The sequence below is a fragment of the Budorcas taxicolor genome, chromosome 21 (genome assembly GCF_023091745.1).
Source record: "Budorcas taxicolor isolate Tak-1 chromosome 21, Takin1.1, whole genome shotgun sequence".
NCBI lineage: Eukaryota > Metazoa > Chordata > Mammalia > Artiodactyla > Bovidae > Budorcas > Budorcas taxicolor.
In genome coordinates, this window is record NC_068930.1 from 35,156,657 (window position 1) to 35,409,161 (window position 252,505).

The window sequence follows — 252,505 nt, forward strand, 5'->3', positions numbered from 1 at the left end:
CAGATGACACCACCCTAACAGCAGAATGCAAAGAGGAACTAAAGAGCCTCTTGATGAAAGAGGAGAGTGAAAAATCTGGCATAAAACTCAACATACGAAAAACTAAGATCATGGCATCTGGTCCCATCACTTCATGGCAAATAGATGGGGGAAAATGGAAACAGTGACAGACTTTATTTTTTGGGATCCAATCACTGTGGATGGTGACTGCAGCCATGAAATTAAAAGATGCTTGCTCCTAGAAAGAAAAGCTATGATGAACCTAGATAGTGTATTAAAAAGCAGAGACATCACTTTGCTGACAAAGGTCTGTCTAGTCAAAGCTATGGTTTTTCCAGTAGTCATGTAGAGATGTGAGAGTCAGACCGTAAAGAAAGCTGAACACCAAAGGATCGATACTTTCAAACTGTGGTGCTGGAGAATACACTTGAGAGTTCCTCGGACAGGAAGGAGATCAAACCAGTCAATCCTAAAGGAAATCAACCCTGAATAGCCATTGGCAAGGACTGATGCTGAAGTTGAAGCTCCATACTTCGGCTACCTGATGGAAAGAGCCAAGTCACTGGAAAAGACCCTGATGCTGGGAAGTACTGAGGGCAGGAGGAGAAAGAGGTCACAGAGGATGAGATAGTTGGACGGCATCACCGACTCGATGGACGTGAGTTTGAGCAAGCTCTAGGAGTTCGTGATGGACAGGGAAGCCTGGCGTAGGGCAGTCCATGGGGTTGCAAAGAATCAGACACAACTGAGTAACTGAACAAAACAGTAACATCATAGTAAAAAAGGAAAGATTGATTACTACAAGGAATTGGAAAAAATATGTATTCATTAGTTTTAAATGTAGATGAAAATAATTGAGGCCCTTTTCTTAACATTTACACAAAATTTCCAAGTCTAACTAAAATTCAGTCACCATACATGTATCTGAAACATACTCTATTCAAAGCCTAGTCAGGATACTAGAATTACAGATAGGAATAAACATAATTGATCTGACTGACACAAGCAAAATTGTAATCTATGACATTCTAGCTTTCACTCCTCCACAGAAACACTGGGGAGAAAAGGGGGAAAGCAGCAACTATATGAACCAACTTTGCTGGAATTCTGGAAAACAGTCAAAGGTTTACAGCAACCAACACATAGCCCAGTGAAGAAAACCCATCGTCAAAATGGCAGAAAAATGTGACTTTTTACCCACCCTTGCCTCCTGTGCAATGGTGGGCTTATTCTTAAAATAAGAGAAGCCTGGTTTCCATTTCCCTTCCTCAAACCAGAAAAGGAAGAATAGACTTTACTTGCAAATTGCTGCCTTTTCTAATCTGTCTTTGGGATTACAAGGTTTGATTCAAGCTGTTCATCATTGTTTTTCATAACTTGGAAACAGGCAAGAAAAGGTAGGCACCGCCTGTGAAAGCTGCCCAATGACTACAGAATCGCAGGCACCTAGATACAGGCCATATAAGGCCCAGAGGAGAAACGGGGGTAAGATTTTTGACAAACCAGATGTTCAAAAGCAGTTGTACCCAAGGAATGCAGAAAGCCAAATGTGTGCACAGACAAAAATGGCTCAGAAAAGATTTAAGACCTTAGGCTTTCATCTTGGTCTGATCCCTAGGATAGAAGCAAGCCCAACTAAGTATGGCGAGAATGCCTTAGGACACAGCTAAACTGCAAAAAGGAGAACTGGCATTCAGGGAAGTCTCTAAAATCAGATAAACGAGATAATAGGGACAGAGGTTTCAATGATCACACACAAGGAATAGGCTTTGCAAAAAGGGCTTGGAAGTCTCAAAAACAAATGAACAACAGCCTTTAGCTGTCAGCAACAACTGGCGAACTGAGGATAAAACAGAATGTTTATTCAGAATTACAATATTGTAATAGTAAAGTGCCCAGTTTTCAACAACAACAACAAACCTGAAAGGTGTACAAAGAAACAAGGAAACAAGGTCAATTCAATGAAACAGAAACTGGCCTGGAGGAAGCCTACATACAGAACTTAACAGAAAAAAATCGTTAATTATGCTCAAAGAACTAATGAAAATCAAGAAAGTGATGAATAAAATGGGAATACCAATGGAGAGAAATTACAAAAAGGAACCAAAGAAATTCTGGAGCAGAAAGTTAAAATAATAAAATTTCACTAGAGGGTTGAACAGTAGAATTGAGCAAGCAAAAAAACTCATCAGCAAAGCTGAAGACAGGACAGTTGAAATTGCCATAAAACAAAAAATCTAAGGGATTTGCAAGATACCCTCAAATGGAACAAGAAACATTACAGGAGTCCAAGGAGGAAAGAGAAAACTATATAATGATTATTTGAATAAATAATGACAAGAAGCTTGCCAAATTTGATGTAAGATGTGGATGTAGATGTCCAGAGGCTCAATGAACACCAAATAGGGTAAAGTAAAAAAATACATCATTGTTTGTCTTCAACCTAGGACCTGGGATTTTTCAACCTTCATGTTACAAAAGTGATATGGATTCAGTAAAAACCACATTTCAAGTTTTGAATTTTGATCTTTTCCCAGGTTAGCAATATGCAATGAGATGCACTTATGCTGACTGGCAGTGATAGAGAGCTACAGCTCCCAGTCAGCCACGTGATCATGAGGGTAAACATCTAATATACTTACAATCATTCTGTTTTTCAGCACAGTATTCAATTACATCACTTCAAAATAGGCTTAGTATTAGATGATTTTTGCTAATGTAATTGTTCAGAGTACATTTAAGGTAGGATAGGCTTAGCTATGAGGTTCAGTAGGATAGGTATATAAAATGCATTTCAACTTATGATATTGTCAACTTACCATGGGTTTATCAATATACAACCCTAGTGTAAGTCAAGGAAGATCTGTATAATTAAGCTATACAAAAAGAAAGAATTTGAAAGCAGCAAGAATGAAGAGACTCATAAAGCTTCCTATGTGGCTCAGTGGTAAAGAATCCACCTGTAAAAGCGGGAGACGTGGGCTTGGCCCCGAGCCGGGAAGATTCCATGTTCCGCAGAGCAACTAAGCCTGACTAAGCCTGTGTGCCACCACTATTGAGCCTGTGCTGTAGAGTCTGGGAGACAACTCCTGAGCTTATATGCCACAGCTAATGAAGCTGGTGCACTCTAGAGCCTGCGCTCCACAACAAGAGAGGCCACCACAATGAGCAGCCTGGGCACCACAACTAGAAAGTAGTTCCTGCTTGCCACAACTAGAGAAAAGCCCTTGCAGCAGTGAAGACCTAGCACAGCCAAAAGTAAAAAAAATTTAAAGGGATCTTCAGTAAGATTATCAGATTCCTCATCAGAAACCATGGAGGGCAAATGGCAGTAGTTTGATATATTCAAAGTGCTAAAAGAAAAAACTGTCAACCTAAAATCTTTTATCTGGCAAAACTATCCATCAAAAATGAGGGAGAAATGAAACCATTATCAGATAAAAGCAGGAAGAGACTATTACAACTAGATATGCCCTGAAAGAGATGCTAAAGGGAATTCTTGAAGGACAAAGGATAGGAACAGGAAACCATAAAAAGAAATTAAACTCTGCAGTAAAGGTATACATGAACAATTCCAGAAACAAGTATAACTCTGATGTTTAACTCTATTTTCCACACAACTTAGGAACCAGCGTATAAAAACAGTTACTGGTTTATGTTTTCCGACACAATGCTTAAAGATGGAATCCTGTAACATTAATGGCTGAAAGGGAGTGAAGGCAAAGTTACATAAGAGCAAGGTAGCAAAGTTTCTATTAACTGTTGAACTTAAGCGGCTATAAATTCAAATTAGTGTTATTACTTTATGACGTTAAACAGAATCCCCATGGTAACCACAAAGAAATAGCTACAGGAGAATTCCCTTGTAGTCCAGTGGTTAGGACTCTGCACTCTCAGTGCTAAGATCCTAGGTTCAGTCCCTGATTGGGGAACTAAGATCCCACAAGCTGTGAAGTGCAGCAGGGGAAAAAAAAAAAAAAAAACTGCCAAAAAAGAGAAATAGCTATAGAATACCTACAAAAAGGGGGAATTTACATGTTTTACTACAAAAAAAAAACAAAACACAAAAGACACTAACAAAATAAGAAGCAAAAATCCATGAAGCATTTAGAAGAGAAATAGCAAAATGACATAAGTTCTTCCTTACCAACAATTACTTTAACCATATGTTGTCTACAAGAGACTGACTTCAGATCCAAATAGGTTAAAAGTAAAAGGATGGATAGATAGATATTCCATGTGAATAGTAATCAAAAAAGAACAGTATACTATTATCAGACAAATAGACTTATAACTTTTGTGAATTTAAAGAGACAGAAAAGGATGTCCTATAGGGTTTTATATGACAGATATAACAATTAATAAACATTTATACATCTAATAACATCCTCAAAATACATTAAGCAAAACACAACATGCATTGCTCTCACTGTATCTCATAAGAGAATATTTTAGCAGTAACTGTTTACCTTAAGAAAGAAAACTGAAATCAACATTCTAACTTTATAACTTAAGGAACTAGAAAAAGAAGAATGGACTAAGCCCAAAGCTACTAGAATAATTAGAACTAAGATAAGCAAAATACTGAACAGAAAATCAACAGAAAAATTTGAACCAAAAGTTAGTTCTTTGAAAAGGTTAATAAAATGGATAAACTTTTAGCTAGATCAGTAACAGAAGAGACTCAACTTCAAAAAACAAGTACGATTAAGGGTATTACTAATGAGTCTACAAAAATAAAAAGGACCACAAGAATACAAGAGCAGCTGTAAACGTCTTAGATAACCTAGATCTGATGGATATAATTGTAAAAACCGTACCAAGACTGATTCATGAAGAAATTAGGTCTTTGTAGACCTATAATTAGAAAGGAGATTGAATCAGCAGTCAAAAACCTCCCAACAAAAGAAAATCCTGCAACTTTTGACTTTTCTCAGTTGTACCAAACATTTAAAGAATAACATCAGTCCTCACACTTTTCAAAAAAAACAATTCAATATGAGAGAACACTTCCTAATCCACTATATAAGCCTAGTATTACCCTGATACCAAAGCCAGACAATGACAACACAAGAAAAGAAAGTTAAAGACCAATATCCATGTTGAATACTGATGCAAAATTCTTACAGGATTAGCAAACTGAATTCAAGATCACTTTAAAAATTTTATACATTTGAACACATGGGTTTATTGCTGCAATACAAGGATGGTCCAACAGATAAAAATCGAATTGAATACAATACACCACATTCGCAGAATGAGGGTCCCATGGGGATCATATCATTGATGCTGAAAAAGGATTTGATGAAATTCTTTTTGATTAAAAAAAACAACAACACACTAGGAATTGAAGGAAGCTACCTCAACATAATAAAGACCACATATGAAACTCTTACAGCTAACATTATACTCAATGGAAAAGGACTGAAATCACGAACAAGACAAGGATGCAGCTTTTACTAGTCCTATTCAGCACAGTGTTGGAAGTTCAAGGCAGAGTAATTAGTCAACAAAAAGAATGAAATTAGAAAGAATGAAGTAAAATTATCTCTGCAGAATACATGGCCCTATGTGTAGAAAACACAAATGATCTCCACACCCCCAAATCTGTTAGCACTAAGAAAAAAATCCAGCAAAGTTTAGATACAGAAGCAACACAAAATCAGTTGCCTTTCTATATACTAATATGAACAACCCCAAAGACTTAATGAAGTCTTAATGAAGAAGTTGATGACTTGTACATTGAAAACCACCAGACATTGCTGAATGACGTTAATGTGAAAGTTGCTCAGTCGTGTCTGACTCTTTGCCACTCCATGAACTATACAGTTTATGGAATTCTCCAGGCCAGAATACTGGAATGGGTAGCCTTTCCCTTCTCTAGGGCATCTTCCCAACCCAGGGATTGAACCCAGGTCTCCCACATTGTAGGCAGATTCTTTACCAGCTGAGCTACAAGGGAAAACCAAGAATACTGGAGTGGGTAGCCTATCCCTTCTCCAACAGATCTTCCCGACCCAGGAATCAAACCGGGTCTCCTGCATTGCAGATAGGTTCTTTACCAACTGAGCTATACCAGGGAAAGTGAAAGAAAGAAAGTGAAGTCACTCAGTCGTGTCCAACTCTCTGTGACCCCACGGACTATAAGTCTACCAGGCTTCTCCAGCCTGGTAGAGAAGCCTGGATTTTATAGTCAAGAATACCTGAGTGGGTTGCCATTTCCTTCTCTAGGGGATCTTCCAGACCCAGGAATCGAACCTGGGTCTCCTGCATTGCAGGCAGATGCTTTTCCCTCTGAGCCACCAGAGAACTCATTATACCAGGGAAGCTGATATTAATGATGTTAAAGATGACACCAGTAAGTTGAAAGACATCCCATGTAAACAGACCAGAAGACTTAATATTGGTATGATGTCAATACTACCCAAAGTGATCTACAGATTCAATGTAATTCACTTCAATATCTCAATGACATTCTTTACAGATACAGAAAAATAATTCAAGTGGAATATCTAGGATCCAAATAGCCAAAACATCTTGAAAAGAAGAAAGCTGAATACCAAAGAATTGATGCTTTTAAACTGTGGTGCTGGAAAAGACTCTTGAGAGTCCCTTGGACAGCAAGGAGATCAAACCAGTCAATCCTAAAGGAAATCAACCCTGAATATTCATTGGAAGGACTGATGCTGAAGCTGAAGCTCCAATACTTTGGCCACCTGATGGAAAGAGTCGACTCAGTGGAAAAGACCCTGATTCTGGGAAAGTTTGAGGGCAGGAGGAGAAGAGGGTGACAGAGGATGAGATGGTTGGATGGCATCACTAACTTAATGGATATGAGTCTGAGCAAGCTCCAGGAGATAGTGAAGGACAGGGAAGTCTGGTGTGCTGCAGTCTATGGAATCACAGTCAGACATGACTTAGCGACTGAAAAACAACAATCTTAAAAAAGATCAAAGTTGGAAGACTCACACTTCCTGATTTCATATTTTACTGCAAAGATACAATAATCAAAACAGTGTGATAATGAATAAAAACAGACATATAGACCAGTGGAATAGAATAAAGAATCCAGAAATTCTCACATATATGGTCAAATGATTTGGAGGAAGCACACCAAGACCATTTCATGGGAAAAGGACAGTGTTTTCAACAAACGGTGTTGGGAAAACTGGATACCCACATGCCAGAGAATGAAGATGGATTCTTACCTAACACTATATACAAAAATTAGTTCAGATGGACCAAAGACCTAACCATAAGACTTAAAACTCCACTCTTAGAAAAAAACAGGGGGAAAGTTTCAGAACATTGGATTTAGGAGCAATTTCTTAGATATGACACCAAAGTCATAGGCATGAAAAGAGAAAAGAGACAAACTGAACTTCAAAAATTAGACATTTGGACTTTCCTGGTGGCACAGTGGATAAGAATCTGCCTGCCAATGCAGGGAACCCGGGTTTGATCCCTGGTGCAGAAAGATTCTACATGCCACAGAGCAGCTAAGCCCAAGCTCCACAACTACTGAGCCTGTGTGGCACAAGTACTGCAGTTCATGCACCCTGGAGACCACGTGCTGCAACCACTGTACCACATGCTGTAATATTGAAGCCAATATGCTCCACATCCTGCTCTGTGCAACAAGAGAAGCCACCGCAGTAAGGAGCCCACACACCACAACAAAGAGTGGCCCCTGCCTGCCACAGCCAATGCAGAGAAAGCCCAAATATTTGCAGATCACATATCTGATGAGGGATTACTACCCATTTATACACACACACACACACACACACACACACAACTCCTAAAATGCAGCAACAGTTATAAAAGACAACCCAATTCAAAACTGGGCAAAGGACTTGAAAAGACAGGTATACAAAGAAGATATAGATGACCAATTAGCACATGAAAAGATGCTCAACATTACTAATCATTTGGGAAATGCAAATCAAAACCACGATGAAATAGCGCTTCATACCCATTAGAGTGGCTATTATTTATTTTTTTTAAAAAGTGTTGACAAGGATGTGGAGAAACTAGAGTGCATTGCTATAATATATATATATATTCATATATATATTTATATGAACATAATGCAGTATAGCTGCTGTAGAAAACAGTATCAGAGTTCCTCAAAAAATTAAATATATAATTAACATTTGATACTACTTCTGGGTATTTATGCAAAAGAATAGAAAACAGGGGTTTGAACAGCTATTTGTGGATGTATGTTCCTAAGAGCATCATCACAATAGCCAAAAGGTGAAATGACTCATGTTCATCTGTTGATAAATGAATAAACAAAATGAGGTAAATATGTACAATGGAATATCATTCAGTCATAAAAAGGGATGAAATTTGGATACATACTATACTGTTGATGAAACTTGAAGACATGGTAAGTGAAATAAGCCACACACAAGAGGACAAATGCATGATTCATGTATTTGTATGAAATACTGAGACTTAAATCAAGCATTGAGAATATTCAGATGCTTAGAGATTAAGCAGAATGTTAGCTACCATGGTCTAAGTAGAGGAGGGAATGAGGAGTTATTGTCTAATGGGTATAGCATTCAGTATAGGATGATGAGAACGTTCTGAAGATGGACAGTGGTGATGGTTGAACCAATGGGAATATACTTAAGGCCATTGAATTGCATGTGTAAAAGGCTAAGAAGTGAAAGAAGCCAATCTGAAAAGGTTACCTACTGTATGAGTCCAACTATATGACATTCCAGAAAAAGCTACAGACATAGTAAAAAGCTATAGAGATAGTAAAGGGCTCAGTGGTTACCACTGAGACTGGGAAAGAGTAGATGGAGCACAGGAGATTTTTGGGTGGTGAAATTATTCAATGTGATACTGTAGTGGTGGACACATGAAATCATGCATTTGTTAAAATCTATAAAACTAAAAAAAAAAAAAAAAAAGAGGAGCCTTAATGAAAACTACGGACTTCTGTTACCAGCTTTACCAAATGCATTCTTTATATTGCTCCTAATAAGATGAAAACCTCATGATCTGTAAAGTCGTGCCCTAAAATTAAAAGCCTAATAGGGGAAAAAAGGTTTGGAATTGTATAACCTGAGCAGTAACAAAAACAAGAATCCTAAATCTCCACTAGTATCTGCACTGAGAATTAGTCCATCTTTTGTATACTTAAACGTTGGGGTTTGTGCTTCTTCCTTTCAGATATAGACCCTGAAATCAATTGCTCCTAATAGAAACCATTTTCAGGGCTTCCCTGGCGGTCCAGTGGCTAGGACTCTACACTCTCAATAAAGGGGGCCTCGGTTCGATCCTTGGTCAGGCAACTAGAACCTACATGCTCAACTAAGGATTCCGCATGCACAACTGAGACCCAATGCAACCAAATAAATATTTATTTTTAAAAGAAACCAGTCTCATTAACATTAAAAATAGGATCTAAAGGTAGCTCCCAATGATAGGGATAGAGCAGGATAGTTACACAGGCAGCTTTTGACATCCCACTAGGGAGTTATAGATAGAGAAGGAACTTTGGGAGATCATTGTAAGCTAATGATCACTCAAGAAAGCAATCAGACTGTTGTGAAACAGGCCTGCTTAACAACAAAACCACACAATAAAAGCATAAGATATGCTCCAGTCCAGTAAGTGAAAAAGTGAGGCCTGTATCCTGCTGGTCCCGGTCAGCATGAGAATGATCCTTAGGACAAGTCCCTTAGCACATACCAAAGACAGGAATACATGGGCAAGGTGCCAAAGTAGAAGACCTCATCATACTAAAACCTGAGGTTATTTAACATATTTTGATTTATGTTAGTTTACATTACCACCCTTTTGCTGATGTGGATAGCACCATGACAGTCCCAGTTTGACCATATAGGATCAAAAAGTCCTCTGCCTGACTTGAGGAGGAGCTAGTGATGTAAGCTTGACATCCACTCAAAGAATGAGGAAGAAAGCGGTCTTCTTCAACCCTTTCTATTTTCCCTTCGCTTATAAACATGTTGCCCACTTAGTCCTCAGGGCAGAGGTCTCCTGCCTGCCTGCTTGTATCCTTCAAAAGCATCCTAAACTATAAATCCACTTCTTACCTCTCACTTTGTCCCTCACTGAATTCCTTCTGCACCAAGACATAAAAAACCTGTGATTTGCTAAGTCCTGAGATGAGCTATGCAGTTTCACCTTCATCAATCAATGCTTTTTTCCTAATAACCAGGTGAAATGTCTTCATGGTTAACTTGCTCTTTGCAGCTTCCCTATCCAGCTTAATACAGTGAAAGCTACTGAAACAGTCACTCTTTGCCCTTAAAGGATTTTCGCTTTTCTTTTAGGGTCTTTATATATTACTAAGAGTTTCTCCTGAGCTGTGAGAAAGTTTGCCTCTAGTTGCTTCAACATATTAGCTTACTGGGGAAAAAAAAAATCATGTTTGAACCCATGCAACTTTCATACAGGATTGATACTACTTTCCTATTTACCAACTGCAAATAAGTTAATATATGTTACAGAAACACACATACTTTGCAACAGGATGGACTGTGTTTCAACGTATGATAACTTTCAGTCTTTTATTTAGAGAACAAAGAAAGATTAACTTGTTTAATTTATTTTACCATTTAGTGTTTCATTTTCTTGCCTTTGTAACAAAGAAGCAATGATTTGGCTTCACTGTGTTATTTCATCAATGTTCTCCATGACCTATGGAAAATAAGAATCAAGATGTTTTCTCCATCTCAGTTTTTCTTTATATGTACAACTGTCAACACATCTTTGTTTACACATGTACATCCACCCCTTCTGTTTGTGAAAAGTTGAGGTGAACTAGCCTAGAACATCCAAATGAGCCTCTTAACACACCCCAGAACACAGAAGAGTTATATCAGCACCTCCATTCAGATCTCACAGAAGTGTCCCTGCCTTTTCCCACTGCCTATTTTCTGTTACCTGAAGTTCTAACAAGCTTGGTGAATTTTTAAAAAGATATTACAAATGACAAAGAGGGTAAGAGGGAAAGACTGGTAAAGTGAGTCACTCTAACAGCAATAAAAATGAATAACTGATGGCAGGAAAACTGGAGAAAGTAGCAAAAACAAAAACCAAGATTAAAAACAAAACAAAACCTGTGGCTGGTATTTAACGTAGGGACAAATGGCTCCCTCAAGAGCCAATGAGCCCTGAGCCTGTTACCCCCTGTCTGTGGAAGCATCAGTACAGTATGAAAAACTTGGACTTGGGAACTAGATTCACCTGGGCTTAAATCCTGTCTTATCACCTTTTAATGTGCGATCTTGATTTTAACCTCTCTAAACCTCAGTTTTCTTTTTCGTAGAGAAGAATGCCACTTGCCTCACAATGGGTTGCATTCAGTTCAGTTCAGTCACTCAGTTGTGTCCAACTCTTTGCGATGCAATGGACTACAGCATGCAGGCTTCCCTCTCCATCAGCAACTCCCAGAGCTTGCTCAAACTCATGTCCATCGAGTCAGGGATGCCATCCAACCATCTCATCCTCTGTTGTCCCCTTCTCCTCCTGCCCTTAGTCTTTCCCAGCATCATGGTCTTTTCCAATGAGTCAGTTCTTTGCATCAGGTGGCCAAAGTATTGGAGTTTCAGCTTCAGCATCAGTCCTTCACAGTGAATATTCAGGACTGATTTCCTTTAGGATGGACTGGTTTGACCTCCTTGCAGTCCAAGGGATTCTCAAGAGTCTTCTCCAACACCACAGTTCAAAAGCATCAATTCTTTGGTGCTCAGCTTTCTTTATAGTCCAACTCTCACATCCATACATGACTACTGGAAATTCCATAGCCTTGACTAGACAGACCTTTGTTGGCAAAGTAATGCCTCTGCTTTTTAATATGCTGTCTAGGTTGGGCATACCAAGGAGCAAGTGGCTTGTATTTTCATGGCTGCAGTCACCATCTGCAGTGATTTTGGAGCCCCCCAAAATAAAGTCTGTCACTGTTTCCATTGTTTCCCCATCTATTTGGCATGAAGTGATAGGATGATACCATGATATTCACATTTTGAATATTGAGTTTTAAACCAACTTTTTCACTCTCCTCTTTCACTTTCATCAAGAGGCTCTTTAGTTCCTCTTCACTTTCTGCCATAAGGGTGGTATCATCTGTGTATCTGAGGTTATTGACATTTAGTATCCTCTGCGTATCTGAGGTGACTGATATTTCACAATGGGTATTAAGACTTATAAGAGTCTCCAAAGTGAAATACCAGCCACAGTGTCTGGCACCTATAGGTACTTGATGTTCACGGTTCCATAGTTACCTTACTTTCTTTTCATTTAAAGAGCTGTACTTTAAGAACTAGTGTGTTATTGCAAGAGGGATGATATGTAATCACAATCTAAATGGATGCCAGGACTTAAAGCTGTAGGTTTACTTAATGAACAAATTTTTAAAATGCCTTGGGAGATTTATATTTCAGAGGCATACAAAGTGACATGAATGAATCTATTAGAAAGGAGTATTAAACTGAATAAAGGAGTTTCCTGGTGAAAATAGGTCATTAATAAATTTTAAAATAACATGTACCATCATGCTCTGATTTTCATAACAAATATAAGCTAATAGCATGAAGAAGGAGAAGGCAATGGCAACCCACTCCAGTACTCTTGCCGGGAAGGTCCCATGGATGGAGGAGCCTGGTAGGCTGCAGTCCACGGGACCGCTAGGAGTCGGACACGACTTCACTTTCCACTTTCATGCATTGGAGAAGGGACTGGCGAGAGAGCCGGGTGGGCTGCCGTCTCTGGGGTCGCAGAGAGTCGAACACGACTGAAGCGACTTAGCAGCAGCAGCAGCAGCAGCAGCAGCATGAAGAAATTCCCAATCCCCATGATCAACTTTGTTTTCATGACACAGATCTTGTCACATGTGGTAAAGGCATTTATTTTGCTTTTCTTAAAGTAATGGCTTTGCAGATACTGAGACTGTTTGACATTGAAAAAATAAGTGGCCAGTGAGCTAATTTTGTGAGCTATGCCCAACACCTTATCCAGATTTTTACCCCTGGTTGTGATACCCTTTTTTCCTCATTAAAAGAAGGCAGCAGTTTAATACTTGAGGTCTGAAACTCTTCTCCCAATTAAACCAGAGTACCTCTGTGTAGAAAGGCTCCCAGGTAGTTTCTATTTTATTACAAACATGTCTTTATAAACTGAAAAGAAGCCAACTTGCCTTTTAGGTGTATGTGGTTTCTAAAAAATAAATTTGAGTTTTTACCATCCCATTGAATGATCTGAAAAAAAATTAAGAGGCAAATCCTTTGAGGAGATAAACCATTGGTGAATTATAAGCATGGATACTTGTGCATTCAAGCGTTAGTGGCAGTCAGCCATTCCCACATTTTTTCCTATCACATTTGGCCCTATTTGTATTAATCTTCCCAGTTAAAACCATGTATGATAAGACATTCAGTTCTCTGAGAATTTTTTCACTGGTTATTTTATCATCAAGCATTTAAAAAATGAATGCAGTTCCAGACAATATCATTACAAATAACAGCAAAAATAAAAAAACTCATCAAACCATTAAAACACATGATTTCACCCAAAAGTAGAAGAACACAACTCAATCTCTTGATAACTCAAATGATAATTTTGAGTATATCAAAATGAATCATCTGATAGTATCATTTAATAATGGCATCTTAGACTTCCCTGGTGGTACCCTGACTAAGAATCCTCCTGCCAATGCAAGGGACAGAGGTCTGATCCCTGGTTGCGGAAGATTTCACATGCCACAGAGTAACCAAGCCCCTCTGCCGAAAATACTGAAGCCTGCAAACCCTAGAGCCTGCAAACCCTAGAGCCTGCGCTCTGCAACAAGAGATGCCACTGCAATGATAAGCTTGTGCACTGCAATGAAGAGTAGCCCCAGCTTGCCACAACTAGAGAAAATCCGCATACAGCAACGAAGACCCAGTGCAACCAAAAGCCAAAAAACTGCATCTCTTTCTGGTTTTTTATTGTGAAATATACTTAATAAAATTTACCATTTTAACCATTTTCAATATGCCAGCAAATTTGGAAAACTCAGCAGTGGCCACAGGACTGGAAAAGATCAGTTTTCATTCTAATCCCAAAGAAAGGCAATCTCAAAGTATGTTCAAACTACCATACAAGTGCACTCATTTCACATGCTAGCAAAGTAATGCTCAAAATTCTCCAAGCTAGGCTTCAACAGCATGTGAACCGAGAACTTCCAGATGTTCAAGCTGGTTTTAGAAAAGGCAGAGGAACCAGAGATCAAATTGCCAATAAGAGAGTTCCAGAAAAGCCTCTACTTCTGCTTTTTTGACTACGCCAAAGCCTTTGACTGTGTGGATCACAACAAACTGGAAAATTTTTAAAGAGATGGGAATAGCAGACCACCTTACCTACATCCTGAGAAACCTGTATGCAGGTGAAGAAGCAACGGTTAGAACCAGACATGGAACAACAGACTGGTTCCAAATTGGGAAAGGAGTACATCACGGATGTATATTGTCACCCTGCTTATTTAACTTATATGCAGAGTACATCATGCAAAATGCTGGACTGGATGAAGCACAAGCTGGAGTCAAGATTGCTGGGAGAAATATCAATAACCTCAGATATGCAGATGATACCACCCTTATGTCAGAAAGTGAAGAGGAACTAAAGAGCCTCTTGATGAAAGTGAAAGAGGGTAAAAAAAGTTGGCTTAAAACTCAACATTCAAAATATGAAGATCATGGCATCCAGTCCCATCACTTCATGGAAAATAGATAAGAAACAATGGAAACAGTGACAGACTTTATTTTCTTGGGATCCAATATCACTGTGGTTGGTGACTGCACCCATGAAATTAAAAGACGCTTGCTCCTGGGAAGAAAAGCTATGATGAACCTAGACAGTGTATTAAAAAGCAGAGACATTACTTTGCCAACAAAGGTCTGCCTAGTCAGAGCAATGGTTTTTCCAGTAGTCATGTATGGTTGTAAGAGTTGGACTGTAAAGAAAGCTGAGCACCAAAGAATTGATGCTTTTGAACTGTGGTGTTGGTAAAGACTCTTGAGAATCCCTTGGACTCTAAGGAGGTCAAACCAGTCAATTTTAAAGGAAATCAACCCGGAATATTCATTGGGAAGGACTGATGCTGAAGCTGAAACTCTAATACTGTGGCCACCTGATGTGAAGAACTGACTCATTGGAAAAGATCCTGATGCTGGGAGTCTGAGCAAGCTCTGGGAGTTGGTGATGGACAGGGAAGTCTGGCATGCTGCAATCCATGGGGTCGCAAAGAGTCGGACATGACTGAGTGACTGAGCTGATGACGATGATGCAGTTAGGTTATTTAGAAACAATTTGATTCTTTCAGTTCTTGCTTTTACGGTCTGTTAGGCAGGACTGGAGCAGTACTCAATCTAGGGTTAATCATTCCCCACTACTGAAGAAACAATCTTCTGTGTACACTATTACTCAATGAATAATTAGGATTTTTAGCCTTATTATTGGAAACAGGCACTTTTCCTAGCCTTGTGCAAATAGTGGGTACCTCTAATCCTATCAGGTGATTCTTTCCCTAATATCAAGTACTTTCCTAGTATACATGTGATTATTACTTAACTGAATACTTGAAGATCTCTGAAATTCTCTATGTGGCTCTCCTCTTTTCCAGTGAACTATATTGATCAAGCCACATTGATCAACCTGGGTCATCCACCCAACTTCCCATGCCACAGCCTGGAAATTCTCAAGGCAATACTTTGAGGGAATCATTGGTTCATCTCATCTGTTTTCAGTCTCTTATGATCCTTTGTTTCCTGTTGTCCAATGTCTTGAAAACCATCACTTAATGTATAATGTCCTTTTATAAACTGTTTCAAGGAGGAGGTAAATCCAGTCTCTGTTACTCTATCTTGGTCAGAAGCAGAAGTCTCATGATATTTTTAAAACATGAATTGACCCATATGTTTCCAAAAGATTTGCTTATCCTTATAGATAAAAATCCTCTTCCTGTCCATATACCAGTCCACTTCAAATTACTTCTGTAAAAATCAGTCTGTGAAACATAACTAACATCATAATTTCACATATTGCGATAACATAGTTTTCTTTGGGGGAAAAAGATGACTTGTGTCATACAGCTAATGAGAAATTCATCTTCAGGTAAAAAACCCATAGAAAAGATTTTTAGGGTCAACATTTTTTGGATAGATCCAAATCCCATTAGACAACCAACATCTAACTTAGGGTTTTAAAATATACATTTATTTTGAATTTACTCACCGTGGTGGACACTGGTACTGCTTGTCTCTACCAAGTTGATATCATACTGGACCGAACTGGCCCTCTGAAGATGGCCCTTCCTGACAATAAAGAAGAAAGAAACACACAAATGGAAAATGGGTAAGTGCAAATGCAGAACACAAGTTTAAATTTGAATATATGGAGGTTTATTTTCTTTTCCGCAACTATCTGAAACTGCTAGAGCTTCCCTAAAACTGTGCCCCATTATTTAACAAATGCACCAGGGCAGGTAGGTCATCTGTAGGGGCTTCAGGTGCTGATGATGCCACTTAGTCTTTTTCCTTTAAGACAGCAGAACTGTGCTATTTTAATGTAGCATTTTTGTGCTCTTCTTAAAGTGGTTAGTTTTCATTATTAGTTGGGATCCTTATGGTGGCTCAGACAGTAAAGAATCCGCTTGCAATGCAGGAGACCCAGGTTTGATCCCTGGGTCGGTGAGATCCCCTGGAGAAGGGAATGGCAGCCCACTCTAGTATTCTTGCCTGGAGATTTCCATGGACAGAGGAGCCTGGTGGGGTCCATGGGGTCGCAAAGAGTCAGAATCTACTGAGTAACACTTTATGTGACATGGGGTGTCTTTACTCAATTACTGAAAAACTCAATTGCACCTTTAAAAAAATTTATTTATTTTTGGCTGCACTGGATCTTCAGTGTTGTGCACAGACTCTCTCTAGTTGAGGCAAGTGGGGCTGTTCTTAGCTGCGGCACACAGGCTTCTCATTGTGGTGGCTTCTCTGGTTGTGGAGCAGAGGCTCTAGGAAGCATGGGCTTCAGCAGTTGTGGTGTGTGGGCTTAGATGCTCCCCAGCAAGTGCGATCTTCCTGGACCAGGAATTAAATCCATGTTCCCTGCTCTGGCAGGCAGATTCTTAACCACTGGACTACCAGAGAAGCCCCTCACTTGCACTTTTTAAGGCTACAGTTCATCGGTCTTTTTTGTCATCTGGTCAATTAATATAGTTTCTAATTACATTCAAATGCTCATGACAGAGTTTTTAAAAACCACTTTTAATATTAAATAAGATATTGGAATGTACCCTTGCTTTCGATTTTTTTTCAGTAAGTCAATGCCTCGAGTATTTACCTTACATTAATGAAAATTAATTCAAAACCACTTTTTACCATAGCAAAATCAGATGTGTTTTCCAAAAATACACTGATTCCTCTTCGTAAAACATGATTGATTCTGCCTAGATTTCAGCATATGGGTTATCATTTTGGACTTCATTCAAATATGACATTAATTAGTTATTAAATTTCAAAAGGGCTTCAGCTTAAAGCAATTTCAACCATGATGGACCTAAAAACTACTGCAGTAAACAGGGACTTGTTTTAATTCTTGAAAGCACATTTCAGACAGTATGTTTCACCTGGTCAGTATGCAAAAGCCTAAATCTTATGACTAGATTTTATAAGCAATAGCTACTCATGTTTCTTTCAAATTAATTCTACTCTTGATTTTGACAAGACACAAATCATCATGTAGAAATACCTTTGCTTGTGTTATCATTTAAAAATGGAAAAGGTTCAGTGGGTAGCATGTTTTAACCATTTCTGAAAATCATTCAATGTCATATTATTTTTGTAAGAATCTTAAGGATGCTATTTTTCTCAGTTATTAAATTTACATTTATTTTCCAATTAATATGAAAGTGTTTAATGTTTACATATGGCAAAAAGTTGCTTTATTTTTAAATAAAGTACACATTTAAAAAGAGTGAATGACAATATTTATGCCTAGAGAGAAATAGAATATCTTCTGCCATGTCAGTAAACAAAGGATGTCACAGTCATCAGCCTGCAGCCTGCCCACAGGCTGCTGATGAGCCCTGAGGGAACTTAGAAAGGAAAGAATACCTGCCATCTGACTGCTGCCACTCCCTGTAGTGAGCCCTGAGGAAAACAGGAGGTAAAAACACAGGAAAATGGCCCCAAATAATTAAAGTGTATATCAAAGGAATGATTTCAGTGAATCCAGATTCTTGCATCTTCTTGTATATAGAAAAGTGCTAACTTCCTTAACTTACTGTAGCTGGTTTTCTTTAACTTAATTAACAATAATTAAAAGACTTAAATATCTTTTGATGTTCTGACTACCTGCCCTTTGTTGCAAAACTTCTATCTATCCTAGCTCCCCCCTTGCCTCATCGGATCAATTTTCTCAAGATTACTTGAGATGCTGCCTCCCAGGCTTGAAGTCCTAAAAATTCCTGCCAAAAAAACACATAACTCTCAACTTTTGGTTGTGAATATTTAACTTGACACCAGTTTAAAAATCAGTGATAGACTCTTACATGAGCAGCACAAGATTCAGTTCAGTTCAGTCACTCAGTTGTGTCTGACTCTTTGCGACCCCATGAATCGCAGCACGCCAGGCCTCCCTGTCCATCACCAACTCCTGGAGTTCACTCAGACTCACATCCATTGAGTCCGTGATGCCATCCAGCCATCTCATCCTCTGTTGTCCCCTTCTCCTCCTGCCTCCAATCCCTCCCAGCATCAGAGTCTTTTTCAATGAGTCAACTCTTCGCATGAGGTGGCCAAGTATTGGAGTTTCAGTTTTAGCATCATTCCTTCCAAAGAAATCCCAGGGCTGATCTTCAGAATGGACTGGTCGGACCTCCTTGCAGTCCAAGGGACTCTCAAGAGTCTTCTCCAACACCACAGTTCAAAAGCATCAGTTCTTCGGCACTCAGCCTTCTTCACAGTCCAACTCTCACATCCATACATGACCACTGGAAAAACCATAGCCTTGACTAGATGGACTTTAGTCAGCAAAGTAATGTCTCTGCTTTTGAATATGCTATCTAGGTTGGTCATAACTTTTCTTCCAAGGAGTAAGCGTCTTTTAATTTCATGGCTGCAGTCACCATCTGCAGTGATTTTGGAGCCCCAAAAAATAAAGTCTGACACTGTTTCCCCATCTATTTCCCATGAAGCGATGTGACTGGATGCCATGATCTTCGTTTTCTGAATGTTGAGCTTTAAGCCAACTTTTTCACTCTCATCTTTCACTTTCATCAAGAGGCTTTTTAGTTCCTCTTCACTTTCTGCCATAAGAGTGGTGTCATCTGCATACCTGAGGTGATTGATATTTCTCCCGGCAATCTTGATTCTAGCTTGTGTTTCTTCCAGTCCAGCGTTTCTCATGAGATACTCTGCATAGAAGTTAAATAAGCAGGGTGACAATATACAGCCTTGACGTACTCCTTTTCCTATTTGAAACCAGTCTGTTCCATGTCCAGTTCTAACTGTTGCTTCCTGACTTGCATACAGGTTTCTCAAGAGGCAGGTCAGGTGGTCTGGTATTCCCATCTCTCTCAGAATTTTCCACAGTTTATTGTGATCCACACAGTCAAAGGCTTTGGCATAGTCAATAAAACAGAAATAGATGTTTCTCTGGAACTCTCTTGGTTTTTCCATGATCCAGCGGATGTTGGCAATTTGATCTCTGGTTCCTTTGCCTTTTCTAAAACCAGCTTGAACATCTGGAAGTTCTCAGTTCACGTATTGCTGAAGCCTGGCTTGGAGAATTTTGAGCATTACTTTACTAGCATGTGAGATGAGTGCAATTGTGTGGTAGTTTGAGCATTCTTTGGCATTGCCTTTCTTTGGGATTGGAATGAAAACGGACCTTTTTCCAGTCCTGTGGCCACTGCTGTGTTTTCCAAATTTCCTAGCATATTGAGTGCAGCACTTTCACAGCATCATCTTTCAGGATTTGAAATAGCTCAACTGGAATTCCATCACCTCCACTAGCTTTGTTCGTAGTGATGCCTTCTAAGGCCCACTTGACTTCACATTTCAAGATGTCTGGCTCTAGATAAGTGATCACAGCATCATGATTATCTGGGTTGTGAAGATCTTTTCTGTACAGTTCTTCTGTGTATTCTTGCCACCTCTTCTTAATATCTTCAGCTTCTGTTGGGTCCATACCATTTCTGTCCTTTATCGAGCCCATCTTTGCATGAAAAGTTCCCTTGGTATCTCTAATTTTCTTGAAGAGATCTCCAGTCTTTCCCATTCTGTTCTTTTCCTCTATTTCTTTGCATTGATCGCTGAAGAAGGCTTTCTTATCTCTTCTTGCTATTCTTTGGAATTCTGCATTCAGATGCTTATATCTTTCCTTTTCTCCTTTGTTTTTTTGCCTCTCTTCTTTTCACAGCTATTTGTAAGGCCTCCCCAGACAGCCATTTTGCTTTTTTGCATTTCTTTTCCATGGGGATGGTCTTGATCCCTGTCTCCTATACCATGTCACGAACCTCATTCCATAGTTCATCAGGCACGATATCTATCAGATCTAGGCCCTCAAATCTATTTCTCACTTCCACTGTATAATCATAAGGGATTTGATTTAGGTCATACCTGAATGGTCCAGCAGTTTTCCCTACTTTCTTCAATTTAAGTCTGAATTTGGTAATAAGGAGTTCATGATCTGAGCCTCAGTCAGCTCCTGATCTTGTTTTTGCTGACTGTATAGAGCTTCTCCATCTTTGGCTGCAAAGAATATAATCAATCTGATTTCGGTGTTGACCATCTGGTGATGTCCATGTGTAGAGTCTTCTCTTGTGTTGTTGGAAGAGGGTGTTTGCTATGACCAGTGCATCTTCTTGGCAAACTCTATTAGTCTTTGCCCTGCTTCATTCCGCATTCCAAGGCCAAATTTGCCTGTTACTCCAGGTGTTTCTTGACTTCCTACTTTTGCATTCCAGTCCCCTATAATGAAAAGGACATCTTTTTTGGGTGTTAGTTCTAAAGGGTCTTGTAGGTCTTCATAGAGCCGTTCAACTTCAGCTTCTTCAGCATTACTGGTTGGGGCATAGACTTGGATTACTGTGATATTGAATGTCTGACAGAATGTGGTCCACTGGAGAAGGGAATGGCAAACCACTTCAGTATTCTTGCCTTGAGAACCCCATGAACAGTATGAAAAGGCAAAATGATAGGATACTGAAAGAGGAACTCCCCAGGTCAGTAGGTGCCCAACATGCTACTGGAGATCAGTGGAGAAATAACTCCAGAAAGAATGAAGGGATGGAGCCAAAGCAAAAACAATACCCAGCTGTGGATGTGACTGGTGATAGAAGCAAGGTCTGATGCTGTAAAGAGCAATATTGCTTAGGAACCTGGAATGTCAGGTCCATGAATCAAGGCAAATTGGAAGTAGTCAAACAGGAGATGGCAAGAGTGAACGTCGACATTCTAGGAATCAGCGAACTAAAATGGACTGGAATGAGTGAATTTAACTCAGATGACCATTATATCTCCTACTGTGGGCAGGAATCCCTCAGAAGAAATGGAGTTGCCATCATGGTCAACAAGAGTCTGAAATGCAGTACTTGGATGCAATCTCAAAAACGACAGAATGATCTCTGTTCGTTTCCAAGCACAAGATTAGAAACAGGCTATTAACGTTCCATGCCTTCTTGGAGTGCTTCCCTTTCTCTTCCCACCACAAGTAACCATCATTCTGTATTTTGTGCTAACCAGTCTCTTACTTGAACCAATCATATATATCAACCTAACCAATACATTATTTAGTTTGGTCTCATTTTAAACTTTTCATGAGTGGGATCATATTGTTACATTTTCTTAGGTGACTTGCTTCTTTCACATAAAATTATGTTTCTAAGATTTACCCAGGCACTTGATACCAAGCAGGGTCCTCTGGGGCTCCTGAGCACAAAGCCTTTCTGTGTCTCTCATTTCCTGAGTTCTAATGGGCAGACTCAAGCAGCTGTTAATTAGGGAAGGGAGGGAATGCTAGACCAGGAAGAAACAAACAGTCAAGAGAAACAGTAGTGCAGCCTTGGGACAAGGTCCTGGTTCTGCATCAACAGAAACACACAATATCTTTGAGCTGTTTTGCAGATACTGAAACCTCTCCAGGTGGGAGAAAGTTAGATGGTATGCTATCCACAAGCATGTAGATCCAGATCAGTTGGACCCTAAAGGTTGATGATGTGGACTCCTACTTATCTTACCACCAACCCATCAGAAGAATGTCCACAAGCTGATCACACCCTTTTAAAATCATTACTAGAAAACTTCTAACTATCCTCTCCAAGCTGGGACACACAGTTTTCGAGGCCAAAGTCCACTGTGTCCTCCTTTGCCTGGTAAAGTAATAGAGCTATCCTTTTTACCTTACCCAAAACTGTCTCCAAGATTCAATTCGGCACTGATGTACAGAGAAGCTGAGCTTTCAGAATCACAGTTTGTGTAACTGTGATTCATTTCAGCTTATATATTACCCTTTAATAGCAATATATCACAACTTGTTGTCCATTCTTTTGTTGATGGGTACTTGGGTAACTAATAAATCATTGCTTTCTTTCATTCAAACTCTACTTTAAATAGACTTACTCCAAATATTTAGGTGTTTTTGGCATGATGACTTTAGTGAATGTGGGTCTACCTTACTAGTTTAGAAAAGTTAAGGTAATGATGATAGTAACAAAGAATAAGATCCTTTAAAAAAAAAGATCCTTTCAAAAATGACATTAATTTAATAACAAAAATAAAAGATACAATTTAGTAACAATAACTGTATTAGAGAAATAACTCTAAACAGAAAACATGATCTGGAAAAATAATCTAGAGCTAAAGGGCATATTGATTATTTAGTCAAACAATAACTATTATGTATTACTTTTTTCTTTTCAAAAGCATGTTTCTATTTTGGTTACCTGCAGAGGAAGTAGAGGGCTCCAAGGATAAGAGTTCCTAGAAGAACAGTCAATGCCACGAAAGCTGTGAACAAGTCACTTTTAGTTTGGATACTGGAGCTTGGGAGAAAAACCTCTTCACAACGAGCTCCTGTATAATTTTCAATGCATCTATGAAAAAAAAATGTTAGATACAGAGTTGCGTTCTCTGTTCCATTAACTAATATAGGAAGCATAAGTTTTCCAGCTGGTATGAAAAAAAAAAAGACTAATTTACAGATTCTGAACATAGACTAGGAATGCTATACTATGATGCTCACAGAGCTACAGTTATAATAAAACAAATTAGCATCTGCAGTCTGATCTTTACTCTCTTCCTTTTCCAGTTTTCAAATTGCTTATAAACTCCAGAGAAATTATAGAATATTCAGTCCTTTTATCTTCCATATTTTCAATATGTAATTGTCCACACTTTAGGTTCATCTGAAATTAATTTTGTTATCTCTGGTGTAGATGTGATTCTAAGTGTATTTTTCCTTGACAATGCTAAATAGCTATTCCAACCCCATTTATTAAATAATCATTCTCTTCTCTGCTGTTTAACAGTGCATCCTTTAATATATATCAAGTTTGTATAAGTGACAACAGTTCTTTACTCTTCAGTGATTTATACATCTAATCTTGGGCTTCTACCTTACTGCTTCAATACTGTTACTCTATGTTTTAGTATCTGGTAGTTCTACTCCTTATATTATCACTTTGCTTTTCTAGAGATTTTGTGATATTTTCATTTGCCAGCCAAATATTTTAAGCCCATTTACTTTCAGCTCTTTAAAACTATGTGACAGAAATCCATAATCTTTGGTAATATCAACCAGTTGCTTTCTCCCTGTTAATACGTTCAAAGATAATAAAACATAAAAATTGATATAAATTAGTGAGTTTGGCACCAGATCAATTTAATTATTTCATATTTGCAGTTAAGATAAATAATAGTATTTTAATATATACTAATGTTTATTTATAAAGCAACCCACAAAGTTAAACAGTAAACTATACTTAGCAAAAATTTTGTGTCAAAAAGTATGTGTGTGTATATATTCTTCAAGGTAGCATTACCAAAACCAGAAATATTTGTTCTATTTAATTAATTCTCCTCTCCACCTCTTTCCAGCTTAGAAACTATTTATAAATGTTACCTTCTTTTCTCCCATCCTAGACTAATAAGGATGCAGGCCTAGAAAGTTACATGTGAACTAATTACTAACAAAGCTTGGCAACTAATGTGATAGGCTAATAAAGCGATATACAAATAAATAAGAGAAAAGAATATCAAGTTACAGCACAGGTATCAATTTTACTTAAATGAGCATATGAAAGATGTTTTATGAACCTCAAGTCCTACTGATAGTGAGAAAGTGGTGTTATTGGTTAGAGCTTCCACTAGAGGGGGTGTCAGTTTGCCCAACGCAGCAATTCCCATTCTCTCAAACTACTGTAAACATGGAGTTCAGGAGACACAGAGAGGAAGAGAAAGGACAGAATATGAGTGGCAAACTGAAATGGAAGTAAAACACTTCAGAAGGCACAATTACCTAAAGTCTAAATAAAAAATACTTATTTTCCCCATAGATCAAGTCACCTGCGTCCTGAGAAATCTGTATGCGGTTCAAGAAGCAATGGTTAGAACTGGACATGGAACAACAGAATGGTTCCAAATTGGAAAAGGAGTACATCAAGGCTGTATACTGTCACCCTGCTAATTTAACTTATATGCAGAGTACATTGTGTGAAATACCAGGCTGGATGAAGCACAAGCTGGAACCAAGATTGCCAGGAGAAATATCAATTACCTCAGATACACAGATGACACCACCCTTAAGTAGGAAAGTGAAGAGGAACTAAAGAGCCTCTTGATGAAAGTGAAAGAGAATGAAAAAGTTGGCTTAAAACTCAATATTCAAAAAACAAAGATCATGGTATCCTGTCCCATCACTCCATGGCAAATAATGGAGAAACAATGGAAACAGCAAGAGACTTTATTTTCTGGGCTCCAAAATCACTGCAAATGGTGACTGCCACCATGAAACTAAAAGACGCTTTTTCCTTGGAAGGAAAGTTATGACCAACTTAGACAGTATATTAAAAAGCAAAGACATCACTTTGCCAAAAGGTCCGTCTAGTCAAGTCAAAACTATGGTTCTTCCAGTAGTCATGTATGGATGTGAGAGTTGGACTATAAAGAAAGCTGAGTGCTGAAGAGTTGATGCTTTTGAACTGTGATGTTGGAGAAGACTCTTGAGAGTCCCTTGGACTGCAAGGAGATCCAACCAGTGCATCCTAAAGGAGACCAGTCCTGGGTGTTCATCGGAAGGACTGATGTTGAAGCTGAAACTCCAATACTTTGGCCACCTGATGTGAAGAGCTGACTCATCTGAAAAGACCCTGCTGCTGGGAAAGATTGAGGGCAGGCAGAGAAGAGGGTGACAGAGGATGAGATGGTTGGATGGCATCACTGACTCAATGGACATGAGTTTGGGTGGACTCCGGGAGTTGGTGATGGACAAAGAGGCCTGGTGTGCTGCGGTTCATGGGGTCGCAAAGAGTCGGACATGACTGAGCAACTAAACTGAACTGAATTCTTTATGAGGAAGATTTTTTTAAAAAAACTATAAACTCATTACTCAAATTTCTTAAGGCTGGTTCAAGTTTAGGTAGGATAGAACTTCAAGCAAGATGACAAACTAGCTGATGTAACTAACTATATGTTAGTTAAATCATAGGAGTTGGATGGAGTCAAGAGAATGGTATAAATATAAACTGAGTGGTCAGGTGAGGTTATACACCGACAGACAAAAAAAGGCATATAAAGGAAACCAATCAACACTAGAGTGCTGTCCACTGTCTTACAGCACGGCCAAACAAACACGTGCTCTTGTGAGAAAATCACAAGATGGTATCTTTAAATAAAGTCAAGAAAAAATACATCTTTTCGTTATTTAGCTAGTCATAGCAGAATTTAGAGGAAAAACAAAGAGAAATTTAAATATTATGTTGTTATCCAAGAAGTAAAAATGACTAACCTAAAAATTAACTTGAAATTTTCAGATATATTTACAAAAAATAAACATAGCCTACCAATGAGTATGTACAAGGATACCGCTTTTATCATTTTAATTTATTTATTTTAGTTGGAAGCTAATTAATTTACAATATTGTAGTGGTTTTTGTCATACATTGATATGAATCAGCCATGGGTTTACATGTGCTCCCCATCCTGAACCCCCCTCCCATCTCCCTCCCCATCCCATCCCTCTGGGGCACCCCAGTGCACTGGCCCTGAGCACCCTGTCTCATGCATTGAATCTGGACTGGCGATCTGTTTCATATATGATAATATACATGTTTCAATGCTCTTCTCTCAGATCATCCCACTCTCGCCTTCTCCCAGAGTCCAAAAGACTGTTCTATACATCTGTGTCTCTTTTGCCGTCTTGCATGTAGGGTTATCATTAACATCTTTCTAAATTCCATATATATGTGTTAGTATACTGTATTGGTGTTTTTCTTTCTGGCTTACTTCACTCTGTATAATAGGCTCCAGTTTCATCCACCTCATTAGAACTGATTCAAATGTATTCTTTTTAATGGCTGAGTAATACTCCATTGTGTATATCTACCACAGCTTTCTTATCCATTCATCTGTTGATGGACATCAAGGTTGCTTCCATGTCCTGGCTATTATAAACAGGGCTGCGATGAACACTGGGGTCCATGTGTCTCTTTCACTCCTGGTTTCCTCGGTGTGTACGTGCAGCAGTGGGATTGCTGGGTCATATGGCAGTTCTATTTCCAGTTTTTTAAGGAATCTCTGCACTGTTCTCCATAGTGGCTGTACTAGTTTGATTCCCACCAACAATGTAAAAGTGTTCCCTTTTCTCCACACCCTCTCTAGCATTTATTGTTTGTAGATTTTTGGATAGCAGCCATTCTGACTGGTATGAGATGGCACCTCATTGTGGTTTTGATTTGCATTTGATAATGAGTGATGTTGAGCATCTTTTCATGTGTTTGTTAGCCATCTGTATGTCTTCTTTGGAGAACTGTCTGTTTAGTTCTTTGGCCCATTTTTTGACTGGGTCATTTATTTTTCTGGAATTGAGCTTCAGGAGTTGCTTGTATATTTTTGAGATTAATTCTTTGTCAGTTGCTTTGTTTGCTATTATTTTCTTCCATTCTGAAGGCTGTCTATTCACTTTGGTTATAGTTTCCTTCGTTGTGCAAAAGCTTTTAAGTTAAATTAGATCCCATTTGTTATTTTTGCTTTTATTTCTATTACTCTGGGAGGTGGGTCATAGAGGATCCTGCTGTGATTTATGTCAGAGAGTGTTTTGCCTATGTTTTCCTCTAGGAGTTTTATAGTTTCTGGTCTTACGTTTAGATCTTTAATCCATTTTGAGTTTATTTTTGTGTATGGTTTAGAAAGCGTTCTAGTTTCATTCTTTTACAAGTGGTTGACCAGTTTTCCCAGCACCACTTGTTAGACATTGTCTTTTCTCCATTGTATATTCCTGCCTCCTTTGTCAAAGATAAGGTGTCCATAGGGTGTGGATTTATCTCTGGGCTTTTTATTTTGTTCCACTGATCTATATTTCTGTCTTTGTGCCAGTACCATGCTATCTTGATGACTGCAGCTTTGTAGTAGAGCCTGAAGTCAGGCAGGTTGATTCCTCTAGTTCCATTCTTCTTTCTCAAGATTGCTTTGGCTATTCGAGGCTTTTTGTATTTCCATACAAATTGTGAAATTATTTGTTCTAGTTCTGTGAAGAATACTATTGGGTAGCTTGATAGGGATTGTATTGAATCTATAGATTGCTTTGGGTAGTATACTCATTTTCACTATATTGATTCTTCCAATCCATGAACATGGTATATTTCTCCATCTATTTGTGTCCCCTTTGATTTCTTTCATCAGTGTTTTATAGTTTTCTATATATAGGTCTTTTGTTTCTTTAGGTAGATATAATCCTAAGTATTTTATTCTTTTCATTGCAATGGTGAATGGAATTGTTTCCTTAATTTATCTTTTGTTTTCTCATTGTTAGTGTTTAGGAATGCAAGAGATTTCTGTGTGTTAATTTTATATCCTGCAACTTTACTATATTCATTGATTAGCTCTAGTAATTTTCTGGTGGAGTCTTTAGGGTTTTCTATGTAGAGGATCATGTCATCTGCAAACATTGAGAGTTTTACTTCTTTTATATTCTGGATTCCTTTTATTTCTTTTTCTGCTCTGATTGCTGTGGCCAAAACTTCCAAAACTATGTTGAATAGTAATGGTGAGAGTGGGCACCCTTGCCTTGTTCCTGACTTTAGGGGAAATGTTTTCAATTTTTCACCATTGAGGATAATGTTTGCTGTGGGTTTGTCGTATATAGCTTTTATTATGTGGAGGTATGTTCTTTCTGTTTCTGCTTTCTTGAGAGTTTTTATCATAAATTGATGTGGAATTTTGTCCAAGGCTTTTTCTGCATCTGTTGAGATAATCATATGGTTTTTATCTTTCAATTTGTTAATGTGGTGTATTACATTGATTGATTTGTGGATATTAAAGAATCCTTGCATTCCTGGGATAAAGCCCACTTGGTCATGATATACAATCTTTTTAATATGTTGTTGGATTCTGTTTGCTAGAATTTTGTTAAGGATTTTTGCATCCATGTTCATCAGTGATATTGGCCTGTAGTTTCTTTTTTTGTGGCATTTTTGTCAGGTTTTGGTACTAGGGTGATGGTGGCCTCATAGGATGAGTTTGGAAGTTTACCTTCTTCTGGAAGAGTTTGAGTAAGACAGGTGTTAGCTTTTCTCTAAATTTTTGGTAGAATTCAGCTGTGAAGCTGTCTGGTCCTGGGCTTTTGTTTGCTGGAAGATTTCTGATTACAGTTTTGATTTCCATGCTTGTGATGGGTCTGTTAAGATCTTCTATTTCTTCCTGGTTCAGTTTTGAAAAGTTATACTTTTCTAAGAATTTGTCCATTTCTTCCAAGTTGTCCATTTTATTGGCATATCATTGCTGATAGTAGGCTGTTATGATCCTTTGTATTTCTGTGTTGTCTGTTGTGATTTCCCCATTTTCATTTGTAATTTTGTTGATTTGATTCTTCTCCCTTTGTTTCTTGTTGAGTCTAGCTAATGGTTTGTCAATTTTATTTATCTTCTCAAAGAACCAGCTTTTGGCTTTGTTGATTTTTGCTATGGTCTCTTTTGTTTCTTTTGCATTTATTTCTGCCCTAATTTTTAAGATTTCTTTCCTTCTACTAACCCTGGGGTTCTTCATTTCTTCCTTTTCTAGTTGCTTTAGGTGCTTTTATTTATTTGACTTTTTTCTTGCTTCTTGAGGTAAGCCTGTATTGCTATGAACTTTCCCTTTAGCACTGCTTTTATAGTGTCCCATAGGTTTTGGGTTATTGTGTTTTCATTTTCATTTGTTTCTATGTATATTTTGATTTCTTCTATGATTTTATGGTTATTCAGAAGCATGTTGTTTAGCCTCCATATGTTGGAATTTTTAATAGTTTTTTCCCTGTAATTGAGATCTAATCTTACTGCATTGTGGTCAGAAAAGATGATTGGAATGATTTCAGTTTTTTGAATTTACCAAGGCTAAATTTATGGCCCAGGATGTGAGGATCCCGCTTTAAAAGCTCGAGCTCATTTGTGAAAATGTTATGACCCAGTTATGACACAAATATCAAACTTCAGGCAAAGTCAGCTCCTTTAAGGATAAATAAATAAGGGTGAATTAGGGCTTCCCTGGTGGCTCAGCTGGTAAAGAATTTGCCTACAATGCAGGAGACCTGGGTTCAGTCCCTGGGTTGGGAAGATGCACTGGAGAAAGGTTACCCACTCCTGTATTCGGGCCTGGAGAATTCCATGGACAGAGAAGCCTGGTGGGCTACAGTCCATGGGGTCACAAAGAGTCATATATGACTGAGCGACTTTCAGAAAAAAAAAAAGGCAGGAGAGGTGAATTAAGATTTAGACAGATAATGAAATAGTAGTATCAGTTGAAGCAAAATAGAAAGGTGAGCCATTTGTACCACCATTTCATGTAGAACTAAGTAGCCTTCAGTCTTTATGTAACTTCCTTGCTAATTTATTTTTGGACATCATTTCTGCACCGACTGCCAAGTAGCAAACAGTTGCGCCATCTACCGAGGTAAATACCAAGTATTAGGATTATGCACATTTTCCTGGAACTGAAAGATGAATGCTGGAACAGGTACTAGAGATTTCAAAATTCAGAATCCAAGACATATGTGTTGGTTTTCTAGCTGAACACCACCAACAATCTCTCCTTAAACCCAGAAGCTATGTTAGTACACTGGACATGAAATAAATTCATTAGACTCCACAGCATTCAAGGTAAGTTGTTAGAACCAAGGTTTTAATCATGTGAATAAACAGTGCCATATAGCTCTAAGAAAGAGTATTGGACTGTGAGCTAGAAAAACCTGATTTCTTGATCTACTCTTATGACTTGGTGTGACCTTCAGCAAGTCACTCAAACTCTGTAAGACTGTAAAATCAAAATAACACCTGCTGTAGCTATTTCATAGGCCTATTGTCAGAATCAAACAAGTAATGTCTAAAAGTGCTTTGAATATGGAAACACACTATAAAAGTGAAACTGAAATTAGTTACTTTACAAAGGCCATGTTTACATCTCATGTATGACTACATGGAATAAATACTGAAGAAAAGTTATAGCCAGAAAAAATTAAAAGGTTTTCAGAAATAATAAACAATTATAGAAGAGTTCACTAACCAAGTAGAGACTTGATGTCAATGCCACTTGACTTGGGCTAATCTATACTAGAAAGAAAAAGTATAATATTGGCATATGCTAAAATTGACTTCCAAGTTTGATTTCTACTTTATAGCAATCAAAGTTCAATCTGAAACCCATGAAAAATGGCAAAAGTAAATCCAAAATAAAATAAAACTATTAGAGTGTTCAAAAACACATGAACTAATAAGCACATGAGCTTAAATCCCTTTAGTGATCCAGAGCCAGATAACCATACAAAAACATGCCAACATCCTATGGAACTCCTACTATATTTTTATAGGTCAAGAATTTAGGGAAGACTGATTCTTTTATTAGCTAATGCCATAAATGTGCCATAAATGTAATTTCACTAAACATTAATAGATTCTTAATATTAAGTAAGAGACACTTAGCTAATATTTAACTTTGCAAAAGTTTTGCTTAATAAAATATTTATATGATATTAGCGCCCTTAAAAACCAATAAATATTGCACTTCAAAAGTGTAAAGTATAATCTAAGTCCAATAAAAAAGCAAAATCTATTAGGTTCTTCCAAGGTGGACTATTAACCAGATAATTCATGTGCTGAAATGGACTACAGATTATCAGTTCAGTTGCTCAGTCGTGTCTGACACTTTGCGACTCCATGAATCGCAGCACGCCAGGCCTCCCTGTTCATCACCATCTCCCGGAGTTCACTCAGACTCACATCCATCGAGTCCGTGATGCCATCCAGCCAGCTCATCCTCTGTCGTCCCCTTCTCCTCCTGCCCCCAATCCCTCCCAGCATCAGAGTCTTTTCCAATGAGTCAACTCTTCGCATGAGGTGGCCAAAGTACTGGAGTTTCAGCTTTAGCATCATTCCTTCCCACGAAATCCCAGGGTTGATCTCCTTCAGAATGGACTGGTTGGATCTCCTTGCAGTCCAAGGGACTCTCAAGAGTCTTCTCCAACACCACAGTTCAAAAGCATCAATTCTTCGGCACTCAGCCTTCTTCACAGTCCAACTCTCACATCCATACATGACCACAGGAAAAACCATAGCCTTGACTAGACGGAACTTAGTCGGCAAAGTAATGTCTCTGCTTTTGAATACACTATCTAGGTTGGTCATAACTTTTCTTCCAAGGAGTAAGTGTCTTTTAATTTCATGGCTGCAATCACCATCTGCAGTGATTTTGGAGCCCCCAAAAATAAATTCTCTCACTGTTTCTACTGTTTCCCCATCTATTTCCCATGAAGTGATGGGACCGGATACCATGATCTTCGTTTTCTGAATGTTGAGCTTTAAGCCAACTTGTTCACTCTCCACTTTCACTTTCATCAAGAGGCTTTTTAGTTCCTCTTCACTTTCTCCCATAAGGGTGGTGTCATCTGCGTATCTGAGGTTATTGATATTTCTCCCAGCAATCTTGATTCCAGCTTGTGTTTCTTCCAGTCCAGCGTTTCTCAAGATGTACTCTGCATAGAAGTTAATCTGTATATAAATGGATAGATGTTCTCCATAGAGAATAACTAATATTTGTCATGTATGGTAGTAGTATTGTGAAAAATTATGGTTTTCTTTTTGCTTTAGTAAAACACTGTGAAAATTTTAAACATTTTACTTACTGAAACAAGCTAAAGCACCATGAATGAAGGAAGCATGTAAACAAATGATAAGAGTAAGCAAGAGTAATTTAAAACAGGACCTTCATTACTGAACCCATGCATTGGCTAGTCTTTTCCAGTGAAGACTTTTTGGGAGAGACAGCCACAGAATGCTGCTTGGTTCAACCAGAATACTTTAGGCAAAATTTTGTGATTAAAATTTTTTTCCCAAATATTGTCTTTCTCTGTGTGAGAAAAATTATCTCAATTCTTTGCTCACCATATTCTGCTTTCCTCAAAAAAAAAAAAATCAGAAAGGAAATCCAAAAATGTTCTTGAAAGACAAGGTATATATATATTTTAAATGATTAGGGAAGAAAAGTAAAACTATAAGCAGGAAATATATGTATTTTTGTAGTCTATATTGCTATAATCCTTGGTATAAATATATATATATATATATATTTGTATATACAAAGATTTATTTATATATAAAATCAGTATATGTCAGTTCTTCCTTTCTTTTAAGTAATAATTTCAGTAAATATAAAACTACATTTAAAATTTATACAAAAACAAATTATATTAATGGACCTCCTAACTGTAGACATTGGTAAAACTGAAAGGTCAGGGACAACTGGAAAGACTCATCCTCTTAAATCACCACTCAATTAAACCACAGTTCTAAATGGACAGTATTCATGCTGGCATCTTACCTTCCCAGGCTTCAGGTCTCAACAACCTTCTAATGCAGAGAAAATGTCATGCCCCAACTTGGAATAAGACAAAGAGAAGCCAGCATCAGCTCACTTCCTGACAAAAGAAGTTAAGTATTAGAGCTGAACAAAAGTCACAGTTTCCAGTTTGCATGGTATTCCTATGTTGAAAATGAAATCTTATTGGTGAGAAATTGGGATATTTTTCAGTGGCCTGTCAAAGGAAGTAGTGGATGAAAAAGACACTATCTAAAAGGATAACCAAAATTCAGAAGCAAATACACAGGCTGATATAATTTCATAATGCAACGAATAAGAAGAAAATGAAGATGCTTTAAAGGAGGATATTCGTTGTCTTTTATTGGCACTCTGCTTCCTAGAACACCTGAGTCAGTTCTGAAGAATAGTTTCTATTCTTGGACAAGTGATACAAAGGAGTAAGACAAAGGCTGGTGGAAGACATGGAGACCTCAGATGGCAGGTATGTTTGCCCTGTTTCAAAACCATATTCTGCCATGTTTGACAAGCAGGTGATCTAGAAAAACGTGAGGTTTCAAGAAGATTTATCCTTTTAAGTTTTTGTTCTAAGGATGGTGAGGTCAAGAAAGATATATCAGTTGTTTCTGCTGAGAATACTAATGAAAAATAAGGTTACTAAAATGAAAAGTGTCAACAAAATGTATAGCTAAATAAAGCAGTTGTTTGAAGTTTTGCAACTGTTCTATCATCAGCTTCAAGGCTGTGATTTCCTTTCTGTAAAGGTGTTCTAAAGATCAATCTAAATCCTGATGTTTAATAAAGCATGTGGTACACTGCCAAAAGTCAAAGTGAAGAGGACACCGTTCTGATTAATATCACAGTAGCATTTTGAACTTTCTTTCTTTGAAGTATAACCCTCTACTAAATTTACAGATGAAAAGCCACAAGTCTTACCTAAAAAGAGGGCCAAGAACTGGTCTATCATAACTACTGACCTTAAGAAAACTAAAATTTTATGTGATTAATAAAACAACTCATAAAACCAGAAAATTCCTTTTTGAAATTGAGTTTAGTAAAATGTACACTGAGGCCCGGCAAAACCGTGGACAGGCACAAATGCAATATACAGTTAAAAGAGGTAACATGTCCAATGCAGAAATACAATAAATGTTGATTTCCTTATATTTTCTCAATTCTGATTCTCAACATCAATTATTTTACTTTCATAAAACAAGCCTTTCATATAGCAAAACTTTCATGTATTATGTTTGCAGTCCTAAATTGCCTCTCTTAAATAGAATTCAGTCTTTATCACCTTGACAAATGATGATTTTTACCTACCCAACACTGGAACTGCTGTAGATAGGGGACAAAGCTTGCCTTCAGAGACTTTCCCAACAATTCAGTGGTTAAGACATCATGTTTCCAATGCAGGGGGTGTGGGTTCAAACCCTTGTTGGGGAACGCATATCCTACATAGCCAAAAATTTTAAAAAGAAAAAAAAAGCTTGGCTTTAGCCAAGGCAGCAGGGTCTCAGGTTCTTTGGTCTGAGCCTGTGGCTCTGTGGGCAGATAATTCTTAGGAATGCCCCTCTGGAAGAATTCTGGTCATCAGGCTCAGGAAGCCAGAGCTTACTGAGTCACTCTGGGAAGGTATCTTTTGCCTGATATTTAAAATTCCACCTCCACACTGTGCAATGGTTGGCTCCAAAGTGATCACAAGAAACCTGGAGGAAAGTGAAGCAGCAAGGAGAGGCCTCATCCAGCTAGTGATGCAAACACAGGTGAAAACAAATCCTTCCTCCCTATCTTTGCTCCATGAACCTAGAAAGTTCTAGTTGGAAGGCTGAAAGGTCAGGGGCTGGCTAACCTTGTGCCTAAGTTGGCCAAGAAGGCAAGGGCCGTAAAGGACTGAATTCACCTGGATTGTTCTCAGTGAAAGACTTTGAAATAGACAGAAAGGTTGTTAGGCCTCTAACAACCCTCTGGGTTTTCTGATACTATGGGGTCCTGTGTTTTTCATTGTCTTTGAGCTATTTTACAACTCTGTAAATTTAGGAAATCTATTACAATGTAAATTAATTTTGTCCAGTATAATACAAGAGATTTCCCTGTGGATACTGATTAGTATTTATAAATTCACTTCAACATTATAGACTGATCACCTATACTTACATGTGTGTGTGGGTTTTTATTTGTTTGTTTTTGGCCCCACCGTGAGGGCCCTCAGCAGTGAAAACCTGAAGACCTAACCACTGGAAGGCCAGGAAACTCCCATGCATGTGTTGTTTGCACTTGTCTTTGAGTCAGTTGTAACCTTTTATTGGTTCCCTTGTTAATGAATGAGTCAAATATGTCTTTGACACATGTTCATATTATATTTGTATGAAAATCATGATTTTCTCTAAAAATTATTTTTTTTAAACCAGTTTGAAGGTCACCCACTGAGACGGATTCATCCGACAAAGCTAGCAAACGGAGCTGCCAGTGAGGCGCACCTCTGGAGTAGCTTAAGCCCTGGCATGTCTTTTCCTGGATCCCAGAGGTGAATCTCAAGCAGCAATAGAATTTAAAATTTGCTGGCTCTCTGTTTCTCTAGCTTTCTTCCCTATCCACTAATTTCATGTTTTAGTTTTTATTGTTGTTGGTTTTCTTACTACTGATAAGTTATTTTCCCATTAGTAAGAGCAATGATAAGGAGTTTGGTTTAGCTTGGGGCTTCCCTGGTGGCTCGGAGGTTAAAGCGTCTGCCTCCAATGCAGAGACCTGGGTTTGATCCCTGGGTCGGGAAGATCCCCTGGAGAAGGAAATGGCAACCCACTCCAGTATTCTTGCCTGGAGAATCCCCTGGATGGAGGAGCCTGGTAGGCTACAGTCCACGGGGTTGCAAGGAGTCGGACACGACTGAGCGACTTCACCTTCACCTTTTATAGTTTGACAATCTGATGATCTCTGTAAATGGATGATAGAGATCTATTTATCTAGATGACAGAGAAACTGGTTTATTAGACTCTTTTTAAAAATTTCTCTATTTTTTTTTTTAGCTCAAATAAATAAAAAATTACATACCCACTGGGGAAGAGAATACCTCTTTGACATATGGACAGTGAGATTTTAAGTTTCTGTGTTTACTTGATCTGTGCCAAAGGTATAGATTTGAAGCTATAAGCCCTCTCTGTGCCTATGTGTAAAATTCAGAAAGGCCTTTACCTTTCACTCTATGTGAAATTTCTTCCTTTCTCCAGAGGATATGAAAAAATGATAGTACAAGGTTTCTTAAATTAAAGAAGTTCTGATCTGATTGACATAACAGATAAATAAGCTCTTACATAAATTCAACATTCCTAAAATTCTCAGAATAGGAAATTGAACTTCTAATGCTTTATTTTTTGTAATTTTATTGAAATATACTTGATTTACAATGTTGTATTAATTTCTGCCATACAGCAAAGTGACTCAGTTATATATATTCTTTTTCATATTCTTCTCCATCATGGTTTATCACAGGTTATTGAATATAATTCCCTGTGCTCTAGAGTAGGACTTTGTTTTCTGAACTTCTAATGCTTTAAATGTACTAAACTTAAATAAAATTCTTCTTGCTAAAACTATGAAATATTCTAAGAATCCAAGTTCACATTAATAAGACTAAATATTTGGTAAATAATACTAGCTTAATAAAACATCTATATCTTTGAATTATCGGTATTAAGTATTATAGAAGCATATATTTTATTCCACTTGGGTTTGTTTTTCCTAAAATTATACAGGTTTACTAATCAAGTTAAGATAATGTTACTCCTACATATTATTAAAAACTATGAAAAATGAACACTGTATTCAGTTAAATTCAATCATTATTCTGACAAACATTTATTTCAGCCATAATTATGTTTTATAGTATTTGTTTTCAGTAGATAATTTCCAAGGTAATGTAAAAGCTTAAACTTTTACATTACCATTGAATACTAATATCCATTAATTCAATTATTAGACATATATATTATTAGACATAGATAAATTTTAAGTAAGAGAGAATGTGCGTGTTAGTTCTCAGTCATGCCTGACTCTTTTGTGCCCCTGTGGACTGTAGCCCGTCAGGCTCCTCGTCCATGGGATTCTCCAGGCAAGAATATTGGAGTGGGTTGCCATTTCCTTTTCCAGGGGATCTTCCTGACCCAGGGATGGAACATGGATCTCCTGTATTGCAGGCAAATTCTTTACCGTCTGAGTCACCAGGGAAGCCCAAGACAAAATACTGAAATATTAATCACTAAGTATAATTTTAAATTTATATAATTTTGCTTCTTAAGGTTACAGCTTTGGTCATATTAATGAACATACTCATTTCTTCCATTTAGAAAGTCATGTAAGAGACGTGTGTGGTAGTAGAAAGTTGCAACACATGAATTCATGACTTTGCACACATACTAAACTGCTTGTGGATGCCATACAGTTCTAAATTATCCACTACCCTAGTTTCTCTGTAAAGTACAAGTTAGTTATAGTTACTTGGTTGAAAATTATAATTGATATGACTTATGAGACTATACTTGGAACAAATGTGACAGAGAAATACAGCTCTGTGTGTACTTTTGTTTTCCAAGGGTAGGTGTGTCTGGAAGCAGCAGTTTGCAGTAGTTCTCAAGATTTTCAGTCTCCAATCCAAAGGACTCTAGGACTTAGGACTCCAGAGAGCTTTTGTTTATATGGATTCAGAACTATTGGTGTTTACTATATTAGGAAGTAAAATATAAATTTACAAAATACTTATTAATTGGTTCATTTGAAGATAATAATAATAATGAACACAAAGTGTGTTAAAAATTACATCTCAGTATTACAAAAATGGCTTGAATGGGTCAACTCCTAAAAGAGAACTAGGTCAGTTTGTTCTAGAATATGAGAAAGTATAATGAAGAACAGAGCTTAGAAAATACGTTTTGTCTTTCTGACTAAAGAGGTAACTGAATATTACTTCTTAGGCACCTATCTTAACCGAATGCCCAGATCTCCTCTGATAACTTTTTTGATTTTGCCTTCCCAAAATTGGAACTTAATATTGGAAAAATAAAATAAAAAATCATGATATCCATTATATCCAAAACTATATTTGAGATTTCCCAGAGGACTCCAGAAAATCACAATTTTTTTTGTCTATCTTTTAAAAACAGAGATGATAGAAATAATTATTACAGTAAAATAATGAACAAAAATCTATGAAATTTCCTGGACATCTGTCAATGCCTTTGCTGCACATAGTGTTGTTGTTTTTTTCCTCTTGGCTGTACCATGCATCATAAGGGATCTTAGTTCTCAAACCCATGCTCCCTTCAGTGGAAGCACAGAGTCCTAACCACTGGACCACCAGGAAATTAATTCCCAGTTCATACAGAGGAAATGCCAATCAAAACTCTTATGAAATAGTTATATACTATACTTCAACAGAAAATTTTACCCTTATTCACCCTGATATCATTAACTAGAGAAACAAATTACCCATAGTCATTAAGTAACTGTCATCTATATAGTTTTGTTTTAATGTGATGCTTGGCAGAAAGCACTGCTACAGAACTGTACTTCTGCATTTTTTTTCTATCTACCACCCTATTTTTAACAACTAAGTATGTAAAAGTAAAGAAAAATATGTAATTTCTTTCAGAAACACACAACATGCCAAGGGTTAATTTCTGCCACTTGTACACAGTAATACAACAGGAAAATTATTTTTAAAATAATACAAAAAGGAATGCCAAGCAATAAAGCAACTATAATTTCCTTTATCTTACAAGAAACTAAATGATAAATTAGTAAAATCCATTTGGATGAGGGCTAACAAATTTAGTGGCAGCTTTGATGAGATATGGGTAAAAGTCTTCCTAATAGCTAGGCAATTGGTACCATGAGATTCAGCTTCTCTTTTCAATTCTCTTTCTGTAGTACAAGTTAAAATGCCAATATCTTTGAGAAAAGTAATACGTTAAGCTACACTGTCATTTAAATCTCTATGTGGGGAGGAATTTCCAGAAAGAATTTTTAAAACAAAACAGTGCAAAGAATGCATAGTATAAAGAAAATAATCATGGCACAAAAAGAGGTAAAAAGATAAAATTTTGCTACCTCACACTTGGCCCCTGATAACAACCACCTTTTTCTTCGACAGAAATTAGAATACGTATTCCAAAGAGAAGTCCTGGGTACACAAAGGTAAGAAGGTGTATAGTAAAGTAAGTAAAGTCAAGTCAAGGCACTCAGTCGTGTCCGACTCTTTGTGACCCTGTGGACTGCAGCCTACCAGGCTCCTCAGTCCATGGGATTCTCCAGGCAAGAATACTGGAGTGGGTTGCCATTTCCTTCTCCAGGGGATCTTCCTGACCCAGGGATCGAACCTAGTTCTCCTGCATTGAAGGCAGACGCTTTAACCTCTGAGCCACCAGGGAAGCCCAAGAAGGTGTATATAATAGTAGAAAGGGCTAGTGGCCTGAAATAAGTTACTCAAACTTGGGGCCTCACACCCATCTAAATTGGACTTTGGAATGATCCAATGAGATCATGTATTTTAAAGCATTTGGCATATCAAGGCGGTCAATAATGTTTGTTTTTGTTGTTCAGTTGCTAAGTCATACCTGACTCTGCGACCACATGGACTGCAACACACCAGGCTTCCCTGTCATTCATTGTTTCTGGAAGTTTGCTTAAACTCATGTCCATTGTGTCACTGATGCCATCCAACCATCTCATCCTCTTTGCCCCCTTCTCCTCCTGCTCCCAATCTTCCCCAGCATCAGAGTCTTTTTCAATGAGCTGCAATCCAGTGATCCAACAAACTCCTGAATACAAGCTGTGACTTGACTGCTTATTGTTTTCTTACGTTAAAGAATGGTGTTATCAGAGAAAGTCTGAGAAGGAAATGAATAGATGGAAAAACACTAAACGCACTAAACGAAAGCCTGGTATGTGGATTCCTGGAATTTACTTGCAAAACTGGAATAAATTATATACAGAATCTGAATAACTACAAAATATACTATATACATATGAATCTATGAAAATGTATAATAATTACTCATTTTTCTGAAATTTCTTTAAGAAGTTTCAGATGGTTACATTTACATTTTCTCGAAAAGTGAATAAAAAGCTGAATAATGTGACTGAAAATCTAAACCTTGTGCTGTATTTTTTTCCTATTGTATTAACATTCTCAGTTGAAGTTCAAAAACAATAGTATCCTTTTATTTTAGACTATAAATTACAGTAAATTCTTATAACGACAATGTCCTATGTCCGCAATAGAAATGCTGACACCTGAATAATAGTGGAATAGCTCAGCATAGCTATAGTTAGGCAGTAATAGCATTAGCCTATGCTTATATCAGCAAAACTCTCTATATTATTCTTTTCTTATCTCCAAATTGAATGGATTTTGACACACACACACACATACCCCATTTTCTTTGTAGTTGGGCTAACTTTCTCTATGCATATAAAATACAATTATATGTACCCACAGACATATCTTACTTCTGTATTTCCAAGCAGTTTATTATGTGGGAAATACAATTTTCTGTTTTAATTAAGTTTATCTGAATATGTAGGTTTATAGTGAGAATACACAAATAATTTTATCTTAGGACCATTTTATAAGTATTATTTGTCAAGATCAATATAGTTGAAACTTAAATCTGGTTTGAAAGGTTACACTGTATTAAAGAGGTAATATTTCCTGTTCAAATCATGATTATATAGAATCAGATTTGTAAAATACTGACCAAAATAAAGTGAACAAAAATGATCATAGTTCACCCAACTATGATACATTTCACTTCTGGGTATTATATTAATAGCTTAAATAAGAAATCGATAAAGCTGAATATAAACACATTTTGGGCTTCCCAGGTGGCTCAGTGGTAAAGAATTACCTGCCAGTGCAGGAGATGCAGGTTTGATCCCTGGGTCACGAAGATCCCCTGGAGGAGGAAATGGCAAACCATACCAGTATTTTTGTCAGGATAATCCCACGGACAGAGAAGCTGGAGGGCTATAGTCCATGGGGGTCGCAAAGAGTTGGACAGAACTGAGCAACTGAGCATGCACACAAATGGCATCTTAATATTTAGACTTTTGGGGACTTCTGTGGTCCAGCGGTTAAGACTCTACAGTCCAGCAGTTAAAACTCTGTGTGCTCACCATAGAGGGTAGAGATTCAATTCCTGGTCAAGGAAGATCCTGCATGCCACATGGCATGGCCAAAAAAAGATTTTTTTTCAGACTTTTGCATATCAAAGTAAATTTACTAAATTATTCTTTCTTCCTTCACATATTTTTCTTGCCTCCTCTATATGCTCATTCTCAATAGTTTTAACTATCTCCTTTTAAACAGTTAAATAATTTTAACTATTTCCTAATAAATAAAATAACAATGGGCTCAGTTGAAATAAAACTGTATATGATAATTTAGGCATCTTCCATAGCATTAATAGTAGTTTATAAGTCTTATATCTACTATGTTTCAGACTTTGAGAATTATTTTATGGATAGGTCAATTAGTTTACAATTTTTTCCTGAAAAATATTTGTGAGTATTAAGTATCTAAAGTATTTCATTCTATCAACTATTTCTACTATTTTTCACCTGATAATCTTATAACCTATTCAAAATACATCTATGAGAAAGAACTTTCCTTCAAAAGAGTCCACAGTCTAGAATTGGACAGCATGAACCAACTGTTCAGTAGTAAAACAAATTAGTTTCAGAACAATCATAAACTAAAGAGAATGCATCTCAAGGATTTTTCACCAAGCACATGAGAAACTGTCAGCTTTCCCAAATGATCTAGACTCCAGAGAATTAAAAGGGAATGCAGAGATTAGTGAAAGGAACAGTGGAGGTGTACTGAAAAATATCAGGTAGACTCAAAATAAACAAAACAGTTTTCTCTGGCGACTTTTTCTTTTAAACTGATGTTAATTAGTATAATCAAATACAGTAAATCAGTAGAAAGTATGAGGAAGAGTATACACCGTATGAAAATCTAGGGTATTTCTAAACAAGATGGCAGTGTTTCAAGATTATCCCTGGCATCATTTCAGCTCATTTTTCAGCTTTGTTGCCACATGGCACCCACTCCCAAAGTCTTGAGTCTTAAAAGGTATTTAGGACATCCTAGTGCTGTGATATCCAGAAAAGATCCCACGTTCCAGACCACCCTCTGCTGCCTCCACCCATCAGAGACATTTTGCTCTGTTCTGATAAACTGATTTCAAATACTAAGTAATACTAATGACCAAAGTGTAATCCTTGGAGGATAATTTGCATATAACAGAGAGCCTCATAATACATAGAAAATAATCAAGTTATACTACTCAAGACCTTTATACATTTAGCTAGACTTGGGTAATAATAACTGGCTACATTTATTCCCACTAAAGGCAAGTAGAGCAATTAATCATCTAAAGAATTTAGACACTCTCAAGGAATATTTTTGGATAAGTAAGGCTCCTCTCAGTTTACATCATTGTTACAAAAGAAGCACTATTTCATATTCCAGTTTGAGAAATAAACATCCTTTGATCCTTACCAATGTTATACATGTTATGCTTCATCATTTAATTATGTGTAATTTGGATATGACTTAGCAACTGAACAATAACAATTTATAGACAATAATGCTCCTTTTCCCTAATAAGACTACAAAACAGGCAGAAACACCTAAATATCCCCTATCCTCCATTACCATTTTATCCTTTCTCTCCTCCAATTACAAGAAATTGTAGCTAGGTACATGGCTGCATGAAATAAACACTGCGCTTCCAAAGTCCACATTCACTGAGGAAAAGCCATATAACTTAGGTTCCAACTAAGAGAGTGTAGGAAAGTGATAGCTGCAACTTCCAACTTCAAGAAAACATCCTTAAAAGTAGTAGAAGTGTCTCCTTTTCTTCCTTCCTACTTTTTGAAAAGATGTGATCTACAGATTATAAAATATGTGAGAAATGTCAAAAGAAGCTGCGATTGGGCAGACACTACAAAATAAGAGCTTGGGGGACTAAGAAGCAAGCAGATCTCTTTGTGCACCATATGCTTCCTGGAAGATGAAAGGCTCATTTTGACTTGTTTGCAGTGGCCTGTGAAGGAACCAGGAACACAGCAAGGAACATAGGAGACACAGCAGCAGCAATGTGCAAGTGTGCCAGAGCATGGAAGAAATACTGAATCTGGGAGCCTGACTCCTGGAAGGCATCTAGCAAACACACTTCAGCTGATCATGACATGATTACAGAGGCAATGACAAAAGGGCAAGCAAGGAGCACTGAATATACTCAACTACAGAACGCAGACTAAAACAGATGAGGAAAATGGTGACAAAACACAGGGAAAATGTCATATACTCTGACAAAGTAGAAATCGTACCATTTACAAAAATTGGGAAGAGAGTAACAAAGATAGGAGTGGAGTGAGGACTGCAGTCTAAAGCATACATTGGCTGGCAGTCACAGCAGGTATTTAACAATAAAACATCAAGTAGTAGAGAAATATATGCACATAGAGATTTTTTTTTTAACTGTGAAAACAGTTCAGTTCCGTTCAGTTCAGTCGCTCAGTCGTGTCTGACTCTTTGCAATCCCATGAACCGCAGCACACCAGGCCTCCCTGTCCATCACCAACTCCTGGAGTTTTCCCAAACTCATGTCCATTGAGTCAGTGATGCCATCCAGCCATCCCATCCTCTGTCGTCCCAATCTTTCCCAGCATCAGGGTCTTTTCAAATGAGTCAGCTCTTTGCATCAAGTGGCCAAAGTATTGGAGTTTCAGCTTCAACATCAGTCCTTCCAATGAACACCCAGGACTGATCTCCTCTAGGATGGACTGGTTGGATCTCCTTGCAGTCCAAGGGACTCTCAAGAGTCTTCTCCAACACCACAGTTCAAAAGCATCAACTCTTTGGCGCTCAGCTTTCTTTATAGTCCAACTCTCACATCCATACATGACTGGAAAAATCATAGCCTTGACTAGATGGACCTTTGTTGGCAAAGTAATGTCTCTGCTTTTTAATATGTTGTCTAAGTTGGTCATAACTTTTCTTCTAAGGAGCAAAGGTCTTTTAATTTCATGGCTGCAAGTCACCATCTGCAGTGATTTTGGAGCCAAAAAAAAATAAAGTCAGCCACTATTTCCACTGTTTCCCCATCTATTTCCCATGAACTGATGGGACCGGATGCCATGATCTTAGTTTTCTGAATGTTTAGCTTTAAGCCAACTTTTTCACTCTCCTCTTTCACTTTCATCAAGAGGCTCTTTAGTTTTTCTTCACTTCCTGCCATAAGGGTGGTGTCATCTGCATATCTGAGCTCCTGGCAATCTTGATTCCAGCTTGTGCTTCTTCCAGCCCAGCATTTCTCATGATGTACTCTGCATATAAGCAGGGTGACAATATACAGTTTTGTCATACCCCTTTCCCAATTTTGAACCAATCAGTTGTTCCATGTCCAGTTCTAATTGTTGCTTCTTCACCTGCATACAGGCTTCTCAGGAGACAGGTAAGGTGGTCTAGAACTCCCATTTCTTTGAATAATTTTCCACACTATAATAAAATTTAAGAATTTTCCTTATTATATAAAAAGCCCTAAAAATGAATCCTAAAAGACTATAACTTAACAGAAAAACTGGGAAGAAAAAAAATTGACAGAAGAAGAAATACAAATGGCTCAGCCTCATCTATCATAAAATAAATGTGTCAGAGAAAGATAAATATCACATGGTAATCACGTACATGTGAAATCTAAAAGAATGGTACAAGTGAACTTATTTACCAAAGAGAAATAGTCACAGATGTATAAAACAAACATAAGGTTACCAATGGGGAAAGAAAGAGGGAGGGATAAATTGGGAGATTGGGATTGACATATACACACTACTATATATAAAACAGATAACTAATTAAGGAGCTACTGTATAGCACAGGGAACTCTTCTCCATTATCTGTAATGACCTAAATGGGAAACAAATCTAAAAAAAGTGGCTATATGTAATGCATAACTGATTCACTTTGCTGTACGGCAGAAAACAATGAAACACTGTAAATCAACTATACTCCAATAAAAATTATTTTTTAAAAAAGGTAAGTTTGAGTTAAGGCAACACTCAGATACCATTTCTCACCTATCAGATTGGTGAAGGTCCAAAGTTAGATAATATACTCTCCTGGAAAATGAGGCAATCTCAAATACCTATCCAGAGCAATCTGGCAATATCTACCCAAATTACAAATGCATATACCCTTGACCCAGTCAAATTCCTGAAATTTACTTGCACTCTATAAATGACGTTTCCCCGTTTTAAGCCTAGGTTTCCCCAATGGCTCAGCGGGTAAAGAAACTGCCTGCAATACAGGAGACATAGGAGACAGGGGTTCTTTCCCTGGGCTGGAAAGATTCCCTGTGAGAGGAAATAACAACCCACTCCAGTATTCTTGCCTGGAGAATTCCATGGACAGAGGAGTTTGGTGGGCTACAGTCCATGGGGTTCCACAGAGTCGGACATGACTGAGCATGCATGCATCTCTCCATTCAAGGTTATCTACTACTGCACAATTTGCATTAACAAACGCTGAGAAGCAACTCAAAGGTTCATCAAAAGGTGTTCATTAAATACACCATAGTGTTTTTGTGTGTGTGTGTTTTTATATAAAACATAACACTATGAAATTGTTATAAAGCATTCTGTGTATTGTCATTGAAAGGTCTCTAAAATGTATTAAAAGTGAAAAAAGCAAAGTAGAAAACAGTGCAAAAGTTTACTGAAAATAAGATCTCAGGTTGGTTTTGGCTTATACATGCATAAATATGTTAGAAGATGAACAATACATAAAATTAATTGTGAGCAGAAAATAGGGAAATAGGTGAAAAGAACAATTTATGCTGTATATCTTTTACTATTGCTTAATTGTTGGGTCACATAAATTTATCAAATTTTTAATATGTCAATGTACTTTGTAACCAAAACTGAAGCAAACTTAAGAGATGGTTGCAAAGGAATAATCTTAGCAGGAGATAAGATCATGCCCCGGGCCTTTTATTCATATCTTTGCCAGACAATGCTGGCCTGCTCAGAAGCAAAGTTGGAAGGGAAAGGATAAACTAAGAGAACATTAAGTGAAAGACCTAAAATTTAAAGTTAAAAAACAGTTCCCCTTAGATCTCCAGCTATGGTACTTACATTCTAGACCTAAGTGGAAACAAGGACACTTCTAGAGCCTACTAAGCTGTTAAGTGGGCTGCATTAACAAAGAAACCACAGACCAAAAGCCTGTGCAAATCCTAAAGTCCTTATCTTCCACTGCTGCTGTTCAGTCACTAAGTCATGTACTGCTCTTTGCAATTGCATGGACTATAGCACAGCAGGCTCCCCTGTCTGTCACTATCTTCCAGAGCTTGCTCAGACTCAGTTCAGTTCAGACTCTCAGTTGTGTCCTACTCTTTGCGACCCCATGGACTGCAGCACACCAGGCTTCCCTGTCCATCACCAACTCCTGGAGCTTGCTCAAACTCATGTCCATAGAATTGGTGATACCATCCAACCAGCTCATCCTCTGTCGTTCCCTTCTCCTCCTACCTTCAATCTTTCCCAGCATCAGGGTCTTTTCAAATGAGTCAGTTCTTCGCATGAGGTGGCCAAAGTACTGGAGTTTCAGCTTCAACATCAATCCTTCCAATGAACACCCAGGACTGATTTCCTTTAGAATTGACTGGTTGGATCTCCCTGCAGTCCAAGGGACTCTCAAGAGTCTTCTCCAACACCACAGTTCAAAGCCATCAATTCTTTGGCACTCAGCTTTCTTTATAGTCCAACTCTCACATCCATACATGACTACTGGAAAAACCATAGCTTTGACAAGATGGACCTTTGTTGGCAAAGTAATGTCTCTGCTTTTTAATATGTTGTCTAGGTTGGTCATAGCTTTTCTTCCAAGGAGCAAGCATCTTTTAATTTCATGGCTGCAGTCACCATCTACAGTGATTTTGGAGCCCAAAGATATAAATTCTCTCACTGTTTCCACTGTTTCCCCATCTATCTGCCATGAAGTGATGGGACCAGATGCCATGATCTTAGTTTTCTGAATGTTGAGCTTTAAGCCAACTTTTTCACTCTCCTCTTTCACTTTCATCAAGAGGCTCTTTAGTTCCTCTTCACTTTCTGCCATAAGGGTGGTGTCATCTGCATATCTGAGGTTATTGATATTTCTCCTGGCAATCTTGATTCCAGCTTGTGCTTCTTCCAGCCCAGCATTTCTCATGATGTACTCTGCATATAAGTTAAATAAGCAGGGTGACAATATACAGCCTTGATGTACTCCTTTTCCTATTTGGAACCAGTCTGTTGTTCCATGTCCAGTTTTAACTGTTGCTTCCTGACCTGCATACTGGTTTCTCAGGAGGCAGGTCAGGTGGTCTGCTATTCCCATCTCTTTCAGAATTTTCCACAGTTTATTGTGATCCACACAGTCAAAGGCTTTGGTGTAGTCAATAAAGCAGAAGTAGATGTTTTTCTGGAATTCCCTTGCCTTTTCTATGCTCCAACAGATATTGGCAATTTGATCTCTGGTTCCTCCGCCTTTTCTAAATCTAGCTTGAACATCTGGAAGCTCACAGTTCATATACTGTTGAAGCCTGGCTTGGAGAATTTTGAGCATTACTTTACTAGCGTGTGAGATGAGTGCAATTGTGTGGTGGTTTGAACATTCTTTGGCATTGCTCAGACTCATATCCATCCAAAGGACTCTCAAGAGTCATCTCCTGCACCACAATTTGAAAGCATCAATTATTTGGCACTCAGTATTCTTTATGGTCCAACACCCATACATGACTGCTGGAAAAATCATAGCTTTGACTATACAGACCTCAGTCAACAAAATGATGCCTCTACTTTTGTCTAGGATTGTCATCGCTTTTCTTATAAGAAGCAAACATCTTTTAATTTCACAGCTGCAGTCACCATTCGCAGTGATTTTAGAGCCCAAGAAAACGAAATCTGTCACTGTTTCCACTTTTTCCCAACCTATTTGCCATGAAGTGATTGGACCAAATGTCATGATCTTAGGTTTTTGAATGTTGAGTTTTAAGCCAGGTTTTCACTCTCTTCTTTTACCCTCATCAAGAGGCTCTTTGGTTTCTCTTCACTTTCTGCCATTACAGTGGTATCATCTGCATATATAATATTGTTTATCTTCCATTAGTTTTCCCCATATATTTACTTTTCCATGGTTTGCCATCCTTAAAGTCTAAAATCTCTTCTTGTCTTGTCACTTCTCTACAAATTTATTGTTTTTTGTTCAGATGTTATAGAAACCCCTAGTTTAAACCAACCCTTTGAGTTACTCATCACCAAATAGTCTCATGTATTTATTCAGAATACATGCATTAGTAAACTTCTGTTCTTCTCTTTTTAATTTTTGTCAGTCTAATTTGCAAGGCCTCAACCAATAAACCTAAGATGGATAGAGGAAAAAGATTTTTCTCCTCCCTTACTAGGACATATATGTTACAGTAACAGTGTAAAGAAAAATCAACTGGGGTCTGACGCTGAGATGACCTAGACACTGAAATTAGCAGACAAGAATTTTAAATACCAAGGTTTAATGCTCAAGGACATAAAAGAAAATATAATCAATGAGGAAATAAGATAGCTCAGCAGAAAAATAGGAAATATGAAAAAATAATTAACATGGAAATTTTAGAACTCATAAAATAATATATGAAATAAAAAATTGATTGGATGGTCTTAACAGCAGATTGTAAATAATAGGAGGGTCAGTGAACTTAAACACAGATCATTACAAACTATCTGTTTAAAATACAGAAAGATTTTTTTTAAAAAGGAAGGAAAAATCCAATGATTTATGGAACAGTATTAAAAGGTCAACATACTTATAATTGGAAACCCAAAAGGAGAAAAATTAGAGAATGGGGCAGGAAAAGAATATTTAAAGAAATGATGCCCTCAAATTTCCCAACTTTAGTGAAAGATAAATTTGCATATTGAAACGGCATATACCAAGCAAATTTAGGCAGGCACATCATAGTTAAATGACTGGAGGGAGAAAAGAGAAAATCTTGAAAGTAATCAGAGAGAACACCACAGCACACATGGGGAAATAGTAATATGAATGATAGCTGACTTTGTATCAGAAGTCATAGAGACCAGAAGACAGTAGAAGGAAATATTTAAAGTGTGGGAAAAAATTGAACCCAGAACTCTGTATTTTGCAGAAATACCCTTTAAATATGAAGGCAATAAAAGCAGCACTACTCATAATGCCCAAAAGTAGGAAAAATCTCAAAGGTTCAATAACTGCTAAGTGGAAAAATAAAATGTATATCTACATAATACAACATTATTTGATGATAAAAATGAAGCACTGAGACATGCTACAAAGTAGATAACTCTACAACATAAAACAACCTAGGCTAAGTCAAAGAAGCCACTCACAAAATAACCCTTATTGTCTCATTCCATTTGTATTAAATATCCAAAATAGGACAATGAGACTGAAAGTAGATTAAATATGTGGTGGAGGATAGGGATTAATTACAAATGTTTGTGGTGTACTTCTAAGCGTGAAAGTGAATGTGTTAGTCACTCAGTTGTGTCCAACTCTTGGGACCCCATGGACTGTAGCCCGCCAGCCCCTCTGTCCATGGAATTCTCCAGGCAAGAATACTGGAGTGGGTTCCCTTCTCCAGGGAATCTTCCTGACACAAGGATCGAACCCTGGTCTCCCGCATTGCAGGCAGGTTCACAGATTCTTTACCATCTGAGCCACCAGGGAAGCTTTTAGGAGAGGATGAAAATGTCCTAAGATTAGATTACAGTGATAGTTGATTGCATAACACTGTGAACATATGAAAAAACATTGAACTATTTACTTTAACTGGGCAAATTATATGATATGCTAATTATATCTCAATAACGCTGTTAAGAAAAAGACTGAAGGCAATATAAAGACATTATTAGATATAAGACAAAAAAGATAACTCATGGTCAGCAGCCTGTTTTGTACGAAAAATAAAAAGGAAGGTCTCCAGGCTCAGGGGAAATAACTAGATGGAGACAAATCTATAGAAAGGAATGATGAGCACTGGAAACGGTTAAAGAAACAGTGTCACTTAAATCTCCATTTAGAAAAATACATATGACAATTTAAGCCAAAAACAAAAATACTGTATTGTGGAGCTTACAGACTTATGTAGATACATTACTTAGGATAATGACAGCATAAGGAATAGGGAAACAAGTGGAACAACATGGTTGGCAAGATTTCTGCATCTTATATGAAATGAAAATTAGTCATGATTATATTAACTGTGAAGTTAAACCTGTATATATCCTTGGAGCAAAAATTAAAAATATAATACAGAGGTAGTTAAAAGGCTCATAAATTAAAATGAAATTCTACCTTCATGTTTAATCATTTTAAACAGTACTAGCCACAAGACTCATATTGTTGGTAGTCATGGGCTAAAACAAAGAAAAAAATATATATAAGATATATAATACTTGCAACACACCTCAACTATATTTAGACTGTGCATTAAGTACAAGTATGTAATACACTTACTGTGTTAAGTAAGACGCTGTACACTACTGATAAATGAATGAAACAAGGTTATTTAACAAAGCTAAATTATAAAGTCTATGAAGCAGAGACGAACAAAGCCAAGGCCCTTCAAAAAATGGAGAATGGCTGTATATATATTAACATATCTAAAGAAAAAGCCTGTCAATCTGAGGAGCTGTTGGTCAGCAAGAGAAACCCAGGGGCAAAGAGCACAAGAGGCAAACTTCAGCAGTACTCATCTAAGCACTAATAGAGAAGTTATGGGGCAGACTTCAAGTATTACAGTCCTAGGTAAGATTATTCCTCTTATGGAAATGAATGCAACAGGCTAGTGACAAATCCAATTTATATAATTTTGTTTCCATTCTATATTCCCTAAGCAATCTTCTAATTATAAACTTGACTTCCCATGTGTAACAGTCTACACAGAGAAAATACCTGACTCACATTAACTCAAGTCTGTGTTAACTACCACTCAAAAATTAATACACTGGAATGGTTATTTTAGTTATTAGTCTCTACAGGCCCAGTTTGTGTTCATGAGAGATGAGAACTCCCTCCCCCCGCCATGCTATGCATGGGGCTTCCCTGGTGGCTCGGAAGGTAAACAATCTGCCTGCAATGCTGGGGACCTGGGTTCAATCTCTGGGTCGGGAAGTTCCCTTGGAGAAGGAAATGGCTATCCACTCTATATTCTTGTCTGGGAAATCCTATAGACAGAGGAGCTTGGTGGGCTACAGTCCATAGCATCACAAAGAGTCAGACAGGACAGATACACACATGCCACACTATGCATAATTAGGTTTGAAAGCATGGAGACCAAGAGAAGATCTCCAGGTTGTGAAAAGAAGGTTATATGGTTACACAGTATTTCATAAGGCTACTTATTTTATGGCCTAGGTGTACAAACTTTACTGAGTAGTTCATTTTCTTTTTAATTACAAGAGTTTGAAATGTAAATCTTCGTATTATTAAAAAACTTAGTTTTGCTTTTAACAGTCATGCTTGATTACATAAGACAGTGGAATAAAGACATACTGCTGACAAAAGAACATAAGTGAAAGGTCAGGAAATCAGATATAGTCCTTGACATAAGCTACCCCTTATAAGTAACAGAAAAGAGATTCATTCACAAAACTGGAAAAGAGTGCCCAATTCTTGTTTATAATAATTTATTTTTACAGCAACTAATGAATTGTTTACCTACATAATGATAGTATTAGATCTCAATATTACATTTGTTATTACTACATCTGCTTGTACTGTCTTGGTAGAAATCAGATAAAATGGTTGTATCAGAATGAAGAATGAACAGGTCCTAGATCAAACCTCAAATATTCCCAGTGAAATGTGTTATAAGAATTACATCATAAAGATCTATAAATATAAGATTTACACATTTTTTCTTGATAGCCATAATTAGCTCTATATTTTAAATTTCTATTTAACACATATTGGTTCAGATGCTTTGTAAAAAGAATGAGGCAGGTGTAAAACTGAGGAAATTAATTTAATGATATTTTTAAGGCTTCTTTTCACGGCCTTTCCCTCATTTGAGCCCTTCCCATTCTAATACTTTATTAGACAAAGAAAATTTTCTGAGATTTTTAGAAGCACTGGTTTGTTATTAACCTAATGAGAGAAGGAAATGTGTAAACTGAAAAAGAAGGGCAAAAAAACAATTCAATACATCTCTGTAGAAAATCACAAGTAACTTTTATTTTCAAATCCAACCTATTGTAAACATCTTCCTCACAGAATTTATTATATCTTAGCTTTGATTACTTGGTATTAAATATCCCTATTTCTCAGTGATAAGATTTCCAAATTCTTCTCTATCCTCATTTTCCTCATCAACATTTTACCAAGAAATTTTTTTTTCTTTTAGCATTTATTATATTCTAGGACTTATACTGGATGGAGGCAATTTAAAGACAAGTAAGAGGATGCATTTCCTCTAAGGTGCTTATTATTCTATTAGGGAGCAGCATATACAGAAGTCATTTAAGTAACATAAAGAGTCATAAAGATGTCTAAAACATGTCTGAGTACATGAGAATATAATTACTAGCTGATATCTAGGCTAATTCTCAAACTGGTGGCTTAATGCAAGAAAAGTGTTTTATTCACAGGCAGCCCTTCTCCATCACTTAAATCTACTACCTTGAAAACATGGCCCCCAAGGTCACTGAGGTAGGAAAAAGACAGGCTGGAGTTTTTCAGGAAACAGTTGTCTGGGGCCAGGTTTGGAAGTGGCCTGAATCCCTTCCCATAACACTCTGTCCCAGAACTCAATCTCATGGATCCAACCTATCGACAAGTGGGGCTGGGAAATGCAGAAGACCCCAAAGATATTTATTGAACACTAATAGGCTCTGCCACAGAGTGTAAATGGAGGCCAGTTAATTCTACTTGGAAAAGCTTTATAGAAAATATAATGCTTGAATTGGGTACCAGATCACTCTATCAGTTTTCCATTGTACATGATGAGAAAACCAAGAGAATCAACTGAAAAAATATTACGAACAATAAAAGAATTTAGCAGAATAGCTGGGCCTCCATTCATTCAAAAGATAATTATTGAGCACTCGTTCTAGATCTATGGGAAACATCACTGAATAAAAAAAAATTCTTAAATTTTTAAATTTAAAAAACCATAGAGTTTATAATCGATCCTGGGCAGATAGTAAACAATAAAGTAAACAAGGGCTTTCCTGGTGACTCAGTGATAAAGAATCTGCCTGCCAGTGCAAGAGACACAGGTTTGATCCCTGATCTGGGAAGATCTCACATGCCATGGAGTAACTAAGCCTGTGTGCCACAACTAATCAACCTGTGCTCTAGAGCCCAGGAGCCACAGCTAGTGAAGTCCGCGCATCCTAGAGCCTCTGCAACAAGAGAAGCCACTGCAATGAAAAGCCCATGTGCCACAAGTAGAGAGTAGCCCCTGCTCATCACCACCAGAGAAGAGTCCGTGTAGTTATGAAGATCCAGCACAATCAAAAATAAAATAAATAAAAATTATTTTAAAAATAAATAAAAAGTCAGATAGCATGTTAGTAGATCATAAGAGATGTGGATAAAGGAAGAATGGAAACGGGAGAAGAATAGGTTTCATTTTTTAAATAGTGGTCCAGAAGTTGACAGTGAAGAGAAGAACGATGTGAGGGAGTTAGCCATAAGGATATCTTGAGGAAAGAGCATTCTATCACAGAAGGAAAAACCAGGGCATTATCTTAAAGTCAGGAACTTTCTTGGCATTGGGGAACACCAAGGATGCCAGTGTGGCTGAAGCAGACGGAACAACAGGAGAGGAACAGGATATGAGGGTAGAGAAATATGAGAGCCATTTAAGCCTCTGGTCTTTACGTGAGTGAAATGGAAAGTCATTGAAGAGTTTTAAATATAGGAGTAACATGATATTTATTAAGTTTATGTGTAAAATGATTTATATTTGCAGCAAAACATAAAATCTATAGGAAAAAACTAGAGAAATGTGCAAAATTTATATAAAATGTTTTTAAAACACCCCTAAAGTACACAAAAGGGAATTTGAATAAGTGAGAAGATACGTATTATTCTTGGATAAAAAGACTCAGTACTATATAAAAATTTTTTTCCTTATATGAATGTATCAACTTAATGCAATTAATAAAAAATAACTGTCCTTATGTGAATGTATCAATTTAATGCAATTACCTACTCAAAAAAATCCACAGTCTTTCTTTCTTGACAGATAAATTAATTCTAAAAGTTCATATGAAAAAATTAAAAATCAAGGGTAGTTGGGGTGTGCTGATGCAAAACCTAGACTTACTATATATTAAATCTCACTATAAAGATCTAACAATTAAAAGAAGTTGCTACTGGCACATGAACAGGCCAAAGGAAAATGAGAGAAATTCCAGAAAGAATTCAAATACTTACATTTGAAACTTCATATATAACAAAGTTGGCATTTCAAATCAGTAGAGGAATTCAAGCATTTAATAAATACTGAGTACCTATTATGTTTCAGGCACAATTCCAGCAGTAAACATGAGTAAAAGTTCTTGTCCTTATGAGGATGACATTCTAATGGGAATTATGACATTAAATCAATAATGTTGAGAGGACTGGGTAGTTTTATTGAAGAAGATAAACCTGGACCATATACATATTCTAAGTAGAATGAATTTTTAACTTTTAAAAAAGAACCTGAAACAAACATGAGAAAATTCATTATAACCTTGGAGTAAGAAAGACTTTTCTAAGTATGACTCAAATTTGAAGTTTAAGAAAAAAACAAAAGACTGAAAATTTTGACTGCAGACAAATAAAAGAACTACTGCATGGAAAAGTAAACACCATAGGACAGGTAAAAAGAAACATAATAAACTATAAGTAATTATTTTAAATTAATATAATACATAAAAGGCTGCTGCTGCTAAGTCACTTCAGTCGTGTCCCACTCCTTAGAGTGACCCCATAGACGGCAGCCCACCAGGGTCCCCCGTCCCTGGGATTCTCCAGGCAAGAACACTGGAGCGGGTTGCCATTTAATTCTCCAATGCATGAAAGTGAAAAGTGAAAGGGAAGTCGCTCAGTCGTGTCCGACTCTTCGCGACCCCATGGACCACAGCCTTCCAGGCTCCTCTGTCCATGGGATTTTCCAGGCAAGAGTACTGGAGTGGGGTGCCATCGCCTTCTCTGCATAAAAGGCTAACCTCCCCAGTATAAGACAAGTTCTAGAAATAAAAAGGATCAATGACCCAATTTTTAAAAATAAGCAAATATGTGAACAAACGTTTATCAAAAAATATAACTAGTATTTAAGCAATGAAAGATGTCTGACTTTACTTATAATTAGGAAAATATAAATGAAAAGAATACTGAGATACTATGGTTTTAATCCATATTTGCAAAAATCCAGAAGTTTGACAACTCTGTTGTAATGGAAACAGTTACTCAAATACATTACTGGTGGGAGTTCAAAATAGTATTATAATCCCCATGGAGAACTATTTGGCAACACCTATTAAAATCACAAAAGTATGTGTCTTCAACCCTGAAATCTTACCTCTAGGAATTTACAGATAAGTGATTCCATACATGTGCAGATTTATACACACAGTTATATACTTCAGCATTGTGTAAGCAGTAACATCCAATGAGGAGTTCAAAGAGCTAAAGAATAAAGAGAAAATTAAGCCCAAAGAAAGTGCAAAAAAGAAATAACGAGTAGATATTAGCCAACACTACTTGTGCTTAAATTTTTCATAACATCTTTGGGCAAGAGGAGTTTGTTTCTCCAATTTCATAGCTGAGTCAAATGTGAGTCAAAGAAGTGAGGCAAATAGTCCACAAGCATACAGCTTGTATGGGCAAAGACAGTTTCACAGCTATGCTGAAGTCTAGACCCTGTTCAGTTCAGTTCAGTTCAGTCACTCAGTCGTGTTCGACTCTTTGTGACCTCATGAATCGCAGCACGCCAGGCCTCCCTGTCCATCACCAATTCCTAGACCCTGTATTCTTAAACGAAACTCAACACTGTCTGCTATGAAAATATGTTGTTACATTGTTGTTATTTAGTCCCTAAGTCCTGTCCAATTCTTTTGTGACCCCAAGGACTGTGTCCCACCAGGCTCCTCTTTCCACGGAATTTCCCAGGCAAGAATATATACTCAATGACTGTTTATTCCAGGCCCAGAAAGTTATCCTAAGAAAAAAACTGAAACGAGAACTCCACTCCAAATGTACAGAGCTGCTTATTCATTCCACAAATATTTGTTGATTGTTCACCATGTGTCAGGAAATATCCTTAAGTAATTTATAAGAAATAAATGCAGGCACTAACCTGACAGAGGAGACAGGCAAGTGTCCCATTCCCAGGGCTTCTCCCTAAGTCCTGCCAGAACCAGTAGTCACGTGGAGCCCTCTCGCCAGGGGGGATGCCCCTTGACTGTCAGGCTCTGTTGGCCAGAGGGGAATGCATTTCCAAGCCTCACAGGTCTGAAACAACAGCAAGGCAGCTGAAGAGACTATAAAGATCCAGGGCAAAGTTAAACAATAAGGTTCATCTCCTATGCAAGGCCACTCCTTCAAAATTGGGAGAGAGAGCTATCTTGCCTAACACAGAGAAACAAATACAGAGTCAAGCAAAATGAGGAAACAGAGGAATATGTTCCAAATGAAAGAATAAGCTGAACTCCAGGAAAACAAAAAACAAAAAAACCTAAGTGAAATGGCGATAAGTCATTTACCTACCAAACAGTTAAAAGTAACAGTCATAAAGACGCCAAACTTGGAAGAAGAAAGGATAAACACAGAGATAACTTCAACAAAGAAACAGAAAATATAAGAAAGCACCAAATAGAAGTCAGAGAGCTGAAGAATACAATAAATGAACTAAAAAAATACACTGCTGCTGCTGTGTCACTTCAGTCGTGTCAGACTGTGCGACCCCATAGATGGCAGCCACCCAGGCTCCCCCATCCCTGAGATTCTCCAGGCAAGAAAACTGGAGTGGGTTGCCATTTCCTTCTCCAATGCATAAAAGTGAAAAGTGAAAGTGAAGTCGCTCAGTCGTGTCCAACTCTTCCCAACCTCATAGACTGCAGCCTACCAGGCTCCTCCACCCATGGGATTTTCCAGGCAAGAGTACTGGAGTGGGGTGCCATTGCCTTCTCTGAAAAAACAAATACACTGGAGGGGTTCAACAGCAGACTAGATGAAGGAGAAATAATCAGTGTTCTAGGGTACAGGACACTCTGTGGAACTCACCAAAACAGAGCAGGAAAAAAAAAAAGATTTTAAAAAGAGAAGACAGCTTAAAGGACCAATGGGACAGCATCAAATACAATAAAATTGACATACTAGGGGTCTCAGAAGGAGAAGAGCAAGAGAAAAAGGGGCAGAAGGCTTATTCAAAGAAACTATGACTGAAACTTCCCTAACTTAAGGACACAGACATTCACACATATGAATGTCAAATCATTATGCTATACATCTGAAATGAATGGAATGTTGCATGTCAACTGTACTTCATTAGAAATGACATCAAGAGATAAGGCAATTTAAAAAAAGCACTTATGAGATAATGTTAAATCGAAAAAGTTGACTACTATCTTTAATTTATCCTACATAAAAACAACTGGTCATAAGGCTCAGGCTAAGGGTTGAACTGATGTGAAGTTATGTGATTTGGGATGGGGACTAAGGTAAATTACTAATTTAAGTTTCATTGGGAAAAAAAATCAATGAAATAGGAAACAAAAATGCAATTGAGAAAAATCAAAAAAGCTTAAAACTGGTGTTGAAAAAAATAATAAATAAACCTCTAGAAAAAAAGAAAAAACACAAAGCATTTATATCAGAAATTAAAAGGTGACCATCACTATAGATACAGACTTTTCAGATGTTTAAAAGGTAATAAGAGAATAATATTGCATAGGAACCTGGAATGTTAGGTCCATGAATCCAGGTAAATTGGATGTGATCAAACAGGAGATGGAAGAGTGAACACTGACATTTTTGGAATCAGTGAACTAAAACGGATGGGAATGGTGGATTTAATTCAGATGACCACTATGTCTACTACTGTGGGCAAGAATCCCTTAGAAGGAATGGTGAAGCCCTTTATAGTCAACAAAAGAGTCTGAAATGCAGTACTTGGTTGCAATCTCAAAAATGACAGAAATGATCTGGGTTGGTTTCCAAGGCAAACCATTCAACATCACAGTATTCCAAGTCTATGCCCCAAGCACTGATGCTGAAGAAGATGAAGTTGAACGATTCTATGAAGACCTACAAGACCTCCTAGAACTAACACCAAAAACGATGCCCTTTTCATCATAGAGGACTGGAATGTTAAAGTAGGAAGTCAAGAGATACCTGGAGTAACAGTCTAGTTTGGCCTTAGAGCACAAAATAAAGCAGGGCAAAAGCTAACAGAGTTTTGGCAAGAGAATGCATTGACGCATTGGTCATAGCAAACACCCTCTTCCAACAACACAAGAGGCGACTCTACACATGGACATCTCTAGGTGGTCAATACTGAAATCAAATTGATTCCAGTCTTTGCAGCCGAAGATGGAAAAGCTCTATACAGTCAGCAAAAACAAGACCGGGAGCTGACTGTGGCTCAGATCATGAACTCTTTATTATAAAATTCAGGCTCAAACTGAAGAAAGTAGGGAAAACCACTAGGCCATTCATACAACCTAAATCAAATCTCTTATGATTATACAGTAGAAGTGACGAATAGATTCAAGGGATTAGATCCAATAAGAGTGCCTGAAGAACTATGGACAGAGTTTTGTAACATTGTACAGGAGGTGGTGACCAACACCATCCTCAAGAAAAAGAAATGTAGGGAGGCAAAGTGGTTGTCTGAGAAGGCCTTACAAATAGGTAAGAAAAGAAGAGAAGCGAAAGGGAAAGATAAACCCAGTTGAATGCAGAGTTCCAGAGAACAGAAAGGAGAAATAAGAAATCCTTTTTAAGTGAACAATGCAAAGAAACAGAGGAAAACAATAGAATGGGAAAGACCTCTTTAAGAAAATTGGAGATACAAAGGGAACATTTCATGCAAAGAGGGCACAATAAAGGACAAAAATAGCAAGGACTTAACAGAATAGAGAGATTAAGAAGAGGTGGCAAGAATATACAGAAGAACTGTACGAAAAAGCTCTTAATGACCCAGATAACCACAATGGTGTGATCACTCACCTAGAGCCAGACATCCTGGAGTGTGAGGTCAAGTGGGCCTTAGGAAATGTGGCTATGAATAAAGTTGGTGGAGCTGATGGAATTCCAGCTGAGCTAATTAGAATCCTAAAAGATGATGCTGTTAAAGTGCTGTACTCAATATGCCAACAAATTTGGAAAACTCAGCAGTGGCCTCAGGACTGGAAAAGGTCAGCTTTTATTCCAATACCAAAGAAAGGCAATACCAAAGAATGTTAAAATTACCGTACAGTTGCACTCATTTCATGTGCTAGCAAGATTATGTTCAAAATCTTTCAGGCTAGGCTTCAGCCCTATGTGAACCAAGAAATTTCAGATGTATAAGCTGGATTTAGAAAAGGCAGAGGAACCAGAGATCAAATTGCCAACACCATTGGATCATAGAAAAAGCAAGGGAATTCCAAAAAAACATCTACTTCTGTTTCATTCACTATGCTAAAGCCTTTTACTGTATGGATCACAACAAACTATGGAATATTTCTGAAGACATGGGAATACCAGACCACCTTACCTGCCTCCTGAGAAATCTATATGCAGTTCAAGAAGCAATAGTTAGAACTGGACATGGAAAAAAGGACTGGTTCAAAACTGGGAAAGGAGTATGTCAAGGCTATATATTGTAACCGTGCTTACTTAACTTATATGCAGAGTACATCATGTGAAATGCTGGGCTAGATGACTTCACAAGCTGGAATCAATATTGCCAGGAGAAGTTATCAACAAACTCAGATATGCAGATAATACCACCCTAATGGCAGAAAGCAAAGAGGAACTAAAGAGCCTCTTGATGAAGGTGAAAAAGGAGAGTGAAAAAGCTGGCTTAAAACTCAACGTTCAAAAAACGAAGATCATGGGATTCGATCCCATCACTTCATGGCAAATACATGGGAGAAAAGTGGAAACTGCCAGATTTCAATTTCGGGCTGCCAAATCACTATGGATGGTGACTGCAGCCACAGAATTAAAAGACACTTGCTCCTTAGAAGAAAAGCTAAGACCAACCTAGACAGTGTACTAAAAAGCAGAGACATCACTTTGCTGACAAAGGTCTATATACTCAAAGCTATGGTTTTTCCAGTAGTCATGTATGGATGTGAGAGTTGGACCATAAAGGAGGCTGAATACTGAAGAATTGATGCTTTTGAACTGTGGTGTTGGAGAAGACTCAAGAATCCCTTGGACAGCAGGAAGATCAAAGCAGTCAATCCTAAAGGAAATCAACCCTGAATATTCATTGGAAGGACTGATGCTGAAGCTGAAGCTCCAACACTTTGGCCACCTGATGTGAAGAACTGACTCATTGGAAAAGACCCTGATGTTAGGAAAGATTGAGGGCAAGAGGAAAAGGGCATAACACATACACACTTTTGAACTGTGCTGGAGAAGACTCTTGAGAGTCCTTTGGACTGCAAGGAGTTCACACCAGTCAATTCTTGACTATTCACTGGAAGCACTGACGCTGAAGCTGAAGCTCCAATACTTTGGCCATATAATGCCAAGAGCCAACTCATTGAAAAAGACTCTGATGCTGGGAACGATTGAAGGCAAAAGAAGAAGGAGGCTGCAGAGGGTGAAATTGTTAGATAGCATTACTGACTCAATGGACATGAATTTGAGCAAATTCTGGGAGTTAGTGAAGAACAGAGAAGCCTGGCATTCTACAGTCCATAGGGTCACAAACAGCTGGACACAACTTAGCAACTGAACAACAACAACAATATATATATTACTATATAGAAAATACTGTGCAGTGCTTAGTTGCTCAGTTGTGTCTGACTCGGCAACCCCATGGACTGTAGCCTGCCAGACTCCTCAGTCCATGGGGATTCTCCAGGCAAGAATACTGAGTGGGTTGCCATGCCTTCCTCTGGGGGATCTTCCTGACCCAGGGATCGAACCCATGTCTCCCGCATCGCAGGCAGATTCTTTACTAGCTGAGCCACCAGGGAAGCCCAAGAATACTAGAGTGGGTAGCCTATCCTTTCTCCAGGGGATCTTCCCACCCCAGGAATCAAACCAGGATCTCCTGCTCTGCAGGCAGATTCTTTACCAGCTGAGCTACCAGGGAAGCCCATATATAAAATAAATAAATATTAATAATGACCTACTATATAGCATAGGGGCCTCCCAGCTGGCTCAGTGGGTAAAGAATCTGCCTGCAAAGCAAGAGATGCAAGAGACTCTGGTTTGAACCTTGAGTCGGGAAGATTTCCTTGAGGAAGGCACAGCAACCCACTCCAGTATCCTTGCCTACAGAATTCCACGTACAGAGAGCCTCATGGGCTACAGTCCATAGGGTCGCAAAGAGCAGGACACGACTGAAGTGACTGAGCATGCATATAGAGCCCAACGGAACTCTACTCAGTACTATGTAATGACCCATGTGGGAAATGGGTCTAAAAAAGTGGGGATATATGTATAACTGATTCACTGTACTATACAACAGAAAGTAACACAACATTGTAAATTAACTATACTCCAATTTAAAAAAATAGGGTTTCCCTGGTGGCTCAGTTGGTAAAGAAACCGTCCACAGTGCAGGAGACCTGGGTTCAATCCCTGGGTCTGGAAGATCCCCTAGAGAAGCAAAAGGCAACCTAGTCCAGTATTCTTGCCTGGGGGGTTACAGTCCATGTGGTTGCAAGAGTTAGACATGACTTAGCGACTATACCACCATCAATTTAAAAAAATAACAATATTGAGCCACTGAATCAAAAAATAGTATATGTGACTCCAAACACATGCACACTGACACATCTGAAGCACAAGTTTCAAAATAATACACTCATTATGTACTATTTATTCTAATATTTTTTTCTGTTCTTTTCATTAATTTTAAGACATGTCAATGAAAAGAAACAGAATGTAGGATGGAAAAATAAAACTCAATCATTCCAATAAAGACAGAAAAGGTGAAGTTCAACTAACTGTATGTGTTTATAGACACACACTAGAAAATTGAAAGAAAAATGTATACTAGTCAAGTACCAAAAACAGGAAGGCTAGTAATAACACATTAATGTCAGTTAAATAGATTTTAAGACAAAAAATATTAGCAATGAAGAAGGTCACTATATCATGATGAAAAAAGGACACTTCACCAGAAGACCTGGAAGAGAAAATGGCAACCTACTCTAGTATTCTTGCCTGGAAAACCCATGGACAGGGGAGCCTGGCAGGCTGCAGTCCATGGGGTTGCAAAGAGTTGGACATGACTGAGCATACATATACACACACACACACACACACACACACACACACACACCCCAGAAGACATAACCATTCTAAATTAATATATGCTTAATAACACTGCCTCAAATACATTCAGCAAAAATTAACAGAAATCATGGTATTAAAGATCCAAAATTAGTGAGAAATTTGGACATAATCCCTTAGTTACTGATAAATCATGAAGATAAAATTATTAAGGATATGAGAGATTTGAACAGCACATTATAACAAGCCTGATCTAAAGTGTATACATAAAACTCGACATCTGTCAATTAAAGAATCCACAATCTTCTCTTGTAGACACAGACCATTTAGAATTCTGTACATGAATCAGGCTTCAGAGCAAATCTCAATACTAATAAACTGATACCATGTAGTCCTCAACTTTAAAATATTAGCTTAAAAAATAGAAAATCACTGTGCTAAATAAGCAAATAAAGAAACTAGATAAGAAAAACCAAAGGATGCTGGTTTGAAAGTCCAAATAAGAAAAAAAAATAGAAACAGAGGAAAAAGACCAATGTATAAGAAAAAGTAAATTAAATTTGTAAAGCCTACTTGTTTATTGCCATTGTAGTATTTCTAAGTATTTTATTAATTTACTTATGTATTTCATGAAAGAAAAATATACTGACCACTGATTCAGAAATGAATCAACAATTATTTAAACTGTCATCTACCATGGGCAAGGCAATTTCCTAAATGGTAAGAATGATGGGGGATATTTATTGTAGAATAAAGAGAGTGAGTATATATGTGATACAAAATATAAGGCAATAAATTCCACACATTTCTCTGTACAGAGAGGAGGAGGTTAATTTTGATTTGTGATGAGGTGAGTGATTAGGAAGGAGGCAACCTTGAAATATAAGTAGGATTTGAATATGCACATGCGTTTTTACTCGGTAGCAAGTCAATTCCACTCTTTGTGACTCTATGAACTGTAGTTTGCCAGGCTCCTCTGTCCATGGGACTTCCCAGGCAAGTATTCTGGAGTGAGATGCCAACAGACAGGAAGAAAAGGAAGGGTGAGAAAATGCAAAATGTATCTAACATAAATAGTAAATGGTTCTAGGTAGAACTCAGACCAAGGAAGAATAGAACATCACAAAGGTAGTTTGGGGGCAAACAGTAGATGTCTCTAAAAGCTATGGCAAAAGGTGAAACTTTATTGTATCTGTGGCAGATGGGTAGGTATGAAGGTTGTCACTGAAGTTTTATTTTAGCAGAAGTAGTGATGAGAATTAGGGTCCAAGAAAATTGGCTAGGAAACCATTTCTATAGACAAATCAGGGATTAAGAAGGTATGAGCTAACACAATGATTGTAAGAACACAGAGGGCTAGAAAGATGAGAGACCTACAGCAAAGGCAGAATTTTGACCTGACAACCAGACAAGGGTTCAGTGGCAGTTAAAGATGAATCAGTGAGTGACAAACTGGTCGGATTGTCAGAAAAGGGGAATGCAGGAAATAGTACGAGTTGGGATGCGAAATGAGTTTGCCTTTACATATAGGCAAGATAGCCTATAGGACTGTATTAGAAACAGGGTCCTAAAATTATTAGAAGGCAATTATTTTTACAAAATATGATTTTAAACTTATCTACCATTCAGTTTCACTGATCCCTTAGTCACCATATTTCTTCCTTTTTTCTCAAGGTCCCTTTTGTTTCTCCTGACTTCACCTTCTACCAGTATGTTTAATAATTCCAGGGTATACCTTGTACACTGTGCAGTAAGTGCTAATCTCAAAGAATCTCCTGTGATCACGCAACATGGTGACCTTGCTTCCTTCCTAGCCATTATGAATCATGGGGTATGGTTTCAACTTCTCCTCAATTACTACCACTATTAAAGTCTGAAATTAGGAAGAAATCAGATAGATTCTTAAGCCTGGCATGAGTTCCCAGCAAAGCAGCCCATTCTCTTTCATTAGTCACTGTTTGAAAATAAACTAAAAATGCACCTATATAAAATGCAAAAGCAGAGTGACAACCTAAGTGCTATGGACTAAACATCTGTGTCCCCCCACAAAATCATATGTTGAATTTCATAACCCTAATATGACAGTATTAGGAGGTAGAGGCTTTGGGAGGTGATTAAATCATGAGGATGGAACCCCTCATGAATGGGATTAGCAACCTTATAAAAGAGGCTCTAGTGAACTCTCTCTTCCTGCCATGCATGGCATAATTTTCTGTAATTTTCTGAATATGTTTTTTAACCCTTTAAAAAGCAAAAACAACAACAACAACAACAACAACTTCTTAAGTCAAGGGTCAAACAAAAACAATCTGGCCTGTGGTTTGTAATTTGCTTACACCTAGAGGAAGGTCCTCCTCATTCTATCACATGTTGTCTCTGCAGTCTGATAGCTGGCTCCTTACCAGCTCTTCCTGACAATACATCTGCCAGTCAAAAGTTCTACCCAGGTACATCTGCAAACCAGGAAGCAGCCACTCCCCAGAAACCAACCAGGCTGGCGCCCTGATCTCAGACTTCTGGCCTTTAACTATGAGAAATACATTTCTGTTCCTCATAAGCCACTCAGTCTATGGTGTTTTGCTATAGTAGCCTGAAATAAAACACTAGATTTCTTCCCATTTCAATGACTTTCCATATTTCAATACTCTTTAACTCTTTCTTTCCACTTACTCAGTGCAGTATAACAGACAGTTAGTATACAGTCAGTTAATTTTTCATTTTCTCCTTATTTTTCTATTTCCTTAGGTCTCCTCTCCATGTTTTCTCTAAGGTTTTTCTGAGAATGAAACATGGAAATGTAAATAAAGAATATGGTCAGTAAAGAAATTTGAGGGGATAATGGAAATACTCCGTATTTCGTGGTGGTGGTGGTTTCACAGGTATAAACATTAGTCAAAATTCATCAGTTATGCACTTACATGAATGCTGTTTATCATACATAAATTATATTTCAGTAAATGGATTTAAAATGTAATCTAATATAAAGCACCTGGAGGGTGACAAATAGTTGCTAATTTGTTCCTCTATCCCCTTCTTTTTTCACTTAAGAGGAAAAAAATACCTATTTTTAAAAATAGTCAGTCATTATTCCTTCCATGAAAACTTCTAAAAACTTCCTGAGATAATTATAAGGTTATTTCTCTGTCTCTCCTCCTCCACACTAAATCCCAACATTCTTCTCTTTTTCTGAAAATTTCACTTTCCTATTCCTTTATTTAATATGGTCTTAAATCTAGATTCTATCTCTCTCATTTCAGTTAAATAACAAAAACAGAATAATTGACACACATGCTACAAAATATCTTTGGATGTCAGCTCTGCTAAAATCTATGAACACTGCTGGTAGTACTATGTTGTTAGTTCACATATTAAAAGAGGTTTATTATAACCCCCTTTAATCCTATTCAACCAAACTCACATGACGTCAGCTATACAAGTACTATTTTCAAGTCTTTTATTAATCACTAGCTATAACTATACTCCCAAAGTGAATCATAGTCTTTTAAAACAATAAAAATTAAGATCCTTTCTTTTCAAAATTTGCTCCCACCGTTAGAAAACCTTAACTCTTCACTTTCTTTTTAATATATCAAATGAAGTCAGTACCAACACAGTTGTCATGTACTTATATATTCTAAATCAAAGCAAAATATCTCATGGTATGTTTTCTTTTATTAGTGAATTCTCTAGCTGTTTGCCAGAATAGTAAGTATAGACTGTCTTCCCTAATTTGCTAAAATTGTAGAGAGTTTACTAAAATGGATTATTAAAAAATACTAATAGACTTGAAACAGCCACTACAAGTTTTCAAAATAAATGCTTTTGAAATGATTTGCCACTTTGCTTTGTTTTTTTAAACCATATTTTTTTCTATATAAATATGAAGTGTTCCTTACCCTTTTTCATCTCACATTCTTTATTCAATATTTATCACTTCTTTAAGAAGTGAGTAGATAATGAAAAATAAAATTACCCTCTCCCCCAGCCCATTTTACTCACCTACAAAACGGGCTGGGAATAGTAGGTATCACATAACAAAGTCCTCCATTCAAGCAGAATGACCTGTGACTAGGACCACAGGGCTCTTCGTGATCTAAAACATATACACAAATAAAAGACAAATTATAGTTTTCTTAATAAAATAAGGAAAAGGACTAAATATCTTAGATTGAAGTAGTAATTCTAAAAATTAGAATAAAGAATTGTTTCTTAAAATGAAGGACTTAGTCTTATTCCTTATTTGATAAGCAGGGACTTCTATCTCTTTGAGGGAAAGAAATTAATCTGTCTTAAGGGTATGGCCATTAATTACAATGGAGCTTAAAACTGTATTGCAGACATACGGACTCTCTATAATATATTAAGGGCTTCCCTGGTGTCTCAGTGGTGAAGAATCTACCTGCCAACACAGGAGTTGCGGGTTACCCTGAGTTAGGAAGATCCCCTGGAGAAAAAAAATGGCAACTCACTCCAGTATTGTTTTCTAGGTGCCGGAAGCCAGTGTGAGGAATCCCGCCTGTGACAAGGTCATGAGGAAGGAAGCTGACATATGCAAGGTCGTGATCAGACTTCAGGGGTCCCCCTGGAATTTCCTGAGCATGTACCCCAACAAAAAAAAAACAAAAATCTGCCAGCTTTTGTACTCTGCTTTTCCACTCTTCTGATATTCTCTGGAAAAAAAGTCAACTCAGGGCTTTAGTCTTCTGCATTTGAAAGGGATGTTTCAGTTAAACCCCCTCTGATAGCTCTCTAGCTTGCCTAACAGGTTCCCCGGACCTCTTACAGCTTGTGAATTGCTTACAGCCCCTCAACCGTGAGAGGCACAAAGCTTAAGAGCATCTTAAAGATACAGAGCCTTTTCTAAAGAGCTAAAAATCGTATTGGTGACGGGTCTTCACTGTTGATTTAATGATTGCCGCCAGGCCTCCATATTCTTTATCTTTTAGGCACCTGGGAGGATGTTAATCAACGTAAACGTGATATGGAAAAAGATATATAGTAGTTTTGATGTTAGCAACACTAGACTTTTGAGTTAATTACTTTTCTTTTGTTATAAATCACTGTACTCCTTTCACTTGTTATAAACTGCTGTATCTTTGCTGTGTAAGAATGTAACTTTATTTAGTGCTTTCTGAGAATGGCACCAGACTTTGGGAAGATCAACACAAATAAGTCTTCTGGTTGACAAACCCTTATCAGAAAAAAGGCTGTAAAATGTTCATTGGCCCTTTCGGCCGGAAGATTATGTAAATTACCTAAGACTTGTGTATACAATTAGGTATGCAGAGAGAAAAGCCTGGTTTTGATAAGAGTCTGGACTGCTAACGCTGCATAACTTTGTGTTACCCATTGATCTCCATGTTTTATCAAAAGTATAAAAAGCCTTCTGAACAATAAAGGATGGACCAGTTTCTCGGACTAGTCTCTCGGCCTAGTTTCTTGGGAATCTGGCTCCCCCCGTGTCTCTCTCTCTCTCTCTCTCTTTTTCTCCCTCTCCCTCCCTCTCCTCTTTACTCTAATTTCAGGCTGAATTCCCATCTGGAGCGGGGTGGCTCACTAAGTCTACTTACTTGCCCTGGCTTTTAAGACCCGCGTGAAAGGGAGCCTAAGAAGGGGCACCCTTAGATATTCAAGTGGGCACCGGTGGCCCAATGTAGATAGTGCAAGCTCCTTGTCTGGAACTTTATTGGCCTTCCCCATAAGCCAAGTTATTCAGCCTTCTTTCTCCACTTAATTTTCCTACTACACTATTTCTTCCTAATTTAATCTTATATTAATAAATAAATAAGTTTTCCTCGCCAACGCCCTCCCCGCTTCGAATTCCCTGGATCCACCGGGGCTGGACCCCGGCACCTAGTAAATTCCATGGACAGAGAAGCTGGGTGGGCTACAGTCCATGGGTTCAGGAAAGAGTTGGACACAACTTAATGACTAAACAATATAATAGATTAAAAGGAGAAGACCAGTATCTTAAAATAAATAGTGGCTTTTCTCATTCAGTAAGCTTTGCTTAGAGTTCTGTCCCAATAGTATAGTTAGATTCCTATCTTTTCTTTAAGGTTTCAGATACATTAAAGCCTGAAATTGCTGTGGGAAAAAATTTTAGATTACTAAATAAATTCTGATGTTCAGAATCATCTTTAATTATTTCTATATATGACAATTCTAACATCAAAAAACAAAAATATCTTATTAGGTTTTGATTTGCAAGGGGACATTAGGTAATAGCTAGTAACTATAAAGACATATTTAAAGTCCTCAGTAAAACTGAAAACAGTAATACCATCATATGGGATACAGCCAAAAATTTTGGAATATTAAGAAAATAAATCTCCGTGTCTCTCTTCCTTTCTCTCCTCTTTCTCCCTCCTTTCTTCCTTCGTTATCTTTTACCTTTCTGTTATGCTTCTTTCTCTGCCTTCCCTTTCTTTCTTGGTACCTATCCCTCCCTTCCAGACTCTACCTCCTCACTCACTCTTTGAAAAAAAATCCCCCCAAAACCATTAGACAGAAAAATTTAGAAATAAACACAGGAGATATGTTATCATGTTATAACATATATAACATATAACACATAATGTTAACATTATAACATATCCCCTGTGTTTATTATATATACTATATACTTTAAACATGTCTTTATATTTACTCATTGAGTTATACTACTATAGACTACTATTTATGATTAGAAAAGTCAATTGCTGAATGCTTTATCTTTTGATCCTGAAGGGGGAATTATTTAATACATTGCTTTAAAATTGAACTTTGTTGGTTCCTGATCGTTTCTGTGCAGAAAGTGACATAGAATCTTACGTGAAGAAGAAAATGGCATTGTTCCAATTAGGCATTTTAAAAAATAGCGCACTAATTTTAAAAAAGTTATTTAGTATTTATTAGCCACTAATGGGCTCGATAAAGGACAGAAATGGTATGGACCCAACAGAAGCTGAAGATATTAAGAAGAGGTGGCAAGAATACATGGAAGAACTGTACAAAAAAGATCTTCATGACCCAGATAATAATGATGATGTGATCACTAATCTAGAGCCAGACATCTTGGAAAGTGAAGTCAAGTGGGCCTTAGAAAGCATCACTATGAACAAAGCTAGTGGAGGTGATGGAATTCCAGTTGAGCTGTTTCAAATCCTGAAAGATGATGGTGTGAAAGTGCTGCACTCAATATGCCAGCAAATTTGGAAAACTCAGCAGTGGCCACAGGACTGGAAAAGGTCAGTTTTCATTCTAATCCCAAAGAAAGGCAATGCCAAAGAATGCTCAAACTACTGCACAATTGCACTCATCTCACATGCTAGTAAAGTAATGCTCAAAATTCTCCAAGCCAGGCTTCAGCAATTCGTGAACCATGAACTTCCTGATGTTCAAGCTGGTTTTAGAAAAGGCAGAGGAACCCGAGATCAAATTGCCAACATCCGCTGGATCATGGAAAAAGCAAGAGAGTTCCAGAAAAACATCTATTTCTGCTTTATTGACTATGCCAAAGCCTTTGACTGTGTGGATCACAATAAACTGTGGAAAATTCTTCAAGAGATGGGAATACCAGACCACCTAACCTGCCTCTTGAGAAATCTGTATGCAGGTCAGGAAGCAACAGTTAGAACTGGACATGGAACAACAGACTGGTTCCAAATAGGAAAAGGAGTACATCAAGGCTGTATATTGTCACCCTGCTTATTTAACTTATACGCAGAGTACATCATGAGAAACGCTGGACTGGAAGAAACACAAGCTGGAATCAAGACTGCCGGGAGAAATATCAATAACCTCAGATATGCAGATGACACCACCCTTATGGCAGAAAGTGAAGAGGAGCTAAAAAGCCTCTTGCTGAAAGTGAAAGAGGAGAGCGAAAAAGTTGGCTTAAAGCTCAACATTCAGAAAACAAAGATCATGGTATCCAGTCCCATCACTCCATGGCAAATAGATGGGGAAACAGTGGAAACAGTGTCAGACTTTATTTTTTTGGGCTCCAAAATCACTGCAGATGGTGATTGCAGCCATGAAATTAAAAGACGCCCTTGGAAGAAAAGTTATGACCAATTTAGATAGTATATTCAAAAGCAGAGACATTACTTTGCCAACTAAGGTCCGTCTAGTCAAGGCTATGGTTTTTCCAGTGGTCATGTATGGATGTGAGAGTTGGACTGTGAAGAAGCCTGAGTGCCAAAGAATTGATGCTTTTGAACTGTGGTGTCGAAGAAGACTCTTGAGAGTCCCTTGGACTGCAAGGAGATCCAACCAGTCCATTCTGAAGGAGATCAGCCCTGGGATTTCTTTGGAAGGAATGATGCTAAAGCTGAAAACTCCAGTACTTGGCCACCTCGTGAGAAGAGTTGACTCATTGGCAAAGACTCTGATGCTGGGAGGGATTGGGGGCAGGAGGAGAAGGGGACGACAGAGGATGAGCTGGCTGGATGGCATCACAGACTCGATGGACATGAGTCTGAGTGAACTCCGGGAGATGGTGATGAACAGGGAGGCCTGGCGTGCTGCAATTCATGGTGTTGCGAAGAGTCGCACACGACTGAGCGACTGAACTGAACTGAAGATATTAATACCCTTAATATATAATTACTATCGAACCAGATATCTTCACTGTCAGAATTTGAACTTTGCTTTTATTTTAAATTGTTTCACCTTCACATTACAATTATAAAAGTATAAAAATGTAAAGAGGGAAACAGAACTACAAAGAATTTAAGTGGAAAAAAGGAAAGTAAACCAACCAGAACTAATCTTCTACCTTTTTTCTTTTTTTACACAATGTTATGCTTCTTTACTAAAGGAAATCAATCCTGAATATTCATTGGAAGGACTGATGATGAAGCTGAAACTCCAATATTTTGGCCACCTGATGCAAAGAACTGACTCACTGGAAAAGACTCTGATGCTGGGAAAGATAGAAGGCGGGAGGAGAAGGCGACAACAGAGGATGAGATGGTTGGATGGCATCACTGACATAATGGACGTGAGTTTGAGTAAACTCTGGGAGTTGGCAATGGACAGGGAAGCCTGGTGTGCTACAGTCCATGGGGTCATAAAGAGTCGGACACGACTGAGTAAAAGAACTGAACTGAACTGATGCTTCTTTACAATAAGACAACTTCTTTTTTTCAAAACAACTTTTCAAAAGATAATTCTAACAATTTTCCAGGAATAATTTGGCTAACAAATAAAATCCCAGTTGACATTACATTATGTTAGAATCATGGACATCATCACATACAGTTTTCCATTGAGGGTGGAGTGTCAACTTTATCACAGAATGATTTCTGTAGCTGAAATTAATGTCCTTGTTTTTAATAGCATCACAACCAGTTATGACTCAACATCTGGGATTTTATCAGTAAGGAATACTCATCTAACCTGAATCACTATCTCTGAATCTATTTGTATTCTGATTTCATTTACTTATTTGTAAAGTTGATAGCAGATTTAGAGTATACCAGAATTAGTTTGTAAAAAGTGATAAAATGTAGGTCTAAAACTACAGGTCTAAATAAAATAGTTCCATGTTATAAAGCAAGGTCTTTCAAAACCAAGGTATTTCATATTTCTAGGATAATTTTAGATGGAAAAAATACAGTCTTGTGTTGATATAATAACTTTTTTGTTTCTATTTTTATGACATAAATTTTTTTGACACACATTGACAAAAGTATAAACTTACAAGAAATTACCTGTTGTCATCTTAACTTCCAAATAGTTTCATTCTTGGCTGAAAGTTTAGGGTTGAAAAACAGCACCTAAAATTAATAATTCAGGAAAAATTATCCTCTTTTGATAGCATTACAAAATTTCAAATATCGTAACAATGATATTCTTTTAAATGACGAAAACAATTAAGCATTTATAGGGTAGGGACAAAATTCTTTGGTTAGAACATCTATATTTTTAGATACTTATATATCAATAAAAAATCTGAACAGGTAAATCTAAAAGATCAATAAACAGTGTAAATGCACTAGATACAAATCACTGCCTAAGTAATATAATGCAATCTTAAATCTCTCTCTAAAGAAAAGCCTAATGTTTTACTTTTAATGAAAGTGAAAGTCGCTCAGTTGTGTCCGACTGTTTGTGACCCCACGGACTATACAGTCCATGCAGTTTTCCAGATGAGATTACTGGAGTGGGCCATGTCCTCCACCAGGGGATCTTCCCAGCCCTGGGATCAATCCCAGGTCTCCCGCATTGCAGACAGTATCTTTACCGGCTGAGCCACAAGGGAAGCCCAAGAGTACTGGGATAGCCTATCTCTTCTCCAGCAGATCTTCCCAACCCAGGAATCAAGCAGGGGTCTCCTGCATTGCAGGCAGATTTTTTACCAACTGAGCTATCAGGGAAGCCCAATAAACACTGCTAATTTAGTAGTATACTATATGAGTTTCTATATGAAAAATATGAGTCAATATGTAAAAATGAATGACTTTCAATTGACATTTTAACTTTCTCATAAAGCCTATTTCTAATTTGACTTTTCAAAAGAACAACTTTCAATTTTTCAGTTTATTAAAAATGACCAAAAGGTTTGCATTTCTACAGAAGCTTTAAAATTTTTATAAGAGTACTTTTAAATGTACTGTAGATTACATATTACATTTACCAATCTACATGTGCCTTTCTTTTGAAAAAATGTCTGGCATCTGGCAAAACAAAGGAGTTATGTATGAAGTTATCTGCTTTAACAGAAACAAAGGAATTCCAAAAGACATTTGAAAAGATGATAGATTTATACTTACATTATGATTATATGCTCTCAATTTCATTTTATAAACTTTTATAACTTACTCCTGACTTAAGGAGAAAAACTTTTGTAACAGAAATCTCAATCAACAACTTCCTATTAACAGGTGTAATAAGCAAGATCTTCTTTCAAAGTGAGTCACTCTTAAACAGACAAGCAGTGAGAGAAAGACAGAAATTAAACCTATTTAATTTGAAATAATCACTGGCTCATTGTATGAGTTTCTTTTTCTAGAGAAACAGACTTACCTCAATAAAAACTTACATTCAAACAAACAATAAATTTTGTTGGATATGCAGCATTTAAAAAGTTTTTGAATAATGCAATCTGCAGCAGCTGTACCTTGCCCTTTACAATCCATCAAAAATCTGATTTACATGGCTGCAATGTGCAGTGTGGGTGTGATTGAGAAAGACCAAGGTGTGCACAGAGGTCAGGCACCAGCCAAGGGAACCAGCCCTTTCAGTCCACATGTTCAGAGTTACAAATGGAGCAGAATTTTATTTAGAAAATAAGTTGTTCTAAGCTGCCTTCTCAAATCACTTTCCAAAATTTTCAAGTGATTAAGTAAACCATATTCATTTGGCTCCTAACTTATCTTTGTACGGCTGAATAATTCCATCGTGTTGTATAACTTTGTGAAGAAAAGGAATTTTAACATGGAATTAGTGGGCAAGTATTCCACGGATTTTTTTTTTGTCTGACCCAAACAATTTATTTTTAGCATAAACATATAATCTCAATACGAGATGTCTAACTAAAGCAAGCACCACCAACAAGACCAAGATGGCATCTCCTCTTCTAAAGTTTAGGTTTTGCCCAGAATTCTTGATATAGGGAACAGCCCATACCAAGAGTCATTGCTCCCAGAACAAAGCCTTGAGCTGCCACAAACATGGATCAGGTGAACAGACATTTTAGTATTTCCCCTGTTCTTCAACCTATATAATCCATATGCAACAATTGCTGCAAAACCTGCCATTCCAATGGGGACAAATGGTGCCTCTCTAGCTTTTTGGATAAGTTTAGATCTCTGATCATCTTTATGAAAACTCAGTAAGAAACAGAAACATCTGTGTCACTTGACATAGTGATTGAAGAATCTTCAGACAATTACAAGACATTTCAGGTTCCTACTGGCTTCTGACCCCACTCCCATACTCGCCCTCCACGGATTTTTTTAAATTAATAAATTTATTTTAATTGGAGGCTAATTACTTTACAACATTGTGGTTGTTTTTGCCATACATTGACATGAATCAGCCACGGGTGTACATGTGTCCCCAGTCCCAAAGCCCCCTCCCCGCTCCCTCCCCATCCCATCCCTCTGGGTTGGCCCAGTGTACTGGCTTTGAGTGCCTGGTTTCATGCATCGAACTTGGACTGGTCATCTATCTTATGTATGGCAATATGCATGTCTCAGTGCTATTCTCTCAAATCATTCTACCCTCACCTTCTCCCACAGAGTCCAAAAGTCTGTTCTTTTTATTTGTGTCTCTTTTGTTGTCTCGTATATAGGGTCGGTGTTACCATCTTTCTAAATTCCATATACATGCATTAATATACTGTACTGGTATTTTTCTTTCTGACTTACTTCACTCTGTATAATAGGCTCCAATTTCATCCATCTTATTAGAACTGACTCAAATGTGTTCTTTTTAATAGCTGAGTAATAATCCATGTCCATAGGGGTTTTTTAAAAAGGAATTTCCTTACAAAATATATAATATTTACACAAATAATCATTTGAAGTACTGAGAAAATTTAAAGAAGTTAACAGTTACAACACAGCATACATACACTACTATGTTCAGTTTGAAGTGAATGTAAGCACTGAACGTGGCTCATACTGATGGCAATATAACTATCTGCAAACTATAACAAAGCTGTAATATATGCATTAGGGAAAGTGATAAGGTTTAAAATCATAAATAACTTAATAAAGTAAAGCATAATTTTGTTTAAAATTGAAGTACAGAGTTCTTTAGCAAGTAACTACCTGAAGTATGCCAACCATTCATATGGCTTTCTTTTCTAAAACAACTCAGACATGACTACTTGTTTGATGTAAAATGTAGAAACTAGTACATTTACTCTTTTAAGAAAATATTTAAATAAACTCATAATCCATATTCTGAGAAAAACTCTTTATATTACTAAATACTATCTCCCTCATTCAAAGGTAACTTTTACATATTACAATCTTATAAACACACACATGCAAACATATATATACACATATATAAAATTTTGTTAGCTTACAATGTTTGGATTTTAAAATGACATTTTTATGAAAACTCAGTAAATTTGATTTGAACTATGGTAATAATATATTGCTGTCCACTAACATGAAAATGACTACTAAACTGTATGTGAGAGATAATCTGTGAGTTCATTCAGGATATTCAAGATGCTATTTATTAAGAGACATATCATGGCAGTTAGTTTGATATTAATAATTTTTCACACAATACAAATAAATTTAACCTTTGAGGCTACATGATTCTAAAGAAGACTTAACATTTTTCAAGTTAACTTTCACTCTAAATAAAAGCCATGATCTTCAAAAATAATTTGTTCATGCATCTATCAATAAATATGTGATAAGTGACCTGCTATCATTAACAAATGATAGAAATATAAACAATAGCCAAGTAATTACAGAAATGTTTTAGGCTGACAGTGCAATTCAACCTCATATATTTTCACAGACACCTATTTATGTCACTATATTAACACACTCAGAAACAAAGCTTAACTATTAAGGAGAATCAGAGAAAGATTCTGAAAGGGAGTTTTATTTGTGCTGAGCCTTGAAGAACGAGTAAGGGTTTGCTGTTTTCCGACAGAGGTGCTCAAAGGCACAGAAGAAAGAAAATCCTAATGTATTCAGATAACAGCAGACAGATTACAGGTCATGATGTGTTCAGGGTGTGCACGTGGCTTTATAAGAGGAGAGGATGGGGAGGGAAGGAATGGCAAGAACAAGCCTTGTAAAACAGGCAGGGTTTAGACAGTGGACTTTATATAAAGGGCAGTGGGGCTCCTTGGAAAGGTTTTTAGCAAAGAAGTGGCATGATCACACCTACATTTTAGAAAATTCATTTTGATAATGGTGTAGAAAAATAGACTGCAATCTGCAGAGGAACTACTATCAGAGAAAACCATTTGGAGGCCATTTTAATAATCAAAAATAGTGAAGAAATAAAGTAATGGGAAAGAGCATAAAGGAGAGAATTAAAGATATACTTAATAGGTACAGTCACAGAATGGGATAGCAGGGTACAAAAAGAAAAGTCGAGGCCAACCTTCAAGTACACATTGTGCTGTGCTCAGTCATGTCCCACTCGTTGCGACCCCACGGACTGCAGCCCGCCAGGCCCCTCTGTCCATGCGGATTCTCCAGGCAAGAATACTGGAGTGGGTTGCCATGCCCTCCTCCGGGCAAGTACCCATCAGGGAAACGTATATGAAAACCACAAAGAGATGGGACCTTCCTGGTGGTCCAGTTGATAAGAATCTGTATTCTAATGCAGTGGACACAGGTTCGATCACCAGTCAGGGAACTAAGATTCTACGTGTCAGGAAGCAACTAAGTGTGCATGTGGCAACTACAGAGCCCACACACTCCAGAGCCGGCCCACGTCCCAACTAGAGAAAGCCCCTCTGCTGCAACGAAAGCTCCCACATGCCACAACAGCCAAAAATAAATAAATTAAAATATTTTAAAAAATCTACAATGAGGTACCATTTCACACCTTACTAGAACGTCTATAATAAAAATGGCAAACAATAACAAAGAGAAACTAGACCTCTCATTGCTAGTGGGACTATAAAATCGCACAGTCATTTTAGAAAATAATTTGATACCTTCCTAAAAAGTTAAAATATAAATTTTCCATGCATGCATACAAAGTTGCTTCAGTCGTGTGCAGTTCTGTACGACCCCATGGCCTGTAGCCTGCCAGGCTCCTCTGTCCATGGGATTCTCCAGGCAAGAATAATGGAGTGGGTTGCCATGCCCTCCTCCAGGGAATCTTCCCGACTCAGAGATTGAACCTGTATCTCTTATGTCTCCTGCATTGGCAGTCAGGTTCTTTAGCACTAGTACCACCTGGGAAGCCCATATTTGTCATAAATGAATCCAAGAGATATGGAAATATGGATCTACACAAAGACATGACCGTAACGTTTAGAACATTACTCATAATTCCCCAAACTAGAAAACAACTCAAATGTCCATCAACTGATAAACAAATAAACACAATACGGTACAGCCATGCAGTGGAATATTATTCAGCAGTAAAAAGGGATGGTGTGTTGGAACATGAATTTCAAAAACATGCTAAGTGAAAGAAGCCAGTCACAAAAAACACATATTGTATGATTCCATTTATGGAAATCTTTAAAAAAGGCAAATCAAGAGACAGGAATAGATTAATAATTGCTTGGGACTGGGGGTGGGAAAAAGAAATGATACAAATGAACATAAAAGATCTTTTTAGAATAATAGAAATATTCTACAATTGGACTGTTGAGGCAGTTGCAAATTTGATAAGCATAATTGACCAGGCTAAAAAAAGGTGAATTTTATGTTATATAAAGCTGTTTCAATAAAGCTGTTAAAGAAAATGAAATACTGAAACAGAGTTCATGAGTAAGATAATGATTTCTACTTGGACATGTTTAATTTAAAGTGCTACTGGGACATGCAGAAGGAATTGCCTGAAAATGCAAATCTTGCGTGCAGGATAACAATCAGCTCAGAGATACAGGCAGTTCCCGAAGTCATTTATGTGAACGAACTAGCTCACAGTGTGCATGTGTGAGATAGAGGCCATGGACTGATCCCTGGAAAACACCAACATTGAACATTTGTAGAAGGAGCCCATCAAGAAATTATCAGAGAAATAAGAAAAGAACAAATGTGACCAACAGCAAGCTCTTCTTCCACAATTCAAAATGCTTATCTTCTCTATTTCTAAATTTAGCACTTTAGTCAACATCTAACCCCCAGCGATGGAAGATGAGGCTTTAGCTGTCTTACACTACCTTCTACTTCTTTGATTTGAATGTTTGATAAGTTACACTGTCTCTATTTCTTCTCTTGGTTATATCTGCAATTTTAAATAATATACTTATACTTCTATGTCCTCATCAATGAACTTGAGCCAATTCACAGACCGGCTTAACTTTATAATAACTTTGCTCCCAACTTTTCTCTCCCCTCTTCCTCTTTCTGCCTTGGTAGCTATACCTTGACTCCTGTATCATGAAGGTTTTTAACATTTACATTTTCATCTGTGACCCTAAAAAAGTGTTGCATAACTTTGCCTCTACATGTAAAAGTTGAAAACCAATAAACTACAGTTTTATCAATATTACTATAAATACTATTAACAGCAGATCCATGCTGTGTGAATATTTCCTTCTCTTGTTTCAAGGCCACAATACTTGAGCTATTCGTAAGATAATACTCCCAACAAAAAGACAAAAAATAGATTCTCTTCAACTCTAGATTGATTAAAATCATGCTGTATGTGAATATGCATTTTATTTGTACCTTGTTTTTCTTAAACAGCTTGAGAGCTTGACAGTTGCCTTCTTTTTGGTGGGCTGGAGGGACAACTGAAGAATACTGTGCTTTATCATAACATCTCAAATATTCAGCTGCTTTTTTTGTAGAATAGGGATTTATTTATACCAATAGCACATGATCCAGCATAAAATCAAATCTCCTGAAATGTTTACTCTGTGGCTTCCTAATAATTCAGGGACAGGGCTACATCATCTAATCTCTTCACACATCAGGAGTCCAAGGTAGGAATTTCTTAAACCACAGGTATGACGTGACTGCACAGAGTCTGCACCAGTGCATGCTGGTGCTCAGTCCTCAGAGTGACTCTGGTTGTCCTCCAATGGGTCTTTCAAGAACTGTGCTCTGGAAGTCAGCATCAGTGAAAACGGGGTCTGTACCTGGGAGCCTGGCCATGGTCTCCAGGTCCTGGTAATGCCACTGGTTCTGTCTGTATCATTCTTGGAGACAAAGGACTTCCTGGTTTCTGTCAGCCTCAGCATCATGACTAGGCCCGCTTGTCCCTCAATCTGGACTTCATACCATGTTTCAGGATTCACTTTTTTCCTGGGCACAAACACCCTGTTTAGCAGAATGATAATTCCCAGGTCAGCACAGTGAAAGGGAGTGACAAGGTAGGCTCCAGTAAACACAGGGAGCCAGTATGCCAGCCTCCCGGGCACGGTCCACCATGGTCCGAGACATCATGTACAGCAACTTGGAGGTCAAAGTGCCTCCTGACCTTCACTGGCCTGTACTCCAGATGTTTCGGTTCCACTGGATCTGCTGGCAGAGAAATGGGCTTGGTAATCACTCTAGACTCTAGCTCTGCCATCAACTTTAGCTTCCACTTCCGACACTGGATCTGCCATGTCCCTGGGTCAAAGGCAGTAACAGGAACGAGAAGCAGAAACCACTAGAGGAAAGAGCTGTCTTCTGTTTCTATGGCAGTTGCTTTGGCTTAAGAGTTGCCCCACCTGCTGGGCCTAGAGGCCAGTCCTTGGGAGGAACATGCAAACTGTGTTGATTAGTTATGCTTTCCTTTAGGATCCAAGACCCCTGGGTTTCAGTTTGGGGTTGGCTCCACTTTAGCCCAGGGAGGCACAGGAAGTTACTGCATGTCCACAGTCAAGTGTGTAATCCAGGAGTGCAGGAGGAGTCAGTCATGGGGCTGTCATGAGGACAGAATTCTCACCAGAGTAGGCATGCAACCAGGGCCTGATGGCCTGATTCAGAGGCTCAGGCAGCAGTCCCAGAACGTATTGCAATGTCCATACCCACCCAGCCACCCACCCTCCTGGGCCAAATGGAAGGCAGGGACAGAGCAGTTTTTCCTAGGTGGATAGGGCACACTTGGATGAGTCTTACCTGGGCCCAGGGCTACCTCAAGGATGCTCCTCCTGACAGTTGGCCTGGTGCTCACTCCACAGAGCCCCAGCCCCAGCTCTCAAGTACTCAGTGTCTTAATCATACTATTTATTGCATGCAGTCTTTTTTCATTTTGTTGGACATCCCTTCCAACACTCTATCTCTTGCTCAAATCTAGAACTAATACCAAATTCAGCATAACAATAATAACTACTGCTTTTTTTAACTTTTATTTTTTTGCTGAAGTATAGGTGATTTACAGTGTTTCGGGTATACAGGAAAGTGATTCAGCTACACATATATGTCTCTATTGTTTTTTAGACTTTTTTCCATTATAGATTATTATAAACTATTGAATACAGTTCCCTGTGTTATATAGTAGGTCCTTGCTATTTATTTATATATAGTAGTCTGTATTTGTTAATCCCAGATTCCAAATTTATCACTTCCCCTTTGGTAACCACAAGTTTGTTTTCTATGTCAGTGAGTCTATTTCTGTTTTGTAAATAATTTCATTTGTATCATTTTTTTAACAGTTGGATTATTTTTTAATAATTTTTATTTATCTATTTTATTCTTGGTTGCACTGGGTCTTCATGACTGCGCGGGGCCTTTCTCTAGCTGTGGAGAGCAGGGGACTCTACTCTCTAGCTGTAGTGTGTGGGCTTCTCACTGCAGTCGCTTCTCCTGTTTCGGAGCATGGGCTCTAGGCACATGGGTTGCAGCATGCAGGCTGTAGAGCAAAGGCTCAGTAGCTCTGGTGCACAGGCTTAGTGCTCTGCAGCATGTGAAAACTTCCCAGACTAGGGATCAAACCCATGTCCCCTGCATTGGCAGGCAGACTCTCCTCCACTACACCACCAGTGAAATCCTCATGTTTTTAGATTCCATATATAAGTGATTTTACTAAAACCATATGCAAAAATAAACTCAAAATGGATCAAAGACCTAAATGTAAGACTGCTGCTGCTAAGTCGCTTCAGTCGTGTCTGACTCTGTGCGACCCCATAGACGGCAGCCCACTAGGCTCCTCTGTCCCTGGGATTCTCCAGGCAAGAATACTGGAGTGGGTTGCCATTTCCTTCTCCAATGCATGAAAGTAAAAAGTGAAGGTGAAGTCGCTCAGTCGTGCCTGACTCTTAGCAACGCTATGGACTGCAGCCTACCAGGCTCTTCCATCCATGGGATTTTCCAGGCAAGAGTACTGGAGTGGGGTGCCATTGCCTTCTCTGAAATGTAAGACTGGACACTATAAAACTCCTAGATGAAAATACAGTCAGGACATTCTTTGATATAAATTGAAGCAATTATTTTTTTGGATCTACCTCCTGGAGTAATGAAAACAAAAACAAAAATAAACAAATGAGACCTAATTAAAATCTTTTGCATAGCAAAGGAAACCATAAACAAAATGAAAAGACAATCTATAGAATGGGAGAAAATATTTGTAAATGATGCAACCAGCAGAGATTAGTTTCCAAAATACACAAATAGCTCATTGAGGTCGATAGCAAAAAAAAAAAAATCAAAAAATGGGCACAAGACCTAAAGAGACATTTCTCCGAAGAGAACATACAGATGGCAAACACATGAAAAGATGCTTAGCATCACTAGTGATTAGAGAAATGCAAGTCAAAACCACAATAAGATACCACCTTACACCGGTCAGAATGGCCATCATTAAAAAGTCTACAAATAATAAATGCTGGAGATGGTGTGGAGGAAAGGCAACTGTCCTACACTTTTGGTAAGAATATAAATTGGTGGTGGTGCTGCTGCTAGGTCGCTTCAGTTGTGTCTGACTCTGTGCGAACCCACAGAGGGCAGCCCACCAGGCTCCTCCGTCCCTGGGATTCTCCAGGCAAGAATACTGGAGTGCGTTGCCATTCCTTTCTCCAATGCATGCATGCATGTTAAGTCGCTTCAGTCGTGTCCGACTTTGTGCGACCCTATGGACAGCAGCCCACCAGGCTCCTCTGTCCACGAGATTCTCTAGGCAAGAATACTGGAGTGGGTTGCCATTTCCTTCTCCGATAAATTGGTGCAGATACTATGAAAAATAGTATGGTGGTTCCTCAAAAACTAAAAATAGGTTTACCATATCTTTTGGCAATCCCACTTCTGGGAATGTATACAGAGAAAACCATAATCCAAAAATACACGTGTCCCAATGTTCACAGCAGCACTATTTACAAGAGCCAAGACATGGAAGCAACCTAGATGTCCATACATGTGGCATCTAAAAAAAATACAAATGAACTTTTTACAGAGCAGATTCATATATACAGAAAACAAACTTATGGTTACCAAAGGGGAAGGGTGGGGGCAATAAGTCAAGAGTTTGAGATTAGCAGATACAAACTACTATAAATAAAATAGATAAACAATATTCAATACTGTATAATAAGCCATAATGGAAAAGAATTCAAAAATAAAAATAATGGCTTAAAGTTGGCATAACTCTTTTCTTCCTGGAAATAAGCACACTCCTTTGATGATGGCTCAGATGGTAAAGAATATGCCTGCAATGCAGGAGACTCAGGTTCAATCCTTGGGTTGGGAAGATCCCCTGGAGTAGGGAATGGCTACCCACACCACTGGATTTCCCAGGTGGCACTAACTGGTAAAGGACCTGCCTACCAATGCAGGAGACATAAGAGATGCAATTCAATCCCTGGGTTAGGAAGAGTCCCTGGAGGAGGAAATGGCAACCCACTCCCACATTCTTGCCTGGAGAATCCACATGGACAGAGGAGCCTGGCAGGCTACAGTCCATGAAGTCATAGAGCCAGACACGACTGAGTGACTAACACTTCAATGGCTACAACAGCAAATTTTGAAATCAGGTAGTCTAAGTCCTTCGGGTTTGTTCCTTTTCTAAATTGTTTCAGCTATTCTAGGTCCACTGCCTTTCTATATAAATTCTAGAATTAGCTTACCAATTACTATTTTTTAAATGCTGTTGGGATACTGATAGTGAATGTGTTTAATCTATAGATCAAGAACTATACACTTAGAACAAACCCTTATATTATTTCGACAAAAGTATGAAGGAAATTCAGTGAGGAAAAGGTAGTATTTTCAACAAATGGTGCTGGAATATTTGAATATCCATGTGCAAATAACAGAATTATACCTTTACCCTGTAGCATACAAAAATATTAACTCAAAATACATCACAGATCTATATGTAAGAGCTAAAACTATAAAACTTTTAAAAGATAATCTTTGTGACCTTGGGTTAGGCAAAGATTTCTTGACTATGACAGCAAGAGGACAGTTCATAAAAGAAAAAGTTGACAAATTAGATTATCAAAGTTTAACTTTTCAATTAAAAAAAATTAAGAAAATGAAAAGGCAAGCCACAGAATGGAAGAACATATTTACAACTCATATATCTGATTAAAGACTTGTATCCAGACAATATAAAGAACTCTTACAAATGAAAGGAAGACAACCCAAATAAAAAACGGGCAATCATTTTTCTTCAACTTAGGGAAACTTAAATTAAAACCTCAACAAGATACTACTGCCTATCTACTAGAATAACTATAATAAAAAATACTGACAATATAGTTTCGCAAGGATGTAGAGAAACTGGAAGTCTCATACAGTACTGGTGGAAATGTAAAATGGTACGACCACTTTGGAAAAGTGTGGCTGTTTCTTAAAAACATCAACATATGTTTATCATAAAACCCAGCAATCTTTCTCCTAAGAATCTGCCTAAAAGAAATGAAAACATATGTCCACTCAAAAGATTTGTACACAAATATTCATAGCAGATTTTTAAATTTAGACACTTTGATAAACCAAAAATGAAAAAAATCTACTAAAAAAGCTGCATTAAAGTATGAATGGAAAGTACCTGAAGAATGAACACAAAAAAGGAAAATAATTCTAGCTGTAAAAAGGAAATAAGGGCCAAGAAAGTTGTGAATGTGGTGGCAAATCTAAATAAACACTATATAAAAAGTGGAAATGTCCTTTGGGTTCAGCTGGTAAAGAATCTGCCTGCAATGCAGGAGACGCTGGTTCAATTCCTGGGTCAGGACGTTCCCCTGGAGAAGGAATAGGTTACCCACTCCAATATTCTTAGGCTACCCACTCCAGTATTGGGCTTCTCTGGTGGCTCAGACAGTAAAGAATCCGCCTGCAATGCAGGAGACCTGGGTTCGATCCCTGAGTTGGGAAGATCCCCTGGAGGAAGGCATGGCAACTCACACCAGTATTTTTGCCTGGAGAATCCCCATGGACAGAGGGGCCTGGCAGGCTACAGTCCATGGGGTTGCAAAGAGTTGGATTCAACTGAGCAACTAGGCACAGCAAAGCAATATGCAAGTAGCATTAAATACCTGAAAACAAAAGCATGAAAGTTAGCAAGGGGTAAATTAAATGTGTCCTAAGATCCTTTTAGTTTGCGGGATGAGAGCAAAAGTTACACTTTTGACTTTGGAAGTGAAATTTTTTCACTTTTCCAAAGTGGCCATACCATTTTACATTTCCACCAGTATTGTATAAGGGTTTCAGTTTCTCTATATCCTTGCCAAAACTATATTGTCAGAATTTTTATTACAGTTATTCTAGTAGGTAGGTAGCAGTATCTTGTTGAGGTTTTAATTTCAGTTTCTGAAGACACTGCTGCTGCTGCTGCTGCTGCTGCTAAGGCGCTTCAGTTGTGTCCAACTCTGTGCGACCCCAGAGACGGCAGCCCACCAGGCTCCCCCGTCCCTGAGATTCTCCAGGCAAGAATACTGGAGTGGGTTGCCATCTCCTTCTCCAATGCATGAAAGTGAAAAGTCAAACTGAAGTCGCTCAGTCGTGTCTGACTCTTAGCAACCTCATGGACTGCAGCCTACCAGGCTCCTCCATCCATGGGATTTTCCAGGCAAGAGTACTGGAGTGGGGTGCCATTGAAGACATTCAGTTCAGTTGCTCAGTCATGTCCAACTCTTTGCGACCGCATGAACTGCAGCACATCAGGCCTCCCTGTCCATCACCAACTCCTGGAGTTCACTCAAACTCTCGTCCATTGAGTTGGTGATGCCATCCAGCCATCTCATCCTCTGTTGTCCCCTTCTCTTCCTGCCCCCAATCCCTCCCAGCATCAGAGTCTTTTCCAATGAGTCAACTCTTCTCATGAGGTGGCCAAAGTACTGGAGTTTCAGCCTCAGCATCATTCCTTCCAAAGAACACTCAGGACTGATCTCCGTTAGAATGGACTGGTTGGATCTCCTTGCAGTCCAAGGGACTCTCAAGAGTCTTCTCCAACACCACAGTTCAAAAGCATCAATTCTTCGGTGCTCAGCTTTCTTCACAGTCCAACTCTCACATCCATACATAACCACTGGAAAAACCATAGCCTTGACTAGATGGACCTTTGTTGGCAAAGTAATGTCTCTGCTTTTGAATATGCTATCTAGGTTGCTCATAACTTTTCTTCCAAGGAGTAAGCATCTTTTAATTTCATGGCTAAAATCACCATCTGCAGTGATTTTGGAGCCCAAAAAAATAAAGTCTGAAAGATTTCAGTAAATGAAGAATGCATCTGGTACTTTCTAGGGTAACTACCAGTACAATAGAAACAGTGTTTTAAGTTCAAACTTAAACTAGCAGAGGGGAAAGCTGAAAAAAAAAAAATCCCTAAGAAGGCAAAAGGAGAGAAAATAAAACAGATGTGAGAGACAAACTATGAATCAAATTAGAGTAAACAGAAAGAAGATTTCCCCCATCTCCTCTTAGGAACTCAGCCAACAAGAAAGTCATGAACTCTTTGTTTATTATAGCCTTTCCAATTTGTTTCTCCCAGTACAAAAGTGTTCTCTTTAACTTTGCTGTGTGGGGGCTTGCACGTAGATTACCATAGCTGCAGACACTGAACTGAAGTTCTTTGCTGATCCCAAATAAACCCACTTTTTAAAATTATTGCTGGAAAAGTACCTGGAAGTTTATTTCTTTTAGGCAAAATGTTTGAACAATGATATAAGTTTGAACAACATAATATTAAAAAAAAACTTGAGCTAATAAAGATATGTAAACAATGCTCCTAACAAGTACTAAATAAACTTTTTTTTCAAGCATACACAGATTTATAAAAAACATATCATTTACTGAAAAGCAAGTCTCAGAAATGTTTAAATGACTGAAATCATATGGAGTAAGTTCTCTGACCATAGTGAGAATAAACTAGAAATTTTATACGGTTCAGTGAAGAAATTAAAAATATATTTTAACTCAAAACAATAAAATAAATGGTAATAGGATCATACATATCAACTTTGGAAATATTATATATTAAAATGTGGATGAAACTAAAGCAACATTTAGAGGAAAATTTACAGCCTTAAATGTATATGTTAATGGAAATAGAGGCTTACAGATGTTAAGCTAAACAGCCAGCTAAAAAGAAAAAGAAAACAATTCAAAGAAAGTTTAAAGAAGGAAACAAAGAACAGAAACAACAAAATGAAAAGCAAACATACAATTCAGAGAATTAACAAGGCCAGAAGTTGATCTAATCTTTGAAAAGTTTAGAAAAATTGACTATCATTTATTAAGATTGAGCAAGAAAAAATTTAAAAATTACAGGTCAATAGCCTGGATGAAATAGATGCAAAAGTCCTCAACACAACACTAGCAAATTCAACCACTACCAATTCAACAGTATTTTAGAAATCTTAAAGGTCACCATACACCATGATCAAGTGGGATTTATTCCTGGGATGTAAGTGGTTCAACATACACAATTCAATCAATGAGATTCTCTTTATTAACAAAAGTGATTAGGGATAGAGTAAGATAATCAGTCAGTTTAGAAATCCAACTAGGAGACTAAAGACAGGAAATTTTAAGGCAGTTTGGGAGACTGTTGCAAGCTAATGACCACTCAAGAGGAGAATTCAATAACCTAGCAACAATCTACACTAACTTGAAGGAAGACCAGGTGCATCCAAGCACCAAACACAAGTCACAAACCCTGACAGTTAAAATGCAAGACAACAGATATGGGTCTGAATCCTGTTACATTACGTCAGACAGTTAACAGTCTTTGAAGAGTAGCATTTCTGCATGTAACCAGGAAAGAAATATTGGTGAAAAGGGAAAGAAATTAGGTGAAAGGGGACATTATACCAAAACCTGAGATGAATTACCATATTTTAATATTTTTACCACCCTTTTGCTAATGTACGTATGATTTAAATAGCACCATGACAGTCCTGGTGTTGTCATAACACGGCCATGCAGGGCCAAAGGAGGAACTAATGGTGTAAGCCTTGATGTCCGTCCAAGAATGAGGAAGGTGGTCTCCTCCCCTTCCCAATTTTTCTTTATTATAAAAATGTAGCCCTCTTTGTTCTTGGGGCTGTGCTCCTTTGCCCGCCTCCCTGTATCTTTCACAAGCATCCTATGCTGATAAATTCAGCCTACTGCTGAATTCTTTCCATGATGAGACGAAAGACTCTGAGCTTCAGTAAGTCCTGACACCAGGTGAGTGGTTTTAATCAAAAGGCAGGGGTTCAAGGCCCTTTCTAAGCCAGGGATTGTGGGTTCGAGCACAAGTCTGAGTTTTGGCTAGGTTCCAGTCCCACCCAAGAAGGAGTGCCGTGTCAGAAGGAAGAATTAAAATCCTACAATCATTTCAATAGTTACAGAAAAAGCACCTGATGAAACGCAACATCCTTTCATGACTAAAAACTCTCTCAACAAATCAGGTATAGATGGAACATACCTCAACATAATAAATGCCTTATATGACAAGGTCACAGCTAACACCATACCCAACAGTGAAAAGCTTTCAGCTTTTCCTCTGAGATCAGGAGGAAGACAACACAGTAGTGAAAGTCCTAGTCAGAGCAATTAGATTTTAAAAAAAAAAAAGAGGAAGAAAGAGAATTCCCTCTGTCTAGAGATACATGATATCACATATGGAATACCCTGAAGACACCACCAAAAAATGTATAGAATTAATCAATGAATTCAGTGAAACTGCAAGATACAAAATCAATTTACAAAAAAACAGTTGTACTTCTATACACTAACAACAAACTACCTAAAGAGGAATTAAGAAAACAATCCCACTCATAAAAGAATAAAAAACTTAGGAACAAATTTAACCAAGGAGGTGAACAAGCTGTACAGTGAAAACCATAAAACACTGAAAAAAGAAACTGAGGATGACACAAATAATTAGAAAGATATTCCATGTTCATGGATTGGAAGAATTAACACTGCGATATCTTCATATTACCTTAAAAAGATATAGGAGAGGATATAGGAGAGGATTCTGCAAACCATACATTTGGTAAGCAATGGCACCCACTCCAGTACTCTTGCCTGGAAAATCCCATGAACGGAGGAGCCTGGTGGGCTGCAGTCCATGGGTCGTGAAGAGTCAGACACGACTGAGCGACTTCACCTTCACTTTTCACTTTCATGCATTGGAGAAGGCAATGGCAACCCACTCCAGTGTTCTTGCCTGGAAAATCCCAGGGACAGGGAAGCCTGGTAGGCTGCTGTCTATGGGGTCGCACAGAGTCGGACATGACTGAAGTGACTTAGCAGCAGCAGCAAACAATTAGAATATATGAGGGACTCAACTCCACAGCAAGAAGACAGATGACCCGATTTTTTAAATGGGCAAAGGACCTGAATAGATATTTCTCAAAGGAAGACATACAAACGGCCAACGAATATACGGGATGATGTTCAACATTAATGATCAATAGGGAGGTGCAGACTGAAACCACAGTAAGATATCACATCATACATGTTGGAATTGCTATTACTAAAAAGACCAAAAAAAAAAGTGTCGGTGAGGATGTGAAGAGAAGGGAGCCTTTGTGACAAGAAGGTAGACTGGTACAAACATTCCAGAAGACAGTATGGTGGCTGCTCAAAAGACTGGAATCGGAACTGCCGTGTGATCCAGTGGCCCCCTGTCTAGGTATGCATCCAGAGGAAATGATATCAAAGCTCGAGGAACTATTTGAACTCCCACAGTCACTGCAGTGTTATTCACAACACCCAAGAAAGGGAGTCAATCTATGCATCTATCAACAAATGAATGGTTGGAGTCGTTTTGGTGTAGTGTATTTAACAATGAATTGTTATTCAGCTTTAGGGAAGAAGGAGATCCTGTCATTTGTGATAATGTGGATGAACTTCGAGGACACAGGGTATAGTGAGCCAGACACACAAGGACAAGAACTACGTCATCTTACTTGCATGTGGATTATGGAAAAGTCAAACTCTTGGAGGCAGGGAGTGAAACAGCGGTTGCCAGGAGCTGGAGAATTCAAGAAATGGGATGATGTAGCTTAAAAAAAACCCAATGGCTAAGCTACCATCACAAACTAAGTCAGAAGAAAAATGGTATCTTTCAAGTGCTAAAGAAAAAACAAAACTTCTTCTATCCTTAGAATTCTATACCTAACAAAAACATACACATACCCATGGCTGATTCATGCTCATGTTTTGCAGAAACCAACACAATTCTGTAAAGCAATTATCCTTCCATTAAAAAAATTAATTAATTAAAAATATATTCTTCAGAGAATGACACAAAATAGAGACACACTAAAATGAAAGATAAGTGTATTTGTGGCTAATAGACCTAGTTAGAAGAAATTTCTTCAGGCTAAAGGTAAATGATCCCTGACTGAAGCCTGATTCCACAAAGAACACTATGTGGTAAATTCAATATCTATGTATGATAAAAACTCTCAACAAATCAGATGTAGATGAAGCGTACCTCAGCGTAATAAAGGCTACATATGACACGCCCTATCAAAACTCCAATGGTATTTTTTATAGAAATAGAACCAATAACCCTAAAATTTGTATGGAACCACAAAAGACCCCCAAATAGCCAAAGCAACCTTGAGACGGATGAACAAAGCTGGAGGCATCACATTCCACACTTTCAAATTATATTACAAAGCTATAGCAATCAAAACTGTATAGTATTGGCATAAAAACAAACACATAGATCAATGGAACAGAATAGAGGACCCAGAAACAAACCTATATATATATGGTAAATTAATCTATAACAAAGAAGGCAAGAATCTATGAGGTGACTAGGTGTTTTCAAGGGAGAATGAGGGAATAGGGAGGGGAGGGGAGTGGAGGCTTAGTAGAGTGAAGGACTTGAAAAATTACATAAAGCAAGAAGGTGCAAAGGTTTTTCCATGTGAGTCCCATCTGGGTTTATTAACTGGCAGTCATCCAAGGTAAGCTCCTACACTCCCATAGAGACTGGGAGATAGGAACTCTATCTTCAGGTGCTGGCTGAAATAAAAAATAAATTCTTTTGGCAGCCTTGATTTTCCTCAAGCAGGCACTTGAAAGGGGCTGGAGATGGGAGGGTAGGGTCATTCTAGGGATGTGGCATCAACTGTTAGAAGACATTGCTACTGTTGTGTTCAAGGTTGGTGTCTAGTCAAGAAGATAGTTTAGAGGACCCTGGCTAGAGACTGGTCAAGAAGAAAATCTTTGTTAGCCCCCAAATGTGAATCAGATTCAGGTAATAGAACTGATTACTCAAGAAAGAATCTAAATTATATCTATGATACCTTGGCTGTCACAGAATGCTCTATGCCATCTTGGTCTTTAATGAACAAGAACCGTGGATATGAAAATCAAAGCCAAAAAAAAAAAAATGTTCAAATGTGGCTGACATTAATATCCATGTGAGTTAATAATAAGAGCATGGCAGACAAAATAACAGAAGCCTCATATACATTATATAGTCCTTAACAGTAATCTGGGGACTTGCCGGTGAGCCACGGCTAAGACTCCACACTCCCAAAGCAGGTGGCTCAGGTTCTGTCCCTGGTCAGGGAACTAGATCCCACATGCTGCCAACTACAAATGCCACCACATGCCACAGCTAAGACCAGTACAGCCAAATAAGTAAACAAATAAGTTTTTAAAAACAGTCTTACAGTGTAGGGATTAGCTTCATTTTACAAACACTCTCCAACATAAATCACAGCAGGATCCTCTATGATCCACCTCCCAGAATACTGGAAATAAAAGCAAAAATAAACAAATGGGATCTAAGTAAAGTTAAAAGCTTCTGCACAACAAAGGAAAATATAAGCAAGGTGAAAAGACAGCCTTTGGAATGGGAGAAAATAATAGCAAATGAAGCAACTGACAAACAACTAATCTCAAAAATATACAAGCAACTTATGCAGCTCAATTCCAGAAAAATAAACGACCCAATCAAAAAATGGGCCAAAGAACTAAATAGACATTTCTCCAAAGAAGACATACGGATGGCTAACAAACACATGAAAAGATGCTCAACATCACTCATTATCAGAGAAATGCAAATCAAGACCACAATGAGGTACCACTTCACACCAGTCAGAATGGCTGTGATCCAAAAGTCTGCAAGCAATAAATGCTGGAGAGGGTGTGGAGAAAAGGGAACCCTCTTACACTGTTGGTGGGAATGCAAACTAGTACAGCCACTATGGAGAACAGTGTGGAGATTCCTTAAAAAATTGCAAATAGAACTGCCTTATGACCCAGCAATCCCACTGCTGGGCATACACACCGAGGAAACCAGAATTGAAAGAGACACATGTACCCCAATATTCATTGCAGCACTGTTTATAATAGCCAGGACATGGAAACAACCTAGATGTCCATCAGCAGATGAATGGATAAGAAAGCTGTGGTACATATACACAAAGGAGTATTACTCAGCCATTAAAAAGAATACATTTGAATCAGTTCTAATGAGGTGGATGAAACTGGAGCTGATTATATAGAGTGAAGTAAGCTAGAAAGAAAAACACCAATACAGTATACTAACACATATATATGGAGTTTAGAAAGATGGTAATGATAACCCTGTATGTGAGACAGCAAAAGAGACACAGATGTATAGAACGGACTTTTGGACTCTGAGGGAGAGGGAGAGGGTGGGATGATTTGGGAGAATGGCACTGAAACCTGTATACTATCATGTAAGAAATGAATCGCCAGTCTATGTTCGATACAGGATACACGATGCTTGGGGCTGGTGCACGGGGATGATCCAGAGAGATGATATGGGGTGGGAGGTGGGAGGGGGGTTCAGGATTGGGAACTCATGTACACCTGTGGTGGATTCACGTCAATGTATGGCAAAACCAATACACTATTGTAAAATAAAATAAAGTAAAAATAAAAATTAAAAAAAAAAAAGGAAACTGACACCAAGAGAAGTGAAGTGACATTTCTCAAAGTACAGCTTGTAAGTGGCAGAATTTTAAAAAATTTACCATAGTAAATAGACTGTACATATTTAGTCTCATGAATTTACTTATGAATGGAATATGTAAATATAGTCTCAAAATCCCAGATATCAGATAGACAAAATTCTTTTATATCCCAGGTACAGAATGTTTATGAGATCACTTTCTCTGAAGATAATCGATTGCTATTGGGGGAAAAAAGCCGTTTAAAGTTAGTCTGCTTAGGGACTTCCCTGGTGGTACAGCATCTTAACCATCCCTGGTGATTAAGACTCCACACTCCCAATACAAGGGGCACAGGCTCGATCCCTGGTCAGGGAACTAAGATCCCACATGAGCCACAGAGCACAGCCAAAAAAAAATCCACTTTAAACAGAGATGAAAATTTCATATAAAAGCAGGGGTAAGAATTTTGATGCTTATTTCATCTTATACTTAAAGAGTTTGGGTTATAATTGCAATTATGTGCTAATTCTTATTAACTTTTCTTAGAGTGTAGTTGATTTCCAACGTGGCTAGTTTCAGCTGTACAGCAAAGTGAATCAGTTATACACATACATGCATGCTAAGTCGCTTCAGTGGTGTCCAATTCTTTGGGATCCTATGGACTCCAGTCCACCAGGCTACTCTGTCCATGGGCTTCTCCAGGCAAGAATACTGGCATGCATTGCCATGCCCTGCTCCAGGGGATCTTCCTGATGCAGAGATGGAATCCAAGTATCTTATGTCTCCTGTATTGGTAGGCAGGTTCTTTACCACTAGCGCCACCTGGGAAGCCCATACACATACATATATCTTTTTTTATTAAATATTCTGTTTCCATATAGGTCATTACAGAGTATCAGCTAGTTCCCTGTGCTTTACAGTAGATTAGTATTAGTTATCTGTTTCATGTACAGTAGTGTGTATATGTAAATCCCAATTTTCCAATTTATCTCTCCCACCCCCAACCTTCCCCCACTGGTAACCATAAGTTTGTTTTCTACAACTGTGACTCTATTCCTGCTTTGTAAATAGGCTCAATTGTACCACTCTTTTTAGACTCCATATATAAGTGATATCAATGTGTGTTAATCCCTAGAATGAACAAATCAAGTAGGGATTGGGGCATAATTTTTCTGACAAAGTTGTATCATATATAAACAGACTTCACCTAATGTTTATTTTCCATATGGACAATTGTAAAGATGGTTGTAAAAAATTTAACATTGCTGACAATTTTCCCAAGGCCTTCTTTGAATCCTAATATTGAACTTTTTTAAGAGATGAGTCATCATCATCATTGCACTTTCTCTGTTTTTCAACTGTTGTGGCCTAAGTCTGCCACATCTTCATTTGCCATTGGTTTCATTTGTGATCTGAGTTCCCCAACATCATTTTCATCATCTCTTCTACATCTTTTCAAGATTCATAATTGTGCCCTAAAATCACCTGTATTGTATTTGCGTTTTACAGGAATATTCAACAGTCATGAAAAGACTGGCCAACAATGCTCCTAAGCTAGACAAAAATGCATGTATGAGGGACAGTCAGCTTTATAAGTGATTCATTCATTAGTGAATATTATTATACCTTTGACTTCCCTTTGGAATCATAACTGTTGGGACTTAGATAGTAGTCAGATAACTGGGATATCTGTACTAAGAGAAGACTTATGCAGTTTGAGCACATAGTGGCGTAAGATGAGGGCAGAGAGGGAGGCATCCACCCAGCAATGCTGCATCTCAGAGTGAAGGATGGGTACATGTATGTCATACATTATTTAAGAAAAGCCGGAAAACAGGGTAAAAAGTAGATAATCACCCAGCAGACAGACTGTATATGATAGTCATAAAAGCCACCACTCCAACAACACATGCTTAAAAATAAGAGTAAATCAAGAAAATCCTCAAGCTTTAAGCTCTGTTTCAAACTCTTTCTATAGAGTGTTCAAATCTTAGCTGAAACAGATCAAAGAGTTTACATTGGTTGCTCAAAAATAGCCTTATCATATATTTAAGAATTTCCAACTTAGATGTTAGCTTGCTAGTCTTACAATATTAGTAGTTCTTTTATCAGGCCTCACTCAGGGTACATCAGGAAAGGAAAGCAAAATATTATGTATGAAGCCAGTAAGCCAGAAAATCAGTGGAGACCAATACCTCTCAATACCTCAAAATAACTTCATGTGTATTTAGACATGGTAATAATAAGATTTTTAGTGTCAGCCTTTTTCAGCTTATTTTAAAAACAATTTTAAAAGCTTTTGTTTTTAAATTTTAATATATTTTTAAAAATCCCTTCAGACTAAAATAGATTTTAGGAAGTGAAAAAAAATGATTTGGATCACATTTTGTCAACATGTGAACACAAATAAAAAAGCCAGTTTTTCTTGAAGCCAAATATAATTTTTCTACAGAATACATCCAGAGAAATATGCCTGTTCTCCTTAACTCCATATTTACCTTTGGTTGGTATTCAAGAATTTCCTTTTCATATAAAAAGCTGGCACACCTGTCTTCTACAACCAATTAATGTTAAGAAAGGCAAAAAACAGAAAAATACAATTGTGAACCTCATATAGTTGAGGCAAAAATTATAATAAAAAATTGTTCTGAAATGATGAAATGTTCTGAAAAACATTTAAAAGGACACTGGAATAAAAAAAAATGCATGCTCTGAAATAAAGCATAGAGAGTAAAACATCATTTTGGAAGTAGTAAACATTTACTAGTAGTCAACGATGCAGAACTAAAAGACTGTTCTATACAAAAGCCAAGACTTCACATTGAACATATTCTACTCCAGTCAGCAATTTCTTCCTGAAGACTTTTATTTGGTGGTAACAATTTTAGCTTTTCTTGCTGCATACCTCAGCATGGGAAACCAATTTCTAAAAGGTGTTCCCTAATTATATTAAATGTACAATGCTGAACTATACCCATATTCTATTTCAAAAAAGGAACCAAAGTAGGTGGCCACGTATGGAGAAGATGCTTATCCATAGTAACACATCAATAATGCCATTTAAATGTGAATCAGCCTAATGTAAAGCTTTTTTAAAAATCTTTTTCTCACTTCATGTAACTATTTACTAATAAGACTTCATGCTAAAAATGAACCAATAAACAAAAACTATCTTTGAGGTTGTAGTATAGAAAACAGACATTTATACTGCATCAGTTTAAGATGCTTTGGGCTGTAGGCAACAGTGAACTCAGTTCACAAGAGTCTTAACAATATGGATTCACTTCTCTCACAGGACAAAAAACTTTCAACTTGGTGATTGCTAAGGGTGGTTTACTAATCAATGATGCCATCAATATCTTCAATATTTTTGTTCTATCACCCCGAGTGTGTTTTACTTTTTTTTAAGGTAAGAAATGGATTTATTTAGAGAGAAACACACTCCACAGGCAGAGTGTGGGCCATTGCAGAAGGCAAGAGCAGGCCTGAGTGAGTTTACTTTTTCCATTCCAGTTTGTTGCCTAATGATTTCAAGATGGTCACTGCAGCTCCAAGCATTAACTCCAGCCCTGTCTGATTCTTTTATCAGTGAAGTCCCTCAGCAGGTTTATGGGCTACAATTGTATTATATGACTATTGTAGCAATAGGGAAGACTGGAAAATCAAATATTTAACTTCTCTAATTTTTACAAAAGAGGTAAGAAATGAATATGGATTGGTCAGCCAACAGAGTCTGCAGTCCTCAACTCAATATGCACACACACACACACTTTTTACATGAGTGTTAAACACAACATACTCATCCTCTCTTCCAGGAAGACAGCCCCACTCTGTCATCCAGTCATTGCATGATGCAGGATCTCTGGTTGATTTTCTGTCTGCTCTATGAAGACCAAATACGACAACTCTTATCTGACCATTTGTATCGCTGAAAGAGAAGATGTCTCTAAACAACTCCCCTCACATATATACAAGGATGAAAAAGAACAAAGTGATCTCAACAAAAATTCCACTGAGAAAGGGAGATAATAAGAAGTACACAGTCGACCACAATCAACAATCCATATGATATCTTATTGGACAGAAATCACAGATTCCCCTGCAGGCAATAAATCCCTTGGTCAGTCAATCTGACCGTGCCTACTTTAAGCCTCAGGAGGATCTGCTTTGTCATTGTCCTCTGCAGCCATATCTAAGGTAGGTTTTGAAGTGGATGACCTTTCCAGGGGATTCACAACTTTTGTAGCCTACTTCATCCTGGCTTGACATAGGGAGAAAAGGATGAGGATTGCTTGGAAGGTAAAGACAATCACAACTAATTGTCAGCTTTGTATTACAGTTCCCTTAAAAACATATCAAGCTTCTGGTCTAACTGCCTCAGATCAGTGCCTTGTGTGAGTAAAAGTCAAAGTGAAGTCGCTCAGTCATGTCTGACTCTTAGCGACCCCATGGACTGCAGCCCACCAGGCTTCTCCATCCATGGGATTTTCCAGGCAAGAATCCTGGAGTGGGTTGCCATTGCCTTCTCCAGGTGATCTTCCCGACCCAGGGATTGAACTCGGGCCACCCGCATTATAGGCAGACGCTTTACTGTCTGAGCCACCAGGGAAGTCCTTGCATGAGTAATCACAACCAAAAAATTGTTTCTAGAAGTTTCTAGAAATAATCTAGACTCTCATCTCTTAGCTGCCAACCATCATAAAAGACAAGGCAATTCTAATGACAAGTCTTAGGTAAGAAGATACTACCCTCAGTCCCAAAATTTCAAATTACAGGACTCTGTCAATTTAGAGTACAAGCTAAAGGTAGGTTATCCCCCATAGCAAAGCTGTATTCTTCTAGTGTCTCTGCTTTCATGCTGAGAAGCACTAATCTGAGTTCACTCTCTTGTGTAGGATCCTACTGAAAAGCCACAAGAAGTAACCAATATGCACATTATTCCAAGTTTTTCCTTTCATTTCTCCTAACATGCAGTCTCAGTTTGCACAGTCAGCCTTCCATGGGATAGCAGGTATAGGTTAATCAAATGCTCTATGACCATGTAACATGGGTTACAACTTTCCTCTCCTTAATTTTCTCCATAAGTCTAGAGGTAGGCAGTCCAAGACTGGAAGAGCTGTTCAACAATGTTCCGGACTCTGTCAAACCTTCTTTTCCATGGTCCTCAGCTTGTTAAAATCATCTTTTCACTCTCATACCTGTCACCCCATGGTTACAAGATGGCTGCTGTATTTCCGGGCTTCATGTCTGCATTTAAGGCACAAAGGAGGGGGAAAGAAGAGAGCACCAGCCACCTCTGTTCTCTTTATCAGGAAAGCAAAGGCAATCCCTGAGCTCAGCAGTCTTCCCTTTACGATCACTGGCAAAGGAGAATGGGATTGTCATGACTGGCTTCAAGGTTTTTTGCTAGGAGCGGAGAACTCTGCTGCCCCTAACAAAGTGAAGGTAAGCAATAGGGAACAGATAGAAGGGAGGTCACTAAGCATATCTACCACACAGAGACATTTATAGTTTTAAGAGAATATTTGAAAAATAAAAAACAATCTCTATTTGGTGAAATTTTAACAACAGAAGTGAGGGGAAGCCCCTCAGGCAATGCTACAGAAATACATTTTAGGTAGACAGAACTCTACTCAGGCAAATGCAGCCTACTTAGGAGTCTGTCCCTGAAATTAACACCCTTAGTAACTGCTTTCAACAGACTCTTTCCTTTCTTCAATTCTGAACCCACAGATTCTCTAAAATACCCATGTTTATTAACAACTGTTTCTATGGCAGCAGAGCCCCTGGTGGAGGGCACAGGGCTGGAGGCTATTTATAAGTTAAGGACTGACAGTACATGCCAATAGCAGCTATTATTGATGAAATCCTTGAGGAATTTTTGAAATATAAGTATTATGAAAAAAAACAAGAAATATTCAAAATATTCATGATGCCTGTTGCTCACCAAGAAACCTTTTGTAATTTGGTTTCCCATTATATGCACCACCTGGAAGAAAATACACTGACCACACTGTTACAACTGGTTTTTGTAACAGTTTCATCTGATTATATTTAAATTAATTTGCATTCTGGCTCTACATCTTAACCTGATGAGATCGTCAGACTAATTTAATCCTCTCTAGGACACTTACTGTCCAGACCAGCTTTCTTAAGACCACAAGACTGGGAGTTAGACCCTGGTAAACTCATTAAGGTTATACCATTCAATCTGGTCTTCTGAATTAACAGTAGCACTGAGTGTATTGGCAGAAACAATAAATCAATTTTCATTCCATGTAGCAGCTCACAAAAGCCACTTTCTTTGATGTAAATTGTGCCACCTATAAATATACTTTTCACAATGTTCAAAGCAAAATAGTTTCCAAGTAACTTTCAAAATGTGCTTCTCTGATAGCTCAGTTGGTAAAGAATCTGCCTGCAATGCAGGAGACCCCCGTACAAGTCCCGGGTCAGGCAGATCCCCTGGAGAAGGGATAGGCTGCCCACTCTAGTATTCTTGGGTGCCCCTGTGTCTCAGCTGGTAAAGAAATCACCCGCAATGCGGGAGACCTGGGTTCGATCACTGGATTGGGAAGAAGGGAAAGGCTACCCACTCCAGTATTCTGGCCTAGAGAAATCCATGGACTGTATAGTCCATGGAGACACAAAGAGTTGGACATGACTAAGTGACTTTCACTTTCAACTTTCAAATAAAAAATTTTATATATGTAAAAAGGTATGTGGTACAGGGATTATGAGCATGGGTCCACAGCCAGAAGGCCAGAGTGCAAATCCTAGTTCTCTTAATTAGAACATTCTACTACATTAGAGCATTCTACCACAGAATTGAGCAAAAATCTTTGTGCCAACTTTCCTCATCCATAAGTGAGGTTTGAGGTAGTGGGGACAAAATAATAGTGCCTACTTCAAAGAACTGTCTGAATATAAAATTAATTTATATGTATAAAGTGCTTGAAATATAAGAAGCACTCAACAAGTGTTAGCTGGAAAATCTAACGGTACATGGTTGCATTTTATGCACAGGTAAAATGACTTGATAACTAAGATTCACTTCATGTGCACAACATGAAATAATGCAAAATTCCCTTCAATTAATAATTCATTAAGAATCACAGTTTCAAAACTGGCTGGTGAGTGATTTATAAACTCTTTTAAGCTACCGCCACAAGGCAATGGCAAACTTTCCATTCTTTGCTGCCAGGAATAGTCTTGAATTATGCATGTCTCCTACACAAGGCTACAGCTCTATACAGGGATGTGAAGCAGATAAATATCACAGCACTTCCAACCCCCTGACCTCTCCATATTGATCCTGGTCTTCCTAGAGGTTTTCTATGTCAATGTCACTAGAGCCTAGAAACCCTACAGTCAATATCCAAACAGAATTAAGGCTTTGAACACCATCCCAGAAAACTTTTCCTGAAATAAGATGTCAGTCATGCTGGTTATTTTTCACATGCATGCGCCATTCTCAGACCTGGAGTAATTACTATCCCCTCCCATTTTCCTTAGTATAAATAACTGGTCATCTTTAATACATCTCTGCTCATAAAGAATTATTATCCTAATGGCCCTGATTTTCCTTTAACTTGTGTCTACTTTACTACTCAAGTACTTATTTGTTTTATTTACTCACCTCCAACAGCACAATTCTTTTTTCCCTTTTGCTTCTGACTGCCAGGCACATCTCTCAAACTCCCCCAACCATGCTCATTTCACACCCAATTCTTCCACTTCCGTCATTCTTTACCATCTTGCCCTATCCACCAACTACTAGCAGATCTGTTTATTTGAGGAAAAACTCTTTTATCCAAAACTATTTTTCACTTCTCTGCAATTTACTCTTAAAAAAAAAAAAATCTGGTTCCCCCTAAGATCACAAGGTACCTTATAAGTTTCCAATATAACTTATTTAGTCCTTACCTTCTGCTCTTTCTCTGAATCAATAAGAAGAAATGAGAGACAAATGCCATCTTCAGATTATCACACTGTGGTCCACTCTCCTTTGAAATCTTCACCTTGTCTCACATTTCACAGAGCTGTCCTCAACAATCCTATCTGAACAAACTGTTCTTTAAACTTATCTTCCCATCCTTCTCTCCAGACTTGATAGAGGTCATTCATTAAGAGTCACAATTCAATTTCTACTAACATTAACACATGTATTTGAAGAGAATTATATGCACCAGAAAATTTAAACATGCTAATGATGATCACATGGTCAACAATGTAACTGAATAAAACACATGAATATACCTGTGGTCATAAAATAACTCTATACGTTTCCACAATACTCCTAAAGTCAAGTTCTACTAGTTTACATATTCTGTCATTAGAAATATATCATGTCAGCTACTGTCTTAGACACATATCACCATATGTTTGTCAAAATAAAACCATAACAACATAAAATTAAAAGGCCTTATGATGGATATATAAACTGTTCTTGGCAGATGACCAGACTACTTAGAAGACCTTCCAGAAAAAGGATTCTACAACTTCCCAAGGTCAATCATTCTAATCTTAAACATCCTTAATTTCAAAAGCTTTGACTTTTCTTATCTATATTTCTTCTGCTGTTTTTCCTCTATGGAGATGGGGAAAAGACAGGCACCATTCTCAGTCTCTCATCTACTTGAAAAGCAGTATCATCCCTTAGCCTTCACTCTTCTAAACTCAACAACTTGAACTGTTTTCTAGATTCTTGCTCTCCAAGACCTTCTTAACCTTCTTTAACTATGTTCATATTATTTTTAAATTACTAAGACTAGACTTGGACTTAACCAGCATACAAGTTTTCTGTTTTTACTATTTTATGAATAGTTAACACATACATGAACATGGTTCTATACATACAGGCTTTTCCAACATTAGAATTGATTTCTAAGCTTCTGTAAATTAAAAGTTAAAGAATCCTCCATATTATGGAACCTATTTCTATTTTCTCTTAGTTGAACTAAACCAATAATCTATGGCTATAGTTGACAAATTATGGCTCCACATATTGGCCCCAAAACATTACAAAGAATGAATTAACAATTACTTACCCGATTTGTCCTTGGGAGAAAGTTGTTCTCCTAGACTGCAGAGTAGAGAGGAAACCAGCTTTATAGTTCACTTTATAATTCACCTCTATTTCTTCTGCTTTGATAGAAATTGTAGCTACCATAAATAAAAACAAAATATTTTATATAGCAATTTTAGTAACACATGGAGAGAAGAAAATAGCATCTGTTTACACATTTCATAAGCTTTTTCATTTCTTTAGGTATACCTTCAGAATACTTCATAATAACTAAGAGAAACTTTAATATGCTTAATTTCTCCTTCTTCCCCTTTTTTAAGCCCCAGGAAAACTATTTATTGTTAATACTTCAAATACAAGGCTAGAAGGTGGATTAAGAAGGACACAGAATTTTATTAAAATAATATTGGGTGGGAGAAAGGAAAACCTTTCAGAGACTTTAGAAGATGGCAAGGCTTCCCTGGTGGCTCAGATGGTAACGAATCTGCCCACATTGTGAGAGACCTGGGTTCAATCCCTGGGTCAGGAAAATCCCCTGGAGAAGGAAATGGCAATCCACTCCAGTATTCTTGCCTGGGAAATTCCAGAGACAGAGAAGCCTGCTGGGCTACAGTCCATAGAGTCACAAAGAGTTGGGCACCACTGAGCGACCAACACTTTCACTTTCTTTCAAGGAATTTTATTTCCTTCTCTATAAAATTTACTTGTTACATTATGTCTCCACCTAGAAAAAATTTTACATGCAATACTATGGACAGAGTGTTAATAATGATCATTTCAATAAAGTGGTAACTTCATGAAAAAGGAGGGGGGAAAAGTGGTATACAATATTATCTGTCTTCCACTTTAAAAGTTCCTTTTTCCAAAGAGCTTTATTTCATATGACACTAAGAAGATCAAGGCTCAGAACACCTTAAGTACATAGAAGTGGCATATATAATATAAATTTTTATATCAAGCCAATTATCAGAATGCATAATTAATTCCTCAGAACGTTTATGGTATTTCTAAACCCACATGCTGAAAAGTAAAACTCTGATAAAGGAAACTAAAGATGGTTCAAAGAAACAGAAAGATATTATGTGCTCTTAGAAGAATTAATATTGTTAAAACAGCCATACTACCCAATGCAATCTACAAATTTAATGCCTACCAAAATATCCATGAAATTTTTCACAGAATCAGAATGAATAACCCTGAAATTTATAAGGAACCATAGTATTCAAACTGCCAAAGCAATCCTGAGAAAAAAAGAACAAAAACTGTAAGTATATCCCTCCCAGATTTCAGACTATACTGCAAGACTACAGCAATCAAAACAGCATAGTATTGGCACAAAAAAGAGACACATAGATCAATGGAACAGAATAGAGGGTCGAGAAATAAACCCACTAACCTACATTGAACTGACCTACAACAAAAAAGGCAAGAATATACAATGGAGAAAAGACAGCCTCTTCAACAAGTGGTGCTGGGAAAGCTTACAGCTACATTAAAACAATGAAATGAGAACACTGTCTCTCACACCATATACAAAAATAAACTCAAAAATGCTTTACAGACCTAAATGTAAGACATGACACCATAAAACTCCTAGAAGGAAACATAAGCGAAACATTGTTTAACATAAACTGCAGCAATATATTCTTAGATTAATCTCCCAAGACAAAGGAAATAAAAGCAAAAATAAACAAATGCTGCTGCTGCTGCTGCTAAGTCACTTCAGTCAGACTCTGTGCGACACCATAGACAGCAGCCCACCAGGCTCCCCCATCCCTGGGATCCTCCAGGCAAGAATACTGGAGTGGGTTGCCATTTCCTTCTCCAATGCATGAAAGTGAAAAGTCAAAGTGAAGTCGCTCAGTCTTGTCTGACTCCTAGTGAGCGCATGGACTGCAGTCTACCAGGCTCCTCCATCCATGGGATTTTCCAGGCAAGAGTACTGGAGTGGGTTGCCATTGCCTTCTCCAAATAAACAAATAGGACCTAATCAAACTTAAAAACTTTCGCACAGCAAAGGAAATCATCTAAATATGAAAAGAGATCCTATAAACTTACAGAAACTATTCACAACATGAAAAGATACCCTATGGAAGGGGAGAAAATATTTTCAAATTGTGCATCTGACAAGGTGCAAATATTCAAAATATACAAACAGCTCATACAACTCAATACCAAAGAGAACAGACAATCCAAATGAAAAATGAGCAAAACACCTAAACAGACATTTTTCCAAAGAAGACATACAGATGGCCAATAGGCACATGATAAGATGCTCAACAATGCTGCTGCTCCTGCTGCTGCTGCTGCTAAGTCGCTTCAGTCTTGTCCAACTCTGTGTGACCCCATAGATGACAGCCCACCAGGCTCCCCCATCCCTAGGATTCTCCAGGCAAGAATACTGGAGTGGGTTGCCATTTCCTTCTCCAATGCATGAAAGTGAAAAGTGAAAGTGAAGCCACTCAGTCATATCCTACTCCTAGCGACCCCATGGACTGCAGCCTACCAGGCTCCTCTGTCCATGGGATTTTCCAGGCAAGAGTTCTCGAGTGGGTTGCTATTGCCTTCTCCAGCTAAACAATGCTAGAGAAATACAAATCAAAGCCACAATAAGGTGTCACCTCACAATGGTGTAATGGCTATCATCAAAAAGTCTACAAATAAATGCTAGAGAGGGTGTGGAGAAATGGAAACACTCATACAATACTGGTGGGAATGTGAACTGGCACAACCACTGTGGAAAACAGTATGGAGGTTCCTTTAAAAAAAACCCGGAAAACAGATCAACCATATGATTTGGCAATCCCCTCCTTGGTACGAAAAAAGTGAAAGTGAAAGTCATTCAGTCATGTCTGACTCTTTGTGACCCCATGGACTGCAGCCTGCCAGGCTCCTCTGTCCATGGGATTCTCCAGGCAAGAATAATGGAGTGGATTGTTATGCCCTCCTTCAGAGGATATTCCCGACCCAGGGATCAAACCTGCATCTCTTACATCTCTCCTGGATTGGCAGGTGGATTCTTTACCACTAGGGCCACCTGGGAAGCTAATAACAAAAAACAAAAACTCTAATTTGAAAAGATACATGCACCTCAATGTTCATAGAAGCACTATTTATAATGGCCAAGACATGGAAGCAACCTAAATGTCTATCAACAGATGAATGGAAAAATAAGTTGTGGAATATATATGTGTGCCATGTATCAGTTCAGTTCAGTTGCTCAAGTCGTGTCTGACTCTTTGTGACCCCATGAATCGCAGCACGCCAGGCCTCCCTGTCCATCACCAACTCCCAGAGTTCACTCAAACTCGTGTCCATCGAGTCGGTGATGCCATCCAGCCATCTCATCCTCTGTCATCCCCTTCTCCTCCTGGCCCCAGTCCCTCCCAGAATCAGGGTCTTTTCCAATGAGTCAATTCTTCGCATGAGGTGGCCAAAGTATTGGAGTTTCAGCTTTAGCATCAGTCCTTCCAATGAACACCCAGGACTGATCTCCCTTATGATGGACTGGTTGGATCTCCTTGCAGTCCAAGGGACTCCCAAGAGTCTTCTCCAACACCACAGTTCAAAAGCATCAATTCTTCAGCGCTCAGCTTTCTTCACAGTCCAACTCTCACATCCATACATGACCACTGGAAAAACCATAGCCTTGACTAGACGGACATTTGTTGGCAAAGTAATGTCTCTGCTTTTGAATATGCTATCTAGGTTGGTCATAACTTTCCTTCCAAGGAGTAAGCGTCTTTTAATTCCATGGCTGCAATCACCATCTGTGGTGATTTTGGAGCCCAAAAGAACAAAGTCAGTCACTGTTTCTATTGTTTCCCCATCTATTTGCCATGAAGTGATGGGACCAGATGCCATGATCTTAGTTTTCTGCATGTTGACCTTTAAGCCAACTTTTTCACTTTCCTCTTTCACTTTCATCAAGAGACTTTTTAATTCCTCTTCACTTTCTGCCATAAGAGTGGTGTCATCTGCATATCTGAGGTTATTGATATTTCTCCCGGCAATCTTGATTCCAGCTTGTGCTTCTTCCAGCCCAGCGTTTCTCATGATATACTCTGCATAGAAGTTAAATAAGCAGGGTGACAATATACAGCCTTGATGTACTCCTTTTCCTATTTGGAACCAGTCTGTTGTTCCATGTCCAGTTCTAACTGTTGCTTCCTGCATACAGGTTTCTCAAGAGGCAGGTCAGGTGGTCTGGTATGCCCATCTCTTTCAGAATTTTCCACTGTTAGCAACCTAAATGTCTATCAACAGATGAATGGACAAATAAGTTGTGGAATATATATGTGTGCCATGTATACAATGCCATAAAAAAAGAAAAGAATAGAATATTGCCATTCGCAGCAACAAGCGTGGACCTCGAGAATATTATGCTTAGTAAAAGAAGTCAGAGAAAGACAAATACTACATGGTATCACTTATATGTGGAACCTGAAAAATAATACAAATGAATCTGTATACAAAACAGAAAACAATTCACAGACGTAGAAAACAAACTCATGGTTACCAAAGGGGAGAGCGAGAGGGTAAGGAATAAACTAAGAGTATGAGATTAACGGATACAAACTACTATACATAAAATAGATAAACAAGGATTTACTACATAACATGGAATCATACCCAATATCAAAATACCCAATATAATAACAACAACAATGGAATATTTTAACAATTTTATAATAATCTATAACAGGATATAATTTGCAAAAACAACCCATTATGCTGTATATACAAAACTAACACAATTTTCTGAATCAACTATATTTCAATTAAAAAAAGGAGTTTATGGTCTTTCTGTAGTCACAAAAATAATGAACATGAAAGGCTTAATAATAGCTAATTTTGCAACAAAATATCAAAAATTTATCTACCTTCAAATTTAATCATGCTAGTTTTTTTTTTTTTCTGGTTCATTTTTAGTCTGTTGGATAAGTGAAAAATCAAATTTTCTTCTTTACATGAAAATCATAGAATCACAAAAATTTAGAGCTAGAAAGAAATTTTGAGAATTTCTAGATATATTAAGTTCAATCCTCTCCAAATCAGAGACATTCATTTAATTGCCTTTTTCAAAGTTAAAGAATGAACTGGAGGGAACTTCCCTGGTGGCCCAGTGTTAAGAATCTGCATGCCAATGCAGTGGACATAGGTTCAATCCCTGGTCTAGGAAGATTCCACATGCCACAAAGCAACTAAGACCACGATGGGCCACAACCACTGAGCCCACAACCTAGAGCCTCCTGCTCTGCAGCAGAAGCCACCACAATGAGAAGCGCAAATACAGAAAGCCTGTTTGCAGCAATGAAGACCCAGCGCAGCCAAAAATAAACAAATAAATAAAATTAAAGAAAAAAATAACGAACTGGAGGTGAAACCCTGGAACCCAGAATGCTTTTCCCACTACATCATGATTCTTCAAACTAACTGAGGCACAATTTTGAATATATATGTGACACAGCAGGGTTGAACGAGAGGTCTCTGAGTCAGACTGTCCAGGTTTGAATTTTGGGTTCTTCCACTTGCTATTTGGGTGATCTTGAGCAAATTACTAAATCTCACTGTCTCAGTTTTCTCATCTGTAAAATGAGATAACAATTATACTTTGCCAATAGGACTATTATGAAAAAATTAATACAAATAAAGCTCATAGAATGATGTCTGACACATTGCAAGCATTTAATAAATGTCAGAAATCATTAGGAGTCTACTGATAAACACATGGACATGTATTTGCTAGATTTTAAAATAGCCCAAATATACTAGAATTAGAACATTAGATCATTTTTATGTTTTAAAATATATATACAACCACTGGTATTTCATTTGCCATATAAACAGTACCCCCAAAATGGTTTCCTCATGAAGTATATGCAAAATTCCAGATATTAAACACATAGTAAAGCTCACTTAATTTGAACATCATTCATTTTGTAATCATTTGAGTCCAGTGGTATTCTCAGAATATAATACCCAGAGGGATCTTTGTTTTAAACATACCCTTCTCTGTGTGACAAAATTATTTTCAGTAATGACCATGAAATGAAACAAATAATAATAGGAATGAAACAGTGAAAATTCTTTGACTCAACTCCACTTATATGTCAATATAAAATAAATATTATAGTACAAAAAAGAAAAAAGTAATGGAATTAATGTTTTGAAAAAAGGAAAAACTTAAACCTATATATTGTTTGTGGAAGCACTAAATAATATTATATTTCCTATTCTCTTGATTCCTTCTTCAGTTGTGGAGTAAACAATAATTTAAAAAGAATAAATTTCAGAGTTAAATATATTTTTAATTATTCAAAAGGATAATTTCACATATTAACTAAAATTTGTACTTATAAGTCAAAAAGATTACACCTCAAAGTTTATACTTTGTTTCACTCTTAAACACAAATGAAAACTCTTAGGTCATCACATGGAATGAAATACTGAAGTAATCAAGCTGTTTCTTCACCTTGCAGTCTCTGTACTATCACTGCATAAGAATCTACTATTTAAATACAGGGATATGGACCAAAGGGGTTGCAGACATGAACTACACCTGAAGCCTTGCATTACCCTGAATTTTTATGAATTTATTTGGAAAAATATCTGTAGAGCTGAGTCTAGATTTATTGAAGGCCAGCTATATAATTGGGAGTTCTCTGATTTAACGTCTCTGTAGAATATAATATTTATTAAAGGATCAATAATTAAAACATGCTAATTTGAAGCTTACACTGTTGTTGTTTGTTCTTTGGCCCTAAGTCATGCCCAACTTTTGCAATCCCATGAACAGGCTTCCCTGAGTTTGCTCAAATTCATGTCCACTGATACCATCCAACCATGTCATTCTCTGTTGCCTCCTTCTCTTGCTCTCAAACTTTCCTAGTATCAGGGTCTTTTCCAGTGAGTTGGCTCTTTGCATCAGGTGGCCAAAGTATTGGAGCTTTAGCTTCAGTCCTTCCAATGAATATTCAGAGTTAATTTCCTTTAGGATTGACTGGTGTGATCTCCTTGCTATCCAAGGGACTCTCAAGAGTCTTCTCCAGCACCACAATTAGAAGGCATTAATTCTTCAGCACTCAGCCTTCTTTATCGGAGAAGGCAATGGCACCCCACTCCAGTACTCTTGCCTGGAAAATCCCATGGGTAGAGGAGCCTGTTAGGCTGCAGTCCATGGGGTCACAAAGTCGGACACGACTGAGAGACATCATTTTCACTTTCATGCATTGGAGAAGGAAATGGCAACCCACTCCAGTGTTCTTGCCTGGAGAATCCCAGAGATGGGGGAGCCTGCTTGGCTGCCATCTATGGGGTCGCACAGAGTTGGACACGACTGAAGCGACGCAGCAGCAGCAGCAGCAGCAGCAGCAGCAGCAGCCTTCTTTATGGTCCAATTCTCACATCTGTATGTGACTACTGGAAAAAACATAGTATGGACCTTTGTCAGCAAAGTGATGTCTCTGCTTTTTAATACGTTGTCTAGGTTTGTCATAGCTTTTCTTCTGAGGAGCAAGTGTCCTTTAATTTCACGGCTGTAGTCACCATCTGCTGTGATTCTGGAGCTCAAGAAAAGAAAATCTGTCACTCTTTTCATTGTTTCCCCATCTATTTGCCATGAAGTGATGGGACCAGATGCCATGATCTTCAGTGTTTTGAATGTTGACTTTTAAGCCAACTTTTTCACTCTCCTCTTTCACCTTCATCAAGAACACTTTGGTTCCTCTTCACTTTCTGCCATTAGGGCAGAATCATCTGAGGGTGTTGATATTCCTGCCTGCAGTCTTGATTGCAGCTTGTGATTCATCCAGCCTGGCATTTCAAATGATATACTCTGCACATAAGTTAAACAAGCAGGGTGACAATATACAGCCTTGATGTACTCCTTGCCCGATTTTGAATCAGTCTGTTGTTCCATGTCTGGTTCTGACTGTTGCTTCTTGACCCTCATACATGTTTCTCAGGAGACAGGTTAAGGTGGTCTGGTACTCCTATATCTTCAAAAATTTTCCAGTTTGTTGTGATCCATACAGTCAAAAGCTTTAGCACAGTCAATGGGGTAGATGTTTTATGGAATTCCTTTGCTTTCTTCATGATCCAGTGAATGTTGGCAATTTGATCTGTTGCTTCTGCCTTTTCTAAACCCAGTTTGTACATCTGAAAGTTCTCAGTTCACGTACTGCTGAAGCCTAGCTTAAAAGATTTTGAGCACTACCTTGCTACCATGTGAAATGAGCACAATTGTCCAGTAATTTGGAACTTCCCTGGTGGCTCAGACAGTAAAAAAATCTGCCTGCAATGTGGGAGACCTGGGTTTGATCCCTAGGGTGGGATGATCCCCTGAAGAAGGAAATGGATACCCACTCCAGTATTCTTTCCCAGAGAATTCTATGGACAGAAGAGTCTGGAGGGCTAGAGTCCATAAAGTCACAAAGAGTGGGACATGACTGAGTGACTAACACTTTCACTCGAACTTTCTTTAGGATTGGAATGAAAATCAACATTTTCCAGTTCTGTGGCCACTGCTGAGTTTTCCAAATTTGCTGGCATATTCAGTACAACTCTTTAATAGCATCATCTTTTAGGATCAGAAATAGCTCAGCTGGAATTCCATCACCTCCATTAGCTTTGTTCATATTAATGCTTCCTAAGGTCCCCTTGACTTCATGCTCCAGAATGTCTGGCTCTAGGTGAATGACCAGGCCAATGTGGTTATCCAAATCATTAAGACCTTTTCTATACAGATCTTCTGTGTATTCTTGCCACCTCTTCTTAATCTCTTCTGCTCCTGTTAGGTCCTTATAGTTTCTATCCTTTATCGTGCCCATCCTTGCATGAAATGGTCCATGATACCTCCAGTTTTCTTGAAGAGATCTTAACCTTTCCCATTTTACTGTTTTCCTCTATTTGAATTGCTCATTTAAGAAGGCCTTAGTTCTCTTCCTGCTATTCTCTAGAAGTCTGCATTGGGTATATAGTTGTGTTAGTCACTCAGTTGTGTCTGATTCTATGCAACGCCATGGACTGTAGCCTGCCAGGCTCCTCTGTCCATGGAATTCTCCAGGCAAGAATACTCCAGGCAAGGGAGTGGGTTGCCATTCCCTTCTCCAGGGGATCTTTCTGACCCAGGGATTGAACCTGCATCTCCTGCATTGGAGGTTGATTACTTACTGTCTGAGCTACCAGGGAAGCCTTCAGTTGGGTATATCTTTCCCTTACTCCCTTGCCTATTGTTTCTCTTCCCCTTCATGGATCACAGCCTTGTCATGGTGAAGGGCCTTGAATAATTCAGTGACACTATGAGCCATGCCATGTAGGGCCGCCCAAGATGAATAGGTCATACTGAAGAGTTCTGACAAAACATAGTCTACTAGAGGAGGAAATGGCAAACCACTCCAGTATTCTTGCATGGAGAGCCCCATAAACAGGCAAAAATACTTCCCTGGTGGTCTGGTAGTTAAGAATCTGCCAGTCAATGCAGGGAACAGGGATTTGATCCCAGATCTAGAAGATTCCATGTGCCACAAGGCAACTAAGCCGGTGTTCCACAGCTACAAAGCCGGCGTGCAGCAACTACTGAAGCTTGTGGGCGCTAGAGCCCATGCTCCACAAGAGAAGCCACCGAAATGAGAAGCCAAAGCATCCCAACTATAGAGTACGCTGAAACTAGAGAAAGCCCATATGCAGCAACAAAGACCTAGCACAGTCAAAAATAAAATAAATTATATATACTATGGAACTTGTTTAGAAACTAGGTTCATAAGAAATTTTTCAAGAAAGAATATTTTATCACTGACATTGTTTAGAATTTCTGGTACATAAAAACTGCTGGTAATGAAAATCAGACAGGCTTTTAGTGGGTATATTATAGTTTAAATTCCCTACAGACAATGAGAACATTTTTGCCTATACCCCAAGGGATGTTCTCACTGCCCCATTCTTGGCATGCCACCATTCAAGGTAAAATCTGCCCCTCTGTCCTTGAAAATGGGCTTGCTACATTAAGTGAAATTTAACGTACTTATGAGAAAGTATTTTTTAAAAGAATATTGAGGACCTAGTCAGTGCACAGTACTGTGCTTTGCTTTAACCACACAGAATATATGCACATGAATTTTGCTAATTACAAGTCAATCACATTTATTCATTAAAGCACTCAGCAGGATTTTGAAAGCTATTTTGTTAGCAGGTATTATGTATACTAAATTTTTAAATAATTATCACACAAATTCATATATATTCCACTTTTCAAGCTTTTCATTGACTCAGATTGGCTTTCTCCCTGTGTGTTCCCAGTAAGTGAGGCTGCATCCCAAATCAACATGCAGCAGAGGTTTTAAAATATTAACATTTACATAAACATTAACAACTTAAAATCTCTTGATATTATTTAAATTTCACAAATCACATGGCATCAGAATTCACACGTTCTACTTTTTCAAGCAACTACCTCGAGAGAACAAATTTTAACTCTAATAGCAATCTTTTTCAGACATTCATAGGATCAACGTAATCTCCAGTCTGCCTTCTCCTAATCTTGCAGCTGCATACATGCACAATTTTTCTGATTATGTGATTCTGGTACTCTTGAAAAGACAGTCTTTTTAAATAAAAGAAAATCTAACTTACCTCAAAAGATATTTTGGTATGGAAGAGCATGGTAATTACAGCCACATTAGAAGCAGATATATCTGGCAAGAAAGTGACACAGAAGCCTTAAAACTACAGTTAATTTCTTCTATTTCTGCTGTATAGGTCCTATTTTCCTTTTGCTGTGGGGTACCATCACCCATAAAATCCCTTCTCTAGTCACCTACATTCTACTGAAGCGGGCACCTGTCCTATTTATAGCTCCAGTGTTCCTCAACCTCTCCTGTTGATAAGCATCACCTGGGGCAGTTAAAAATAAAAATAACAGGCCACACTTGTGTCCATTCAATTTTAATGGATTTGAGGGGAGCCTCCAGAATCTGATTTTAATCAAGCATTCTCAAGAGATTCCTATAGACACATTTAAGAATAAGCTAAAGAGGCCTGCCAGAGTTCTTCACGGTTCCTCGAAATTGATCACCCACAGGGGCTAATCCTCCTCCAGGTATTAGGACTTAGAAATTTGAAAACAGAGCAGGAAAAGTTTGGAGAAAGCAGAATAGCATCTTGTCTACACAGCTGATTTAGGTTTTCAACATCCCTAAAGACTTAGAAATTAAAAGATGCTTACTCCTTGGAAGAAAAGTTATGACCAACCTAGATAGCATATTCAAAAGCAGAGACATTACTTTGCTGACTAAGTTCCGTCTAGTCAAGGCTATGGTTTTTCCAGTGGTCATGTATGGATGTGAGAGTTGGACTGTGAAGAAGGCTGAGAGCTGAAGAATTGATGCTTTGGAACTGTGGTGTTGGAGAAGACTCTTGAGAGTCCCTTGGACTGCAAGGAGATCCAACCTGTTCATTCTGAAGGAGATCAGCCCTGGGATTTCTTTGGAAGGAATGATGTTAAAGCTGAAACTCCAGTACTTTGGCCACCTCATGCGAAGAGTTGACTCATTGGAAAAGACTCTGATGCTGGGAGGGATTGGGGGCAGGAGGAGAAGGAGACGACTCAGGATGAAATGGCTGGATGGCATCACTGACTTGATGGATGTGAGTCTGAGTGAACTCTGGGAATTGGTGATGGACAGGGAGGCCTGGCGTGCTGTGATTCATGGGTCGCAAAGAGTCGGACACGACTGAGACTAAACTGAACTGAACTGAACTGAAAGACTTAGAGGTGGGGGTTTAGTTTGGGTAGGTGATATGACGTACACACCACCAGGGTGCAGCATAGAGCTGATAAATTACAGGTGTTAGGGGATTTTTTTTGGACTACACACTACCAAATAAAATAGGTGCACCTACATTTTCCATGAACTCAGATGACCAAAAAAAAAAAAAAAAAGGCAGCACACTTAAAAGACCCAGGTAAGACACTAGCATATAATTCCCACAGTCTTCTCTCTCTAGAGGGTCTTCAATGATAGCTGTTATAGGAAAAGAGTTCCCTTGAAGTAGTATTACACCTGAATGTAAAACTGGTATTAGACTACAAAGATTCCAGGCAATCCAAAGTGGTGTTCCAATTTTTCTGTCTGAAAGTTTCAAAACACACGTCCTACTGTTTCAACTAGCAAACTGGACGCTTTTAATCAAGCCTTTGGAGTTCTACTACGTGTAGGGGGCAGGGAATGGGGTAGGAAAATAACACGAACAAGCTATGCCAAAGCTACTTTTTCTTACACTTTTTCAAGTGTAGTTGAAATGTTGCCACCACCTGTCAGAAAATACCCATTCCCCATCCCATCCATCCTCCCAACTTTTCCAGACTCATCCCCACTTTCTCTTTTCAAGTCTACATTAATTGGAGAAGAAAAATCCTCTGGCAACTCAGGTAGCTTCTACAAATATCACCTCCAAGGGCTTTGTGTTCCTCTCAAATTCCATTAGAGTTGGGTTAAAGATGAGGGAGGGCCTGAAGAAGGAATTTTACTTAATTCCCAACTTGTCAAAAGTAGATACACACTCCGGATCTAGATATTTCTTTGTCTAAGAAACGTATAATCCAAGCCCCTGGGGCAATTCTGTGACCTGGGTTTTGAAGTCTTTCAACTCCACAATTTGCAACTTTTAGCTAGAAAAGCTGAGGTGGGAAGAGGAAGAGGCAGGGATGACTAGACTAAGACATTCCTGCTTATCAAACAGGCCTAACCAAAACAAACAACAAAACCTTTTTAAGAGGTATGAGAACCAGAAATTAAGGCTGTCTGTAGAGCTAGAGCTCACCCTGGAACTTGGTGGTCTAGAAGAGAGAGTTTGCCATCTTTTCAAATACTTTAGAAAAACTATCGGGACTCTCCTGGAAATGGCTAGATTTTTAGCATGAATTGAGACTACGAGTGACAAAAGCTACTCTGACTCCAGAAGGTGCTTAAGTGATTGTATTATTCCACTGCTGGGAGCAGCCCGTACAGACATCAGAAACAGGGAGGATGTAAGAACTTAAATCTATAGTCTTCTAGGTGCACCCAGAGCCCTCACCTAAACCATTTGCCACACCCGCTAACCAAGAGCCACTGTCCTAAAGCAACCATTCTCTACGGGGAAGATGTTTTACCTCCAAAGGGTGAGATCTTACTCTGTTTATGTGTAAAACACGATACACGTACGGTACAGAAGCAGCTATGCGGTATATGAACGGTATCGGAATTTCATGGCGTCGAGGTGGAAGAGATTGATGAGCAAAACGTTTTAAAAGGCTTTTCTTAAGAGAACGATAATGAAAAAAAAAAAAAAAGGTTGAGAAACACTGACCTACAAGGGTCCCGAGGTCAACCATGAAATGAAGGTCCTGACAAGTAATTTTTTCCCCAGACAGCAGCCTGAGGGTCAGGGGGTCTCTGACTCTGGTTCAGCCTTGGCCAGAAAGGGGTTCATCAAAGCTCAAAGGGCAATCCATGCCCGCCGTTCGCTGCCTCACCGGGCGCCGGGTGGGGATGTAACCAACGGCTGGCAAAGAGCTTTGGAAACTGCAAGGCGCTGCACCAAAGCCAGAGAAGGTTTCTATTCTCGGTTGCACGAAATAACCTCGAATGGGGCCCTCTCACTTGTTGCTTCCCAGCCCTTTTACCTCAGACCTTCTCTCCACGACCCCTTCCTGATTCCACACGCGCACGCGCAGCCCCCACACCCGACACGTCCCCGCGACCCCCTCACCCACGCCACAAAACCTGCGCGCTCCGTTCGGGCCCAGGCGCGCGCCGCGTCCCCAGCCCCCGCCCCCTGCCCGGTTTCCGCTGCCCGCCCGCCTGACCCGCCGAGGGGGCCGGTTTCCTAGACAGCCGCGCGGCCGCTCCGCAGCTGCCTGGGCGCGCGCGCCGAAAGAGGAGGCGAGGGCGCAGGCGCGGGCCCGGTCCTGCCGCCGGCGCGGGGCCGCGCGCGCGCCCCCGAGCGCGGTGGGCGGAGGAGCGGAGGAAGCCGCGGGGCCGCGAGGGGGCGGGGGGGCGGAGAGGGGAGCCCCGGGAGCGCGAGCCGCGGCCGGCGCCGCTGCAGAGCCGAGCGAATCCCCAGCCCCGGCAGCAGGTATGTGTCCCCGCAGCCGGCCGTGGCCGGGGCTTCTCCTGCCACGCTGCCCGGGTCCTGTGGTCGGGGCGGGGGTGGGGGCCTGTCAGGGTTTGCAGGGTACGTGCCCGGGAGGGCTGGGATCTTACCACTGACCTTCATCCCCTCTGGCCGGGGTAGCAAGGCGAGGGTGCCTGGGGCAGCCCAGGGCTTCAGCTCCAGCCTGGAGATCTGCTTCTTGTCACATGCTTCTTATTTATTTTTGCAAACTGCCCTGGTTTGGGTCCAGCTGCAGATGCCTTACCTCCCATTCTTTGCCTCCGTGTGCCATCTTGCATTTATTAATAAAACATGCAAGCTGGGGTTGGGGGGGGGGGGGATTGCTGCTGGGGGGAATCCCATTGCAGTATAACTAGCGAGCGCCTGTTTTCGGTTTTCGAGTGTGGTATTGAGGTGGAAATCCCACACCCCGGGGATTTGTGGCTTGGTTGGTCGTAACCGCTTCCTAGTGGGCTTCCCCCATTTGTCTGGAGGCGCCACAGCGGCAGAATGGACTGGCAAGAAAGGATGGTGGTTTTTCACTGTCAGGCCAGAATCCCGTTCTAGGGACAGGTGCAAGCTACGGCAGACAGTTTCCCTGCTTGCTAACTTGCCAGGGTGTCTTAAAACCAGAAAATTGTTTCCCTTGATTGCCGAGAGGAGGCCTTGAACAGAATCCCTGAGACTTGCATACTCAAACTCATTAAGGTTTTACATCTGAGGATGACTAAAGCTTGCCACCTGTTGGAAGTTAGACCCCATGAAATTCCCTGTAATCTAGCCCACCAATCCCTGTTTCAGACACTAATACTGAGATAGCAATAGGCCCATATTGATTCCTAATGTATTCTTTAATACTGCTTGGCTTTTGTCTCTTTTAAAATAAAACCTGACTATGATTTGATGCCCCATATGTTATAGATTGAAATGAGATGATTTGTTTATATTCCATACACATATAGTATCATATCCTAAAGACTAAATTTCTCTTCAGTCACCTATTTCCCCAGCTTTTCACCTTGCTTCAAGAAACAGTTCCAAAAGTGGGACATATGAAACTACCTCCCCCCCCCCCCCGCCTTGAAATGCTATGGTGAAAAAATAGCGAAAGCTAGAAGTATAGAATAAAAATGGTTATCACAAGATGTTTGGATATGGCAACAGGACTATCATTGCTTCTAAAATGTATAGTAGAGTGCCACATTTAATCATGAGAACACATTTTTTTAATGGTCATATATACCAGATACTGAGTTATAAGCTATTGGTGCAAGATCTCATTTAATCTTCATAACAAACCTATTATCTCCATGTTGAACACGAAGAGGCTAAGACTTAGGGTAGCTAACTTGCCCAAGGTCACACAGTCAGGGACAGGATAAGGATACAAACTCTAGTGCATCTGATTGCTGGGGAGGCAGCGGGGGCGGGGGGGGGGGGGGTGGTTAGTGCATGGGTAAGGGGGTAGGAGTAATGTTTAACCCTGGTACTGCCACTCCATCCACATTTCATTAAGATCAAAGCTTATGAATGAACATACAGGCTTGGATCTGATTTTCCATTTCATAGATTTGATTCAACCTTTGTGACTTTCCAGTAATAGAAACTGTTGTTTCAGAATGGATTTGTGTGGAATTTTTTAAGGTGGCACTGAGCCTGTAAACATGGATTTGAGACATGTTTCTTAGACTTGCAGAGAATGCACTTATGGTTGCCAGATGGGGGGTGGATGGAGGGCAGGGATAGTTAGCGAGTTTGGGATGGACATGTGCACACTGCTGTATTTAAAACGGACAACCAACAAGGACCTACTGTATAGCGTATGGAACTCTGCTCAATGTTATGTGGCAGCCTGGATAGGAGGGGGGTTGGGGGGAGAATGGATACATGTCTATGTATGGCCGAGTCCCTTCGATGTTCACCTGAAACTATCACAACATTGTTTGTTAATCGACTATACCCCAATACAAAATAAAAACTTAAAAAAAAAAAGTTTTTTGAAGACATGTTTCTGTTCAACACTCCCAGAACAGTTTCAAAAAGTTGTTTCCCTTCACATTTAAATCTATAAAATGTATATGCATCAGGTAAAATGAATCATTCACATTTTTCATGGTCACATTCCAGTCCTATCTTCTCCCTACACTGCACACCGTTTTCTGGTCTCACTGCCAGTCATTAAAACATTGACACACTTGTGTGTATGTGCCTTAACCAGGTGAAGAAATCTATGCAAGCTGTAGACCATAATCCAGTCTCTCTGTGATTATAGCAGCTCTTCATTAGAAAAATCTTGGAATTTGTACATTTAACAATGGATGTAAATTTAATATTTTTATATAAATGCATTATTATAATGCAGGTATTAGATCTTGCTACACATTCCTAACAGTTTTCACTGTAGTTGCATTGATGGGAAATTCATCCAGGGGGTGGCTACAAAGTTTTATACTCAGGTCACATATTTGAGATGGTGGTGAGAAAAGTATAGATAGGCATAAGGGATTACTTGAAAATTATATCCCATGGAAGTTACAGCTTTAATGTTAAACTGGTGAATAATATTAGGCCAGAAATAAAAGACTCTCTTGTAAATTCTATAAGCTTTGTTTTCTTTCTTGGGCAATATGACTGGTTTTAGGACATCATGATGATACTTTTTTCATTATACTGTGTTCTGTTGATAGTAAAGCAATTTGTTACAACCGTTTTGCCTTATGGAAGTCACTTGGTTTTGGAAGCACACGGCTCTGGTGCTGATGGAAATGCTGAGATGGAGCCTTTCTGCCCTGGGGATTTCCAGTTTCTGATCAGATAAACTCAAGATAAATCCTGATGTTACTGAGCGGGAATTGGAAAGCAAAGAGAGGCATTGCTTGATTCTGGGGAGTAAATGGGTTTTCCGATGGGGAGCACCTCTATCTTCTACAGTCAGTTGTCTTATAATTAAAAAGCATCCAATAAGTCTACTTTCTTCTATTCAAGCAGGATTTTATTTATTGCAGGGCTGAGCACCCTTTTTTGGTGCAGTGGTCAATTTGAGGAACATTAAAACGTTTCTGACTACATATTTGTTTTCCTGAAACATATGTTTACACTGGGAAAACCATATGGGCAACTATGGATGCTTAAGTGTTATTATTTTTTTCCCCCTTCACCAAGGATTTTTTTTTTTCTTACTTTGGAAGTGGAGAAGCAACTAAAATTTTTCCAAGCTATATAACTAGCATGCATTGCAGTGACTTATTGTAATGCACATTTTAATATATTGTTGAGTAAGACACTGGGAACTTGCATATTTGTCTTTCCTTGACTGACCTTGTAGGCTACTTACTTGTGAAATGTTTTGTTTCCTTACACTTAACTTAGTATTCTCTAAAATGAGATATTTGTTTATGTGTCAGCAATCTGGAATCAAAAGTTCACAGTAAGTTTACTCTGAAATACTCGATTTTCACCAGTCTTCTTTTTCTCTCCTTGGTGGAAGCTATAGCAAGGGTTTTAATTTTATTTAGAAAGCTGTTCACAACCTGCTAGTTAATCCATCCCCTTTCCAAACTGAACCAGAGTTCACAAATGCTGGCCAGCACATCCACCATAGGACTTTCTCCAATAGTCCTGGTCTGTTGAGAGACCTAAACCTTTGGTTGAGCTTGTATACACTCATTTGCCCCATAAGGAAGATGTAAGGGTTCCTTAAGTGGGCTCACATCTGTGGGCTTTGGGCGCAAGGGAAGATGGAGGCTGCTTATAGAAAAGGGCCAGGAAATAAATTCTCCTGTACCAACATTAGTATCTATTGTAATTTCTACTTGCAAATATGTATGTGTTGTAAAATGTTCAATCATTACATTAATATAGAAGTCCATGGTTAGAATCTTTGATAGTCTTATACCTTCATGAGACCACCGTTAATAGTTTGGTATGGATTTCTCTGGATTTTTTAATGCGGATACTAAAATGTTACTGTTCACCAACAATACTATACATAGATGCATACTGCTTTGCAGTTTCTTTTCTTGCACTTGGCAGTATACTTTGAACCTCTAGAAAGCCCTTGAATGGCATACTTCTAGACACGGCCACAATGGGAGCTAGATGAGAGGAGCCCTGTAACCAGGGCTGGAGGAAGGAAACTGATGTGTGCTGTGACCTGCCATAGGTAGTTTCACATTCGTGTCTCCTTTAGCCCTTTGCAAGGACCCTTTGTGGTCAACTCTTTCTAGATTAGAAGAGAAGAGTCCAAGGTACATGACATAAGGAGCAGAGGCTGAGGTTCAGGCCCTGGTCAGTATGGCTCAGAATCTGGGCTTTCTCCTCCTCCTTACTTGCACTGCAGGATGGAGAGTACCTCCCACCCTCCTCTGCCTCTGCTTGTCCACAGGGGCCCCCCCTTGGTGTTCCTCTCCTAGACCATGCTTCCTGCAGATTCCTGCATGGTTTGCTCCCTCACCTCCTTTTGGCTCTGCTCAAAGTCTCATCACTCCTTTAAAACTACACACCCTCCCACAGGCATTCCCATCCCTCCTCCTGCCTTGCTTTTATCCACAGCCCCTCCAAACACACTCTATAAAAATCAGCCCCAGGGAATGAACGCTCCAGAGCACAGAGATTTTGTCTATTTTGTTCACTCCCCTAACCCTGGTGCTGTGGAAAAGAACTGACAAGTCACCGTGGCATCCTTGAGTCTTTCCAGCCTCCCACACTTCTTGTTTTCTTGTAGCCCTTACAGTTCCCCGTTGTGAGCAGCGGAAACCTCTCAAATGCAAAGGCTGTACATGTGTTGGGGGTGGGGGAGAACAACAAGGAAAGTGGAGAAGAATCCAGGGAGATCTTGTCTTACGTTTGAGCTGCTGTTGGCGAAAGAGGAACCTCCCAGACAGAGTCAGCCCTTGGAAAGATGAAAAGACAGTCTCCAGAGGGCTGCAGTGTATAACAAGGAAGCAAAAGGTACATGGGAATATGGCTTGGGATGGAAAGGAGACCTGTGTGTGTTCCTTTCTATTTGGAGTGCAGAATGATTTTGAAGCCTTCCAAAGAAGGATGTTCTAGAGTCCACCAACTTTCCCATGACCTGAGTCACTAGAAAGGAAAAGGAATCTGTGGACACTCATATAGGCAGGTTAATCATGGCACTACCAGCTTCATCCTCTTTTTTTTAAGGTTGAATACCTGTTGGTGTCTTTCCTGCTTAAGCGAGGGTATGGTCTTTCCTGCTTAAGCCAGAGTGTGAAAGTTCATTGCCAAAGCATTTATCTCATGAGTCTGAGTTTTGCAGAAAGCGTACCCCAACAGCATCCCAGCCTGAGATTATTTTGGTCCCAGCAGTCTCAGACTCCAAGTTACCGTTCATTCATCTATTGTTTGCAGTAGTTCTTGGGCAACAGCAAAATGATGGGCATTTGGGACACGAACGTGACTCAGAACACTGTAGAACTGAGTACACTGGAGTGCCAGAGGGAGGGAATGGCTATGGGATGGAGTCTCGGTGGAGCCTCTCCTCAGCCACAGGGAAGCCTCCTTCTCCTGCTCTCCTCCTCAGTGCCTTTAATTGCTGCCCTAGGTGGTCCGAATTATCTACCAGGAGAGAATTCCCCTCCAAGAAAATGTAGCCTGCCTGAAACTGCTTTTGATTTGTAATGGAAACTACTCAGTAGCTAGGACAGGGCCGATAACTCTGGCTCCCACAGCTCATTAAAACAAAGAATTTTAATAAGTATTTCTGCCCTTTTCAGCCTAGGTTTTTGGAAGTGCATGCTGCTATCAGGCAGCTCTTCTCTGAATTTCAGCCTCAAGCCATAACGCGTGCAGTGCTTTCTGCTCCTCTTGGCTTGAACTAAGTCTGAAGCGAGTTATTTCATCCGTGATTTTCTGACAATGCCCCCATCCCAGTTACAGAATTGCCATCATGTCCAGCCAATGCAATATAGAAATAAGGTTAAGTAACTTTTCTCCCATAATGATTTCCCTTCAAACAGTTAAATATTTGATTTTACCTGAATTTGATGCAGCTTTAAAGAGAAAAAAAATTTCTGTGACACCTGCTAATTCTACTTTAACCATGGCTACTGAAATGTATTAGTTATACCCTTCAAAACAAAAGAACAAGGTGAAATATATTGTAATTGTGTTCCACTGGTAGCATAGCTTCAAAAGAAAAGCCTGGAAGAGTCTCTTTCGTTTCTCCCTGTCCTTTCATTATCAGTTTCTACCAGGGACTCTCTCTGCATTTTCACTCCCCACTTCCTGTCTTACCGGGAACCCCTGTCCCCACCCTTCTACGGAACAGAACTCTTAAAGGTCACCCCTGATTGCCTAATCACAAATCCAATGGCCCTTTCTCAGATTTCGTTCCTGATGGCTCAGCAACATCTGACCCCATTGACTTCCACTCCTTGAACTGCTCCCTGCTGGCAGCATCTTCCTAAAGTGTCTGATCTTTCCTCAGCTCTCAACCTTCCTGTTCTATCAAGAGGCAGCCCTGAGAAGAAATTAGAGTGTGGGCTCTGCCCAGGGGGTGAATCCTGGCTCTAGTTCTTCCTAATTGTGTGACTTTGCACAAATGATTTAGTAACCCCATGCCTCAGTTTCTTCATCAGTCAAATGGGAAGAAGACTAGCTTTGTCGTAGGGCGGTCAGGAAGAAGATGAAATGAGTGTGCCTGGTAAACAGCAGTCACTCAGTAAATGTCACCTTTTATCACTGTAACTTCCTGTTTGGATGCCTTCAGAGTCTTAGTTTGCTCCCTGCCCCAACCCTTTCCAGCCTGTGCCCACTTCCTAGCCTTTGCTGTGATCCTCCTTCCCCCCGCCAGAGGAAGGGAAGAGAGCTGAGGGCTGTGCCTGCCTGGAGGCTCTGAGCACAGACCGCCTTGTAATGAAAGACATCCTCCCTTGGGCACTGAGCCTATCTCTCTCAGGCAGATTATAAATTACTTAAGGACACCAGCTGTGATTTATACTCTTAAAAAATATTGCCTCAGCATTTAGCACTGTACTTTACACATAGTAGGAATTTAACTCATATCTTTGAACTGCCAGAAATTTATAGGTTTCCTTGGTCCTCCCAAAATCCTTTTTCCTCCTACACTGAAACACCTATTGATCGGTCCTAAAGCCCATGTAAGCTTTATATGGGGAGATTGACTCGACACCACAGGGCGAGTTAACCACCTCAACCTTTTTGGAATGAGGAGGGATATACAGAAATCATTAAAATAATGGAAGCACAGGGAGTTATTTAATGCTTTTAAAAAGGAGTTTGAAATCCTACCAACCCATGAAGCTGTTAGGATTTTATAAAGTGGAGCTTTTTTCTGTCCTCATGTCATCCATCCCAAGTAAAATGAGCTCTGAGGGTTTAAGTGGCAAATCTTTAGACCTCGTCACAGGCCTGCTCCTGAGCCGCTGTGTTCCAGTCCTGTTTTCTTTCCCCTTACTATGCAGGTGAGAGGACAACGAAGTTGAATGAAGATCAGAGGAGGGGCTGCCTCCTTAAAAAAAAGTAGTCCTGTTCCTGACATTCTGTTGGCAAGGCATGTACTCCAGCAGTTTCTGTGTCTCTGAGGTCGTGTATAGTCAGAGTTGTGCTGCCGGTAGAAGTGTCCCCTCTCTTACCCTGGCAACCTTACAGACCACGTTCTTTGCATCTTCAGATTCTGTAGCAGGATATTTCCGCTTCAGCATTATTGACAGTGGGGCTGGATAACTTTGTTGTAGGGGAGCTGTCCTGTGTACTGCTTAGCAGCATCCCTGGCCTCTACCTACTAGATGCCAGTTGAGATGATCAAAAAATGTATCTACATATTGCCAGATGCCCCCTGGGAATCTTTGGCATCTCTCAGTTGAGAACCATTGCTCTATAGGATCAAACACGGAAACTCAGCATGTTACCATTTTGTAAGAATACCAGAATTTGGATAGTTAGGGGCAATTGAAGGTGAAGATTTTAATAGCAGTGGAAGGTGAATTTGTGTTTGAAATTACTAACACAGGGAAAATTTCGTGTTATAAGCAGTTATAGATTTTATCATAAATAAGGAGAAGTAAACAAATAAAGTAGTTATAGAAGTTGAGACCATTTTACCCCTAACGGCCTTGGATCTGAATATAACACCTTATTCTAGGGCTGTTTCAACCATCTTGGACTATTTTTGTTGGAATTGTATTTAAGGCCTTTGGCAGTGAGTATATAATTGTTTTTAGACCTTTGACAATAAGTATATTAAACCAAAAATAATTAATATTTCTGGAGAAATCCTGGTTAATTACCATTGGAGAAAATTATATTTCACCTAAGGTTGGCTGGCTCTCTTCACCAGAGGCTGCTTCTGACCACAAAGTTACTTGAAAACAGCACTTGCAGGTGCTTCAGGGGTGAAGGAGGAATGACAAGGCCTTTTGGGCTTTGGTGAAGGGCCACAATTAATCAGTACTGTCCATGGCAGTCAGAAAATGTAACTGTGTACGTGTGATTTGAGACCCAGTTGAAACCCAACTCCAGTTGACAGTCACCATTGTGTTCTTTCTAAAGAGAGTAGCTAATTTTCATGTCACGCCCCCAAACTGAAAGTAACAGTAAATATACTGCTTTCTGAAAAACATTAAGGCTCCAGCCTCAGGAGAGACCTGCTTTGGCCAGAGATCACCTTTGGTGTGTTAATTTCCTTTGAAAAGGAAATGCATACACAGAAGACCCCAAGATGCTCACTACCCAAGAGTTGAGAAATGAGCCTTGTGCAATGTCTTGAATCAAGGAAGCCAGTAGATTAACTGATTCCATGGACAACTGTGAGCATCTTCAATGTTCCAGACTTGTGCTAACAGGTGGAAGGAACTCCAAATGTCATGTCCGTGCTGTGGGCTGAACTGTGTTCCCCCAAAATGCATATGATGAAATCCTAACCCCCAGTGTGGCTGTTTGTGGAGAAAGAATCTTGATGAAATAATTAAGATTAAATGAGGTCAATAATTAAAAAAAGATGTATCCCAATGTTCATGGTAGTGCTATTTACGTTAGCTACGACACGGAAGTAACCTAAATGTCCATTGACAGATGACTGAATAAAGTAGATGTGGAACATATGTAGGATGGAATATTATCAGCCATAAAAAAGGAATGAAATTGGGTCATCAGTAGTGATGTGGATGGGCCTAGAGTCTGTCATACAGAGTGAAGTAAGCCAGAAAGAGAAAAACAGATATTGTTTATTAATGCGTGTGTATGGAATCTAGAGAGATGGTACTGATGAACCTATCTGCAGGGCGGGAAGAGAGATGCAGACGCAGAGAACACACATGTGGGCACGGGGGAATGGAGGGTGAGATGAATTGCGAGAGTGGGATTGCCATACACACACTACCATGTGTAGAATAGGCAGCTAGTGGGGACCTGCTACATAGCACAGGAGACTCAGCTCCATGCTCTGTGATGACCTAGAGGGGTGGAAGGGACCTTCAAGAGGGAAGGGATGTAAGTATACATATAGCTGATTCACTTCATTGTACAGCAGAAACTAACACAACATTGAACAGCAATTATACTCCAATTTAAAAAGAAAAGATTGACTGAGGTCATAACGATGGGGCCTTAATCTGCTAGGACTATGTCCTTATAAAAAGAGGGAGTTCTCTCTAGCAGTCTCTCTCTCCCTCTCCCTTGTTCCCCACCGCCAGTGTGAAGATATAGCAGGGAGAAGAGCTCTCACTAGAACTAGACTGTACTGGCACTCTGATCTTGGACTTTTCATCTCCAGAACTGTGAGAAAATAAGTTTGTTATTTAAGCCATGTAGTCTAGGGAATTTTGTTAAGGGAGTCTAAGTTGACTAGTTCATCCAGCATCCTCACTGTCCAGATGAGGAGACTGGATCCAAAGAGGTAAACGACTTTCCCAAGGTCCAGGTACTAAGTTAGTGGTGGAACTGGAGCACAAAACAGGTTTCCTGACCCCTAGTCCAATGTCTGTTCCTCTTTCCCCACTGCCTCGGGTCATTGTTCCTGCTGTTGTTGTTCATTCGTGCAGTCGTGAAGTGTCCGACTCTTTACGACCCTGTGGACTGCAACATACCAGGCTTCCCTGTCTCTCGATGTCTCCCAGAGTTTGCCCAGGTTCATGTCCACTGAATCAGTGATGCCATCCATCCATCTCATCCTTATCTCTAGAACCCATCATTCCTCATAGTCCTTGTGCTTGCCCTGTTTAGCTCAGCATTGCTGTGAGGATCAGTGAGGTGGTACAAAAAATGACAGTTTAAGTTACAAACAACAAAATATTTCACAAATATAAATGTCATGCTCAACTCAGATTTTGCTTAGGACACAGAAATCTGGGCTTCCTTGGGAGCTCAGCTGGTAAAGAATCTGCCTGCAATGCAGGAGACCCCGGTTTGATTCCTGGGTTAGGAAGATCCTCTGGAGAAGGGATAGGCTACCTACTCCAGTATTCTTGGGTTTCCCTGGTGGCTCAGACAGTACAGAATCTGCCTGCATGTGGGAGACCTGGGTTCAATCCCTGGGTTGGGAAGATCCCCTTGTCATCTGAATTAAATTCACCCATTCCCATCCATTTTAGTTCACTGATTCCTAAAATGTTGATATTCACTCTTGCCATCTCCTGCTTGAGCAGATCCAGTTCACCTTAAATCATGGATCTACCATTCCAGGTTACTATGTAATATTGTTCTTCACAGAATCAGACTTTACTTGCACCACTGGACACATCCACAACCAAGTGTCTTTTACACTTTGGCCCAGCCGCTTCATTCTTTCTGGAGCTATTTCTCTGCTCTTCCCCAGTAGCGTATTGGACACCTGCCATCCTGGTGGGCTCATCTTCTTGTGTTGTATCTTTTTGCCTTTTCATACAATTCATGGGGTTCTTGAGGCAGGAATACTGAGGTGGTTTGCCATTCCTTTCTCCAGTGGACCATGTTTCGTCAGGACTGTCCACCATGACCCATCCATCTTGGGTGGCCCTGCACGGCATGGCTCATAGCTTTGTTGAGTTATACAAGACTGTGATGTGTGTGATCATTTTGGTTAGCTTTCTTTGATTGTGGTGAGGCGATCAAGATGGCGGAGTAGAAGGATATGTATTTATCTTCTCTTTTACAAAGGTCAAGAAAGAGTCAATTCCTTGGTTCTGTTTGGCTGAAGTATGATGTTTTGCTCCCACAGATTCTGCATACAACTCTGCTTCTTGAATGAAAACATGTCTCTGCTTCTCCAAGTCTAGTTTATTACCTGTATGTGTGCGTTAGTGACTCAGGTGTGCCTGACTCTTTGCGATCCCATAGCCTATACCTCACCAGGCTCCTCTGCCCATGGAATTCTCCAGGCGAGAATACTAGAGTGGGTTGCCATTCCCTTCTCCAGGAGGTCTCCCCAACCCAGGAATCGAACCTGGGTCTCCTGCATTGTAGGCAGATTCTTTACTGTCTGAGCCACTACATAGATTCCTACTATACATAAACAGATTTCATTTCCCAACATTTTCCATAATTATTTCACCCAGTTTTTAACCTTCCAAAAAGAATCTTCGTCTGTTATATCATAAACTAAAATAGTTCCATTTGAATCTCTGTAGCAAATTGGACCCAATGCCTGGAATCTCTTCTGACCTGCTGTATACCATATAGCAAGATTTATTTTCTCACCAGTATTTAACTTCTAAAAGGGGTGGTCTAGGCTTGTCTTGCTGCTCAGGAATGTCATCAGAGGCCAGGATTCCGTTTAGCGTTTTGCTTCTCATGGTCATGAGCAGATGCTTCACCTCCAGGCATTTGATGTGTATTCCAGGCAGGAAGAAGGAGAGGGACAAAGGTGAAGTAAAGAAGCTTTTTCCTCTCCAGGTTTTACCTTCATACTGGGGAAGGGACTTCTTGTTTTATTTTATTAATCAGGGCTATATCACATTACCACTTCTTAATGCGAAGGTGTCTGGGAGTTCAAGTATTTTGCTTTCTAGCCTCTACTGTAGAGGGAGAAAAGGGTTGAATGGGGCTTATGAGCCGAGTTAAGGTAATTATCACAGAGAACATGACATCTCTGCAGAACCATCGGGGGCTAGAGAGCCAGGCTCAGAATATAATCAAGGTGGCCAGGCGCAGCTCACAGGCACTGGGCGCTGCTGTACTTGTCTGGGCTGATCACTTGCAGCCGACATTCATGCCGTACCCATGGACTCTCATTCCACCAGTTACACTTTTGCATTCTTATTAAGGATTCAAAGTCCTTGGATGAGCCTGAGTCACATTTCCATGCTGTAATATATGGGAAGAGTAGGGAATGAGACTCTATGGCCTCTTCTTGGGCTTCCATAATGACCAAAGTGGGAGTCTGCCCACCACCCATCTTGTAATTCCTCCAGCGGAGATGGTGCTACGATGCTATGCAGCCGAAAATGACAAATAGTCACCATCCCCCTATTTTATAGATGGGGAACCCAGAGTTCAGAGGAGGAAAGAGCTCAGTCTATTACCACTGAGTGGGTAAAGGGCAGAGGCAGGAGTTTATCTTATGCTGATGCCCCCAATCTGCTTGGTCCCAGAGAAGCAGCTCCCCTCAGAGTCTTCTCAGAATCTTTGACATTCCCTATGATGAGGGAGGGTTTTCTTTGGAGGCAGTCCCTCCATTTTCCAGTCCATGAGTAATTCCCTCTCTCCCTGTAGGATCTTCCCAAAAACTGCTTCCTCTTTGTCTTCCTTACCAAAAGTAAGAACAAACTTGCTGACACTTAGGACTCCCATAAGACAATATTGAATGGAATTTTTTCTAATGAAAATGCTATGTGGTAAATACCGTATACTTCTGAAGAGGAATAGCTAGGCAAAACCCCTCAAGATTTATATAAAGGTGGGTAAACTTTTCTGGCTGCCATCACCCACCAGCCTGTGTGAAAAAAAGACTAGACAGGGATTTCCCTTGTGGTCCACTGGTTAAAGATCCCATGCTCCCAGGGCAGGTGTCATGGGTTCAATCCCTGGCCAGGGAACTAAGATCCATATATGGCCATGTATAGCATGGCCACAAATAAATGAATAAAAAAACTCTACAAAATAAAATATATATTAAAAATAAAACATAATTCTCAACTTAAAAAAAAAAGACTAGTCAAGATTTGATTCACTGGGCAGAGTTTGAGGGACAGTGCAATTGGAGATGGGCAGGGAGAGCCTTGGTTCCTCCCAGCCAAGGGAGAGGGCTCCCACAGCACCCTCACTTTGGTGCCCCTGACTCAGATCCTATGGAGATTCCCATAAGGCCTTTTCAGAAGCCATAGCTGCATCCCAAGGTATGTTCAATCTTTGGACACCAACCCAGAGAATGCTGTCAGTCAAGGGAGCTTTACAGTCAAGTGCAAAGACTTTAGCCCCTTTACTTCAATCCTTGTCAACTCCTCCACCCCTGGCCCACCACTGATCCTGGGAAGCGAGAGCAATGGAAGAAGGGAAGGAGAGAAAAGCAGATTTCATCTCCTTCCCCATTTCCAAGACCTCAAGCTGTGAGTCAGTCTGAGCCATGTGGAGAGAAAGAACTTTGAGCTAAAAGTGAGATTGAAGATTTGATTTAGACCAGATGAATTTAAAACAAAAAACAACACCTGAAAATTAGTCTTAATTGCTGAAATTAGGTGGTCCTTGAAAGTGTGAGTAGTCAGAAAGCTATGGAGTCTATTTGAAGACAAAGGTTGGGGAGAGATAAGGCTGTTTTTAGTTGTAACCACATTCAGACTGTTGTTACTCTCCTTTTCCAAAGATAACATTCCAACTTTTGAGAAAATGCATGGGACTAAGGCAAAAGGATTTCTGGAGTCGAGCCCCCGCCATTCCACACACTAGGAGGGTAACTCTGGACCAGTCACTTTGTCTTCTGGGTCTTGGCATCCTCTCCCCAAATGATGGGATTGTACTTTGTGATTTAGGTATCCCAGAATAATTTCTCTACTCCTCTGAACCGTGCAGTGACTTAAAACAGCAGGACAAAATAATTCACACAGTGAGCTTGCTTTACAAATTGTACTTCAGTTATATTTGTTGGAAGAGTCAACCATAGATGAATGGCATTTGGCAGGAGAAAACCTTAGTACATCCGAAACCCTTAATTATGCACGATAGGCAGCTCTGTAGCTTGGTCTATGTCGAAAGATGCCGCATTATCTAATGACACCCTGTAGAGATGTGTCAGAGTTTTTGCAATAGCTTGTTCATCTGTAGCATGATTGTCCTGTGTCAGACAGGTAGCATCCATGTTGTCACCTGAGTCTGCATTTGAAAATCTAAGTGCTCCTATATTTTAAGTTCTCTTGTCTAGTTCCTGTGGAGATGAAGCCATTGAAATTGATGACACTACATAGGAAGTTTAGTGATAACATATTTATTTCCAGAGTTTGTATGTAGTTAAATATCACCATACTAGGTATAAGTTTTGTACACAGCTTTTTATGAATTTTACAATATGTGTAATATATAAAAACCACACATAAGTAATACATATATTAGAAGCACTTTTCCTGCAAAAAGAAAATCATATGTAATCCTCTTACCCTAACAGGCTTCCCTAGTGGCTCAGACTTGGTAAAGAATCTGCCTGCAATGCAGGAAATTGGGTTTAACCTTGCTGGTTCAATCCTTGGGTCAAGAAGATCCTCTGGAGGAGGGCATGGCAACCCACTCCAGTATGCTTGCCTGGAGAATCCCATGGACAGAGGAGGCTGGTGGGCTACAGTCCATGGGGTCGCAAAGAGTCAGACACAACTGAGCAACTAACACTACTCTATAAGTAATTACTATCCCCTTTTGTGCTTATGCTTTCAGACCTGTTTTGCAAATATACAAATATTAATGATCGTTTTCTTTTTTATTGTTTATTTTGGTAGAATACACAAAACGTAGAATTTACCCTTTTGGGGAAATTCCCTGTCAGTCCAGTGGTTAATACTCCATACTCCCAATGCAGAGGGCATGGGTTCAATCCCTGGTCAGGAAACTAAGATGCCCCACGCTACTAGCTGTGGCCAAAAAAAAAAAAAAGAATTTACCATTTATCTATTTTGGTAAAATATGCATAACATAGAATTTACTATTTTGACTATTTTTAAATATATAGTTCAGTGACATTAAGTGCGTTCACATTAAGTTCTGGAGATCTGCTGAACGAAATAGAGCCTGCAATTAAGGAAATCCAGATTGTTGTACACCGTCACCACCATCCATGGCCAGAACGCTCCTCGTCTTGCAGAATCGAAGCTCTGTACCTGATAAACACAAGGACTTTTTTTTTTTTTTTTTACTACACACACTTTGTGTTATTGATGGCACAAATTTTCTTGTTATATTTTATCTCATATTTTGAGGCATATATGTTCAGTTTAATAACCTACTGAAGACAAGGAGGCCTGTGTAACAAAAATAGGAAATAAAACTGGAAAAGAGCATTTGCAGGGCCTTGTGGACTATGGTGAGCATTGAATTTCATGCAGAATTTACTGGGACATCTTTGTATACTTGAGGGCGGAGGAGTAACATGATTTAGTTTGTCTTACTGGGCTGCTTCCTGGAGTTTGACTAGCAGGGGGTGGGAGAGAAAGCAGACAAGCAGTGGGGAGTTGCTTTCAGGTAAGAGTTGATAGTGTCATGGACCAGGTTGCCCTCAGTGGAAGCAGAGGCAAGTGGTCGGATTCTGGATATATGTGGAAGGTAGAACCAAAAGGATTTGTTGATGGATTGGATGTGGGGTGAGAGAGAGAGAGGAGCCAAGGTTGACTTCAAGGTTCTGGGCTTGAGCCACTGAATGAAACTGCAATTTCCTGAAGTGGAGATGGAGGAAAGTGAAAGTCATTCAGTCGTATCTGACTCTGCGACCCCATAGACTATACAGTCCATGGAATTCTCCAGACCAGAATACTGGAGTGGGTAGTCTTTCCCTACTCCAGGGGATCTTCCCAACCCAGGGATCGAACCCAGGTCTTCCACATTGCAGGCGGATTCTTTACCAGCTGAGCCACAAGGGAAGCCCAAGAATACTGTATTGGGTAGCCTATCCCTTCTCCAGCAGATCTTCCCAACATGGGAATTAAGCCAGTGTCTCCTGCATTGCAGGCAGATTCTTTACCAACTGAGCTATCAGGGAAGCACTAGATAGAGGAGGAGGAGATTTTAGGTGGGGTGAAATGAGGAGTTCTGTTTCAGTCATTTTCAGTTTTACAATCTATGAGATGTCTCATTGAAGATGTCAAGTAGGCAGCTGGATATGCAAGTCTGGAGTTCAAGGGAAAGAATGGGGCCAGAGATAGCATTTTGGAGAAAGCATGTGTGAATGACATTTGTAAGTCATGAGGCTGAGTGAGCTCACCTAGACCCTGGAAGAGAGGAGAAGTGAATAAGATAAGAGGTCTGAGTAATGAGCCCTGGGGCATATCAACATTTAGAGGTCAAGAGGAGGTAGAGGACCCGGTGAAGGAAACTGAGAAGGAACGTCCATTGAAGGCAGAGATAAAGAGTACAAAATATTCCAAGAAAGAAGAGTGAGCGGTCCGTTGTCCCATGTGTCTGAGAAATTGAGTGCTGTCTTCAGCAACATGAAGGTCATGCCTCGTACTTGGGATGTGGCTCTCGTCGCCAGGTTCGGTTAACTGATGATGTCAGGGACTCTTGAATCAGGCAATTCTCCTTCCTTTCACAGCTTCTGAGACTTAGAGCTCTTCTGCTGCATATTCACATACATTTTGAGATTGGGGCTATTTTATCTGTACAAATTCTTCACCACATCCTGTCTGAGAGGAGAGGAAGACACTTTGCGCCCTCTAATTTTCCTTCCTGAAAGGTCTATGCTGTCTTCCTTTCTTTCTTTGAAATCTTTAGTTGCAGCACATCTTAGTTCCCTTATCAGCGATGGAACCCATGCCCCCTACACTGGCAGCTCAGGGTTTTAACCACTGGACCACCAGGGAAGCCCCTTTATGATATATTCCTTGATAGAAAATCACAGTCCCTGACTGTCTTAACAGCTGTCTGCGTGTGTACTTGCTCAGTCATGTCCAACTCTTTGTGACCCCCATGGGCTATAGTCCACCCAGGCTTCTCTTGATTTCTCTGGGAAATCAAAAAATCTGTCTTGATTTCCCAGGCAAAAATACTGGAGTGGGTTGCCATTTCCTACTCCAGGGGATCTTCCTGACCCAGGGGTTGATCCCCTGTCTCCTGCATTTCCAGCATTGGCAGGCGGATTCTTTACTGCTGTGCCACCTGGGAAGCCTTCTTAACAGTTACCACTTATGTAAAAGAACTTTATCTTTTAGCTGAATGTTAAACATCTCATCCTCCAGGAGATAATTATCTAATTTTCTAAATCAGTTGATCCCCAAATGAGTATTCTGTCTTCTCTTGGACCCTCCAAGCAAATAGGTGTTTTTTTTTCCTGCCTCAGAGTGAAGTCTTGTTTTAGTGTGATCTGTTCTTTAGCTCACTAGTTTTCCTTACATTCATCACCCAACAATTATTTAACAAAATCCCAACAACATACTATACTATATGCATTGAGTCTAATTTGAGAAAGAAACTCTTAGAAAGAGTTTACCAAGTCCCAAGCAGAAGGAGAAGAGGGCATCAGAGGATGAGGTGCCTGGATGGCATCACGGATGCAATGGACATGAACATGGGCAAACTTAAGGAGATGGTGAAGGACAGGGAGGCCTGGCGTGCTGCAGTCCATGGGGTCGCAGAGGCAGACATGGCTTGGCGACTGAACAGCAACAAAGCAGAAGTGATTCCCATGGGCAGAAAGGGCAGGAAGACCTCAAAGGAAAGCAGGATTGTGAAAAGGTGTGGAGGGTAAGAAAATGTCATGTCCTGGGAAAGTAGAGCATTAGCTGGGCCTCAAAAGGTAGAAAGGATTTGAACAGGTAGAACAAAAGATAATCATGCAAGATATTTAACATCACAGTCAAAGTTAGTGCTGATTGCGATTACTGTTATACAGACAGGTTGGCCTAAAGAGATGGGTTCCTTGTAAGAGATAATTCACATTGATTCATGAACCCATGAAACTCATTCACACTGGCCTGTGCTTGAGTGGCCAATAGTATAAAGATTCTAGATTACCTTTCAGAGAGACAGTGATGGTCTGTAGTGGTAGTGAGGCACCTTAGAATTTAGAAATAGGATTGCCTTAATTATCTATTCATTTGCATTCATATGTGAGACACTGAAGAAATATGAAGACAGATAGGTCCCAGTGTTCAAAAGCCTTGAATGGTGACTGCCAAACCACACCCCCCACAAACTGCAAAAGGTATTCAAACCAAGTCCCTGGAACCTGTAAGTGTTATTTTTGGCAGGGGGCGGCTGGGGGTGGCGGGGGGGGGAATGTGATTTGGGGCAGATGTGATTAAGTTAAGATTCTTGAGATGAGATCATTCTGGATTATCGTGGACACATGGAGAAGAAGAAGTGGCAGTGTGACCCAGAAGCCAAGATTGGAGTGATGAGGCCTCAAGCCAAGAACACCTGAAGTGACAAGAAGGCGGAGGAGGCCAGAACCAGAGCTTCCCCCGGAGGGAGCACAGCCCTACCAATGCATTAATTTTGGAACTTTGGCCTCAAGAACTGTGAGAGAATAAATTTATACTCTTTAAAAAGAATATCTCCATGTTTGTGATACTTTGTTACAGTAGCTACAGGAAATGTGATGATATTGATTATGATATTAATTATGGTTATTAACAAATGGTATCCAGCCCCATCACTTCATGGCAAATAGAAGGAGAAAAAGTGGAAGCAGTGACAAATTTTATTTTTTTGGCCTCCAAAATCACTGCGGATGGTGACTGCAGCCATGAAATTAAAAGACACTTGCTCCTTGGAAGAAAAGCTATGACAAACCTAGATAGCATATTAAAAAGCAGAGACATCACTTTGCTGACAAAGGTCACCATACTATCAAAGCTGTGGTTTTTCCAGTAGTCATGTACAGATGTGAGAGTTGGACCATAAAGAAGGCTGGGCACCAAAGAATTGATGCTTTCAAATTATGGTGCTAGAGAAGACACTTGAGAGTCCCTTGGACAGCTAGGAGATCAAAGCAGTCAATCCTGAAGGAAATCAACCCTTAATATGCATTGGAAGGACTGAAGCTGAAACTCCAATACTTTGGCCACCTGATGCGAAGAGCCAACTCTTTGGAAAAGACCCTGAGGCTGGGAAAGATTGAAGGCAAGAGGAAAAGGGGATGACAGAGTGTGAGATGGTTGCATGGCATCACCAACTCAATGGACATGAATTTGAGCAAACTCTGGGAGATAGTGAAGGACAGGGAAGCCTGGTGTGCTGCAGTCAGTGTGGGTTTAGAAGAACCCGGTAGTTTAGTGAACATCGCCTGCTTTGTGAGGGGAAGCAAGTCCAGAACATAACTAGAATACAGCAAGTTTAAATACAATTATTGGGGCTTCTCTGGTGGTCCAGTGGCTAAAGCTCCGTGTTCCTAACACAGGGGGCCCAAGTTCAATCCCTGGTCAGGAAGCTAGATCCCACATTCCACAAGTAAAGAGCCAACTAAGACTTAATGCAGCCAAATATATAAAAATATAGTCTCTGATCAGCTTTTGGCGTGCTCACTCTGGGCCCCTGGCAGTGAACTTGAGCATTTTGGATCCTGAAAGGGAAGCTTTCTCTCTTTCTCACACATATACTACTGAATACATTTGCAACCTGGTTTTTATTTCTTGGGAGTTTGATTAGCATGATTTAGCTAATCACGCAAAGGTCGACTCAACCTTGAGATTGACAAAACTAGAGACCACATTCTGACGCTTAGTGAATTTGCCCGCTAAAGCCACATGATCAGACTTTTTGAGATACAGGCTTGGAGTCTCCCAGATATTATCTACTGTTACTGTTGATCCCTCTACGCTCCTCAGGGAACATCATGCTTCCCCCTCAATTTAAAATCTGGGAAATGTATTTATTCAGCAGACATTTTTTCTTGGTGCTCACATGTAGGGGTAAAGTAAGGGGCTGCTGAGGCCCGGAGACCTCATTGATGTATCTTTCAGGAGAATGACCTCAGTTCCTGTGTTAGTTTCCTGGGGATGCTAGTACACTGAGTGTACCAGACACTCAGTGGCTTGAAAGAACAGAGGTTTATTCTCTCACAGTTCTGGAGGCTGAAAGTCTAAGATCAAGGAGTCAACAGGGCTATATTCCCTCCAAAAGCTCTAGCAGTGAATCATCTTTGCCAGTTCTGGTGGATGCAGGTGTTTCTTGGATTGTGGCCTCATCACACCAGTCTGTGCCTTGGTCTTCACATGGCCTTCTCTGTCTTCTCTTTGTCTCTTTTAAGGAAACCTGTCATTGGATTTAGGGCCTACCCTACTGTCCTTAATTAATTGCAGAGACCTATTTCTAAATAAGGTCACACATGAATTTTGCAGGGGCGCTGGTCAACTGACTATATCTCCTTAAGCTGGAAAAGCTGCAAGGGCTGGAATGAGTCTTAGGTTATGCTGAAATAAATATGAATTGAGGACTTCCCTGTTGGTCCAGTAGTTAAGACTCTGTGCTGCCAATGCAGGGATAAATCAGGGTTCAATCCTGGTTGGGGAGCTAAGATCCTACATGCCATGTGGAATGAACAAAAGATTAAAAAAAAATTTAATAAAAAAATATGTCAACTACAGCACAGACTAAGTCGATCTCAATCTGAAAGTGCATGGGCAATAAGATAGCATATGTGTGTGTATGCTCAATCATGTCTGACTCTTTAGGACCCCATGGACTGTAGCTGCCCAGCTCCTCTTCCATGGAATTTTCCAGGCAAGATTTCTGGAGTGGGTTGCCATTTCCTGCTCTAGGGGATCTTCCCTACCCAGACGTGGGATCAAACCCATGTCTCCTGCATTGGCAGGCAGTTTCTTTACCGCTCTGCCATCTGGGAAGCCCATAAGACAGCATGTGTGAATGTTAGTCACTCAGTCATGTCCAGCTCTTTGCGACCCCATGGACAGTGGCTCGCCAGGCTTCTCTGTCCATGGAATTCTCCAGGCAAGAATACTGGAGTGGGTTGCCATCCCCTTCTCCAATAAGATAGCATAAGGAAGCTAAATAATGATCAAGAGACCACACTGGCGGGTGGCAGCAGTGATGCGCAATGTCTCCTGTTAAGATCCCTAAAGGCACCTCTCCAAACGAGGAACCTGCCCATCTGGCTCCCTTTCCCTCGTCTAATTCAGATCACTCCAGCAGTACTGCTCTCTACAGATGGAGCCAGTTCCCGCATCACCTGCTGTTCTCTGTTGGTGTGGACACCTGTCTCCTGGCCCAGGGTCTTCACAGCTTTGTAGCTTTCCATGGACACTCTGGCACTTATTTCAAAGGCTTTTTTTCTCCTGTTGGGATGGGTTTGTCTTCTAAGGGCTGCCCCGCCCATAGTCACTCTAGTTACCCAAGCTATTGCCATCTTGGCGTTTGTGCCTGAAGGCTGCATGAAAGCATGTCTCCATGACATTCCTGGACTCATGGCACTCTACGGAGAAGTTACTGACCTCATCTTTAGTTAAGTTAACCTGTGGCATACTCCAGTGTTGGTTTCTTTATGATTCTTCCCATCTCAGTAAGAAGACAATGGATTCTAGGCCAAAATGTTGCATTCTAGCTTCCCAAACTGTGTTCTTATTCCTCATTCACTCATAAGGAGACCCTGGAAAGCACACTGTCAAATTAAACCAGCCCTATAGGCAAAAGGAAGGAAATGGCAACCCACTCCAGTGTTCTTGCCTGGAGAATCCCAGGGACAGGGGAGCCTGGTGGGCTGCTGTCTATGGGGTCGCACAGAGTCGGACACGACTGAAGCGACTCCGCAGCAGTATAGGCAGAACTGCCTCTGCCGCCTTGCGCTGGGCCCATGTTCCAGCTGTACTGGAGTAAAGCATCTGGAACCAGGGCACGGGGAGCAGAATGGCCAGTCTACCACGTTGCCGCAGGACTAGGTCATCCACTCACTGACAATGTGGATCCAGGAAAGGTTTTCAACCTCCTTGAACCCAAGTTGTGTAAATTGTAATTCATCCGTAAATTGGGCCTAAAATTATATACTTTGAAAAATTGTGAACTGTGAAAATTTAGTGAGATGGCAAATGTATGTGAAAACTTAGTGTCATGCTGGTTGCGAGTCACCACTCTATAAATCTGCTGCCAGGACTGTAGGCAGAATCCACAGCACCGCTGACGAAGAGTGATCGTCTAACAGCACCATGCAGATTCAGTGAAATTTCCAGTGAACCCACGTGACTGTAAGAACACTCCTGCCCCGTAATAACACATCTGCCATGAGTTCGTGTCTTTTCTCTAGATCTTTCCCTGGTTTTCTGCCCTTTTCTCATACCTCAGTGGAAGAATTATCCTTCCTTTTCAAAACTGATAATCTCTGTATTTGTGATTCAGGACTCTATTTACACAGTGCATCCCTTTATTAGCTGCATTCCCTCAACAAACCCAAGTTGTGCCCTTGCTTAAAAACACGATTCCTTAATTCTGCAGCCCACTCAAGGTACATGTGGTCCCTCCTTCCCTTTAGCTGTCTAACTTCTTGAATGCTTCTAAAATTATTTCACAAATGTCTGTTTCACATGACCCCATGCTGCATACAGTGGTGGACAGTGGGCATCTGTCACGGCTGTCAGTGGAGGACGATGCCACCAGGTCTCCTGCAGATCAGTCTTGAGCAAAATGGTGACCAAATCTGAGCAGCTTCTGGTCTGGCCCTTGTCCAACTCTATCCATCACACGGGGCCCATCAATCTCTGTTCTCAAATCTCACCAGCTTCATTTCAGTTTCTTGAACTGTCTCAAATTCTCTCACCTGATTAATCTCTAGATTCCAATTAGATTATCTGCTCGGGGAAACCGTCCATGCCCCCTCCTCCACCGTATTTGGGACAGATTTTTTTTCTTTTATGTACTCATAGACTCATCATCCCAACACTTAACTCAGTACCTAATTCTCCATTTATGAGTGTGGTTACCTCGCTTTCTTTTCCGCTCTACCCTAAGCTCTAGGGGAGCAAGGGCCATGGCTATTTTTACTTACTTTATGCACAACTGCTAGTAATGTTGTCTGGCAGTAGACCATCATTAAACAGTGATAGTTTCAGGAGCTAGTCGGATAGCAAGAAGAAAATAACGTGTTCTAATGCTTTGGCTTCAAGGGGAGTATTCTAATGGAATTATATTGTGTATGTTAAGGCGATACAGAAGAGTAGCCATTAACTCGTAGGGTGTAGGTACAGGTGTGATGTAATCAGCAAACACCTCTGAAAAGATGAGTAGACATCCGTTATGCAAATGAGGAGAAAATGGCATTGTGGCAGATGGAAGTACTTATGCGAAGAAGTGAAAAGACTTCATGAGTTGAGAGAACTGAGTGATGTTTCTATAACTGGAATGAAGGGAACATGTGGAGAAATAGTAAGAGGTGAGGCTGGACAATTGGGGCATAGATCATGGAGAGCCTTGCCTATTTCCTGTGGAATTTGAGCATGTGTAGAGACAGAGATGATCTCTAAGTAGGAAAATAGCATGACGTATTTGCATTTGAAAAAGACTTATTTTGGCAACTGGAACTCTCAGACACGGTTTGTGGAAATATAAAATAGTAGAACCATATTGGAAAGCTGTTTGACAGTTTCTTACAAAATTTAACATACACCTATCCTATGAACTGGCACTTCTATTCCTATGTATTTATCTAAAATTGAAAATATATGTCCAAAAAGACATACAAAAATGTTCATGACAGCTTTTTCATAAGAGCAAAAACTAGAAACAACTCAATTTTTCATCAACAGATGAATGGAAAAATAAGTTGTGGTATATCCATACAGTTGTGTACTACTCAACAATATAAAGGACTTCCTCAGTGGCTCAGCAGTAAAGAATCCACCTGCAATGCAGGAGACTCAGGTTCAGTCCCTGGGTTGGGAAGATTCCCTGGAGGAGGGCATGGCAACTCACTCCAGTATTCTCCCATGGAGAGAGGAGCCTGATGGGCTACAGTTCAGAGTGTCGCAAAGAGTTGGGCGTGACTGAAGTGACTGAGCATGCATGCACAGCAACATAAAGGAACAAACTAGTGAAAATGCCATAGCCTGGATGACTTTCACAGACACTGTGTTGACTGAAGAATCCAGACACAAGGTAATCCATACCATGTGATTCCATTTACACACAGTTTGCTGCTGCTGCTAAGTTGCTTCAGTCGTGTCCGACTCTGTGTGACCCCATAGACAGCAGCCCACCAGGCTCCCCCATCCCTGGGATTCTCGAGGCAAGAACACTGGAGTGGGTTGCCATTTCCTTCTCTAATGCATGAAAGTGAAAAGTGAAAGTGAAGTCGCTCAGTTCTATCTGACTCTGCAACCCCATGGACTGCAGCCCACCAGGCTCCTCCGTCCATGGGATTTTCCAGGCAAGAGTACTGGAGTGGGGTGCCATTGCCTTCTCCGACACACAGTTTAAGAACACGCAAAACTATTCTGTGGTAATAGAAATCTGGGCATCAGGGGCTTGACTGGAGGGAGTCATAGGGAACTTTCTGAGGCTATGGAAAAGTTCTATTTCTTGATTGGGGTGGTGGTTATGTTTAAACCTGTCAAACTTTACGCTTACAATTTGTGTGTTTTATTGTATGTAAATTATGCATCCTTTATTTTTTTAAGTACTAGAGGAAAAAGACTTCTGTGGACACAGTGTGGAGAATGCTCAAAGAGGAATTGAGGATTGACTTGGGGTGATTGTAACAATGCAATAGAAAAATTTTAGAATGCTAGAATTTAAGCCATGGGTTTGGAAAAAGAGGGAATGAATTTCCAGTTTATTGAGGTAAGAGGATTTTTTTTTCTTCTTCCTCCAACCCCCTCCCCTCTAGCAACCACCTGTTAGTCTCTGTATCAGTGACTCTTTTGTTTAGTTATGTTTGTTCATTTATTTTGGTTTTTTAGATGCCATATATAAGTGAAATCATACAGTATTGTCTTTCTCTGTCTATATTATTTCACTTAGTACCTCTTGGTCCAACCATGTTGTCACAAATGGCAAGATTTCATTGTTTTTCTTGACTGAGTAATACTCCATTGTGTGTATATGTGTATCTGTATATATGTGTATCACATCTTCTTTATCCATTTTTCTATTGATGGGCACTTAGATTGCTTCCATATCTTGACTATTGTTAATAGGCTGTAATTAACATAGGGGTGCGTATATCTTTTCATTTTCTTTGTATAAATACCCAGGATTGAAACTGCTGGATTGTATGGTAGTTTTGTTTTTAATTTTTTGAGGGAGGCCGCTATGCTCCTTTCCAGAGTAGGTGCACCAATTTACATTCCCACCAACAGTGCGTGAGGGTTCCCTTTCCTCCACGTCCTCACCAACACTTGTCATCTCTTGCCTTGTGGTTTTGCTTTGCATTTCCCTGATAGCTAGTGATGTTGGGCATCTTTTCATGTGTCTATTAACCATCTGTATGTCTGCTTTGGAAAAATGTCTATTAAGCTCCTCTGTTAATTTTTTAATCAAGTTTTTTGTCTTCTTGATGATGAGTTGTGTAAGTTCTTGGTGTGTTTCAGATATTAACCCCTTATCAAATATATCATTTGCAAATATCTTCTCCTATTCAGTAGGCAGCCTTTTCATTTTTTTTAACAGTTTCACTCTGCAAAAGCTTTTTAGTTTGATGCAATCCCATTTGCTTATTTTTGCTTTTGTTTGTTTTGCCTGAGGAGACATCCAAAAAAGTATTGCTAAGACTCATGTTAAAGAGCATATTGCCTATGTTTTCTTCCAGAAGTTTTATGGTTTCAGGCCTTACATTTAAGTCCTTAATCCGTTTTGAGTTTATTCTCATATGTGATGTGAGAGAGTAGTCTAGCCTGATTCTTTTGCTTATAGTTGCCTCAGTTCAGTTCAGTTCAGTCGCTCAGTTGTGTCTGATTCTTTGCGACCCCATGGATTGCAGCACTCCAGGCCTCCCTGTCCATCACCAACTCCTGGAGTTTACTCCAACTCATGTCCATTGAGTCAGTGATACCATCCAGCCATCTCATTCTCTGTCTAGTTTTCCTTTATTTCCTTTATTGCAGAGGCTGTCTTTTTCCCATTGAATATTCTTGCCTCCTTTGTCATAGATGGATTGACCATATCAATGTGGGTTTCCTCCCCTGGATTCTCTATTCTGTTTCCTAGATCCATGTGCCTGTTTTTGTGCCAGTACCGTGCTTTTTTTTTTTTTTTTAAATTTGGCTGCACCGGGTTTTAGTTACAGAACACAAGATCTTCATTGTCACGTGCAGGATCTTCAGTTGCTTCACACAGGCTCTTAGCTCCAGCATGTGGGATCTAGTTCCCTGACCAGGGATCAAACCCAGTCCCTCTGCATTGGGAATGCAGAGTCTTAACCGCTGGACCATCAGGGAAGTCCCACTATTTTGATTACTGTAGATTTGTAGTTTGAAATCAGGGAGCAAGGTACCTCCAGCTTTGTCTTCTTCCTTAGGACTGCTTTAGGCTATTCAGGGACTTTTGTGTTTCTCTACAGAATCATTTGTTCTAGTTGTGTGAAAAATGCCATTGGCATTTTGATAGGGATTGTATTGAATCTGTAAATTGCCTTAGGTTGTATGTTCATTTGAACAGTATTAATTCTTCCAATCCATGAGCACAGTGTATCTTCCCATTATGTTTGCATTATCTTCAGTTTCTTTCATCACTTCATCATTTTTCTGAGTGCAGGTCTTTTACCTCCTTAAAGTGAAAGTGAAAGTGAAGTCGCTCAGTCGTGTCCAACTCTTTGCGACCCCATGGACTGTAGCCTACCAGGCTCCTCCGCCCGTGGGATTCTCCAGGCAAGAGTACTGGAGTGGGTTGCCATTTCCTTCTCCAGGAGGTCTTCCCAACCCAGGGGATCGAACCCGGGTCTCCCACATTGCAGGCAGACGCTTTACCATCTGAGCCACCAGGGAAGACTCTTTATCTCCTTAGTTAGATTTATTAGCGGGCATTTTATTCTTTTTGAAGTGATTTGTAAATGGGATTGTTTTCTTAATTTCTCTTCCTAGTTTGTTTTTAGTGTATAAAAAGGAGATAGTAGGATTGACAGAACTTAAAAAATGAGGAGGAAAGAGTTCAGAAGTCTTTGGATTGTGCCCTTTAATAGGTTGATACAGTTGCTGAAAATTTGGAAGCAGGTTTTGAAGGGGGATTTTTGGTGGTGGCCGGTGAGTTGGGTTCCAGAAAGGTGGAGCTTGTAACCCTGAAGAATCTCCACGTGCAACAGGCAGAACTAAAGACTGGTCTGAAGCCTGGGGAGAGTCCAGGGCTGGAGATAAGAGTGTGGGGTCAGCAAGAGGTAGGCATCATTGAAATCATCACGAATGGGAGAGTTTAAGGATTAAGCAGAGACAAGGGCTAAAAACAGAACCTTGGAAACCTTGACATTTAAAGGTCAGTAGAGAACAAGGAGTCCATGAAGGAATCTGAGGAGATGTAAAATGTGCTTGGTAGGAGCCAAAGAAGGGGAAAGTGATTCAGTAAATGAGGAGGGTCAATGTCAAATGCTGGAGTAGTCAGGTCAGAAAATAATTGCCTCCACGCCCCTTCTTCCCTCCCAAACCTTTCGGATCTCATCAACTCCTTTCTCCTGCTGCTGGTGTGTTTTTCCTGAAGGTGGCCAGAGACCTCCAAGTCTCCAGATCTAGTGGTGTCACCATCTCCAGCCTCATCTTCAACCTCCTGCACATTCAACATCACCAACCATGCCCTCCTCCTTGAGATTCTCTCCCCTAGGCCTCTGTGACTCTGCAGGCTTCTTATTACCCTCACAAAACTTTCATCATGGCTCCTCTTTCTGCTCCTGAACATACTCATTTCCTGAGGTTTTGCTGTCTTTTCTTCCCTTGACATCAATCGAATCATCTTGTGGTTAGACCTGTGGTAGGTGCCGATGAGACCAGTAAATATAACGTAGGCCTGGCTTCCCAGAATTTGACAGCATAGCCACAGAGGAAGAAGAAAATAGATCTCAACAGTATTGTATGCTAGACAGTTCTTAGCAGGGTTCTCTGGGATTGTGGAACGAACAGCTGAGCCTGAAACAGTAAATAAGAATGCATAGAGTCTAGGGAGGGATGGGATCCATGGAAATTTCTGTGGCTGAAGTGTGTATAGAAAAGGTGGGGCTGAAGGGTGAGAGAAGGATTTGAAATATAAATGTAGAGAGGTAAATTGCAAAGTGTCGTGTGTAATTCTTAGGAGTTTGAGCATCATTCTCTCTATATATAAGCAGTAGGGAGCCAGTTGGGTCTTAAATAGAGGAAAGATGATCACACACAGGCTTCCCAGGTGGTCCAGTGCGTAAAGAATCTGCCTGCAATGCAGCAGACTCAGGAGGCATGTGTTCGATCTCCGGGTTGGAAAGATCCCCGGAGGAGGGCATGGCAACCCACTCCAATATTCTTGTCTGGAAAATCCCATAGACAGAAGAACCTGATGGGCAATAGTCCATAGGGTCACAAAGAGCTGGACATGACCGAAGCAACTTAGCACACACACATGCTTTATCACACAAAAAATTTTGGAACATAACTAGCTGAATGAAGGCTAGAGAGACTGGGAGGAGGCTGGGGGCAGAGGGGCTGACAAGGAGGTTGTATCCGTAATCCGGGTGAGAAATGACGAGGATTTGAATTAAGGTAGCAATGAGAATACCCACTCCGGTACTCTTGCCTGGAAAATCCCATGGACGGAGGAGCCTGGTAGGCTGCAGTCCATGGAGTTGCGAAGAGTCGGACACGACTGAGCAACTTCACTTTCACTTTTCACTTTCATGCATTGGAGAAGGAAATGGCAACCCACTCCAGTGTTCTTGCCTGGAGAATCCCAGGGACGGGGGAGCCTCGTGGGCTGCTGTCTCTGGGGTCGCACAGAGTCGGACACGACTGAAACGACTTAGCAGCAGCAGCAGCAGCAATGAGAATGGGGCTTCCCTAGTGGCTCAGTGGTGAGGACTCTGCCTGCAGTTCAGGAGACCCAGGTTTGATCTCTGGGTTGGGAAGATCCCCTGGAGGAGGGCATGGCCACCTACTCTAGTACTGTTCCCTAGAGAATCCCATGGACATAAGAGCCTGGCAGGCTGCAGTCCTTAGGGTCACACAGAATCAGACACGACTCAAGCAGTGAAGCAGCAGCAGCAGCACTGAGAATAGGGAAGGTGATGAAATTCCAGAGATATTTCTGGTATAGACTTGAATTGGTGAAGCAACTGGTTGGGAGATGCAAAAGGAGAGGTTGAGGATGACTGCACAGAGCTTAAATGGGGAGATTTGGGTCAGTGGTGACTCCATGACCCCAAATTAAAACCACAAGAATGGAAATAGCCTTTGAATGGAAGTACAGTAATGATTAAGATTTAAACATATTTGGGAATTCTGTAGGGGTCCACCAGTTAGGACTCTATGCTTTCACTGCCAAGGACGCTGGTTCAGTCCCTGGTCAGGGAACTAAGATCCCACAAGCAGCATGGTATGGCCAAAAAAAAAAAAAAAGATTTAAACATACTAATTTTGAAATTATTATACAGTATTTAGTTAGAACTCTGTTTCAACACAGAGACCATGGCTGAAGCCCTAGGGTTCAGTTCAGTTCAGTCGCTCAATCGTGTCAGACTCTCTGCTACCCCATGAATTGCAGCACGCCAGGCCTCCCTGTCCATCACCAACTCCCAGAGTTCACTCAGACTCGCGTCCATCGAGTCGGTGATGCCATTCAGCCATCTCATCCTCGGTCGTCCCCTTCTCCTCCTGCCCCCCAGTCCCTCCCAGCATCAAAGTCTTTTCCAATGAGTCAACTCTTCGCATGAGGTGGCCAAAGTACTGGAGTTTCAGCTTTAGCATCATTCCTTCCAAAGAAATCCCAGGGTTGATCTCCTTTAGAGTGGACTGGTTGGATCTCCTTGCAGTCCAAGGGACTCTCAAGAGTCTTCTCCAACACCACAGTTCAAAAGCATCAGTTCTTCGGCACTCAGCCTTCTTCACAGTCCAACTCTCACATCCATACATGACCACTGGAAAAACCATAGCCTTGACTAGATGGATCTTAGTCGGCAAGATAATGTCTCTGCTTTTGAATATGCTATCTAGGTTGGTCACCCTTACGGCAGAAAGTGAAGAGGAGCTAAAAAGCCTCTTGATGAAAGTAAAAGAGGAGAGTGAAAAAGTTGGCTTAAAGCTCAACATTCAGAAAACAAAGATCATGGTATCTGGTCCCATCCCTCCATGGGAAATAGATGGAGAAACAGTGGAAACAGTGTCAGACTTTATTTTGGGGGGCTCCAAAATCACTGCAGATGGTGACTGCAGCCATGAAATTAAAAGATGCTTACTCCTTGGAAGAAAAGTTATGACCAACCTAAATAGCCCTAGGGTTAGATGAGCCTTTTTTGAAAGCCCATATAGAAGAAATCATGAGTTTGGCAGAGATGGAACATTGAAGAATATCAGCACTGGGACTCCTCTGGTAGTCCAGTGGCTAAGACTCATGCTCCCAATATGGGTTCGAACCCTGGTCAGGGAACTAGATCCCATATGCTGCAACAAAGATATCATGTGCTGCAAAGAAGACCTGGCACAGTCAAATAAATAATAAATTTTTTTTAAGTTAATATCAGTATTGTAGAGTTGAGAAGGGAAAACCTCAAAGGAAATAAACAGAGAAAGAGGAAAAGGACAAAGAATCCTCAAAACTAAGAGAATAAAGAGTTTTAAGAATCAGAGGGTCATCAACAATGCCAAATGTCATAGACAGGTTTAGGGCTAAAAGTGTCCATTGTGTTTGGTAATTAGGAGATCCCTGACTAACACATCAAGAGCATTTTTATTGGAGGGTAGGGATGGAAACCATAGGGTTGAAGAGAATTTAGGAGAAAAATTAGAAAAAGCATAGTGTAAAGTAATGTCACATTCAGGCATACAAATACTTGGAACATTTCCTTTCCACATAATTTTACTCAGGAAAATTACTTGAGGGTGTACTCCAGAAAAAAATGAAAGAAACTCAACAAAGAGGAAACATGGGATTTGAGGGGGGAAAAATAGAGCCATGTCAAATTGATAGTGGTGGAGCAGAACCATAGAGGAATGTGTCCAAAATCGATCATTTAACAGGAGAATTAGGGATCTTGACAGTCTTACCGTAAGATGAAGAAAACATATAGTTCTACTTCCTATAAGAAAAAGGGCAATGAGAAACCTCAGTAATGTAGAGAAAAGCCTGTGGAAGAAGTCTGGGCCAAACATGAAGCAAAATGAAATATAATCTGATTTTGAGCAGTTTGATGGCAGATAAGAAAAGAACAATAAACCTATATATTTGAATTTTTTCCATCCAGTAACTTGGCTGGAAATAGTGTTAGAGCCCTTTCTGTCATGATTTATTCACCCTACCTGATTCTGCAGTGTATGTAATCATAAATACAAATGTTGCTTATTGTTCTTCAAGTTTTAGATTCAATTTTTGTGAAGTTTACAAAGCATGCAAAAATTCATGTAGCTCCAAAGCAGAATCTGAATGAGTTAAACCTTGACATGTAAAGAAGAACCTGAACAGGTGATCAAAATTTGGAAGTGGAGAAGAGTATTAGTAATAAGAGAGCTACCATTCATTGAGTCTCCACTATGTCCCAGTCACTATCCTAAGCCTGTTAAAGGTTATTGAATTCATGACAAAGCTATGAGTTAGGTGCTATTTTTATATCCATTTTCCAGCTAAGGAAACTGAAGCACAGAGAGGTGAAGTAACCTGCCCAGGGTCACACAGCTAGCAAATGGAAGCAGTGAGATTAGCACCTCAGTTGTCTGGCTCCAGAGCCTACATCTACATATACTCCAGTCCACTGTCCTGTTTCCTCAGGTGAGGCAGAGAGAAGTGCCCAGGTGCCAGCAACCTCATCCCACTTCCTGGAAGGGGGAGGGGGAGGAGAAACTGACCCAAGTCGATGCAGCAGACAGGAAGCTTAAAATACATATTTTACAAGTCACCTGAGGTGGTTGCCTCAGCAGGCTAGGACTGAGGGGTGGGAGGCTGAGAGGAGAACTTACTGTCATTTCATATACTTAACGAACCATTGAATCATTATTACTATGTGCATGGATTACTTTCATCATTTAAAAGTCCTACCTTCTTCCAAGGCCATGTTTAAAAATTTCCTCCCAAAGCTTCCCTAATTCCTTCAGGAAAAAATGGGCTCTCGAATCCTCTGAGCTCCTGCAAGGCCATGTCTCTGTTTCTGCCCTCTTTAGAACCCACTACTTCTGACTTTACGTTGCCTTTGAAAGTGCCTTGGGGACAGTGTCTCTGTCAGATTTACCTGACTTACCTCTGTGGCCTTGGCATCGGGCCCTGCTTATGTTATGTGCTCAGTAAATATTGAATGAACTGGATGAGTGGCTTCTGTTAGCAGCAGATTGTGTCCATTTCCCGCAATTTGGGGAACTCAGAACACGCAGCTTGAGTATGTCTACGTGTCAGTCACTATGCTGCCGCTGGGAAGAGGGAGACGGGGAGAGAAGGAGGGGTGTGGAGTGGCCCCTTTGCCCCATCCTTCTATAAAAGCAGAGTCACAAAATGACAGCACTGAAATGAATCTTAGATCATTACGTCCAACCCCATCATTTTACAGATGAGGAAACTAAGGCCAGGGAGCAGAAAAGACTTGAAAGCCCACAATGAAATCGGAATAGATGTATATCAGCTTAGGTTCTTAAGCTTTGTTCCTAATTGCCAAAGCAATACTTAGCTTGGTTTTGTTTTGTTTTGTTTTGTTAACCCCTATAATCTCTCTATATTTCTACCTAAACATGGTTTGGAGCTTTTATTTCATTTTTTTATGGTCTTGCTTTGTAGGTGATATTTTAAGTTGGCATAGATTCTTTTTGGATGGCAGTGAATGATGGATAAGTAGATAGATGGATAAGTTAGTGACTTTCCTGGGATAACATAGCTGGTCGATGACAGAGCCAAGACCTAGCAAAGCATCTCGCTGAGGGATGCCAAGCAGCTGAAGTACCTAACACAAAAGCACTTCTGAGTTGCCGTGACAACTACAGTAGTCCTCTAATTTCCAGCAGAGTGTGTGGGGATCAGGATCAGACCCTAATGCACAGGCTCAGAGGTTAAGGTGCAAAGGAAGACACTCCTTACCCAGGCTGCGATGGCACAGCCCTAGCTAGATTCAGGAATCAGCATTTTGTTGAAGCCACCAGGCCTGGTCTGAAAGAGGGGCCAAGGGAAATGGATCCAAAGGACACTGTTATCTAGGTGGTATCATGTGGTGAAGAGAAACAGGAGGCAGACCCAGATTCCGGTCCTGGCTCAGGCACAAAGTCATTGAGTGACTTTGGGTAGGTCACCGCCTCTTTCTGGGCCTCGGTGTCTTTACCTCCGAGGCGAGGTGATTGGACTAGGCCATGGGTGATGTCCAAGGGCGCTAACCATATGAAAACGCCCCGACACCACAATTGCAAAACGTCTTGTCAGAATCCAGAGAAGGCTGGGATTCCAGCCTCGGGTCCACAGAGAGGACCTATCCCTCCCCTAACCCCTTTGTCACCCACAGACTCCATGCCCTCTGCAGCCAGCCAGAGCTGCGGGACGACAGCCTGAGACAGGTAGCCAGCCAGCCCTGGCCAGCTCCCCGCTCCAGCGGAGGTAGGAGTGGGGTCGGGAGCAGGTTCTCTTCTTCAGAGATGCCTCCCTTTGGAGGAGGCACTATTTGAGTGGTAAACAAAGACCCAGGTTTCTCAGCTGGAAACAGGGGTGTGCCTTCCTCCTCCTCCACGAAGATGGGGGTTGGCAGGAGGTCAGCGGTCCTGGGTGCACTGCTGGGTGGGGGGTGAAGAAGCCACCTGGGTGGAGGGGCAGGGTGGCTGGGTGACCTGTGGTGGCGACTCTACATCCATGTCCAGTCCCCAAGGGTCATATCTCCCAGTCTCTTCACGGGTCATCTACCTCCCAAGCCTCTCCACCTTCCTATGCTTGTCACCACTTATACTTCATTCACTCAGTAAATATTTCTTGAGCACCTGTTGTTCTGGATGCTGAGGATACAGTGGTAAATGAAAGAGACACAAAACCCCTGCTCTCAAGGAGCTTATGTTCTAATGGGAGAGATACTTAGTAAACAAATACTAATCATATCGTATATTATACACATGGTGAGACATGCTGTGAAAAGAATAAAGCAGGTAGAGGAGATAAGAAATGTGAGCAGAGCATGCTATTTGAATTAAGGTGGCCTGGGAAGATGTTGCTAATAAGGTGACATTTGAGCAAAGACCTGAAGCAAGTGAAGGTGCAAGCCCTGAGATATTCCAGGCAGAGAAGAAACATCCCAGGCAGAGAAAAGGCCCAGAACAGAGTGTGCTTGGCATATCTAGAACACAGTCAGCAAGGCTGGAGAGGCGGAGTCACGGGAGACAGGTGGAAGTTGCAGAGAAGGCAGGAGAAAGAGGATAGCACCTTGAGGGCCATCACTCAGTGGCCAGGACAGGAAGCCACTGGAGGTGGTGAGCAGCGGGGGGATGTGTCTGACTTGGGTTTTAAAAGGGTTTCTGCTGTGTGAAGGACAGGTGAAGGTGGAAGCAGGGGAACAGGTGAGCTGTCAATTGCAGTAATCCAGCTGAGAGATGACAGGGGCTTGGACTGGAGTGGAGAGGTGGTGAGGAGTGTTAAAATTTGAAATGTATTTGGAAGGTAGAACTGACAGATTTGCTGACAGATTGGATATGGGGCATGAAAGGAAGGAATCAGGATGGTTCCAAGACTCTTTGGCCTGAGCAACTGGAAGGATGAGTTTGTTGTTCACAGAGAGGGGAAGGGCTGTGATGGGCTAGATGAGACATCTAAGTCAGGTTTTCTGGTTGACGGTTGGATCCATGAGTCTGAAATTAATGGGAACAGTTGAGGGTAAAGATATATTTGGAAGTCATCAGCAAATAGACTTGCACTGTCCAATATGGTAGCCACTAACCACAAAAAGCTTTTTATATTTAACATGAATTGAATAACCTCACCTCAGATATGCAGATGACACCACCCTGTGGCAGAAAGTGAAGAGGAACTAAAAAGCCTCTTGATGAAAGTGAAAGAGGAGAGTGAAAAAGTTGGCTTAAAGCTCAACATTCAGAAAATGAAGATCATGGCATCTGGTCCCATCACTTCATGGGAAATAGATGGGGAAACAGTGGAAACAGTGTCAGACTTTATTTTTCTGGACACCAAAATCACTGAAGATGGTGATTGCAGCCATGAAATTAAAAGACGCTTACTCCTTGGAAGAAAAGTTATGACCAACCTAGATAGCATATTCAAAAGCAGAGACATTACTTTGCTGACTAAGGTCCGTCTAGTCAAGGCTATGGTTTTTCTTGTGGTCATATATGGATGTGAGAGTTGGACTGTGAAGAAAGCTGAGCGCCAAAGAATTGATGCTTTTGAACTGTGGTGTTGGAGAAGACTCTTGAGAGTCCCTTGGACTGCAAGGAGATCCAACCAGTCCCTTCTGAAGGAGATCAGTCCTGGGTGTTCATTGGAAGGACTGATGCCAAAGCTGAAACTCCAATACTTTGGCCACCTCTTGCGAAGAGTTCTCATTGGAAAAGACTGATGCTGGGAGGGATTGGGGGCAGGAGGAGAAGGGGATGACCGAGGATGAGATGGCTGGATAGCATCACTGACTCAATGGACATGAGTTTGGGTGAACTCTGGGAGTTGGTGATGGACAGGCAGGCCTGGCGTGCTGTGGTTCATGGGGTCTCAAAGAGTCAGACATGACGGAGCAACTGAACTGAACTGACTGAACATTAAATAGCATTTAAAATTTAGCCCCTTCTGTCACACTAACTACATTTCAAGTGCACAACAGCCAAATGTGAGCAGAGGCTACCATACTGGACAGCACAGATAGAGAACATTTCCACCATCACAGCAAGCTCGTTAGACAGTGCTTATAATGTCTGGATGAGATGCCAGGAGAGTGGATGGAGAAAAGTGAGCTTTTCTCAGTTGGGAAGATAAAGAGGAGTGGCCTGTATGCTCAAATGCTAAGTTGTGCCCGACTCTTTGTGACCCCATGGACTGTAGCTCACCAGGCTCAGACTTTGTCCATGGGATTTCCTAGGCAAGAATATTGGAGTGGCCTGTATAGGAGTAGGAAAATCCAGGAGAGGGTGGATTTCTGGATGCCAGTAAAGAAAGTATATTGGAGAGGAGGTCAGATGCTTTTATTAGGACAGGGAGACTGAAAATCAAGAATTGTTGGTGGTCCAGTGGTTAAGTATCTGCCTGCCAGTGCAGGGAGGGGTTCCATCCCTGGTCCGGGAGGATCACACGTGCTATGGAGCAGCTAGAACGCGCACGCCACAGCTACTGAAGCCCATGCACTCTGGAGCTCATACTCCACAACAAGAGAAGCCACTGTAATGAGAAGCCTGAGCCATCTAGAGAGTAGACCTTGCTCACCACAACTGGACAAAGCCCACACACAGCAACGAAGACCCAGCACAGCCAAAATAAATAAATAATTTTTTTAAATAACCTTAAAAAAATTGACCAGCAGATTTATCAACAAGTAGGTCGTCAGTGACTTCAGGGAGGGCAGTTTTGCAGAGGTGGAGACCAAAGCTTGAGTGAGGTGGTAGATTCTGGAGAGAATGCAAGAGGAATTGGAAACAGCACATGTACACACCTTCACACCTTTTCAGATGAAGGTGCTGTGAAGGAGCAGAGAAATAGCCAGAGGTTTGTGATGTTAAGGGAAGTAAAGCTTCCCCACAGGGGAAATTGAGAAAACCATGCCTTGAGTAAGGAAGAGCCGAGGGGATCTGATCCCCTCGTGGCTCCCATGGCTAGGATATGGATGTCTTGTCTGGAGGATGGAGGGAGGACAGAGTCAGTGGCAAGGCTGCAGATAAGAGAGGGGCTGGGGGATGGGGAGCGTGGGGAGGTTCTCTTGGAAATGTCTCAGTTCCCCTGGGGCAGTTAGGAGGAGTTCATCCACTGAGTGTGAACACAGGCATTGGAGGGGTGAGGAGAGAGAGGAGGGCATCAGTAGTCATCCAGGAAAGCAGGAGCATGGTGGGATTAGGGGATGGATGTGGGATTGCCACGCTGCACCGAAGGCTTGCTTAAAGTTTGTGGTCCTGCTAGAGCCAGCTTCCAGAATTTGCCCTGTCTTGCCTCTGTGTGTTCACATGCTGCTTTCTCTCTTCGGTGGGTCCTTCCCATTTCTCTAGTCCCTCCTCTGCCCAGCAGACCCATGATTCTGCAAGGCACAGCGTAAGCAGCAGCTCCTCTGATACCTCCTTCCCTCCCTTTCTTCTCACCAGTGCCCATCCTTCCCCCCAGAACTCTGATCGTGTCACATGAACAGTATTTGCTTACATGGCTATTGCGCTAAGGCAGGGGTCAGCAGACACTTTTTGCAGAAGGGCAGATAGTGAATATATTAGGTTTTGCAGACTGTTCAGTCTCTGCCACACTATTCAGTCTGTACAGATTGTAGCACAAAAGCAGTCAGACAATACATAAAAGATGGGGTGTGACCATGTTCCAGTAAAATGCTGTTTGCCGAAACAGGCGGTGGGCTGGATTTGGCCTCTGGGCCATAGTTTGCCAACCCCTGCTCGAGGGAATGGCAGAGATGATGTCTCAATTGTCTCAGGAGCCGCCGTACCTGGGTACCAGTTAGGGGCTCAGGAAATGTTTAAATGGACGATAGAAGAGTGGATGTGCATGAATAAACATTTAGGCCTGTCCTACTTAGATGGCAGAACCGTGTTCCCTCAGACATGCAAATTTTAGTCTGTTTGTCAACGGTCTGTCATTACACAGTCACCCCGTGCCTAGGGAAGGATTATACATGGGAGCATGAGTCCTCGATACCCAGGAAAGATCAGAGATGGCCTTGCCACCCACTGCATCAATGCTGAACTGCCACCCTGGCTAGCCAGCCTTGTTCCTACTTGTTCCCAGGTGCACAGACTCCCAGTTCAGAGGGACCAGCCTCTTCACAAACAGGCCCTCCGTATTCACCCTTCCTCTCATAGTTCCTGTGCTTCCCTCCAGCCCAGCATCCCTCAGCCCCTGCAGAGAATGAATAGTCACCAGGTCTCTGTCATATGCAAGGCACAGTGGGAGAATCAGAGGCCCTTCCCTGAAGAAGCTTACTCAGTCCAAGCATCACTTTGGGAGTGCCCTCTGCCTACCCTCACCATACTCATACCTGAGCTCCTCCTTAAAGCTTGCCAGAGCCACCCCAACCCACCTGATTCCCCCTTCTTTTCTATTTTTTTGTCCCGAGGTTTTGCACCACGCTGGGCTTCTCTTGGGGGTGGATTCACATGTAAATCTCCTCTCCCCATTCATATTGGCAACCAGCGAAGACCAAGGACAGCAGAGGGTGCTTTTGTTTCTTTGAGCTCACACTGTCCAAGAGAAGTATAAACCACACACACAGTTTACAAATTTTCTAGTAACACATTAAAAAGTTAGAAACTGGTGTGTATGTGTGTGTGCTCAATTGTGTCCAACTATTTGTGACCCCATGGACTGTAGCCCACAAGCCTCCCCTGTCCATGGAATTTTCCAGACAAGAATACTGGAGTGGGTTGCCATTTCCTACTCCAGAGGATCTTCCTGATCCAGGGACTGAACCTGCTTCCCCTGTGTCTCCTGCGATGGCAGGCGGATGCTTTACCACTGAGCCACCTGGGAAGCCCTAAAAGAAACAGGTGAGATTAATTTTAATGCATTTTTAATAACAAGTATATCTAGAATGGAGAAGGAAATGGCAACCCACTCCAGCGTTCTTGCCTGGAGAGTCCCAAGGACGGGGGAGCCTGGTGGGCTGCCATCCATTGGGTCCCAAAGAGTCAGACATGACTGAAGCGACTTAGCAGCGTATCTAGAAGATTATCATTCTAACATGTGATCAATGTAAAAATGATTTTATTGATATTATTCATAGGTCTTCGGTGTGTATTTTGCTTGTACAGAACAGCTCAGTTTGGGCAGCAACACTGCAAGTGCTCAGTAGCCACATGTGACCAGTGGCTCCCGCACTAGAGTGCATAGTTCATGCAGGGAGGGTGGGAGGTGCCTGGGAAGTGGCCGCATCGAGTCTTCCTTGTGAAGGGCTTTCCTCCTACTCTCTGACACCATTGGATATTGTATTGGGGACTCTGAAGAGCTCCAATACTATAATCCTGTGTGTCCCAGCACAGAGAAGAGTTCAGCAAGAGGCAAAGTGATAGATAAGAAGTGATTGATTAGAATAGGACACTTGTGAGCCTTACAAGCAGGCAGGCAAGAGGATGCTGCACCCTGAGAACTTACAGGGCTATAGTTTTATAATCGAAAGAAAAGTGGGATGGGGGAAGAAGAGCTTCTTTGTCTTTCCTGAGTAGACTCTGTGCTTCCATCATCAGCTCCTCCTCCAGGTTGTGCAAGAGAGTTTTCTTGACCCCACATGGTCAAGTTAGGTCCACAAATTTTTGTTTTCTATGTGTGTAGAGATCATGTCCTACGGATCATTAACTGAGTTCACTGGGCAGAATGTGGGTCTCATGACATCTGACCGGGGATTATACCCATGTCCCCTGCATTGCAAGGCAGACTCTTCACCACTGGACCACAAGAGAAGTCCTTAAAGTATCTTCACTGAGAAACATTTGACATATAAATATTGTAGAGAAAACTGAGATTTAAGAGCTTGCTTTTACTCAGATGCTAAGTTACAAAGCTCAAATTTGAACCCAGCTCTGGGTTGGCCTAAAGCTCAACATTCAGAAAACGAAGATCATGGCATCTGGTCCCATCACTTCATGGGAAATAGATGGGGAAACAGTGGAAACAGTGTCAGACTTTATTTTGGGGGGCTCCAAAATCACAGCAGATGGTGATTGCAGCCATGAAATTAAAAGATGCTTACTCCTTGGAAGAAAAGTTATGACCAACCTAGATAGTATATTCAAAGGCAGAGACATTACTTTGCCGACTAAGGTCTATCTAGTCAAGGCTATGGTTTTTCCAGTGGTCATGTATGGATGTGAGAGTTGGACTGTGAAGAAGGCTGAGTGCCGAAGAGTTGATGCTTTTGAACTGTGGTGTTGGAGAAGACTCTTGAGAGTCCCTTGGACTGCAAGGAGATCCAACCAGTCCATTCTGAAGGAGATCAGCCCTGGGATTTCTTTGGAAGGAATGATGCTAAAGCTGAAACTCCAGCACTTTGGCCACCTCGTGAGAAGAGTTGACTCATTGGCAAAGACTCTGATGCTGGGAGGGATTGGGGGCAGGAGGAGAAGGGGACGACAGAGGATGAGATGGCTGGATGGCATCACTGACTCGATGGCCATGAGTCTGAACTCCAGGAGTTGGTGATGGACAGGGAGGCCTGGTGTGCTGCGATTCATGGGGTCACAAAGAGTTGGACATGACTGAGCGACTGAACTGAACTGAACTGGGTCCAAAGCCTGTCCATAAAATAGAATATTTAAGTTGGAAGGTTCATTAGAAAATTATCCAAACTGTTATCTCCATGAATATCACTTGTGTTTTCAGCACCAACCCCCAGTGTCTGGCTCGTCCTAGGAGCTCAACTATTTCAGTGAGCAAATCTGGTCTCACTTTACAGAGGAGAAATTGGGAAATGAGAGGAGACTTTTCTGACTCGATGGAAAAAGGGACTCCAGGGGCTAGAACCCACCTTGCTGACTATCACTGCGCTGCTATTATTCCATGTCGTTCTGTCATGCAGGTGATCAGCCCCCCAAACCATGGGAGTTTGACATCTGAAATTCTCTTTGTATTTGCAGGGACAGATTTTCAGCAGGCATTTTCTTCCCCATGTCCACAGCCTCAGAACTCGCCAGAAATCTTCCTTGCAATTCCCATCTCCTCTTAATTCCACCCTCCAGCAGCTGAGCCTGCTCAAGGACCCGGACTCCAGGTCTCCACGTGAAGCCGCATAAACCAGCAAAGCTCACTGCATGTGGGCACCACCCCCAGCTTTCATCTCGGGTCACACTCGTCGTGACAACTCGAGAGGTTTCCTTGGCTGGAGGGCAGCACGACTCTCCAAGAGGGTCATGCCAGCAGCTGCCTGCTGTGCCTGGATGCCTGCCCTGGAGCCTGATTGGGAAGGCGCCCTCGGGCTTACTGCAGGCCCAGCCAGTCAGCATCCTCCCAGGGAACTCCTAGCAGCCTCCCTCCTGATCAGGTCATAGTAAAGGTCATAGATTATATTAGAAGCTTAGAACTGAAAGGGAATTTAAATATCATGCACCCTAGTGCTTTTCTAACTATAATGTCCTACAAGTCTCCTGGGAATCTTGTTAAGATGCAGATTTCTGATTTCATCAATTGCAACAGATATACCACTGGAAGCTATGCGGGGGGGTGGAGGGAGGGGTGGTGGTCACATGGAAATGCTCTATACTTTAAATTTTTCTTTAAATTTTAAAACTGCTCTAAAAAAATAGTCTATTAATTTTTGTAACATCCTACTGAGTTCCAAGAGGAGATCATTTGCTGGGTAATTGCTCAGTCGAGTTTTTCCTTAGGCACAAAGATGACCTTGCACATTTCACTGCTGACGGCCCCTCCAAGGCTGCCTCCAGCACTGACTTGCTGAAAGCTGTCCTCGAGTTTGATGGGTTAACTGAGGAATACTTTTTGAATGCAGAAAGCATACTCATGGGGCCATCCAAGGACCCTGCCTCATTTTTCTGCCTTTAGAAAAGCTGCTGAACTAAATCTGGCATATAGAAATGTGCCTGAGAGATTTTTCTTTTATTTTTTTTAAGGATTTAATATAATTTTTATCCTATATTGAGGTATAGGCTTACAATTGTTGTGTTAGTTGCAGGCGTATAGCAGACTGGTTCAGTTATACATACACTTTTATCTGTTCTGCTTCAGATTCTTTTTTTCCCATATAGGTTATTACAGAATAATAACTCTAACCTATAGTAGAGTTTCCTGTGCTATCTAGTAGCTCCTTGTTGATTATTTTATATATAATAATGTGATGTATTATTCCCAACTTCTAATTTACCCTTCTTCCCCCACCTTTCCCCTTTAGTAACTGTAAATTTGTTTTTGAAATCTGTGAGTCTGTTTCTGTTTTATGGATAAGTTCATCTGTATCATCTTTTTAGATTCCACATATAAGTGATACTGTATGGTGTTTGTCTTTCTCTGCCTGACTTACTTCACTTAGTGTGATCCTCTCTAGGTGCATCTGTGTTGCTATAGATGGCATTCGTTCACTCTTTTCTTGACTGAGTAATATTCCACTGTATACATGTATCACATCTTCTTTATCCATTCCTCTGTCAATGGACATTTAGGTTTTTCCATGTCTTGGCTATTGCAAATGGAGCTGCAGAGAACATTGGGATGCATATATCTTTTCAGATTATGGTTTCCTCCAGATACATGCCCAGGAGTGGGATTGCTGGATTATATGGTAGTTAAGTTGTTAGTTTTCTGAGGAACCTCCATACTATTCTCCATAGTGGCAGCACCAATTTACATTCCCAGAAACAGTGTAGGAGGGTTCCCTTTTCTCTACACCCTCCCCAGCATTTATTGTTTATAGACATTTCGATGATGGCCATTCCGACCGGTGTGAAGTCATGCCTCGTTGCTGTTTTGATTTACATTTCTCTAATAATTAGCAACATGAAATATTTTTTCAAGTGCTTTGAGGTTCTTTCCTTTCAGTTTGCTAATATGAACCCTGGCCTTAAGGAGCTTATAGCCTAGAATAGAGTCTAAACCTCTGTAAGACAGAGTAGAAAAGTGGTACACGCCCTGAGTGATGTACAGTTGAAGTGTACAGAAGAGAGAAAAGAGATGGCTCCCTGACACCGCGTTCAGGTGCAAGCAGTGACACTGGGTTATAGAAGGTTGGATGAGAGAGAGATTACAGTTGGGACCTGTGGAATAGGGGGATCCGTGTTCCTGCCAGGAGAGTTCCATAAGCAGAAGCAGAAGGTGGATAACTGTGTGCCTGTGTCTGTGCATCGGGAACAGTGGTGTCTGGACAAGGTGGCTGGAACACAGCACAGAAAGAGGATGAGGAATGGCTTAAAACGTTGAGGTCAGGTGGTGGAGGGTTCTGAACCACAGGCTGAGGAATTGAGACCACGTTCGTAAGCAGTAAACCATGAAATTAAAATATGCCTGCTCCTTGGAAGCCAAGCTATGACAGACCTAGACAGCATATTAAAAAGCTGAGACATCACTTTGCCAACGAAGGTCTGTTTAGTCAAAGCTGTGGTTTTTCCAGTCGTCATATATGGATGTGAGAGTTGGGCCATAAAGAAGGCTGAGCCCAAAGAATTGATCCTTTCAAATTGCACTGGAGAAGACTCTTGAGAGTCCCTTGGACTGCAAGGAGATCAAACCAGTCAATCCTAAAGGAAATAAACCCTGAATATTCACTGGAAGAACTGATGCTGAAGTTCCAATACTTTGGCCATCTGATGTGAAGAGCCAACTCATTGGGAAAGACCCTGATGCTGGTAAAGACTGAAGATAAAAGGAGAAAACGGCAGCAAAGAATGAGATGGTAACACCACCCACTCAATGGACATGAATTTGAGCAAACTTCGGTAAATAGTGAAGGAGAGGGAAGCCTGGCATGCTGCAGTCTATGGGGCTGCGAAGAGTCGGTCATAACTGAGCAGCTGAACACCACCAAATCGGTAAGTAGTGGGGACTGAGCAAACCCCAACTTAAGCAGAAGAGTTATGTGGTGGCTGCATGTAAGATGTGTCAGAGAAGAGAAGCCTAGAGGTAAGGATCCTTGTCAGGAGACTGCTTTGAGGAAGATTCGAGAACCCAGGCAGTTGGAATCTGTCTAGTCTGCCTTGGGATTCCCACAGCCCTTTTCCTGTATCTCTCATACACACTTACCAATTTTTAACCTTATGTACATTTTTTAGTTTTAAAGTAGATTTAGTACATTATTAATGAAAATGAGACAATATAGAAACATATAAAGTAAACAGTTCCTTGTAGTCCCACCACCCAGAGATAACGTCTTTTAACATTGTGGGTCTGTCCTTTCAGATTGCTTTATATATACATCACAATATATGGGCTTTTTTTCCCCCCAGATATGAACATAGTTTAAAGCCTACTTTTTCTAATTACCTTGTAGTGAACATCTTTTCTTGTCAAGCAGTATTTCTAGATTTTTGTTGTTGTTTTGGTTGACTTTTGGTTTTGCTTTCCTAGTTTTTAAAATTGTGGTTAACATATACATAACATGAAATGTACTGTCACTGACAGTATATTTGTATCATTTTGCAACCATTAATATTATTTAGTTGCAGAATATTTTCATAACCCCAAAAGAAATCCCTGCAATCACTAAGCAGTCATTCCCCATTCCTGTCTCTCCCCAGCCCCCAGAAACCATTAATTTGCTTCCTATCTCTAGAGATTTATCAATTTGAGAAATTTCATGTAAATGGAATCATACAGTATGTGGCCTTTTGTGTCTGGCTTCTTTTATCCAACATAGTGTTTTCAAAGTTCATCATATCTGGATTATCCTTGTCTTTTTTTTTTTTTTTAACAAAAGACGCTCAGGAACAAAAAGCAGTGAAATGAAACCTCTCCTCGAGAATACCACTTCTTCCCCCTACCTCCCTACCTGTTAATAACTTTGGATGCAGCCATCTGGACCTTTTAGATGAATGGAGGTTGATAGGAACAATCAAGCGATGACTTTTTTCAACATATTCTGCTGTGTCTCTCCTCCCATCACCTGACATGAATGTGGCAAGATGCCTTAGCTTTTCTAGTCACTTTCAGGATTTAAAAAAGTGTTACTTACGTCTGACTCTTTGCGGACCCATAGACTGTAACCCACCAGGCTCCTCTGTCCATGGAATTCTCCAGGCAAGAAGGCTGGAGGGGGTAGCCATTCCCTTCTCCAGGGGATCTTCCCAACCCAAGGATCAAACCCGGGTCTTCTACATTGCAGCGGATTCTTTACTGTCTAAGCCACCAGGGAAGCCCTTCAGGATTTAGGACAGCCTCATTTTCAGGTGTTAAAATATTCCATGTAAAGGAAAACTTCTGTCCAGGCTACACAACCTGACCTACAGGCCAGCCTTTCTGCTCCTTCCCACCCCCAGTTCCCTGTATTCACCCGGCCTGACCCAAGGATGCTTTGCAAGTTCCTTAGAAACCCACCTTCTGTGTTCTGCCCACTCCAGCCCCTCTGGGTGCAGTAGGGGAGCTGCACACACTATTCCACTGGATTCTTGCCTAACTTCAGAGGGCTACCTTCAGTTCCTGCTTTGGACGCTGTGTCCCTGGCACCCCTCTGGTCCTCTTGGGTTGAGTCCTATTAAGATGTCCACGGGAGTCCATAACTATAGTCCATAACTATTGCCATATTTGTGATCAGCTCACATCCTTCCAGTGGCCTTTCTAGATTTGAGGAAATTCCCATATTGAGTCCACCCCCATGCAAGGTGGCAGCCTCCCTTGCAGCCAGAATACAGCTGTGTGATCTGTCTCTGCCGATTTTTAATCAGGTGGAGCTGGGACCTGGGAAGCTGGGGAGGAGGGGATGTGGGTGTGGTGCGGTGGCATCAGCGATGCTTTTCCTGGAGCAGCACCAGGGTCCAGTCCATGTTCCTGACCATAAATGTTTGATACCTGGCGCTCTCACCCATCTGGAATTCAGCATCCTTTAAAAACATATAGTCTGCTTAAACTGTTGAGTTTAATTTTCACTAAGGTCCTTGACTGATGCCATACCCCTGCTTAGCTTGGTGGTTAAGGGCAGGTTCCTCCCACCAACGTTCTCTGTCCTCTCCTGGCCACCTCCCATGTCCCAGTCAGCCTGGGCATCTGGCATGGGTTTCTCTCGCCTGCTCTCTCACAGGCTATCAGGAGCAGTAGCTACTAGACCAGCTTGACCATCTGTTAGTATATTCCAAGTACATAGTCTGACATCTCTCTTTAGAAAATGTGAGCATTTACCATCTTTATCTTTGACTTTAGGGCATCTGCCAAATTCTGGGACCACAGGAAAAGTCCCATTCCACACCTTGTCACATACATATTTCCTCTATATATTATGTAAGTGGGATCGTCATCTATTTATCATTTGGTAACCTTTTCTATTGTTACATTGCAGGCAACTTTCCGTGTTATTGAAAATAGTATACCTTCATCCACTTAAAAAAAAATCAGCTGTATTGTTGAAAGAACTGTTTACAAACAATAAAAAGCACCCATTTTAAAAGCACACTTGGAACCATCACCACAATAAAGATTTAGAATATTGCCAGAAGTTCCCTCATATTCCTTTGCAGTCAGTCCTTCCCAGTTTCCATTTAACCTCGTCCTTTTCAATAGCTGTGGGACAATCCCATAATACAGAAGTTCCTTAATTTATTCACCTAGTCTCCTATTGATAGACATTTGCATTGCTTTCAATTTATTATTTTATTGATTTCTTATCAACACATATTTGTGGAGCACCTACTATGTGCTAGGTGTGGTGATATTATATAAATTCAAGAAACTTCTATATGTATGTATGCATCTGTTATTCCCCTAAAACATATCTTCTAACAGTTGAATTGTGGGGTCAAAGAGTACACATTAAAATAATTTTGACAAATATTGTCAAGTCACCCTTCAGCAGATTTCCAACAATTTTCACCTCTATCAACAATGGCTCAGACCGTAAAGAGTCTGCCTGTAATGCGGGAGACCTAGGTTCAGTCTCAGGGTTGGGAAGATGCCCTGGAGAAGGAAATGGCAACCCACTCCAGTATTCTTGCCTGGAGAAGTCCATGGACAGAGGGGACAGAGGAGCCTGGCGGGCTACAGTCTGTGGGGTCACAAAGAGTTAGACACAACTGAGCAACCAACATACATATATATCTCAATGATGCGCGTGAATGGCCATTTTCTCACACACTCATCAGTACTAGGTATTATAAATCATTCCTAGTCCGTTAGGAGAAAGGATGGTTTGAATTTACAGGTCTTTGCTTACTGATAACGTGGATCCACTTTGCATCTGTGACTTTTATTTGGTTTCTGGAAATCACTGCCCCAGGAGCCAAACTCCCTTGACTTCACTCAGAGTGAGGTCATGACCGGATTCTCTCCACTGAACTGGAAGGACATCCTGTCCTATTAGAAGTGGGACAAAGGTCACCCTTCGATTCCTGATGTCTCCCTGCTTCCCCTGGAACAGCCACTTCGGATAAAGCCCCTCCAGGTTGGGGTTGGCCCTAGTCTCTTCCGTGATTGGACCTGCCCCTGCAGATACCCCTGAGTAGGTCCATGTCATTTATACTTCTAAGCTGGCAGAGTGTGTGGGTGGAAATATATCAGGCTTAACTTAGATATAGTTCCTGGTCAACTAGATAAAAATCATTATCAAAGGATAAGAATTTTAGCAAAGTCACTCTCTTTTTAACAAGTAAGTATATACAAAGAACTGACTCATTAGAAAAGAACCTGATGCTGGGAAAGATTGAAGGCAGGAGGAGAAGGGGACAACAGAGGATGAGATGGTTGAATAGCATCACCAACTCGATGGCCATGAGTCTGAGCAAGCTCCTGGAGTTGGTGATGGACAAGGATGCCTGGCATGCTGCAGTCCATGGGGTCGCAAAGAGTCGGACATGACTGAGCACCTGAACAGACAAACAAAAATATCAATGTGTGGGGCTTCCCTGGTGGCTCAGATGGTAAAGAATCTGCTGGCAGTGCAGAAGACCCAGGTTTGAGCCCTGTGACCCTTCCAGATTCCCTGGAGAAGGGAATGGCAACCCACTCCAGTATATCAGTATATAAGTTAGTGCCTAAAATATGACTGGAAACTATTAGAAGGTGACACCAGAATTTCCTGTAATCCCCCCTGCACGTTGGTGCTCTCCCATCCTCATTTCCAGGGAAGTCAGATCTCCTTGGATAGATCACTCATAACTCCTGGGATTGGGCAGGAACCCAGGAACTGGTTATGTGGCTGGTTTAGTTGGGAGGGTTAGGGTTTATGGCACAAGGAAGAAAACAGAATCCTCAGGGCATTAACTGTTCTGAAACAACTCATAGAAATACTGTGACAGGGTAGTTCCTAAGTCAACTAAGTCTTTCCTTGTGGTGCAAGGATATTTATTGCTATTTTTGGTTTCACCGTTGTCCTCTATTTTCACTCCAGTGCTCCATGGGGACAAGGGTATAATTAAGCAAGTATTTGGACTTATCTGGTCCACAGACATCCTCAACAGCTTGCAAATGATTAAGACGTTCCCTTAAAAGGGAACTTTAAAAGCAATCTTGTTTTAACTCTTAAAATTTAAGATATATAATTTTTAGCCCAGTCATCTCACTTCTGGGACTCTATCCCATACAAATAAAAATACCATAATGAAATGTATGCAAGATCCTTATTGTAGTATTTTTCACAGGGCCCAAAAACTCTGAAACTGCCTGTCAGTAGGGATGTGTGTGCGCACTAAGTTGCTTCAGTCGTGTCCAGCTCTTTGTCACCCTATGGACTATATAGCCTGCCAGGTTCCTCTGTCCGTGAGATTCTCTAGCCAAGAATAGTGGAGTGGGTTCTTATGCCCTCCTCCTGGGGGTCTTCCCGACCCAGGGATAGAACCCACGTCTCCTGTATGTATATTAAGGGAGAGCAACAGTGAGGCAGGTGAAGTAGGCAAATGAGGGGGAAGTGGGCAAAAAAGAACACATGTGCCACTAAAGACATGAATTTTATGATAAGCAATGTATATAGTTATATATTATACATGTGCGTGTATATATATGTATATGAATTAAGAAATTAGAAAAGTGTAGATCTTTCTCTATTGACCAGAAAGGATTTCCATTCTATATTGCTAAGTGATAAAAGCAAATTACAGAGTTGGTTTTATTTTGTTAAACACAAACCCCCCCCAAATTAGCTTATATCTGTGAGTACATGCTTACATAATTCTGAGCAAGGATTTCCACACCTGGGTGTTAACATAGGACCTCAGGGGAGACGTGGAGGGTTAAAATGCAGGCTGGAGAGAGCTTATCTTTAATATACATATATACGAAGATGTATACGAAAATATACATCTTTGCTACATCTGGCCAGTCCCTTAAGGTGGATTGTAAATTTGATTAGAAACACAAGACTAGATGCCAACATTGATTCTAAATTAGGTCATGTGGTTATTGGTAATAGTGCAGGCTCACCTTATCACCAAGTGATTAAAAAGACCAAAAGCTGTTCATTTAGAAGCCAGATATTGGCCATAAATAATGAAAATCAGAATAGCAGGTCAGAGGCTCCTAACTGGGCAACTCAGGACTCGGGCTTCTATTGAAGAACTGTACACAAAAAGAAACACCTATAAAAGAAAGGTGAAATAATAAAACCTTTGTATCATGGTTAAGCATTTTTAAAACATGTTTACTATAAATTTCAGAAAATTTAGATAAAATTGTGCTTCACTTAAAAATATATACATATGTGTCTTTGTATTATTTTGTGTGTTGCAGTGGACATTTATCTAAAATGTATCAGTGATCTGTTACCACAGTAACACCACATAACAACCATTCCCAAAACTTGGTGGGCTTAGAGAAACAAACCTTTCCTAACAGATGGCTGAAGGAAGAAGACTGTACCTGCCAGTGTGAGTGATATTTATAAGGAAGTTTACAGCTTTCAAAACACTCCTTTGTAATGTTTTGTTCTTCTCACCTCTCTGAATTTTAATTTCTATCAGTGCATCTGTCTTAGCACTAGCCCACGAGTTTTCTGAGTGTCTCTTTTACCTTGATAACCCCAGTCTTTGGTATACTTCTAGAGGACACCAGGTGCTAATAAATGGCTAAAGGATGATTTTGAAAAAAACAAGTTTTTATCTAGGTCATGGGTCTGTGGCTCTGCAATTTAGGCTGGGCACAGCTGTGTGACTCTTCTAGACTTGACTGAACTCACGTGTCTGGGGTGGGCAGGTGCAGGCGGCTATTGGCCGTCCTTGGCCGGGGTGACTGGGCATGCTGGCTGTTATGGAAACGTGTGAGAGAGGGGGCAAGCCCAGTCACATGCATGCTTTCATGTTTGCTGATGTGGTCATTGGGGTTCTACAGCGAAACAGGAGCAACAGGATATATGTGTGTGCATGTGTGTGTTTCTCTGTGTGTGTGTGTGAATAAAGAGATTTATTATAAGGAACTGGCTCACGGGATTACGGAAGCTAAAAAGTCCAGACCCAGTAAAGCCAACAGGATAATTTTGAGCCTGAGTCTGAAAACAGAAGGCTGATACCCCAACTCACAGTCAGTGAGGCAGAGAGAAAGAATTCTTTCTTACTAGCTTTTTATTATCTTCAGGCCATCTACAAATTGAGTGAGGCCCGCCCCCACTGGCAAGGGCAGCCTCCTTTACTCAGTCTACCAATTCAGATTTTAATCCCATCCAAATATATCCTTTTAGACACACCGAGACACACTGTCTGACCAGATAGCCCCTTGTGTGTCCAGGTGACACATAAAACTAATCATCACAGTTCCCAATCTATGTTGACAAAGCAAGTCACATGGCCAGCCCCAGCAACAGGTGAGGGGGCAATAAGCTATGTGACTGTCCTTGTCCATTTGAGCTGCTGTCACAGAAGGCCGTAGGCTGGGGGCCTTCTTACAGTTCCGGAACCTGGCAAGTCCAGGGTCAAGGTGCTGGCAGACCTGGTGTCTGGTGAAGACTCTCCTCCTGGTTTGTAGTAGGCGGTGTTTGGGTTGTATGCTCACATGGCTAAGAAGTCATCCCTCTTGTGTTTCTTCTTATTGGGGTACTGATCCCGTTTGTGAGGATTCCTTCTCCGTGACTTAATTACTTTCCAAAGGCGTTACCTCCCAATACCACCAACATATGAGTTTTTAGAGACACATTCAGTCTGTAAGAACAACAAAAGGGGCATTAATACAGGGAGAGTGAGAATGGGGTCATTTTTGCATCCTACTACGGATGTACAAAAAAGTACTACAAAAGTATTGAAGAAAGAGGATTTCCACCCCCCCACACACACACCATTTATCAAAGAATAGTCATTTGTCTGGTGCCATGTAGAATTCAATGGCAAAGTTAATCATATCCAAGTTCTTAAATCTTTTAGTTATCATCATGTACAGCCAAAGATTTCTTCAGAGATTTGCAAAGTCTTACTCTTAAGATTTGCTTGACTGGAACAGGGAAGGGGGACGATAGGGGTCATCCACGGCAGCCCTAGCTCCTTGTTGTCACTTCTCTAAATCATAGATACTTGAGTTCCCCAGGAGCTCTGCAGAATTCTGGAGGGAAAATGACCTCAGGCGGTAGGAGAGGAATCCCTGCTATGGGATGTCTTTTTCTTTTTAAAAAAATTTTTAATTTATTTTTTTTTTAACTTTACAATATTGTATTGGTTTTGCCACACATCAACATGAATCCGCCACGGGTGTACACGTGTTCCCAATCCTGAACCCCCCTTCCACCTCCCCCGCCACACCATCCCTCCGGGTCATCCCAGTGCACCAGCCCCCAGCATCCTGCACCCTGCATCGAACCTAGACTGGCAGTTCGTTTCTTATATGATATTATACATGTTTCAATGACATTCTCCCAAATCATCCCACCCTCTCCCTCTCCCACAGAGTCCAAAAGACTGTTCTATACATCTGTGTCTCTTTTGCTGTCTCACATACAGGGTTATCGTTACCATCTTTCTAAATTCCATATATATGCGTTAGTATACTGTATTGGTGTTTTTCTTTCTGGCTTACTTTGTATAATTGGCTCCAGTTTCATCCACCTCATTAGAACTGACTCAGATGTATTCTTTTTAATGGCTGAGTAATACTCCATTGTGTATATGTACCACAGCTTTCTTATCCATTCATCTGCTAATGGACATCTAAGTTGCTTCCATGTCCTGGCTATTATAAACAGTGCTGCAATGAACATTGGGGTACGGGTGTCTCTTTCAATTCTGGTTTCCTCGGTGTGTATGCCCAGCAGTGGGATTGCTGGGTCATGAGGCATGGGATGTCTTTTTCTGCCCAGGCTAGCCAGAGGCAAGGAACCACTGGGTCCTTTGTTCCATCAGGGACAACTTAGGGAAGTACTCATTAGGAAAAAAAAAAAAAATGTTGGGAGCCAGGGAAGGATTAGAATGATGGTCCTCTTGATTTTCTTCTCGGAACATGAGAGTAATTTCAGATCTAGTTTTGTGTGATCTTGTTTTGTGTGTCCCTGTTTCATGAGATGGGTAGTAGTTGAGTGGCTGCGTTATTTGGTAAGTGGAGAAGAGCAAACGGTAGAAAGTAAGAGGGATCCACAGAAGACTGGGCTGCATCTAGAAAAGAGAGCCACCGTGGGCTCCCTGCCCGCTTGGTGAACTCCACTCCGCAGTGGAGTGGAGATCAGAGTGAGAGAATGCTCTCAGACGTGATTGATTTTCTTCTTTTTCACTCCTTGTTAACAGAGCAAGGTACAAATGGGTCAAGGTAACAACAAGGTTGACCTTGTGTTGCTGTACACAAACCTTTGTCTTTTAGAGCAAGAAACAGCCTCCTCCTGGGGGTGTGGAACATCGTATCTGTGAACGGCGCCTGTGCTCAGCGGCTTCTCCCTAGGAGCAGATTCTGCAGCGTGCTTGAGGATGTCAAAACTGAACCCCACACATACGCTTTCTAAATAAAAGAGCCCCGAGGTTTGGTAAGAGCACATCTTTTATCTCTCCTGCCAACCAGTTACCAACACTTTGGAGACCCAGGAAACTTCTTCAGCAGAGCCTCAGAACCATCTCACAAGTGTCCAGGCCTGGTCTGGCAGACAAGTGGTTATACACCAGGCAGCTCCTTCCTGCTTCTTGCTTGCTAAGAGAACTGAGGGCTGTTTATGGTAACGATATGCCCAGCTCCTAAAGCATGAATCACGACTGGTCTAGGATCTCATATCACCCCTTTCTCCCTTGGCCAGTGTATTGTCCTTGGTTCTTTTGCAGCCATATGACCTAGCTATGCCCAAGAGACATTAGATGTTGACTAGAGGCCTTGGAAAGATAATACCAGCTAAATAAAAGACCAAACTTCATGAGGAGAAAGCCTTTGATTGTTTCTTTTTGGTAGGAGCTAGTGTGAGGATGTGTAAGCTGGAGCTGCAGCAGCCATTCTGCAACCACAAGGCAACAAATATGAATAATGCCTCACTAGAGGAATGAGGGAATGCCAAGATACAAAGGTTCGAGTCCTTGGTGATGTCTTTGAGCCCCTGCCTCCAGGCCTCTTGCTATGTAAGATAATTAAAAGTCTTTACTGCCTAAGTCACTGTTAGTCAGATATTTTGTTACTTGCAAGTAAAATTACTCCTAACTAATATAGCGTGTCATCTTCAGCCTGGCCAGGATAGGTTTTGCTGACTATTTCACCATACTAGCTTTGTGTGCAAAATACACAGGGATAAAAATCCCTTCTATAAATTACCTCAAGCAGACTTTCTGACACAGATCAGAGTGTGGTCTGTGGATCAGCAAGTCATTATTCTCTGGAGTTTTTTCAAAATATAAATTCTCAAGTTCCCACCCCAGACATACTAAATTAGAAACTTCGTGGTTAGGGCTATCAATTTGTATTTACATAAACCTTCCCGGTAATTCTGGTGCAATGGAATGTCTAAGAACCACTGATATTGAGGGTCAAGTGGAGTGGCTGCATGTCAGAAACAGCTGGGGAACCTGAAGATTCTCACACTCCACCTGCACAGTTCTGATTCAGCATTTCTGCAGTGTAGCCTATGAATTTATATTTCCCAAAAGGCCCCCAGGTGATTTGCAGTAAAAGCAGCTTTGGCAACCAATGGAACGCAGATGAAAGCAGATCACGTATGCCACGGGGCTGTCACTAGAGTAAGAGATGAGGAATAGACTTAGTTGCCTCTGGGGACAGATGAGCCAAATTACGGATTTTCTCACCTGGTAGGTAAGGGAACTGACTACTTGTTTTTAGCAGCCTTTTTCAGCTCTAAGAGTCCTAGGATGCCAGCTTGAACTTGGCAGGTTTGGCTGGAACAAGCCTATATGGTTTTGGTAAATTACATAGATAGACTCATGAGCAACAAGTGGAATGTCACAAAACAAGTGGAATGGACGGAATTTCCTAAAGTTTAAAAAACAGCCTTCCTCCCCACGGCTGCCAGACCAAATAAATCCAAAACAGGTTTCCTCTTCTGCTTTCCCAGGTTATGAGACAGCAGGTTTGCACTGCAGATGTTCATTTATAGAGTGCTAGACTACACCTGCTTCGTGCTAGGCTTGTGCTTTGGGCGTTATTTCATTTGGAAAATATTATTTTTAAAAAGCATCATCTTAAGGGATCCTGAACTGTGTTACTTGTTAAGGTTCTAAATCGCTGAAGCAGCCTACTCACTGTCCATCCAAATAGGATTTTAACCCTCTATCCTGCCTCATCTTTGCCTGTACTGGAGATGCCAATCATTTCTTCCCCATCCCCACATCTCCTTCCAGGAACCTGCCATCCCTGTTTCCGAGGAGCCTGCTCCCCTCTCAACCCCTCCTGAGTGAGTGTTTAAATCCGTAACACTGTGAGAAATAAGCAACCACCACAAAACAAATCACTGATCGACTTTGGGAGATTATTTTGAAAACCAATAAATAAAGGAGGGGAAGTTAAGCATGGATCCTTCCTTTTCGATATGAACTTTACCTTAAGCTAATCTAATAGTTGACAAGGGGGAATTTGTCTTCATAGAAGCTGAGAAATGAAGACAGAAAGATGAAACCATATGATCTTTTTGCAAGCCCTAATGAATTAATGGGATCTAGGAAGTGACCATCAGTGGCTGTTATGTCACAAAAGAAGAAAAAGACATTCTGTGTCTCTGAATGGAAGTCATGATACTGCTTATGAAAGTGAAAAAAAAACAACTGAAGGTGAATCTTATTAAAGCTTATAGACTAATATTTATAGGAAATACAGAGGGCAGAGGAATATGTTAAATGAAACCAAAGAGATATAATCACCATAATCTAGACTATGGGAAACTTCATGAGACAAACGACCCAGTTTTTCCAAGAAATTGCATGGGAAAAAATCCAATGCTGTAAAGCAATCATCCTTTAATTAAAAATAAATAAATTGTTTAAATTGCATGGGAAAGAAGTGAGATGGAGGGGGAAACCTACAGATTAATTAAGAATCATATGAACCAATCATAATGTGTGGACCTTGTTAGACTCCTGATTCAACAAACCTTAAAAAATTATAGGAAAAATAAGGAAATATGAATAATTCCTGGATATTTCATAATATTAAGAAAATATTGTTGATTTAATAGTTGATGATAGTTTGGTGGTTGCATCTTTTAAAGGAAATCCTTATCCTTATGCTTAGCGTTACATATTGAAACATTTACAGTTGAATAAAATGACACCCAAAATTTCTTTCAAAATAATCATGAGGAGTGAGAAGGGGCAGTCTACAGTGAGAACTAGACTGTCCCTGCGCTGTTAACTGTTGAAGCTGGGGGAAAGATAACTAGAAATTCACTCTACAGCTCTATATATTTGAAATCTTTCTTTCTAAAATGTTAAATTAAAAACATTTAAATCATTTTTATTTCTATTTTTTAAATGTCTTACATGGGTCATATTAGTATAGTAGTTTATTACATATAAATATAGATTTGTCAAGTTTTACTTGTTCATCACTGTCAAGGATACACAAAAACTGGGGGGTTTTGTGTATTTTACACTTGCATGCCCAAATGTACAGGAAGGTCCGTGGAAGCAAAGATCTTCCTAGTATATTCTCCAGAGAGTTAATATCTTGAATAACATGTAAAGGGCTTACCTGCAAATACAGCTTGTTAAAACACCATTCCAGAAGGGAGTGTTGCTCACCTGGACTCCTGTTTGTGGACACCTCCATCCTGACTTCATTGTCAGTGGAGGATGGACAGTCCACATGACCAGTTCTACCACGGGGAGGGGTTGGTTTGCTTGAGGCTTTGTAGGAAGAACTGAAAAGATTGAGACTGACTAAATCTGTGCTATGGAATGGAGAACTTGATATATTTACTGTACAATTACTACTGTAAATGCTACAGGAGAGTTCTCATTTTTAAGTTCAGGCCCTCCTTCTGAAGGTATAAAGTAAGGTGAAACCCCAGGAGATGTGGCTGCAAAACTTCTGTCCAGATTCTCCTTGCTATTGTCCCTGACTCTTGATCCCGTGCTTTGTTTTGCCCCCAAAAACATCTGGTGTGAAAACAGTGGTCGCTATATTAAAGCTCTTCTGGCTTTATTTATTTATTCTTTTCTTTTCTTTGGCTGTAGTGGGTCTTTGTCTCGGCATATGAACTCTTCATTGTGGCACGCAGGATCTAGTTCTCTGGCCAGAGATTGAACCTGGGGCCCCTGCATTGAGAGTGCAGAGTCTTAACTACCAGACCACCAGGGAAATCCCAAACCTCTTCTGATTTTGTGAAGCTCTCCATCTCTCTCATTTCCAGTTCCTCAAAGTTCAGATTTCCCAAGATTTCCTCAATTTCCTTTACCTTGAGCTCTGACTTTTCTTAGTTACACAGAAGTTGAAAGCACTTCCCCGCTTTGCAAATTTACCATCAATCCTCTAATATTTTTCACTCCAGGAGCAACTTTTCCTTTGGCACCATGTGACAGTTCTGTCCCTTTGTTCATTGAGAGCTGAGTTTCAGGATTGCATTGCTAAGTCATTCAGTCAGGTCCAACTCTTTACGACCCTATGGAGTGTAGCCTGCCGGGTACACTCTGTCAGTGGAATTCCATTCTGTCAGTGGAATTCTCCAGGCCAGAATTCTGGAGTCGGTTGCCGTGCCCTCCTCCAGGGGATCTTCCTGACCCAGGGATTGAACCGCATCTGTCTCTTACATCTCCTGCATTGGCAAGTGGATTCTTTATCACTCGCGCCACCTGGGAAGAGCATCAGGATTGGGAGAGGGTATTTATCCTGGATTGATGTCTTGTAGGAAAACCAGTTTGCAGTTGGAATGTAACTTATGAAAGGACCAGCCCTTTGAGTCACTTCCCTTTTAAGTGGTGCAAAATCGCCCCAAACCTGGGTCTGTCTCCTTGTCTGTGTACATTCTGTTACTCTTTCCCAGAAGACTTCAAGGTGGTACTATAGTATCTGTTTGTAGAAAAGTATATTCTTTTTACCTAATCCAGATTTTAAGAGGAAATCTTACACTCAGATATCCAAATGCTTTGGAATGTGCTCAGATTCAACAGACTGTGCAATTTAAATTTATAAAACAATAGCTCTGTTGATAAAAGCCAACAGTAGATGCCAGGCACTATTCCAAGGGTTTTACATGCATTAACTCATTTAGTTAGTTCTATTATTATTCCAATATTTTATGAGTGGAAAAAAATGAGGACAAAGTTTATTATTAGAGACATACCACAATGTATGGGAGAACACACAGATAAAGTTTATTTATTTGAGGCAGAAATAGACATCAGGAGAGGAGTATGGGTATCTTGAATGAGGGCCGCAGTAAGAGGTGATTTAAGTCCCATAGAGAGCAGGGGTTCCCAACTGTTAGAAATGGGGCTGCGTGGCAGGAGGTGAGTGGCAGGTGAGCAAATGGGAAGCTTCTTCTGTATTTACAGTCACTCCCCATTGCTCACATTACCACCTGAGCTCCGCCTCCTGTCAGGTCAGCTGTAGTGTTAGATTCTCACAGGAGCACAAACCCTCGTGTGAACTGTGCACGCGAGGGATCTAGGTCGTGTGCTGCTTAGGAGAATCATCCTGAAACCATGTCCCCCACCACCCCGTGGAAAAACCATCTTCCATGAAACCGGTCCCTGGCGCCAGAAAGCTTGGGGACCGCTGTTACAAAGGGCTGTCCTTCCAGGTCTTTGTTTATATTTGGTTACTTATCTTCTCTTTTCACACCTGACTGGTCCTAGGACCCTCTCCAACATGTGTGCACAACTCTTTGCTAAGATGGATCCCACTGCAGAGGCCTATGGGCTGTTCACACTTATTATGGGGTGGTCCCCTCCCCTCTTGTCCCCCAAGGAGCCTCCCTGCGAAGTTTTCCTTGACCTCAGGAGTGGTTATCTTATCTCTCTACTTCAGCAGAGCTCAGCTTCCACCACTGGCTTTGTCCTTGGAGTGTCTGGGTGAGAACAAAGCTTCAATTTTACTCCGCTTGACAAATACCAGCTGACCAGCCCAGGGGCCCATCTATCTCATACCTCATGACCATAGGCAGCCTGGCTTCGAGGTGTGTGACCTCTCTCCTGGAGAGTCCCAGTTGGGAAGAAGAGAGGGAGGCCTGGAAGAGTGGAGAAACAGCCTACCAGAGGAGAGGGAAATCTTGGGAGAAAGAACTTTGTGGGAAAGCGCTTGAGATTATTTTAGACAAACCTACTTTTTGAGATTCCTAAAGCTGAAGTATATAGAGTTACCCTGGTTTTTACTTGGCTATTTAGTAGAAAGAGCTGTGGTCCAACCTGGCTCTCTGCCATCTCCATGTGACGCAGAAAAGTCACTTTGTCACTCTGGGCCCATTTCTTCATCTCTAAAAAAGAGAGAAATCCTGTCTGCTGGTATCTGCTGTAAGTAATGATCAGAATCTGTTCACTGTTACTTTGAAGGGAAGTCTATCTCAGAGAAAGTTCTAAGGGCTTCCATCTTTAGATGAGCTTAGGAGGGCTCTGGTTTGGCTTCTGAGTGTAACAAATTCCTACTATTCAATTATTTGTTTGCAGGGCACCACATTCATATGTTTTGTAGAACTCCTGCTTGGAAATGCTGACGTCAGGCTTCAAGACAGCTGAGCCCCACTAGACACCAGGAACACCCGTGGCCCTGGTTGCATCTTTCAACATGAGCAATCCACAGTAAGTAGCACTGGGATCTGCTCTCTGTGGATGCTGAGTTGGTATGTTGGGATCAGGGAAACAGCGAATAGCTCCTTCCCCAGCCCTGTAGAGATGGAGGAGTTCCAGGTGGTTTTGTTCTTAAGCCTGCCATTAAAATAACTTATTAAAATCTACTTTTTATCTGAGTTGCCTTACTCATGTCATCTCATTTTTTTAGTTCAAAAAGGCAGAGGAATTCTGCAATCCAAAACTGGGGTTGTAGGGACTTGCCTGGTGGTCCAGTGTTTAAGACTCTGTGGTTCCATTGCAGAGGACATGGGTTCAGTCCCTCGTCAGGGAACTAAGATCCGACATGCCACGCAGTGCAACCAAAAGACAAAACTGGGATTGTAATCCCACTGCTAGTCCAGTGGAATTACTAATGTCCCATTGGCCAAAACAAGTCTCTTGATTGAACAGAGCATTGGAGATGGGAAATATACTTTTCCTTTTGATGGGAAGCTACAGAGTCACATGGCAAAGGGAGGGGTGAAGAAAAAAACCACTGATATATGTTGTCCACCATACTGTTCTCCTTACCCAAGACCAGGGACCAGTCCCAACACCCAGACCTTTACTCCCCCTAAAGGAGGCCTTATTTCCTTCTGCTGAGAGATGACCACAAGAGGAGAGATGGTGCTGGGCCATGGTGCTATGACCATAAGCAGGAGGGGAAAAGAGCCAGAAGCAGCTTATCCCACGCTTCTCAGAGCCACATCCTGTTGGTCTCAGAAACTCACCCCAGCCCTCCACGAACATCCCATGGATCAGAAAGCCCCGGTTCAGCAATCCATAGTTTCCAAAAGAAAAGAACAAATTCAGCCCAGTGTCATCTACTTTTGGGGGAACATCTGGAAGAGCCAGGATTCCCCCACGAAAAACCACACTTCTGTTCCAATTGTTGAGAAACACAGCAGCTTCACATCCCGTGACTGTTCTGTCTGAAGATCTTGAGTTGTTTTGTAGATGTGACACCATGATGAGTACTATTATCTGTGCCTTGACAGGGAGCAAAGAGGTAAGGTTTAAATAAGGCCCACAAAAAAGAATTGGGGCACTGGAAATTCCTGGGTGAATTCAGGTAGCTTAGGCCACCAACCTGTGGTGCTCAAGAAAGACCCCTCTTTTCCCTCAATTATCTGGATGATTCAAGCAAAAGAGAAGTAGGCAGATGCACCTCTAGACTTTCTGGATCGCTGCCACTGTGTATTGTTGGGTAGCTTTGGAGAAGGAAATGGCAACCCACTCCAGTATTCTTGCCTGGATAATCCCATGGACAGAGGAGCTTGGCGGGCTACAGTCCATGGGTCGCAAAGAGTTGGACACGACTGAGCGACTTCACTTCACTTTCAATAACCAATAATCTTGGTAGTTGGAAAAGCTTAGCATTTAGAACTGTCCAGCCCAGTGTGGGGACTTCTCAATCCAGAGCCCCTGCGACCTCTTCCTCTTCCTCATACCAATGTCAGGTCATAGAGAAGGGATGGCACCTCTCTTTCACCTCGTTGTGCCTCTGCTGGGGAAACTGAAGCCCCAGGATGTGGAGGCCCGCGGAAGTTAGCACTGGACTCTGCACTTGCGGCCAAGAACAGTCTAACGCAGACTGGGCTGTCACCTCGGCCTTAACGCTGGCCTCTCAATGATCCCTTGGATAGTTCGTTCTTACTCCTCTTCCCTGTTTGGCCAGAGGCATAAGACCCAGCCCCTCAGATTCTATGGGATGAGCTAGGCTCAAGGATTTGTTGGGGAGACCAAAGACGGCACCCCAGGAGGTGAAAGCAAAATGATCCAGCTTACCATCTCTTCACAGGGTAGCTGTTGGGGTTGGGAGGAAGAGTTCTTAGTTACCCAATACACCGCAGGAATGTGTAGTGTGCCCTTTCCTATTGATGTCGTTAGTGACCTCCTGTGGTCACTGGAGGTCACAGCCACAAATTCCTCCACCAGTTGCTAAATACCCTGCTGGGGTTGCTTGATAACCTGTCACAGGAGGTGGCCCTGCCCCTGGTTGAGATGCCCTGTAATAATGGAGTTGTGGGTTATTTGCAGGGCCCTTGGTGAGTCTGACAGTAACCTAGGATGAGACTCACAACCTCTCAGACATTTGATCTAGTGACCCCCATTTCCTACTCTCAACCTTAAAAGGGAGTTGTAACAGGACCTCATTGGAAAAGACCCTGATGCTGGGAAAGATCGAGGGCAGGAGGAGAAGGGGACGACAGAGGATGAGATGGTTGAATGGTATCACCAACTCAATGGACATGGGTTTGGGTGGACTCCAGGAGTTGGTGATGGACAGGGAAGCCTGGTGTGCTGTGGTTCATGGAGTCGCAAAGGGTCGGACACGACTGAGCGACTGAACTGAACAGGACCAGTTTGAGTAGGAATGGAATGGCACCCAGGACAGCAGGCCCCTCCTGTCCTCATGGCCTGAAGGCTCACTCGGCCCCTCCAGATCGGCCCCCCAAGCACCTGCAGTACATCCAGTTGTGAGCAAACACCTCACTTCTCTATTGTGTACAGATGGTAGGACCATTACAAAGAAATCCAGGAGACAATTTACAAGAATATATTACTCCAACATAAAGGCCGGTGACTGAGAGGCCTAAAAGTCTTAAGTCCTGGCTTTGCTGGTTGGCAGAGTTTCCATCTGGGTCTATACCTGCCCCCAAAACTCATGTTTTCAGATGTGAGCATGCTTCTGCTTTTCCCCAGCTGGTGAAGCAGATGGCCCAGGTGGTGGGATGGCCAGTGGGGAGGAACGGAACCTCACCCTCCTTTGCCCTCCTCCAGCACAGCAGTGATCCCGTGCCTACTCCCTCGTCTCTTTGGGGAACAGAAACGTCATTTTGTTCTTGGGGGATAACTCTGTCCTGTTGCCGTCCTCCCCCACTCAGGCCTGCCACAGAAAGAGCACTTTCTGAAGTTGAGATCATCTCCCAACAAGTAGACGAAGAAACCAAGAGCATTGCTCCTGTGCAGCTGGTGAACTTTGCCTATCGCGACTTGCCGCTGGCTGCCGTGGACCTCTCCACAGCGGGCTCGCAGCTCCTGTCAAATCTGGACGAAGATTACCAAAGAGAAGGGTAGGTGTGGGACCGCTGAGTGGCTAAGAAGTGTCGCATAAACTCCCCGGGTTTCCATGGGTACCTCCAGGGAGGCAGCCCGAGAGGACAGATGCTAGATAGTAAAGAGACCAGAAGTTCACATCAGGCCACATAGGCCCTTGTCCTCAGATGTGGTTTCCTCTGAAAAAGGCCATGGGCACAGCAAGCATCAGTTGCTGCTGGACAACTCGTTAAGTGAATATTTGCTTGGAACTCAGGGAATTACAGTATTTAAAGGCTGTTAAACTCCCTAAGGGGCCATACAACTTCCAATCTGGACACCTAAGAATTGGGAAACCCACAGGATAAGTGAGTCACCTGGGGGGTCAGAGCCCATAAGGAAGGGATTTAGACTGTACTTTCCTTATACCGGGCTTCCCATGTGGCTCAGTGTGAATCAGCCTGCCAAGCAGGAAACACAGCTTCGATCCCTGGGTTGGAAAGATGCCCTGGAGAAGGAAATGGCAACCCACTCTGCTATTCTTGTTTGGGAAATCCCATGGACAGAGGAGCCTGGCGGGCTACAGTTCATAGGATCACAAGAGTTGGACACAACTTAGCAACAGTCTTCTCTCACCAGGGACGGGATCAGGAAGAAAGCACTCTGTGTGCAGGAGCATGCTAAGGGCAGAAGGGAATTTAGCAGCATTCAGCCAGGAGCTTTGCAGCCCTTGGCTCCACCTTTTCTGGTGGCCTCTGATACAGGGAGTGGCCCCTACCTACTTTTATTTAACTGGTCAATCATATTGGACACCTTTGTTCAATCTGGGCAGGGGAGACACAGCAGTGACACCCTCAGTTTATGTGGGGGAAGCTAAAGGCCAGGAACAGGCCCTGGGGTCACAGGGGGGTCCAACTTCCCCAGGACCATCCTGTGGCTCTTAGATACAGACTTTTAAACACTGGCCCCGAGCTTGGGAGCCAGTTGTGGGCTATTCTCCTTCCCTGGGTGCTGCCGTAAGTATTTTGGAACACGCCGACTGCTTTGAATATAAAAACTAAGGGTTGCCAGGTTATTTTAGAAGCAAATGAGAAGCCTTAGCTACAGTTAAATTTGCAGAGCTTGGATTCCCTGCGCGTTTTTACGCAGAGGCTCCCAGCCTTTCCGAGGTAAATTGCCTAATAATTGTGAAACCATACACCGTGTGCAAAAACTTCACCCCAGTGGCTTTCTCTGAAAATATAATTTTCTCCAAGGACTGTGCTTAGAGTCAGCAGGACACTGGAAACGGATGGGCAAACGGGTTGTAAATGGTTCGGGGAGGCCTCGCGGACGGCGGCGCCATCCTCCTGAGCACGGGCTGCGCGCTCTGACCACAGGGTCTTCTCCGGGTCTCCAGGTCCTCGCCTCCGCCAGTGACATTAGCGGGCGAGCCTTCCCTGAGCACGCAGTTCCCGTGTCATTGCCCTCTGGCGGTCAAAATTGATATACAACCTGGTATCCTTCCCTCCGCGGTTCTCATGGACTCAATTCCCACGTCACCTGCGCCAGCGTTAGGTTCTTTTCAAACGGCAAGAAAAGGGAAGGATTCTCGAGGGTTCTGGTTCCGGACCTTGTCCACAGTCTGCACCCTGTGGGCGCATGCCCTGCGGTGGTCCAGGCCGTGGGGCGCCACTCCTTAGCTTAAATTGGAGGAGGCAGTGTCCCCGCTTTGTCATTCCATTTACGTCTGAATCAGGCCCCTGCAAGGTTTCTTCTGAGCAGGGAGAATACAAATAGGATGCCTGCAAGGCAAAGAGGCTCTTGATTTGATTCGAGTCTCCAGGCGCGCCCTGGAACGCTGCTTCTGTTGAGTAAATAGGAAGCAGCCTGGCAGAAGGGATTTGCTTCGCTGCTGGAGTTCTCCTCGGGGGCTCCGTTGGCAGCCAGAGGGCTTCCTGGAGGAAGGAAGAGCAGGTACAGGACACCAGCCAGGGCACGAGGAAGCAGAACCAAAGCACACTGTGAAGGGGGGAGAAGCCTCTCTTCACAAGCTTCTTCTTGGCTCTTGCTGCACTTCCTGGGGTTTTCCCAAATTTTCCAACCTGGCCTTTTCTGAAACGATGCAAAACAACATGATTTCTAGGTCTTTGAAAAGCTGTTCTGTGAGTCTTGTCAAATACACCTCTTCCTAGTAAGTGAACTGATATATATAGGAATGAATCTTTTCAGTAGGAAGTGATGGGACCTCAGAGTCCCCAGCAGGGGGGTGCCCAGTGACCCAGCCACCTTGCCATTCACTTCTTTTGAGCTCAGTGGTATTTCAGTGCTTTGAAGTTCCCCAGAATCTGAGAATGTTAGAGCTGGGGAAAAAAAAAAAAATCTTAGGATGTATGTATTCTAAATATTCTAACAGGATGCCAGAGTCCAGGGAGTGGAAGGAACTTGTCCAAGGTCACACAGTGACTGAGACCAGACAAGATAGAGCCTTGGCTCCTGGTCCAGGCTGGCACTACAGGCTTCTGTTTGTCACCTGTCCCTTTACAAAATCACATTGTAACTGTTGTTAGCGTACATTGCACACACGTGATACCACTGCTCAGCTATACTGTCAAAAGTGTACAGTCACTGAAATGTGGGTAAACCCCTAGGCAAAGATGGAAAAGATTCATCTCTGTCAGGCTCCTTGACTTTCCTAACAGACCTTTGTCCTTCTCACGTATTTGCCTCATGGAGCTTAAACTGCAGCGCTCTCTGCTGTCCGCCCTCTTTGCTTCTATACCCAGACTGCCTGGGGCTCAGGTGGGAAAGTCAGACACCTGGGCAGATTGGCACTGGCTTGGTTTGGTGGGGCTGCCATAACAAAGGACCACAGACTGGACAGCTGAAACACATATCTTTATTTTTTCACAGCCCTGGTACTGGGAAGTCCAAGATCCAGGGTCAGTGGCGGCAGGGGGCTCTCTCTTTGGGCTGCAGACAGCCAATTTTTCGCTGTGCTCTCAAATGGCCATTCCTTGTTCTGTATGAGTGGAGAGAGTAAGCTCCAGTCTCTTCCTCTTCTTATAAGGGCACTAATCCCATCATGGGGGCCACCTTGACCTCATCTAAACCTAATTGCTTCCCAGAAGCACCACCTCCAAATACAGTCACAACCTGCAGTGTTGGGGGGCTGGCCAGTGCCTAGGGCTTCAGCATTTGAATTGGGGGGGTGGGGTGGGGGAGAAGGACTCATTTAGTCTGTAATAGCATTTCCCCAGACTCATGATCTGCAGTCTCAGCTTGTTTCTCAGTTTTGCCTGACAGTCCTTTGTTGTCCTGGTGAGCTTTCACTCCTGGTCCCCAGATGGCTATTTCAGACTGCTCCCATTCCCCGCAAGCCATCCCTTGCCCCCAGCAGATGACCTCAACTCCTCCTTCCCTCAGGAAGTAGAAACGGTCACAGAGGAACTGCATCCCACCCACTCTGTCCCTCGCATCCTCCCTTCTAGGGCCCACCTTACCTCTGAGTGCTGATTCCCCTCCCCTAACGCCTTTTCATGAACTTTGCTGCATCAGTTAACATCCTCAGTCTGACTCATCACACACTCAGGTCTCTCACATCCTCCCCCGACTCCACATCCCATTTGCTGCTCCCATCTCTGTCTTCCCATTTGCAGCCAAACTTCTTAAAAGCTTCATCTACACTCACCCTGCCGGCTCTGCCCCCTCCCGTTCATTCCTTGGTCTACTGCAGTCCAGCTCAGCCCTATCTGCATGGAAACTCTCCTCAAGATCATCAACAGCCTCCATGATACCAGGATCTTTCCGCTGTCCTCTGTCCAGCATTTGAAACTGTCAGCCACTCCCCCATCTTGAGACACCATCTCCTGCTGCTCTATCACACTCTCCAAACTTCCTGCCCCTTTGGCTGTCCATTCTAGGCCTTTTAAAACTTGTTCTTTCTCTGCTTGGTCCTTGAATGTTGCGGTTCTTCATTTTCTATCTTTGGCCATTTTCACTCTACTAATTCTATCCACTGGGTAAGTGCATCGACCTCTATGACTACAATTAACGTTCTTCAGCTTGTAGCTTTCAAAGCCATGTCTCCAACACAGTTCTCTTCCTTTCTCTCTCTCTCTCAAACTCCTGGCTCACATACAATTATTTCCTGGACATCTTCACAGGATCCCAGATACATGTAGAATCTTAACAAATGTCTGTGGAATTATCTGTTCTTCTATCTCTGAGTGGACTGCATATTTGAGAAATGTTCTAGTCTCCACCCAAATCATTGCTTAAAATAGTTTTTTTGGTGGAAGCACTTAAATCCAGCCTGAGGAACCATTACGTACCCAGTCAGGACTTCTGGCCATCTCAAACGCGACAGGACCCAAAACTGAACTGTCTTCTCCCAAAAGAGAATTCTGTCTGGCCCCAGTCGGTGGATCTAGACCTACCTGGCTGTCCTCCCCAACCTGTCGCCAGAGTGAGTCACATGTGCATTTGACTGCTTTACAATGGCCCTCAGCCTCCTTCCTGCCTCTACAGCAGCCAGCGGTTTCCAAGACACCTGTGCTCCACAAAGCCAGTCAGCCAGGCATAGTCGCCATTGGAGCTGGGTCCTCCTTCCTCCCCTGCTCTGGCTCCCTCTCGTCCATTGCACTGCCACCAACAGTGTACATTGGGGGAATGCTCGTGCCCAGTTCAGGAGCTTCAGAAACCAGAAGGCCACAGTATACCCAAGCAGGGTAGGGATGAAAAGCCTCTCCTCACCCCCAGACTCTATCAAGCTTCTGTGAGCCCAGACCACTCAGGTCCTATTTGCTTCTGGCTCTTGCTTCTCTTCACCCAGGTCTCCAATTCAATCCAAGGGGCTGCCCTGGCACATCCTGCCAATGACACCACTACCTCCCCACCATCATCATCCTTGCCCTCCCTGCGTCTTCCCCCTAGCCATGCACTTCCTCCTTCGATAGTGCTAAAACACAAATCTGTGTGCGTGTCTGCAGATGTGAACAGACACTTAGAGGAGAGAGAGGGGAACAGAGGAGTTGCCTGAGCACGTTCTGAACCCCAGCTGAGCTGCCACAATGCACCCACTCCATAAGTACCTGGAGCCAGCGCAGCTTTGAGGTTGGTCCAGACCCTCAACAATAGAGACAAGGACCAGATTCCTTCCGTCTGTCTGCTCTGCCGTCAGCAGTGTTGGCTTCATCCTGATGCTGTAAGGTTCCCCTTATTTTCTGAGAGAGCTGCCATGGTTATCTGGCCACATCATCTTCCTACATATCTGGCAAGAGAAAGAATGGTGACCCATCATTCTCTTTCAAGAGCAACAGAGAACTTTCCCAGAATTCTTTAGCTGCTCTCTCCTCATGTCTCATTGGCTAGAATTGGGTCACATGGTAAGGGATATGGGAATCCACAGCCCAATCAGGGCCACCCCTTGAACTGGGTCATTTCCTAAAACACATTGATGTTACCCAATGGGCCTCTAAGGAACCCAAGCCTTCATGCATAGCTTTTGATCCAGAATGAGGCTTTCCTTTTCCCTTTATAGTCATTGTTGGATTTGGAAAAGATCTAGAAACATGTCTGCCTTCTCAGACTGTTTCTTCAGTAACTTGCTTGACTTGATTATTTCACTTGGAGACAGCTTGACCTGTGTCCACGATCCCAGTGTTTCCATGTAACTAGAGCCCCGTCTGGCCCGCTTGCCTTTGGAACATCACCCCATTAAACAGTGGGAACGTGAAATACAGAGCTGCTTCTCAGTGAGCCAACTGTCCACCTTTAGGACAGGGACACCAGGCTTGCAGGTGTATAACTCATGGCACAGACTGGGAGTTCTACCTTTTCTTAACCAACTTCACTACATTGAAGGCCTGGTTGGTTTGCAGGGTCTGGGTTAGCTAGACAGGAGGTTAGCTTCACAGAAGACAGAAAATTCAGAGAAGCCCAGAGTCTCCACCCTCAGGAGGCGCACAGCCCATAGGAAAAGTGATGGGGACAAGATACGTGGGAGGAAGGCAATGAAAGCAAGGGCTGTCACCCCCTTTTATACAGGAGACTCTGTGGCCCTACAGATAGTGCGCCCCTTCTTTTGGTGAAAAGCGAGTGCAGGGAGAGTCGTGGGAGAGTAGGCAGGATCGTCTTGGTCAAAATACCAAGACAAAGTAAGAAATGAAAACTATTCAGCCTTTTGTAATTAGTTATATTTTACTGGTCTACAAGGTCTGACTTGGTTGATCAGGTCCAGACCTCCAGATGGGAGAAGTTTGGAGGAAGGTTGGGAAGACAGAAAGGGACTTTGCTTGGTGATGGTGCTAATGGCACATTTCTGAAATAACTGCAACTTCACAGTCAGAGGAAGAAAACCTAATAGTTTGTGAGATGTCAGGTTAGGAAGAGAAGACAGGGCCAACATAGCAACATCTTTAAATAACGACTGAAATAATTTTAGACATGCCGGCAAACAAAGGCTGGAGGCACAGAGGGAGGAGGAGAGGCACCCTCTGAGCCATGACCCCAGAGTCCCTTCTCTCTCCCCATACTCTGCAGTCCAAGGACCACCCCCTCCAGAAAGTCTCCTGTCCCCCACCCCACCCAGGCCAGGGTCTCACCTCCGTGCACCATAGCCCTTGACCTACTTCTGTCTCAGCACTCGTGACACTGAGCTCTGCTCTACTCTCCAGCCTCCCTCTGGTACTGGATCAAGTGCTCCCTCAGGGCAGGGATCGGATCCTTTGAGCCTTGGATCACAGAGAGGTGTTGATTAAATGAAGGAATGACCTGAGCGAGTAAATGGATGGATGAGGCCGTGTTAAAGATAAAATTAGAAGAGAAGAGGAAGCCCAGTTTTGTTTGGGGAGAGGTGGAGGCTAGTCCCAGACCTATGTGGGGTCCAGGAAGAATCACAGGAAGGGACCAGGATTCTCATGCTTCAGAAGTCAAGGCCATGGTCTGTGACTGGCCCACCACTGAGCATCCTGGCTAATTCTACACCCTCCACAAAATCATTCTAAGAGAAATAAATCAGACTTGCCTCAGAACCTTGCCCACTTGAGCTAGTATACTCTTAGCATCCTTTTAGAAAAAGAAACAGTTTTGGGGGGTTCTGGGTTAAAAGGCAGTTCTTCCTGTGCCATGACCTTGCAAGTGCAAAGTCCAAAAGTTCTGTATCACTTGGCTTGTAAAGCTTGAGTCATCATTTTTCTCTTAAGGAAGGAAAAAAGTTAAAAAGAGTTTCCTTAATCCATTTTCTCAATGCCAGTGAGATTTGTCTATAATAAAACTCCGTCCCTTCCTTTGACACACTAGCTGTCCCTGAACCCAAGCTGATCTTGTGACCCATGACTGTATATTTTTAGTAGTCTCAGGCTTCCATGAGGGTTCTTGATGCCCCAAACAGGGAATAGAGGTTTAATTCAGATCGAAAAGTATTTTCTTGTAAGAACAGTTAGCCTGTTTCCTGTAGTCCAAGAACTGCAAAGATTTTCTATTTGTTAGGAAGGTCAGTTCAGTTCAGTTCAGTTCAGTCGCTCAGTCATGTCCGACTCTTTGTGACCCCATGAATCATAGCACTCCAGGCCTCCCTGTCCATCACCAACTCCCGGAGTTCACCCAAACTCATGTCCATCGAGTCGGTGAGGCCATCCAGACATCTCATCCTCTGTTGTCCTCTTCTCCTCCTGCCCTCAATCCCTCCCAGCATCAGAGTCTTTTCCAATGAGTCAACTCTTCATGTAAGCTGGCTAAAGTACTGGAGTTTTCAGCCTCAGCATCAGTCCTTCCAATGAACACCCAGGACTGATCTCTTTTAGGATGGACTAGTTGGATCTCCTTGCAGTCCAAGGGACTCTCAAGAGTCTTCTCCAACACCACAGTTCAAAAGCACCAATTCTTCAGTGCTCAGTTTTCTTTACAGTCCAACTCTCACATCCATACATGACCACTGGAAAAACCATAGCCTTGACTAGACAGACCTTTGTTGGCAAAGTAATATCTCTGCTTTTCAATATGCTGTCTAGGTTGGCCATAACTTTCCTTCCAAGGAGTAAGCGTCTTTTAATTTAATGGCTGGAATCACCGATATTTCTCAGCAAAATAAACCTCTTTTCCCCACCCGAGTAGGGGCAGGGTGTGCCGCCGCTGGAGACCACTAGGTGGCGGCAGAGTGCCTCTGACCATCTTTGCGGGGTGCGTGTGAGATTGGGGGGCGGGGTGAGGACATAAACCCAAGTCCAGGTCCCCAAGGAAAGTGAGCTGAATTTATGGGCTTGGGGCGGGAGGGGGGCGCAGTCATCTGTGGAGGCACTTGAGATCTGAACTTTGGCCAAAGAGAAGAGGGAGCTGGCTGACCCAGGATTTGCCAAGCCACAGCTCAGAACCACAGAGAGCTGGACAGAGAAGTGGGGAGGGAGTGCTTGAAAATCGTAGCGCACTTGTTAACCTCCTGGGTAGGAAGCTGACCTCATCCAGGCAGCCCTGCCCGCAAAGCTTGGCACAAAGAAGACTCTTGGACTTTTGGCCAGTTCCTGAATTAAGGACTCAGGAGGTGAGAGAGTCTTGCGGCCACTTGGTCCAGCAGCACCCCACTCTCTCCCTTGCGTAGGCTTGAACCCATGGCAGCCCTTCAGAGGTGTGTGGACAATGCCCCAAGTTCCCCAAGCAGCGGGTCAATGGTGTGTGTTGGTCATTGTGTTCCCAGACGGAGGTGGATGGCTTGTCAAGTGGGGTAACAGCTCCTGGGTTGGGTTCTTGCCACCGCACCCTGCTGTCTTTCCCAGAGCTGGCATTTTCCAGGATGCAAGCTATCTGAGATTCTGGAGCAAGCCATGTCAGACTCCTGTGACCCCAGCTGCACACTGCCCTCCACCCCCAGGTGCTGGGGCTACGCTTTAGCTCTGATTGCAGCACCGAAGCTGTTCCAGCGGGAGCTTCAGTTTCTCCAGTTCCCCCAAGGGCTGAGAGGGTCACCTCTCACCTCCAGCCTGAGAGGCCCCGAGACCACAGCGTGCCGTGCGCTTGCACTTCTGAGCGTGTGTGCTCTGCGTGCCTCCTGTGATTGTGTGCAGGAACGACGGGGCTTGACGGTGCTCCTCCTGCTGCTCTGATTCTCCCTGTGAGAGTGAGAAAGACACACGCGTGTGTCCCTGTGGGCGTTGGACTGACGGTTCTCCTGAGAGGATGGTTGTCCCTTTGAACAAGTTCTTCACGTGTAAGCTCATTTCCCTCGTCTGCTTTCTCCTCTCCCTTGACATGTTCAGCTTTTCAGGATGGTCGAGGACTAAGAGCTCGTTGTGGAGTCAGAACTAACTTATAAGGCTGCAGATTCCATATAGATGAATGCCCTGAGTGCCCTCATGTGCTGAGCCCCCAGTATAGTCCTGGCACTTAGCGGGCACGTGATGAACTGTGTGCAGGGTGGAACGGGTGTGTGCAGGGTGGAACGGGTGTGGAAACTGCCCACATTTAGATGATTGATCGCTTTTCTAATGTCCACACATCGAAATAATAATAGATACGAATGGTGTAGTAAGCATTATGTTATAGATTTTACATGTTATTTTTAATATTTTAGTATAACACTCCTGCAATAAAATAACAGTTTTCCCATTTGGAAGCTTAGGAAACTAAGGCTCAAAGATAACACTCAGAGTTCAGGCAGTGGTGGGGCCGCAGTTAGTACCAAAGCCTAGACAGATGGAAAAGTCTGACTTTCCCCACTGTTTGTTAACAGAGGGGGAAAAAAAATTGAAGGAATTGTCATCTAAAACTACTAGACGAGTTAACATTTGTAAAGTGCTCAGAGTGGCATATGTACATAGTAAATGCCTTATAAGTGTTTGTGAAATCAATACAAATAAAACCCAGGGCAATGCCAGAAGTTGTGGCTTTCTCTGACAGAAATTTAATCATCTGGAGTGAATACAGTAAAGAAAAGTGGGGCCACTGGATGGTCTGCTGATGAAACCACCACCAGAGTCCAGCAACAGAGTTATCTCAAGGCCTGGGCGGGGGGGTGGGGAGGGGCGGATCTCAGACTGCGCAGTCCCGGGCTTTAAACTTATACCCCAGGTGTCCTTAGAAGACCTAGTAGTGAGATTCAGGGGTCCGTGCGCCCCTTGGAACGCTGTGCACACTGTTGTGGTTTGAGCACTGTTTGGGTGCAGGGCCGAGGTTTTCATGCCTCAGAGAGCTCTGCAGGCCAGAAGGTTCAGTGGTCTGGTCAAGTGAGCCTAAGGCTGGAGTTGAGGTGGGGTGGAGCCGGGGAGGCCCAGCGCCCCAGACTTCATTAAGGCCTCAACTTCAACCCCTTTCTTTGGGCACCTGAGGGATGAAAATGCCCATGCAGTAGGATATGCAGCCATCTGGTCTGGCCACTCACAGAGAAACAGGCTCTTCTGTGATCTTCCACCTCCTCCAGGGACACTGACTGTCCACAGCCTGTGAGCACCTGTTCAGATAGCGTGGGGGTCTCCACAGTCCCCATACCCTAGACACTGCCTCTCCCCCATCGTGCATCCTCCCAGCTACACCAGCCCGGCAGCCACGCTGTAGATTGCCAGGGTGGGAGAAGCCAGACCCCCCAGGAGCAAACACAGCCCCTGCCGTCCTGGCAGTGCACAGCTCTGCTCTGCCTTTCAGAACAGGGCTGTTTCGGTGCCAGGCTTGGGAACACTGCCTGATGGAGCAGTGACCTGGAGCCGCCTCCTTCTGGGCCACTCACGCGGCCTGACCTCGTATGCAGGTCCCATCAGAAACTTGCCAGAGTTCATTCTCACATTCTAAAAGTCATTCTCTCAAACTTTTATACCTAAGTATATAAAGCAGAAGCAGTAAGGGCACTCACCTCCCCTCCCGCTCCAGGGTTTCTCTGAGCTCTCAGGAGTGACTGGTGGACCCTCACAGTAGGACACGCGCCTGCCTGCCAGGAGATGCCATCTGCTTGTTGGTATTTACAGACTTTGGCAGCCCAAGCCAGCCTCCTGGAGCTGTCCCCTCGCTGTCACTGCACCAAGATAGGAAAGTGAGATACGCCTGCCCTCTGGTGGTATTCCTGGGGATAACACCACCATGAAAACCCACTCCAGGGCTTTGATGGACAGGACTGGATGCTCAAGAGATGGAGGAAAGTATCTTCTCTAATTAAAGAGTCAATGCTGATTTCCCTTTTGGCCCATGCAACTCCTTGAGTCATTATTTAATCACTCAGAGACATTATGAAGCTAGAAAGATTCTATTTTTCTGCTAAGACAGAGTCTCCTAGAAATGTCTGAATCATTTGAGTCTCAGAGGACATTTTATCAGCAGCTTGGGATTTCCAAACACTGGGGCAGCCAGGAAGTGTGCTGCTTCAGCCCAGCCTCCATCGTGGAGACTTGGGGCCCACGGTCCTGCTCTTCAGGGAGCTGGAAGCCCAGAGCCTGCTTGGAACTCTGGCTTCAGCCTTAGGTCTGGGCTAAGGAAGCCCTCGATGCCCCTGAACACACACACACTCAGTCTCAGTGAGAATCAGCGCTCCTTCTTGCTCCCCGGGGGGCCTGCCTGCTTCACCATTTCCTCGGTACTGGGTCCTGCGCCCAGCCCCGGGGACCTGCTTGCCTTCACTGCCTCATCTCTTCTGCACCCAGTCTCCCCGGACCATGCCCTGACCACATCCTGAGCTGCCCAGTGCCTCTTGCTAAAGCCACCGCAGAGGTTGTCACTCGGATCACCCAGGATCTCATTGGAATGCAGACACTCATTCCATGGGTATGGGGAGGCCCATGAATCTGCGTTTCTAACAAGCCCCAGGTGATACTGCTGCTGCTGGTTCCCAGAGTCCACTGGGCATCAGAGACCAAAGACAGTGGTTCTCAAGTTCAACTGCACTTAGTGAAAGTGTTAGTTGCTCAATTGTGTCTCACTCTTTGTAACCCCATGGACTGTAGCCCACCAGGCTCCTCTGTCCATGGGATCCTTCAGGCAAGAATACTGGAGTGGGTTGCCATTGCCTTCTCCAGGGGATCTTCCAAGGAGATCAAAAATTACTGAGGCCTGAGTCCCACCCTAGAGGCTGTGTTTTGAATGATATGGTGTGTGGCCCAGGCACCAGGGTGTTTTTAAGCTCTCTTAGTGGTCCTCGGACCAGCCAAGGTTGAGAACCATCTAGCTGGATGTGGACTGCAGCGTCCCTGCCCCAGGCAGCCACTCCTCAGCAGCTACTGGATCCCTGGATGCTGTGCTTTCCTTGATGGGTGGTCTCCCTCCACCTGCTGCAGCTGAGTCCACCCCCACGTGTATTGCTCTGGGGTTCACATAGAGCGTGTGTGAATCACATTTCTTGAACTTGTGCAAACAGAGGGGTCGCAGGAAGTCACTTCCAGATGGACGTGGTTGAGGGACGGTAGCTGAAGGCAGAGCAGGGCCCGGGGACCCCTGGGCTGGTGCGGGAGTGGAAACGCAGGACTGAGGCAGTCTTGGGCTCTGTTTGCAACTGCCCTGGGTTTTGAGGGGCTTCCCAAGGCGGCTCAGAAGGTAAAGAATCCACCTGCAATGCAGGAGACCCGGGTTCAATCCCTGGGTTGGGAAGATCCCCTGGAGAAGGGAATGGCAATCCACTCCAGTATTCTTGCCTGGAGAATTTCTTGGACAGAGGAGCCTGCTGGGCTATACAGTCCATGGGGTCGCAGAGTCGGACATAACCGAGTGACTAACACGTTCACTTGGGGTTCTTTAGGAACTGCATCGGTTGCCCCAGGGCTGTGGGAACGCCTGCAGCACCCACCCCGGGTGGCTTAGGTAAACTGCCCCCACCCTAAAGGGGGAGCCCCACCTCCCCCACCCCCAGCCCAGCTCCCGGATCCTGCCCTTCTGGTGTTTACTCTGTCAGAGATTCCTTGGGAGTCCGATAGAATTTTACCACAAACAGTGCCTGTTTCCAGTACACCGCCACCGCACCCTCAGATATGCACAGCCTCACTCCCTCCGGCTCTTGCTCACAATGGCAGTTTCTGGGCGAGGCCTACCCTGACCGCCTAGTTTGAAATGCCACCCTTCATGCCCCTCTTTTCCTCCACAGAACCCACCGCCTTGTCGCACACTATCTCATTTCCTAACCTGTTTTAATGAATTAATTCCATTTATCTACGTTTCAGCTGCACTGGGTCTTCACCGCCGCACACTGGCTTTCTCTCGTGGTGGCGAGCAGGAGCTAGTCTCTAGTTCTGGTGCCTGGGCTTGTCACTGCGGAGGCTTCTCTTGTTGCCGAGCGCGGGCTCTGGGGCACAGGCTCAGTAGTTGTGGTGCAGGGGTTTAGTTGCTCTGCGGCACGTGGGATCCTCCCGGGTCAGGGATCGAACCCATGTCCCCTGCATTGGCAGGTGGATTCTTAACCACTGGACCACTGGGGAAATTCCTAATTTCCTCATTCGTGACACTTATGGTCTGACTCTCACCCACTGGAAGGGCAGCCCTAGAGCCGCTGCCTGTCTGGGTCACAGTGCCTGCCTAGGGTAGGACACCTAGGGTGTCCGGCATGCACTTGACTTCTAGACCTTCCCTAGCCTGGTTCCTGAGTCCTGCCCCCTAAGGGATGCCATGGTGTCAGGGCCAAGCCCGCCTTGCCAGCTTCAAACTACATGTCCCCACTGAGTACTGACCACTTCCCAGTAACCTAACCCTGGTCCGCTTAGGAAGTTTTCCCAACCGCCCAAGAAAATAAAAAGCAACATCTTAACATTTGAAGTGGCAACATAAGATGACTTTTCCCTCCCAGGGAGGCAGCTCAAGCTTGGAGTCCCCTTTTTAGAGGTAAAGACTGCTACTTGAAGTACCAGAGCTACTTCTCAGGGTGGAAGGCTCGGGCTCTGAGGGGTACACCCCATGCTTCGGGGATGCGCAGGCACAGAGGAGAACCAGGTGCCCCCTGCTCGTGTTGGGCGTACAGGCGTGTCTTCCTCTGGTGCCCAGCATGGCAGCAGCTCTGGCAAATGGCCTTGGCAGCTGCCCTTTTTTATTCATCACATGGAAAGCACTTGCCTCAGATTTCAGGTGACAGTGAAATGGCATCGGTTTAGGGGCCGCAGACGATTGGACTGGGTTTCAGGGAGGATGTGGAATTGGAGCTGGGTCTCCTCTGGGACCGGGCCGTGAAAGTGCTTGTGGCTTTGGGGAGGAGTGAACAGGAGGGCAGAGGGCGGCAGGAAGCTTCCAGAGGACGTGCTGAGGCAGCTGGCGCTGGGCGAGAACCAGGGTGAGAGGTGCAAAAAGATGAAAACAGGGCCCCTGGAAGGGGGCTGGTGAGAAAAGAAGGCATGACCCCCTCAGCACGGACCAGGAGGAGAGGACGCCAGTCGGTGATGAGGGCCAAGGCTGCCTTAGAATTCAAAGGGTCCAACTTCCCTGGTGGTCCAGTGGCTGAGACTCTGAGCTCCTGATGCAGCGTGCCCTAGTTCGATCCCTGGTCAGGGAACTAGCTCCAACATCCTACAATGAAGAGTTCACATAGCACAAATAAGGATTCTACACGCCTCAACTAAGACCTGGTGCAGCAAAATAAATAATTTTTTTTAATCCAAAGGGATCTTTCATACACACAAAAGCATGCACAGCTGATAGCCCCTGTGGGCAGAGCCTTTAGGCTTCTCTGGGCCTCGGCCAGGTGGGACATGGCTGTCCCTCTGAGCTGGCCACCCTAGTGCTTATTTCCTGGTTTCCCGGACAGACGCACAGTCCTCCCAGCAGTGTCCCTCTCCTGGTCTTTCCATCCCTGATGCGGGCTTCTCACCTGTTTCCCAGAGTTCCCATGCATCCCTCTGACTTATCCCAGCCACCCTCATCAGACCCACCTCAAGCCCCCTCTGCTCTGAATTTAGGGCTCTCAGATTTAGCAGATAAGGTTACAGGGCACCCAGTTAAATTTGAATTTCAGATAAACAATGAGTTGTGTTTTTTTTTTTTTTTAGCCTAAGCGTGCAATGATTGGGCATGCCTGCTTGCTCGGTTGCTTCAGTTGTGTCCGAGTCTACGACCCCATGGACTGTAGCCCACCAGGCTCCTCTGTCCATGGTATTCTCCAGGCAAGAGTACTGGAGTGGGTAGCCATGCCCTCCCCCAGGGGGACTTCCCAACCCAGGGACTGAATGTGCTTCTGTTATGTCTCCTGTTTTAGGCAGGTGGTTCTTTACCACTAGCACCGCTGGCCAGATTCTTTTACTCACTGAGCCACCTGGGAAGCCCAGTGCAGTGATTGGGGACACACGCATAGCAGAAGATTGTTGATTGCTTATCCAAGGTTTACCTGTTTGTCCTGTACTTTCTCTGGCAACCCTCCTGAGGTCTGCGTGGTGTTGGTTTGAGGTTTATCCTGCAGCCTATTAGTCATGGGCCGCCAATTGCTTCTCGACCTTTCTGCTAAGATCCAGGGTCGTGGGCAGCCCTGGTGAACCTTCAGGAAGGTGGAGCGAGGTGGTTCGGCAGAGGACTTTGAAACCCACCTTCAGTCTGGCCTCCACTCACTCTTGTCCCCAGTGAGAACCCTCCCTTCTACCTGGCAGCTCTCCTCACCCCTCACCCCAGCCACACTCTTGGCCGTGGGCTGGGGGGTCACAGCAGTCACCCTCTGCCGGTCCACGGTGCCTCCCATCCTTCCCCATCACCTGATGGAATTCCCCTTCCTCTTCCTGGGACCAGCTTCTGAGGCTGGGGATTGAACCCCCAGTTTCTTCCCCTGGAGCCAAGGAAACCGTTCATTCCCATAGGTTTTGGAAAACATCCAAGAAAGATTTGAATAAGCCGGGTTTCCTTGAAGAGCCACGAGCTTTGCCCCACCTTCCCACAGCTGGGGCCTCCTTCGAGCCTTCCCTATCTGTATTGTGAGGAAGAAATCTCCTTTTGGAAGCACCCACAGTATTCTTTTGGGGAGAAGGAAGCTCGTCAAGGCAGGAGTCCCCCTCCAGCGACACCCTCAGGGTCTTTGAGGGAGGGTCCTGGCCATTGTGCAGCAGCCTCCAGCAGGCTGCTCCCGCAGGACAGGAAGAACAGGGGTGACGGCTGAATCTTTGGGCCATCAGATAATTTATCATCATCATTACCACCACCATCATCACCACCATCACCATCGTCATCAGCTGCATGTTTCCTTCCAGGTCACATGCATTTTCTCATTTAATTTTCAATGACCCTGGAGGTTAAGGAGTTTTACATCTGGGGAAGCAGAGGTCTAGAATGCCTTTGGCATGGCCCCAGGAGATGGAAGGTAAACCAGAAGCGAGAAGGCCCCAGCCATTGGTGCTCCAGAGCACCTAATTCCTCCTTGTTGAGGCAGGCAGGCGGGTCCAGCCTATAAATAACCTACCAAGGCAGTGAGTTTTGACCTCACCATCCCAAGACCGTCTTAGAGGCATCCCCTTATCACCAGAGTCTTGTGTTCCTGAAGGTGGTGGATCAAGTGTGCTAAGAGATCTACCAGCTCTGAGCTTCTCTGCCTTCCCTCCACATCCAGGCCTACTCAGGATAGATTTCGTCCCTGGTGGCTGCATGTCTAAGTCTGTTCACGATTGTGTAGTCAAGCGTTTCCCAAAAGGTGGTCCATGGACCACTAGTCCCTCCAGATGCTACATACAAAAGTGTGCCATGGGACAGTGTGCTTGGGAAACACTGATCCTGTAATTCCTTTTGGAGTCCATTGGTGTATGATAGCGTATTAATGGCACTAAAATGTCCTGCAAAAAAAAATCATCCATTTAACCTTGACGCAAGTTTTCCAAAACTTACCCAACCATGGAAACTTTTTATTGAGTAACAACCATTAATGTTCTGTGGAACTAATGTTTCTTACAGTCTGCTTTGAGAAGCAAAGATCTACTTCAAATCTTTTCTTATGTAACTGGAAAAAAAAAAAAAGAAAATTCGCTTATTAATTCACTGAGCACTTGTTAGAGGTGGTTTGAGGGTCTCCTAAATGTAGAATGTGTGCTCCATTCTGACACTGCACAGAAGTATAATAATAAAGTGAAAGTGTGAAAGTGCTAGTCACTCAGTTGTGTCCAACTCTTTGGACCCCATGGACTGTAGCCCGCCAGGCTCCTCTGTTCATGGGGATTCTCCGGGCAAGAATACTGGAGTAGGTTGCCAAGCCCTTCTCCAGGGGATCTTCCCCACCCAGGGATCAAACCCGGGTCTCCTGCATGGCAGGCAGATTCTTTACCACTGAGCCACCAGGGAAGCCCTATAGTAATAAGTGTAATAATAATAATAATAATTCATGCAGTACTTATCACATAGCCAGCCTCTGCACTGACCTTTGTGATCTTTACAACAAGGCTGTGAGATGTGGTTTTGTTCCCGCTTTAAAGATGAGGAGGAGACTGGAGCGCAGGGAGACGCTGTGAGCAGCCCGGGTCAGCCTGTAAACGAAGCTGCATCTCAGTGAGATGTTTCTGCCCAGCGCCCCAGTGAAGAAGGCGCAAGCCGGGCAGTGGGAGGTGGTGGGGGCAGGGCAGGGTCTGAGAGCAGGGCTGCGGCGGGCCCTCCCCCGCTCATGCTCCCTCCCCCACTCTTGTCCCGCAGGTCTACCTGGCTGAAGCCGTGCTGTGGGAAGAGGGCAGCCGTGTGGCAGGTATTTTTGCTCAGTGCGAGTGTCAACGGTTTCCTGGTAACCTGTGTAATATTGGTGGTGATTCTCCTGACTCTGGAACTTCTAATAGATATAAAGCTTCTCCAGTGTGAGTAGCAAGAGAGATACATATGCAAACACATTTGATGTTAATATTCCATGTGCATCCATCAGGGGTCCCCAACCACCAGTGAGATCTGCCCCCGGCCTGACGGCTGTCCCCACGCCCTCAGCCCCCAGCCCCATAGCTCATGGGGGTGACCACGGGGAAGAAAGCATCTGGCAGCCTCTCTCTCTGTCACCCCAGCATCGGTTTGCTCCCCCCATCCACCCGGTGTGGCCTCTTCACTCCCCCTCCCCAGCATGCCATGATCAGCCACTGATAAGATCCAAAACGTTGGGGACCCCTGTGTGCACCTTTTTTTTTTTTCAATTGTTCCCATTTGGAATCTTCCAGATTGGGATTTTCCGTAGCTTAGAGTTCCCACGTGTGGAGGCGTCTCACTTGGTAGTAACCTGTAATGACAGCAGCCCAGCGATGCTAGGATTCCTTGTATTTTTAACCAGTTGTAAGTTGGCAGGGTTACGTGTCTATAACGTGATCATTTTGAAAGCACTTCTCCGTGCATCTGATCCTAGTAGCAACCCTGGGAGACAGGCAAGACGGCTGTTACCCCTTTCTATGGATATGGGAATGAAGCTTGGGCAAAGTTAGACTTCCCCTTGGTGAGAGGTATTGGAGCTGGGATGTCGAGTCGGCACGCCAGTTTTCTTCCTCACCCTGGTCCTGTTGGTGTCTGTCCTACTTTCATGGGAGCCTGATGCACGTGGTGGCTGCTGGCCTGCTGGCCTCTTCTGTCCTTCCAGGTGCCCTTGGCAGCACAGCCATCAGAGCAGAGGGTCCTCTTCCTGCCCCCAGCCCCTTGTAGATCCCTTTTGGTGTACCAGCACAAAGGGCCAAGGGCCTTGACTCTTGGCTTTGGGTGAGTGAGTGCTCTTTGGATCCCCAGAGGTCCCCTAGTCAGAGGATGGTTCATTCAAATGCAAATAAAAAAAGAAATGAACTTGTTGGCCCTCTGAGAGATTTCCTTCCCATCCATTGGCAAAATCCAGAACTATTGATCCGGCCACCCCCAGACCTGTTCTGTCATCTTAGACTTGTTTTCTCAGTTGCCCCCAGGTCCTTTACTGGAGTTTCTGCACTCAGGGTCCATCAAAGCTCCTGCCAGCCTGTTAGCCTTCCCTCCTCTCCAAGAGGGCGGTGGAGAGTACAGAGTTGCTTTTGTCTGATGAGGCTCGTTGGCTTTGTACAGCTGGTGGCCCCTTGGTTCTAATCACCGTATCTTCCAGCAGAAAGTAACCAGCGCTGATTTTACACTCAGCCTGTGTTCAATTATACTGTGTTGTCTATTTTCCCTCCCACTCATCCCTCCATCTGCTTTTTATGAGGTCTGACCATAACAGAGTCTTTCTTTCCCTGTTGTGGGTTATACCCAGGGCCCTTGGCCGCTCAGGCATTGGGTAGGACCGAGAACACGGCCGACACTGGAATTTTGCTTAAAATTATGTATCCAGGAGATTGATTTTGGTGGGAGATCCAATAGCAGCTCATAAAAGGCATCTTAAATTCCATAAAATGCACAATCAGAGATTTATTGCTCTTCTAAAGCGAACCGTAAAAAAAGGCCCAGGAATTCATTTGAGAAATAATGGGGAGAGATTTTATGTTTCCAGAATCATCTGGAGGTCCCTTCAGAATCACGCAGGCCTCAGCCTCCCAGTTCCCACTCATCTTCATGTGACCCACAGTGGGGCAGACCTTGCCTTCTGAGGCTCATATTGGCCTCAAGCAAGGGGCCCCAAAGACTCCCACCTGGAACCCGGCATTGCAGCTTTCTGACCCTGGACATGGTCCAGGACTTTGTTTCCACCTGCCCGCTAGGGCAGGCCATCTCAGAGTTTTGGGGATGCTGTGGGTTCCTCTCTTTGGCCAGCCTGCCCTACTGATGGCTCAGGGCATTTTTCCTGGGCTCCCAGGGGAGCTGAGCTACGTGCTGAGCAGGCCTGGCCAGAGCACAGTAGGGAAGCGTGCTCCCAGCAGCATTCCTGCGCCTTGTTTCAGCCCTGCCACGCTGCCTGAGGTCACCCACTACTACCACTGTCTCTTTTGGGCTGGCCCTCTGAGCGGCATCCCCTTCTGCCCTCTCTCTATCAAAGCCCACCTGCCCTTGTCCTGGGCCCCAGCACCCTACTGTTAGCCTCAGGGCTCCTATACTGTGAGCCCAGAGGTGGTGCCTTAGTGCCAAGGACTGTCTGGTGGAAGGTGGGGTGGGAGTTTCAGTGGCTGCTGGCGCTCCCTGCTCACACTCTGGAGGCGGGAAGTTGTGCCGCTTTCAGGAGGCTGACATCCCCTCCCCACCCCCAGCTCCCTCTGCCAGTCCCAGCTCCAGTCTTCTCCCCAGAATACTCTGGCTAACATCTCAGCCACTCAGGATTTTCAGAATGAGAAGTCAAAGAAAGCTTGCCTTAAATCCCACTCACAGTGCACAGTGCTTTGGGGGTCAGTTATGGTGGGGATTTCTGAACGCTCATCTAGATCTGACCAAAGCTGCCTCCCCTGGTCCGAGAGCCCTGGATGTCTCTGTAAGCCCCCTCTGGAAGGCTCCTTTCTGGGCACAAAGCCCACAGCAGCTGGTGGGACCGAGCTGGAACTCCGAGAGGCAGCCTGTGGGGAGATGGAGGCAGCCTCTCGGATAGAAGGGAAAACAGCATCACAGACCCACCCACCTCCCTCCACCTCCACTGCAGACAGCCCTTAAAGCTCCCTCACCTTCTCTGGCCCGACTGCTTCCCAATCCAGATGCTCACTCTCTGGGCTCCTGGAGGCCCGCCTCCATGCCACGAAGCCCGCTTTGCTGATGGGCCTCATCCTTACTCCTAAAATTGACCCCCGTTACTGTGCTTGCAGTTTCCAGTGCGTTCCAGTTTGCCGGCGTGATACACTGGATCAGCCTGGTCATCCTCTCGGTGTTCTTCTCGGAGGTGCGTTGAGACTTGGGCCCTGTGACCATCTCTTTAGGTCAACTCCTGTCCCAGGGAGACAAAGCTTTAGTCTCTTGACCCTCGAGGCTGCAAAGAGGGAGACGCAATACAGGGAGTGAAGTTGTGTGCTGGGCCTCGACAGGTGGCCCGGACGGTGAGCAGACGTCGTCCAGGTAAGGGGTGGATGGTGACTTCTGGAAGGTGAGGCTGAGTGGGAGGTAGTTGAGAGAGAGCAGATGGTTCATGCAGCTGGTGAGGAGCAGGCAGAGGCCGGGTGGGGCCTGGAGGGGGGAGACTGTGGGTGTGGTCCTGGGGGGACAGGGGGCCAAGGCCCAGGAGGCAGAGAGGCGGAGTCATGGGCCAGGCAGTGGACTTGACCCAGGTTTTCAGGGGGGACAGGGTCTGGCTCGACTGAGCTGTGACCCTTCTGTGGGAGCAAAGGGGCATGTGTCTGGGGTCAGGGAGCACAGATGCCCTTTGCCATTGCTAGAGTCAGCTGATAAATCCCAGCCCATATCTCTGTGTGTGAGATAAGAGGGAAAAATCACCTGGAAGCCCAAGGGCCCTGGGTTTTGATGGGAGCTGATAGCCTTGAGTGCATCTGAAATGCATGGGAACCAGGATCTCGGCCCAGTTTCTCTGCCTTGACGGAAGGGTGAGTGGCCAGTCCTCTGAGCGACTCCTGGCCTGTCACAGTGACCCCTGCCTGCATTTCGGGGCATCGACTTGGGGCTGTTCCCGGCAGGGTCTGCAGGGGAGGCTGAGAAGACTGGGCTTCGTCCTGTGGGCGGCGGGTCTTTATAGAACTAGAGAGTTTTGTGTGGCAGCCCTGTTCTTCCTAACGGAAGATGGGCCTGAGTCAGCTGGCCGCTGGCCTTCTCCGTGTGCCCTCACCCCGCACTGCCGCAGGTCCAGATTACCCCAGGGCAGAGTCCCACTGGGGCCTCTCAACGTGGTCAGGAGGCGTGGGGAGGAAGTCAGAAAGGAATACAGTGCAGAGCCTGTTGGGGAGGTGTGTAGGCTTGTGCACACACACACACACGCACACACATACACACACAGCTCACACCAGCTCAGAAGCAGAGGGGACTCTGAGTCCCAGAGCACAGCAGGGCCTCAAAGGGAGGAAGCGTGCTCTGGGAGAGCAGTGAGGTGGGTGGAGGGATGGAAGTAGAGAGTGTTTTGTGATGTGATCAGGGAACCCGGGGAGTCAGGCACCCGGGATCCTCTTGTGCCCAGGGCTCTCGGTGGGCCAGCTCTGACACTGGCTAGTGGCATGCACTCTTTCTCACAGACACAGGGGAGGCCCAGGCCCCATATGCCTGGAGTCCAGAATCCTTAGCCTGGGCGTGGTGTGTGCTGGGCTGGGCAGCAGGCATTCCACACCCGGAACATTCTCTTCCCGGGCCTCGGCTCCTGCAGCCCACGAAGTTGGCCTGCGAGCCTGGGCTCAGACTGAGGGGGCAGACCCAACACTCCCCCTCCTGGGAGGTGTCCCCACCAGCTCACCAAGGTCATCGCCCCAGAGATGCTTCGGCCCCCAGATAGTGCCTGCTCCCCAGCCTGCTGCCCCTCGGAGGGTCCTTGTCTCCGGCTGGGGGGCCCCCTTGTCTCAGCTCACCGGGGCTCCCTCCCACACATACACGGGCTGTGGCCAGATGTCTGCTTGATGCAAAAGCCTTGGAAAATGTGCCATGTGTCTGTGGCTGCCAACAAAAATGTTTAATCAGTTGCTGCGGTTCTTCCATCTATCCCTCCGCTTTGGTTTTATTGGGTTCACAGAATTTATTACCCAGCGTTAATTTGGCATTCCCTTCCTGTCACTGCTAGAGACGAGCCACCTGAAACAGACAAGCCCCTGTGTAGAGGCATCGTGGTTTCAGACCCTCACCCGCCCCCCGCCCCCCGCCCTGTCTCCACACCATGGAAGGGGGCTGGGCTTCCCACAGGCTCAGCAGGGAGAGCTGGGGGCTGGGGGAGAATGACTGTGACCTTGGACCTTGGCAGAGATGGGGAGGGTGGGGCTGTAAGGTGGGTGTAAGAGAGGGTAACAGGGGAGTAACGGGGGGTGGGGGTAACAGAGGAATAATAGAGGGATAAAGGAAAGTAACAGGGGAGACCTGCCTTCCCCAGCACAGCCAGCCCCTCATGAGGGGCAGCCCAGCTCGAGAGCCTGGGTGTCCCCGGAGCTCCTAGCATCTGAAGAGGTTAGAGCCGTCCCACAGAGCAGGGGGCCCAGCCCCAGGCTGTGGACCAGTGCTGACCCGGGCAAGGCCTGTTAGGAACCAGGCTGCACAGCAGGGGATGAGCAGAGGGCAAGGGAGCGAAGCTTCATCTGTGTTCCCATCCCTCCCTGTGGCTCGGGCTCGCATTAATTACCACGCGTCCCCCCTGCCCATCTGAGGAAAAGTTTTCTTCCACAAAACCAGTCCCTGGTGCCAAAAAGCTTGAGGACCGCTGCCATAGAGGCCCCCATCCCCTACTCCCCTTAGGGTTGGAAGTGTGTGAAGGTGTTTGTGCTTCTCACGATGACGGGCACCTCTAGCGGAAGTCGACTGTCCCTCCGCCATGGAGCGGGCTTGCAGATTTGCCTGCTGAAAATGCCAAAAGCGTCCCTTTAAAACCATGCAGATGAGGACCGCAGCCCAGGGTCACATAGCCAGTTTCCTCCAAAACGGGGCCCAAGGCTCCGGACTCTTGTCTGGTGTGTCGCTGCTGCAGGCCCACCCCCCTTGGCCCTGGTGCACGCAGGCGGGGAGCAGACTAAGAATCTGAGGGAAAGGTCTGGGCCAGCAACTGAGAAAGAAAAGGCCCAACCCTGTGAAACCTCTGACCACAGACCCAGCACCCCCCCTCGCCTAGGGAGAAGCCGATGCCGCCCCTTCAGGGCTGGCCCTTGTCCCTCTGGGGAGCGTCCAGGGCCATGGCCGCCAGCCAGGGGTGGGTGTGGAGTCCAGGAAGGTCCCACCCAAAGGGCTCCTGGGGCCAGGCAGCCGGTCACCTAGTCCTGAGCCACGTCCCACCCCACATCTCAGCTGAGCTTGAGGACAGTCCCCAAGTTGGGCAGGACATTTTGTGAGTTAGGAAACTCAGAAAACTGCCAGGCCTTCAGGAAGATGGGCGGCACGGATGCAGGCCTCTGGGTGGGTGTGCTAACGCCAGCCCGTCCTTGCCCGTCTCAGAGCAACAGGGGCTGCTCCAGGGAAGACGCCCCAGAGCACAGAGCTAAGTCTGAAGAGAAGTATGAGGCTGCTTTGGGCTTAGTGTGAAGACATCAATTTTTAAAATCAATTAATTAAATTTAATTGGAGAATTAGTTACTTCACAGTATTGTGATGGTTTTGCCATACATCCACATGGATCAGCCACAGGTATACATGTGTCCCCCCATCCTGAATCCCCCCTCCCCACTGCCTCCCCACCCTATCCCCCTGGGTTGTCCCAGAGCACTGGTTTGGGGTATCCTCCATGATGAAGCATCGTGCATTGAGCTTGCACTGGTAATCTCTTTTACATATGGTAATTCAGTTTGAGGAACTGACATCTATTCCAACAGGCCAAGCTCTTCAGCAGCAAGGCAGATACTTCTCAGTGTAGTGAGAGTAGGCGCCCCACATGCAGTCAGGCCAGGCAGGATCCCTGCAGGGGCACGAGGTGAGTGTGGATGCCTCGGCAGCTTCCTGGGCCGTGTCAGGCAGGGTCATCCCGCTTCCTCCTGCTTCCATGCGGCCCTGTAGCACTGAGACGGGACAGAGCCTTCCGAATCCAGTTGTGCAAACTGTGTTTCCAAACCGCCCTTGGCTGAGACCACGCCCAGTGGTCACTTGCAACTGGGGAAGCCAGCTGCTTCTCTTCCTGAGATTCCATGAGGCCTGGGGGCCCAGCCAGGCTGGGTCACCCTGCAGCAGGGCCTGAGTGCAGGTCATGGGGTGTTGGCCCTGTTCCGTAGCCAGGGTGGAGATGCAGAGAGGCCCAGCTTCTTTTCCTGGAAGAGGGGAAAGCTAGCCTACGGCTGACCTTGTAGATGGGAGCCTCAAGGCAGGGGCGGCAGCTGCTGCTTCTTCCTTCTGTTTATTATTATTAGGATTCTATTGAGGTGAAATTCACAAAACAGAGCCTTTTATTTTTATCAGTTGATTCTTGGCTGTGATGGGTCTTTGTTGCTGCACGGAGGCTTTCTCTAGTCATGGCAAGAGGGGGGCTACTCTTTATTGCGGCGTGCGGGCTACTCATTGAGGTGAGAGCATAGGCTCTAGAGTGTGCAGGCTTAGTAGCTGCGGCACAGGGGCTTAGCTTCTCAGAGGTATGTGGGATGACCCCGGACCAGGGATCGAACCTGTGTCCCCTGCATTGGCAGGCAGATTCTTAACCACTGCACTGTAGACTTCCCTGCCTACACTACAGGGAAGTCCCGACATAACAGCATTTTAAAGGTTCAGTGGCCTTTAGCACCCAGTGCTGTGCAACCATTGCCCCTTCCTAGTTCCAAAGCATTTTCATCTCCACAAAGGAGACGCTGTCCCCACTGAATGGCCACTCCCCCACTCCCCCTTTCCCCCAGCCCCTGCCAACCACACCAGTCTGCTTTCCGATTCTATGAACTTAACTATTCTGGATATTTCATAAAAGTGGAAATATTCAATATATGACTTTTTGTGTCTGGCTTTCTCGCGCAACATGCTTTCAGATTCATTCACATGGAGTGTGGTTCGGTGCCTGTGTCCTTTTCATGTCTCAGCCTCCTTCCCTTGTATGGATAGACCGTACTTGGTGTAGCCACACATCAGTTGATCACGGTTTCTTTTAACTTTGGCTGTTAGAGCAGAGAGAGCAGATCTTCCTCCTTTTGCTTTCTTTGGCCCTTCGGTGGATTGAAAAGAATGAGACTCACTCATATTGGGGAGGGCAGTCTGCTTTTACTCAAGTCTGGTTCAAATGATAATCTCATCAGAAACACCCTCCCAGACACACCCCAAAATGATGTCTGGCCAGACATCGGAATACCTGTGGCCCAGCCAAGTTGACCCATAAAATTAATCTCCCAGTGCCTGACAGAGAGTCTGGCACAGAGGTGCACGTGTGCTAAGTCGCTTCAGTCGTGTCTAACTCTGTGATCCTATGGACTGTAGCCCACCAGGCTCCTCTGTCTGTTGGATTCTCCAGGCAAGACCACTGGGAGTGGGTAGCTGTTTCCTTCTCCAGGGGATCTTCCCAACCCAGGGATCAAACCTGCATCTTTCAAGTCTCCTGCATTGGCAGGCAGGTTCTTTGCCACTAGTGCCACCTGGGAAGCACAGAGGAGGCACCTGAAAAGTGGAAGCTCTCACTTATTCATCTGGCTCCTACTTTTGAGTGACTCTGTGCCAGGTGCTGGCTCTGTAGGTGGTGCTGGGCATGAGGATTCTGCCCTGATAATCAAGACGCAGGCCCAGTTCAGGGGTTTACCGTCTACTGGGAAGGAGCCAAGCAGACGTGTATAATGAGAACAAGAAAGTGAGCTTAAATCTCCCACTGCAGTCAGTGGGAGACCTCAGAGGGGCCGCAAGCTTCTGCTGGATGTGTGAGCTGCCGATGGGTGCGGGCATGGAGGGCCTTCAGGCAGTGGTCACAGAGCGAACAAGGGACTGAGAAAGAGCGACCACAGCATGTCGGGGTGTTGACTCCGGCAGGGGAGGTGTTGAGAGATGTTCTGGGGACCAGGCCAGGTCACGAGGTCCTTTCCAGGTCTTGCTCAAGAATGGGACATCTTGTTCAGGAGTAGGGTGGCTTGCTCAGGATTGGGGCATCGTGTTCAGAGTGGGGAGGAGGCTCCAAGCAGGAGAGGGAAGTGATGAAATTGGCCTTTTAGAGAAATCGCCCAGGTAAGGCAGTGAGGAGTGGGTGTTGGAAGTGGGAGGAGACTGGAGTTTGGGGACTATTTGGGAGATGTGGTTCGGCTTCACGGTTAAAGGTTTGACCCAGAGCAGTGGAAGCAGGACAGAGGAAGGAACAAGCTGGACGGAGCTGAAGGAGCTAAACTGCAGGATGTGGGGACTGGCCAGCATCGAGGGGAGCATGTGAGCAAGAGAGGGGGCAAGCATGGCTTGGAGGGGGAGGGGGACTGGTCTCCTAAGAGGGGGTGGGGATGCCCTTCACTACGCCCAGAAACTGCTGCAGGAAGAGGGGGGAGCAGCGAGGGGAGGGAGGGAGGCCTCAAGATGTCCAGGGGGAGTTGAAGTCAAGGGTGCCGTCATCTGGGGACCAGGAAGCAGGAGAGGACAAATGGAGCCCAGGGAAACAATTTGAGGATGGAAAGCTGACTGAGAAGCTGTAGCCAGGAGGTGGGAGGAGAATCCAGAGGGGTTGGGACCCTGGAAACCAAAGAAGGAAGGAAGGGAACCAACCAAGGAAGCCAGGGGTGCCCCCCCCCAAGCTGCTGAGGAGTCAGCACTAATTACCAGGTGCAAGCAGTTGTGGTGGGGGCCGGCGGCAGGTTGCAGTGGGTTTAGTGGAGACATCTCTTCAGAAACTTGAGAGAAGAGACGGGGGGTTGGCTCAAGGGAGACTTGGGGTCAGTGAGAGATGTTTCAGGACCGAGGAGGCGGAGGTGATCATATGCTGAGAGGGAGTTCTGGAACAAACTCTGCTTGTCTTGTGGGTTCCAGGCTCTCCTACCCATGCCTAGCACGGTAGCCTCCCCCCCCACCTGCAGCCCCCCGCAGCCCCCCGCACCGTGAGCACACAGCCGGGTCATGTCAGGGCTTAACGCACTGCCCTTGGTCACGTGGTCGCCAGCATGCTCTATCCTGCCGGCCTGGAACCCATTCTTTTAAGGTAGCCGGGAACCACCTGGGGAAATGGAACTAGTGCAGCCAGTGCGCCCGTCGGCTACGGTGTCTGGTGCGGGGTCACCTCTGGACCCCTAGGGCGGAGGCTGCCCAGGGAGCAAGCAGATTCCCGTCACCATCTGGATCCCCGCACATTTGGGAGACCTGAGGGTGAAGCGGGGAAGTCGGGGAGCTGCTTGCTCTGCTCCTGTTTTATCAACGCCTAACTCCAGGGGGCGCGCTTGTGCTGCCCTGCAGCCAGCCCTGAAAGGTTTCTCACCTGATAAACCTTTCTTTTGTAAACAAGTTGAAGACTGCTTTCAGCTCCCATTTCCGAAGTTCTCCTCTTAGCTGAATCCCGGGCAGTGTGCCTACCTCTTGCTGCTCTAGTTTAAAAGGGGGCTTGCAGGGGAGGGAGCCTGCATTCATCTTGGCAGCGAAAGCCTGCCCGGGGATAGGTAGACTTCTTGAGGAAGCACCAGGGGTCGGCCACCAGCGGCCTGGTGCCCACCAGGGGTATTCCTTAGGCCAGGCGGCTCCCCAGAGAGCCCGCCGCACTCCCCAAACCCACCAGCTGCCGTGTTGCAGGGGCACAGGCTCAGGGCGAGAGGCCTGCTGCTTCCTTCCTCCTGGCTGGTGGGCCCAGCTTTGGGGATGGGTCTGTGGGGGGCAAGGGTGCCAGCCCCACTCTGCTCACCAGTCAATGAGCCAGGGAATCTCTCTGCCTGGAGAAGGGGTTGTTGTTGTTGCTGTTCAGTTGCTAACTCATTTCCGACTCTTTGCAGGTGCAACGGTCAGGTCTTCCCACCCACCCTCGTGCTCCCTGAAGCCTGAGCCCCTTCCCTGGGGAGAAGGGAGGGGTGTCCCTCCTGAGAGCAGAGCTTCCCAGGGGAAAAGATGAGGGCCCTGGGGTAGGAAGGAAGAGGGGCCTGGGAGCCAGAAGGCTTACCTGCCCCTCTCAGCCTCAGTTTCTGTATCTGTAAAATGGCAGAAGACCTTGGCTTATAGTAAATGATAAATGGTGACATCCTGTAGGTTTTGCCAAGCCTATCTTGAACATTAGAGCAACCTCATCTCTGGAAGGTGAGACTGGAATGAAGGAGACTGAAAACTCTTAGTCCCAGAAGGGACAGAGGCAGCTGGCATTGAGGGTACAGGTCCCTCAGTCCCTCCCTGCCTTAAAGACCTTTGCAGCGCTTGGGGGCAGGATCACAAGGCTGAGGGTCTTGGGGTGGGGGATGGGTGGCTTCGGACAATGTCCCATGGTTAGTAGGGGTTAGTCAGAACCAGAAAGGGGCCCTGACCTTTGATTCCTAATCGAACTCTCTTTATTCTTGTTGCGTCTGGGCATGTGGCCTCCCTGGTTTCACCCAGGGCATTGTCACCTCATACATCTCCGCTATTCTTTAGGGACCCCAGGGGAGTTTGTTTAAAAGGCAAATTCCTGGGCCCTTCACCCAGAGGTCCTGACATCCTGGATCTCCATGAGAGTCCAGGAATCTTCATTTTAAACAAAACCCCAGGACTGATGCTGAAATTAAGCTCCAATACTTTGGCCACCTGATGTAAAGAGCCGACTCATTGGAAAAGAACCTGGTGCTGGGAAAGATTAAGGGTAGGAGGAGAAGGGGGCAACAGAGCATGAGATGGTTAGATAACATCTTTGACTCACTGGACATAAGTCTGAGCAAACTCCGGGAGACAGTGAAGCACAGGGAAGCCTGGCGAGCTGCAGTCCACGGGGTCATAAAGAGTCAGACACGACTTAGCAACTGAACAACAAATAACAACCCAGATGTTGCTGAAGTAGGGGGTCCTTGCCAGCACTTTGAGGAACACTAGCTATCAATGGGTTAGTCGACTGGGGCGAGACCCATGGTGGGGGCTGTGAGGTGGGAGGGCAGCATGGCTTGATACCTGCAAAGAATGCTACAGGGGAAAAGCCCCTGGGTGGGGGGTTTCAGAGCTGGGTTCTCATTCTGGCTTTGACCCTGACTCAGAGCCACCAGTTCCAGGCCATTTCCCCACAGCTGCTTTTAGCTGTTCTGTTTCCATGGGCTGGGCTAGAAGGAAAAGGCTCCCTTGGTTGGCAGGGAGGGTGGGGGTCTATGTGGATGGACCAGCAAGGAAGGCAGGCAGGAGGCAGGTGCTTCTGCTGTTCTGCTTGCCTTCCTGGCACCACTTTGGCCCAGGAGCTCATCAAGCCTCCATCCCTTCCTAGACCACAGAGGCTGCGTGTATGCTGCCTGCCCCTCCCCTCTGCGGGTTCCTGGCTGAGTCTCAGCCTGGCCAGCTCCCTTCCTCCTCCACCTCCTCCCCCTCACTCCCCATCCTGGGCCACTGACTTTTCAGTAAGTGCTGCTTTGTTTATAAAGAAGCAGGATGATTCCCTTTTAATGAGGTTCTGAGAGTAGTCAAACCGAGAAGGGAAAGTGTAATAGTGGTTTCCAGGGGCTGCAGGAGTGGGGAGATGGGGAATTAGTATGTAATGGGCACAAGAGTTTCAGTGTGGGGAGATGAAAAAGTTCCGGAGGTGGATGATGGTGAAGTTTGCACAATAATGTGAATGTACTTTATGCCACAGAGTCTAAAATGTGTGTGTGTGTGTGTGTGTGTGTGTGTGTGTGTATGTATTTTACCACAATCTCAAAAGGAGCGGCAGAAGGAGAAATCATATTTGGACCAGACCCTGTTCCCCTCTGTGCTAGCCAGGACTTTCTGCTTTGGGAGCCTCAGAATTGTGTGTTTGGGGTGGATGTGGCTGGTGTATCCTTTCAGAGGAGACAAATGCTGAGTTTCAAAGTCAGCCCAATTCGAGGGCGTGAACAACAGAAGACACTGGGACAGTCTGGTGTTCTAATGCAGCCTGAGTGTACGACGCAGAGTCAACGACCTCTGGGTCCAGATGCTGACTCACTGCCCAACGCCTGAGTGACTTTGAGCAGATTCCTTAACCTCTCTGAGCATCAGCTTCCCCTTCTGTAAAGTGGGAGTCATGTGTGAAGAGGGCCAGCCCAGGATTTGCAACCTACTGATACATCCAGATGGCAAATGTTAGTCTCATACGGAACTGGAAGATGTGTATCTTCTAACCCATCTCTCCAGCGGAAGAGGAAACAGGCCCAGAGAGGGGATTTGACTTTGCCACACAGCCAGCCCATTACTGAGCTGTGACCTCAAGATACCAGACCACCAACCCAGTTCCCTCTGCACCCACTCAGAGCTGCGGTGCAGTTAAGTGAGAGATCGGGGAACCGCATGGAAGGGACTCAGGCTACATGTGTCCCTCTGTGTTCTCAAACATGGTGACATAACAGGCCGCCACCAGCATCCCTCCTTCTCATCCCCTCATGGAAATCGGGACAGTCCTTCATGAGGAAGGGGTAAACTTTAGCAGCCAGTCGTTTTTGTGGCCTAAGTATGCATAGAGATCCCTAGGCTTTCTGCAGCTTTTGCCAAGTTCAGGTGGCTGACCTTGTATTGGGCTGGCAAAAAAAGAATTTGGGTGGGTTTTCTGAACAAACTTTTTGGCCAACCCAATCCTATAGGTGTGTGGGAGAACGGACCCCACCTGGAGGGAATTGCCGTGAACTTCTCACCTTGGTTCAGGGAAGGACCTAAGACAATTATACCAGGGTCATACAAGACCAGGTTCTAAGTATCTTCTTTGGAGAAAAAGGTATTCTTGGTGAGGAAACCACCCCAGAAGGTAGAGGCATTGAAATGAGTTACGGAGGGTTTTAAGGAATCAGTCAGTCATGCATTTATTCATCACGCACGTGGGTAAGCACTCAGTGTCACTCTGTGCCAGAGACTGGGATAACGGAGAGAAATCAGACAGTGTCTCCTCATCCTTAACTGGGGCATCAGGCAGGCAGTCGCCACAAGGTAAGATGAAGTGCTGGGGGAGGGGACAGCAGCGATTGATGTTTCCGAGGACTACAGGGACACCCAGGAAAGAGGCACCAAGCCTGGAGAAGGCAGAGGAGCTTCCTGGAGGTGATGTTTGAGTGGTTGGGAAGATCCCCTGGAGAAGGGAAAGGCTACCCACTCCAGTATTCTGGCCTGGAGAATTCCGTGGACTATACAGTCCATGGGGTGTCAAAGAGTCAGACAGGACTGAGCAAATTTCACTTTCTGAAGGAGAAGAAAGCCTTTCCAAGTAGAGAAAGGGAAAGAGGCCCTGCTGGTTAGCACACAGGCCAAGATGCTCCAACAAGAAAACCAAAAACACAGGGGCTTAAACAAGATGGGATTCATTTCTCTCTCATGGAAGGACAGGTGGGACCAGCTCTTTAGGCTCACGTGGTGATGTGGGGCTGATGGGGACCCAGCAGTGCCTAATTGAACACACCTCCCCACCACACTCACACGCCCACATTCTAGTCTTTGGGAAGAAGAAAAGAGGAGGAAGAGACTAATCCCCTAAAGCTCACAACTGAGAGGTGGGACACAGAGCTTCTCTGCTCATAAGCCATTGGCCAGAACTTTCTCACTTGGCTGCTCCAGATGCAAAGAAGGCTGGGAAATGTAGTCTTTTTCTGGGTGGCTGTGAGAAGAGAGATTGGGGGTAGGGGAGCAGCCTTTGCCACATGAGAAGACAAGGTGAAGGAGAAAGAATTGCATGCTTGTAGGTTCTCAAGTGCTTTGTGTCATGCCAGGAGTGCAAGAGTTGGCTGGAGAGGGAGGCAGAGTTCTGAGCGTCCATTCCAAGGATTCAGAGTGTATCTGTGTTCAGTGGGTGCACTGAAGGTGCTGAGCCAGGGGCTGGCACCAGTGCTAACGCAGACCTGAGCTGCAGCATTCAAGGCAGGGCTGGGGAGGGCACACGAACCGAGATACCCTTAGGGGAAGGCTCTTCCCGAGGAAGCAGAGCCTTGGACTCTCAGCTCTGGAGTCTTCTCTGCTGGTGGAAGCAGGTAGGAAGAGCAGTAACCATGCCCTCTTTCTCACTTCCTCTCCCCAGACTGTTCTTCGGATTGTGGTGCTCGGGATCTGGGATTATATTGAAAACAAGATAGAGGTAAAGACCGTGTCCCTCGCACCCCCGAGCCAGCCATCCTGGAGGCTGGAGTGTCCCTCGCACCCCCGAGCCAGCCATCCTGGAAGCTGGAAACTGTCACTGTCCTATCTGTCCCTGGGTGGGAGCCATCAGCAAAGGCCAGCTGCCTCCCACACTGGACACACGAGTCTGTCCAGCTGTGCCATTGGGCGGGTGGGGAGGGGAGACGACTGAGAAAATCGTCCAGCGAAAGAATATGGTCTAAAATATCTCCTTGAAGTTCTGCAAAATTTAAAAAGTTATGCTTGAATCGTTTTGGAAGACTTCTGAAATGTGTTTGAAAACAAATGTACTCTTTAAAATGGTCCCGTGGTCGGAGAGCAGAGTGAGGGGACGCTAGATGTGCTTCTCAGCCTGGGTTTCTGCAGAGCAAACCAATTGCTCTGTTTCATGTGAAAAGGAGGTGAGGTGTGATGGGTGGAGGTGGGGTGCTGGGGAGGCTGGCTGTCCTTCGAGTTTGGTGTGCACAGGACAAGGCAAGGAGGTCAGTGTCTGCTGCCCATTCCTTCCTCACCCCCCACCAACACACACTTTTTAGCCTCTTTGGGTCAAATGCTGGGAGCAGTGAGGCCTGGCCTGTGGAAGTTTCAGACCAAGGCCACGCTGAAACAGGCTGATGGCAGGGCAGGGCCCAGAGCTGAAGCTTAGGCGGGGGTCCCCTCCTCTCCGAACTCTGCCTGCAGGCAGAGTTAGAGACTCAGCACCAGCCCTGGATGAAGACGATGCAGACTCTGGGCTTCCCAAGGGGAAGGGGCCTTCCTTCAGCCCCTGCTGCCACTGAGAGGTTCAGAGAGGCCAGCGCAGGAACCCTGTGACATGGAGGCAAGCCTGTCGCAAGAAGAGACAAGATGCTGGAGGCAGATGCTGAAAAAGAAGCTTGGAGTAGTCCGAAGCAGCCTGAACCAAGGCTGGCAATGGACTGAGGTCACTGGGAGGAGAGACAGTGCTCAGGAGCATGTCCAGCAGGGAGAGGCCCCTAAAGACTAGGGAGGGTCAGGAGAGGTAGCCAGGGATGGGCGGTGACCTTCAGAGGGGGCTGCAGGGCATCGTTGGCCAGTGCCAGCTGCCTTGCCTGACCTGGTCACTGGTTCCAGGACGTTCAGGAAGGTGGCCCAGGATGCTGACATCCACCTCCTCTCACAGGTGTTTGACGGGGCAGTGATCATCCTGTCCCTGGCCCCGATGGTGGCGTCCACTGTGGCCAATGGGCCCCGGAGCCCCTGGGATGCCATCAGCCTCATCATTATGTTCCGGATCTGGCGGGTGAAGAGGGTGATTGATGGTGAGTGACCCAAAGGGGCTGAGCTGGAGGCGGGAAGGGCGGCACAGCTTCTGGGGTCTCGCCCTTGTCGGGGCAGCCTTTCCTCGGTTCCCACCCCCACGTCCCACCCTGTGAATACTGTGGGGCTTGACATCTGCTCAGGGAGCCCCTAATCCAGGGTTCTCATCAAACCGGGATGTGATCGGGTCCAGCTTCGGAAGGTCCACTCTGGGAAGGTGCTGGTGGATCGTCTCATCCATCCTCTCATTTCACAGGTGGGAAGGCTCAGGCCCCGAGGGAGGAGGGTCACACAGCAAAGCAGCCTTGAGCTGCAAGTGGAGGCAGGATGCCTGAGGCCTACGGGTGCTCCCTTAGACGTTCAGCCTCCCCCATCCGCACAGGCCCTGCTCTCAGCTCTGTCCCTGAGAACATCCGCTCCCTCCAGGGCACGAACAGCGCCTTCTGGCTCCTCTCTGCCAGCTGTGGACAGCTGGATACTCTCACACCGATGCATCCTGACAGCCCCCGTTGTGAATGCTCTTCCCAGCTGTTCCCTTTTGTCCTGACACGTCAGGGGTTGCTGAGTCACTGGGAGCATCATGATCGGGATGCGCTGTGTGAATGGATGGGGGTTGGTTGCCACTCTCACTCTGGGTGTGAACTGGCTTTGGCAGAGACCCCGGGGACAGTGGGCCCACTTGGGGCAGCCTCTGGGGCCTGGAGACAGGTCTCAGGGACTCATGGGCTGTCCTTGAGTTTGGAAGCAAACAGAAACATTCTGACTTCTCTTATCTGCATGATTCCTACAGCAGCCAGAGAGCATCTGGAGGTTGGGATGCTGTGGGTGGAAAGGAACTTGGAGAATTGAGACGTGGAGAGTTCTAGAACATAGTGGCAAAAGAGGCATGTGACCGAGGTTTCTGAAGGGTCTGGAAGGGCTGGGTTCTGAGAGGTGTGAGAAGAGTGTGAAAGGCAGAGGCCAAGGTCAGGTCAAGAGTTGATCCTGAGACTTCCCAAGAGCCCAGAGAACTGCCAGAGGAGGGGTCTGTGGGGCTGCCACTGGCTTGGAATGCTCCAGGTTCTCCAACCCAGAGTCCAGGGGCTCTCCTCTGGGTCTCAATGTGTTTCATTTATAAGTAGGATTGACTGTGAGTAACTAGATTCAGAATAGCAGTGACTTAAAATAGAAGCCTGTTCCTCTCACATGAGAGGCTGCAGGTAGGCAGTCCAGGGTCAATAAGGAGCATCCAAAATAGGTTCCTCCTATTTTGTTGCTTTGCTGCACATAGCCTAATTTCCAAAGTCACCCCACGGTCCAAGATGGCTGCATCCGTGCCTGCTATCACATCCTCATTCCAGCCAATAGAAAGACGGAAGAAAGGAATAAGATAAAGAGTCAAAAGGAAAGCCCCAGCTGCCTTTTCTTTTTATACATCTTTACTGAGATACAGTTACATACCATAAGACTCACCCATTTAAAAGGCACAACTCTGTGGTTTTTAGTACATTCATAGAATTGTGCAAACATCACCAAAATTTAAGTTTGGAGCACTTAAAAAATCACTTCAAGAAGAACCCATTAGCCTCACTCCCCATTCTCCTCCAGTCTTAAGCAATTACTAATCTACTTTCCATCTCTATAGATTTGTTTCTTCTGAGCATTTCATTTAAATGAAATAATATGATATGTGGTCTATTGTATCTGCCTTCTTTCGCTTAATGTTTTCAAGATTGATCCATGTTGTAGCATGTGTACATGCGTGCTAAGTTGCTTCAGTCATGTCTGACTCTTTTGTGGCCCCATGGACTATAGCCCACCAGGCTCCTCTGTCCATGGGATTCGCCAGGCAAGAATACTGAAGTGGGTTGCCATTTCCTTCTCCAGGGGATCTTCCTGACCCAGGGATTGAACCCACATCTCTCTTGTTTCCTGCATTGGCAGGTGGGTTCTTTACCACTAGCACCACTCGGGAAGCCCAAGCATGCATCAGGACTTCATTCCTTTTTCTTGTGAGATGGTGACTGCAGCCATGAAATTAAAAGATGCTTGCTCCTTGAAAGAAAAGCTATGACCAACCTGGACAGCGTATTAAAAAGCAGAGACACTACTTTGCCAACAAAGGTCTGTCTAGTCAAAGCTATGGTTTTTCCGGTAGTCATGTATAGATGTGAGAGTTGGACTATAAAGAAAGCTGAGCACCAAAGAATTGATGCTTTTGAACTGTGATCTTGGAGAAGACTCTTGAGAGTCCCTTGGACTGCAAGGACATCCAACGAGTCCATCCTAAAGAAAATCAGTCCTGAATATTCTTTGGAAGGACTGAGGCTGAAGCTAAAACTCCAATACTTTGGCTACCTGATGCAAAGAACTGACTCATTTGAAAAGACCCTGATGCTGGGAAAGAATGAAGGCGAGAGGAGAAGGGGACGACAGAGGATGAGATGGTTGGATGGCATCACTGACTCGATGGACGTGAGTTTGAGTAAGCTCCAGGAGTTGGTGATGGACAGGGAAGCCTGGCGTGCTGCAGTCCATGGGGTCACAAAGAGTCGGACACGGCTGAGCCACTGAACTGAGCTGAAGTGCTCCATTGCATAGACGTACCACATTTTATTTGTCCATCTGTCAGCTGATGGACATTTAGGCTGTTTCCACTTTGGGCTGCTGTGGACACTTAGGTTCGAGATTTGTGTGGACATATGTTTTCATTTTTCTTAGATTCCTAGGAATGGAATTACTGGGCCACGTGGTCACTCTTTGTTGAATATTCTGAAGAACTGCTGTTTTCCAGAGCAGCTGCCCCATTTTACATTCCCACCGGCAGTGTGGGAAGGTTCGAATATCTCCACTTCCTCATCAACCCCAGCTGCCTTTTAAGAAAGGCTTCTGGAAGCTGCTTCATGACACCTGCGCTTATATCCCATTGTCCAGGATGTAGTCTCATGGCTGGTCACAGCTGCAAAGAAGACTGGAAAATATAGTCCTCATACCAGGCAGCCATGCGCACAGCCAGAATTACAGAAAATTCCATGGACAGAGGAGCCTGGTGGGCTGCAGTCCATGGGGTTGTGAAGAGTCAGACACAACTGAGCAACTGAGCACATATGCAGAATGTCACTATGGAAAAGGAGGAAAACGGGTATCTCGGTCACAATGGCTTAGGGTTCTAGCCCTCTTATACTTTCTGGGTGCTGTTGGTACCTAGGTACCACGCCTGCCGTTGCACTGCTGGATCTTCTGGGAACCACACCTGGGCCTGAACCTGCTGCTAGCTGGACGCTGGGACTGCCCCTTTCCCTCCCAGCCCTGCCACTGCCAAGCTCTTCATGGGGCTGTCTCTGTCTTGCAGCCTACGTCCTGCCGGTGAAGGTGGAGATGGAGATGGTCATCCAGCAGTATGAGAAGGCCAAGGCCATCCAAGACGAGCAGCTGGAGAGACTGACGCAGATCTGTCAGGAGCAAGGGGTAACGCGTGGCCACTCTCAGTTCTGCCCGGGTCCATCCTAGGCAGAGAACACCAGTGGTGCCTAAAGCCCCCCACCCAGGGTGTCAGAGCTGCAGGGGCCCTGTGGTCAGCGAGCTCCTCTGGCCCCTTCACAGACACATGGGGAGCCCAAGGCCCAGAGTCAGGAGACGTGTCTCTAAGGTCACTTGTGCCCAGCCAGGCCTGGACTCAGGCCAGGCTTCTTTTCATCTTGCTGTGGTGACCAGTCAGCTCTCCAGCCTGAACCAGCTGAGTCACCTTCTCAGTTATCAGGGTCTTCTGGGCACCACGGTCTCTGAAAGGCGAGGGGAGTCAGATTCTGTGTGCAGAGCTTGCCAGGCATCGTGGTGGGCCAGCTGCCACCCAGGACCCCCGACCCACCAGAGAGGCATCAGCAGTGCCCTCTGCCCTCTGGGAACCAAGAAAAAGACTCAGAGACAGGGAGGGGCCCTGTGAGGCTGTGCTGAGGGGGGTAGGTGGGCTGGGGGTGGGCAGCTGGGCCCGGAAGAGGGTCTGCCTAGGATTCTAGGCCTCACTCAAGGCCCATCGCTTCCCCTCCACCCCCTGTCCTCTGCACGGCTAACCAGAGGTAGTTTGGCTTCCATCCTGATGAGAGGGAAGAAACCTGGGGTGTTAGCAGCAGCAGCAGGGGGATCTGCGCAGGTGTGAAGCTTAGTTTTACTTTGGCCGTGCCTGGTCTTGGTCGTGGCGTGGGGGGTCTAGCTCCCTGACCGGGGATCAGAGCCACCTAGCCTGCCCTGGGAGCACAGTCTTAGCCACTAGATCACCAGGGAAGTCCCCAGATTTGAATTTTTGGTGGCTCTTCCTTGCCACCATTGGAGGACGGATGGGAGAGGCAGGAGTGGAGATGGGAATGAAGCCTGGAAGAGGCTGTAGAACCACCAAGGGGAGCAGGGTCTGGGGTCAGGGAGATGACACCTTGAGCCTCATCCAGGACCTGGCCAGAGCATGGTCCGGCAGCTTCGTCTGCTGTCTTATAGGAAAACGAATGCCCTGCTCAGCCACACTTGGCCTCATGAAAGCCCTGCATCTGCTCTTCATAAATGCATGGCCTCCCAGGCCGCAGAGAGCGAGCTGGCCCCACGAGCCTCACGTTAACAGCCCATGTGCCGCGTGGCCAGGGGAAGCCCTGGCGGCAGCCCACCTCCCTTGCTTTCCACCGCGACCCCATCCTGAGCCCCCGGGGACCCCGTGTTCCTGCTGTCCTGGTTCACATCACCCGCTCCATGTGGCCTCCTTCCCGGGGGTCTGGGCCAGAGGGAGACTCCCTTGGACTCCGCGCAGGAAAGAGCCCATAAATAAAGACAAATTCCCTCTAGGTAGTGACATCTGGAAAAGAGATGAACAGAAACAAACCGTTTTAATTTAAAAAACACCTGAAGCCTGTCATCTGAGTTAAGACAGCAAAAAAGGGCCAGACGGGCTAGAATCCCAGGGGGCTGCCAGGAGGGCGGGAGGGGCTGGCTAGAGCTGTGACTGAGTTCTCCACTCTCCCAGAGCTCGGCCCTGCCCGCTCCACAGGGTGGAGCAGACAGACACTTCATTTTCAACTGGATTGTAAGACCAGGCTTGAGACTTGACTGGGCAACAAATGCCTTTAAAGAAATGTGAGTGCTGGCTCATGGTATATCAGGGGTGGCCAGATCCTTTGAGAGGAAAGTGCTTGGAATAGTTAAGTTGTTACGGACAGACCTGAGTGCAAAGCCAGCTTGGCTACTTGTGGTTTTGGACCTTGGTTTTCCTAATCTGAAAAATGGGGCTAGTAATAAAATCCGGGAAGGATGGCTGTGGGATTGTTTAGCTTAAAGCCCAGCACCTGATAAATAGTGACTCTATGAGAACTAACCCCTATTTCCCCTGACACACCCATTTTACAGGTAAGAAAATTGAGGAGTAGTGACTTTCCCAAGAGCACACAGCTAAGTGAGGGCTTTTAGAGCCAGGAGTAGATCCAGGTGTCCTAACTGGATGCCCTTCTTCCCCAGCCCACCTTGCTTAGGGTCTTGTTCCATGACATTTTTCTACCCAGGTCACTTCTCAGGGCTTGGTTAAAACCTTGATCAGGGTGAGCACCAGGGTGCTTTAAAATCAGAGCCTGAGGACAGCCCTTCTTTTGTGGGCACAGACCTGGCTCCCCTCAGCTCTCCTAACAGCGTCCACAAAGTCTCTCTCTGCTGTCCCCACCCCCACCCCGCCCCATCCTGGTTCATCTTGGTCACAAACTCTCTTTCCCGGCTGGAATTCTTAGGGTTCAATGAAGCAATTTCCAAACTAAATTCGTGTATTCTACCTAAGAAACTGAAATTTATCCAAAGTTCCAGTGAAATGTGTGGCATCACTTTGCATTCACCTTGCTCTCTCCCTGGCATGTATTTGTATAACTGTTTGCCAGCTCTTATTTTTCAGGACAGTTTTAGACTTAAAGGACAACCGTGACGGTAGCTGAGTCCCCACATGCGCTTGGTCTACCCCATTTCCCCCTGTGGACATCTTACCTCAACATCATGCGTGTGCCACAGTTAACACACCATTGATGCGTTATTATCAAGGTCCGCACATCGTTCAGATTCAGTTTTTATCGAATGCCCTTGATCTGTTCCAGGATCCCGTCCAGTATACCATCTGGCAATGAGTCATCCTGTCTCCTGGGGCTCCCCTTGGCTCTGGAAGTCCCTCAGACCTCTCTTGTTTGTGGGGGCCTTCACAGTTTGGGAGAGCTGGTCAGGCACTTTATAGCGTGTCTCTCTTGGGTTTTGACTCGTGTTTTCCTCATGATTCGACTGGAGTCCTGGGAGTCTGGGAGGGAGACTGCAGAGATCCTGTGCCGCTCTCGTCCCATCATATCAAAGGTGACACTGTCACTTGGACGTCACTGTGGGTGTTCACCCTGAGCCCCTGGCTGAGGTCGGGTGTGTCAGGACTCTCACGGGTCAAGTGACTCTTTTTAAAATTCATCTTCACTTTTTAAGAAAGCTTAAATTGCTTCTTCCGGGGACCCTGTGGAGACTCTGGGTGATGTGGTTTGCCAGCTTCTTACATGAACAGCTTGTACGTTTCATCTTCTGTGCCACATGGCAGCCGATTCCTTACCCCGTGGCCACACCCGAGGTGGCCTGGAACCTCCTTGTGTTACAGATGAGGGGCCCCTGGGTTTGGCAGATGGGAGAATCTGAGGCCAGTGGGGGATGAGGATGGAAGAGGGGCGTCTAATGGCTCATTCCGGTCCTTGCCCCCTGGACCACACTGGCCCTCTGGTCTTCTCAGGGAGACAGGATTCAGAGCTGCCCTCAGTCCCACGTCTCTCCAGGCCACTGGGCTACCTCACCTTTAGCAGATTCCTACAAGGAGCCCAGAGGGGCCGAGTGGCGGGGAGCGACAGGGCTGCACTCTGTTGGCTGGCCTCACCTTTCTCCGGCCTCAGCTGGCCTTCTGCAGTTTTCCTCCAGATGGCTCATTACTGTGATGGAAGCATGTCCCCTCAGACCCCTGCATTCAACAGTCCTTTGGTTGGAAGGTCATTCCCATTTGCTCTTCTTTCGCTCTCTCTGTGGATTCTGGTGTCTGCCTGTACGTCCACCCAGAACTTTGTTACACCAATCTGTACACCAATGGATTCCAGAGGAGGGGTGCTAGTGACCATCCTTCAGAGAGATGGTGTGCACTTTTTGTCCGTCTCTGTAAATGGCTGCTTCAGAAATCAAAGGTATTTTCGAAGCAGGGGTTAAATCAGTGCAATGATATATTCTTCCTATTTGTCATATGAAACCACCTCTGAGGTTTTAGTGTATCCTTGCCCGGCCCCTTGCTCTAATTTCAAAACAAAGTTTGAAGTCCCCATTGTACCCGCTTTTTGCGTTCTAAGCCTTGCAACAACTTTTGGCCCCCAATAATACGATCCAGCTCAGAGCCCTATGGAAGTTTGTCTCTCTTCCCTGCTGGGCCCTGTGGGCCGAGCTAAGTTCTACTTCCTCAGCACCATCCACCCTGAGATCACTGGCAAGAGACCCAAGGAGGTGGGGCTCAGTCTAGGGTGACTTGGGGCCCAGCCTGCAAGGCAGCCAGTGGAACTCAGTGAGCCCCTTAGGACAGCCTCAGACCTGGGGCAAGCGATAGGCTCCGAAAGAAGAGTCCTGTGTGAGGGCAGCTTGCGGGGTGGGGGGCCATCCTCTCACCCAGGGAGTCAGCAAGAGGAATTCTGACCTCGGCTACATGGATCACCCCCTTCACCCCTGGACCTCAGGATCCTCACTGGAGAAATGGAGGAAACAAGGCTTATATCACAAGGATGCTGTGAAGTTCAGATTAATTCAAGTAATATAGAAAGTCTGGTCCACTGAAGTCTCTCAGTAAATGTGAGAGAGAGAGAGAGAGAATAAAAACAGCACTGAATCATTTATAATGGTGACTGTTTACAAATGCACTGCCACGTGTTTTAGCTCATCTTGACTTTGATGGTCAGAGTTGGCAGGCTTGGTATTATTAATCCTTTTATAGATGGAAAGACTGAGGCTGAGACAGACTGCGGCTCACCCAGGGTCTCGCTGTTTGTCATGGAAGGAAGGGCCGGGATGGAACTCCGGGCTCCGTGTGCATTTTCCTACACTACAAACAGGGCATCTGTACAAGTCTGTTAGAATGAGTGACACCATCTGCTCCATCACATAGATCCAGACATCCAGTGGCCTAACGAGGAGCGTACCTGTCCCGCCCGCCCCCTGCCCCACTGCAGCCCAGTGCAGTGACATTGAGGGGGGTGGGGGTACAGGGCCACTGTGTCAGAGTCACTCTGGCCTCCAGGCTCTTCCACGTCATGGCTGCTGCTTATTCTGAGTGTCTGGAGTTCTCTCCCTTTAGCCAGGGGATAAGAAAGGGAGGGTAGCGAACGGTGCATAGATGATTTTTACTGCCTGGGCCTGAAAGCAGTAACCTTTGTGCTGGTGACCTGGTGACCTTGCTTCTGCCCCCGTTTGATGGTGGACTCAGTTACACATTCATACCTAAGGCACCAGGCCCCAACAACAGTAGACGGTGCACCTACTGAAAACAGTCACCTGCGTAGCCGCCTAGTAGGCCCACAGTGTTCCCTAGCTCCGCTCCCCCCTTCCCAATAGCAGGAGGGGCAGTCACAATGATCAGTCCTCCCTGGATGATGCAGGTCCCCTGTCTCCTGAAGAAGCAGGGTGATAATCTGGACCCCAAGGGACAGGCGTTCCCGGTGGAAGCAGGGGAAGGGTGCAGAGGCTACACCCCTGTCCTTTGAGGCCAGCAGGTTCAGAGTAGCAGGAAAGGGGTTCTCCTCGTTCTTGGGGTGGCGTTTGTGGCTGGCTCATTCTAGAGAAGCCCCCTCTTTTCTTATAGAGGCCAAAGCCCCCCAGCTGAGCACAATAGTCTTTGTTACCTGGATTATTCAAGATCTCCAACCATGAGAAGGAAAGTTGTTTTTTTTCAAACATGGGAAGTGATTTGTAAAACAGCCGATAGCTTTAATGACAAGCCTATTTAGCTGATAAAATTAGCCATCAGAGGAATAACTTATGTTATCCTTTTGCCATAATTTAAATTTATGGCCAACTACCAGTCATCTTCACAGTGGATGGAAAGGGGCCAAGGTCGGATTCAGCATCACCCTGCTCCTAAATCATTAGTTTGCAACTGTCTCCTGAGTTTTATTGTTACCAACAATGGTGAAACTAATGGAAATAAACATTGGATGCCATCCCAATAGCAGATGGGTTTGAAGGCAGGGCAGTCTGTGCAGACAGCCCTAATAGGATGGAAGAAAATTATTGCTATTGCATTAGATACCATCGAGCTTCTGGCCAAAGTGTGCATTGATCAGGCCAAGGCCATGTCAGTTGTACTCCACAAACCAGACCATTAAAGGCAGAGATGCGCTGGGCGTGCCCGCCCTGCCACCCCGGGGGTCTGGCCCCGCCTGGGCATGCATTAAAAGCCCAGCCCAATGGAAGGGGCCTGACTCACTCCAGTAATGCACACTGAGGGCTTCCCTGTGGATCCCAGCTGATTTGGTCAGGTCCTCTGATTAGAAATACTTAGCTCATGATGTGCATTAAGAAGGGCGGTGACTGCACTTTCATTCTTCCTAAGTCACACAATGGTCCTTTTTTCCCCACTGGACCAGCTTGCCAGTGGGAAATTTGCTTCATTTTGTCTTCAAAGCTGCCACGTGCTTCCTCTCCCAGAGGCCCAGGCCCACGTGCTACGGGTGTTTCTCCTTACCTGCAGTTTGACTGAAGGGCATTGGGGTTTTTGTGTTTATCTTCCTTGAGATTCTTCTGAGTTCCTTGAATTTATGGGTTGGTGTTTTTCCTTAGATTTGCAAAGGTTTAGGCAAACCTTTCATTTCTTCTCCTTTTTAATGTTTGTTTATTTGCCTGTGCCTGATCTTAATTGCAGCACGTGGGGATTTGAGGTGCGGCATGTGGGCTCTAGTTCCCTGACCAAAGATTGAACCCAGGCCCCCTGCATCGGGACTGCGGAGTCTTAGCCACTGGACCACCAGGGAAGTCCCTCCATGATCTCTTTATTTATTGCTTCGGCCTCATCCTGTCCTTTTTCTCCTCTGGAACTCTAATTGCATGTTAGACTTTCTGGTCGTGCCTTCAGTTCAGTTCAGTCACTCAGTCGTGTCTGACTCTTTGCAACCCCATGAATCGCAGCACGCCAGGCCTCCCTGTCCATCACCAACTCCCGGAGTTCACTCAGACTCATGTCCATCGAGTCAGTGATGCCATCCAGCCATCTCATCCTCTGTCGTCCCCTTCTCCTCCTGCCCCCAATCCCTCCCAGCATCAGAGTCTTTTCCAATGAGTCAACTCTTTGAATGAGGTGGCCAAAGTGCTGGAGTTTCAGCTTTAGCATCATTCCTTCCAAAGAAATCCCAGGGCTGATCTCCTTCAGAATGGACTGGTTGGATCTCCTTGCAGTCCAAGGGACTCTCAAGAGCCTTCTCCAGCACCACAGTTCAAAAGCATCAATTCTTCAGCACTCAGGTTTCTTCACAGTCCAACTCTCACATCCATACACGACCACTGGAAAAACCATATTACTTCTTTCTTATACCCTAATGTCTTCCCCCATTCTCTCTTTTTTCTTTTTCTGAGTGTAAGTCGTAATATTTTTTTTTATAGATCTATCCTCAGGTTCAACATCCCTGTCGTCTACTGTGTCCAGTCTGCTGTTAAACGCACACAACTGAGGACTCAATTTCAGATATTGTATATTAAGCTTCTAAAAATTTCATTTAATTCTTTTTATAGGGTCTGTTTCTCCACTGAAATGTTATATCCATTTTATCCATCTTTCCCCCTCCCCTCTCTAACATATTAATCACAGTTGTTTCAAAGCCCTTGTCCATTAATTCAAATATTTAAATAGGTCAGCTTCTGTGCAGATTCTAAGCAGCTTCTTAACTGGATTATGATTTGATAATCAGTCACTTTTTTCGACTTGTTTGCATGAATAGTAATTCTTATTGTCTGTGAAATGCATTGTTGATGCATTTTAGATGTTCTGGATTATGTTATCTTTCTCTGTAAAGAGTTGGCTCTCTGCAGTTGGGCATTTGCATGAGAGCAGGGGGCTGCCCAGGTGGTTCAGTGGTAAAGAACCCACCTGCACTGCAGGAGACGCAAGGGACATGGGTTCAAACCCTGGGCCTGCAAGATCCTCTGGAGAAGAGAATGGCAACCCACTCCAGTATTCTTGCCTGGAAAATTCCATGAACAGAGGAGCCTGGTGGGCTACAGTCCACAGGGTTGCAAGGAGTCGGACACGACCCAGCACACACAGAACGCAGCAGGAGCACGGGATGGTGCTGAAGATGCACCCAGAGTGTACTGGCACTTGCAAATTTCCCCTCCCGGTTAGAATCCCAGAGGCAGCCCAGAGCTTATTATAGACCAGAATTCAGCTGCTCTGTTAGCCTTATTGAACACACACTGAAAATGAGGCCCTAAGAGGAAAAGAGGCTTAACCAAAGTCAGAGTGAGGCAGGAGAAGGGGGCGACAGAGGACAAGATGGTTGGATGGCATCACCGACTCAGTGGACATGAGTCTGAGCAAGCTCTGGGGGATGGTGAAGGACGGGGAGGCCTGGCGTGCTGCAGTCCATGGGGTCACAGAGTTGGACACGACTGAGCGGCTGAACAACGACAGAGGGAGGGAGGGGTGATGGGCCACGATCTCAGGCTCCTGCCTCCAGCTCTAGCTGTTTCCCCACATGGGAGCCTCCTTCCCATCTCAGGGCCTCAGCTCTCCCATCTGACTAATGAGGCCCTGACATCCTAGGGCCCCTTGGCAACTCTTCATCAGCTGGGGATGCACACGTGGCCATGTTCAGGAATGGGGATCGGGAGCCGGGCTCTGAGGGTCCCAGCTAGAACATCTGGACCGCCCCCTGGGCTGTCACGGCCAGTGGCCGGAGCTGAGAGCCCATGCAGCCTGTCTGCAGAGGCTGCTCTGTGAGGGGGTCAGTCATTCCTCCTCTGGGCAAGCGCTCAGAGCATCCAGCCCACACTCTCTGGGTAAGCAGCTTGTAATAACCTGTCCCCAAAGCAGGTGGCCCTCTCCTTCATCCGCATTCTAATCATGCCCATGCTGACACTGTCACCTCCTAAATCGTTCTCATCTCCTTCTCACTGTCTCTGCTCTAGTCCAGATTCTGGTCGTCCCTGGCCTGGACTGCTGCAGTAGTCTCCCAGCTCATAGTCCCATGTCTGTCCTGGCTTATGTCTGTCCAGTTCATTCTCCACTCTGCTTTCAGCACAGTCCTTTCAAAATGCTCAGCTGAATCACCACCCCACCACCCCAACTTTCTGTTTAAAAGATTTCAGTGGTTCACTGTTGCTCTTTAAATAAGGGCCAAAGTCCTTAGAAGCCCTTACCGTGGCTCCAAGGCTGTATGCCTGGTGTGGCCCCTGCACACCTTCTCACCACTCTATCCTCCCAGTCTCTGCCTCCTGGACCCACCACCTCTACCACAGGTGCCACCCAGAGCTAGCTTTTAGGACTCTCCTAAGAGATTTGTTCCTTGTGCAGCAGATAGACCCTGTCACTGGGACCAGCCAGGACTCACTGGGAGAGGCATTTTCATTCTAGTATACATAACAGAATTTTAACATCACCCTCACCATGCTTTACCTGACTTCTTAGTGAATGGATGAATAAATGAATTGCTAGAACTACCATACACTTGGGGTGCATATTTTTAGCTTAAAACTTATTTCATTGTGCATGCCTATGTCTGCATATATGGGCTTGGGGCTGGGCAAGCTCTGGCCTCTGGCTGTCTGGCCTGAATTCCAGTGGGACACCCATGGGCAGCGCTGTATCAATTACAAGTTATCAATAATGCATCTGTTCAGAGTGGCCTTGGAGGCCATTAGCTAGGACTGCCGGCCCTGATGAGCGGCCTTGGAGAAAGCAGGCTGGGTATGCCCATGGGAAGTTCGGATCATCTGGGGCCAGAGGGGCTCCTAGCCCCAGCAGAGCTAAGGAGGGTTGCCTAATGGGTCGTCCGTGACATCTGAGGCCTGCTGCGAGAAGGGTGGCTCCAGTCCGCCCCCTCTGCACAGACTACCCTGTAACAAGCCAGCCATGCTTCCTCACTTTCTGAGACCAGTGGCGCCATCTGAGTACTGGGATGTTAAGATCCAGGTCTGAGCCTAGTCTGAGACCAGAGGTAGAGCCCAGTGTGTGATCAGGTTGGGCTCTCAGTTCGTGACTTTGGTCGGGGCTCAGTGTGTGAGCAAGATCCGCGCTCAGTGTTGGGGCTCAGGCTTTGTCTCAGCTTTGGGTCAGGATCAGGACCCAGTTTGTGGCTAGTGTTAGGACTCAGCCTGAAACCACAGAATTGGGCAAAACTGACTAGTTTCACGCATTCGTGTATTGATTCACTCAGCAATATTTATTGAGGGCCTTCTGTGTACCAGGCAACAAGACGGACAAGACCCACAAGACCCCTGCTCTTGCAGAGATTTTCTTCTATACTTTACTTTTGTGTAGATTATATTCTGCATGCCTGCTCTAACAGAGCGCCAGGGTGGCAGTGGGGTGCTGGGGCGCTCACTGGCTCCTGAGGGCCAGTTGTGCACGTTTCTTCCCTGTTCCACATAACATCGTGTTGGTAGTTTGAAACTGGCCATGGTGGATTTACCAGAGATTACATGCACTGTAAATCAGGCCTCTTTTTATTTTTTTAATACCTGCACACCACTGCAGGTGAGTGAAGAAAACCCACAGACAGTTTTTGAAGAAAATGGTGGAGTGACCACATGTGTTTCTCTGATCTCCTTCCCCAAATTCCACTAAGATGGTGGTAAAGAAAAAAAGAATAAACAGATAAGAATTAAGAAATCCTTTAAGTCCTGTCCATTAGGACAGAGAGGAGAGAGAGATTTCTGTGGATTTACGGGAAGTGGAGAGTGAGCAAGAAAGCAGTAACTGATCTCGAAGAAAGGAGGATCTATAAGGGAGTGTGTGAAGAGGCGGCTAGTGAAGGAAATGGGCTAATTCCCCCTCGGAACCCTGGAGAGTTTGGAAGGAAGGGGTGAGTGTGAAGCTGACCATAGCGGAGAGGGGTGGGCTATAAAAGGCTGTACACATGCTATCTGAACCCTCCAGGTCCCCTTGCAAATCCTGCACAGTCAGGAGACCATGCCCCCCCATCACACAAGAGGCAAGTGTTTCACCCTCTGGAGAAACTGACCCAGAGGCACACCCCGGGAATTAGGTAAATGTCCTTTCATCTCGTGGCTGGACCCTCAGCCGCATTTCCCTGCTCTGCTCTCAGGGCACAGGTGGGCCCGAGGCGTGTCCTCAGGCAGGAGGCTGATGGAGTCTGCCCAGACCTGAGTGGTCCTAGAGACAAAACCCGTGAACACTGCCACTGGGAAGCTGTCCCAATGTCAGTTTGCTGCCCAGCCACCCTAGTGTTAGTGACTCCTTGAATTGTGTTTCACTTTCATCAAAGGAAAAATAGTGAAACATTAAAATAATAATAAAAAAACAATCAGAAGGTGCTAAGTGCAATGTAGAAAATTCAAAGACGGTAATGGGATGGAGTGCCTGACTTAGGGGTCCGGGAAAGCCTCCAAGGGGGCAGGGGCAGCCATGTGATGTAGGACCAGAGGTCACTGGGGAAGTGATCCTGAGACCAGCACAGGCTTAGAGTGTTTAAGGAGTTTTGAGAAGGTGTGTGTCCCAGTGAGAGGTAGAATGAGATGAAGTGGGCCAAGTAAACAGAGCCAGAACACACACCTGCTCTGTAAGTCAAGGGTAAAAACCTTGGGTTTTCTCCCTCCGGAGGGAAGACATGACAAGGGGGTGACATGATCTGATCTGGGTTTATGAGAACCCCTCTGGCCCCTGTTGGAGGATGGATGGTAGAGGATGTGGGGCTGCAATCATCCAGGGGAGAGCTGGCCGTGGAGGTGCGGGAGGTGGGTAGACTTGGGGTAGCCCTTCGGGAGCTGGCCTGGAGGGCAGAGTGGATGGCAAGGATAATGGAAAGTGAGGAAACAAGGGAGGAGATTACATTTTTGGACCCAACTAAAATGAGATGAAAGCGCCTGAGGAGCAGCTGTGAGGACAGGGTGAACAGTCCTGTTTAGGTTGAGTTTGTGATACCTGTGACCCAATTCGGTTGCTGTCAGGCAGGCAGCTGGAGGTGTGACCTGACATTGCAGGGAGGGGCCATGGCTGGAGGTTGGAATCATGAGCAAGCAGGTAATCTCCTAGACAGGAAGCTAACCCCCAGCTTCAGGTCTTTGGGGGTTTGACTGGAGGTTGTGGGGTTGTGGAAAAGCAATGCAATGTGTATTCGGAACACTAGGTGGCAGTGAAGACTCTCCTTCCTCCCGAGTCCGCAGTCAGCGTCAGACCCAAACTTTGCCTTCGCCCAGAAGACCCAGGAAGGCCCCAGTGTGAACAGCTATCTCAGCCACAACCCCAAGAGGCATCTGAAAGCCTCTCTAAGAAACTTTCCCCAACAACAAGAATTTAAACCAAAATAAAAATGTATGACGCCTTTTACAAAGCCTTTATGAAGAGCTCTGTGGGGTGATAACCCCCATTTTACAGAGACAAGAAACCACGGCCATATGGCCCGTAAAGCCACAGGGTTGGGACCAGAGCCAGTCCTGTGTGACCAGCAATTGGAACACCTCCGAGAAGGATGTGGGCGTCGCTGCAAGACAAGTGGGTCAGGCACCGCCCAGCGAGCATACGATGCCACGAAGGGCTTCCCTGGCAGGTTACCACGGCCCTGGATATTGTGGGGTTTCCAGTCCTCCGCTAAACATCGGTGTAAGACACCTGAATAAGGTTCTCATTTTGGGGGTCACACATTTAGACAAGTAACTAGAACAGGATTCAAGTCCGATATTCCCCGACTCCTGCGATTTTTTTTTGGTTTTGTTTTGCAAACCACCATTGTGTTCCTCTTACGGCCATCTTGTCCTCACTATGGGGCCAGACGACACAGTATCAGAGGTGGGACACAGGAACATGTTTTATTACTTGGAAAAGGCTCCATAAACGTCAGGGACTCTTGCCATTAGTGTCGTTGGGAGATTTATAAAGGAACGCCCCCTCCAGCCTTTGGAGGCTCAGCGCCTTCCTCCCCGCTCGCCCAAAAGGAAAGAGCCCAGACGTCTGGCAGGGCCCGGGCCCCCGTGCCGCCCACCGCCCACCGCCCCTCTCCTTCTTGCAGTTTGAGATCCGGCAGCTGCGGGCGCACCTGGCTCAGCAGGACTTGGACCTGGCGGCGGAGCGCGAGGCGGCGCTTCAGGCCCCGCATGTGCTCAGCCAGCCGCGCAGCCGCTACAAGGTGGTGGAGGCCGGCACGTGGGCCGAGGAGACGGCGGCCGAGAGCGTTGTGGAGGAGCTGCAGCCTGCGCAAGGTGAGTCCGCCGGCGCCAGCCCCCGGGCTCTGCGCACAGCCGCAGCGTCCGGGAGCTGGAGCACGTCTCCTGATGGGTCTGTGTCCCGATGTCGGCCCACGATTTTGGTGGTGGTGATGGGGGAACCCTAGTTAAGTGCTCCCCGGGACTGCCTTTCTCAGCCTTGGATATAGCGTTCAGTCAAGCTACCTTGACACGACTTCTACATGACCTCGGTGGCCTGTAGGCATCTTGCCTGCTTTGAGTGTATCACCTCCCCATTCCTCGCGGCGGCTTATAGACTTTCCTACTTTATGGCTGAAGGAACTGAGCCCCAGAAAAGTCGTCCAAAGGTGCAGAGCTGGGTTTCCAGTCCAGGCCTGGGGCCAGAATAGCCCAGAACCTAAGCCTTGAGGATGGTGGTAAATTGATGGGCCGGTGATGTTGGTGGTGATGGGGGCCTCGGCAGTACCCTAGGGCAGACTTCTCTCTAGGGAAGACCAACTGTGTCGCCTTGCAGTGGGGACTTAACCTTTCTGAGTCTTGGTTTCACTAGCTGTCAAATGGGAACAATGCTGAGCCTTCCTCACAAGTTGATGTGAGGCCCCAGGAAGCAGGTGTAAGTGGCTTTCAGAATTACAAAGTAGTCCTGCAAATGTCAGGTGGTGTTGTTTTGTGATTGGGATGGAAATACCACTCCGTGGTGATGCAGCTGTCAGGTTGGTCCTTTATGGGGTTTGGGGAGGCTGTGTTCTGACGGGCTCAGGCCAGGGCTTGGCTCCCGGCACAGGGGCCAGCAGGGGAGATCTGAAGCCTTGTTAGAGCCCCCAGGGGGTCCTGGGAGCCTGGACGCAGGTTCCCCTCCCCAGGCACCCTTGCTGCTCCGGTCTGACTCTGCCCTGCCCTGACTTGCACCTGAAAATGCTGTTGCTAAAATGATGGGTAAGGGATTTCTTCACTTTACCAAGATATTTTTTAAAAACATTGACTTCCCCTAATAATTCAGAATACATTTCTAGGACCACCTTTTTGACCTAAAGGTAAGGGAACTACCCAAATGCCTCCAAGAGAAGCTTTTTACAGTGTGATGTCATTCCATCCTCACACCTCTTTTCTCTCATATGGAGGGAGAAACTCAGGCTCAAAGAAATCAAGAGAGCTTCATGGGGTCACATGGAAATGGAGATGCTGGACTCGGCTAACTGCAGCTTGATCCAGGGCCCTCTTCACCTTGGCGTGCCCCATTCCCCTCACCAGGGCAGTGACAGCCAGGCAGGGCTGGGCAGGGTGGGAGGCAGGAAGCCAGAGCTCCAGACTCTGCCACTCCCTAGCTCTGTGACTTGGGGTCTTAGTGCTCCCTTCTGTAAAGTGGGCTCATAACTCCGGCTCTGTCTGCCTCACAGGAATTCTGGGGAGCTGGTGGACTTGAGAAGGCTCTGTAGGCTACAAGGTGCTGTGAACAGGTTTTGGGGAGTAGGGTGATTGCTATTATGATCTTTTGAGAGACCTTCTAACCTTAGAACTTTAGAAGTTGGGGGCTCAGGACTTCTGAGCCTAGCTCTTCAGCTGATGTGCTAATCCCATCTAGAACCCCTGCCAAGAGGTTTACCAGCCTCCAAGAACAGGTACTGGGCACCTCCCAAGGAAGCCCAGGCCAACCCAACTTCACATAACTCTGCCTGTTAGAAAATACTTCCTCAGACTGAGCCAAGGTCTGCCCCCAGCACCCATCTCTCCCACCTGAATGAAGCGTTTATGTCTCCCAGCTGAGACATCCTTTCGGAAACTGGCCTCTGAGTGTCTTCTTCTCCAGGAACTGTCACCTGCATTGCCACAGCCACTTCTCAGGGGACACAAGCCCTCCAAGTTCTTGCTATACAGTCCCTCCCTGAGCATTCCAATGTTTCCGTCCCTCTCAGAGTGACGTGTAGAACTAAGCGCACTTCTCAGGGAGCTGCAAGACTAGGGCAGAGTGTTAAGGGGTCACCCCTGCTTTTTTGTTCTGGACCCAAGACTCCTGTGACTGAGCCTTGTGGTGGCTGCCTGGCCTGAGCTCACAGTTGAGCTAGGTCATGGCTCTGCTGAGCCTTGGAGCCTCTCCACAGCCCATCCTTGACTTTCTATACGCCCAGGCAGAGTTGGACATTCATTTGTGTTCAGTTGTAGCCTGATTCCTGCCTTTACTCTGGGTTTCCAGGGCTTTGTAGGTTCTGCTCACAACTCATCACCAATCCTGCTGGTTTTACTGCCTGCATATATTTTGAAACATTCCCAACTTTTCGTCTGCATTGTTCAGCCTCCCTCTTTCTGGACCTCATCTGCTTCCTTGACCTCAACTTTGCCCCCATGGGTGCCCTCTTCACTCCTTTCCCCCTCCAACACACACACGCATGCACACACATACACACACTCTGTGATTTTCCATAAATCTTTCGTGTCACTCTCTGACTTAATACCTTGGCTGATTATTTGCTCGAGCTGCTGAAACAAAGTCCTGCAAACTGGGTGGCTTAACCAACAGAAGTTTCCTGTCTCTGAGTTCTGGAGGCTGAAAGTCTGGGATCAGGGTCTTGGCAGGATCAGCTCCTTCTGAGGTTGCAAGGGAGCATCGGCTGCTGCCTCTCCCCCGGCTCCTGGCGCGTTGCTGGCAACCCTTGGCGTCCCTTAGCTCGTAGAAGCATCACCCTGACCTCAGCCTTCCCTTCACATGGTGTCCTCCCTGTGTCTGCATCTGTGTCTGGATTTCTCTTTTTACAAGGACCCTAGTCGTGTTGGGTCTGGGGCCCACCCTACTCCAGTATATGACCTCATCTTAACTAATTCTGTCTACAACAATCTCATTTCCAAATCAGATCACATTCTGAGGTTCTGTGGGTTAGGATTTCAACATATGACTTTGGAGGTGGAGGACATGGCGACTCAGCTTGTACCAGGTGGCATATAAGGCCCCTGATGGTCTTGTTCCAGGCTGCCCCCTCCCACCCGCTGCCGTCTCATCTTCTTCCAGTCTGCACTCCATCTTCACTTTCACTCTGGCTGAGTGAAACATCTCTGCGTTTGGAGAAGTGTTCTGTGTAGTAGTAAGTCCCTGAGGCTTTCTACATGCTGTTCACTGGCAGGACAGGCCTGCCTGCCAAACTTCTGTTCATCCTTCAAACCCGTCTCAGAGTCAGCTCCCGGTCACCACGTCCTTCCCTCGAGACCTTATATGAACTCCCGCTTGCCAGGTCGCCCCTGCATTTTGTCTTCTGGGCCACACCTGGCCCTTGGCAGGCTCCCCATAGAGTGATCTACGTGGAATATAGTCTGCAAGCTCATAACTGATTGAAGAACAGAACAAATCTGTGGACGTCGCTTGTTTCACTGTGGGTCCTGCAACCCTGGGTCTTCTCTCAGTGCTCAGGGGGCTTCTGGCGGTAGCCCACTCCAGAAACCCCACTTGTGGCTTGCAGCTCCCCATGCTGGGGCATGGGGAATCCAGAATATAAGATCTTCATTTTGAAAATTCTGGAAATTGGTGGCAACTTTTGCCCACTTTGTCCTGTTTTCCAAGGATGAGAGGAGCAGGTTTGCAGCCTATCCCAGGGTCTTCCCAGGTGGCGCTAGTGGTAAAGAACTTGGCTGCCAGTGCAGGAGACTTAAAGAGACACAGGTTCAATCCCTGGGTCGGGAAGATGCCCTGGAAGAGGACATGGTCACCCACTCCGGTGTTCTTGCCTGGAGAAGGCCATGGGGAGAAGCCTGGTGGACTACAGTCCATAGGGTTGCACAGAGCTGGACATAACCGAAGCAACTTAGCACATACAGCTGGCTCATCCCAGGACCTTCCTGCTGATGGAGCAAAGTGAGGTGGAGGAGCCGCCTCCTTGCTCTGCCCATGGTGGCTGCTCAAGCCCATTTTGAGACTGCAGCTCACCTGGTGCTGGGGCCTACTCAGCGCTGTTCCATCTTCGGCAGCACACACCTTTGAACACCTGAGCTCAGGTGGCACCTCCTGTACAGCCAGTCATTCTGCAGCACCTCTCTGCCTCTCTCACCAGGAGCCTTAGCTCTTGAGATAACAGCCTGGCCATTACTATCCCCCCCAGCCAATGACCTCCAGATCCTGGACACCTGATGCCACACTTGGATTCACAGGGTGTCAAGATCTGAGGTCACAGAGTCTGCAAACAAGCCAAGCATTTAACATAACCGCACACATTCTAGTACCGTGAAGCCGTGAGTCCCTGCCTGTCCACCCTGTTCCAGCTCTCCCTGCAGTCCCCATGGTGGGCACCTTCCAGCAGGAAGTGGAGGGAGGCAGAATAAGAAGGGAGAAAGTGATCGGCTACACATGCCAGCCAGGGGGATCACGGGTTCTGTGCCAACCCTCCTGGAAACTAGAGGCATGTCTGAATAGGGCCCTCGGATCTCCCACAGAGCTGGCAAACGTGCACTCCTGGGAGCCATTGCCAGTGCCCCTCCCATCTAGCCCTGGAGCCCCAGCCTTGCTCTCTGTCTCCTCTGTGGCATCCCTGCCTCCCAGCTCTCAAGGGGCACACCAGCCCTGCCCAACTCAGCAGAGCACTAGCACATTTCCCAACCTGTCACTTGACTGCCAACCCCCAGAGCCGTCAATAGCAAAGGCAGTTCCTCGGAGACAGAGAGCAGAAGCCTTGCCGGGCTAGCAAGTGGCATGCGTGATTCACGGCCTCGGATGAGCTGGGGAGTCAGGGCACCCCAGCTCATCTCTCTCTGACCAGGACTTGTGTCCAGAGAGGGATTTCCATGATGTTAGAAATCATGGCTAGACAAGCTAGGGGCGGTCTGGGGCATGCTGGAGAGGGAGAAAGGGCAGCATTTGTTGCTCACCATGACCTTCAGGCCAGCGAGGGCCCCAAGGCTCAGCGTGTCACACTAGTACACAGACAATCCGGGGATTAACCTGCAGACATCAGCAATAAGTCTCTGGAGCCTCAGGGGAGGGCCGGCCTCTCTCGGGGTATGGGGGTGGGGAAGGAGGCAGCAGCGGGGGTGGGAGTGCCAGCCTCAGCCATGGCAGGAGAAGCAGCTCCTGCAGTCCCCACAGTTGCCAGCGGGTCACTGTCAGACTAACGCCAACCAGCTTCTGTTTAAACTTGCTCCAGCACAAATCATTTTTAAAACCCGGACTGCAAAGTTCCAGGCTTTGGGGCCTGCCAAGTTCACAGTGCCCCTGTGTAGTCATTAATACTTCCCTCCCAAATTTATTAGTCTTGAAGCTCGCCCATAACTTATGAATTACAGCCCCTGGTGGGAGTGCCACAGCTTTTGCCATATATCACAGTGAACCTCGGCGTCCACCCCCTGCCACCCCCGCACTGCACCAGCGCTCAGAGAAACCTCCACGGAGGTACACCGGGTCTCACCTTGGAGAGGAGAGGCCTGCGTGCTGATGGGGGCAAGTCGGGCTTTCTGCCATCACTGGGCTCTTGATGGGGGCACTGGAGACCCAGGAGAGCCCCCAGAGCTGTAACGCTAGAGCTGGGGCGCCTCACGTAAAGCAGAGAGGCAGATTCCAGCGTAGGGAGGTGGGGGTGGTTCTGAAAGAAAGATGTGGGATTCAGACTCAGGGCTGGGTTTGAATCTCAACTTGGCCTTGAACAAGTTACTTGACCTCCCTGGACTGGCTTCACAGCGGGGTGACCCATGCAGTCACCGAGGGTGTCACACTTGGTTCATTGCTCTGGTGTCACTCTCTTAAAATTCTTAATGTTTTTTCTTCAGTGATTGATACGTTAATTTCAGGTATACCTGAAAATACTCGTATATACTGGAGAATCACAGTAAGTCTAGATAGCATCCATCACTATGCATAGTTACAGAATTTTATTTATTGTGATGAGAACTTTTGAGATTTATTCTCTAAGCAATTTTCAAATATACCATACAGAACTAACTACAGTGACCATATTGTAGCATATCCCCTTGACATTTACTGTATAACCGGAAGTTTGTACCTTTTGAGCCCCTTCACCCACCCATTTCACACCCAGCCATTTCACACCCCCTCCCTTGCTTGCCCAACCCCTGCCTCTGAGAACCACCAATCTGTTCTCTGTATCACTGAGCTCAGGGCATTTGTTTGTTTCAGGTGTTGTTTTTCAATTCCACATATAAATAAGATCATAGCGTGTCTTTGTCTGACTTACTTCACTTAAGCGCATGCCCTCTGGTCCATCCAGGTTGTTGCAGATGTCAAGATCTCATTCATTTTTATGGCTGAGTAACAGTCCATTGTACGTATGTGTGTGTGTGTGCGTGTGTGTGTGTACCACATTCATCTATTCTTGGACACTCAGGTTATTTCCATATCTGGGCTATTATAAATAATGCTGCTGTGTACATTGGGTTGCATGCATCTTTTCAAATGAGTGTTTTTGTTTTCTTCAGATATATGCTCAGAAGTAGAACTGCTGGGTCATATGGTAGTTCTATTTTTTTTTTTTTTTGAGGAACCTCCATACTGTGTTCCAGAGTGGCCACACCAATTTATATTCCCACCAACAGTGTACTGGGGTTCTCTTTTCTCTGCCGTCTCACCACCACTTATTATCTCTGTCCTTGTGATGCTAGCCATTATAACGAGTGTGAGGTGGCATCTCCCTGTGGTTCTGGTTTGCACTCAGTTGCACTCCTAACGTTGAGTGACGATGAGCTCCTTTTTGTGTACCTCTGGCATACTCTGTGTTTTCTTCAGGAAAATGTCTATCCAGATCCAATTTTTAAATTGGATTACTTTTTTGCTATTGAGTTGTATGAGTTCTTTGTACATTTTGGATATAAATCCTTATCAGGTATGATTTGCAAATATTCTCTTCCGTTCAGTAGGTTGCCATTCATTTTGCTGATGGTTTCTGTTGCTGTGCAGAAGCTTTGTAGTTTAGTATAGTCCTACTTGTTTATTTTTTGCTTTCATTGCTTTTGTTTCAGTGTCAAATATAAAAAAATTATTGCCAAGACCAAGGTCAAGGAGCTTACCTGCTGCCTGTGTTTTCTTCTAGGACTTTTATGGTTTCAGGTTTTATATTTGAGTCTTAATTCATTGAGTAAATTTTTGTGTGTGGTGTAAGTTAGGGGCCCGGTTTTCCCAGGACCACTTACTGAAGAGACTTTCCTTTCCTCCTGGTATATTTTTAGCACCTTTGCGGTAAATTAATCGACCATATACGGGTGAGTTTATTTCTGGGCCTTAATGCTTTTTAAACAAAGGGCCCCACAAATTATGCAGCTGGTCCTGGGTCTGAACTCTAATTGTCCCAACTAGAAGCAGAAGCACACCCCACTGAGAAGGACTGAACACTCAGCCTCAGCACACAGGGTCCTTTCTTGATGAGGGCTGCTGAGCTGTGGAGCAGCAGCTTGGAGTGTGGCAGTGGGAGCCCCGACCAGGAATCAGGGCCTCCCTCTGGGCTCGGATCTGCACAGGACGTGTGGGTGTGCAGTCCTGACTCCCGACTCCCACCCCACAGCTTGGCCAGTCCTGCCACCCAGGGAGGCCCACCTGACTCACCTCCCTCTTGCTCCACCTCGCTGGGCAGGTTGGGGCTCTGCCCAAGGGGCACACCCACACAACGAGCACTGCTGCCACAGCACTCGACCAGCTTTAGGAGGATCAGTCAGGATGGCTGCGTGGACTGCTCATGCCCTAGGAAAAAAGGTGCTGGGTGGTTGAGAGCAGCTGCGGCAGCTGCCACAGAAATGAGCTGAGATTTAGGGGCCGGCTGGGAGCACCGCGGGCCAGGGTTTCAGGGAGGTGATGGACAGACCCAGGTTAGACTTGACCTTCATCATCCCGGCAAAATGTATAGCTCACCAGCAAGTAGGTATTTCTTATTCCCATTTTACTGAGGAAGCTGAGGCTCAGAGTGGCCAGAGATTTGCCTAAGGACACACAGCAGATGTCTGCAGAGCTGGGGTTGGCATCTGGGCTGTTTTGTCCTGGAGCCTGAGTTTGTACCAGCCCTTCCTTCTCACCCCTCCAGGGTCAGCCAACCCAGTCCTCCTGTGGGGCAGTTCCTACCTGGCCTTAGGGCTCCTTAGTGCCAAATCAAAGCAAACTTTGGGGCAGGGGTTCTCTTAGATGGAGGGTGGGCAGCCCCACGTTGGGGCTCACTGATGGCCTCTTCCTGGCCACATGCACCCATGCCTGCCTGCATTCCCTCCCTGCAGGCTCCCAGACACCAGTAGTCATTAGTCTCTGGGCAGGAAGTACCAGGGACCAAGAGCAAGGCTGCGTGCTGCATGGTGCCGATGGTGTCTCAGAGGCTAAGAGGAATGGTCCAGGGAGGTCTTGCAAGCCCCGGACCCAGCCTCAGTCACTGTCCAGTCATCCTGTTTATTGGTGGGTAGTATACGCCAAGTCCCACGCTAAGTGCTGGCGAGACTCTTGAGTAAAATGTGGCCTCTGGGTGGGAGAGGACAAAGCCTCAGCCCAAGTGGTCAGTGTGGAGAAAGGGGCCTGCCTGAAGCAGAGAGAGTGGGGGGTGTGGGTGGCGAGCAACACTTTTGGAAAAGCCTGGGCAAGGCCTTGCTCTGACTGTCTTGAAACTCACTCTGAGGCCCCTGGGTGGGTACAGGTTTGGAGCAGAGGGAACGAATGCAGACTGGACAGGCCTGCAGTGGCCACCTGGAGACCTAGGTTCTGTGTCAGGCGCATCCATGGAGTGAGCAATCCCATTTATTAATCCCTGCAGGCATGATGAGAGGCCAAAGGGAAAAGCGTGAGGTCTGACCCAAGGCTGGATGGCAGAGGGCATCTGGGGGTCCCTTGATTGGTCACAGGTTTGGCAGGAGCTGAATTGCTGTTAAGAATGGAGAAGAAGCATGGAGAAATGACCAGGGTCCCAGGGTACCATTCACTAAGGTGGAGGTTGGGGGAGAAACTGAGTTCTCTTTTGGACACGTTGAGTCAAAGGTGGCTGGAGGTCATCCAGGAGAAGCTGTCTGGTTGGCCAGACCAGTCAGAAGCTGAGAGACGTCTGGGCTGAAGGTCACCTGGCTCAGGTTACTTTTATCCACGGCTTTGATGAAGATTGAACATCCTCAATTGAACAGGCAACACTGAGGTACAAGAGAGAATACCTTAGTAGATGGAATCAAGATTCAGAATGCTTTCAGCAGGCTCTGGGCTGAGACCAACAAGCTGACATTTGCCTGAGATGATAAACGTGAAGTCCTCTGTGGAGCCAACACGGCCACGGTGTGGTGAAGGCCTGGCTGGCTTGGCCCCAGCGCCTGCAGAGGAGGCCTGGCCTGGGCATCCGTGTTGGCCACAGACTCATGAGTCAGCAGAGGAGGGTGATTGCTGAACCCGACTGGAGGATGTTAGGCTGTGTGAGGGGAAAGACCCCAGCAGATCTCCAGGAGAACCCACCTGTTAAGCAAGATGAAAGGAGGTCGCTGTGTGAAGTGCCCGATCCACAGCCTGGAGCTCTGAAGGACACAGTGACAGTCAGCTCCCTCCTGCCTCCCTTGCCCCTGTTTCGGTCACATCTGGAGCCCATAGTGACTTGAGAGGCTGGAAAACCAGGGAGGGCTGAGAATGGACAGGGGTTTCTCAGGAGAAGAGACATTTTGGGAGAAATGTGAGGGCTTTTTAAGTGCTGGAAAGTCTGTCATGTAGTAAGTAGAAGTGGGGTGTGGCCTTGGGGTGTGTGGGGACAGGACCCAGATACCCAGATCTGCAAGGCCTCCCATAGTGGGCCCTTCCTAAGGAGACGGAGATTGGCTGCCTGACCATGGAGTGGAGGTCCCCAGGAGGCCCTGTGCTCCTTGGAGGTGGAGGGCCAGGCACGCCACCCCTGCTGAGCACAGAGGAATCTGATTATTAGAGCTGCTCAACAGAGAGGCAGGAGGCCCCTTCTGTGAGGGGCACAGGCCGTGGTGGGCAGAGCCCAGGTAGGGGTTGAGAGGATGCTCACACAGGTCGGGGTGGGGGGAGTGTGGTTCCTCGGTGGCTCCGGTCCTTTCCCACTCTGCTCTCTCTGCTCTTGAACTTCAGGGCTGGCTGAGGGGCCCGGAGCCAGCTAGCCTGGCTGTCACAGTCTCTAAGAGCTCCACCCGTTCCCCCATGGTACAGAGCCCCGGAGAGGGGATGTGACCTGCCCAGGTTCCCATGGTGGGCCAGTGGCAGTAGCAGCACAGGAACCCAGGCTCTGGGTGTTTCTCATTCACTCCAGGCCACCTCCTGCACATGAGCCCCTGTGGGATGCACAGGTCTGCGGATCCGTTAACTGAGTTTATTGTCCTGCCTTCGTGACGTGGCCCTCTACAGCCACACTGCAGGTCCCTCCTGCCACGGCCTCAGGATAACACCAAGATCAGTGACCAGACCTGTCTGGCCCGGTGGACCTGGTGGCTGTTGCACTGCTTGCCAGGAGCAGTCACACCAGCCTCCTCCCACTTCCCGGGGCAGCCTGCAGGGCTAGACAGCATTTACAACATAAATTATGAAGAGCCACGGAGAAGAGTGTTGCTGTCTTATTCTGAGGAGCGTTGCTGGTTGATCCTGAGGCAGGGCCTGGAGCCAGCCTGGGGCCCCTCCCTCAGCTCAGGCATTAATGCAGAATACACCTCTGGCCGCAGGCATTTAAAGATCAAAAGAGGCCAAAAAAGCTTTTAAGAGCCAGGTTGCTGTGTGTGCTGCCACCGGCCTCCCCATGTCAGGGCAGACACGCTTCTGCAGCGAGCTCAGGTGTGTCAGGAACGCAGCCATGGAGAGCAGCAGGTTCCATCACCTGCAGACCGAGGCTTCTTGGGGGTGTTGACCCCCATCCTCACCTTCAGCCTCATCAGGACGTGTCTTCCCTCCCCTGGGCATTGCTGTCTCTGTTCTCCCGTCCAGCCTGACACCTTCCCAACCACTCTCAGCGCAACCTTGGGAGTGCCTCGCACTTGAGCCTGTTCACACGTTCCTGTGGTTCCTCACTGTGCTTGGGGCAAGGCTGAGCTCCTTAGGATGGCTTTGGCGTCTCCTGTTATCTTCTGTCCATTCCCCACCGCCCCGCCCCTCACCGCTCAGGCCTCTCTGAAGTTCTCACCTCTCCTCTCTCATCCCTTCCCACCCCATCAGAACAATGAACCAATTCTTTGAGACCCTGTTCCCGTGCCATCTCCCAAGACCAGGACAGCTTTACACCTCATTGGTTATTCATTCACTGAGCATCCACCATGTGCTGGGAGCAGGGTGCTGGGAGCAGGGCTGGGGGTGCCCAGTGCCTGTGTCCATTCCTGGGCGGTGTGGAAGACTGAGGGGGCTGTCGTCCGTGGTCAGCCTCTGCAGCTGGCTGTGTGCGGCTGGAATGGCACTCTGAGGCTTTTGCACTGAGGAGAGCTTTCCTGGTGATTGTGAGAAACTCAGGTGGATTCAGAGACTCAGGCTATCCAGGCAGGGAAAGCCCTAAAGGACTATTTCCACGCCCTTGTCTCAGAGAAGGGGAAACTGAAGGCAGAGAAGGAAAGGGCTTCTTCATATCACACAGCAAGCTGGATGCTTCATCAGAACCTGGGTGCCTGATACCCAGCCCAGCACTGGGGCAGATGAGCCATGTGGTCCCCCTGGAGGAACCACGTGGCAGGGAGCTTGTGGGAGACCAGCACCTCCTCGTGGTGATGGGGGTAGAGGCACTGGGGGGAGGAGCACGAGCTGGCCACAGCCCCTGCTCCTGGACTGTCCAGCTCGCCCTCACACTCAGCCTTCTCTGTCCTCACCTCCACAGAAGCCACGGTGAAAGATGACATGAACAGCTACATCAGCCAGTACTACAATGGGCCCAGCAGTGGTAAGTCCGTGTCGGTGCTATCCGATGTGTACCAGGGCCTCTGTGTGGCCCCACGCCAGAGGTGACCCTGGCAGCCCCTAACATCCAGGCCAGGGACAGCTCGACCAGGCTGTCCATCTCCTGGCCCCTGTGAGCCATAACCGCAGGCAGAGTTCACAGCAAACTCTGGCACCTGAGCTCAAGTGCTGGGATGGGAGTGCTCCAAGATGTGCATGGGGGACCCTGGGGTGGAGAGGGGCTGGAATCTAGGAATCTAATGACCTCAGCACTTCCCAACCTGAGAACCTTTCAGGATGAGCGTGAGGGGGGTGAGATAACGCATAATTGGGTGTGAGAAGCAACAGGCACTGGACATGTCCTTGTTTGTTTCATTCTTGCACTTCAGAAAGTCTCAGGACACCTAGTGGTTTTCACTTATGAGAAAGGTTGAGTTTTAAAATAATACTCGGTCCTTCAGGGTCTTATTTCTCTTTAGCCAGTGTCTTAAGTCTTGTAAGGTTTGGGTTTCACAGCCCTTGAACAGTGAAAGTGTTAGTTGCTCAGTAGTGTCCAACTCTTTGCAACCCCATGGACTGCAGCCCACCAGGCTTCTCTGTCCATGGAATTTTCCAGGCAAGAATACTGGAGTAGGTTGCCATTCCCTTTTCTAGGAGATCTTCCTGACCCAGGGATCGAACCCAGCCTCCTGCATTACAGGCAGATTCTTTACTGCTGAGCCCTTAAATCCTTGTAAACTCCATTCTAAGGCTAGAAGGTTATAGTGTGGACCATGCTGAATACATCTGAATTTTGTCTTTTCTGCAATTTAGCCCCTTTAAGGCTTCTTTCCCTCTCTCCTCTTCCAAAGCCTTATCCAACCTGCTGATCTCAAAGACCACCATCTCTAGCCTGAACCTCTGTCCCAGCCCAGTCTCCCTACCGCTTTAGAGAGAAACCTTGCCCACACTACGCCTACTGTAATTCAGGCCCTTGATACTTCTCACTTAGAGCCAAGACATTCTGGGATGTCCTCCACCCTCCACTTACAATGCATCCTGTAGAAATCCATCAGTTTTCTGAGGGCACAGCTCTGGTCATGAGTCTCACACTGGACCCATTTAAAACTCTGAGTCCTGCGGACCATGACATTCAGATTCCTTGTCATAGCACACTGCACTGAGTTAGTCAGGATGGGCTCAGTTATGCTGCGCCCAGTGACCACAACCCCATATCTGAGTGGTTTAAATAAACCAACAAAGGGCCAGGGCACACTGGCCGGGGGCTCTTTGCCCAGGCTGTTATCTTTACCCTGTCACCTCCCAGCAGACAGAACAGTTGGCATGCCTTCTAGAACAGTGTTGACCGACCGGGCAGAGCACAGCTGGCTTATGTAGCTTCTCCAGGAAGTGCCACCGGTCACTTCTTGCAGGTGACTGGCTGAGGCCGGTCACGTCTGCACTTGACGGGGAGGCATAATTCTCCCTCAGGGCAGGTGGCAAATATTAGAAACCTGGGCCATCTGCCACGGCCTCTCCCAGCAAAGCCATTCACACTCACCTCACCCCACTATCCAGCCCGACCCCCATCAGGGCACAGAGGTGCGGCCGGGGTGGAGTGTGACCCGCACCCCTCCTTTCTTGCAGACAGCGGCGTCCCAGAGCCAGCTGTGTGCCTGGTCACCACGGCCGCCATCGACATCCACCAGCCCAACGTCTCGTCTGACCTCTTTTCCGTCGACGTGCCCCTGAAGCTCGGCAGCGATGGCACCGGTGCCAGCGCCAGCTCCGAGAGCGCCACCCGCTCCACACGCAGCTCGGGCACCCGGGCCCAGAGTGACAGCAGTCAGACGCTGGGCTCCTCCACGGACTGCAGCGCTGCCCGCGAGGAGCTGTCCCCCAGGCCCAGCCCCTCCGCCCTGCCGCTGCCCCCGCCGCCATCTCAGCAGCAAACGGCAGAGGCCACAGTCCAGGACCTGTTGTCCCCACTGTCGGAGGACCCCTGCCCCTCCCGGAGGGCCTCGGACTCCGCCCCCCTTGCCCAGCCCAGCCCAGAGGGCTCGGCCCAGCCCAGCCCTGAGCTGGAGCACAGGGTGAGTCTGTTTAACCAGAAGAACCGGGAGGGCTTCACCGTCTTTCAGATCAAGCCTGTCATCCATTTCCAGCCGGCTGCGCCTGCGCTGGAGGAAAAGTTCAGATCTTTGGAATCCAAAGAGCAGAAGTTGCACAGGGTCCCTGAAGCCTAGGGCCTCCAGGCAGGCTGGGAGGGAGGCGGGGAGACAGCCATCTCGATGCTCCCCCGGGGCCCCGGTGGCCACCAAGGTCACATGAGGGGCCCAGGAGCCCTCCTGGCTTCCCTCAGGGTGCTGCCTGCCTCCAGGGAGGTGACGCCAGGCCAGGAGGCCACACGCCTCAGACCTCAAAGCCCAGAGCTGGCGCCTCCTCTCACCCTGCTCAGGGGAGGGTGGTGCTCGTGGCTGGGGTTTTTTTTAAAACCACTTTTACAAAAACCAGCCTGTGGCCCAGCTTCAGCAGGGTAGAGCGTGGGGGCCAGCTCAGCCTCTTCCGTTGCCTTTGTTCCCGACGCCCACTCTGGACCCTCGGGAACAGCACTGTGAGCAGGGGCTGTCCAGCCCCACCCCCAAGCCGTCTTTTCCAGGAATCCCGGGTGGAGCCCACACAATCACACACACCATCTGAGCCTATCTCATCTGTCTTCATTCTCATTTAGGCATGAGCGTTTCTGAGTCTTTTCGAGACAAATCTAGTTTCCACCTTCTTGGGACATAAAGGGAGGGTCTGGAGGAGGGTGGGAGGGTTGTGGGGTGGGGGTGACAGCCATTTTCCAATCTTGGCTTTAATAATAAAAACCGCCTGCACTGAGACTTCCAGTTGGCAGAGGTATTCCTTTGGCTGCTAGTCCAGGTGAGGACCCCAGAGTGGCTCCTCTGGGCTTGGGTTGACCTTGAAAATCCACCAAGGGAGCCCCCCAGCTCCTCTCCGGTATCCCTGAGGCCTCTGTAGACGAGCCCTGGACCCCAGGAAAGAGGTGCTCACACTGCCTGGCTGTGTGACTCTGGACCAGTACCTTCTCTTCACTCATCTCCCCACCACAGAGGAGCGCAGAATTCTGTCTTCCTTGCCAACAACTCCCAGACACAGCTCCCTGACCCAGGGCTCCATTCCTCAGGGATCTCAAACTTAAGAGGTCCAAAGCTGAGCGAGATGTCTTGCTCGCAGCCTGCTGCTCCTCCCAGGTTCCCACCCGGGACACCACCATCCACCCAGCTGCGCACATGAATGTTGGCCCCCTTCTCATTCCCCACGAGCAGTCAGGGATGCTGGCCACCTGCCCCAGACCCCTCACGGCCTTGCTAAGGCCCAGGCCCAGCCTCTGACTCCCCCCTCCTGTCATCACCATTGAGCTGCATCAATGGTGTCAAGGACCCTTTCGAGCTGACAGTGTGTCAGCTCCCCAAACTCTGACCCGGGCTCTTGAGCCTGATCAGTGTGTCCCTTGCTGAAGAGCCTCCAAGGTGTTTAGCTTATGACTATGTTTTGTTTTCGATGTCCAGAATAAAAAGGGAAGATAATTTTTTTTTCAGTTCAAGGGCTCCCGTTGCCTCAAATAAATTTCTTGGTGAGGCCACTGCTGCTAAATGGGCTGCTTGCCTGCCCCCAGGCCACAAAGAACATTCTCCTTATTCATGGGGAGATCAGCATTTGTCAGAAAAGATGTTAAAGGGAACAGTGTCAAATGGAGCTTGTTTTGGGGTGTAATCTGAGGCATTCCATCACCAGCAGCAGAGTAATTCACAGCTGCCATGACTGAGCGCTCTGTAAGGCCTCTACACCCTTGGGCTCCTTTAACCCTTCCAGTGGCCCTGTGAGGTGGTATCACTGGGCCCATTTTACAGGTGTAGGACCCAAGGCTCAGAGGTTTAAGAAACTTCCCTGAGGTTACACACTAACAAGAGAGACACTGAAACGAGCTCAGATCTGCCTGGCAGTGTGCTAGGTGCTGGAGTTCCCAAGTTGTAGAGCTTTTGAAAGCCAAGTGGTCACTCGGGTCTGTCACATATGAGCTGGAGGGCATTACATGATCTATAATCTCCAGGGCAGGAGCTGCAGGATCTGTTCCTAGCGGTCTGCGTCTGCTAGACTAGAAGCAGCTACCCTCCTGGCCAGGATCAGCCTGCTGAGCTGTGGCGCTCTCTTGGCTGAGTTCTCGTCACCCCAGCTCATGGGCTAGTGCTGGCCACCCAGTCAAGTAAATGAGCCTGTCCTGTGCTAGAGGTGAGACCCCCGTGGCTAGCTGGCAGTCACCTCTGCTTGGACTTCTACTCCAGAGAAAAGGGCTGGGAGGAGAGCAGTGGGGTGAGATGGTAGGCAAGTGGCCCCACTCTCTCCCTCAGTTTCCCCACCTAGAAGAGCTCCCCTTTGAAGAGCTGGTTTCTTAGGGCATTTACAGATTGCTGTGAGGTGAGATTGTGCCTGAGCACTCACGGCTGCCTTCCTGCCTGCCCAGGCAGTAACAGTGGCAGAGCGGCTGCACGAGCAGACAGAGACTAGATGCGGTCTGGCCTCTCTGAGGACAGAGTCCACAGTCGTGAGGCAGAGGGCGCGCAAGAGAGAGGAAGCCACTCACTCGCCTGAGGACAGGCGCGCGGTGGAGCCTCACAGCCTGGAGTACAGGAGGTGGAGAGCAAAAGCCTTGGCTTTCACGGTTCCCCCGGGTGCCATAGCCCAGAGTTATGGCGAGTGGGCAGCTGGGCGCCAGTGGCGATGGAGCCCAGGCCCTCCCTGGGAGGTTTGCCGCTCTGGGAAAGACCCCCTCCTTGCTCGCGATTCGCTCAGGGAGCGCAGTCTGGGGCTCTCTCAGGGAGGCAGGCCTAGTGGCAGCTGCTGCCTCCTGTAAGCCAACAGGAGGGCGGTCACAACGACGGCTCCCACTTACTCACTTGCTGTTGTGCTGGGGGCTCTTTGCAGTCTTCCCTCTCTATCACAGTCTTGCAAAGTGGGTGCTGCCTTCCCTGCTTTACAGAGACAGAGGATGACTTATGAAATGACTTGTCCAAGGGCATACAGCTGAACTAGCAGCAGAATTCAAACCCAGGTCTGTCGGGATTAGATGCCATGCTGGATGTGGTGAGCCGAACTTCGTGGAATTAAACCAGGTTTCAAGGGGAAAGCCAGAGAGGGAGCAGCCAGCCTGCAGGGCTCCTCAGGCTGGAGGGACCTGCCCACCCTCCCTGCAGAGCCCTGTGGCCCTTGCCGCAGGGCCAGCCTCCTGGCTCCACCTTGCCACTGAAGCTGGAGAGGAGCCCGTCCCGCGGCCTGGCTGGCTCCCTGAACGCCAAACCTGGCAGCCAAGACAAGGCTCAGAGTCAGCAGTGCTGGTGGCCGGCCCGCAGGGCAGCGTGGCCAGAGCCCTGCAGGCCTGGCTCACAGTCCACCCGGGACTGGGGAGCTGTAAGGCCTTCCCTGAGTGACACGACCGTCAGCCCTCCAACCCAAACCTCGGTTGTTCAGATCAGGTCACACAGACTGGGGTTTTTCACAAACCCTGTACCAGTAATTAGAGGCCAGTGGCCTGGGATTCCCTTCAGCATGGTGGCTGTCCACTCCGTCTGTGACTCTCAGCTCAGCAACACCTTTCTCACGCCAAGCTCTTAACTGAAGCTCCTGCCCTGGGACTGCCCCCTCATTCCTCTCTGGTGTGATTTCCTCATCTCTAAAGAGACTAAGAGTGGGGCTGTACTCTCTGTGAGCTGAGGAGAGCCTCAAAGGAGATGAGGTCCAAGGAAGCCATCTTAGAAAGAAGCTTCCCAGGTGGCGCTAGTGGTAAAGGACCCGCCTGCCAGTGCAGGAGACGTAAGGGATGTGGGTTCGATCCCTGGGCTGGGAAGATCCCCTGGAGGAGGACATGGCAACCCACTCCAGCATTCTTGCCTGGAGAATCCCATGGACAGAGGAGCCTGGCGGGCTACAGTCCACAGGGTTGCAAAGGGTCGGACATGACTGAGGTGACTTAGCGCATCTTACTATCGAATCTACAGGACACCTGCACAGAGTTGCTTAACAAGGATACCCAGCAACTCTGGGGGCTTGACAGGACATCTCAGGGCTAAAGAGGAGTCTGGCTACCCCACCTCCGCCCTCCCCCACAGTTGCTGTGGTGCACACAGGGTATGTGCCACAGCCCCGGATCCTCAGCTCAACCAGCTTCTGTTTTGCTGTACAGCTCCCAGCGAATCCCTGGGTCTGCATCCTTGCCCTGTACAGCAGGAATAACGACTCTCATTCCCTCCACCCCCACCCACCCCTGTGAGGGCTGCTGGGATAGCTAATGACATAATGGAAGGGAAAGCCCTTTGAGAATGTTTCAAGGGAGACACAAACAGACACCATCCGTATTAATAATGGGTGCCTGGGTGTCGTGCTGCCTATCCACGTTCAGCAATTCTGGGGAAGGCTGCCCGGGACAAGCTCAGTTATTTCACTTGCTGCTGCTGATAGTTTGGTGCGAGAAGAGGGCGGTAGATAGGAGCTGAGAGGACACGGGCCCCACCCCCACTCCCAATACCCAGCCCAGGCACTGTCTGCTCCTCCTGAGCTCACCTTGCTCATATATCTCCACTGGTTCCCCCATAAATAATGCCCCAGAGTCACCCTGAGTTAAAGCACTGTTGTTCCAGGAAGCACCTTATTTGCCTTCCTCTCCTTTTCCCAGTATAAACCCCAAACCTACATTTCCATGGCATAAACTGAATGATGAATTCATAACTACTCTGGATTTTTTTTTTTTCCCTTTGCTTCAGCACTGAAAAGTTTAGTATTGTCTCTTGGTGAATAGTTAATTTAATTATCCAAAGAAAATGATGGAACATTTGCTGCTAAATTTATTGCAAACTACCAAAGAGACAGCGCTGGCATAATTTTATGCAGAGCCCCAGGCTATAGCATAGGGGAGCAGGCTGCCTATTCATCCTGAAACAAGCAAATGAAATTGACTACCCTGGAGATCAATCAGGACATTAAACACTGTGATGAATGTGGCAGAACTCTTCAGTGTCTGAGATTTACAGGGCACCTTTCACCAAGCGCTCTAGGAGCCTCCCCAACATCAATTAGGCCTCATAACTAGGTAGGCTCACCTCCACCTCCACTGCATAAAGAAGAGGTGTGGTGTTCTTGGACCTGAGTTTGCTAAATGCCACAAAAGTAAGCCAGTGTGCAGACCAGATCCAGCACAAAGCCCCCTGCCTCCCTCAGCAAAGAATGTTTTAGAATGGAGGAATCAGGCTAAAAGGGGACTGAGAGATTGGAGTCCAGACTGCGTCACGTTTTTGGTGCTTCTGTGCCTTGGCCACGCTGGGCCTTTCACCTGGGATATGCTTCGTTATTGGTTGGTTTTGATTGAACTCAGCTCAGCTGTCTCATCTTCCTCCCCTTCACTGCAGCCGGTCCCAGTCAGGCTGGACTGGGTACGTCCTCTGTGTTCCCAGGGGCTTCCCAGGTGACACCAGTGGTAAAGAACCTGCCTGCCAATGCAGGAGACATAAGAAACATAGGTTCAATCGCTGGGTTGGGAAGATCCCCTGGGGGAGGGCATGGCAACCCACTCCAGTATCCTGCCTGGAGAATCCTGTGGACAGAGGAGCCTGGCAGGCTGTAGCCCACAGGGTCACAGAGTCGGACACGACTGAAGCGACTTAGCATGCATGCACACAGTGTTCCCAGAGAGGAACTCAGGTTATGGCATGTGGCTGAGGGTATACTTCAGCCTAAGGTCACCACTCACTAGCTGTGAATCCTTTGGCAAGCGTTTTAAGCTCTATAAGCTTCGGTTTTCTTATTTGGACAGCGGAGAATACTACAATACCTCGTGGGGTTATGAAGCCTAAATGAAATAATGTCTGTAAAGCATTCAGCACAGCTCTCCAAAGTGGTTCCTGTCTCCATTTTCCTAAGCTGTTTGATATCTGCCAACACATTCACACAGGTTGAAGCTTGAAGGTATCTTGGAAGATTATCAAGTGCAATTTGCCATTTTACAGATGAGGAAAATGAAGCCTAAAAGGAGAGAAGGAATGTGACCAGGGCACCCCTGAGACCATATTAGAACCAGGATGAGAACCCCAGTGTCCTGGTGAGCAGCCCACGCAGTGCTCAGCCCAGGTCCCAGACCTCACAGTTCCCCATGCAGCCCCCACACTGGGAAGGGAAACAGCCCTCCAAGCCAGACTTGAGCGCCCAAAACCATGTGACCAGTTGTGGGAGGCAAAGATGGGGAAGCCCAGACAGAGAAAACCTCACCATGGCCTGACTACTCACCAATCCGGGCACCAAAGAAAGTAAACGCCAGCTTCCATCCCAATAAATTCCTATTTCTATCACCCCTCACTCTTCCACGCTTCTGTGACAAGTTTGCTGTTTTGAGGCAATGCAAACCAGAGGAGAGAGGCCTAGAGAAGCTGGAAGATATTGAGGGGCAGCCTGGTGCAAAGGCCAAGCTCTTCAGGCCTGGAGTCAGCTCAGGTTTCATATCTCACCAACTGCCTCTGCTCAGCCCATTTCTTTTTCCAGAAAGGAGGGGTGATGATACCCACTTTGGGGACTGTTGTATTAGAGAAGGATAGATAATGCACCAAGTAGGTTCTTAACAAGTAATGTTTGCCAGGATTCTGGTTTGTGTCCAGCTCTGCAGCCTGCTTTGTGCCTGGGGCAGGTCACCTCTCCTGAGAGCCTGACTTCACAGTTTCCTATCCTTCCCACCTCTGAGCGGGTAGCCTGCATGAGAGTGCTATTATAAACCAAGGACTATTAGCAACTCTTCTCCATGTGGGTGCCCCACAAAATATTTTTAAAACCCTAGGGCTATACAAGTTGGAGCAATATATCACCCTAAATGGGCTTTTAACAAGGTTATCAGTCAAGTATCCTTTCGTTCAGCAACAGCTAACCAAATCCATCTGTTATAATCAATACTATTCTCAGGGTTTCCCAGCCTCTTAAGCACACTTTTGCATGGACCAAAAACAAAACCCCCCTCTCACTCCCATGAGAGACAGTGTGAAATGCAACCAAACTGATTCCCCCTTTCACACAGCACTTACGGCTGGGGTTTCATTCAAAGCCTCCCAGCCCAGTACAGACACGCCCAGGCTCTGCCGGCAGCGTGGCTCCTGCACTGTCCTGGGAGGACGAGCCCCACTCTCTGCCAGCCTCGCCCACAGCACCGGACCCATTTCCACAGTCTCGGGGGACCCATTCTGTACCCAAAGAGCTTTCAGTCAAACCTATTCAGGGCATAAGGCCAGAGGATTCCTGCAACAGCCTCCTAATCACTTCCATCTTTTCTTCCTCTCTCTGTCCTGAACACTTCACCAGCTTATGTTATTCCTTTAGATCAAGTAACAGGCCTTCCTCAACACAGGCTAGTATAGTATCTATCTCCCTGTTGCCAGAAGGGTGCTCCCAAAGACCTGTTCAGGTGGCAGGGCCATAGGATGTCATGCTGCTCTTTGTGGAACATTCTGGATATACTGACATGGTTAATTCTAACACATAAACAAGGAATAGTAACAACCAGTAGAGAGCATTTTTAAGTATTCAACATCTGTTCACTAAACAAAAGCTGTGGAGGGCCAGTGGCTGCTGACCTCCTTAGTTAAATATCCATTTGCTACCAGTTCATTCACTTTGGAACCTGATTATAGTAGGATCAGATAGAGCAGCAACTGGAGTTTTAGAAAAAAGGATGCAAGAAAGACTGAGATTGGGAAATTCTATTAATTTTTCCTGCAGATCAGGAGCTCTCACAGTACCATCTCTGGCCCAGCTCCTGAAACAGCAGTATTCCTTGAGGGCAAAGTTTGAGAACCACTGACCCATGAGGAAAAACAACAAACTCCTCAGCCTACCAGCCAATGTCCTCCACAATCTGGCCGTAACTACCTACCACCCTCAGCCCCTCTCCTGACACTCTGTGTTTCCGCCCGTCACTGCCTCAAGCATGCGAGCTCTCATCTGTTCTACTTCCGCCTCTCGTGTTCATGTTAACACCTCCACGCCTGAGGAATAACCGCAGCTGGCCCCCTGGAGGAGCCCGCCCTGTATGTGCAGTTCATGCTGACTGCATGCTATCTGCTTTTCTAATCACTTGGGTCTCATCTTCCCTGCTAGCTGCAGATCTTGAGGGCAGGGGCTGTGCCTCTAACAGCCTGTATTCTCAGAGCCCAGCAGCAAGCTGCTCTCCCCATCAGGACCACGGCTACGTCAGTGCAGTGGCCGGACCAGACATCCAGGTGTTTGCTCCAGAGACCCACACAGCACAGCTGCTGGGTGAGCCAGGGAGGCTAGAAGGGAATATGCTCCAATGTACTGCTGAGAGACCAGGGGAAGTGCTGGTCTTCCCCTCAACTGCCAGAGAGCTGAGACCAGGGGCCTCACTGTCCATAGTAAGGAGGTTGTTTACTGTTCAGTTGCTAGGTGGCATCTGACTCTTTGCAAACCCCTGGACTGCAGCATGCCAGGCTCCTCTGTCCTTCACTTTTTCCCAGAGTGGCTCAAATTCATGTCCAGTGAGTTAGTGATGCTGTCCAACCATCTCATCCTCTGCCGCCCCCTTCTCCTTTTGCCTTCAGTCTTTCCCAGTGTCTGACCGAAACGACCTCAAGAACCTATCAGCTCTGCCTCTACGTGGCTGCCTTCCTACACGCGTACTCCTGCCCTCACAGGGACTTTGTGTTCTGACAAATTAGCCAAATTCCTGGGGGCTGTATGACATTAACCTAAGACCTGAAAGGTCTTAGGGGAGAAAGGCAGGAAGCATACACACAAACCCCAAAGAAAGCTATTCCTAACACTTTTGCCGAGACTGCTCCCAGAGCTACAGCTCAGTCCTCAAGCCAAGATGTAGGGCCAGCATTTGGAACTGACAGCTTGGTTTCCCACAGAACATTAAGTGGAAAAAAAAAAAAAAAAAGAGCATGTCAAATTGTACCTTCTGGCACAGATGCTAGTTTTTAAAAATTTGTCCCAGTCTCACACAACTCTCTTTGGAAGGTAAACTTTGAGTGGGCACTTAAAGGGGCTTCTAAGTTGAACAAATTCCTGCTGAAAAGACAAGCCCAGGATACCAACTCTCTTCCTCCACGAGGATCCTGAGCGGTGCCCCGCCCACCTGGGACAAGGCACTGAGTGCCCTTTACCTGAGGGAACCATGCAGCCACTCCCTGTTCTTCCAGCCGAGGTAAAGCAGAAGCACACACTGGTGAAGCCACTGCTCTGAAGCCAAACTTCCTGGTTCCAAATCATGGCTCTCATTTGTAAGCTGTCTGAAATTGGGCGAGTTACATACCCTCTTTTTGCCTCAGCTTCCTCATCTGTAAAACAGGGATAAGAATAGCATCTATCTTATGGGTGTTGTGAGGACTGAAGAGGTTTAGTATGTGACATATAGTAAGTGCCATGTGTGTGCTCAGTTGCTCTGTCGTGTCCGACTCTTTGAGACTCTATGGTCTATAGCCAGCCAGGCTCCTCTGTCCATGGGATTCTCCAGGCAAGAACACTGGAGTGGGTTGCCATTTCTTTCTCCAGGGGTTCTTCCCGACCCAGGGATCGAACCCGGGTCTCCTGCATTGGCAGCTGGATTCTTTACCACAGAGCTACCTGGGAAGCCCCTACTTAATGCTATGATGATGATGATGAATTGTATCCAGTAAATTAACTGAACAGCTGCTTGAAGCTGGAGCAGGACAGTTGTGACAGGAGGGAGAGGAAAGGGAGAAAGACCAAACAGTGCAACCCTAAGGCTAAGAACCACACCAAGATACCCCTTGGGATGGACCTCCTTGAGCTGGCACACCCTGTATACAGTGGGCGTACCTCTGCAGCCACCGCTTCTGCTTCTCTCCTGTCCTCCCAGTTATGGTATCCCACAGGGATGAAGAGTAAATGGAAAAGGCTCCGAGTAAGGTTAGCGTCCTTGGGAAGAGCCCCAAAGACAGCAACAAGATACAGGCATTACTTCTGCAAGAGAAATTCAAATTACATGGCCTTGGACAAGTCACTTCAGCTCCTTCACGTCTCTCTGTGCCACAGTATCCGTCTCTGTACAAGGGGGCTGAGCTGGATGGTCCCTCAGCTCTGCATCCTAGGGTCCTACAGTTCTAACACTGAGCACTACTTGGCTGCTCCTCTCACTTTGTTACAAGAAGGCAGAAGTGTCTGTCAGTGACATTTAACTTCAAAGGGTGTTTCACAGTAAGTGATTATAATGCATCAAAAAAGGGTTCAACTAATCAGCCCCAGGCTGGCCACACTAAGGGCCCAACTGGGCCCTCTGCTCCCTCCCTTTGTGCATCACTAGTCACCTCCCGTCTCTTCCCTGCCATCTGTCTTGTCATCAACTATACCTTCTGTGCTCGGCTTCAGCGTGGCAGGGCTCTTCACTCAACTCGCCTGTGGACTCCTCAGATCCCTGCCCACGCCTTCTTGCAGTCCTGGCCAAGACCTCACCAGCCTCTGTTCCTGGGGCTGCACTTGCATAAGCGCCTGGCCGCTGCGACACTCTCAACCTCAGCCCGTGCCCTAGGGCTGCATGGCAGAGTGCTAGAGCTCACCACACACGTGGCCAACGTGCAAGCCTGGCTGCTTTCTAAGACAGTCCAAAGGAAGCCGCCAGGAGGGTGAAAGAGGAGCCAGAGCCATCTCTGAGCAAGACTTTTACCATTTCCAATAGTATTGAGCTATCTGTTAGCGTAAGAGGCCATACTGTCTCAACG

General features: G+C 44.1%; 2 protein-coding genes, 1 non-coding gene and 1 pseudogene across 5 annotated transcripts; 1 reads left to right on the forward strand and 3 right to left on the reverse strand.

Annotated features, from left to right (window-relative positions):
* Nucleotides 1-10,602: 10,602 nt before the first annotated feature.
* On the reverse strand, nt 10,603-115,866 carry NRG4 (neuregulin 4). The gene is made up of 6 exons (XM_052659668.1): nt 115,806-115,866; nt 72,318-72,383; nt 66,619-66,712; nt 22,967-23,116; nt 16,258-16,337; nt 10,603-10,686 (listed from the first exon to the last, which is right to left on the reverse strand). Exons 2-6 carry the CDS (start codon nt 72,325-72,327, stop codon nt 10,670-10,672), a joined length of 351 nt encoding a protein of 116 aa, XP_052515628.1. The 5' UTR covers nt 72,328-72,383; nt 115,806-115,866; the 3' UTR covers nt 10,603-10,669.
* LOC128066467 (surfeit locus protein 1-like) lies at nt 79,278-115,960 on the reverse strand (annotated as a pseudogene).
* On the forward strand, nt 115,608-242,484 carry TMEM266 (transmembrane protein 266). 3 transcript variants are annotated; one of them, XM_052659665.1, is made up of 11 exons: nt 115,608-115,670; nt 174,596-174,727; nt 177,646-177,834; nt 195,314-195,468; nt 198,328-198,401; nt 210,174-210,230; nt 211,413-211,551; nt 214,881-214,996; nt 227,770-227,959; nt 239,677-239,739; nt 241,362-242,484. In XM_052659665.1, the coding sequence occupies exons 2-11, from the start codon at nt 174,714-174,716 to the stop codon at nt 241,958-241,960; spliced, it is 1,596 nt and encodes a 531-aa protein (XP_052515625.1). In that variant the 5' UTR covers nt 115,608-115,670; nt 174,596-174,713; the 3' UTR covers nt 241,961-242,484. The 3 variants fall into 3 exon arrangements, with proteins under 3 accessions (XP_052515625.1, XP_052515626.1, XP_052515627.1); XM_052659666.1 differs by lacking the exon at nt 115,608-115,670 and adding an exon at nt 168,494-168,531; XM_052659667.1 differs by lacking the exon at nt 115,608-115,670 and adding an exon at nt 174,012-174,108.
* Nucleotides 142,081-142,153, reverse strand: TRNAG-CCC (transfer RNA glycine (anticodon CCC)). The gene has a single exon. It is a non-coding gene; the product is annotated as a tRNA-Gly (tRNA).
* Nucleotides 242,485-252,505: the final 10,021 nt, after the last annotated feature.

What these genes read in the sequence shown, in the direction of transcription:
- NRG4 (XM_052659668.1), bottom strand. An exon ending in ATTCCCAGCCCGTTTTGTAG is followed by an intron (nt 23,117 to 66,618) that starts GTGAGTAAAATG and finishes TTTTTTTCATAG; the next exon opens with ATGCATTGAAAATTATACAG. An exon ending in GCCCTCTACTTCCTCTGCAG is followed by an intron (nt 16,338 to 22,966) that starts GTAACCAAAATA and finishes CTTTATTGTCAG; the next exon opens with GAAGGGCCATCTTCAGAGGG.
- TMEM266 (XM_052659665.1), top strand. An exon ending in ATATTGAAAACAAGATAGAG is followed by an intron (nt 210,231 to 211,412) that starts GTAAAGACCGTG and finishes CTCCTCTCACAG; the next exon opens with GTGTTTGACGGGGCAGTGAT. An exon ending in GGAGCTGCAGCCTGCGCAAG is followed by an intron (nt 227,960 to 239,676) that starts GTGAGTCCGCCG and finishes TCACCTCCACAG; the next exon opens with AAGCCACGGTGAAAGATGAC.